The sequence below is a fragment of the Homo sapiens genome, chromosome 11, assembly GCF_000001405.40.
Source record: "Homo sapiens chromosome 11, GRCh38.p14 Primary Assembly".
Lineage (NCBI taxonomy): Eukaryota > Metazoa > Chordata > Mammalia > Primates > Hominidae > Homo > Homo sapiens.
The window spans coordinates 107,461,001-107,749,358 of record NC_000011.10 but is presented as its reverse complement, the minus strand read 5'-3'; the positions used below and the strand labels follow the sequence as shown (position 1 = coordinate 107,749,358).

Below are 288,358 nucleotides of genomic sequence, written 5' to 3'. Positions count from 1 at the left end.
AAGCAGTTCTCCTGCCTAGCCTCCTGAGTAGCTGGGACTACAGGTGCACACCACCACCCCAGGCTAATTTTTGTATTTTTTAATAGAGACAGAGTATCGCCACGTTGGCCAGGCTGGTGTCGAACTCCTGGCTTCAAGTGATCCTCCCACCTCAGCCTCCCAAAGTGCTGGGATTACAGGCATGAGCCACTGTGCATGGCCGTTTCTTCTTGTTAATTCCATTTTATTATTTGAATGTGTGGAATATATTCACACACTTCCAAAAGTAAAAACTACCCTCAGAGAAGCATCACTCTCTCTTGCCTTCATCCTCCTAATTTCCCTCCTTATATCTGGGTAATCTCATTGTTTTCTGATTACCCTTCCTGTGTTTCTTTTTGCAAAAAATGAAATAGATATATGTATATTTCTTGTCTTCCTGCTTTTCTTACACAAAAAGCAGCATGCTATCTGTACTCTTTAGATTTTATTTTTTTCACTTAACAATATATCATGGAATCACCCTTCAATGTTGCTATTTATTTAATACTCTAATTATTGTGTGTATTTACTATGTTTCTGTACCATTTTAAAAATTAAAAACGTTTCTTTTGTTATTTAGGAAAGTTTGTTTTATTAGTTTTAATGGGTATCTTTGTTTAAAAGCTTTTCTAGTATCTCTGGTTCACCATTTAAAAAGTAAACATATACTTTCAGTTTAAGATGGGATCCTTTTTCAGAATCTTTTTCTATTTTCTCCTTTACCTCTTCTCCTCCCATAATTTTTGCTGCATCATTTCTATTTTGTTCACATACTATTCTTCCACCTATTTCCCAGCCCTTCTATTATTCTTCATTTTACAACTAAATATATTAGATTCTCATTATCAGTCCTTTTGCTGAAGTTTCTTCAGTTCCCCTTGGTTAAATGAGAGTCCAGGTAGATTCCTTAGGAAGGGGCTGTGTGCCCTAGAAAGACTGCCTGACTGTGTATAAAATCCTTGGTTCTAGCCAGATGTATTAGCATGCACCTGTAGCCCCAGCTACTGTGGAGGCTGAGGTGGGAGGATTACTTGAGCCCCAGAGTTTGAGGCCATACTGGGCAACATAGTGAGACCCCTATCTCTAAAGAAACAAACAAACAAAAATCCTTGAGTCTGCCACAAGTCTCCCATTTAACCTGTTAACTGGCTCCTTCAGCTTCTCACAAGACAAGGATTTTGCTCGGACCATCCTGAATGCAAAATAATCTACCACATCATCAGACCTGTGACAGATTACAAGGTCTACTACTGGGTTCAATATATGGCCACCAAACTTCTAAACCTAAAGTTTTACACAATAATTAATGACCACCAGGTCTTATGTAAAGGCTTTTCACTTGGGGTAGGGGGAGGAAAACAGTACCAGAGTGTCCAGACCCCATCACAGTACAAACTTTTTGTGTGGAAGCTAAATTTAGATAGGGTTCCCAGGAATATAAATAGCTAGGACACTAATTGGGGAATGCCTCTGGGGTGAGGCTACGTGAAAAGAAGCAGCTTTCATGGTTTAAAAAAAGGTTCCAAGGCTTCTTTCCCTTATAACAGCTGACGGTACATTCCTAGCTCCTTCCAGAACTTACTTGAACAAAAGGTCACTCATCTACAATCTCTTCAAAGCCTTTGAGATTTCACAGGAGGCTAGAGTGTCAGGGCTGGAAGGATCTTAGAAGTGATCTAATCTGTTCTTTTTTAAATTAACAGATGAGGAAACTGGTGGGATTAAATCTGGGGTGAAAGGATAAGTACTTGAATTTTCCGTGTGAAAAGTCAGGCTTATTAAAAATGTTTTGAAAAGCAATTTTGGGCTGGGCACGGTGGCTCATACCTGTAATCCTAGCACTTTGGGAGGCTGGGGCAGGATCACTTGAAGCCAGGAGACCGCATATCTAAACAAACAAAAACAAATAGTTTTGGTATAGGCATGAACAAATGATTAAAAAATATTTTTAAGGCTTTGGTTCAGATTTTCAAAAAGAAATTTTTATTTTATTTTTATTTATTTATTTTTTGAGACAAAGACTCACTGTGTCACCCAGGCTGGAGTGAAGTGGAGTGATCATGGCTCACTGCAGCCTCTAACTCCTGGGCTCAAGCGAACCCCCCTCCTCAGCCTTGAGTAGCTGGGACTGCAGGACTGTGCCACCACTCCTGGCTGATTTTTATATTTTTTTGTAGAGATAGGAGTCTCCCAATATTGCCCAGGCTGGTCTCAAACTTCTGGTCTCAAGCCATCCCTCTGCCTTGGCCTCCCAAAACACTGGCATTATAAGTGGGAGCTACTATACCTGGTCTGAAAAAATTTCTAAGAAAAAAAACCCTGACAAATTTGAAGTCCCTATATTTCCCTTTCTTATGTTATTCCTCTCCTTCCTAGAGTTAACCATTATAATGGATTTAGTGCTTTGACACATTTGCTCCATATATATGTACTAATAAATATAATTTAATTTACAGAAATGGTAACACAGTCTATAACATCTTGAAATTTGCTTTTTTTTAAACTGTGGTGGCAAATAATACTTCAGTGAACCTCCTTGCACATACGTGAGTTTCTTTAATATACATTACATAAATCATATATATAACATTAATTACATATATTACTATTATATATGTGTATATATCTAGAAGTAAAATTCATTGTTAAATATAGAGCATTCTCAGTGTTATTAGATCTTGTCTCATTCCCTCCCTAGATAGCATTGTCCCATCTTCATCGACACTTCTTATTAGACTTTAAAACCTTTATAAAATGAATTGAGGTGAAAGTTTGTCTTACTGTTTTATGGTGCATCTTGATTAACGGGGAATATTTTTCATGTTTTCTTTTTTTTGGTCATTAAGATTTCCTGTTTTTTTGAGAGTTGCCTGTTTATATCCTTTGCTCATTTTTTCTATTGGGTTATTAGTCTTTCTCTTATTGACTTTAGGAATTCTTTGAGCTCTGGATATTATTTCTTTGATGGTTTTTATAAAGTTAACATTTCCCCAGTCTATGGCTAATATTTTTTTTTAATTTTAAATTTTTGTGGGTACATAGGTGTATATATTTATGGGTTGCATGAGGTATTTTGATACAGGCATGCAATGGGTAATAATAACATCAGGGTAAATAGGGGTATCCATCACCTCAAGCATTTATCCTTTGTGTTTCAAACATTCTGACATACTCTTTTAGTTATTTTAAAAATTCATATATCTATATATATTTTTACTATAGTCATCCCGTTGTACTAGCAAATACTAGGTCTTATCTATTTTTCTTTTCTTTTCTTTTTTTTTTTTTTTAGAAGGATCTCACTCTGTCACCCAGGCTGGGGTGCAGTGGTACAATCTTGACTCACTGCAACCTCTGCCTCTTGGGTTCAAGCGATTCTCTTGCTTCAGTCTCCCGAGTAGCTGGGATTACAGGTGTGCACCACCACTCCCAGCTAATTTTTATATTTTTAGTATAGACGGTGTTTCACCATGTTGGCCAGGCTAGTCTCAAACTCCTGACCTCAAGTGATCCACCTGCCTTGGCCTCCCAAAGTGCTGGGATTACAGGCGTGAGCCACTGCACCCAGCCTCTAATTTATTCTAACTACTTTTTTTTGTAGCCGTTAACCATTCCCCACCCCCATACCCACTCCCACTTCACCACTACCCTTCCCAGGCTGTGGTAACCATCTTTCTACTCTCTATTTCCATGAATTCAATTGTTTTAATTTTTAGCTCCCACAGATAAGTGAGAAGAGGTGATGTTTATCATTCTGTGCCTGACTTACTTCACTTAACATAATGACCTCCAGTTCCATCTCAGTTGTTGGATATGACAGGATCTCATCCTTTTTTGTAGCTGAATAGTACTCCATTATATATAGTACCACATTTTCTTTATCTACTCATCTGTTGATGGACACTTAGGTTGCTTCGAAATCTTGGCTACTGTGAACAGTGCTGCAATAAATATGGGAGTGCAGATATCTCTCTGATATACTGATTTCCTGTCTTTTGGGTATAAACCTAGGAGTGGGATTGCTGGATTATATGGTAGCTCTATTTTTAGTTTTTTGAGGAACCTCCAAACTGTTTTTCATAGTGGTTGTGCTCATTTTACATTCCCACCAAGAGTGTATGAGAATTCCCTTTTCTCCTCATCCTTGCCAACATTTGTTATTGTATGGCTTATCTCTTAACTTGGTTTATAGAGTCCTGCTTTTACAGACATTTCACATTTTTAAATAGTCCAAAATGAACACTCTTTTTATTTGTAAAAAGACTGACCTACCATCTGACACCAAATGAAGGCAAGACCAGTCAACTCCAGTCATTCTAGTGATCTCCAGGCTATTGGCAAATAAGGCATTCAGCACAAGTGTTCTTTTAATTGGGACATGCTGTGAATAATTAGCATGGCCAGTCCCCATCAGGTGTCAGAGAGCTCTTCTTGCCTTCTGGAAGGAGTTTGGATGAGGAGTCATCTCCTGCTGGCTCCGCTCCTCATGGTGTGCCCTTGGTAGAGACCTGGCTTCCAGCTCTACCACTAATTCCATTTAAACCCCAGTTTCCTGATATGTAGAAAAGAATAACGCTGCTTCACAGGGCTGTTGGATGCACGCTGGATAGGGGTAAAAATGCTTTGCAAGATAACAGATAAAAGCAAAATACTGTTATTACTAACCTCTGTGGGCTTCATCGTTCATATGTGTAGAATAAGAGGGATGGGACTAGGTATTAACAGCCCCTTTCAGCTCTACAATAGCCTGTGATTCTGTGACTAGGGGTAAAAACAGAACCTCCAAGTAAGATGGGGTAGCAGGTGGCCTCTAGCAGTTATGGGGCTCTTGGTAAGGCCACCTACTGGAAGAAATATTACAAGGCAAATAAGAAAATGCAATATCCCTGCCTTCCTCTCTTCTTCACTTCTCCCATTCTTCCCTGCTTTCCTTTCATCTGTTTCTCCCTTCTGTCTTCCTTTCTTCTATTCTTGGAACACTCCCCCACTTTACTGGCTCAATTCTATTTATCCTTCAGATATTCTTTGTTTTTTTCCTGGGAAGCATCCTCTAGGAGGCTTTTAATGATCATCAAATTTTATGCAGTGGTGTCCTTCCTATGTGCTTCCATGGTGTCCTCATAACCTCCACCATTGCACTTACTCGTATTAATTGTCTGCAATCCTTATAAAATTTAAGCTTGGGGAATAGAGAGGGCTCATTTCTTGTTCGCTGCTGTATCCCCAGAGCCTGTTTCAGTGCTGGGAATAAAGCAGGGTGCTCAAATCCCGTTGGATGAAGGAGTAAATATACAGGAACTATGCTAGGCAGCATGAGTACAGAGATGAATAAGAATTGTCCTTAGCTATGAAGGAATTAAAGGTCTTGAAGGGAGGAGGGACATGCAATCAAGTAACTGCAATACTGTATTATAAGAACAAGCAACAGAAATCCATTTGAAAGTACAGCTTTATATATAGAGAAGTGTTTAGACAGGTCAAAGAAAGCACTCTGAGAAAGAGATGAGCTGGATTTTCAAAAATGAGCAGGAATGATGTGTCAATCTGAGTAAAGTAAGGGACTTGCCAGATAGAAGCAGCTCACTTATTTAATAATTAATTCAAAAAATATTTATTGAGCTTCTACATTGCTCCAGGTACTGTTGTAGGTGCTGAGGGTACAACAGATACAAAGAGAGTCCGCCCTGGTGGAGCCCCTCCTCACCTCCTGCAGAGGTCCTCTTTCTGTAGTGACCCCTGTCATCCTGGGCCTCTGCAGCTCTTCTGAGAATGTGGTATTTAATGCATATGAAGTCCTATAGAGTATCTGACATGCCTCTCTTTGATCCAGGAAAACAGGGTCCTGGCTGTTTTTGTGCTAAGGGAGACGTGAGGGTTTGTTTCTCAATGTTTTGATCAAAGGCACACAGCTGTCACACGAGAACGCCTTGGAAATGTAATCTGACTGCCCCAAAGCACCAACTGGCCTCACCATCTGTCTCAGGCCACAGTCTGACTGAGGACTGTCTTTGGCTGAACACCCCTTGTATGGGTCAAATACTAACACTGGCATCCACCAGGGGAAATAACAAAGTAAGAAAAAGTAAAAATGGAATAAAGGCTGAAGGGAGTCTCATAAATCAACCCACACCATTATGCAGAGCTTTTATGGAGAAATCAGTAGAAAGAAATACAGAGTTACATAGAGGTGAAAGATAAATCATTAAAGGGGTCCTTTTATGGCAAAACTGAATTTCCACTTTCAGCAAGTTTTTGGCTGATTCCTATGGAATGATAGAATGGAAATGAACTTCTTTCCTGTGTTCTGCTTACTTATCTAAGTCAACTTGGCATTTTATTTTATTTTTGAGACAGGGTTTCACTCTGTTGCAGAGGCTGTAGTGCAGTGGCATGATCTTGGCTCACTGTAACCTCCACCTCCCAAGATCAAGCAATTCTCATGCCTCAGCCTTTCTAGTAGCTGGGATTACAGGCACCTGCCACCATGCCTGGCTAATTTTTGTATTTTTAGTAGAGATGGGGTTTCACCATGTTGGCCAGGCTGGTCTCAAACTCCTGGCTTCAAGTGATCCACCCACCTCAGCCTCCCAAAGTGCTGGAATTACAGGCGTGAGCCACTGCTACTGGCCAATTTGGCATTTTAAACAAGCCTTCTTCTCCAGGTGAGTGGCTGCAGGGACGAACATAAGATTTATAACTTTAAAGAGAGAAAGAGGATAGAAGGGGAATTGAGAATATATTTTATCATTTAAAAATATTGGATGGGTTGGGCACCGTGGCTCATGCCTGTAATCCCAGCATTTTGGGAGGCCAAGGCAGGTGGATCACCTGAGGTCAGGAGTTTGAGACCAGCCTGGCCAACACGGTGAAACCCTGTGTGTACTAAAAATACAAAAATTAGCCAGGTGTGGTGGCAGGCACCTGTAATCTCAGCTACTTGGGAGGCTGAGGCTGAAGAATCGCTTGAACCCAGGAGGCGGAGGTTGTGGTGACTGGAGATTGTGCCACTGCACTCCAGCCTGGGCGACAAGAGTGAAACTCCAGCTTAAAAAAAAAAAGTGGATGGAGGTGACAAGATGGCCAATAGATACAGTCAAGGAGCATCTCCCAATGAGAGAGACCAAAATATTGAATAAACCAACATCCTTAGGACAGATCTTTGGAGAGAAAACACAGAGTAATAGAGAGGTAAGGCAGACACTGAGACTGAAGAGGGAGGAAGCTGGGAACCCTGCACAGGTTTGCAGAGCACTGGGACTGGTTCCCGGCCCTGAACAGCTCCTAAGGAAGGGGTGAGTGAAGTGATGGCGGGGTAACCCACTCTCACCACAGACCTCTCAGATATTAGCTACAAGAGGTCCCATGACTCCTACAGATGTTTGAATTGTCAAGGGAATCTGCCTGGAGAGTAGGCAGAAACAGTGCTCCAGGCTGTGCAGAGCCTAGAAGGTTTTGCACATGGAGAAGCTGCAGCAAAATGTGGCCACAGGCACCCATCCCACAGGATTCTCTGTCTTCCTCTGAGTAGCTCTAACCTTGGCTGGCTGCTGGGCCAGGAGAGAGTGGGGCCATCTTTCCTGTGGGACTGGGGCATGTCTGTTCTGCATGCTCCTCTATCCACCAGCCCCTCCCAAGGCCCCTGCCTGGCCACTCCTACAAGAGCAGGTACACAGCACGGCCTCCACTGCCCAGGCAGAGTGCTTTCCTCACAGCCTGAGAGCACTCCAGCTCCCCCAGCACAACCAATGCCCAACGCAGAGGATGAAGCTGCAGGCCAGATTCCAATACCCCTGGGTTGCAGCACATAGCTCAGAAGTGGCAGGCTGAGATCTGGCCAGTGATTAAGTGGGAGAGGAACCTGCACACTCAGAACACTGAGAAGAGTAAGAAGCGGGTTCCTGGGCAGGTGCAGGAATGGGGTATGCCTCCCTCAAAAGTGCCAGTCTGGGAAGGGTGAGGCCTGTCTGGCAGGCAAAGCCTCTGCCTGAAGGAGCCCTGTGACCTGGAACACCTAACGAAGGCAATGTTGGCATGGTGCCAGTGTTAGGAGGGACCTCCCCTAAGGCAGGGGAATGGACCTGGTAAAGAAGTCATCTCTCTTCCCTCCCCACCACAGAGCACTGCAATAAACCCACTGAAATACGGAAGAGCTACTCAGCTAAATAAGAGCATATCTGTTGGCCATTACTCTTAAGCGCCGTCTACTGGATGACAGCCCAAGTTACAACACCAAAAATACTCTTCCAATATACATTATCTGTGAAATGCAGGGCAAGAATCTAGCCACAAATAAAGATCTTGCACAGAGCTTTGGCTCTCTGAAAACACCCAGAAACAAAGGCTTATTGACTATACTCAACTTACACCACAGAACCCTCAAGGGAAATGAAGTATATAAAAACAATATCCAAATGACAGCAAATCCAAAAAGACAAGGAACACCAGTCCTCTTAGATGAGAAAGAATCAGCAATAAGAACTCTGGCAATCCAAAAAGTTACAGTGTCTCCTTACCTCCAAATGAGTACATTAGCTCTCCAGCAATAGTTCCTAACCAGAGTGAAATGACTGAAATGACATATAGAATTCAGAATCTGGATGGCAAGGAAGCTCATTAAGGTTCAGGAGAAAGTTGAAACCCAATCCAAGGAATTCAAGGAATCCAGTAAAATAATACAATAGTTGAAAGACGAAATAGCCATTTTAAGAAAGAACCAAACTGAACTTCTGGAATTAAAAAATTCACCACAAGAATTCCATAATACCATTAGAAGCATTAGCAACAGAATAGACTAAGCTGAAGAATCTCAGAGCATCAAGATCAGTTCTTCAAATCAACTCAGACAAAAAAAAAAAAAAGAATTTAAGAAAATGAACAAAATGTCCAAGAAATATGGGATTTTGTAGAAACCAAACCTATGAGTCATTGACGTTCTTGAGAAGGAAGGAGAGAGAGTAAGCAACTTGGAAAACATATGTGAGGATGTAATCCACAAAAAGTTCCCCAATCTCACTAGAGAGACGGCAAATACAAGGAATACAGAGAACCGCTCTGAGATACTATACAAGATGACCAGCCCCAAGACACAAGGTCAACATGAAAGAAAAAAATCTTAAAGGCAGCTAGAGAGAAGGGTCAGGTCACTTACAAAGGGAACTCCATCAGGCTAGCAGTGGACCTCTCAGCAGAAACCTTACAACCAGAAAGGACTGGGGGCCTAATTGCAGTATCCTTAAAAAAAAAAAAAAAGCATTTCCAGCCAAGAATTTTGTATCCTGCCAAACTAAGCTTCATAAACAAGGGAGAAATAAAGTCCTTTTCAGACAAGCAAACACAAGGGGGAATTGATTACTACTAGACCAGGCTTACAAGAGGTCTTTAAGGGAGAGCTAAGCATGGAAACAAAAGAACAATACCTGCTACCACAAAAACACACTTAAGCTCATAGTCCACGAACACTATAGAACAACTACACAATCAAGTATACAAAACAACCAGCTAACAACATGATGACAGTATCAAAATCTCACATATCCATATTAATCCTGAATGTAAATGATCTAAACCCCCCACTTAAAAGGCATAGAGTAGCAAGTTAGATAAAAAGACAGCATCCAATTATCTTTCACCTTCAAGAGACTCACCTCACATGTAATGACACCCACAAGCTCAAAGTAAATGGCTGGAGAAAGATCTATCATGCAAATGGTAAACAAAAGAAGGTAGGAGTCGCTATTCTTACATGAGATGAAACAGACACTAAACCAACAATAGTCAAGAGGACAAAGAAGGGCATTACATAATAATAAAGGGTTCAATTGAACAAGAAGGCTTAATTATTCTAAATATATATACATACCCACCATTGGAGCACCCAGATTCATAAAACAAGTTCTTGACCTACGAAAAGGATTAGAGAGCCACACAATAATAGTGGGAGACTTCAACACCTTACTGACAGTGTTTGATTATGTGGCAGAAAACTAACAAAGAAATTCTGGACTTGACACTCAACCAATTGGACCTAATAGACATCTAAAAGAATACTCTACCCAACAGCTACAGAACATACATTCTTCTCATCTGCACACGAAACATATTCTAAGTTTGACCACACGCTCAACCATAAAGCAAGTCTCAGTAAATTAAAAAATATCGAAATCATACTAAGCACATTTTAGGACCATAGGGCAATAAAAATAGAAATCAATACCAGGAAGATATCTCAAAACCACATAATTGCATGGAAATTAAGCAACTTGCTCCTGAATGACTTTTGGGTGTACAATAAAATCGAGACACAAATCAAAAAATTCTCTGAAACCAATAAAAGTACATACCCAACATACCAAAATCTTTTGGATGCAGCTAAAGCAGTGTTAAGAGTAAAGTTTGTAGGGCCAAACACCTACATCAAGAAGCTAGAAAATCTCAAATTAACAATCTAACATTGCACCTAAAGGAACTAGAAAAAAGAGGACAAATCAACCCAAAATCTAGCTGAAGAAAAGAAATAAGTAAAATCAGAGAACTCAATGAAATTGAGACTTGAAAATCCATACAAAAGATCAATGTAGGAGAGCAAGTGCCGGGCATCTCAGGTACGCTCCTTGGGCCTCCGGTGCCCGTTTCTTGGGCAGCAGTGGCTCTTCCGCCCTGCTGCAGGTGGAGGTGCTGGCTCTGGACGAGGACGAGGATGACCTGGAGGTTTTCAGCAACTATGCCTCACTGATGGACATGAATTCCTTCAGCACTATGATGCCAACATCCCCTTTATCAATGATAAACCAAATCAAGTTTGAAGATGAACGAGATTTAAAGGAACACTTCATTACAGTTGATAAACCTGAAAGTTATGTTACTACAATAGAAACTTTCATTACGTATAGCATTATTACTAAGTCATCTTGTGGAGAATTTGACTCCAGTGAATTTGAAGTTAGGAGACGGTATCAAGGTTTCCTTTGGTTGAAGAGAAAACTTGAAGAAGCACAACCCACTCTGAATATTCCACCATTTCCAGAAAAATTTATAGTAAAAGGAATGGTGGAACACTTTAAAGATGACTTCATTGAGACATGCAGGAAGGCTTTACATAAATTTTTGAGCCGAACTGCTGATCATCCAACTTTAACATTTAATAAGGTCTTCAAAATTTTTCTCACTGCATAACTCTCTTCTCACAAGAAGCAGGGTCCTGGATTGCTAAGCAGGATGGGGCCAACAGTCAGAACTGTTGCATCCTCAATGAGAGGAATTAAAAACCACCCAGAAATCTAACTGAACTAAAGAGCTTCTGCACAGCAAAAGAAACTACCATCAGAGTGAACAGGCAACCTACAGAATGGCAGAAAATTTTTGCAATCTACTCATCTGACAAAGGGCTAATATCCAGAATTTACAAAGAACTTAAACAAATTTACAAGAAAAAAAAATCAAACAACCCCATCAAAAAGTGGATGAAGGATATGAACAGACACTTCTCAAAAGAAGACATTTATGCAGCCAGCAGACACATAAAAACATGCTCATCATTACTGGTCATCAGAGAAATGCAAATCAAAACCACAATGAGATACCATCTCACACCAGTTAGAATGGCCATTGTTAAAAAGTCAGGATCATTAAAAAGTCAGGAAACAACAGGTGCTGGAGAGGATGTGGAGAAATAGGAACACTTTTACACTGTTGGTGGGACTATAAACTAGTTCAACCATTGTGGAAGACGGTGTGGTGATTCCTCAAGGATCCAGAACTAGAAATACCATTTGACCCAGCCATCCCATTACTGGGTATATATCCAAAGGATTACAAATCATGCTACTATAAAGACACATGCACACGTATGTTTATTGTAGCACTATTCACAATAGCAAAGACTTGAAACCACCCCAAATGTCCATCAATGATAGACTGGATTAAGAAAATGTGGCACATATACACCATGGAATACTATGCAGCCATAAAAAAAGGATGAGTTCATGTCCTTTGTAGGGACATGGATGAAGCTGGAAACCATCATTCTGAGCAAACTATCGCAAGGACAGAAAACCAAACACTGCATATTCTCACTCATAGGTGGGAACTGAACAATGAGAACACTTGGACACAGGGCAGGGAACATCACACACTGGGGCCTGTTGTGGGGTGGGGGGAGGGGAGAGAAATAGCATTAAGAGAAATACCTAATGTAAATGATGAATTAGTGGGTGCAGCACACCAACATGGCACATGTATACATATGTAACAAACCTGCACATTGTGCACATGTACTCTAGAACTTAAAGTATACAAAAACAAACAAAACAAACAAACAAAATACTAACCTTAAATGTAAATGGGCTAAAAGCCCCAATTAAAAGACATTTAAAAAAACCGCCTAGAAGAGTTCATGGAAATGAATAACTTTATTGAAATTTTTAGCCAGAAAACAAATTTGATAGATAAAATATCTTGGAGAATTTTCAAGGAAGAAAGGGAATATTTTGATGAAATGAAAGAATATGGTCCAATTCATATTCTGTGGTTAGTGTCAGAAGAGGATCTGGTTGATACTCTAAAAGATGTTGACAGCTGCATTGACAGATGCTGTAAGGCCACTGAAAAATGGAAGTCTGGACTCTCAGAGGCCCTGCTTCCTGTTGTACATGAGTACGTGCTTTATAGTGAAATGTTAATGGGTGTTATGAAAAGAAGAGACCAAATACAAGCAGAACTGGATTCCAAAGTTGAAGCTTTGACCTATAAAAAGACAGATAGTGATCTGCTTACAGAGGAGATTGGAAAACTTGAAGATAAAGTAGAATATGTTAATAATGCCCTGAAAGCAGAATGGGAAAGATGGCAACAAAATATGCAAAATGATATCGTTAGCATTTACAGATATGGCTGAGGAGAGTATCCACTATTATGAACAGTGCCTTACTACATGGGAACCATTCCTCACATCACCAACCTCCACTTGGAAGAAGCCTCTGAAGATAAACCTTAATCCCACTAAGGACTTCTGTTTAATCTTTGGGAGACAACATTTATCAACCAAAGTTATTCTTTCTGGATCTGCCATGTCCTTTATAAAGTGGATGACAAATGTTTTATACTATCTGGAAAAACCAACAACTTGAAACCTCAGGTACTCCAGTTCATTAACATGAATTTGATGATATATCTATATATCTATTTGTATGGATATATGTCTATACATATATAGATATATAGATACAGAGAGAGAGATTTAGCTTGGTTTTAATTATGTTCTTGAATTTGTGTGCCAATAATTGTGTATAGATTTTTCTGTTAAATATTTGACTGTGGAACATGATATTGTAAATATGTTGTAAGGACTTAGTTTTAATAAAAAGTTTAATATGAAAAAAAGATCAATGTAACCAAAAGTTGGTGCCTTGAAATAATAAACAAGATCAATAGACCACTACCTAGATTAACAAAGAAAAAAGAGAGAAGATGCTAATAATCACAATCAGAAATGACAAATGTGACATTCAACTGATCCCACAGAAACACAAAAGACCCTCAGAGACTATTAGGAAAGCCTTTATGCACAGAAATTGGAAAATCTATAGGAAATGGATAAATTTCACACAACCTCCCAAGATTGATCCAGGAAGACAGTGAAAACCTAAATAGACCACTAATGAGTCCTGAGGTTGAATCAGTAATAAAAACCTACCAAGAAAAAAAGCCCTGGATCAGATAGATTCACAGCCAAATTCTGCCAGACATACAAATAAGACCTGGTACCAACCCTACTGAAAATATTCCAAAACATGAAGGAGGAGGAACTCCTTAACTCATCTATGATACCAGCATCATCTTGATCCCCAAACCTGGCAGAGACACGTGAAAAAAGAAAACTTTAGGCCAATATCCCTGATAAACATAGATGCAACAATCCTCAACAAAATACTAACAAACTGAATCCAGCAGCACATCAAAAAGTTAATTTATCGTGATCAAGTAGGCTTTATTCCTGGGATGCAAGGTTGATGCAAAATACACAAATCAATAAATGTGATCTGCCATATAACTAAAAACAAAAACCATATGATCATCTCAATAGATACAGAGAAAGCTTTTGATACAATACAACATCCCTTCATGGTAAAAACCCTCAACAAACTAGGCTGCAAAGGAACATATCTCAAAATAATAAGAGCCATCTATGACAAACCCACCCCCAACCTTATACCGAATGGGCAAAAGCTGGAAACATTCCCCTTGAGAACTGGAACAAGACATGGATGCCCACTCTTGCTACTCTTATTCAACATAGTACTGGAAATCCTAACCAAGCAGTCAGGCAAGAGAAAGAAATAAAAGGCATTTAAACAGGAAAAGAAGAAGTCAAACCATCTGTCTTCACTGATGATATGATTCTATACCTAGAAAACCCTTAGGACTTTACCAAAAGGCTCCTAGAACTGATAAACGACTTCAGTAAAGTTTCAGGATACAAAATCAATGCCAAGAGCATTCAAGCTCAGAGCCAAGTCAAGAATGCAATCTCAGTTACAATAGCCACAAAAAGAATAAAATACCTAGGGATACAGCTAACCAAGAAGGTGAAAGATCTCTACAAGGAGAACTATAAAACACTGCTGAAAGAAATCAGAGATAGCAAATAAATGGAAAGATATTCCATACTCATAGATTGGAAGAATCAATATGGATAAGATGGCTATACTGCCCAAAACAATTTGCAGGTTCAACACTATTCATATCAAACTACCAGCATCATTTTTCACAGAATTAGAAAAAACTATCCTGCAATTCATTTGGTACCAGAAAAGAGCCTCAATGGCCAAAGTAGTCCTAAACAAAAGGAACAAAGCAAGAGGCATCCCATACCTGATTTCAAAGTATATTACAAGGCTACAATAACCAAAACAGCATGATGTCACAAAAACAGACACATAGACCAATGGAACAGAATAGAGCATCCAGAAATAAGGCCACACACCTACAACCATCTGATCTTCAAAAAAGTCAACAAAAATAAGCAATGGGAAAAGACTCCCTGTTCACTAAATGGTGCTGGGATAACTGGCTATTTATATGCAGAAGAATGAAACTGGACCCCTACCTATCACCATATACAAAAATCAACTCAAGATGAAGTAAAGACTAAAAAGTAAGACCTAAAACTATAAAAATCCTAGAAGAAAACCTAGGAAATACCCTTCTTGATATTGGCTTTGACAAAGAATTTATGGCTAAGTCCTCAAAAGCAATTGCAACAAAACCAAAAATTGACAAGTGGGATGTAATTAAATTAGAAAGCTTCTGCACAGCAAAAGAAACTATCAACAGAGTAAATGAACAACCTACATAATGGGGGAAAATATTGGCAAACTGCATCCAACAAAGTTCTAATATCCATAACCTATAAGGAACTTAAATCAGCAAGCAAGAAACAACACCATTAAACAGTGGGAAAAGGACAGGAACAGGCACTTCTCAAAAGCAGACATGCCAGCAGCCAACAAACATGAAAAAATGCTCATCAACACTAATCATCAGAGAAATGCAAATCAAAACCACAGTGAGATTTTTGTCTCATACCAGTCAGAATGACTTGTTAAAAAGTAAACAAATAACAGATGTTGGTGAGGCTATGGAGAAAAGAAGACACTTATAAGACCATGTTCTTTGCAGCAACATGGATGCAGCTGGAGGCCATTATCCTAAGCGAACTAATGCAGAAACAGAAAGCCCGATACCACATGTTCTCACTTATAAGTGAGAGCTAAACACTGAGTACAGGTGGACATAAAGACAGGAACAATAGACGCTGGGGTCAACGAGAGGGATGAGAAAGAGACAGGGAGACAAGGACTGAACAACTACCTATTGGGTACTACGTGCACTGCCTGGGTGATGGATTCAGTTATACCCCAAACCTTACCATCACACAGTATGCCTATGTAATAAACCTGCTTGTGTACTTCCTGATTCTAAGAGTTGGAAAATGAGAAGTCTATACATAGCTTTCCTTACATTTTAAAAAGATTTCGTTGGTTGTAGTTTTTAAAGTTATATATGCAATAGTTTAATGAGACTGGTTGCCTTTACAACAAACAACAGCAGTGCTCCTCTCACTCCTTTCTCTTCCTATCCCCACCACCTTCATCTTTTTGCAAATTCATTTCATGTCTACTTACATATTTACTTTTGCTCATTCATTTAATGTTTACACTTTTTTTGTTTGTTTTTGAGACAGAGTCTTGCTCCGTCGCCCAGGCTGGGGTGCAATAGCACAATCTCAGCTCACTGAAACCTCCACCTCCTGGGCTCAAGCAATTCTCCTGCCTCAGCCTTCTGAGTAGCTGGGCTTCAGGCGTGCACCACCATGCACGGCTAATTTGTTTTGTATTTTTAGTCGAGACGGGGTTTCATCATGTTGGCCAGGCTGGTCTCCAACTTCTGACCTCAAATGATCCACCGGCCTCGGCCTCCCAAACTGCTAGGATTGCAGGCATGAATCACCGCATCCAGCCGATGGCATATACATTCTTAAAAATCCCCGTTTCGGTAAGATACTTTTGCCTTCACCTATGCTTGTAGTCTTCCAGTCCAGAAACTCTCCCCAAGAAATAAAATGTGGGTAGGGGGAGGGCAGTTATTGGTTGTATCAAGGTTGAGGTGGGGGAAGGAATCTTGGGACCAAATAATATTTTTAGAAGCTCTCAACCAATTCTTATTTTAGCCGCCCGTCTCTTCCTCGCCACTGCCACCAATTTGAACAGTATAAGTCAGGGTGGCTGGGCTTCCCCTACTACCAGTTTAAGATTCAGCTGTCTTAGCTTTGCTGAGTCAGTTACACCTTTCTTTGCTACTTTTTCCTTTCAGTTCTCCTTGTTCTTATGGCTTTATGCTTTAAGAAAAGTCCCTCTACTGTCATTTTAATATGTATTAGTCCATTCTCACGCTGCTAATAAAGACACACTCAAGACTGGGTAATTTATAAAAAAGAGGGTGAATGGACTCACAGTTCCACACAGCTGGGGAGGCTTTAAAATCACGGCGGAAGGTGAAGGAGGAGCAAAAGCATTCTTAGACGGTGGAAGGAGGGAGAAGAATGAGTGTCCAGCGAAGAGGGAAGCTCCTTACAAAACCATCAGATCTCATGAGAACTAACTCGCTATCAGGAGAACAGGATGGGGGAAACCGCCCCCATGATTCAATTATTTCCACCTGGTCCCTCCCACGACACATGGGGATTATGGGAACTACAATTTAAGATGAGATTTGGCGGGAGACACAGCCAAACCATATCAAGGGATTAAAATTAGAAACATATGTTCAGTCTGCTTCTATTGCTATACTAATCCAGAAGCTATGGGTCAAGAGATACTATTCCTATTGCTGAATCTCAAACATCAATTGAAGCCAGGAAACTAGCAAGAAGGTAGCATACAAGTTCAGATCTTAGACTCTGCAATAACACCTGAGGTTGAACCTTGTGTCTGTCATTTGCTAGGTTTCTGACCTTTTGACATTTACCTAACCTCTCCCAGCCTCAGTATTTTTCATCTGTACAATAGAGATAATAATGTAACTAATTAATGAGCTTAAAGTATATGATGTTCCTACATTGTCTAAATTCTAGAAGACAGTAAATGCTCAATAAGTTGAGGTAACTTGGGTGCCCATGAAAAGACAGCCAGAAAAGGGAAACCATATAAACAATTCCACGTTATTGAGCACGCGTTACAAACCAGGCACTATGCCAGGCACTGGGTATATAATGAAGACAGAACATGTAGAAGATTAGCCTTCAAGGAGCTTAGAGTGTGGTCACGGAGAAAACAATATATAAGCACAAGCAGTATATAATTAAAATGTGTGATAAGTGCTATAAAAGAAAACAGAATGCCATGAAAGGGAATAATAAGGGGGAATTCGCTTGGATTAGCTGTTGGGAAAAAAAATATCTTAATGAGTGAGAATAACACATATGCCAAAGTGGATCAATAAAATGCACATGCTTTTTAACCATTCAAAGTAAATTAATATTAACCTGTAATATACAGGCCAAAGGCATTAGAGACGTGACCTTGCTGTCAAGTCATTTGATTTCTCTTGGTCTTAATTTCCTCATCTATAAAATAAAAGTTGGACAAAATAATCTCTCAACTCACAGCTTCTACAAGTTTATGCAAATTTAGGAATGTAAGAACATTATAATCAAAGTTAAAAATCAGGAGAACAGGCCGGCCACGGTGGCTCATGCCTGTAATCCCAGCACTTTGGGAGGTTGAAGTGGGCAGATCATTTGAGGTCAGGAGTTTCAGACCAGCCTGGCCAACATGGTGAAACCCTGTTTGTACAAAAAAATACAAAAATTAGCCGTGTGTGGTGGTGCATGCCTGTAGTCCCAGCTACTCAGGAGGCTGAGGCAGGAGAATTGCTTGAGCCCGGGAGGTGGAGGTTGCAGTGAGCCGAGATTGCACCACTACACTTCAGCCTGAGTGCTAGAGCAAGACTTTGATCTCAAAAAAAAAACAAAAGACAACAGATTTTTTTTCCCTTTAGTCTTCTCAATTATATAGTTGTACTGAATTTTATTTTTTCATTTTTACTAAAGCATAAATATTGTTTAGAAGTGATAAAGCTGAAACATCTTTCCTTCCCCATCAATCTCTTTGCAAGGATGACCCTCATTAATTCAGGCCCGGCATGTCACTCTTCATTTGTTCTGAGTACATGACATTATGCTCTCAGACACGAAAACCATAAATGTATACAAGACTGGAAGATAAGTGACAAAATATTAATCATAGTTAACACTGCTATTTTCTGCTTAATTGGTCCTTAAACTTTTCTCCTTTTCCACAATTTGCATATGTTACTTTTATAATTAAAAAGTTAATTATTCAAATAAAATAATGTTTACTGTGATGAAGAATAACAAAAGCATGTTATCTCTTATTGTCAAAGAGAAAAGAGAGCTATCCATTTGATTAAAAATATTGTGTGGAGATAGTTCTAGCTAGTAATTATATTTTGCCTCCACCAAATTATTTGTGAAAATTTATTCTGTTACTTTTAAAAAAAGTGACAGCAAGGCCATGTTTCAATTTCTGATTGCCATGTTTAATATTCATAAAAGGAAGTGCTGGCCTTTATCAGTAAGGTATTCCTTTCAGTAATGAGTTCAGGGGCAGATTTCTTTAAAAAGAAAAATTTCTCTAACATTTTTCAGTAATTAATAGAATTGAGAATTTATCAGACTTGGAAGAGGGATGGTGGATCTCCATTCTTGTCTAATATTTTTCACCTTCTTAATATCTTGGTTTTATTGCTTTTTAGGAATTATAAAAAGATCAGTAGGATCTAGCATCTATCTACCTATTTATCTATCTATCTATATTCTCATTAAATGATCCATTTTGGATTCCTCTATCATCCAATTATGGCAGGACTACACTAATTCTTTGAGAAGTTCAAGTAGAATTTCATGAAGTCATCTGGTTGATGAAACTTAAGAGACTGAGGATGTTTCATTAATGATGTAGACGGGATCAATGCCTGGGTACATGGAGTTACTACAGAGGCTCATGAATCCTTATTCATATGAAGTACAACTTAAAGGACTGAAAACATAATATTTACTACTATTTTTCAAATATTTATACAGCATTTAATATAATGTGAATTCATTTAAAACTATGAAACCATTTTGTCAGCGTGCATGTTGTCAATAAATATTTTTTACAAGATTGGGAATTATTTATGTAGTGAAATAAACACTTGATCTGAAATCTGTATTTCAAATGACCATAAATATTACTTTCATCTATAAAAGGTAAGATTCCGTTCTGGGTTGATCATTTAACTAGTTGTGTGGCTCATTTATCTTTCCTCATTTGAAAAGTAGAGATAATAATACAAACTATTCTTATGGGAATTTTATGAGTCTCAAGTGCTTTGAAGATGCCACATATTTTGAAAATATTAGATGTCACTGTGATGACAGCTATTTTCATGATCATTTGTATAATGATATGAAGCATAATAAGAGAGTTGAAAAAAATAATCCCAACCTCAGGTTCAGAGAATCAAGTTCGAGTTTTCTTATTTTTAAGTTCATAAAAAATTATATTTTGCTGTTTCCTGCAATAATAATTTATTTTAAGAATAAAAGTAAAATTACTGGGTCAGCATGACTGAATGAGGATATGCAGAAATCTCCACCTTCTGTCCTACCTATATAGAAATGAGAGATAAAATATTAAACAATATATACAATCAAACTAAAAAACAATTGCAAAAAGCCCACCATAGACACATTTAGAGAGAGAAACTACAGAGATAGCAGGACCTGAAGATACACAGTTCTTGGGAAGCTAGGATTGGAGGCAGAACAAACGTCAGTGCCTTTATGAGATCAAGAATTAAACGGGCTCCAGACTTGATGAGAATGGAAATCAGGTTTTTCAGTCTGGAGACAAAGAGCTATTTTCTTTGCTTTCAAATATCAACCATGTCCTGTGTTTAAAAGGCAACTGAGGCTGGTCGTGGCGGTTCATGCCTGTAATCCCAGTACTTTGGGAAGCTGAGGCAGGTGGATCACCTGAGGTCGGGAGTTTGAGACCAGCCTGACCAACATGGAGAAACCCCATCTCCACTAAAACTAGAAAATTAGCCAGGCACGGTGTCGCATGCCTGTAATCTCAGCTACTTGGGAGGCTGAGGCAGGGGAATCACTTGAATCTGGGAGGTAGAGGTTGCAGTGAGCCAAGATCACACCATTGCACTCCAGCCTGGGCAACAAGAGTGAAACTCCATCTCAAAAAAAAAAAAAAAAAAAAAAGGCAACTGAAATAAATCTGAAATAAATTCACCTATCATTGGAAACCTATTACTTTTTTTTTTCTTTTTTTTTGAGATGGAGTCTCACTCTGTTGCCTAGGCTGGAAGGCAGTGATACTATCTCGGCTCACTGCAACCTCCACCTCCCGGGTTCAAGCGATTATCCTGCCTCGACCTCCCAAGTAGCTGAGATTACAGGTGCCTGCCACCATGCCTGGCTTTTTTTATTTTTATTTTTTTTTTAGAAGAAATGTTGGCTGGGCTGGTCTTGAACTCCAGACCTCAAGTGATCTACCCACCTTGGCCTCCCAAAGTGCTGGGATTACAGGCGTGAACCACCATGCCCGGCCAACCTATTACTTTTAATTGCAAAAACCAATTACTTTTAATTGCAAAAACTGCAATTACTTTTGCACCGACCTAATACTTCTGTTCAAGCCTGGTAGCTGAAACAGACATTTCTGCATGAGACTGGAATTTGAGTTTGTATAATATACATGATTGTAACTGGGCTGCCTGAATAGGTGGGAATCCAAAGGCAAGATTAGTGTATGACTTGGTTTGAGGCCAGATAACTGGTGAGGCAAAATATAGGAGAAACCCTTTACTGAGGATGAACTCAAACCAAAAGAATACAAGGAAGCTCAGTGTTATGAAAAATAGTCAATAGAACCTATAAATAAGAAAATTCACAGCCAAGGAAAGAGGGCTAACAGAATAATCTGAAAGGGGCGTGAAGTTTAAAACTGTCAACCTCCCCAAAAATAAAAAAAAAAGGAGGACATGAAGTTTAAAATTGTCAACCCCTCTGCAAGAAAAGCCCCTCCAAAGCAAAGTTGTTATCCATAAAACAAGACTAAGTATTTATGAAAGCAGAAGAGGAAGATATGAAAAGAAACTATTGGAAATCTTGAAAATAAAATATAGTTACAAAATTTAAAAATATAATGGGTGGGCTAAATAGTAATTTTAAAAGAGTCAAAGAGAAAACGAATTAGAAGATAGAACAGAAGAAATTTCTAGGGATGTAGAGATAAATAAAGATGTGGAAAATGAAAGAGAATTTGGGAAATATGGACGAGAGATAGAATGAGATACAAAGCCCTACAAATAAGTTAAAGTCTTAGAAGTCACTAGCAAGAAAGGACAGATCATCTGCAACAATACATCAATCAGATCAACAGTAGACTTCTCCGCCACACAAACGGAAGCCAGAGAACAATGGAGTCATTGCTTCAAAGTAGCGAGGGGAAATAAGTGTGAATGAAATTTAATAGTCAGAAAAAATATCAGTGAAGAGAGAAGTCTGAAGAAAGCACATATTCAAGTATATGAGGACTAAAAAGGCTTACTACAGACTCTTAATGAAAGAATTATTAAAAGATGAACTTTGGCAAGAACAAAAGTGAACTCGGTAGAAGTAGAATGCGAGACTCCTGGGTGTAACAATACTTTCAGAAAATATCTCAATATATAAGTGTTGATTAAATAACGACAATCTTTCAAAAAACATAGAATATATAGCTTCTATATAGACTCAAAGGAGGGGAAAAAATGGAAAGACAAATCAAACAAACAACAATAACAACAAAACCAACTTTATGAGACCAGACAGCAAAGAAAAGGAAGAACAATCTGGCAAATAGAAAAAGCAAAATAAGATGTTAGAAATGTTTCAGAACAATCCAATAAATACTAATAGGTTGAACCTACTCATTTGAATATAAACACTAAGATTGAATCTTAAAAATTTACATATGTGCAACTTACAGAGATACTTATGAAAGTAAACTATATAGAAATGTCAAAAATAAAGAGATTTAAAAATTATCGGGTGAATATCAATCAAAAGACAGCTAGTACAACATTATTTAAACAAGATAATACAGAATACAATGAAAAATATTGAATAACAAGAAAAAATATTCTTAAATCAGAAAAAAGCTCATCAGAAATGTGGAAATATAACAAGAAAGGCTCAAAAATATAAATTAAAATATTCCAAATTACAAGGAAAACATATAAATCCAGTTACTTTGGTAGAGTTTAATACCAAAGAATTTCTTGCACAGAAATAGCTCAATCAAGCAGATAAAAATTAGTAAAGGTATTGGAGATTTGAGAAATACGAATAGCAAGTTTGCTGTAATGGATATGCACTAAATCTTAGTTTTGATAATCAGAGAATACACATTCTTTTCAAGTACAGAGAAGATTTACATGAATTTATTCCATATTATACCCCAAATACAGTTTCATAAAACTATAAGAATTCATACCATTAGAACACATTCTTGGCAAATGAGTAAATTAGACCTAAATAGTAAAAAAGAACCAAAATATTTATATATTTGAAATAAAACCAAAACAGGCCAAAAATACTCCCTTGTAAATAATTTGTGATTAAAAAGGAAGTCCAAATGAAAAAGATATAACACTTAAAGGTGACATACCAAGAGTGCTGAAACATACTGACAGCAGCTAACTTAGAATGTAGGAAATTTATAACCTCAAGCGCATATACTTGGAAAAGAAAGAAAAAACTCTAGGCATTTAAATAAAGAAGCTAGAAACAGGACAAAGAATAAACCCAAAGAAAATAGAAGGAAGTAAACGATAAATGTAAAAAGAGAAATTAATTAAATAGAAAACAAATTAATAAACAGCAAGACTTGGCCGGGTGCAGTGGCTCACGCTTGTAATCCCAGCACTTAGGGAGACCGAGTCTGGTGGGTCACCTGAGGTCAGGAGTTCGAGACCAGTCTGGCCAACATGGTGAAACCTTGTCTCTACTAAAAATACAAAAAATTAGCCGGGCGTTGGGGCAGGTGCCTGTAATACCAGCTACTTGGGAGGCTGAGGCAGGAGAATCGCTTGAACCTGGGAGATGGAGGTTGCAGTGAGCTGAGATCATGCCACTGTGCTCCAGCCTGGGCAACAGTGCGAGACTTCGTCTCAAAAAACAAAAAATAAATAAAATAAAATAAATAAAAATAAAAATAAACAGGAAGACTCATTTAAGGAAACAAAAAAGAAAGGAACACGAAATAATATTAGGAACAAAAAGACTTACAAACAATGACAATCCAGTAGCAACAACCACCCCTAGTATCCAGATGGTACTCTCCAAATACCATTTCTCAATGAAAGGAATCAGGGGTCCTTTGCAAAATGGATGATTTCTGGAAGGAGTCATTTCAAAAGGAGGACATAAAAACCATTTTTAAGGTGCCACTGGCCTAAGATGGAACAAATTTGAACAGCAGAAAGAATTGATCAGTGGTTATTGATTGAAACATCAGTAATAAAAATCCTCTAGTTCATAAAGGTATTAAGAAATCCTCATTGGTAACCACTGGAAGTTAATAGGGCATCAACTCATTAATATGAAAATTGGTATGCAAAGGGGAAGAATAAAGCATTTATCCTGCCTTCCTATCCGAACTATATTTTTGGGATAATCAAATAGATTTGATGAAGGGAAGTGCTGTAGGGAAGAATTTCTGTGAATATATGTAGATATATTACATCTGTAGATAGAATTAATATCACCTGTTTGCAATTCCCACTAAATAATAGATCAAGGCAACAATTATTAAAAGCTTCTAAAACTATCAGAACTTGCTGATCAGTCTTAGCAACACTATAACTTGGAAAGCCAGACATTACCTGCCTCACAATCCTCTGTAATAAGAAGTATGCAGCACCAACTATGAAGTATTCTTGCTAAAAAAAAAAAAAAAATTGAGCCGGAATCTAATCACCAGTTTAGATGAACTTAGGTCTAACTAGCATTTCGTGGAAACTACAGAAGATAGAGGAGCAAGTTAAATAACATCACAGGGAAGCAGTGCCTCCAATTCAGAATGTGGACATCATACAGGATAGAGGCATATTTATCTGACGAAGAAATATCATAAAAAAGAGAGGAAACTGTTAGAAAATAAAGATTTATTAACCAAATATACCACATGGACTTTGGATCCTAATTTGGACAACTGTAAAAAGACATTTTTGAGACAATCAGGGAAACTTTAATATAGATTGGCTACTAAATAGAATTCAGGAATTATTGTTAATTTTGTTAGATATGATAATGGTATCGTGGTTCTGTTAAAAAAAGTTATCAGTTAAAGATGCATATGAAATGATCATTATTTCTGGGATTTCCACAGAAATACTCCAGAAGAAATAATGACAGAAAGAAAGAAAGGAAGATAAAAAGAAAGAGAAAGAAAAAGAAAAGAAAAGTGAGGGGAATAAGAATAAGTGTAAAAATATAGGCAAAATTTTATTAATTGTTGAAACTTAGGGTTCATTATATTATTTCTTCTACTTGTGTGTGTTGAGAAGTTTTATTATAAAAAGTTTTAAAATGAGGGAGCATAAAATAGGTAAGAGAAAAATTGAAAGTCTAGAAGAATACAATGAAAAGTGATATTAATAAAATTACAAAAAAATTAAATGGAAATTTTTCTAATAATATAATAAATTGCCAGAATTGACTCAAGAATAAATAGAAAACCTAATAAACAGAACCTATAACCATAAAAAAATCATGAAATTGGTTGTCAAAAATCTCCTCTGACACTCCAAAAAGGTCACCAGGCTCATAGTTTAATGGGCTACTTGTAGCAAACCTTCAAAAGAAAAAGTATAGATAATACAGTTAATCCTTGAAGAACATGAGTTTGAACTCATGTTCACTTGTATGTGACTTTTCTTCCACCTCTGCCACTCCTGAGACAGCAAGACCAGCCTCTCTTCATCCTCCTCCTTCTCAGCCTACTCAATGTGAAGATGAAAAGGAGGAAGACCTTTATGATGACCCACTTCTACTTAATGAATAGTAAATATATTTTCTCTTTCTTATGATTTTTAAATACATTTTCTTTTTCCTAGCTTACTTTATTATAAGAATACAGTATGTAATACATAAAACATACAAAATATGTGTTAATTTGTTTATACAACAGACTGTTTATGTTGTGGGTAAGGCTTCTGATAGTACGGGTAAAGTATGGGTATGGTAGTTATGGGTAAGGTATAGGTATGGCAGTTATGGGTAAGGCTGTTAGTACTTAAGTTCTGGGGAACTCAGAAGTTATAGGTAATTTTTCAACTGTGCAGGTGCTTGGTGCTCCTCACCCCCTTATTGTTCAAGGGTCAACTGTACCTATTTTACACACACTGTTTCAGAGAAAAAAGAAAGAGGGAAACCTACTTATCAAATTAAAGTAATCTGGATGCTAGATCTAAAAGAATCAATCATAGGAACTTGGATTATGCCCCAAACTCATATCAGCTGTTTTATCTGGGAAGGTGAGAAGGAAGATAGACATGGGAAGGGTGGTTCAATGAGATCTCAGCTTGATTTATAATATTTTAATGCTTTTATTTAAAAAGACATGAAGCAATATGACAAAGACATTAAGAACTGTTAATTTCATGTGACAGAAACACTTGTTATTTTTTACTTTAGTAAATTTTTACATTTTTTCAAAAAAATCTACAGCAAATCATAGTTTGCTGTTCAACTTCAACAGAAGACAAAACCATCTCTTTAAAGCATATTATTAATATGTGCCAACCTAATGAACAGCTGTCAGACTTGCTCAGTGGTAGGAAGCCTAGCATGTACTATTTTTAGATCAAGAAATTCTGAGTAGTTCAAGTTACTACAGCTCTTGTAAACATCTCCATCTTTTCTGAGCATAAACTGATGAAAGATTAGAGCATTTTATTTTGAAAACATTTATTTGCTGTAACTCTTCAGAGTTGAACAGTTATTAATGAACCACTTTATGTTTATGCATATATTTATTTAACACTTTTATGGAGTGCCTACTACATATTGTACACTACATAGCTAGCACTAAGTCTACAGAGGTGAGTGATACAATCCCTATTCATAGGAGAGGAGATGAATAAGAAAGTCATTGCTAACTATATGGTGAAATCAGTAGTGTTTAGGGCTAGGTAGATCTCAGAGGTTCATCCATCCTAGCTTAGAGGATCAGGGGATGTGGCCCTTGAATTAAGTACTATTGTTAATCATCAAATAAGGGTAGGAGCCATTGAGGGAAGAAAGAAAGATGCTCTAATTAAGAGGAAAGCATATACAAACAAGGAGACTCTGGAGTGTCTCAAGTCCAAGATTTGTCAGTGCATGTCTCACGTGCAAATGGAGCAGGTGTGATGGAAGTTGATTTGCTCTGGGAATTTAGGCACCTCCTGAGGAGAATTCATACTAAGAGAAGAAGGGTGATGCCTATTACTTCTATGTATTCCCTGGCTGAACTTCTGCATGAACTCATGTCTGTGCAGACACTGGAGTGAGAGCAAGATAGTATTCCTTTAGTACTTGTGATGGTGAATTTAATGCGTCAACTTGACTGGGCCAAGAGGTGCCCAGATTAAACATCATTTATGGGTATGCCTGTGAGGGTGTTTCTGGAAGAGATTAGCATTTAATCAGGGACTAAGAAGACTGCTCTCACCAGTGTGGGTGGGCAGCATCCAATTCATTGAGGACCCAAATAGAACAAAAAGGCAGAGGAAGAGTAAATTCTCTCTTTTCTTGGTCTGGAACCCCCATCTTCTCCTGCCCTTGGACATTGGTGCTCCTGGTTCTTGGGCCTTTGAACTCTGGGACTTACACCCTTGGTTCTCCTGGTTCTCAGACCTTCAGACTCAGACTGAATTATACCACTGGCTTTTCTGGTTCTCCAGCTTGCAGATGACATACTGTGGGTCTTAGGCTCCATAATCATGTGAGCCAATTCCCATAATAAATATCCTCTTAGATGTCTGAATATATCCTACTGGTTCTCTCTCTGGAGAACCCTGACTAATACAGTATTCCTCAACAGGTTGTAACACACAGAAAGAGACACACTTCTCCACACCTACCCCAATTTTGCTCCAGAAGTAAGTGTACTTTCGTACCTCCAGTGGTTAAAAGCTTTGGGATCCAGCATAGATGGCTGCAGAGAAAGGGCTCCTTCCTTGTAGTAGTGGACAATGCCCAAGGCAAGCAGTGGTGGTGCTTGGCAGATGTGATTGTCCATAGAGGAAGTGGCAGGGATGAATGTCTGGTGTATGTGTTGGTTCTCAGCCGGTGTGGTAGGACTAAAGGGTTGACTGTAAATGCCTGATGAATGCTGTCAACATCTAATTAAAAAAGGAATAGAATAGGAGGAAGGGAAGAAAGTGTTTGCTGATTGGATTTTTCTTTTCTTTTCTTTTTCTTTTTTTTTTTGGAGATGGAGTTTCACTCTTTTTGCCCAGGCTGGAGTGCAATGGCATGATCTCAGCTCACTGCAACCTCTGCCTCCCAGGTTCAAGCGATTCTCCTGCCTCAGCCTGCCAAGTAGCTGGGATTACAGGTGTCCACCACAACGCCCAGCTAATTTCTTGTATTTTTAGTAGGGACAAGGTTTCACCATGTTGGCCAGGCTGGTCTCGAGCTACTGACGTCAGATGATCCACCTGCCTTGGCCTCCCAAAGTGCTGGGATTACAGGCATGAGCCACCGTGCCCAGCCCTTGACTTTTTTTTTTTTTTTTTTAAGAGATAGGGTTTTGCTATGTTGCTCAGGCTGGCCTTGAACTCCTGGGCTCAAGAGACCCTCCTGCCTCAGCCTTCGGAATAGCTGAGATTACAGGCACACACCATCGTGTCTGACTTGATTGGACTTTTGTTGTACAAGAGGTATACCCCCGTGATGACACAGATATAGTGGTGGCCTGAGGGATGTGTATATTTGGTTTTCTGTTCTACACTGCCAAATGGGGTAAGAACCAGTGAAATGCAAGCTACATACAGTAGCCCTGAACCACTTCTCCAAGATAAGCTGCCCAAATTCCGAGAACACTAGCCCCTGGCAACTCCACATTCTCTCTCACTGTAAAAGTGTAAAAGGTTAGGTTACTCCCCAGCCTGTCGAACATGTGCCTGATTGCCTTCTGAGATAGCACATCCCTAATCCAAAAGAAAACCTAGCCTGGAGCTTGCATCCAGCTAATCTTCTTCCACATTGCTCCAAACAGGGAGTTCAGTTTTCTCATTACTCATACAGAGAGCAGAGATAGATTTTCATGATTCTTCAGGACTCTGTTCTCTCTGCTTTAATAGCCAAAAGCTAAAGCCAAATGAACTTCTTCACAGAGAACAACAAGCAATTTTATCTAATCCTTATTATTCTTGCTGTAACTGCAATTGTGTTATTCTGACTGACAGATTCCCAGAAGAGATTCAGTGAAAATACCCTTGATCAGATTCACAAAGGAACAGCATATTTCAAGTGGGCGTGTCTGGCTAGAATCTCCCTGGACAGTTCAGTAACAGCACATCAACAGACTGCTGAATTCTTATTTCCCCGTCCAAAAAATAACAAAGCCAATCTGAAATCTGGAAGTGTTCTGAGGGCAGATGGTATTAGCCCAGTAGTAAACATATTTTTGGCTGCTTCTTTTCTTTTTTCCCCCTGGTAACTATGTTTAATGTGCTGAGAGAAAGCCATTTGTTTACAGAATCTTATTATAGAACAGAAATATACTTGTTCCAGAGAAGAGGAGTTTAATTGGTTCCAAGTCAAATGATGCTAACAGGCGTCACCTCACCAATCCAGGACTTAAGATGGGTTATTATAAATAGGAGTAACACATATTTTTTTTGGCTCTTTTTCCCACCTGTTATGCAAGACTGCATACCACTATGATGTTCCTCCTGATTATTTCCAGCAACTTTGGGGGTGGCTCACGTGTGCTCATGAACAAGTACTGTCAGGTATCACATACGGTCTGTCATTTTCTTGCTCTTGAGCTCTGGCACTTCTCTGCTGCTGTCTGCTGCTGAGGCCTGCAGAGATTAATATAAACGGCAGGTAAGTGATTATTGGACAGTCTTGCTGCTTCTGCCAGGCTCCGTGACACTTCTATTGAAGGACATTACACCACTGGTTCCGTGGATATGCTGAGGTCTGCGACATGACACTTTCAGGGAGAAACTCTCTCTCCCTTTCAGTGCTACATGCTGTTGAGGTTAATTGTTAAAGAGTAAAGAGTTATGGAGTTTTTGCCCATAGCCCTCTCCCCTACCAGGCCAGGCTCTAGGGAAGTAGAATGGGCAGAATGTGAGTGTGAAAGCTATGAGAATGCGCCTCTCAGAACTGACTGCACCATAATGGGGGTGGGACCAGCTGCTGTGCTCTGAAATCACAATCACGTTTACACAGAGGCCGGCTTCCCACAGGCTGCTCCCAGTAGATGACTGAGCATGAGAGGAACACTAGGGCTGACTTATCCCTGGGAGACACAGGGCACCTGTAACAGGAGATTTTGACTTGAGGTTTCCTGATGGCCCTGTCAGACTTTCCCTAGCATTGCAGTCTAAGATGCTGCCATCCAGTCTTCTTGTCCCCTGGCCCTCTCTCCTCTTGGGGTCAGACCTGGATTGCTATTTGATGACTAGCTCAGTTTCCCCACTTCCTTCTATTTTCTCTCAGAGTCATTCCCCCTAATATGCTTTACTTTTGCACACTTAGTGTCATCTTGGCATCTGCTTCTCATGGGACTGAACTAACACAGGGAATGTGTGTTCCCTGGTATGGAAGCATTGTCTGTTCTCCCTGTTGCTGACCCTTGTGTATCTTTTTTTTTTTTTTGGGACGAGTCTCGCTCTGTTGCCCAGGCTGGAGTGCAGTGGCACCACCTTGGCTCACTGCAACCTCTGCCTCCTGGGTTCAAGCGATTCTCCTGCCTCAGCCTCTCAAGTAGCTGGGACCACAGGTGTGCACCATCACGCCTGGCTGATTTTTTTTTTTTTTGTATTTTTAGTAGAGTTGGGGTTTCACCATACTGACCAGGCTGGTCTTGAACTGCTGACCTTAGATGATCTGCCTGCCTTGGCCTCCCAAAGTGCCAGGATTACAGGTGTGAGCCACCACACCTGGCCCTATGTGTATCTTCTTGGTTCACTTCCCTTCAGAGGAGTTTCTCCTGGGAGGCTTTGAGGTCCATGTATGAGTAGCTTTGATGTTGACCTTGACTTCCCCACTGACTTTTACCATGCTCAGACATACCTGGACATCAGCAGGGATGTGAAGTGATGGAGGCTCAACCTCCATCACTCAAAATGCATCATTCAAAATGCATCAATGCTATGCATTTTGGAGCATCTACTCTGCTTCTTCACTGGTTCAGGGCACAGTTAGAGAAACAAAAGAAATACAAGCAATTGTGACTTTGAAGTTTAAATTCAGTTAGTGAGACAAAAATCACAGTTGTCACAAGTGGGTAATGACAGAGGTAATAATCATTTATATTTTCAACAAGGATTTATTGTTCACCTTCCAGTATTCAATGTATAACCAAAAGCTAAATTTTATGGCATTCTTTTTTAGGTGCCATAGAGTATTGCAGAGGTCTCCAAATGGGGGAAAAGTAGTCTCCTGATGGGGAAAAACAAACAAAGTAGACTTTTACTTTCTCTTGCTTTGTGCCTCATATTTTATTTATTTATTTATCTATTTATTTTTTAGATGGAGTCTTGCTCTGTCCCCCTGGCTGGAGTGCAGTGGTGCAGTCTTGGTTCACTGCAACCTCCGCCTCCCGGGTTCAAGCAATTCTCGTGCCTCAGCCTCCTGAGTAGCTGGGATCACAGGCACCTGCCACTATGCCCAGCTAATTTTTGTATTTTGAGTAGAGATGGGGTTTCGCCATGTTGGCCAGACTGGTCTCAAACTCTTGATCTCAAGTGATCCACCCGCCTCAGCCTCCCAAAGTGCTGGGATTACCGGTCTGAGCCACTGCACCTGGCCTCATATTTTAAAATGTTTATTAGTGTGCTGTAAAATATGCACAATAAATTAGTATAGTAGCACCTGCATATAATCTATTAAAAATACATACATTTTCTGTCAGTGATCATGGTAAAATTTTTTATCAATAAAGTGCACAGTCAAAAGGAGGTGGAGGCTCCTGGGCTAGAGGATGCTTTCATAGTTGTCCTGAATGCACTATCGTGTAGTGGTTAGAGCTCAGGGCTGGGTCCAAAAGCTTTAAATCTCAGTTCTGTCACTTAGGCACTCTTCGACTTATCAAGGCACAGCCTCTCTGGGCCCGAGTTTTCTCCTCCATGGGATAGGAATGTTGTACCCACCTCACAGGATTGTTGAAGGAATTAAATAAGGTGATTCATGTTTAGTAAGTGCTACTTGACATTGTTGTGGTTATTATTATTATTTTAGCCCTAAGTAGCTTTTTTTCTCTTTTTGAGGCTCAACTCAAGTCTTCTAGTTGATCATTTATGAGTCTGCTTCATCTTCAGTACCACTCTCTATGCTTTGTAAGAAGTTGCTCTGCTCTCTTTTAATCTCACCCAGGTACTCCTATCATCTTTCCTGACGTCATTCTGATGCCACCTCTCTCACACTGTCTTGTATTCTAATTTTTTTTGTCCCTTTCTTTTTATTTTTTTGAGATGGAGTGTTGCTATGTCACCCAGGCTGGAGTTCAGTGGTGCAATCTCAGCTCACTGAAACCTCTGCCTCCCAGGTTCAAGCAATTCTCCTGCCTCAGCCTCCCCAGTAGCTGGGACTACTGGCACATGCCACCACACCCGGCTAATTTTTGTTTTAGTAGAGATGGGGTTTCATCATGTTGGGCAGGCTGGTCTTGAACTCCTGACCTTAAGTGTTCCACCCGCCTTGGCCTCTCAAAGTGCTGGGATTACAGGCGTGAGACACTGCGGCCAGCTGCCCCTTTTTAAAAAAAAAATTCAAATTTTATTGTAAATTGACAATTGGTGGTTGTAGATATTTATAGGCTACCAAATGTGGAATAATTAAATCAAGCTAATTGACATATCCATTACATCAAATACTTATCATTTTTCATGGTGAGAACAATGGAATTTACTGTTAGCGGTTTTGAAATGTACAATACACCGTTATTAACTATATTCACCATCCTGTGCAATAGGCCTAAAATATATTTGTTCTTCCTGAGACCTTGTATCCTTTGACCATCATCTCCCCATTCACCCCATTCCCCAGCCTCTGTAACCACCATTCTACTCTGCTTCTATGAGTTTGATTGTTTCAGATTCCGCATATAAGTAAGAACATGCAGTATTTGTCGTGTCTGGCTTATTTCCCTTAGCATCATGTTCTCCAATATTTTCCTTCTTTTTTAAGGCTGAATAGTATTCCATTGTGTATATAGATGACATTTTCTTTATCCATTCATCTGTTGATGGACTGCAAATAGTGTCTACTTTTCTTAATCTTCTTCTTTTGGGGGGCAGTAGCCCTACTCTGTGTCATTATTATTTCTTGTGTGACTAGAACAATGCTGTGTATTTAGTAGTGTTCACTTGATACCAGTTGAACAATTGCAGAAGTAATGGCAAAGGTGATGACTTGGCCTTCTGATGTACATCCCCTCGGCTCTGTAGTGGCAGTACCTGGGCAGCATCTGAGAGACACACAGGTGGCAGGAGAGAGACAGAGTCAAGGAGGCCAAGCTTTCTTCAACTCCATGCCCTCCATTCACTGCCTGGGCTCAAGTCAGTCCTTATATTAGTGCATGTTTCACAGGATTTTTACACGAAGTGACACTCAGCCCATTCTCCTTTGGTCATAAATGAAAAGAGAAGCTTTGTACTTGTCCAAGAGAAAGGAGTTCCTCCTTGTCATTTATTTATTTACTTTTAATGATTAGGATTGAAAAAAACCTCAAACAACTAGCATGGTTTAACTTATGACCAGGCAGGCTCTATGCTTGGCTTTACACACATCGGTGTAGTACCAAATCTTAGTGATGGAAAGGAACAAGTTGATTTTACGTACATTATCAATTGGATCTTGATCACAGATCTTTGAGGGTTATTAGTATTCCCATATTATAGATGGGGACACTGAGGCCCAGAAAGGATAGATGATCATTTTTTTAATGTTACTCAGTAAGTGGAAAATTTAGAATACGAACACAGGCCTTTGTCACTTCAAGGTCCATTTGCTTTCCACTTTCCCGCAGATGGCTTGGGCTAAAGTGTTTGAATTAGCAGTATTGTGTCGACCTGCCAGTGGCCACTTAAGTTTCTTCATGACTTTTACATGGGCTTTCCCCGTGGCCAGAAAGGCAGGGCTTATTTGATGACTGTGGCAATAGTGACGTGGAGAAAACTTCAAGAAGTAGGGTTTTCATTTCTCTCTGGGCATGCGCTCACTCATGTGTTTGGGAAAGTGAGGGAGAATAGCAGAAAGCTGTTGCTCTCTTTCTCCCAGCTCCATGACCAGCTGGATGTGAAGATGGCAAAGTGAGAAGGCCACTGAGACGATCATGCTCGATACTGTGAAGTGCTGAGAGCTTATCACCTTCATCAAGGCCTTGGTGACTTCTCTCATCATGTTGCAGACTTGCAGAATTCTAGGACTGACATAGGTCTTCACTTTTCAGTTCTCAGGGTAAAAAGGCGGGTGGACGAGGGGAGTACATGAAACGAGCTAGTTTAGCAACCGATCAGGCACAAGAGCTCAGCACTGATTCTCAAAGGATGTCATTTTCACACCTGAGAATGTATATGGTGATGGTGGTGGGGAGATACCAATTAGAGATTCAGTGCCAGCGTCAATGTGAATGTTGTTTTCTTAACATTTTTGGCCGTTGGCTAAGTTCTAGATTAGTAGGCAGAGAAATAATTTCAAAGTTTATTTAGAATGTCGTCCTGCCAATGGGCAGAGAAGTACCTTGAAAGAAAGTTGATATGAAATGAATGCTGCTAAGTCATGGCAATTGCTCTCAGGAAGGAAAGTATTAGCAGAGTTAAGTAACGTTAATTGCAAAGGATGAATTTGCTTTGGTACTAAGGTCTGAAATGTTGGAATTCTCAACTTCTTAAATGAGAAAAAATAATGTTGATTTTGTAAAATAATGTTGAGTTTATTTTTATTTTATTTTGGCTCCTTGCAGGAAACAAGATTTTTTTTTTTTTTTTAAGCAAACCTGCAGATCCTGAGGGTTAAACCCTCCTTATGCCTTTGAGTAGTTGTCAGGTGATTTGGGGCGGCTTGCATGTGTTTCTGGAGAGGGTAAAGCTAAACTAGTGATAACTACATTCCAAGTGTAATCCCAATCTCTTGACATTACAGAAGAAACCACTAATTTTCAGAAGCGTCTGAAGTCTGGGAATTTGTCAATGCACTGGGCACAGTAGTCCTTGGTGCAGCTTAGACATGCTTAAATGAGGCAAACCAGACTAACCCATCAATTCGGTCAAATAAGAAGTAGAATTTTTCTTCTAAGTTACTTTGAAATTGACCAATTCAACAAAATGACAACATTGGAGAGCTCTTTTGGTGATACGTTAACATTTCGCTATTGTATTTAACATTTTAAATATTGTAGAGCTAATTCATAATCTGAGATGTACAAAATAAATGCTTATCCCATAAACCTAATATCAACACATGATATACTACAAATAATTTGATTCCAAATGAATTAAGAAAAAAGGTTTTCAAGTTTCAGATTCTTTTACCAAAAATATCCTGGGAATTTGAGATTGTGCCTATGCAGCCTCAAACGGATGAATAAAAAGTAATGTAGGCCGGGCACCCGGTGGCTCACACCTATAATCCTAGCACTTTGGGAGGCTGAGGCGGTTGGATCACCTGAGGTCAGAAGCTCAAGGCCAGCCTGGCCAACATGGTGAAGCCCCATCTCTACTAAAAATACAAAAATTAGCCAGGCATAGTGGTGCATGCCTGTAATCCCAGCTACCCAGGAGGCTGAGGCAGGAGAATCGCTCGAACCCGGGAGGCGGAGGTTGCAGTGAGCTGAGATCACGCCACTGCACTCCAGCCTGGGTGACAAGAGCAAAACTCCATCTCAAAAGAAAAAAAAAGTAAAGTAAAGTTTTGTTTTTTTCCCCTTTGGGTGGTGAGATTAAAAGTAATTTAAAAGTTTTAAATACTTTAATATATTTTCACATGTCCTACAATAAATATATAACTTTTTTAATTTGACAAAAAATAATTTTGAGTGGTTACAAAAAGGGACAGGTGTGGCTTGGTAACTAGAAAAACATTCCCAGCCTGGGAAACAATCTAGTGAGAGCTTGGAGGCAGAAGACAGAACTCTGATTACATTCAAGGAGTTTGCCAGATGGCAACAGATAACTGCCAATGTTCGGTTGCACTATAATTATTATACACTCTCTGTCACTTCAGCAAGCGCTCTTTTCACAAGACAAGTGGTGACAGAATGTTGTATTAAGATTACCCGTTGCTAAGCTTATGTTAAAATGAGGAAATGAAATGGAAAGTCTTGTTTTGGTAATGTCTCTGGGGTATGAGGAATGGAGGGAAAGGTTTGACTATGAGCATAACTGCATAGAGAATTTTGTTTGTTTATGCCTTTTGGGAATGCATTATTTTGATTGACCCTAATTGGGAATTCAGAGGGGGAGATTTCCTCTATTATCTATAAAGAAAGGATCTGCTGAGCAAACACAATTGCTAGGGTCATGTTTAAAGTACTTAATTGATCTGCTTTCAAGTCTAATTTAACACTTCAGGGGCTCCAAACATGTGATACATTGGTTACAAACTCATCTTAGTCTAATTTTAGTTAGTGTTCATATTAGAAAGTTATATAATACTTTTCTTTCTTTCAGATATATTCTATAATTCACATTTTTCACTAATTTTACCCAGTTCTCCTTCCACTCCCAATCTATCCAAATAACTGAGTTGAACTGTGTGAGTTTACTGCTCTATTAATTTATTGCCAGAGATATACAAACCATGACTTCCTCGGCTGTTTCAGATGAAACTGTAGATCCACGTGTAAACTTGCAATGCACAGCTTAGCTGGAAAGTTACGTGGAGCAGGTGACGGAGGGGATAGCTTTCACTGCTTGGACTAAAGTCAGTTTTGAAAGAGCTAAAGATGCCTATTGAATTCTGGAGTGTGTGTGTGTGTGTATGGGTGTGCATATGTGTGGGTGTAAGGCAGCAAACTCTTCACATTTCAAATAACTAAAGATATGGGTGGTAAAATGAAGTCACATTTTTACACCTCACAGGCTGACTAGGGAGAGCAGTCAAATGCAGCATCGATTGGTTAAAATTAGTCTATCATTCTTGGTTTATGATGTTTTAAAGACATGTTAAAGTTATTCATGAAGATGTAAAAGACACATTTAAAACCCACATCAATTGCACTAAAAGTCAACTGGAAACAGAAGGTTTTTAAATCCTGGTGGTGGCAAATTGGCAGCCAAAGGAACAAAGTCTTAGTCAACATATTTCCATGTCCCCCGAACACAAATAGCCTCGAACCTTCGGAGGGTGTTCCTTTGAGATGTTTCATCAGTGACATCACAGTGATTGCCAGCTTCCACGGACTACTTTAGGCGCTGCCCAGAGTCCAGGAGTCCAGACAGCCTGGGAGGGGAGAAGGAGTTGGAGCTCAAGTTGGAGACAGCGAGGAGAAACCTGCCATAGCCAGGGTGTGTCTTTGATCCTCTTCAGGTAACTGCAGGATTTTTATGCTTAGCATACGGTGTGTGTGTGTGTACAAGCTGCAAATGAGAAAGGCAGAGGAATGTTTGCATTTCTTAATGAAATAGGCAATGCCCCTTGGATACAGCATGCCTTAAGATATAAAGTGAGTACTATTGCTTTCTGTTTTCCTTTTTTTTTCTCCTAAGGGTATGCATTTTCTCCCTTCCTAGTAAAAAAAAATTTTTTTTCTTTCTTGTATTATGGAAGATGGTCTTTTTTCTATCTTCTCTAAGTCTCCATTCAAAGAAAGCCAATGTCAAACTTCCTGCACAATTTATTCAGAGCTTTTTGGGTTTTAGTTCATCCATTTGCAATCACTGGATCATATGGCATGACCTTGACTTCAGGGAATGTTTAAAATGAAACCCAAAGTGTCTTTATTGGTTAAAAGCAGAAAAATGGAACTTGGCTGATCTGAATTTCTGCCTAACTGGTTCATTCTTCCTAAAGTGTATAAATGTGTGTGAAAGGAATGTTCACACCACACCTTACAGTTAGCATATGTGTTGATTGAATTGAATTCACTAGAAATTCTCACCTTAACTCTTCATGTTTTATTCATCTAAAATCACATAAAACAACAAATATTCAAGGTCACCATTAAAGTGCAAGAAGTAGTAAGAGGTAAATCCCAAGAAAGAAAGAAGTGTGATGGGTAGCCTGCTAATTCAGAAATGACTGAAAAAAAAAAAGTTAAGAGTGCATAAACATACACAGTTTAAACAATAACTGAAAGGCAACACTTCTATAATTATCATCCAGGTCAAGAAACAGATCATTGCCAGCACCCAGAAGCCCATTCTTGATCAACCCCCATTCTGCCCCAAGATGTTGGGATCCTCTTGTCCCTGTTATTCTTTATAATTTGACCATCTATGTCTGCATGCCTAAACAATATGATTAACCTCCCTATTTTTGACATCATATAAATGGAGTCATATTCTCTGTTTCTTTTGTAAATTCTTCTTTCACCCAACAATTATATTTGTGAGATCTACCCATTTTCTGTGTAGCTATAGTTCATATATTTTCTTTGCTTTATGAAATTCAAATGTATAACTATACCACAATTTATCATCCATTCTGCTGTTGATAAACATTTGAGTTGTTTCCAGTTTGGAGTTATTGTGATAATATTGCTGTGAACTCTTTATTTATGTAACCTGGCACGCACGTCCTTGACTGTCTTAAGGTAGAAGTGAAATGCCAGATATTAGAGAATGAACATTTTCAACATTAATTCTAAGAAAGCTAAATTGTTTTCCAAAGTGGTTGAAAATTTATGCTAACTTTGTTTAGCCAGGCCAGTTAATTGCAGTGACAATTCACTTGTGTCATAACTCCTAGGAATTCTAGTAACTAGTTCCAGTCTGCTAATTCTAGCTTTGCCTCTAACTTGTTATCTGTCATTACACAAACATCTTAATCTCCTCTCTCTAAAAGTCAGTTTCTCAGCTGTAATCTTGAGAAAGATAAAAACTGCAGTAACACTTGCCTGAGTTGTTGCGAAGGTAACACAAACAGAGCTGTGGAACAGCTTTCAATAGTATTTTTCTCATTTTCTGAGTATATCCTGTTGGATCACTATCCATGATTCCCATGACTTAACAGCTTAATTTAATAGGCAGATTTGGTGGGACCGTTGTTTTGCTCTCCTTGAATTGTTTTGACCATTATAAGCCAGGCTTCATATTTTCTGCTTATCTCTGCATTTCTTGAGAACTTACCCAAATAGATGGACATTTGGACTATGGTTTTATTTCATTGATAAGTTTATAAGAAAGAGTCTGTCTTCGTTTCTCATTCCTTTGCCTCCAGGCACCTTGGCAAGACTCATTACCGTTCTGTTCTCCTCTGCTCTTTTGTACATTCTCATAAATCCTTTTTCCTTGATCCATTCATTTTATTCTGTTTACTTTCTCCTCCATGCAAATCTTTGTAAAGATTTTCTATTTTTTCCCCTTTTTATTTTCTTGGAGAGACAGGGTCTTGCTGTGTTATCCAGGCTGGTCTTGAACTCCTAGGCTCAAGTGATCCTCCCACTCCAGCCTCCCAAAGGGCTGGGATTAGAGGCATGAGCCACCACGCCCAGCCATTTGTAATGGTTTTCATTGGCAATTTACTATTTCCTTCATGCTGAGGTCTAAAAGATGGATAATAATTAAAAGGGAGATGAAATATAAATCTGTCATCATTTGGCTATATATCTACTGGTTGGCACCATCTGATTTGAACTTGTATTTTTTTTTGAGACAGGGTCTCATTATGTTGCCTAAGCTGGTCTTAAACTCCTAGGCTCAAGGGATCCTCCCACCTCAGCTTCCCAATTAGCTAGGACTACAGGTACCGACTGCCATGCCTGGCTGAACCTGTATGTTATGCCAATTACACAATATGAAAAATGATCATTCAGTTGGCATTTATGCAATTAACAATTTGGTCCATTGATAATATAATCAATACAGTAATTACAATTAATAATTCAGTCATGCTAGATAGTTTAAAAATACCACTCAGACCAAAAGCTTGCTAACAACCCTTTCAGCCTCTTGAACTCTCACCTTTAGCAAACACACAAAATACCCTTTCTCCCTAAACTTTCACTCTACAGTAGACTTTGGTCCTAAATGTCTAAAACATAGATATCGAATTATCTAAAATATATAAATCTTTAATTTCATTTAGGCTGCATAAATAATGTGCAATTTACACCATCTCACTGAAGACAATAGTTTGATGACTTCATTGCACATGTTCTCAAAGTATGATTTCCTGTATGGACAATCTGTACATACTATGAAGATACCATCCCTGCTCTTTGAAATGTTTACAATCTAGGCACATCCTGGACCTGACTAAAAATAGCTGGCACAAGCCCTTGTTGAAACCGAAGTACCCATGAAGTTAACACTTGCTCTTTCGGCTGAATGCCTGTTATGCCAGGGGCTTTTGGTTGATCCCAGTAGGCTATGTGCCCAATGCAGGACTTGTCAGAGGCCATGCAGCTGTTGAAAGTACTTTCTGCTTTCCGTAGAGTTAGATGAAGACCTACAGCAGCCTGAGGCCTGAAAGATTATGGCATCCCACTTATCTATGTAATTCAAAGCAAGAACAATACTAAACCATAAAATTTTTTTGTTTTGGTACCCCTGCTTATTGATACTCTTAAGAAAAGTATACACATGCATACGCACACACGCAAACACACACAGAAGTTGGAGAAAGAAAAATGTAATATTTCACATTTTATGAAAAGCACCAATACGATCATCACAGGAAAAAAGTCAGGACAAAAATGGTGGTCTTTATGACATCAGGCAGAGAAATCAGGCTCTCTCTCTGTAATCATTAGGGCTCTTCAGAGAAACATAACTAATAGAATGTGTTGTGTTGAGGGGATTGGTGTCTGTTTTTAAGGAATTGGCTTGTGCGATTGCAGAGACTGGCAAGTCCAAAATCTGCAGGGTGGGCTGGTAGGCTGGAGACTTAGGGAAGTCTCCAGTCCAAAGACTGTCAGGAGGCTACATGTCCCAGATCAAGGTGTTGGCACAGTTGGTTTCTTCTGAGTCCTTTCTTTGGCTTGTAAATGCCCATCTTCTCCTTGTGTTTTCACATGGTCTTCCCCTCTGCATGTGTCTGTGTCCTAATCTCTTCTGATAAAGACACTAGTCATATTGGATTAGGGCCCTCCTTAATTACCTAATTTTAACTTATTTACCTCTTAAAAGACCCTATCTTCAAACACAGTCACATTCTGAGATACTGTGAGCTAGGGCTTTGACATGTAGATTTTTGGGGGACACAATTTAGCCCATCACACTCTCCTTTTCCACAACACTTCTGTTTCCTTTGAGGAAAGAACGAGCATTGTTATACAGGAATGCCCATTAATCTCCTTGTGTTTTCTTTGTTATGTTTTATCAGGAGGTGAGGAGAAGCCAGAGGTCCTTGGTGTGCCCTCAGAAATCTGCCTGCAGTTCTCACCAAGCCGCTGTGAAAATGGGGATAAACACCCGGGAGCTGTTTCTCAACTTCACTATTGTCTTGATTACGGTTATTCTTATGTGGCTCCTTGTGAGGTCCTATCAGTACTGAGAGGCCATGCCATGGTCCTGGGATTGACTGAGATGCTCCGGAGCTGCCTGCTCTATGCCCTGAGACCCCACTGCTGTCATTGTCACAGGATGCCATTCTCCATCCGAGGGCACCTGTGACCTGCACTCACAATATCTGCTATGCTGTAGTGCTAGGATTGATTATGTGTTCTCCAAAGATGCTGCTCCCAAGGGCTGCCAAGTGTTTGCCAGGGAACGGTAGATTTATTCCCCAACTCTTAACTGAAAATGTGTTAGACAAGCCACAAAGTTAAAATTAAACTGGATTCATGATGATGTAGGATTGTTACAAGCCCCTGATCTGTCTCACCACACATCCCTTCAACCCACACGGTCTGCAACCAAACTCTAATTCAACCTGCCAGAAGGAATGTTAGAGGAAGTCTTTGTCAGCCCTTATAGCTATCATGTGAATAAAGTTAAGTCAACTTCAAAAACAACTTCTAGAACTTATTTTAGCTTCCATGTGTGACAGAGCATTTGACCCTTGGCTGGGATTGGAGTGACAAGTGCTACCGTATTTCTAGCATTTGAGGTAAGCCAAGATGCTCCAACTGCTGAAGATTTGAAACCAAGTCAACACACTGTGTCATATTTCAAGTAATTCCATTGGTTCAGCGCTCCTCAAACTTTTCCCCTAAACTAGTCTGAAGGGCAGAGGGAGAATAAATCCATTCCACTACGGGGTCTGAAGCACAGGCTGAATTGCTGGCTAAAAGTGCAACATTTCTTTGAAGTCTTGTGTTTTATCTTTAGAATCCACAAGAAATGTATTTTCTATCTTATAATATCTTCATGTTTGTTTTCATATAAATATTTAAAATTATTTACACTAAGTAACACAAGAACATGAGTCATGTCCCTAAGAGTAGCATAGTCTATTTTGATTATTGTTATTACACAAATGGAGCTAGTCTTTAATCAACTACAGTTCTAAAAGGAGGAAAATAGAAAATGCAAACTTATATGTTTATAAAAGACATATAAAATAGATGTTTCTTAAACGTGTTGCCTGAACACCCCATGTTAGACAGAACAAATTTGCTATTTGTGCTGAGGTAACCATGGAGAAAGGGAATGTTGTTAAACCTCATCTTACATAGCCGCCTTCATGAAGGCATTTCTTGCCAAGAATTTGACCTGTCATTGAGGCATTGACTACATCACATTATAGTTCTTAACCTTTGGCTGCATTCAAAGAAAGTCAATTATCCCAGGGGTGATTTTTCAAAATACTGAGGCTGGGTCCTTCTCAGACCAATTAAATAAAAATCCCAGGGGATAGAGCCCAAGTATCTATCTTTTTAAAATATCTTCTAGATGATTACACTGTGTAGCCAGAATTGAGAATCACTGATACCAACCCTTGCTTCTCAAAATTTGATGTGATTGTGAATTACTGGGAAGTCTCATTTAAACGCAGATTCTAATTCCATTCTAATTCTGATTCAGTCTGGGGTGGGGCCTGAGAGCCTACATTTTGGACAAGCTCCTAAGTGATGCCAGTGCTGCCCTTCCAGACTGCTACCCTTGGATTAACATATTAGAATCACTTGGGGGGACCCTTAGCAAAACCACGCAAGCTTGAGCCCCATTCCTAGCCATTTCTAATTTATTCGGCCTTGGGTGAACCTGAATGTTATTCTTTTTTTCGAAGAAGTCCAGGTGACACTAATGTGCAGCCAGGATTAAGAATCCTCAAATAGCTAAAGAAAAAATGTTATATTTTGAGAGGTTCCTCTCCAAATTGGGAAATAGCAGCATATAGTCCTCAATGCGTTGTCCCTAACTTCAGTTAGACTACACATATGGATGTGCAACTGCTAATGATTTAGTAGGCAGCATATGTACTCACAGACTTGTGGCTCTAGGGCCCTCAGTAGACGGTTAGCCGTCTTTCCCCTATTTGCAGAAAACCTACTGTTTGTGTATGTGTTTGAGAAAGTGTGTGTGTGTGTGTGTGTGTGTGTGTGTGTGTGTGTGTTGGGGAGAGCCACAACATTCCCTTCAGATGTTGGACCATCTGGCCTTTCACAGAAATCTGAGTGATGGTGCCAACACTGACAACAGGTACCATTTATTGAGTCTACCGTATATGAAGCCCTGTTCTGGGCACTTTCCATAACTCATGCCATTTAGCAGATTTGGGAACTGAGGATCAGAGACTTCACTAAACAGATGTGAGTGGGGAAGCCACAATGAGAAAAGGATCATCTTAACCTCTATGGGGAACTGAGTACAAATCATGCTTTGTTATAGATCTCCAAACCATTGGATTATGCTTTAGGTTTTACCCTCACATTCTTTAGTATTCTAAAATATCAGCCTGTTTCGATCAAGGTAACAATTGCAGTACTCTATGTCATTTCTTTTTGCCTGTTAATCCTCACTCCTTTCTTTCTCTAACTTCCTGTGACTGAATCTACTGAGAGGGCCCATTTTTAGACCACATTGTGAGCAATCTTTGCAGGTATAGGATATCCATTAACAACTTTAGTGGTGGGGCTAGGAATTATGTAATGTCTTTCACATTCAGGAGTCCTAGTCATTATGGCTAAATCCCAGTCTGACTCATAAGTCTCCTTTATGTACAAACTTCCCTATGACCTCAAGTACCCTGATTCATCACAGAACTCTGCGTCCCTCAATGTTGGCTCCATCCACTGAAACGCTGCCTGATTATCCCAAACAAGATGCTAGTTCTCTAGAACCAGAGCACTGAATCCTAGTTATTAACTGAAGTTCCAGCTCATAGACTTGATCCTACTCTGGCTTTTTTCTCTTGCATTCATTCATTCATTCAACAAGTACTTATTATGAAACTAAGTGCTGGGCATTTACTAGACACTGGAGATAAAATGGCGAGAAAGCCAAGCCCCATTCTCATGGAGCATACCATTTAGTGGGGTAGACAGATATGTTAAATGGGTAGTTATAATGGTGTGAAAAGTTCTTTGACAAGATAAGGATAAGGTGCTGTTGAAGGAGATTCCAGGCAGAAGGAATAGCAGGAATGAAAAACCAAAAGCTAGAGAGGATGGCGAATTTAGGTGTAGTTGAAGCACACAGCATCTCTCCAGCCACTGGCAGTAGTCATGCCACATAAGAGCAGATCTCACAATTCTGTCACGTTGCTCTGACTTCCAAGTTGAATCATTTCTGAGATTCTTGCTGGCATGCCTTATGCACTGAGGGGGCCCTTTGCCACCAACAGTTGTTTGAGTCATGTCTGTGCTTACATATAACTTAGACACTGGCCTAGGGCTGTCCTATCACTTGTGTCCACAGCAGCCAGACTGGCTCTTCCCGTTTACCATCTCACCCCATTGAGCAGTTCTCTGTTGGGTGATGTTCTCCTCTTCTTGCCATAAGTCCTGGGATTCCAAGATTCCAGCCTGTATTGGCATTGAGCTGCCCACTTTACCATACCAACCAACCAACCATCTGATTTTTTTTAAAAAGGCATCTTTCAGTGCTAACTTAGACTTTCCTTCCAGTCTTCTCTAAACTCACTACTAAGGTGTACATCCTTTGGACCTTCTTGTTTTTATCTAACTATTCTCTTACACTGAAATACACATACTTTTTATTCATTTCTGGCAGTCTCAACACCATAACTGGTCCCCAACTCCTCTTCCTGGGGCTGCCATATAGTTGGCTCCATAAGGCATAAGAAATTATCCAGATAATTCATGTCCCAAGCCGTGGCTCTAAGAAAAGAGACTCAAGATACGCCAACCTGATCAGCATCCATAATCACATTTCCATCTTTGCTTCATGGACCCACATGGGGTGTGCAAAAATGGTCACAAAATGGTAGTGCTTCCATTGTTCTCTAATTTAATTTAGGGCATCTCAAGGGGACAGCCCTTTCTTTACTTTTACTATTCCTTTATCATTTTGCTGTCGCTTTTGCTTCACTGGAACACAGTCTTTCTACCATTCTTGCCTGCCCCACAGGCATTTTGGTGCATAATCAATGCCATTTCTAGATGGCATCCCTGGACCTTTCCTTAGCAGGCTGGGTATGTCTGTTACCACCTTGAAATCTCATTACCCAGAATCCTGTCCTGAATGCCTAGAGTACCCCCGGAAAGTAGTTAGTGACAAATTAAACTGGTTCTGTTCCCTTTTCCTCTGAATATGTTATCTATCATTCTTTCAGTAGATCTAGTTTATCATTTCCTGTTTTCAGAATGTTTTTTAAAACTTTGGCACAGAAGACCCTTCTTAGCGGATCCAGGTCTACCTGTAGCCTCTCCTCTGTTTACCTGTCCCCCACGCCCTACCTCCACTCTCATTTCCAACCATTTCCTACTATTTGTGGTTTTCAATCATGCTATGCTGTCTTCTACTGTGGGGTCCTTGCATAGCTATTCTCTTTGCCATTAAGTGTTATTACCCCAAAAGTTATCCCCAGATAATTTCCTTCTCTGGGCCTCATGCCTAAACTCTCATAGCATTTATCACATTGTATTGGTTTGTTTGTCTCTCCCATGTGCAATTCTTGTTTATGGGGACTGTCTTCAATGTTTAATTTTAGTTTCTAGCTGGTCCGTCATAATCACTAGATAAGTATCTGTTGAACATGTCAGTGACTATTTGGCTAGATGTAAAAACTTTTGGAATAGACATGTACCTATTTCTATGACTAGGTTCATGATCTGTGTTCACCACAGTATAATAAAAAGGAGGCATAAAAAGTTCCAGTTCTAAAGTTCTATTAGGTTAATGAGAGAACCAAACTTCTTTTTAAACTTTAGGCAGTTGAAACAGTTGTTCCAAAGGCAGTTTGCTCTTTATGAAAAATTCATGATGCTTGCTTCTTTTGATCTGTCTCTATCGCCACCCTGAACAAGTTGACAATGTTTATGAATTACTCATCAAAGCCCAATGTGTTGAGCATGTTTATGAGTTCGTCTACAAACAGGGTGAAACCAGAGAAATTTCCACTTTTCAAACTGTAGAAAGTTAAGGTCAAACTTCATGTACACACACCATATTTAAACAAACTTTACTACATGCCTCCTGTATGTGAGGCACTTTTATGTGTTCTATTTTACTCAATTCCCTTTTATATTGTGAAGTATTTATCTTCATTTGTACCTTAAAAGTGAGAAGCCTGAGGCTCAGAAAGGACAAGTGGCCAAGCATAAAACACAAAGCTGAGAGGCAAACCCAGTTCTCTCCAATTCTGAGAGCTGGCTCTTCCCAGTCACCACGGTTGCCCTTCTGGGCTCTTCCCAGTCACCACGGTTGCCCTTCTGCATCACTCTAGGGCACAAGCACCTTTCCTTATTCTGGGCTGAAAGAGCCAAAATATGTGTATGTCAGAAGCCTCCAGGTAAATGCCTCAATCGCTGCGGCTCAATCATACATGGTTGGCAACTTACACAATTCTGTGTTTCCCAGGACTTTGAAACAAGCCCTGAAATCACCTCGTCTTTGTCAGTCAACTGAGCAGTAGATAATAAGAGAGAGGAGTATTGATGGTTGATTAGCTGTTTTCAGTGTGTCAGTTTTATACGTGGGGATTAAGTGGAAATGACAGCTCCATCTACAGCATTAGCTGGTTACACACACTTGCAGGAATTTGTCACATGGTAATTGTCATCTCCCACCCATTAGATCATTTTAAAATAAAGCACTGGAAAAAAGCATGGTCTTTGGATTCACAGGCTATATTTTGCTTACTAATACGTGATCCCAGATAAGTTACTGAACTTTTGTGAACCTCAATTTCCCTAGCTATAAAAGTAGAAGATAACAGTAAGTATGAACAACTATTATGTATCAATTAAAAAAATAGAGAATAATACCTTTTTTGCAGGATCACTGTGTTAAGTTAGGTGATATTTTCAAAGTGCTTAGCACAATGCCTGGCATTAGCAAATGCTCAATAAATGGTAGTTAATCTTGTTATAACATAAGCAAAGTACGATATTTGATACATAGCCTCACTTTTAAAAAGAAGTGTTAGATTTTAGTACTTTTTTTGTTTTGTTTTGTTTTTGAGACAGAGTCTCACTCTGTCACCCAGGCTAGAGTGCAGTGGCACGATCTCAGCTCACTGCAACTTCTGCCTCCTGTGTTAAAGCGATTCTCCTGCTTCAGCCTCCCGAGTAGCTGGGATTACAGGCATGCACCATGACGCTGGCTAATTTTTGTATTTTTAGTAGAGACGGGGTTTCACCATGTTGGCCAGGCTGGTCTAGAACTCCTGACCTCAAGTGATCCTCCTGCTTTGGCCTCCCAAAGTGCTGGGGTTACAGGCGTGAGCCACCATGCCCAGCCAAAGATTTTAGTACACTTTTAAAGAAAGCATCAAGGATTGGTGGTGGGGTGGTGGTTGCTGCTGCTGCTATTTCAACACTATTTCTTCTAAGAGGATAATAAAACACTTTGAGAAAGTTGTGGCTTCTTTTTTTCTTTCTTTAGCAGGGGAAAGGGATAGGGATACTGAATTGTAGAATCCCTTTGCTCATGAAGAATACAATGTATTTCTCAAAATGCAAGAACTACTTGAATTACAATACTCAAAATACTTTTTCAATTGCAGATTCCTGCACCAACTCCAGAACTACTGCCAGGGAACTTCTGAGAGTGGGATCTGGCTTGCTATGTTTTAAGCCAGCTCCCCAGGTGATTGTTATAGTCACTAAAGTTTGAGAATCCCAGATCTACAACATCCTCCCGCACCAGCACCCAAGATTTGCATTTCTGCTCTTTTTTTTTTTCTTTCAGACAGGAGTCTTACTTTGTTCCCCAGGCTGGAGTGCAGTGGTAAGATCACGGCCCATTGCTGCCTTCACCTCCTGGGCCCAGGCGATCTTCCCACCTCAGCCTCCCCAGTAGCTGGGACCACAAACATGCACCACCACACCTGGCTAATTTTTGTATTTTTTTTTTTTTTTTTTTGTAGGGATGGATTCTCCCTGTGTTTTCCAGGCTGGTCTCAAATTCCTGGGCCCAAGTGATTCTACCGCTTCAGCCTCCCAAAGTGCTGGGATCATAGGAGCAAGCCATAGCTCCCAGCCCTGCATTTCTACTGTTTTCAAGAACTTGGGCTCTGGTTGGACTGAGAAGTTCACAAAATTCCACTTTTCCGGAGAGGTTGCAAAATTCTTACCCCCATCCCTTTGAACTGCAAAAGTACATTCTTTATCTTCCCATCTCTCCAGGAAAAGCTTTCCTTGCACCCTTTACCCCCATTCCTAGTCTGTTCCCACACTGGGTCTTTATTCTCTCCCAAACAAGTTTGCCCTGTTGTACTTGGAGATTCAAACCCTGTCTACGATGCCACTTAATAAAAGTTATTTTTTAAACCTGAAGTTATATAGTGTATTAACTTGTATGCAAGAGTTCTATTTTGACATATTTTCAATGAAGATGCTGGAACTGTCATTCCAATTTTAATGGCTTTACAGATATTAAACATCAATAGGTGTTTCCAAATTATGTCTCCTTTTGGCTTTCACTTTTCCGGGCAGTCAGATTACACCCAAGGATTAAAAATCAGCATAAAACAGTCTCTACTTTAGACCTCAGACTTAAAAAATTCCGAATCTTGTGACTTTCTCTCTGGGAAAGTAAGTAAAAAATGAGTTTTCTCAACAGCAGCAATTCCAGCCAGGGTCTGCATGATAAGATATCTGTCTCGGGGCAGTGTTCACAGGTTCCAGCCAATACTGCCTGATCCAGATCCAACTGTGAGCTGTCTCTCTTCCAACAACATACTCATTTTATATTCCTCTGACACTGCTTCAAAAAGGACATGGAGAAAGAAGTCTATTTTCAACACATGCTGTGTCTACAATGATGACATGCATGGTGATACCCACCACCCACATCACAAACACCCTGCCAAGTCCTAAGCTAATTCGACTTCACAATGGCAAGCTTTTCAGATGCCCAGAGGTTTTATGGTGATTATTTGACGATTCAACACGAAAGCAGCTCCTGTTGTTTGCCACATCCACACTGAGCTTTCCATTCATTCAGAATGACAAGGCATTCATAGCGTCTCGCAATCAATTTTGAGATGTCTCTGTGAGTGAAAGAGCTCCATTGGCAACATTGCAAGGCCCTTTTTGTAAGTCACCATTTCCATCCCTACCCCATCCTGTCAGAATGACTGGGGTCACATTCATATTGCAGACCAGCAGAATCAGTGGGAAGCCGAACTTGGAAGATTGGATTTGATCTCATGCATCATACTATCTTGATTTTGGAAATGAGAGACAGTCACATGCAATTTGAGAGACTGCCAACCTGAGACACATTTTGAATTATACCATATGTCACTGGCTTTAAGCATGGTTTCAGACCAGTTCATTTTGAATGACACTCGCGGTGGCTCACGCCTGTTATCCCAGTACATTGGGAGGCCGAGGCTGGCAGATCACGAGGTTACGAGATTGAGACCATCCTGGCTAACACGGTGAAACCCCGTCTCTACTAAAAATACAAAAAATTAGCCGGGCGCGGTGGCGGGCACCTGTAGTCCCAGCTACTTGGGAGGTTGAGGCAGGAGAATGGCGTGAACCCGGGAGGCGGAGCTTGCAGTGAGCCGAGATCGCGCCACTGCACTCCAGCGTGGGCAACAGAGCGAGACTCTGTCTCAAAAAAAAAAAAAAAAAAAAAAAAAAAAAAAATCACAGGCCAGGAATGGGGGCTCACGTCTGTAATCCTAGCACTTTGGAAGGTCCAGCTGGGAGGATTGCTTGAGTTCAGGAGTTCAAGACCAGCCTGGGCAACATAGTGAGACCTCATCTCTATTTTTTTTAATTAAAAAATTTTTTAAAAAAGAAAGGGCACATCTCAGACATGTAATACGACTAATGATTAGTCTCTGAGCCATACAGCATTCTGCTCCTGAGAAAGATGTACATAGTGAAATAAATGTATTTCCCTTGAAGACCTCTGTATGTGGTTTCATCTTGTCTTTTTCATCTTTTCCTAGTATTTTCAGTGTCATAGATATGTTTATTCTGATGCCACAATGGCTGATGTGAACTTTCAGCTGAGGCTGTATTTAATCTGCAATTAATTCTCTGAAATCAAAGGACATCCTTTTTATCTGCAGTGAAAAGGTAAAGCAAGCCCAATTCTTCAGACCTAGCTGTACAAACCACATGGACACTTATCTGTGGAGATAAGAATGAAGGTATATCTCTGCTGGTAGAAAATGACGTATTATTACCTGACAGCAGGACATATATTTAGATAAGCATCATTTTTGATTTGCACTTCAAAGCTGGCTAATGTTCTTTTGAATATTATTTATGATGATTTGAAAAAGACATACCAGAAGAGTTTTTTGTTGTTGTTGTTGTTGTTAATCTGGGTGCCAATCAAAAAAGAACTCAACCAGCCGGGTGCGGTGGCTCATGTGTGTAATGCCAGCACTTTGGGAGGCCGAGGCGGGTGGATCACAAGGTCAGATCGAGACCATCCTGTCCAACATAGTGAAACCCCATCTTTACTGAAATACAAAAAATTAGCTGGGTGTGGTGGTGCGCAGCTGTAGTCCCAGGTACTCGGGAGGCTGAAGCTGGGGAATTGCTTGAACCCGCGGGAGGCGGAGGTTGCAGTGAGCTGAGATTGTGCCACTGCACGCCAGCTTGGCGACAGAGCGAGACTCTGTCTCAAACAAAACAGAAACAAAAAACAAAACAAAACAAAACAAAAACTCAGCCTTGAAATATGAGTTGTTCTAAGTTACAATACTATTTAATTGTAAATTATTATAACCCTTCATTATAGTGTCTTATATTTTCTGGGAAGAGACAAATTTATTCAAATTTTGTTTGGCTGGAGTTTCCTTGAAGCTATCAGGGCTCTTTGGCTAAGTGATATTAGATTCTAGCCATGTTTATGAAATCATTCTTTCATCATCAACACCGACCTCTTTCATTAATAAAAACTTCTTGGTCATATTTCATAACTTTTTTTTTTTAAGAGACAGGGTTTTGCTATGTTGGCTAGGCTGGATTCAAACTCCTGGGCTTGAGCTGTTCTCCTGCCTCAGCCTCCTGAGTAGCTGGGACTATAGTTACACACCACCACACCTAACTACTTCATAACTTTTAGTTTTTTGGGTTTTTTTGAGACAGGGTCACTTTGTCACCCAGGCTGGAGTGCAGTGGCATGATCATGGCTCACTGCAACCTTGACCTCCTGCGCTCAAGTGATCCTTCCACCTCAGCCTCCAGAGTAGCTGGGACGACAGGCGTGTGCCACCAGACTCAGCTAATTTTTGTAATTTTTGTAGAGATGGGGTTTCGCCATGTTTCCCAGGCTGATCTTAAATTCCTGAGCTCAAGTGATCTGCCCTCCTCAGCATTCCAAAGTGCTGGGATTACAGGCATGAGCCACTGTGCCCAGCCTAATCTTACTGTTCTATGACTATAAAATACTTGAGATCAAGGTCTCTGTAGCCATATTTGTGTTATTGAGGTTGATGAAGAAATCGAGGGGAAAAGAAGAGAAAGAGTGAGGTCTATCGCTGCCTCTTTTAATGTGGTAGAACTTTTTGTCTTATAGAAAGCGTGGAGCCTTTTTAAATGAATGCTTCACACTGGACATCACCCAGTGGTACTTAAACTAGACTACATGATGTAGGCACAAGTTTCAATAGAGAGTAGGAGAGATACCTCCACAATATGTGGGCTTAATTTCAAGCACAGGGAGTAATTGTCTCCTACCAGACCTCCAATAAGGTTTCCAGACTGTTCCAGCTAGAGGAGATTTCAAAGATACTAGGTTCAACAGTGAGATTTTATAGGGGTGGGGGACAGGGTTAGAGAAGTTACACAACTACCCATGTTTTGTTCGTGGCAATGCTGGGGTGACAAGCCAGATCCCCTGATGTTTAGACCAATGTGTTTCCAAGTGGCAACTCTATTAAATTGGATTTCTTTATGGAATCTGTCTTCACAGCTCTCGGGTGGGGGAAAAAAAAGCAAAATATGGTTCCTTTTGTCTGTGGCCCAAAGACTGTATCCCATTCCACACATATATAATTGGAAGTGTTTAATTGTGTGGCTACCCATGACCAGGTTTCTCTTTTATAGGCTGGAAAATGTATTGACACTTGTCCTGGCTGGATATCCAGGTATTTTTTTACTAAAGATTCAGCTTCTAGTAGTGCAGTTACTTGAAAAAGGGTGGGCTCAGGGGTGCTGGAATCAGAAGCCTTCTGAATCTCTCAGAATCTTTCTAATGTCTGTTTAGTGATAGACACTTTAGCCATCATTAAGGCTGGAAGTGGAAAGGAAATATCAGCAAGGGTTGAAATTTTAGCTGTGGAGAGGAATAAGTGCTTCTATGACCTCTAAGTTTCCCTACAATGTAATATCATTGGATGGTTTCCTTAAGAACTTTATTTACAACTCTCAGATGCTAAAACCAGCTGCTTACAGATATCTTTCCTATCTTTCCCTACTCTCAAGGAACATGATCTAAACATGAGTCATCACAGGCACCAAGATCTTGGCTAGAAAATCTTCCTAGTGACACGTATCCTATTCTCTGAGAGTTGCCAAAGGAATTCTTTCCATAGCTTCTTCCTCAGAACAGAGGCAATAGGGCATAGTGGAAAAAGATGGACTTTGGCAACAATTAATTAATCCTGAGCAAGCCACTTATTAGTGTTTGACCTAACACAAGTAAATTAAACTCCATGAGCCACACTTTTCTCATCTAAATATAGAAATAATGCTACCTATCTCAGAAAGTAATGGAAGAAGTAGAAATGGTGAATATAAAAATACACACAAAGTACAAAACATAGTAGAATCTAGGTAAATGATAACATTTAAACATAATTTTTAGGTTACATTGGGCTAATACTATGGAACCCCAACTTCTGTATAAGATAAGCTTTTGAGAGTTTATTGCCCCCCACCAAGTCCTAAACACTGACCGGTGCATGTGTGTGTATTGGGAGTAGGGAGTTGGTTGAGAGAAGACAAAACAAGACAATGATTCTCATCTTTTAACTAAAATGTTAGTATTCTTTTTCATCTTTCTCTTTCTCATTCATTGCTTTCTCATTTCCTTTTAAAAAATACTTTTAAAACAAAAAATATATATCAATACCTTCTTGTTTAAAAATGTGAACAGAAGCATCTTTGTCATTCCTTTTTTCTGACTGGGAAGAGTCGAAATAGCTGATGCTATAGAGATGAAATGCTAGCAAGTAAACAAGGCTGGCTCTTCCTGTTAGAAGTCAAAATTGTCTTAAGTACTCTTGCATATTAACTTTTACAAATGAAGTTTAGAATCAGTTTTTCAAATTTTGTAAAAAGCCCTTTGGGATTTTGATTTGAATTACATTGAATTTTAAGTTAGTTTCAAGAGAATTATCACCATTAAAAGATCAAATATTTCCAGTAATGAATGTGAAGTATTTTCCTAAATTTTGTAGTCTATTTAAAAAAAAAAAGTGCTTCAGCAAAATGTTTAGTTTTATTTAAAAGGTCTTTGATATTTCTTATTAAATTTATTCCTATAGATTTTATAGCTTTTTGCTATTATAAATGAAATGTTTTTCTATTAATTGAAAATAATTAAAATATTTTAAAATAACTTAAAAACTAACATTGCTATTAATTTAATAACAATAATACGTTTATAATAATATATTTATTTTATGTCTAGCCACATTTCTAAACTTTTTGTCAGTTCCAGTAGTTTGGCAGTTGTTGCTTTGGAATTTTCAGGTGGACAATCACATGTTAGGCAAATACAGTTTCCCCACTAAGTATGATATTTGACATAAGTTTCTGGTGGATAGTCTTTATCTGGTAAAGAAAGTTTTCCTTCTATTCTGAATTTGTTAATTTAAAAAATTTGGATTTTTTTTTCTTTATCAAACACTTTTCTAGCATCTATTGAGATCCTCATAAAGTTTTATTCTCATTTGACCTGGTAATTAATTAAACTATGGATATTCCTGGGGTATATCCTACTTGATCACAACATATTCTTTCATTATAGTATCAGAGTCAGCTTACTATCTTATTTAGAAGGTTTGCATCTGTATTCATAAGTGGAATTGTTTTTTAATTTTCTCTTTTTGTGCCTTCCTTGTTCAGTCTAGATTTGGTAATAGGATCATGCATCATGCTGGTCTTATGAATTGGATTGGGTAGATTTCAATTTTTCCTTATAGTTTGTAATATTTATGTAACATTATGTCATATTTTATGTAATATTGGAATTATCTTTTCTTGAGGATTTGGTAGAACTCATTGGTAAAATTGTCTTGGTGGACTACAGTGATTAGGGATAGATCTTGGGTAATTATATGGTTGATAAATTATTTAGATTTTCTACTCATGAATCAATTTGAATAATTTATATTTTCTCTTAAAATCTTTCATTTCTTCTAGGATTTTAAATATATAGAAAGTGGATAACCCAACCCAACCTTTATTCTGAAAACAGCAAAAAAAAAAAAAGCTAGACAAAATTTTTTTAAAAATCTGCTTGAAGGCCTCAGGAGCTAAGAAGGGAGTAAATAATTACAGAGATAGAATCATGGAGGAAAAGGAAACACAAGAAGTCAACTCAGCATTTGGGACTGTTTTTTCCCCATTAGTCTCTAGATTCTGAAGAAGTGACTGAGAGGGTGAGCAGTGGTTTAGATCACCATTAGGAACTAAGGGAATAAATATTTGAATTCAGAGTCCCCTAAGAAGGGAAATCATGGTAAGCTCCATAGCTTTTGGGACCCTCAAAAGTGTACCCTAAGAAAAAGGGTAAGCCAGAAGTAAACCAACCTTCATTCAATCTTTTACTTATGTTGACAATCTCTCTTTAGACCATTTATATTTAATGTAACTATTAATATGGTTATATTTAGTATTATCATTTTATTATTTGTTTTCTGTCGTTCCTTCTGGGTATTTTTTTCTGTTTCCACTCTCTTGTGTATGCCCTATAAATCTGTCTATTTTTTGGGCTATATATTTTTAAATAATTGCTCTGGGAATTGCAATATGCACTTTTAACAATCTACTTAGAGTTAATATTTTACCACTTTGAGTGAAATGTAAAGTTACATTAAAGTTGTCATATGTTTGCAACTATATAAACTGAACCCCCCCAGAAAACATAATGTTATAATTTTACTTTCAATAGTCAGACATGTTTTAAGGAACTTAAGAGAAAAATAGTCTATTTATTCAGATATTTACCATTTCTATTGCTTTTTCTTCATTCCAATTATTCCTCTGGTATCTTTTCTCTTCCACCTGAAGAACTTCCTTTATCTTCCCTTTTAGAGTAGGTCTGCTGCCAACAAATTCCCTTAGTTTTCCTTCATCTCAAAACGTCTTTATCTGACCTCATCCTTGAAGAATATTTTCACTAAATATAGAATTGTGGTTGGCCATTATTCTCTCTCAGCACTTTAAAAATGTTCCACTGTCTTCTGACCATCATGGTTTATTTTTATTTTTATTTTATTTATTTATTTATTTATTTTGAGACAGAGTCTCGCCGTCACCCAGGCTGGAGTGCAGTGGCTCGATCTCGGCTCACTGCAGCCTCTGTCTCCTGGGTTCAAGCAATTCTCCTGCCTCAGCCTCCTGAGTAGCTGGGACTACAGGCGCATGCCACCACATCTAGCTAATTTTTGTATTTTTGTAGAGACAGGGTTTTACCATGTTGGCCAGGATGGTCTCGATCTCCTGACCTCGTGATCTGCCTGCCTTGGCCTCCCAAAGTGCTGGGATTACAGGCATGAGCCACCGCGCCCTGCCATCATGGTTTCTTAAAAGAGATCTACAAGCATTCAATTTGTCATGCCGTATATGTGGTGTTTTATTTGTCTCTAGCTGCTTGCAAGCTTTTTCTTTTATTTTTGGGTTTCAGCAGTTTTAAGTCATGATGTGTCTGACTGTGGTTTTCTTTCTTCCTCACCACCCCTGCCCCCCACCCATCTGGCTGTGGTTTTCTTTGAGTTACTCTGTTTGAGGTCCACTGAGCTTTTAAATCTGCAAATCCATGTCCTTCAACAAATTTGGGATATTTTTGGCCATTATTTTTTCAAATTTTTTTCTGCATTAATTTATTTCTCCTCTTCGTCCTGGACCTTAGTGATATGGACTATTAGACCTTTGATGTTGTCCTGCAGTTTCCCAAGACTCAGTTCAATTTTTAAAAAATGGTTTTTGTCTTCGTTTTTCAGATTTAATGATTTCTACTGATCTGTCTTTAAGTTCCCCCACTCTTTTCTCTGCCATCTCCTTTCTGCTATTGAGCCCATTAGTGAATATTTTCATTTTATGTTTCAGTTCTAAATTTTACATTTTGTTCTTTTTTACAGCCTCTATTTCTTTGCTGAGAACTCCTTTCTTTATTCATTTCAAGCATATTGCTTTTACTTCATGGAGCATAATTAGAATGGATGCTTTAAAGTTTTTGTCTGATAATTTTAACTTCTGGTCATCTCTGAGCTAACTGTTGATTCTCTTTTCTATTGAGAATTGTTAAGAATGTCCTTATTCTTTATATGTCAAGGAATTTTGAATGGTTTCCTAGACATTTTGAATATTATGTTATGAGACTCTGGGTTCTGTTAAGATCCTCTGGATAATTTGATCTTTAGTTTTAGCAGGTAACCAGTCTTTGTAGTTTAAGATTACAAATCCCAATCTACCTTCTCTGTTCTATGGTTCCAAAGTCAGTTTTGTTTTGAAAACCTTTGCAGTGCTATTTTGGTTCACTTTATTTATGTCCCACCCAAAGGCTAGTTTGGCACATGGGCAGTGGTCTACACTATGGTTTGGTTCTCAAAACCTTTGCGGTGCTGCTTCATATCAATTCCCCCTACAATTAGCTCAGAAGTGACTTCACACAAAGATTTAAGGAATCCATTTCCCCAGCTCTCTCTTCTCCATGACTTCCCCAAAACTTTCTAGTTCTTAAGGGCTTCTTTTCATGGTCTTCCGGCTAAAAAGCTGGGGTTTCAGCCTCTCCATGTTGTTGTGTACTTCTCAAAATGGGGTCTGCCTCAGGAGCAGAATGCAGAGAGAAAAAAGAAAGAAAACGATTAATAGAGATTCCCCCAACATTCTTCAGATCACAGGGACATCTTTTTCCAGTTCCTCTGGTAATAAAAAAGGATTTTCTCTGAGTTTGAGGTGCTTGCAAGCCTACCACTGCTGCTGCTGTTGCAAAAGTGCAGCTTCATGACTTGCCACAGGGCAGGGCCAGGAGATTACTAAAAGAAAGAAAATGAGGATTCCCTTCACATTCACAATCCTACAGGACCCCCACACTTTGTCCACTGACTAGATAAAGAGGATTTGTCTTAGTCCTTTTCTGCTTGCCTTTGCTGTGTAGTTCCAGGATTTGGGCTGCCATAGAGTGTAAGTTAGGATATATGGGTGGGAAAAAAACAAAAACAAAAGAAACAAGAAACTCACTGTTGTAATGGCTGTCCTATGAGTTTTGAGAAAGATATAGAGTGGAACAATTTTACTCATTTTAACTAACATCAGAAGTCTCTGACATCCAGCCATGAATCATCTAAATCCCTGAGTCGATAATGGTGATACAAGATTGCTAGTGCCACAGCAGCCTGCCAAAGCAAACGAAAACTCCCTTAGGAGAAAGATAGCATAATCCTAGGCATCAACTTATCTTTACTATTTTTCATAGACAATGTCTGGTACTCAATAAAAAAGAACCAGGCATAGTGCCAGTGTCTATGGAGCGCTGTAATTTAAGTTATTCAGAGCAACTTTCTTTGAACATGTTTTCTTTAAAGTAAAAATAGAAACCTCTTTACAGAAAGGAAAAGTCATCATCCCACTTACATATCCCTTCTCACCACGGTGCACAACAGTGTCTGCTAATATATAAATTAGATGTGTTCTTTCCAGGCAAATATATTATTTTAAGTAATTTGTCACAAGATGAATTGCAATTTTTAAAATCTCTCCTGTTTAAATATTTTCTTTATAGTAACATGATTAAGTCATCATGGCATATGATCTGGCGTTTACTTTGTGAGTTGAGATATATTCGGACGTCGTCAGCTAGAATCTCAAGTGATGGATATGTCCCCCGTATGTAGTTGCTTCTTCTCTCTCTTCTCAACAGGATTCCAAACGTGGCAGGGAACAGAGTCAGATGATCTATCTTTTCATCTATTCCACCATCTCTTTATTTTATTATTACTTTATTTCTTCTGAAGGGTTTATTTGTGACCTAAATAAGAAACAGAATCTAAGCCAAAACATTTTGTTCCTTCAAATAACAAATAACATGCCTGTAATCGCAGTACTTTTGGAGGCCAAGGTGGGAGAATCACTTGAGGCCAGGAGTTTGAAGCCAGCCTGTCACACAGGCTGGAGTGCAGTGGTGCGATCTTGGCTCACTGCAACCTCCGCCTCCCCAGTTCAAGCGATTCTCCTGCTTCAGCCTCTTGAGCAGCTGAGACTACAGGTGAGTGCCACCATGTGCGGCTAATTTTTGTATTTTTTTTTAGTAGAGACGGGGTTTCACTATATTGGCCAGGCTGGTCTCGAACTCCTGACCTCGCGATCCACCCACCTCGGCCTCCCAAATTGCTGGCATTACAGGTGTAAGCCACCGCGCCTGGCCTCTAAAAATTTTTTTAAAAAATTAACTGGATGTGTGGTGGCATGCACCTGTAGTACCAGCGACTCAAAAATCTGAGGCAAGAGGATCACCTGAGCCCAGCAGTTCAAAGCTACAGTGAATTATGATTGGGTCACTGCACTCCAGCCTGGGCGACAGCAAGACCCTGAAAAAAGAAAAGAAAAGAAAAAAAGAAAAGAAAGAACACAAAGACAAGAAAAACCCCATAAATAACATAGGTGGTTTCAGCGATAAAATAAACTGACCCCAGGTGTAGAACTGGGGCAAGGTGTAGTACCCCTCAAGTTGAGAAACCTTTGCCCGGAATGAGCCTTTCTGGAAACTTTCCCGTGGGCTTCCTTAAAAGTTTCACTTTATACCCAACATATACACAGCAGAGGGCGCCCCAGTATAATCCAAGAGTCCCAGGGCCACTGAGCAGCTCTGCGATTATTGGGCCTTTGCTCAATTCTTACACTTCTGGTGATGTTTGCTCAACAAACATCTAATGAGTGTTTATTATGTGCCAGGCACATATTCTCTTTAGGCACTTCAGACACAAAGTTGAATTTGGCTCAGTTCCTGTTCTCAAGAAGCTTATATGCAGTCAGGCAGGGGAGATGAACATGTGTGTTAACTAAAAATATCAACAGCTAACATTTATTTTCCACTTACTATGTTTCTGGCACCATGCTAAAGGCTGTGCCTCTATAATCTCATCTACTCTCCATAAGAGCTTTCCAAGTTAGTTATTATTATTATGGCTGGCATCACGCTGTGAGAAGTGCTATAATCGAGGAATGAAAGTGTGTGCGAAGGAATAAGACTTCTACCTACAGGAGTTGGAGAAAGCAAGAAGTGGCATTGACTATTTACTCATTTACCTTTTCCTCAACTGTGAGCTGGTTGAGTGCACAGGCTGTTTTGCTCAGTTGTGAGACCTCAGTGCCTTGTCTCAATACATATCTGATGAATGAATGAATGAATGATGTTTCAGCTAGATATTGAATGACAAGTAGATTTTCACAAGATAGGAAAGAGAAAAGGGCCTCCTAGGCAGAGGATGCAGCATAATAAAGTCATTGAGACATTACTGTGAGATACTCAGGGAATACCAAGTAATTTGGTGTAAGAATCAGAGTACAAAGTGGGAAGTGGGAGGAGAAGCTGGAAGGTCGGTTGTTGTCTTATTTAGCTACTGCTGTGTGACAAGTCACCCTAAGTCAAGTGGAGTAAACAATAAGTATGTATTATTGTTTATACAAGCCCTCTGGGGGTTTCTGCCAGACTTGGCTGATTTCATCTGGGCTTGAAATCAGCCCAGATGATTTCAAGAGACCTGGGGGATAGGCTGGGGGCTGGCTTGCCTCGGATGGCCTCACCCACACATGTGGTGATTGGCTGGATGTTGGCTGAGACATGAGTCTCTGATCATTTAGTAGACTAGCGTGGGCTTGCTCACGTGGCAGTGGCAGGGTTCCACAAACGTGAGTGGACGTGGACAAGGCCTTTTTAGACCTAGGTTTGGAATTGGTACTCTGTCATTTCTACCACATTCTATTGACCAAAGAAAGTCACAAGAACAGCCTAAATTCAAAGATTGGGGAAATAGACTCCACCCCTTAATGGGAAGAGCTACAAAGTAAAATTACAAAGGGTGGGGATACAGGGAGGGGTCATGAACTAGAGACATGTTTGCACTCCAGCTATTTCCGTTGAGACTAGATAACAAAGAGTTTTCACCATCTGAATGCCAAGTATGGACTTTATTTTGCAAGAATGGGAAGCTCTCAAAGGCATGACAGAAGTTTAGGTCTTAGAAATATAACTGTGATAGTGTGACATGATACAAAGTTTGAAGGGAGGAGAGATTAAAAGCAAAGTAACGTTGAGGAAGTGAATTCAGCAGTACCAGGTGATGTGGGTTTGAACAAAATCTATGATGTTAGTTTAGTCTATCTAGTCTTCCAAGTTAAATCAAGACCACCTCCTCTATTCTCTGTCCCCACCAATTCATTGTGCATAGAGCTTTAAAAATGTGAGTTTAAATATGTGGGTAAGAAATCAATCTAGATGACCTCTAAATTTCTTCTGTATGTTAAGTTTCCATCATTCTAAGAAGAGCCTTGTCTATGGTTGTTTCAAATGCCTTAAGGATAAAATACCGTCTAAAGGAGATTTTTTCTTACATAAAATTTGTGGGGAATCAAGGAGGGTTTTACAGCAAAAGAAAAATGTGATCCGAGCTGCCTATGGGAAGCTAAATTTCACAAATAAGAGTAGAACAGATTAATGGGGGAAAGTTGTAGTGGGAGAACTATTTGGAGTCCATAGACATAGTTCATATACAAATTTATAAGGACGCGGATGAGCCAGCGAGTGGGCAGTTGGGAGTGGGCTGTGGACCCTGGCGGTGGGAGAGGAGGAATGGATCTGCAGGGGGGTTCTATTAAGATTAGAGAGAGGTTGGGCATGGTGGCTCACGCCTGTAATCCCAGCACTTTGGAAGGCTGAGGTGGTTGGATCACCTGAGGTCAGGGGTTCGAGACCAGCCTGGCCAACATGGTGAAACCCCGTCTCTACTAAAAATACAAAAATTAGCTGGACATGGTGGCAGGCATCTGTAATCCTAGCTACTCAGGTGGCTGAGGCAGAAGAGTCTCTTGAACCCAGGGGACGGAGGTTGCAGTGAGCGGAGATCATGCCACTGTACTCCAGCCTGGGTGACAGAGTTGAAACTCTGTCTCTCTGTTTGTTGTTTGTTTAGAAGCATTTTGATGACTAAATAAACATACATTTATTTTTATTTGAGGACTAAATAAACATGTTTTTCTCACATGAATTATAGTGTATTTTTTTCCATATTATTACCTATTATTTATTACTGTCTCTTCTTGGCTATATGAACCCAGGCAACATCTGTGCCTCAATTTCCTCATCATAAAAAAGGGATAATGGGATCGGGCACAGTGGCTCACATTTGTAATCCCAGCACTTTGGGAGACCAGGGCGGGAGGATCACTTGAGCTCAGGAATTCGAGACCAGCCTGGGCAACGTGCAGAAACCCTGTCTCTACTAAAAATACAAAAAATTATCTGGGTGTGCTGGTGCGGGCCTGTAGTCTCAGTTACCAAGGATGCTGAAGAGGGAGAATCACCTGAGCCTGGAACATGGAGGCTGCAGTGAGCCAAGATCGCGCCATTACACTCCAGCCTGTGGGAGAGCGAGACCCTGTCTCAAAGGAGGTGGGGCAGGATAATGGTAGTATTTTTCTCACAGCACTGTTTTGAGGGTTGAGTTAATACATTTAAAGTGCCTTGAATACTGTACGTTGTAGTGTAAGCACGCAATACATTTAGCTTTGAACATTATCTTTTTTATTATTAATATTATAAAAAACATTATTTACCACTATGCTATTGTTTTTACTTTTTTTTTTGAAACGGAGTTTCACTCGTTGCCTAGGCTGGAGTGCAGTGGTGCGATTTCGGCTCACTGCAACCTCCGCCTCCTGGGTTCCAATGATTCTTCTGCCTCAGCCTCCTGAATAGCTGGAATTACAGGCTTGCGCCACCACGCCCAGCTAATTTTTTGTATTTTTAGTAGAGATGGGGTTTCACCATGTTGGCCAGGCTGGTCTTGAACTTCTGACCTCAAGTGATCCACCAGCCTCGGCCTCCCAAAGTGCTGGGATTACAGGTGTGAGCCACTGTGCCCGGCACGAGCATCTCTTTATATAAAATCCTTTTTCCTCTATCTCAGATTACATCCCAGGGACTGAATCCCACAAGGTGAATTACATGGTTAAAAATCACACTCTTTTGGGCTCCATGGCCTTGTGATTTGACTTTTAAGTCTCTGCATTACTCTGTGTGGTTGGAATCAGGGAGATTCAGGCCTAGCTCCAGGCAAAGCAGAGGTGAAGGTGAATGTTACCTAGGTTCCTCCATCCTCCCCTTTCTATGCTGTTTTCATACCTTCCTCTTCATTCATTCCTCAATTATTCCGCAGAGAACTTGCTGTGTAGCAGGTGCTGTGCTGCGCAGTGCTTGAGCAAAGAAAGCCCAGTCCCTGACTTGAAGGAGCTTCAAGTCCAGAGGCATGATTACAATTTGGCAATGCTGTTTTGGTGGGAGAGGACTTGAGCTGAGCTGAGGGAGCAGCAGAGAGCTCCCCCAACTAAAATTCTAAAACTTAGGGGTTCAAGTCTTTCTGGGGGAGATAAAACTTGAGATGAGTCAGGCAGTAGAAGATAGCAAGATACTGACATGAATTTGACTCTGCCATTGTTATTTAGTAAATATGGGGCCTAAGGCAGGTTTTAAACTTCTCTGGGCCTCAGTTTCCTTATACATAAAATGGGGATGAAACTGTTGTGAAAAACAGAGAGAGTTGTTTGTAAAGTTCTTCGTATGCAATAGCTAATAATGATGCAGCACTTTCCAGGTGCCAAGTATTATACTCATTCAATGTATTATTGAATTTTGCAGGCAGTTACTCTCAGGCGATATAACTCATTGAGTCCTCATAACAACCCTACGATGTGGATGCTTCTATTATCCTCATTTTATAAATGAAGAAACTGAAGCCAAATGTATTGTGTTAGACTGTTCTCACACTGCTATAAAGAGCTACCTGAGACTGGGTAATTTATAAAGAGAAGAGGTTTAATCTACTCACGGGCTGTACAGCAGGCATGGCTGGGGAAGCTTCAGAGAACTTACAATCATGGCAAAGGGCAAAGGGGAAGCAAGCACCTTCTTCACTTGGCAGAGCAGGAGGAGAGAGCGAAGGCAGAAGTGCTACACACTTTTAAAGAACCAGATCTCGTGAGAACTCACTCACCATCACAAGAACAGCAAGGGGGAAATTCACTCCTATGATCCAACCACCTCCCAACAGGCCCCTCCTTCAGCAATGATCATAATTCAACAAGAGATTTGGGTGGGGACACAGAACCAAAACAACTAACTTGTTACATCGATCATAAGTGGATAAACTGGGACTTTAACCCGTGCTTTTAACTGCTACACTGTAGAATCGCCATAAAACGTCCCCCCAAATTGTGATTTATTTTTTTTTAAGAGTATATTTTTAATTTTTATTTTTGTTAAAAATTTCAACTTTTAGATACAGGAGGTACATGTGCAGATTTGTTACATGGGAATATCGCATGATGCTAGGGGTTGAAGTATGGATCCCGTCACCCTAGTAGTGAGCATAGTACCCAATAGGTAGTTTTTAAAACCTGCTCCCTTCCCTTTACCCGCTAGTACTCCACAGTGTCTATTGTCCCCATATTTATATCTATGTGTGCTGCTCCCACTTATAAGTGAGAATATGTGGTATTTGGTTTTCTGTTCCTGCATTAGTTTGCTTAGGATTATGGCTTTCAGCTCCCTCCATGTTGCTGCAAAGGACACAATTTCATTCTTCTTCTTTTTTTTTTTTTTTTTGAGATGGAGTCTTGCTCTGTCACCCAGGCTGGAGTGCAGTGGCGCGATCTTGGCTCACTGCAAACTCCGCCTCCCGGGTTCAAGCGATTCTCCTGCCTCAGCCTCCTGAGTAGCTGGGATTACAGGCGCCTGCCACCACAGCCAGCTAATTTTTGTATTTTTAGTAGAGATGGGGTTTCACCATGTTGGCCAGGCTGGTCTTGAACTCCTGACTTCGTGATCCATCCGCCTTGGCCTCGCAAAGTACTGGGATTACAGGCATGAGCCATTGTGCCCAGCCTCATTCTTTTTTATGGCTATGTGTATTCTGTGGTGTATGTGTACCACATCTCTCTATCCAGTCGCCCATTGATGAGCACCTGAGTTGATCCCATGTCTTTGCCATTGTGAACCATTATTAAAAGAGGAAGAGCACACAATGCAGAGGAATCGGCATGTTAAGATCTGGGACATAAGAGACAGTATAACACTGTGACTTAGGCACATGACTGGTTCTGGTGAAATATCATTAAATCAGGCAGGATTTTTAACTACTAGCAATAGAAATGAATTCAAAATAGCGTAAGCTAAAGGGAATTTGTTGGTAACATCCAGGGGCCCACACAATAGACATGAGCCTGAAGGACCAGGCTTCAGAAACATGTAGAATCCATGTAAATCTCAACAGGCATTGTGGGGAAAAAATCATCTGGTGAGCAACACCTAGAAAGAATGACATCCAATCCTAGCCCCAGTTGGCTCACATTCCAAGTCCTGATAGGAAATGTCCTACTGGCCAACCTTAGTATTGCGTGCTAAGACCAGAGGAAGGAGGATCCTAACTCTTCATCTTCTAGTGTGAGAAATGTTTTTCAAGAATTATCCTCTCTCCATGACTACATAGAGGAGGAGAATTATTCCCCTGCCAGCAAATTGAGATGCTAATAGAATGGGGATGGATGTTGAAAGCTCTGTAACGACCTAGACCACTGTATGTATTGAGAGTAATGACAGTTAATGTTGAAGTACCATTCCCTAAGCCATCAAACAGGTATTTATTTGAACTCTGAGACTTTGTGTTCCAAGGAGAGAGACAGAGATGTTTGATCATTTTTCACACTGTCAAAAAAAAAGTAGACATAGGCCTCATTACTCTTGGGAGATTTGAAAGGTTTCTGGAAAAAGATGATAGCTGAAAGATTATTCTTTTTCATCATACATTCAAAGTCTAATGTGGATAGCTCCCTCATCCTTGGCTTTGAAATGACAGTTTACCAGCTTTTTCTCTCTTCTCACAGCTCCTTGATGAAGAGCTGATTCTTGCACCAAAATTAAGGTAGATGACATATCCCCCAAATTACATTTTCTGTTTTATGGCTGACTTCTTCTTTCATACAGAGAGTTGGAGAATTTCAGAAGTGGAGAAACATTAGAGATTACCTAATGTCTTCATTTTCTCGATGAGGAAACTAAGATCCAAAGACATTCTGTGGCCAGCCCAAAGTCAAGCAGAAATGAAACTCATATCTGATCTCAACTCGGTTTTTTCCATCCTAGCACATAGCCAATGAAATAATTTTTTCTCAGATTTTTTTTAAGAGTTTACAACATAATTCAGATACTTCAGAAAACTGAACTTCCAAATTTCTAGGGAATATATTCTCCTCATTCAATAGGAAAATGTGAGTCAGTTTCTCTCTGAAGGAGAGAAAAACTGAAGGTTTTCCTGTACCCCAGTGCTGTTCCCCTTCTCCAGTTTCTGTGGCACTCGGCCCCTGTATCTTGCCAGTGTGCACTCGACCATAGCACAAGGATTGTTATGCTCTGCTCATTTCATGAATATTGTCTGGTGTCCTTGGCTCCTTTATCTTTGCCTAGATACACTGTACCACCTAACAGTATTTCAATCAATGTATGAATGATAACTTGTAGGTTGATTAGTTTGTCAATCGTCTTTGTTTTGCAGCTTACTTCTGCTTTCAGCACTTCTTGATCCTGCTCTCCATGGCCGCGGGCTGCCTGCCTGTCCACTCTAGCAACCTGCTTAGGCTACAGCCATGTGTCTTTCCCATTCCGGCTATCTTCTCAACCATCAGAGTTAGCTCATTATTAGTCTCTTAGGCTTAGTTGCTTTGTTAACTTTGATGATCATATTATTAGGTATACATGGAGAGTGTCTGTTTCAGATACTTATTGCTGCATTATCAATCACCACAAAATGTAGTGACTTAAAACCACAGGCTTTTATTGTTTCTCATGAGTCTACAGCTGATTGGCCCTTCTGATCTGGGTTGAGCATGGCTAATCTTGGCTGGGCTTGCTCATGCAACTGTAGTTAGCTGGCAGATCAGCTGGAGACTTGTTGGTCTAGGGTAACTTTGCCAAAGACAGCTTGACTTGCCTCCACGTGGTCTTTGGTTCTCCAGCAAGCTAGCCCAAGCTTGTTCCCATGGTGGTGAACACACTCAAATAGAGGAACAGGAAACTCAAAGGTTCTTTTTCTTTTTTTTTCTTTTTTTTTTTTTAAGACGGAATCTCACTCTGTCACCCAGGCAGTCTCGACTCACTGCAACCTCCGCCTCCCAGGTTCAAGTGATTCTCCTGCCTCAGCCTCCTGAGTATCTGGGACTACTGGCACATGCCACCACGCCCAACTAATTTTTGGATTTTTAGTAGAGACAGGGTTTCACCATATTGGGCGGGATGGTCTCAATCTCTTGACCTTGTGATCTGCTTGCCTTGGCCTGCCAAAGCAAAAGGTTCTTTTTCTAGCCTCTGCCTGAGTCAAGTTTGATACTGTCTATTGGTGAAAAGCAAGGCACAAGTCCACAGTCAGTGGAGAGAGTGGAGAAATCAGATTCAGGGAGGTGTGAACCTTGAGGCTTCTGGTGCAATCAATCTAGCACAACATCCATATTAAAACAATTTAAAAACTATCCAAGGCCGGGCACAATGGCTCATACCTGTAATCCCAGCACTTTGCGAGGCCAAGGCGAGTGGATCACCTGAGGTCAAGAGTTCGAGAGCAGCCTGACCAACATGGTGAAACCCTGTCTCTACTAAAAACAAAAATTAGCTGGGCATGGTGGCAGGTGCCTATAGTTCCAGCTACTCAGGAGGCCAAGACAGGAGAATTGCTTGAACCCTGGAGGCAGAGGTTGCAGTGAGCTGGTATCGTGCCACTGCACTCCAGCCTGGGTGAAGGATTGAGACTCTGTCTCAAAAAACAAACAAACAAACAAAAACACCAACTATCCAAGCTGGTTGGTTGTCATATATATGCATATACATAAGAATGCATTTGTAGATAAATAGATGATAGATAGATAAAGAATGTCTATGTGTGTGCAATTTTAATCCAAAATAAAAATAATAACCAATGGAGTAGTAATCAATGGAGTAGACATTAGTTGTTTTTGGTCGCCCTTCTCCAGTGTCCATTTGTCCCACTTCTTCCAAAAGTACCTGATTTATTTAGAGGTGAATGACTCCTCCTCTTCTCTTCATGTCTGTAGTTTTGGTGGAGTGACACATGACCACATTTAGTCAAAGCACCTAGCAACGGTCATTGTTCAAGGGATGAGTGCATGTCTCAGGTTAGGCTACTAAGAGACTCAATTCCAGGTCTTTATTTAAAATAGGCTGCCCTACCAAACTTCTTGCCAGGACCTGAACCTAAAAGTAAATAACATGGGAGCAGCTTCAGTCACTTTGCCACTGTGGAGCCAAGAGATGGAGACAAACTCAATTCTGGTGACATTTTTTGAGCCGCTAGATTCATCTATGTCTGAAGCCAGATGTATGATTCATTTATTGATATTTATTGATGGTAATCAGTAAATCTTTTTATTTTATTTAAATGTTAAAAGATTAGTACATATAAAGTACCTAGATCCATTTCTAGCAATAATAAGCACTCAATATGAGCTATTACTTGTTTATAGCAATTTGAGTTGGGTTTTCTGTTATTTGCAATCAAAGGAAGTCTAACTTAGGCAACCAATGAGAGAACAAGATATTAAAAAGAGTCCATTTATAATAGTAACGGGGAAATTACAAACCCGCCCCCCCACCAAATCCATAGGTATTAACCTAGCAAGAAATGAGACCTATACGAAGAAAGTGACAAAGCTTTATTGAGAGACCAGAAGAAGATCTGAATATGTGAAAAGAAACAAGAACCTAGATGGGAAGATTCCATATTTTAAATGGATCAAATATCCATAAGAAAATATACAAATTTGTCTACTGATTGGTTCCTTTTTCTCCATGTCCCACACCCTGATACACCTACCCCAACTCTTTCAAATGCACACTCTTCTTTCTCCTGTAATTGTGTCCTCCTGATTTAACCTTCCCAGTATTCTCCGAATCTGTTTCTTCATCTATATACTCACTTCTACAATTCCAGTTTGGGCCCCTATAATGTGTCACCTGGACTACACTACCAATTTCCCAACAATCTTGCTGTTTCTTTTTCTTTTTGATGCTTTAAATTCAGCCTCAAGTTCCAGCTTTTTTTTTTTTTGAGACAGAGTCTTGCTCTGTTGCTCAGGTTGGAGTGTGGTGATACAATCAGTAGCTCACTGTAGCTTCAAACTCCTGGGATCAAGCAATCCTTATGCCTCAGCCTCCCTACTAGCTAGGTCTACAGGTGTGTACCACCATGCCTGGCTGATTTTTTTTTTTTTTTTTTTGTAGAGACAGGGTCTTGCTTTGTTGCCAAGGCTGGCCTTGAACTCCTGAACTCAAGGGATCCTCCTGCCTTGGCCTCCCAAAGTGTTCAGATTACAGGCATAAGCCACCATGCCTAGCCAAGTTCCAGCTCTTTAACTAAGCCATCATCCAAGATCTAGTTGCCATGATATATGATAATGATTTGTGATCCTAATGTCTGAAAATGGAGTCACTCACGTCAAGTGACATTGAGCCCATGGTGAAGTTGTTTACATCTCAAAGTGATAAACATATGTGTAATGGACTGAGGTAGTAAGACAATACCTGCTGTGGCCTAGAACCACTGAGACATGAAACGAACCAATAAAAAGTAAATTCAGAAAGGTGGCTGAGATACTGAGAATGGACACACCTCTGGAGGACCATAAAGGCAGCAAGAACCTGACCTTGGACAGGACACCTTTTGACCCTCTGACCACCTTTTGAGGCCTCCCCCCAACTTGGCGTTTGCCCCCTCCCCATCCACTCCCAAGGCTCTGTCTAAGAGAAGCAGTGACTTCATTGCTGATTGAAGTCAAGGACTTTGGACCCACTTAGCCATGTGTTGGTCTCCCAACCCATCGCTGTGGTTTGTTACCTCCAATTACTGCTTCTATGGATGTTATACAGGATATTATTGCTTCATTAATCATATGTGACTCTCTTGTAACAAACTGTGAATTTGAGCACATTTAATTGGTTGAGTCATTGTGAAAGTCAGAGTTAGCACATCTAGACTGCACAAACCTAAGTAACACAACACCATTTTTATCCCATGCTCCCTGCTCTCTGACAACACTGAATTGCTTGTAATGTTCTGTGCTCTTTCTCACCTTAGTGCCTTTATTCATGTTGACCCCATGCATGGCCTCTCCCATAATACCTAGGACTTGGTACCAACCATTGCCCTCAGCTCACTCCAGCATAATTAACTGTTTAAATGTCTGTCTCCCAACTCTTGGACCTGCAGGCGAGGAGTAGGTCTTATTCATCTTGTATCCAGGTACCTAGCAGAATGCCTGGCATGTAATAGGCCCTTGATGAAGATTTGCCAAAGCCTGGAAAAGAGAATGCAGGGTTCCCTGACTCTCTGATTGTGCCAGAACAGGAAAAATGAACATTTCTTTGAGGGATATTCCTCCCATGTAACAGGACCATAAGCAAGTCGGCCCCAGGGTGCGTGAAGCTGATGAGCGGGAGAAAATAAAGACACAATATTCAGGGTTGAGCAGTGAGATGGAAAATGAATACGGTCAGTTGTGCTAAAACTATCATTCCTTGCAGCAGCGATAATAGCAAGACATAAATATTCATGATGTCATTATTTAGAGAGTTATGAAGTGTCGGCAGAGGATGTACTGTCTGGAATTTTTGCTTCAGTGCCTAAATTTATTACTGGTAAAATTAAGCAAAACAAAACAAAACAAAACATAAATAAAACGCAGTGGTCTCTGACAGCCAGCGAGACGATGACAAACTCTCAAGGTCATGGCTAAGCAAAAGGAGGGCCCTGGTCAGCGCCAGCCCAGGGGGCTCCTCTGACAAGGCTTTTATCTGGAATATTGCTAGGGTTGGCTATCATTGCTAATGGCAACCTGGCCTGAATACTTAAGAGGGTCTCCTCTTCCTTGCCAAATGCATAAATTCACTCTCCTGAGGCTGTTCTTTCTTTCTCTTAAGGTTATTTGTGTTATTTAAATAAAAACATTTATTATTTTCTCCAGATTACAGATAGCATATATACTCATGAAAGAAAATGTGGTTAACAGAAATAGTATGTATAAAATAAAAATAACTTCTAATCCTACCACCCAAAGATAACCATTTTGGTATATTTTCTTTCAGTTCCATTTCTAACATAATTTAAGTGCTGAACTGGTGGGATGTAGCATATGTTGTGTAATAAAGAACTGAGCTGAGCCAGAAAAGCTGGGTTTGCAGCACGTCTGTGCTAGTTTCTTAAAGCTGGGAAGCTGTAAGCATGGTACTCAGTTTTCTTATTTGTAAAGTATGGATAAAGACAATATACCACAGAATTAGTTTGAGAGTTAAAAGAGAAAATGGGCCGGGCTCAGTGGCTCACACCTATAATCCCAGCACTTTGGGAGGCCAAGGCGGGTGGATCACCTGAGGTCAGGAGTTGAAGACCAGCCCGGCCAACACAGTGAAACCCCGTCTCTACTAAAAATTCAAAAATCAGCTGGATGTGGTGGCACATGCCTATAATCCCAGCTACTCAGGAGACTGAGGCAGGAGAATGGCCTGAACCCGGGAGGTGGAGGTTGCAGTGACCGAGATCACACCACTGCACTCCAGCCTGGGCAACAGAGTGAGACTCTGTCTCAAAAAAAAAAAAAAAAAAAGAAAATGAATTTGTCCTAATATAATAGGACCATAAGCAAGTCTGCCCCACGGTGTGTGAAGCTGATGAGTGAGAGAAAACAAAGCCAGAATACACTTGACTCAATGAATAGCATGCACTAGGTGGTCAGTCATTGGTAGCTATCGCTATTATTATTATTATTATTATTATTATTATTATTATTATTTTTGAGACAGAGTCTCGCTCTGTCGCCCAGGCTGGAGTGCAGTGGTGGGATCTCGGCTCACTGCAAGCTCTGCCTCCCGGGTTCACGCCATTCTCCTGCCTCAGCCTCCTGAGTAGCTGGGACTACAGGCGCCTGTCACTAGACCCGGCTAATTTTTTGTATTTTTTTTAGTAGAGATGGGGTTTCACCATGTTAGCCAGGATGGTCTCAATCTCCTGACCTTGTGATCCGCCCACCTCGGCTTCCGAAAGTGCTGGGATTACAGACGGGAGCCACTGTGCCCGGCCACTATTATTATTATTAATAACTTAAGTCATCTAGTCTCAGAAATCATCCTACCCTCCTCCCTATACCTCACCCCTACATCTAGCCGGTTACCAAATCCTGCTGATTTTACTTATTTTGTGCTACGCAAATATCTCTGAGGGGATGGGATACTCAAATATATCCCCTCAGTCTCTGCTTTGGTTCAGGCCCTCGGAATTTCTTCCCTGGGCAACCACAGTTCTATTTGTTTCTTTTTCTGCTTCCTTCCAACCATTCTTCAAGAGGCAGGCAGACAGAATTTCTTAGATGCAAATGTGACCACATCAGGCCTCTGCGATAGTCACAGGGCTGCCTCATATACGTGTGTATATATATGCATATTTGCGTGAATCTATATGGGTGTGCATGCGTGTGTGTGTATGCATGTGTGTGTGTTTGGGAATTCTGAAGCTGAAGGAAGGAGTTTTGTGCTTTGGCCCCAGGAGAGGGATGGAGCGTGTGGAATTGTGTCTAAAATCCCATCTGGGCTTGGGTTCCCCCTAATGGAGGAGTTTGTGCGAGCCTGAAGACACTGTTTTTTAGGTATTTTTGGTGAGGCTATTGCTGCAGGGACCTAGGGACCAGGGGGACTCTGAATGATTTGTCATAACATCTGCATGACCCACAGCTGCAGTGTCAGCTGCTGCAGCAGCAAAGAAGCCAGGAGGGTTGAGCTGCAGAAGGCAGCAACCTGCTCAGGGCTCTGGCATAGCACCAAAGCCAAGGCCAACACACTCTCTCTCAATCGTTTGTGGAAGAGCACATCTGGATGTGTGGGTATTCCTAAATCCTCCTCCAGGAAAGATTTCAAAGAAAGGATCTGTGTTCCTGAATACAAGCAGACCTGTTATACCACACCCTTCACGACCTGGCTTCTGCCTTTGTCTCTGGCTCCTGCCTCATTTCTCGTTAGGTACCAACAACATCCGTGCTCCAGCCATTCTGTGCTAACATTGTTCTCTGGATGTGTCATGTATATGTCCATGTGTTTGCACCTGGTCTGTTAGTTAACATTAGGTCAGGCTGTAAATAACAGAGATTTAAATAAAAGCTAGCAGCTTAAACAAGATGGCTTATTTCACTTTCACATTCAAGTCTAGAGGAGGACAGACCAAAGCTGGTAGATCTGCTGAGGTTCTCAGGGATCTAGGCTATGTCCAACTCACCACTCTGACATCCCTAGGATGTGGCTCTTGTATTTATGGTCCAAGAAGGCAAATGTCACATCCAGTTTATAGCAGCAAGAAGAACCTAGAAACAAAGGAGCAGAGAGTAAGTTCCACATATCTTAAAAAAAAATTTTTTTTTATTGAGACAGGGTCTCACTCTGTTGCCCAGGCCAGAGTGCAGTGGCATGATCTCGGCTCACTGCAGACCTCCGCTTCCTGGCTCAAGTGATCCTTTGGCAGCCTCCCGAGTAGCTGGGACCACAGGTGCGTGACACCATGCCCAGCTACTTTTTGTATTTTTTTTCTTTTGTAGAAATGGGGTTTTGCCATGTTGCCCAGGCTGGTCTTGAACTCTTGAGCTCAAAGCGATCCATCTCCCTTGGCATCCCAAAGTGCTAGGATTACAGGCATGAGCCACCGTGCCTGGCCTCAGTTCCACAAATCTTTAATGTAATAATCTTAGAAGCTTCCAACAACGCTCCCACCTACATGCTATTAATCAGAATTAGTCAAATACCTAGCTGGAAGTAAAGTCAGGAAATGTAAGTCTTTGTTCTGGGGAACCATGTGCTCCAGTTTAAAATTGAGATTTTCTGTTACTATGAGAGGAGGTTCCATCAGATATTGGAGAACAACTGGCAGCCCCTGCTTACCTGGAGATTCCTACTCTTCTTTAAAGACTTGGGTTAAGCAACAGTCTTCCTGGGGAGATCTTTAACCCTTACCCTCAGCCAAGATTGGTGCTCTCAGAGCTCTCTGAGATCAGTCATAACCCTTGTTCCATCTTGATGTATTTGATTAGATGTTTACTCACTTCCAAGACTGATAACAATTTAAGGGCAGCTATAGTGTGCCTGGCACACTGTCTGCCTCATAGCAGATTAATAAATAATTTTCTGAATGAACTGTTATTATCCAGACAAGAAACTGAAGAGCAGAGAGATTCAATGATTTTTTAAAATAACTACGCACCCACAGAAATACATCCAAGTGATTTTTGACAAAGGTGTAAAAACAATTCAACGGAGGAAGGATAGCCTTTCCAACAAATGTCGCAGGAGCAATTAAATATCTATAGGCTAAAAAAATGAACCTCAATCTAAACTTTCTACTTTATATACAGTTAACTCAAGATGGATCAGAGACTTAAATGTAAAATATGAAACTCAAAAACCTTTAGGAAAAAAAATCATAGAAAATCTACAGGGCCTAGGACTGAGCAATGAGTTCTTGGACTTGACACCAAAAGTGTCACGATCCACAAGAGGAAAATTGATAAATTGGGCCTCATCAAAATTAAAATCTTTGTTTTGTGAAAGACTCTATTAAGGGGATAAAAAGACAAACTAAAGACTGGTAAAAAATATTTGCAAGCCACATACCTGACAAAAGACTAGTATCCCATACGTATAAAGAACTCTCAAAACTAAACAAATGATTCAACCAGAATATGGGCAAAAGATATGAACAGTCATTTCACTGCAGAGGTTATAAAATAGCAAAAAAAAAAAAAAAAAAAACCCATGAAAAGATGTACAACATTTTAGTTATTAGGGAAATACCAAATGTAAACCACAGTGAGATATCACCATATACCTATGTGAAAGGAAAATATCTTGGGGCCCCCAAATCACTAAGCTAAAGGGAAAATTCAAGCTGGCAACTGCTTAGGGTAAACCTGCTAAACAAACTGTGGTAAGCTCACTCCATGGAATACTACTCAGCAATAAAAAGGAGTGAATTATTGATGCACACAAAAACTTGGATGGATCTCAAGGGAATTATGCTGAGTGAAAAAGCCAATCCAAAAAAAGGTTATCAACTGTATGATTCTATTTATAACATTCTTGAAATGATCAAATGATAGAGATGAAGAACAGATTAGTGGTTGCCAGGGCTTATGGGGGGTTGAGGGAGGGAGGTGGCATATTTATGGTGATGGAACTGTTCCACATATTGATTGTGGTGATGATTTCATGAATCTACCAACACGATAAAGTTGCATGGAAACACACACAGGTAAAACTGATGAAATCTGAGTAAGTGGGTAAATTGTATCAATGGCAATTTCCTGGCTATAATTTTGTATCACAGTTATGCAAGTTGTTACCACTGGGGGAAACTGAGTGAAGGGTAGATGGAATCTCTTCATATATTTCTTACAACCTCATGTTGTAAAGAAATAGAATGATGTTGAGAAGTTTAATAAAAGATGCTTTTGAAAGCTGGAAAAAAGTTCTCCAAATAAATGTACTTAAAAGGTATTAATTATAAAAACAAGTAAACCCATAGCTAGTTAATGGTATTTTAGATAGATCCTGTTTAGGTGATCCATGTGTTCTTATGTGAAATAGTAATAATTTTTAAAAAGAGAACTTCTCAGATTTGTATAGCATGTTCATCCATGTTAATTCATTTCTTTTTTTTTTTTTTTTTTTTGAGACGTAGTCTCGCTCTGTCGCCAGGCTGTAGTGCAGTGGCGTAATCTTAGCTCACTGCAACCTCCACCTCCCGGGTTCAAGCGATTCTCCTGCCCCAGCCTCCTTAGTAGCTGGGACTAAAGGCACCTGCCACCACGCCCAGCTAATTTTTGTATTTTTGGTAGAGACTGGGTTTCACCACGTTGGCCAGGATGGTCTCGATATCTTGACCTCGTGATCTGCCCGCCTCAGCCTCCCAGAGTGCTGGGATTACAGGCATGAGCCGCCGCGCCTGGCCTTCATTTCTTATTTAAATAGGGTCAGGAATATAAGTCAGGAATATAAGTTTAAGCAAGGAAAAGACCTGAAGCCAGGAAATTAGCTATGTGGCTTATGGTAAGAATGCACATAACCCCCAAACCTACATTTTCATAGAAACATGTTAATAGCTTTCTTGTAATTGGCTAGTATTTTTAATTAATTTAAATTCCTCATCTTTATTCTAGATTATTCAAAAAGATTCAGATGGGTGAGATTCTTTGGTTTATTTAAGAATGGATTCTACCTTGCTCTGCAAAGGTTTTGGTATTCTCTTAAAATAGGGTTAGAACAGTTGGGCAGCAGAATTGTACTATTTTGATTGTATTGGTGTCTTCAAGCCCCTGGGTTCATTCTAGGAAGCACAAAGCTCAGGCTTCAAATAACTTCTAGAAAGAGTTGGTGCTGTGGACTCAGTTGTGCCCACCCCGCCCCCCCGGACCATTTTATATGTTGAAGCTCTAACCCTCCATGTGACTCTATTTGGAGATGGGCATTTGAGGTAATTAAGGTTAAATGAGATCATAAGGGTAGAGCTCTAATCTAATAAAACTGGTGGCCTTATAAGAAGAGTCAAAGAGGCCAGGTGTGGTAGCTCATGCCTATAATCCCAACACTTTGGGAGGCTAAGGCGAGGGGATCGCTTGAGACAAGGAGTTCAAGACTGGCCTGGGCAACATAGTGAGACCTTACCTGTAAAAAAGAAAAGAAAAAAGAAAGTTAGCGAGGTGTGGTGGTGGATGCCTGTGGTCCCAGCTGCTCAGGAGGCTGAGGTAGGAAGATTGCTTGAACCCAGGAATTCGAGGCTGCAGGGAGCCCTGATGGCATGACTATACTCCAGCCTGGGTGACAAAGTGAGAACTTGTCTCAAAAAACAAAAACAAAAAGAGAAGTGAAAGATTCTCAGCCAGGTACGGTGGCTCATGCCTGTAATCCCAGCACTTTGGGAGGCCGAGGCAGGTGGATCACCTGACGTCGGGAGTTTGAGACCAGCCTGACCAACATGATGAAACCCCACCTCTACTAAAAATACAAAAATAGCCAGCGTGGTGGCGCATACCTGTAATCGCAGCTACTCAGGAGGCTGAGGCAGGAGAATCGCTTGAACCTGGGAGGCGGAGGTTGCGGTGAGCCGAGATTACGCCATTGTACCCTAGCCTGGCAACAAGAACAAAACTCTGTCTTAAAAAAAAAAAGATTCTCTCTCACCCTTTCTCTTTGCACGTGCACAGGGGAAAGGCCATGGGGCACACAGTGAGAAGGGGGCCATCTGCAGGCCAGGAAGAAGGCCCTCACCAGAACCCGACCATGCTGGCACACTGACCTGGGACTTGCGGCCTCCAGAACTGTGAGACTGTTTAAGCCACTGAGTCTATGGAATTCTGTTACGGCAGTCAGAACGGACAAATACCATCACCAAGCTGCAACCAGGTGGTTCTGGTTAGTGAGGGAACAACGAACAAGCTAACAAGTGAAGACTCTACTCATTTGTTTTCTCCAGCATCTAGGAGATTGGCCATCCTGACAGACACTTTGAAAGAAGGACCCTCTGAGAAAGGTCATCCGTGGGAGTCTACATGTGGGCAGGACCAGTTTTGGCTACTGTAGGAAGCGTCCCATGCATCATGGGGTGGGGGTAGGCCACCCTCTGAGGCCCATGTCCAGGATGAGGCCCTCCTCCTCTCCATGCCAGCTCCTGTTTGCACCTCTGGGCAATGACAACAGAACACGAAGTCCTTTGTTAGAGGTGGGAGCAGGGTCAAGTTATAGTGACTGCGTAAATTGAGGGAAAACAAAGGGAATGTTTGATTGATTTCTAAACCATCAACAACTGAGACTAAATCTTGTCAGGTTTCAGTGAAGAACCAGATCAATAATCCCTAGAGAAGTGCTTCTCAGCTCAATGTGCACACATATCACCTGGGGGAGTGTTAAAATGAAGATTATCATTCAGTAGGTCTGGGGAGGGGGCTGAGATGATTCATTTCTAACAGTGCCCATTGTGGTGGTCCAAAGACTGGGCTTTGAGAAGCCAGGCACTAGATTTAGACTGTGAGGTCCCTGAGACCAAGGCCACATTTTCTTGTCTCCCGTTTGGTCCCCAGACTTGGCCCGATGGCTGGGACTAAAATAAGTTTTCAATAAATATTTGCTGAATTGAATTAGTGGGGAACACTGGCTCCAAGGACAAATTTTGTAGCTGAATTCTTTGTTAGAGGAAGCTCATAGCCAAAAACCAGAGGGATGAAAATTGAACCATGATTAAACCTGTGTTTAACTAGTTTAACTTTGGAGTTTCCCAAACACTTATAGCTAATAATTATTAGCTTATTTGAATTTTACTCCTACAGTAATCCTCTGAAGAGGAGCTGTCATTATTATTTTTATGTTACAGATGGTAAAAGCAAAGTCAGAAGGATGAAATCGTTGACCTAAAGAAGGTAGCAGCATGTGCACTGGAACACGGGTCTTTGGATTGCAAGTTTTTCCTGCTGTGCTCTGTAAAAAGAGTAAAAACATCACCCAAAGTGGATGATATAACTCTTAGTACCATATAGCTTGAGGCTGTAGATGTCCCTATTCCTCTATAATTGCTATACACTTGGTACGGAGAGCTAATATGTCAAAAATGTAAGTATATGGGTGTAATATGAGGAGATTTCTCAAAAAAAAATTCATGAGCTCTCTCTGGGCTGGCTCTGTTTTGACAAACCAGCTGCAACTGAAAGCTCCTCTCTCTTCCAGCAAAGAGGTTGCATCCCAGCTTAGCTTCCCTTAAAACCAGAGATTTCCTCCCCCAGGGCAACATCCCACAGACCTTAGGGCCTCCAGGTGCAGGGAGCTGGTGCTTCCACTCAGCTCCCAAACCGCTGGCAGCCAAGCCAGCCTGCCTGGCTGCAATGTGGTCTGATCAGATCTTCACCCCTTGGCCAAGGTTGCTTTCAGGCTTTCCCTAAAAGAAAGAACAACAGGGGGCAGGACTCTCTCCAGCTGAACTCAGACCCACACCACGAGGCCCTGGTGTGCCTTGTGAGCATGGGAAGTACTTGAACCTTCTTCTGTTGCTGACTCTTGCTTTAGAAATTTTCCTAGTAAAGCTGATTCCAAAACTTATGCCTTGTGATGCTGTGGAAATCCTCCAAGCCTTTGTAGGGTAGGCGCAATCAATCACAAAGGGACCATTGAACTTGAATGACAGAGGGGGTTTACCTGTGGTTTTTCAAGATTAATCTCAGCTTTCTCTTCTCTTTGCCACTCTTTTCTAATGGCCATAAACTCTTTTTTTTTCTTTTTTTTTTCTTTTTTTTTTTTTGAGACGGAGTTTTGCTCTTGTTGCCTAGGCTGGAGTACAGTGGCACAATCTCAGCTCACTGCAACCTCTGCCTCCCAGTTTCAAGCGATTCTCCTGCCTCAGCCTCCTGAGTAGCTGGTACTACAGGTGCCTGCCACCATGCCTGGCTAATTTTTGTATTTTTAGTAGAGACGGGTTTTCACCATGTTGGCAAGGATGGTCTCGAACTCCTGACCTCATGATCCATCTGCCTCGGCCTCCCAAAGTATTGGGATTACAGGCATGAGTCACCACGCCTGGCCCATAAACTCTTTTCTGTGGTCTTTCCCAAAGCATCGTACAGTGCTATGATTAAAAAAAAAAAAAAAAAGTAGTCAAGAGTTTGATCTTTGTAACCATGTCCTGACCCTGTCCTAACCATCTCTGTGGGGTTTCCATGAAGCATTCCAGTGATGTTAGCGGACAGCATAATTCCTGTTAGTGTCTATGAGTGGCAGCATTCTGAAGGCTATGTCAGGTCAATGAGACACAAGAACCTCAGCTGCGAAAGGAATGTTTTATTTATGAAGCGCGCACATGCCCAAAGCCCTGCGTGTTTCTCCTTCCACAGAGATAAATGCCGTGTAGCTTCCGGCCTGAGCTTGCCATCGCACAAGTCCTGCAAACCCACCTTGCTGAGGTTTCCCCTGCAAGGGAGCAGAAAGGAGATTTGCAGCCTTCCTCTCCTGGGGGAGACAGGGATCAGGAGAAAGAGCTTAAGGTCCTAGAATTGTTCTTTGAGTATCAAGGGGAAAAAAACCTGACCAAAACTGTGGGCAGTCCTGAGGGACAGTATGGCAGCATTTGAATTCACCCTACAGACATCTGAGAGAGAAGTATTTATGAACACTTCTGTTATCACTTGGGGGTGGAGTGTGTGTACGCATTTGTGTGTGTTTATAATTCACCAGTCCCCTGGGATAGTAGAGGATTCCAGTTAGGTAGACAGCAGCATAATGATTGAATGTCTGGGGTTAAGGCCTTGGGTTCAAGTCTAGCTATGCCATTTATAGGCTGGTGCAAAAGCAACTGCAGTTTTTGCCATTACTTTCAATGGCAAAACCGCAATTACTTGTGCACCAACCTAATACTTCTCTCTCTTGAGACCTTTGGCAATGTATTAAATTATCTAAGCCTGTTTGTCTAGAAAAACAAGTGCGCAGGCAAACAACAACCCATCTGATCCTGTGTGTTGTTAAGGAAATGAAATAATGCAAGGTAAGGACTAGCACCGTCCTGGCACATGGCATAAAAACCTGGTAAATGTGAGCTCTTGAAATGGAATCTGTACCAGAATCTCTTTCATCTTCTAGGACTTCATGTTATACTTGGTTCTGCTTTTCTGTCATTTTTTTCTCTAGATTAGAGCAGCTACCGTTGTTGAGCTCCCTGAAGAGTTAGAGGCATTGCTTTAATAGAGTCTGTGTCAGAAGGCTTAGTGGCTATGGGTCTAGCTGATATTTTCCTTTTTCTCTGCCCCCTTCCTCTTCTCTCCATCATCTGCCATCTCCTATCCTCATATTCCACCAACTCTGGTCCCCTCCTCACTCCCCTTCAATTTGGATCTGGCACCATATGTTTACGGATCAAGATAATTTGTTGCCATGGAGTTTGATTGCCTATTGCCAACTTAGGCCCCATCTATGCAGCTGAATTTCTCAGCTCAAACCAAGCCCATGCTTGTGATGGGTCTCTAAGATTTTGGGTAGTATCCTGGATATCAAAATGTCTATATCTGTATGATGTACTTCTCCTGCCAGAGGCTTGAAAGTAAAGAAATTGGGCTATATTTGCCTAATTAAGTTGTGGGTGGACAATCCTTATGTCTGTCTCTTGGTCTCTCTTGGCCACCTAACATCTCAGTTTTCTTAAACTGTCCCAGTTTACTCTGTTGTTCTAAAGAAACCATTAACAACATCCCCTTTCTCTCTCAACAGTGTTCTGTTTTGGAAGATATATTGTAAGGTCACCCTGTCTTTTGGGATTGGCATATATTTAAGCCTCTTTTCAAATATGGAAAAGATGGTGGGTTACCAGGCAAAAGTTTTTCAGCACAGTACAATAACAAGAACCGTGAGAAGGAAGGTCAGAGTCAAGTTTCAGAAACAGTGCTTCAGAAGGTTTTCTTTCTGTAGTGCAAACAGGAATGTGTTTTTATCATAGCAAGTAGTGCTTTGGAAGACTTGGAAGAGGCTTGCCGCACAATTGACATTTTATGTGGTCAACCCTTATTCAATGGAAAAGTATAAGCTAAAAATATTCAAGGGAAACACACACACACACACACACACACACTCCACATGTTGTTGATGCTTTTGAAACCTCTCCTCTTCTTTTTCTCACCTCACTTTGTGTGACTGGGTGGAATGCATCTTCCACAAAGTGGTGTGAATGAGAAATCTAATAATACTCAGAGCTCAAAGGAGCCGTCACAGCTTGTTCATCCTAAGATTGTGCAGCCATGTTCAAATACAATAGAAAGAAAGCATCCTAGGAGCTGAGAGGGGAAACTCTTAGCTTTGTTGGCGTCAACTATCTCTATCTGAACAGAAGAGACGCAAGCTGGTGTAAGTGCCACATGCTGTCAAGCCGTGACAGTGACATGGGACCACAATGGATAAAAAGAGACAATGAGCACATGTGGCTGCAAAGGCTGGACTGCATGTGGAATAATGCCTTCATCTACAGCAGCTGCAGCTACGGTGGAAATTCAGGGCTCCTCAGGCAGGCCTGAGGAACTAGGTTGACAAGTTCTCCCCTACTTGAGAGAGGAATATACATTCTTGTCATTACTCATGGTATCCACCATGTGCTAATCAACTCTTTCCCTTCCGCATTCTAAGAAGGGACACAGGACCATAAGAAAGGCAATGCAAAATGCTGCCACCTGGTACATGGCTGAAAGGGAAAGGATAATACAAACGCAGAAGGAAAGGATAATACAAACGCAGAAGGGAGAGAAAGGCCAAGAAAACAATGGGTAGTTAATGTTTCTGCTTTATCTAGCAACAGCCAAGCCAGGTTTCCTAGGAAGTTGTGAACCTGCTGACTCTGAATGATGGTGTGATTTATAGTCAGCTCCAGGTTGTCTGTCTTTGACATTCCATTCACTCACATATTTGCATATTCAGAAGCTGTACGAGCACAAAAATATTAATATGAAATCCAATATACGTTACAGTAGAATGACATGTAATTTATTCATATAACTGACAATTAGGCAGTACTCAAAATTCATTTAAATAAGCAAGTGGTTACACAAACATCTAATAATACTAAAATTGATAGTCAGAAGGTATAAAATACCATGGGTATGAAATGCCATGGTAAATACTATTCAACAGACTACAATCATAATTCCAAACTAAATCATGGTTTTTAAAATGATTTTTAGCAGTTCTGGAACAATTTGACTTTTCCCTTTCTAAGCAACTTACTTCTTCCACTGATACAAGACAAGGTCGTTATTTTCAAGAAATATCGCAGAGTGACTTAGCTTAGGTTGCTCTCTTGAAACACATTTTCTTGCAAATTGTTTTTTAATATTGCCCCTTGACATAGAAAACAAACTAGTCAGCACTTAGTTCCCCAAGCAAATATGCTTGGATCAGAACAGTGCCAGGGTGTAACCCAGTTCCGCAAGAGGCAGGCAGTGAAAAACCTTTTGCAGCTTTTGAAATATGCTTATTTCTTTTCTGAGGCTTCAAGCATCATACACTTAGGCATCCAAGCCAATGAAGTTATGGGAATAAAATAGTTTGATATACAGATGACTATGACACAATTGCAACTGGGGTGAGGGGAAGTTACAATATAATTTTGCAGTACTTCAAACAAAAACAGCTCCTACCTAAAGTTACTTCTTGTAAGCCTCATGAAGCATAGCTATGTTTGCAGGAACAGTTTGGCTTATCATGTGTCTGTCTGTACTATTTTATTTATTTATTTATTTATTTATTTATTTATTTATTTATTTATTTATTTATTTTTGAGATGGAGTCTTGCTCTGTCGCCAGGCTGGAGTGCAGTGGTATGATCTCGGCTCACTGTAACCTCCACCTCCCGGGTTCAAGCGATTCTCCTGCCTCAGCCTCCCGAGTAGCTGGGATTACAGGCACCCACCACCACGCCCAGCTAATTTTTGTTATTTTTAGTAGAGACGGGGTTTCACCATGTTGGCCAGGATGGTCTCGATCTCTTGACCTCGTGATCCGCCCGCCTCAGCTCCCCAAAGTGCTGGGATTACAGGTGTGAGCCACTGCGCCCGGCCCTGTTTTGTATTATTTTAAAGTCTTATACTTTATCAGAATGAGGTCCAAGCATGAACCTGGCTTGAAGAGCTAGCAGCAGTAGTCATGAAACATTTCAATAAATTAAAAGGCTTTCACAGAATGAGATTCAGCTAAACCTCTTACATACAAAATACAGCTAGAGAAATACAATTCTTTAATGCTGAATTATGAGGGAGAGGAAAAAAAGTCTAAAAAAATAGAAAACTCTCTCCATACCTGGGTATCAAGGCAAGATGTAACACTGCATAATGCCACAATATGAGCAGTCACTGGATGACAGATACTCCAGAAACAGTGGTCTCTGGGGATCTCGGAATTATGACCAAGAGATGAAAACACTGTACCAAAAGGCATGCATACAATCACTGTGTGCATTCAATGCGTGAGCTGCGACCTAAGCAGAGATCTAACAAGACAATGAGGCAGTGTTCCAGGGTATCCATTAAAACCGGCGTGGGCAACTACATGTTGATTAAACCTTCCGAGGCAGCAAAATGTGGGCACAGCGCCATGTCTGGGTTCTGCAGCTGTTTGATGATCCTCTTGCGGAATTTCTCCCTCACACGATTAAATTCCATTATGTCCATGGGGTCCTCTTCGATCCAAAACTTATGAAATTCATGCATCAAATAGCCTGTTGGAGACAATACAATGATAAGAATGCAGGAGAAAAAAAAATCCTTAATCACATTCAAAATCATTCTGAATGCTGAGGAAGATGCTGAACCAAGCCACAGCAACCGTGGAGCTCAAAGAAGACCTCAAAATCTAGAAAATACCACTGTTTAAGATTATTCTTTAAAATCAGTGCAGTTGAAGCCTACCAATCTGCAAGCTTTTTGCAATTGGCCCTGGAATCATTCTCACTCTTCCCAAGCAGGAAGACAAATCAGTTCTGCCATCTCTTGAGTATGAATCGCATCGGGAACATTTTCTGAAAGGCTGACAGTGACTACTTCATCCTTCTCCTCCTAATTAAATTAATGTGACGGTCCAACTTTTCAAAATCACTCCACTCGGACTTTATTCTCTTGATATTTGATGTAACTAAAGTTTTAAATTACCCCGACAAATCAAACAAATGCATTCTGACACTCTATTATGAGACAATAAAAATTGTAAATCAACCCTGAACAACACAGACTGGTCGTTAAACCACATGAAATTGTTAATAAGACTTCCTTGCTCTGAAGCAATAATTTCATATTCAAATCCTTTGGTGTCTCAAAAATGCTATCCACGAGTGATCTGGATTGAAACAATTTGGGGAATAAATGTTAAGTATTTGATATAAGAACCTATTCATTGTGCTTTGTTCCCCATTATGCCCCCTCCCACTACCACATTTGTTTAATTATTTTTATCTACCACATTTAGTATTGAAATATGCATAGTGTTTTTTTTTTAATACTAGATACTTGTAGGTAGTAAACTACTACAAGCTCAGGTGTCTCTATGTGTTAGAAAGAAAAGTACTTAAGGAAGTAATCCTAGTTTTAAAAAAAGAAAAACAGCCAGGCATGGTGGCACATGCCTGTAGTCCCAGTTGTTTGGGAGGCTGAGGTGGATCACCTGAGCTCAGGAGGTCGAGGCTGCAATGAGCTGTGATTGCGCCACTGCACTCCAGCCTCGGTGACAGAGTGATACCTGTCTCAAAAAGAGAAAAAGAAGACAAAAGAAAAACAAAGATTATGCAAAATTTTCTTTGTCTTAACATTAGAAGGAGGTAGAAAATAGAAGACAGGATTCTGGAGCCAGAAACCTGGTTTGAATCCTTGCTTTTCCACCTGCATGCATAAATGAAAATGGGGAAGGGGAGGATGAGAAGAGAATTTGGAATAAACACACTTAATTCTAATAGTACAAAAAAATCAATACTTTTTGTTTTTCTAGTAACTAGCTATGTATGGAAAAATGCTCAACATAATTTCATACATTTTTAAAAATCTTTACTCATATTTTATTTTAATACAAAATTAGGAGTGACCTTCACTGCCCCCAACACACATGGCCGGCTGCTGGTCCACTTCCACAGACCCTTCCCTCTGGTTACTTGTCTCATTGCATTGTTAAGCATGCTTATATTTGTTTAAGTATGTGGTCTCTCTGTAAATATAGGAGAAGGAGGGTTGGGTTGACTGTTCCATTTCTTTTTTTTTTTTAAGTTTATTAATTTTTTAGAGGAAAGATCTTGCAATGTTGCTCAGGCTGTCCTTGAACTCCTGGCCTCATGTGATCCTGCTGCCTCAGCCACCCAAATAGCTGGGACTACAGGCACATGCCACTGTGCCTGGCTTATGCCATTTCTTTTAGGACTAGCCTGCCTTTGGGCCCTTCACACACTAGAATTGACTGTTTTTAACATTTCTGATGAGGGTACACACCAACCATCACCCTACTGGCCTTGAGGTTACACAAGCCAGGGCCCCACTATCACTGTCATGGGAACCTGAACACATCAGAAAAGGCCCAAATCGGGAAGTATCAGTCACCCCAGAAGCCATCTCCTCTGTCTCTCTTCATCTGATGCTTGGATTCCCGGAGGCAGCATTCAGGCTTGAACTTCTCTGGTGACAACACTGACGGTTTGTTCCTTGGATGAGGAACCTGATTCTTAAAAGCTTGTTTCTTGCCAGGCACTGTGGCTCACACCTGTAATCTCAACACTTTAGAAAGCCAAGGCAGGAGGATCACTTGAGGCCAGGGGTTTGAGGCCAGCCTGGGCAACACAGGAAGACCCCGTTTCTACAAAAAAAAAAATTTTTTTTGAGACAGGGTCTCGCTCTGTTGCCCAGGCTGGAGCACAGTGGCGAATCTCAGCTCACTGCAGCCTCCACCTCCCAGGTTCAAGCAATTCGAGCGTGTGCCACCATGCCTGGCTCATTTTTGTATTTTTGGTAGAGATGGGGTTTCACCATGTTGGCCAGGTTGGTCTTGAAATCCTAACCCCAAGTGATCCACCTGCCTCGGCCACCCAAAGTGCTGGGATTACAGGTGTGAGCCACCACGCCTGGCTTACAAAAAGTTTTTTTTTGTTGTTTTTTTTTTGAGACAGAGTTTCGCTCTTGTTGCCCAGGCTGGAGTGCAATGGCACGATCTTGGCTCACCACAACCTCTGCCTCCCGGGTTCAAGCGATTCTCCTGCCTCAGCCTCCTGAGTAGCTGGGATTACAGGCATGCGCCACCACGCCTGGCTGATTTTGTATTTTTAGTAGAGACAGGGTTTCTCCATGTTGGTCAGGCTGGTCTCGAACTCCCAACCTCAAGTGATCCGCCCGCCTCAGCCTCCCAAAATGCTGGGATTACAGGCGTGAGCCACTGTGCCTGCCCACAAAAAACTTTTTAGAATAAGCTAGCTATGGTGGCTTGCACCTGTAGTCCCAGCTACTTGGGAGGCTGAGGCAGGAGGATCACTTGAGCCCAGGAGTTTGAGGCTTCAGTGAGCTAGGATGGTGCCACTGCACTCCAGCCTGAGCAAGAGAGAGAGAGACTCTGTCTCTAAAAAACAAACAAACAAATAAAGGTTCTTCCTCATTCTGGGCCTAAATCTGTTGCCCTGTATTTCACAGAACAACTTCAATCCTTCCCCAACTCAAGTGTTTGAAGTGTGCTTTATGCCCTGAGCTTTTCTCTTTCACTGCTTCTCCTCATCATTTCTCATATGCCATGATTTGGAGACTGTTTGTCATCTGGTTGTCATACTAGCTATGTATGGAAAAATGTGCACATCAACAGAAACTTGTTTCCTCTGATCTCAGTATCTTATTCAACCAACCAAAAGAATTCAATCACCTGTCCATTTCAGTGACTGGGCAAACTTCTAAAATATTCCAAGAATGATCTGCGGTACTTGTTAAAAAATGCAGATCCTCCCAGATTTAACCAGACTTGCAATTCAATAAGATGAAACTTGTGTCACTAAAGTTGAGAACTTTGGTCAAGAAGATTCTCTTTTTAAAAAGAAAGTTTCCTTGGCTTCCTCCTAAATATAATTTTTATGGTTCTAAAATAAATCTATGATAATTTATAAATCCTTCTTTCCTTACTATATAAAATACATACATAAATTTTCCTGACTGGTCTCTGAGCTCAAATAAACACATCTATTTTGTACATAGAGTCAGGTTTCCAATACTATGAATTAAAATAATCGATAATGCATCTCATTAGTATTTCATGAGTGACAGCATCTTTTCTCCTGTTGACAATGATAAACAGGCAATATGAAAAATCATCTTTTAATGAAGAATTCATTTTTCTGCAATATACATAAATGTTCACCTTTCTACAATGTGCTGGAATATTGGCAACTCACTCTAAAGGTGATGTAGTGTGGCACGGTTACAGAAGAATGTGGATTCATTTGGTTTCCCCATTTTCCTACCTTACACACAATTATAGAAAAACATCTTGAAAGGTTTAAAGGGCTTGGGTAAGGGTAGAGGAGGGGCTGGCTCACAATCTGACGCCATGCTCAGGATTCTTCCTCCGAAGATTGAAGACTGATTCCCTGGGACTCTCTTTCTCTATCCCATCAGGAAAATAAGTAAAGACTGTGTAACATGATCTTAATCAAAATGCAGAAATGGTGGTCTGGCTTCCAAGGTGCATATTATAATCATAAAGCTCCACTCACTTATATAAATTACAGTGTTCAAAAATTCATTTGGTCTGATCTGTCAGTTAACTCATCTGCCGATGAACAAATATGAAACAGACACAGTACTAGGTATTGCAGATGAAGAAAAAGGCAGACTTCCTGTGCTCCCTAATGCTGGGTCTATTGGAGAGAGGCAAACAGGAGTATAATTGCAGCTGATGATTTGTTCGCTATGGAAGCTAACAAAGTGGCATGGAAAGGAGAGGGAGAAAACAGAGGCCAGGCTATTTTCCACCATCTCATTGCATTCTTACAACAGCTTTGTGGAGTAGGTAACACAGATATTACATCTCCATCTTTCAGATGCAGATATTGGGCTTAGATGAGTTCCTTGAATGGTCTACAATAACAGGTACAGCTGGAAGCTGGAAACGAGGGCCTGAAACCAGCTGACTTTTCACCACGGCAATAGGCTGCCTTTTCCAGTACATTCTGTTCCTCTGGTTCTTATTCCTATGGAATAGTTCCTTCTTTTGGAGGTCAAAGAAAAAAATAGTTTGCTTTTCCCCTTCTGGCGTTTGTACTTTCCCTTCTGCTCATTACACCTAACCTCACTCCATTTCAATGGGGCTGTGTGTTCAGTGGAGCTTTAGACTGAATGCAATTTTTGTAACATAGTACCTTGGCAGCTCAGTGTTCACCGAATAATACTGTAACGTCAGAAGGATGGAGCTATTATATTCTTCTATTCTTCTACCTAGATGGAATACTTGTTTTGAATACTAATTTGGCTCTCTGACTCCAGCCTGCAGCATATTTGTTGCTGCTTGAATGTCTTGGTTTTGCTTCACTGCATTTGGTTAGTAGAGAGCAGAGACATATGCAAGGACACAGGTAATTGCAAGAATATTACACAGGAGACGTGCAGAACTGATCATGTCTGATTGAGGAACAATGAATCTAGGGCACAGTTTGTTTCCCTTAGAGAGGCCTGAGCCCCTCTGCCTACATACACCACAATCCATAGGGGGATTGCTGCTGCTTCCAAAACCTGATGAGGGCCTTCGGAAATATGTAATCCTATTGCATACTTGCTCATCTGGGCTAGGATTCTCTTGGAAGCGTATCAATCCAGGCCAAGACTAATACTTTTTTCTTTTGTAGAGATGGAGTTTCACCATGTTACCCAGGTTGGTCTCAAACTCCTGGGCTCAAGTGATGGTCCTGCCTCAGCCTCCCAAAGTGCTGGGATTACAGGTGTGAGCCACCGCGCCTGGCCTAAGGAGAAAATTTCCCACAGAAACTAGACTCTCCTTTCTCCTGCAAAAAACATCAGCCAGTATTTTAGCCATCCATCCATCCATCCATCCATCCATCCATCCATCCATCCATCCACCCACCCACCCACCCACCCAACCCCCCTCTAGTTACTGAGCACCTTTACCCTGTACCAGGCTTTGTGCTGAGGATACAGCAGTGAAACCTGCCCTTAAATGCCAATTCTTTATGATTCTAACTTTGACTCTTTCCTGGGAGTGCTCCCCCACTGTGTGGCTCTGATATTCTCCCAGGTGCTGATGAACCACAAATCTGTAGCTAGAGCCTTTCTAATCCTTCAGCACTCCAGAGCCCTACATTATGAGAATGCCCACTCTGCAGCTCCATATGGATTTCCCAAGAACAGCTCACCCTCAGTATGCCTAAAACTAAACTCACTCTACCTTCCCTCAAAACTACTTCCCTGATTTCTCTAATGAGCATGGTAAATACAGAACAGGGCAAGTATAAGGGGCCAGGGAAACACGGCAAGAGGCTTTCTTTATCTGGATGTTGATGCTGTTTGACGTGGCTTACAGAGCTCTTCAGGACTGCCCTCCAACCTGCTCTTAGGCTTCCAGTGCCATCTCTAGTCACCACCCGGCAAACCCTATGCTCTATTTCTTAAATCCACATACTCTTTTGCTTTATGGCCTTCACCGGACCACTCAGCCACCATTGCCTTATTTCCTGCCACTCATTCTTTTGGTCTCTTCAAAAGTGGCATTTGCTTTGGAGAAACTTCCCTGACTTCCAGGCTGAGTGAGCTAAGGCAGCCACAGACTTTTTCAATATTTATTTATTTATGAGATGCAGTCTCACTCTGTCGCCCAGGCTGGAGTGCAGTGGCACAATCTCGGCTCACTACAACCTCCACCTCCTGGTTTCAAGAGATTCTCATGCCTCAGCCTCCCGAGTAGCTGGGCTTACAGGCGTGCGCCATCACACCTGGCTAATTTTTGTATTTTTCATAGAGACAGGGTTTCACCCTTTTGATCAGGCTGGTCTTGAACTCCTGACCTCAAGTGATCTGCCCTTCTTGGCCTCCCAAAGTGCTGGGATTACAGGTGTGAGCCACTGTGCCGGCAACTTTTCCAATTTTTAGAAGCAGTACCTTTACTTCCTCAATCACTAAATTCTTCCCACTACATTTTATTTTTTTAAAGACTTTTTTGTTTCCCTTAAGATAATGCTGGACCCACTACATTTTAAGTATTTGTTTAAATGCCTGTCTTCCTCAGCATAGAACCTAATCTATAGTAAAATCTCAATCATATTTGTTGGAGATGCTCAGAATTTTTATAGGAGTGAATATAATCATCCAATTATCAAAGCAGGAGCTGTGATAATGTATGTAAGGGACTTACATTTTCCATTAACAAGTTGTAAAGTATATGTGTTTATAATTTACTTTTCATTTTTATCTAAGTTATACATGCACATTGTTCAGAATCAAATAGTTTAACAAGTCTTGTTACAAAAACGAAAAACCAAAAAAACCCCCAAAACAAAAAAAAGCAGTCTCCTGCCCTAATTCCTGCTTTCCTAAAGCAACATTTCAATTCTTTTAGCTGATTATTTTGGTTATTGATCTTCATAGCTCTAATCAACATGCTTTCCATTACTTGATTAAAAAATTTTTTTCTCTATAGGAGATAAAGATTTAGCTCCCGCTCACTCACCCCAGCCACATAGTCACTTATTTTCTCACCCTTTTCTTTACTTTGTATTAATAACTGCCTTCTTTTGTTTATTTGCCTGGCTTCCCACTTAATTTAAGCCTAAACTGTCTTCTATATATGCCAATGTCTTCTCAATGTGTTCAAACATGGTAATATTCTGTCAATTTCATGTTCTTCAAAGAGTCTCTCTCACGGCCTTCTGACCTTCTAGAATCTAAATTTATTATTTGCAGCCAATTGCACAGATATTTTGGGCTTTCCCTTCACTGTTCTCCTGGGATAGATTTCCTATTTTCTAGACCCCATTTATTCCTTTAGGATTACTCTCTTATTTTGTGGAAATAAGCTTCCTGATAAAGGTACAGAGAAGTAAAATGTTTACGACCTTGCATTAAGAAACTGTCTTTATTCTATTCCCATACTTGATTGGTAAGGTAGTAAGTTATACTGGGTGTAAAATTCTAAACTGGAAATCATATTCCCTTAGTTTTAAAAGATATTCTCTTAACTTTGATTGACTGATTGATTGATTGAGATGGGGTCTTGCTCTGTCACCCAGGCTGGAGTACAGTGGCACAATCATAGCTCATAGCAGCCTTGGCCTCCTTGGGCTCAAGCGATCTTCTCACCTCAGCCTCTTGAGTGGCTGGGACTACAGCTGGCTAATGTTTTATTTTTTGTAGAGTCAGGGTCTCGCTATGTTGCCTGGGCTGGTCTCAAACTCCTGGGCTCAAGTAATCTTCCCGCCTCAGCCTCCCAAACTGCTGGGATTACAGGTGTGATGTGCAGTGCCCAGTCTCTCTTAACTTTTGAAGCCAATATTCTATTTTTTAGAATACAACGTTGCTGTTGAGAAGTCCAATGTCATCTTGATTCCCAATTCATTGTGACAGCTTTGGAAGTTTTCGGGGTCATCTCTTTCCAGTATCATTAAATTTCACAATGATTAGAACCTTGGTGTGGGTATACATTAATCTATTATGTAGGTGCTTATTACTTTGGGTATGAAAACTCATACTTCAGTTCTGAAAATTTTTCTTAATTTATTTCTTTGATTCCCCTTCCTTAGTTTTCACCACTATTTTTCTGGCACTTCTATTATTCAAATATAAGACTTCACAGAGTGATCCGTTAATTTGACAACCTTTTTTATTTTCTATTTTTCATCTATGCCTTTTTGTTCTACTTTCTAGGAGAGTTTCAACTTAATCTTCTAATCCTTCTTGGAGATTTCATTTCTGCTAAAACATAGATCTGAGAATTAACTCAGGCTATCTTCGGAACTTGCACTCTTAAGTGCTATGCCATGAGGATCAGAGGGAGAGAAACACCCATGATGTCTTTGAGTCAGACCAGAAGGGGATACACTGAAGATTATGCAAGAGCAGGAAAGAGAAGAATTTACCATGCCTGAAAATATAAGTGTAGATTTTTGAATGAGAAAACAAAAAAATCAGAACCAAAAGAGGAAGTTCAAAGGCTCCAAAGCAGCCAAATCACAAAGATCTCTCAGCTTTGACCCTTGTCTGGAGTGTTCTACAGAAATCTCTCTCTTTCTCTTTCTCTCTCTCTCTATATTATATATATAAAATACATATAATATATATTTTTATATATATCATGTATTTTTATATATATAATATATATAATATACATATATATCATTTTTTTTGAGATGGAGTCTCACTCTGTTGTCCAGGCTGGAGTGCAGTGGCATGATCTCGGCTCACTGCAACCTCCATCTGCTGGGTTCAAGTAATTATCCTGCCTCAGCCTCCCAAGTAGCTGGGATTACAGGTGCGCATCACCATGCCTGGCTAATTTTTGTATTTTTAGTACAGATGGGGTTTCACCATGCTGGCCAAGCTGGTCTTGAACTCCTGAGCTCAGGCAATCCACTCGCCTTGGCCTCCCAAAGTGCTGGGATTACAGGGGTGAGCCACCGTGCCCAGCGTAGAAACCTATATTGATAATTATACAACAGGATACTTACAGAATGTTTGCTGAAAGTGAGACAATGTTGGAGCTTCTGGGGCGATATTGTAGAAATGGGTTTTTAGAGCTCCGCTGACCAGTAGATTATATGCCAGGTCAGTTATATTGATGCCCACAATTGCAAATGAGTACCTATAAAGTATAAACCACAAAACCAACTGTGTGTCACATAGAAGAAATAAGTATTTCCCATTAGCATGCTAAAAGACACTCCTACCAGTGCCACGACAGTGTACAAATGCCATGGTAATGTCAGGAAGTCACTTTATGGTCTAAAAGGGGAAGAACCCTCAGTTCTGGGAATTGCCCACCCCTTTCCCAGAAAACTCATGAATATTCTACCCCTTGTTCAGCAAATAATCAAGAAATAACCATAAAAATAGCCAACCAGCAGCCCTTGGGGCTGCTCTACCCACGGAGTAGCCATTCTTTTGTTTTATTCTTTTGCTTTCTTAGTAAACGTGCTTTCACTTTACAAAAAAAAAAAAAAAGGCATTTCAATAATGGGTAATCTGATATTTAACTTACTATTAAATTATCAGAGTGGCAGGTCACCCTTCCGTCCCCACCCTATCAAAACCTTGACTTTTGTAATTTAGCAGAAAATTTCAGTAATGAGTATCACGAGAATTGGTAGTTCATATACTTTGACCTTTCTATTTCCAAATATATGACAGAAAAAAAATCCGAAGTGGACAAAGCTTTATAGATATAATTCATTATAGCATTTTTAATAATGGCAATGACATGGAAACTATTCAAATATCCTAAAGAAGACAGACAGCAAAATAAATTATGGTAATCTCATATAATATACTACACCTGATTAAAACTATCTTCTTAAAGACGATTTCAGCAGGATATAAAACATTATGGATAGAGCAAGCCATTTTATTATATACACAGATGTGCAAGGAAAGAAACTAAAATAAGATGCCACAAAATATTAACATGAGCATGCTAGAGTAATAAGATTGGGTGATTTTTTGTTTACTTTTCTATAATAAATTGTAATTACTTTTATGATGAGAAAAATGTAAATAAGGATCTTAACACAGTGTATATTTTCTAGTTCCTTATTTACATGTTTACCAAAAATTAACGGAACCTGAGTTCTTAAATCCTCTCTGCTAATATAAATCCAGCACAGAAAAAAAATTCTCTATTCAGAAATATTTTTGGATAATATGGGGCATTATAAAAAAACTAAAATAAATTTTTATCAAATAGCCCAATATTTGGTAAAATCCTTAAAAGAAAACTACCAAACACAATTCTTTTTTTTTTTTTTTTTTTGAGACGGAGTCTCGCTTTGTCGCCCAGGCTGGAGTGCAGTGGCGCCATCTCCACTCACTGCAAGCTCCGCCTCCCAGGTTCACACCATTCTCCTGCCTCAGCCTCCCGAGTAGCTGGGACTACAGGCGCCCGCCAACACGCCCGGCTAATTTTTTGTATTTTTAGTAGAGACGGGGTTTCACCGTGTTAGCCAGGATGGTCTCGATCTCCTGACCTCGTGATCCGCCCGCCTCGGCCTCCCAAAGTGCTGGGATTACAGGCGTGAGCCACCGCGCCCGGCCCCAAACACAATTCTAAGTGATTTCTGAAAATCATTTCCTTATAATTACAACTTTCTACCTTGTCAGTTGTTCATAGGCAAAGTAATATCATATAACCATACAGATAAATCCACAAACATATAGAAGGGTACTTTAAACATTTTAACCAGATTGTATATTTCTATTAGGACAAGTAGAGTTTCACCCTTGTCTTTCATGATACTCTAGTTCTAGTTCTGGTTCTGTTTCAGACGGACCATCTTTCCATGTGAGATCCCATACTCACCCAATTGCCTTATCCATCCTTTTCTTCTCCCATTCTGCTTTGCTGAATTTGCTGAATGGATGAATGAATAAGTAAGTAAGTCAGATTTAACCTCTAATTGGTACTTGTTCTCTTTTAATGCTTATGTTAAAACTGTTAACTATATGCAGAGATGTCTGTAGCTCAATTATCCAACAAATGTTAAGCCACAGTACAATTTATATGGAGGTCAGAAATGGAATTATTTAAGGCCATGCTATTTACCTCCTATCCACTTTAGTATAGCCATGGGAGACAGCCCTAAAGGCCAAACATTAAGCTATTCTTTTGCACTATCATTAATGATCAAACCCCTCCTTCCTGAAACATTTAGTGAGGTAACTAGATGTCGCCTCACTCTCTCCTGATTCCCTACTGCATTTTGTTTGGTTTTACCTAGTGGTGTTTATCCTATTCACCATACTATAATAATATAATAAATAATATTATTATATTATTTGTGATGCCTGGTACATTGTAGATGCCAAATAAATGTTCATCGATAAGTAAATGATTGAGTTAGTAAAAGAAAGAAAAGAAGAAAGGAAGGAGGGAGGGAAGTAAGGAAGGTAAGGAAAGGAGGAGAGGGAGGAGAGGCGGGGAGGGGGGGAAGCAAGGAATGAAGAAAAAAAGGAAGCTAGGGAGGAAGAGAGGAAGGGAGGGAGGGAGGGAGCATTTACAGGTTTTAAAAACTCTGTCCCAATAAGTGCTATGGTATTTCTTTGGGCTAAGCTAAGTCAGTAAGCCACAGCAGCTCCATTTTCATCTTTGTTTTGTAATTTCAGCTTCTGAATAAGACTGTTTGAAAAAAGATTTCTATCATAGAAGCATTCTGAAAATGCTTTCTCTCTCTCTCTCTCTCTCTCTCTTTCTTGGCCTCGCTCTGTCATTCAGGCTGGAGTGTGGTGGTGCAATCTCAGCTCACTGTGCCCTACATTCTATTACTCTGTGTGCATCTGCCCCACTCCCATTCCCTGCCATACAGCCAATAGAAGGAGGCAGGACTCATGTTCCATTCTTCCCTGTGACTGATGTAACCTTTATTCAGTATTTTACACTAAGGTCATATGGCCTTTTCTTATACTTCCAATGCAGATAGAGATGTAATTTAACAAATAAGGAGGCACCATTCATTTATAAAGCTTTGCTGAAGAGAAAATGGGCACTTATAAATTCCTATATATAAAATTTGTATAAATTGTATAAACTGTAGTTTGCATTTGAACTCAATACAATGTAAAAACTAGTTATTATGAATATTTAATTTCTCTCTATCTAACTAGAAGAAAGGAGAGTTCTCCAGAACACACAGCAAAGATTTTATTACAAGACATGCATATAATACACACAACACACAACCACAAAAACATTACACAGAATTGATATTTAACAATGTGTACTTTCTATTCTATAAATGGCTATAATTCAAAATAACTGTTTTTAATTCATATTAAAACGTGCCACCTATTTTTAAAGTGTAACTTCTGGCTAACAAACCAAACAGCTGAAGAGGAATCAGGAGATCAGGAGATTTTTTTACCTTAAAGATTCATATCCAAACTAAAATAAGGTATGTGTGCAATTTAAGAAATTTTATATATAAGAATTTATAAGCACCTATTTTCTCTTCAGCATAGCTTTATAAATACACAGTGTCTCCATATTTATTAAATCATTTCTCTATCTGCATTGGAAATATAAGAAAAGGCCAAATGATCTCTACTTATTTGATACTTATAGGATATCCTGGCCCAAACAGATGGCATTCCCCTTGTCGGGAGAAAACAAACACACACACAAACTAATAGTCAAAATTTTCTTCTTTAACTTGAATCCACTTTTATCCCTCAAGTTACTTTAATACTCAACCAATGGATGTTTACAAGAGCAGTAATGTGTCATGCTTGCTGAAGGATAGACAGGAAAGAGCTTTCCTTAGTACACACTGACTTTTCTCTCTTGAACACCTGAAATATTCAGGGCTTGACAGAACCTACGTTGATATCATAATCAATCCATATATACTTTTATCAGACATCAGTGAAGGACAGTAGCATTTTGAAACATTCTGTTCTGTATCCAATGACATTTACCATCAGTTTGAAGTAATTAATACATGAACTTTATTGATTCAATTTTATTGTAGTTTGAGGGATAAAGCGTGGTAATTTTATATACATGACTACACATATATGCATGCACACACAAATGCTAGTCTCTTTTTAAGTAAGAGTAGTCACCCCAAACCTCAAAATACTTTCTCTTGGATGGCTGACACAGGAGATACAACTATGAAGCTTTTCTTTAAGAATGACTCATAGACAAAGTCAGTCCCCCTCCAGTGGTTAATCAGAAATATTGCGAGCTTATTGTCACTTTCCAAGGACTGCGGAGGACTCGTGTCTTCTGACTGATGTTCCTCTAGGATATGCCACCTGAGAGCATGGATTGACTCCCCAGCCAATTTTAACTAGAGGGAGTTTAGAGTCTCTACATTACAGAAATATGCAATTCAGAAGATGTAGTTACAAAATTAATATCGCTTGATTTTAACCATATAACAAGAAAGAGCTAAATGATTGTAGTGTTTTTCTTAAAGGAATGAATTTTTAATCGTATAAAATATTACAAATGTAAATTTGGGAAGTGTAATATGACTTAATGAATCTTAGCCAAATGAAGCTAGAATGAGTAAAATAGTAAGGTGGAGGGGGAAAAAAAGCCCAACTCAACCTATCCCTGAATCTTGAGATGGTTTTGATAAAATTTTGGATTTACTTAGCAAACATGAGTACTAACAACTAACCTACCATCATGCGAGGAGAAAAAAGTGATATAAAACTATGATTGCAAAATAATGGAACTCCTTCTAAGAAGAGTGACTAACACACACACACAAAACTATCATTTATAACAATCAAATTAGATATATTAATAGAGGAGCAAAGTTGTTCTGTGCAACAGAATTCCCAAATAAAATGCCCCTCTCTGGGGTAAATGGAGTCAGAACAGGTGTGGTGAGGTGTTCAGCCTTTAGGTGAGTGTTCAAAATGTTTCTCCAACCAGGTTCCGTCATGGCTGTAGAAAGACTGTTTGACATTTTCCAAGTGGTCAATCTCATCTGGTTTTCAGTTTGTTAAAACATAGCCCAGCTATAATTAACTATATTAGATTAAAGGTTTGAAAATGTTGGCTTTTTGAAACAAATAAATTCAGAGTTCCTTAAAAAAATTCTTACCCATACTTATTCTAAGACAAAATAAAAGCAATAAAACACAAAAACAAAGAAAAAATACCTTATTTCTTCTTTAGTGATATCCCTTCATGTAATCAAAGAAAAAAATTAGAAAAGTAAATGAAAATGCAAACAATTTAGAATCTAGAATTTTACAAGAAAGAAAGAAAAAAAAAGCCTTAGTAATTCCAGATGTTCTCACTTGGTCCCTGACTTCTTAACTTCCATTCTTCCTTCTGTTCCCCCATCATCTTTCTTGTCTCTGGACTCTTTCCCCCAGACCCTGCCCTTCTTCCATGCCCACCTCCTCAGTCTTCCTGGACACTGGTGACTCTATCAGTCCCTTTAAATACATATCTCACCTGAACGGTGCCACTTTACATCCTAAATCTTGGAATGAGTACCTGAAGTTTTAACCCTCCAACTCAGCATTTATTACAAGGGCTTGTTTGAAAAAGCTTTGAGCCTCACTCTCCTGAGAATCTCATCAACAGATACATGTAGGAGATGAAGTTCATTTGATCTAACCCATAAAACCTAATTCATCTTTTACTTTCAACAATTACCTGCATTTCGGATGAAGAGAGTCAGACAGGACCTGCTGAGCTGCTGTGGCATCCCTTTCCGCGAAATACCTGCAGCGGGAGGGAAAGAAAACCGTAACTCTATACTTGCTTACTCGCTGAATATATTCATTTTAATCCAATTCGAGGTCATTTTGAATCCAGAGATGGATACTGGCATAAGGTTATCACTTGTTTCAGCTCCTCCAGGGAACAAACAGCTTTTCACAACAGAATTTTCCAAATGTAATGACATGGTAGGGTAGCTGTGAAACACACATAGATTTAGGAATGTATCCAGTAGATTTTGAAAATTTAATTAAGAGCTTTGCCATTACCCAGAGAACCAAGGATTTTATTATGAAGAGGGGTTATAGAAGAGGAGGTCGAATAGTTTGGTGTTTGGAGGCCTTCAGAAGGCAGAAGCCTCGGTGAGGGACATGATGAAAGAAAGAAAAGACTGGAGGAGATGAGAGAGGATATGTTTCAAATATTCATTGGGAATTTGAATTCTGGATGAATGGAAAATATCTTACTGAGCATAGATATGTTAAAAACAATAACATTTTATTCTAAGGGGAAAAAGTAGTTAAGTTTCCTAATAAACACAAAAAGTTGCACACCCTCAAACATGATTCATTAAAAAGTACTTCATAGAGACAATGATAAAACAATAGCATATATTATTTAATGTGATGTGTGTATATTTCCCGCATCAATCCAAAGGGTAAAAGAAGTTCTTGAATTTCCTCTCAGGAAATTTCAAACCCAAGTCAGCAATTGTAATGCACATATTCACAGTTGTTAGTGAGACTGAGTTTCTTTTCATACTTTTGTCAGTTATCTGGGTTTCCTCTTTTATGTCTCGTCTGTTCATATTTTTTGGCTCAGTGCGTCTAAAAATGTCCTCAAATAAAAAAGACAAATAACCTTATAGAGAATAATATACTGAACATAGATCCTTTATCATTTATGTGTCAGTCTTATCTCGTTTTACTTTGTTTATGGGGCTTATCTTACTGAAGTTTTCAATTTTAATGTGTGAAATTTATTGATTCTTCTTTTCCAGTTGATGCTTTTTTTGCTCGTGTCTTTAAGAGATCTCTCCTTACTCAGATATCTTGATTTTCTTCTAAATGTAGGAAAGACTTGTTTTGGACTTTCAACTTGTGAACTGAGGTGAGGTAATGATTTAATTTATTTTTCTCAATGGAAGGCCAATTGTCCCAGTTATTTGAAAGCTCAGACTTTATCCACTTATCTGTGACATTGTCTTTCTCATTAATATTTACTTTCCATTCATTAATATTACATTAAAATGTTTCATAAAAGAATGGGTGATTATTAAACTTCTTAAATTTAAAATAAAGGGAAAGATCTATGGGAAAATTGGGATGCCACCAAAATGACTGAGTAAGGCTTAATTAACTTCTTTTAAAAATAATATCACTGCCCTAATAGGGTAGTGTCAAAGGACACAAGAACCAACTTGAAAGGACCCTTTGACTCAAAAAATAATGACTACACATGACTGAATTAAAGCATGAAAAAAATAACAAGTACAATTAGCTGAGTTACAATAAACATATAAAAACACAGGAGTTAACAAGTGGTGTTTTAAAAATAGAGCAAAAAAAAAAAATTGACACTAACAAGGGAACCAGGCTACTAACTCCTGACTCTGAGAATTGGCAAGCAAATACAAAAATTGAATATCTGTCCTGCCTATATTTCAGAGAAACCAAATAACTGTACTCTACAAGGAAACCAAGTCTTTAAAAATTCCAGCTAACAATTATAGGAAAAATAACAGAAATAGAAAAGTACTCTTTATACAATTAATTAATTGGTTCAGTAAAGATCATAGAAGGAAGAAAGGCTGATGGTGGACTTTACACTGGAGGCATCAGGCTGGGATCCCTCTGATTCGTTGCAGCACAGGGCTGAGAGTGGAGGGACACTGAAGGCCTCCCGCTGTGATGTCAATCTGAATCTCTTCAGGCCTGCCTGCATACCTCCAATTTTCAGGAAATACAGGGGACGGATACAAGTGCAAACAGACAAATCCAGACCATGGGACATATTACAGGACAACTGTTCTGAAATCTTGAAGGTAATGACATGGAGGAGGGGGCAAAAGGAAGGGAGAGAGCAAGAGAGACTGATCTAATTTAAGAAGACCAAAGGGCAATGTAACTAAGTGCAATGTGTAGATCTTACATGGAAGTGCACTAGGACAAACCAGCCGTAAAAAGTATTTTAGAGAGAACTGGGAAATTTGAATATGGACTGGATAAAGATGACGCCAAGGAATCATTGTTAATTGTGTTTGCTGTGATAATGGCATTGTGGTGAATGTGAGGTAATATTTATATTTTTTTAGAACTACATATTAAAATATGAAGGGTGAAATGATGGTGTAGAATTTTTCATTAACACCCTTCTGCCAAAAAAATAATGTTGTGAATATTTCAAAACCTCAACAATTACTGAATCTGGATGATCAATACAAGGGTGTTCTTTACAATCTTCTCTGTTTTTACATATGTGTGAAAATTTTCAATAATAAAACAATTTTTTAAATATATTTGAGATTTGCTTTAAAAATCCCTGAAGTTTGCTGAAATACAAGGAAGGTAGCAGACACTTTTAACATTTTATGAACCTGACCTCTCAGGGGACTTGAATGTTTTCTTTGAGTCTTATGGGAAGTACCTTTTGAAGCTAATTACTCAACTTTTGCCATTTCAGTATGAGGAGACCAAAACATCACTCGAACACTTAGCTGTCCTTCATTTTACTTACTGCAAATTGTACAGTCCCAGAAGTCCCATTCCTCGAAAGTCTGTTTTAGGATCATCACCTTGGAAACCAATTTCACACCACTGCTTAGAAATCCGAGATTCCAGTGGAGTATTGGGCTTCAAGAATTTCCATAACTGTAGGAAAAAAAAAAAGGATTACTCTGTTGATACACCCTTTCCTATTGGTTCAGATTTTGTAAACTACATTATTAGGAGGAGCTTTGCAAAGCTGAATGTATGCATATACATTACAATTAAAGATGTGATCATCTATGACAATGAAAGAGAGAAAAAAAAAAGATGTGATCATCTTTCAATTATTTATGACAGCATTTCTCAAAGTATGAACTGAAGCCTCCCAGGAGGTTCCCAGGACCTTTCCAGAAGGTCTGAGAGATAAAAACAAAACCAAAAAACAACCATTTCATAATAAAAGAAGAGGTTATTTGCCTTTTCGCTCTCATTGTCTCATGAGTACACAGCTGAATTTTCCAAAGGATGCATAATGTGTTGTGATATCTTTGCTCTGAAGGCAATGGATTGAGTACTTATATATTTTAATGTTTAAAGTCTATTTTAATTTTGAATAGGAAATTAGATGGTAGGTAGATAGGTAGATAGATAGATAGATAGATAGATAGATAGATAGATAGATAGATTAGATAGATAATCTCCCACAAAAAAGCTCTTTGGTGCGCTCAAAAATATTTAAGAGTATAAAGAAAAGAGAGAAGAGGAAAAATTTCAAGACCACCTATTATTCAGATTCTGGGAAAATGCTTTAATGTTATATCAAAACTTTTAGCAGCATTATTAACCAAAAAAAAAAAAAAGTGAACTGACATGAGTTTCTTTTTGCTTTTTTTTGGAGACGGACTCTTACTCTGTTGCCCAGGCTGGAGTGCTGTGGCCTGATTTCGGCTCACTGCAACCTCCACCTCCTGGGTTCAAGTGATTCTCCTGCCTCCGTCTCTGGAGTAGCTGGGATTACAGGCATGCACCACCACACCTGGCTGATTTTTGTATTTTTAGTAGAGGCGGGGTTTTACCACATCGGCCAGGCTTGTCTCAAACTCCTGAACTCCAGTGATCTGCCTGCCTCGGCCTCCCAAAGTGCTGGGATTACAGGTGTGAGCCACCACACCCGGCCAAGTTTCATTTTTTAGGTCTCACCTATAACAGGAGTGAGAGTAAACATTATCATGTAGCTGGAGGAAGGAATATCAGTAATGTTCATGAATAAACCTCAAAATGTATTATTATCTTTAAGAGTTACCAAAAGTAATGTCAATTAAAATCAATTTTATTAATACATTACTGCACAATTGTAAATTTTAAGCATTATACTCTTTACTGCTTAATAAGCTGGTTCTATTTTTTAGTTTTCTGTAGAAAGATTCAGCACATATCATTACTTGAGAGAGACGCTGAGACCCATAATTGTATAAATATGTAATGCTCAGACTCTTAGTTTTTTCTAATAGAGATGGGCATGTAAACAAGTTTACTATTTAGACTTCTATCTTCATTACCGACAGGGTATAAACACAAATGTAAAATTTCCTTACTACTATTTCAGAAATAATTCAATTTCTAAATTGCTTATTCTACATTACAAAGCTTAAATGAAACAGTAATACACAAAATACCTTGCTAAATCAAATTGTCACATACCTGACACAGTGTAAAACATAATATTCAATGACAGAAAATACTAATAAAAGCTGTTATTCATTTTACTAATGTTATTTTATACATTAAGCTAATACTACTTACTATTCACATTATACAATATTTTATGTTAGTGCCACAACAGGTAAATTTCATTTGTCTAAAGGGCGAGAGAAAAAGGGTAAAAAGATAGGAGGTAGATCTCTCATGCTTGAAAGCAAAATATCAAGCATGAATATACAAAATCTCTTTTTAAAGAATTCATATAAGAATGTGCCAGTGCCCTGCATTCATCAAAACACAAACTGGCCGGGCGCGGTGGCTCATGCCTGTAATCCCAGCACTTTGGGAAGCCAGGAAAGGTGGGTAACTTCAGGTCAGGAGTTCGAGACCAGCCTGGCCAAGATAGTGAAACCCCATCCCTACTAAACATACAAAAAATTAGCCGGGCGTGGTGGCCCGCGCCTATAATCCCAACTACTTGGGAGGCTGAGGCAGGAGAATTGCTTGAACCCAGGAGGCGGAGCTTGCAGTGAGTCGAGATAGCACTACTGCACTCCTGCCTGGGCACAAGAGCAAAACTCCGTCTAAAAAAAACAAAAAACAAAAACCAGAAACTGAGAACATCAGAAAAGACTAAATGAGACCAGGTGATCGTCATTGGGGAAAAGTTTATTTTAAAAAATCCTTTAGAGGGCCGGGCACGGTGGCTCACGCCTGTGATCCTAGCACTTTGGGAGGTAGAGGCGGGTGGATCACGAGGTCAGGAGATCGAGACCATCCTGGTTAACGCGGTGAAACTCCGTCTCTACAAATAATACAAAAAAAAAAAAAAAAAAAAATTAGCCAGGCATGGTGGTGGGCGCCTGTAGTCCCAGCTATTCGGGAGGCTGAAGCAGGAGAATGGCTTGAACCCAGAGGCGGAGCTTGCAGTGAGCCGAGATCGCGCCACTGCACTCCAGCCCGGGCGACAGAGTGAGAGTCTATCAAAAACAAAAACAAAAACAAAAACAAAAACAAAAACCCTTTAGGAACTGATTTGGTGACTGACACAATGAAGGGAAAAAAGGGAAAAAAAATGTAAAGTTCGTCACATTCATTTGAATAATAATGTGAAGTCATCTCAGGGCCCTGCACAACTAAAAAATATATTGTTTTGGCTGGGTGCGGTGGCTTACGCCTGTAATCCCAGCACTTTGGGAGGCCGAGGCGGGCGGATCACGAGGTCAGGAGATCGAGACCATCCTGGCTAACACGGTAAAACCCCGTCTCTACTAAAAATACAAAAAATAAGCCGGGCGTGGTGGCAGGCGCCTGTAGTCCCAGCTACTCGGGAGGCTGAGGCAGGAGAATGGCGTGAACCCGGGAGGCGGAGCCTCCAGTGAGCCGAGATCGTGCCACTGCAGTCCAGCCTGGGCTACAGAGCGAGACTCTGTCTCAAAAAAAAAGAAAAAAAAGTATATATATATATATCTTGTTTCATCGAGTGAGTGCAGCAAGATGGCAAAAGCAGGCGCTTCATTTCCGTAGGTGGGTGACAAACCTTACTCATTGGGTGAATGCTTATAGCGTGGGATGCTTATTAAATGCTTAGTAAAACATTTGAATAATAAAATGCTTTTTTTTTTTTTCTTTGGAGACAGGGTCTCACTCTGCCGCCCAGGCTGGAGTGTAGTGGCATGATCTCAGCTCACTGCAACCTCTGCTTCCTGGGTACAAGGGATTCTTGTGCCTCAGCCTCCCAAGTAGCTGGGACTACAGGTGTGTACCACCATGCCCAGCTCATTTTCGTATTTTTTATTTTATTTTATTTTATTTTTTAGTAGAGACAGGGTTTCGCCATGTTGGCCAGGCTGGTGTCAAACTCCTGACCTCAAGTGATCCACCTGCCTCGGCCTCCCAAAGTTCTAGGATTACAGATATGACCCACCGTGCCTGGCCTGAATAATAAAATGCTTTAAAAAGAAATTTCATTTTAATAATTTTATGGATCATGAAAGGCTAGACAAATGGCTAAAAAGTGTTCTTAATTAAGTTGTTAATCTTCAGATGATGGCACTGTGGTGATGGCAGAGGGCATGGCAATGCTGAGGTGGACCAGGCTGGGCACCTGGCCTGACGATTCTTTTGATGAAATGGACAGTACGCTAGCTGTTCAGCAGTATACGCAACAGAACATAAGAGTCAAGATTGCTCCAATACTGACAAAAATCTTGAGCCACCTGAAGGCCAAGATGCAGGTATATGGAAGTATGAACATTTAAGGTAATTCTGCCTTGAGCTAAATGGACTTGCTGTCAAACTTCAGACTGAATGCCGTCCAGATACTTGTACTCAAATGACAGCAACTGAACAATGGAGTTTTCTTTGTGTGGCTCATAAAACTCCAAGAGTGTTCTACTACAGACTATACTAGACACAGACTTGATGGTGCTGTGTCTTCTGAAAAGCAGTAACTATTTCCCCAGCAGGGTTAGTATAAAGGAATCATCTATAGCAAAACTTGGACCAGCATACTTTAAGATTTCCAGAATATTTTCACATGCTTTTTTTTTTTTTTTTTCCTAGATGGAGTCTCATTCTGTCACCCAGGCTGGAGTGCACTGGTGTGATCTCAGCTCACTGCAACTTCTGCTTCCCGGGTTAAAGCGATTCTCCTTCCTCAGCCTCCTGAGTAGCTGGGATTACAGGTGCCAGCCACAATGCCCAGCTAATTTTTGTGTTTTTAGTAGAGATGAGGTTTCACCATGTTGGTCAGGATGGGGTTTCACCATGTTGGCCAGGCTGGTCTCGAACTCCTGACCTCAAGTGATCTGCTGGTCTCGGCCTCCCAAATTGCTGGGATTACAGGCGTGAGCCACTGTGCCTGGCCACATGCTTCTTTTTATTACTCCAGATATTGGATGAATATGAAAACGAAACATTTTTGTGTCATTTTGTATCACTAAGTTTGTGATAAAAGAAAATTTGATGTCCAAGGATAACCTGATTGTACCAACTTTAGAAGAGGAAGTTCAGAATTCAGTTTCTGGAGAAAGTAGCATGAAGGGGAATCACAAAGAAAAATATAACGATCACATGATTAACATTAATTATGTACGGTATGTATCATTTTAGACCCATCAATCATGTATCTGTATTCTAGCTTCTTCGTTTAGTATAGTTGTCTGCTGTGTTTGCCTTTTATAATGGGAAAATTTTTTAAAGTTATTCATAAGCTGTATATTCACCAGTGTGGCACTCATTATTTTTAAATAAGATTAGTATTGCTGGGCGCGGTGGCTCACACCTGTAATCTCAGCACTTTGGGAGGCTGAGGTGGATCACGAGGTCGGGAGTTGAAGACCAGCCTGGCCAAGACGGTGAAACCCCGTCTCTACTAAAAATACAAAAAAAATTAGCTGGGTGTGGTGGCGGGTGCCTGTAATCCCAGCTACTTGGGAGGCTGAGGCAGAGAATTGATTGAACCTGGGAGGTGGAGGTTGCAGTGAGCCGAGATCGTGCCACTGCACTCCAGCCTGGGTGACAGAGTGAGACTCCATCTCAAAAATAAATAAGTAAATAAGATTAGTATTATCTGTTTATAATGTCTGTTAATAAAAGAACTTACAGTTTGGTAAAATTGCTGCTAACCAAATATTGGATTATAATCCTCATCAGACAAACCCATCTATTAAAAAATGAGTGAGGGGCCACGTGCGGTGGCTCAGGCCTGTAATCCCAGCACTTTGGGAGGCCAAGGCAGGTGGATCATGAGGTCAGGAGTTCAAGATCAGCCTGGCTAAGATGGTGAAACCCTGTCTCTACTCAAAATACAAAAATTAGCCGGGCATGGTGGCAGGTGCCTGTAATCCCAGCTACTTGGGAGGCTGAGGCAGAGAATTGCTTGAACCCGGGAGGCAGAGGTTGCAGTGAGCTGAGATGGCACCACTGCACTCCAGCCTGGGTGACAGAGTGAGACTCCATCTAAAAAAAAAAAAAAAAAAAAAAAAGAGTAAGCTCATACAATCCATTTACTAAAAAGGTAGTAATGTTTTCCTTTGATTTTACCTCTGAGTTTAGATATTGTAAGTTCTGTAGTACATAGTTCCATCTTACCTGAAATGTTTTTATCTCATTTTGGGAAATGAGTTTTTAATATGCATATAGGATTATGTATAATCTAAATATAAGTGCAAATGAAGCATTAGTAATACTTAAATAATCTTACTATGCTACATAAAGTATATTCTAGGCTAGCATACTTGGACAGGATTTACCTTCCTGCACCAGTGGACTGTTACATATGAGAGGATGATGATAAGGCATGTAAATGATGTTCCCACTGGAAGCCTGCCCTGTCTGCCTTTTCTCATTTCCCTTAACTCTCTTCTCCAACTAGTTTAGCTGAAAAGCTTTCACCAGACTGTGATTTCATGGTGGCTTATGCCTGTTTATATTTGTATTAATTGCTTACAGATTATACCTCATATTAGCAATTACATTACACTATAGGAAAAATGTATTGGCATAGGTTCTGGCATATCTTGGTTTTACTAAATTGTGGTAACTACTTAGAAAACAAGTTATTAAACTAGTTTGATTCTTCCTGTTAGAGATATATATATATATATACTTATTTTTTTTCTTTTTTCTTTTTTGAGACAGAGTCTTTCTCTGTCACCCAGGTAGGAGTGCGGTGGCATGATCTCGGTTCACTGCAACCTCTGCCTCCCAGGCTCAAGTGATTCTAGTGCCTCAGCCTCCTGAGTAGCTGGGACTACAGGTGTGCACCACCACGCCTGGCTAATTTTTGTATTTTTGGTAGAGACGGTGTTTCACCATGTTGGCCAGGCTGGTCTCGAATGCCTGGCCTCAGGTGATCCACCTTCCTCGGCTTCCCAAAGTGCCTGTTAGAAATATTAACCTTTTCATCTAACCATCTAGGCAGCATTAAATAGGACTGAAGAAATATTGTAGTATTTATGTTATATCCCCTCTCCACAAAGTTTATGTTTGAATTATATGCACACATGAGATTAATTGCTATAATTCACAGGTTTTAAGGGTGTTGATGAATGGTCATACATTTGCTGGACTTTGTTATAATTCAGTGTCCTAATAATGATTCAAATGCAGATTGAATAATTTTATAATCTATTGAATGCTGTTTTTGATAAAGCACAGAAGGTTTTATTGCTAAACTGATTTTAATGGGGCACTCAGGGTCAAAAAATTGTACATGTTGTGACCAAAGTATTTAAATCCTTCTTTTGAACAGATTTAACATGAGGAACTTCTTTTTCATTAAAAAGGTTATTTTGAAATTAAGACAAAAATGTATTCAACTTAATTTTTTTTTCAGACTTAGGGAATAATTTATACTGTATTATGAGACAAGAATGTACAGCAAAAATGTGGGACTCGTAGTATACCGAGGGTATGTATAAATAGTTTATGCCTTTCCAAGCCTGCCAGTCATTTTGGCTTTGAACAGTGCCCAGCAGCCACAGTCATTATTGTACCCCTTAAGAATTCTTATGTCCACAGTGAAATGAATGTTGACTTCGAAATTATGCATTTATATTAATGGTATTGTAAACCAATGGGAATAGTAATTTTTAAAACAAACTTGCTAAATATTGAAAGGCTAAACCAGTAGGTTAATAACTATACGTAGCAAATAAAATTGTCAAACTTATTTTGGAAGATGAAAGCCCATTATGCTAAAATACTTATATGAAGTACAATTATCTGTATATTTCCTATTTAAAAAAAACCTTGAGCCAGGCGCTGTGGCTCATGCCTGTAATCCCAGCTACTCAGGAGGCTGAGGCTGGAGAATTGCTTGAACCTGGGAGGTGGAGGTTGTGGTGAGCCAAGATTGCACCACTGCACTCCAGCCTGCGTGACAGAGTGAGACCCTGTCTCAAAATAAATATGCATAAAATAAAATAGCCTTGAGCTATTTCGATTCTCTTCCAATAGGTAAGCTCTTCCCTGAAAAAATAAGAGTAGGGAATGGGGTGCTCCTGAAGGATGAGGTCATGCACTAGGAAGCCAACTTCAGATCTGAGAAATGGTGGTGGGCTTATGGTGGGGACTCTAAGGAATCCACTCATCTAAGACTGTGCTACTGGGAGTAGTTACTACAAAGCCACCTGCGAAGTGGAGGAGACCAGGGGCTAGGAAAAGTGATTAGCAGAAGACAAGAAACAGATGTGGAGACTGCACTCTGAGTCAGACTGTTATCCATCACAGCCTGCTCTCTCTGCTGAACTCTCTTCACTGTGAACTGAAGCTTTACACAAGTTTATTTGAACACTTCTGCCTGGTCTCGAACCCTCTGCAGGACAGAAAGGGAAGGCGATTCATCTGCCCTCGAGCCAGAGCATTCAAGGAGAAGCAGCTTCTCACCAAGGTCATCATGGGATTGTCTCTTTCCATCAGGAGAGGGTCTTTATTCTGGACTTTATGTTTTTCATTAAGTGCATGAATCCACCTAGAATTTTGTCTTCATTATGAATTTGGTTGGAATACTTTTAATAGAAATGTCTATATAAGTGATTCATATGGACAGTGATATTATTCAATTTCATCCCAGGCTATGTTCAAATGATCACAAAATCTAGATTTTTAAAATACTTCAGAACTCTAGTAACACTGATAATGCTCTCCTATGCTTAAAAAGCCAAGCACTTAAACATGTGGCAATACTATATATGACCTGTGCTTAGAAACTAGGGATCAGCAAACACGCTTTTACATTTAACTTAATTTAATTATTATTATTATTATTATTTTTTAGAAAGGTCACACTCTATTGCCCAGGCTAAGTACAGTGGTACAACCATAGCTCACTGTAGCCTTGACTTCCTGGGCACAAGTGATCCTCCTGCCTCAGCCTCCCAAGTAACTGGTACTACAGGTGCACATCACCATGCCCAGCTATTTATTAAAAAATTTTTTGTGGAGATGGGGTCTTGCTATGTTGCTCAGGCTGGTCTTGAACTCCTGGGCTCAAGTGATCCTCCTGCCTCAGCTTCCCAGAGTGCTGGGATTACAGGTGTGAGCCACTGTGCCTGGGCACAAACTTTGTAAAAACCAGTTGACAAATATTTTAGGCTTTATGAGCTGTACGGTCTCTCTTCTAAGTACTTAACTTTGCCTTTAAACTAGGATAGCAGCCATAGCAGCCGTAAACACCATACACAAATGCATGTGGCTGTACTGCAAATATTACTTGTAAAATGGGTGGTATGCCAAATTTGGTTTGCAGGCCTTGGTTTGCTGACTTTTGCTCTAAACAGTTCTGTGAAGTAGGTAACAAGGGTATTATTACCCATTTTAAAGATGAAGAAGCTTAAGCTCAGGCAGTGAAACACAAACCATGGGTCAGCCCTGGAAAGACAAATGTGAACAAGATGTGGTTTGTTTCTCAAGACCTAGTGCAGTGTGGTAGCTCAGAGCCCTTAGCTACCACCCTATGTGAGCTCACATAGCCACTTCACTGCTCAGCTTCAGTTTCCTCATCTGAAAAATGAAGACAACAGCAGTGTATCACCACAAGGCTACTGTGATAATGAAATGAAATAATGCCAGAAAACACTGACTGTAACAATTGGCACATACTAAACACTCCATTAATGTTTTATTATTTCTGATTTTATCATCGTACTTGAAACTTGAACAAACTGAAGAAGAGAACAAAGATTCCCACTCCTAAGTTTGCTTGGGGAGCTAGTGAAGATTTCAAAATTCAGTGAGTAAGGATTTAAAAAACGAGCCGGCTTCTGCAGTGAGAATAATGGGTAACAGAGGGAATAGCATGAACAAATTCCTGGGCGTATGGTATGGCACGACTTATTCTGGGTCACGGTGAATGGCAGAGCATGGCAGAAATGTACTATATGTGATGAGGATACAGGAGCTGTAGCTTCATGAAATACACTGGAAAGCCTCCAAAATGCCATGCTAAGATGCGTGGGCTTTCTACTATAGGACATAGCCTGAAGTTTCTAGTCTAGGGAATGACAATGAATATATCTGTGTTTTGAGGAAAAAAAAATCCCTCCAACAGTATTTTAGATGATGTGAGAGAAGAATCTAATGGTTGCTGCCATAATTAAAAGCCTGGCACAGCCCAAGTTGGAGATGATGGCTAGAATAAGGCATTGGGCATGGAAAACATTTCAAAGATACCTTAGGGTGCTGTATGGATAAGATTTAGTGATTTTTTTTTTTTTGGTTTGTTTGTTTTGAGATGGAGTCTTGCTTTGTCACCCAGGCTGGAGTGCAGTGGTGCGATCTAGGCTCATTGCAACCTCCGCCTCCTGGGTTCAAGCAATTCTCCTGCCTCAGCCTCCCGAGTACCTGGGATTACAGGCATCTGCTACTATGCCTGGCTAATTTTTGTATTTTTAGTAGAGACAGGGTTTCACCATGTTGGCCAGGCTGGTCTTGAACTCCTGACCTCAAGTGATCCACCCGCCTCAGCCTCCCAAAGTGCTGGGATTACAGGCATGAGCCACCACACCTGGCCAGATTTAGTGATTTTTGAAGGTGAACAATATGCCCCAATTGGATTGTAAGCTGCTTGAGGGCAGAAATGATGCCTTTCCCCAAAGTACCTAATGCAGTAATGAACAGCCCTGACTTTATAATTTACTAGATGTGTGAATCAGAACCTGAGCTAAAATGCTTATAGTTTTCTCATCTGTAAAATAAAGATAGCCATCATTTCCTTATCTATCTCATATAGCTGACAGTTTAAATGATAACAGATAATCTAATCATAACCACAGATAAAAGTCATATACAAGTTCTCGAGATGTAGCTAATGAACTATAATAATTCGTGCATTCACTTATATTTGTTGAAAACCCATTATGTGCCAGCACATATACAATGGATCAGCTAAAGATGGTGCCTAGCAGGCACCTGGATGTCACTCATTCTGAGGGAACCTCAGCTATTCTAATACATTGTTCAGGCTCTTGTGACTATCTGTTAATTACAACACCTCTTTTCTCTGTCACCTCTTATTTCCTATGTTTGGGTAATTTTGTTGAACTACCTCCATCAGAAAATGGCCAGAAAAAAAAAGACAATATAAAAGAGATAAAATTCAGCAGGTTAGCTAAACTTCAGCAGGGAGAAAAGGAAGAAAAACTACTGCCAAGAATGAGGCATCTTTAATTTTTAATGATTCACATCAGATCCAGCACTAATTAATAGAGACAAATGAGTCATCTGCTTAAGTACTTACATACACAAAAACATACACTCCTTCACACAAAAACACAACAGGATACATTTTTGAAATTACGCCTTCTGTTGACATTTTTCAATAAAATAAAGGCAGCTAAACAAATGTTTTCTTACAATTTTGTTACTGCCTTTATGAATTCTAGGAAAAGGCAGGGAGATACCCTAAAGCACTCTAATTCTAAAGAAGCATCTATTTTCAGAAATGAATTTATAAAACATTTCAGGTAAGTATGTAGTTCTAAAGGGTAGTCTTAATTATTGTGGGGTCTTAATTTCTTTAGCCCCAAACTCAAGTGTTTTGAGGGAAAGTTTTACTGATGTTTCTTAATATACCATCAGATCCTGTAAGATTTTTAAGGTTTTGCTTTGACAGCCAGGAGTATTCATAACTCCACATTATTTCTCCAGAAGTTCTAGTGTGCCAAATATAAACCTTTACCTCTTCTAATACTAAGTTACATGCATAAATAATCAGCATTAAGATCTTGGGTAATTTCCCAAGAGGGCCATTGCTGAAGCAGAAACCAACTTTATCTTCTCTGATGTGTATTAAAAGTCGTAAATGGGAATCCCAAGTCACTCTTTGACAAATGCTATTTCTCCTGTTGGCTTTCAACACTTGTTAAACAAACTAAACTTAAGCCAAATGTGAGAGCCCACAGAAATCACCTCTGACGTTTTCTCAGATTACAAAAGAAAATTGGCTTTGAACTTAACTTCTCACAGGAATTTTCTGATGAAAAATTTACTTCCAACACCTGAACCAGCGAGAAAACTTGACCTTACCAACCAGTTAGGTGCCCGTGTCTGATCCATCTTTGTACCCCTGATGTCCAGAGCAGCGCCTAGCACATAGCAGGTGCCTGGCAAATGTCAGCTGACTTAGAGGAAGAACCGAAATGTGTTCAAGCACTAACCTTCAAAAGCATTTCTTCATGTTGGGGATTATCAGAATCATAGGCCTCTCTACGCAGTTTTTCCACATCTGCAATAAGGTTCCTGTACCCAACGATTTGCAGAAGGCAAGCCTGAAGAGAGATTCCCAGCCTAGGGTGTTCAAAAACAGAAGAGACACACAAGGAAGAACAGGGCATTCACTTTGGCATTTGTTCACTTGATGTATGCATGATAGAACTTTTCATATTAATATAATATTCAGGAAATTGCTCAAAGATGATCTATTTAATAGAAGCACAATTCTTATTAAATCTCCACATGGACAACTGTAGAACCTGGCTAAAATTTGCCTCGAAGTCTGACTTTTTCTAAAGCTAAATGGCAATGGTATGACTTAAAAATAAGGGATTTCTGAGGCCAAGATGGGAGGATTGCTTGAAGCCAGGAGTACAAAACCAGCCTGGGCAACAAAGCAAGATCCTATCTCTACCAAAACAAAACAAAACCAAAACCCACAAGGGATTTCTTTATGCAGGTTACTTGAAATTATAGGTAATACTGGGCTCTTAGGGATTATATAGCACCCCCCAGGTGGTCATATCAGAATTACCTTAGAAAGATGTGTGGAAGAGAATGAGGATGAGGACAACAGAAAAAGCCCTTAAGGGCTTCAAGGAAAAAAATCAAAACAAAATGAAGTGAAACAAAATAACAATAACAACACCACCTCCACTTAGGAGTGTCCTCCTCAGGGGAGACAGTGCTAAGAGGGTAGTTACAACTTTACAAGATGTTCTATTACATTCTGACCGCTGTAGTTGTCTGAACACTTTTTCTTATGCTGAAACAAAATCTGCTTTGCTTATTACAAAGTGGTTCCAATTCCGTTCTCTGAGCAAATTTATTTCCACCTTTCCAGTGCCATGACTATTTAAGATAGCGAGTCTTCTAATCTCTAGGGAAAAGAGAAATCTTATTTCTTCATTTCCCTCTCATGGGACATCTTATTTCAGATGTTTTATTTTATTTTTATTTTTTATGTTTTGAGACAGAGTCTTGCTCTGTTACCCAGGCTGGAGTGCAGTGGTACAATCTTGGCTCACTGCAACCTCCGCCTCCTGATTTCTAGTGATTCTCCTGCCCTAGCCTCCCGAATAGCTGAGATTACAGGTGCCCAGCACTACATCTAGTTAATTTTTATATTTTTTAATAGAGATGGAGTTTTGCCATGTGTGGCCAGGCTGGTCTCGAACTCCTGACCTCAGGTGATCTGCCTCCCTCTGCCTCCCAAAGTGCTGGGATTACAGGCATGAGCCACTGCGCCCAGCCGGTTTTCAGATGTTTTATGATCGTTCTCAGTCCTCTCCGAATGTACACTATTTGAATAACAGTACCCTAAAAGCATATCACTAGAACAGAAAACAATCTGGCAACTGTAACACACAGAGGATCATTACTTTCTGTGACTGGAATGCTGTTTTCCCTTTCTACAGCCTCTAAAGTAATGTAGAATCTAAAGGTCTAAAAGTAGCACTTCACGTTTATTTTTTCCTCCTAAATTCTTTAGAGTCATGTATTTTCTGTGGCTCAAAAATGGCTGAACATTGGCAATTGCATATGATACTCTCCAATCTAGTCTTTTGTCTTGTTCACTCATGGACTTTGAGCATGTTTGAGGTGGTGTGGTGGTGGTCATTATAATCACTGTACATCATCATATTTTTTTTTAGGGGTAAATGACATGCACAGATGTTAAATCTCAAGTTGAGGGCAACAGAACTTAGAACTGTGTACCTGCTCCAAACGTACAGGACAGTCAGACAGCCTAGGAATACTGAACTTTAATAAAGTCATATTCAGTGAATGACTTTCATCATTACTTGTTACCATAGCACCAAACAACTAGGCCAGATATTAAAATTTAGGAAAGGGCACCATAGCACTAGCCACCTAGAAAGTCCATGTAGTATGGAGAATAGCGTTAATTTTGAGGGAAAGAGGAGAATGGACGGAATATAAGAGGCAGAAATAAGGAAAGTCAATTAAATTTTCTCTGGCCGGGTGCGGTGTCTTACGCCTGTAATCTCAGCACTTTGGGAGGCAGAGGCGGGCAGATCACGAGGTCAGGGGTTTGAGACCAGCCTGGCCAACACGGTAAAACCCCATCTTTACTAAAAATACAAAAATTAGCCAGATGTGGTGGCACGTGCCTGTAGTCCCAGCTACTTGGGAGGCTGAGGCAGGAGAATCGCTTGAACCCGGGAGGTGGAGGTTGCAGTGAGCCTAGACTGCGCCATTGCACTCCAGCCTGGGTGACAGAGCAAGACTCTTGTCTCAAAAAAAAGATTAAAATAAATAAATAAATTTTCTCTGTCGTAATTTTTAGTGCCACCATAAGCAGCACTTAAAAAATGTAATTAAAACAAGTGAGGTTAATAGTAGTAACAGTTTGGTAAGTTATAAAGTGTTTCCCCCATCTCTAAGCTATTTCTTTGTTTTCTCAGAAAAGTACTTAATTTTTTTATATCAGAGCTTATCAATGTCGCTCTGTAAAAAAGGCACTAGAATCCACATGGAGATTTAAAAAAAATACTACAGGTTGAGTAACCCTTATCTGACATGCTTGGGACCAGAAGTGTTTCAGATTTTGGAATAGTTGCATATACATAATGAGATACCTTGGGGATGGGACACAAGTCTAAACATGAAATTCATTTGTGTTTCATATACAACTTATACACATAGCCTGAAGGTAATTTTATACAACATTTTTAATAATAGATGCAATCTGTCACATGAAGTCAGCTATGGAATCTTCCATTTGTGGCATGATGTCAATGCCCAAAAGTTTCAGATTTTGGATTTTCAGATTAGGGATCCTCAACCTGAACCTAAAAGGGTCTTTTAAAAAAATGAGAACAAGAGAATGGATGGCAAAGAAATGCTCTTGAATGCACCTTATATAACTTTCATAGAAAAGATTTGCTATTAAATCTAATCCAGTCTCTAAACATGATTACAGGACTCATATATCCCTCTTGCCAGTTGTAGTCTTAAATTTTTCGTTCAATCTTATTTATAATGAACTGCCTTCTTATCACCTTCCCAGAGGAATAAAATATATGTTAGAAGGTTTCAAAAAGACCTTTACTATATAAGTAAATCAACCTTTGGTAGCTGAATAGGCAAAAGGCAGCTAATGAACTGAAGCGGCTGCTAAAGAACGCTATAGAGACCAGGCAAAAATGGAGGTTTTGTGATGAGCCCCTAGATAGCTAGTATCCAAAATCCTTCCAAGAGATAGACCTACGCAAGTGTGCTCTGAAATTCCCTTCAGCTACAGTTCCTGTAATTATTAATAAAAGCCTTTCTCAAAGGTAACATCTAAAGTTCTCAGACACGAACATCTAAAAGACAGTTTGATTGTTACCAACCTAAAACCTTCTCTAAATATATCTGCATTTGGAATTTATTCTACCCAGTGTCCTCAGTGCAAAATTTTACTGAAAAATTGCTGTACCCAGTGGAAAATATAAAGCTAATTTTAAATGTCACGAACATTGCCAAATGCATTTTAATACTTCCAAGATGAGAGGAATAAATTATGAAGTTCTAAAGTCTTCATATAAAAACCATTTCTCCTTCCCACACATGCCTGTCTTCTTGACAAGCAGGTAGAAACAGTCTCCAAGATTCTCAGCCTGTCATAAAGTAATATTCATGAAGGAAGTGAAGGACTATTCTAGATGGAACAGAATCAGCTTAAGCACATTTACAATTTGAACATTTACTGTTAGCGTAAAACATAGGCATCAGATAGAGTGATTGTTGATGAATGGGTTCATCTTTCTCTATCGGGGCACTCAACACATTTCTTACATTCTTTGCATCTGAGAAGCATAAGCCACAAAGGAAGTACAAAGTTGCTGCCATTTACAAACATGAAAAAGGTACTTTTTTTCTTTATTCCTCATCTGAAAGTCAAAACATGGCAGATGATTATTTTAGGGAGAGAGGGAGAAAAAAAAAGAGAGGAGACAGAGAAACACTAAACCTGTGGCCATGTGATTTGTGTTCTGTATTTTTGACATAAGAAACATATTCTTACTGTGGATTTACGTCAGGATTAATTTTTTTCAGTTCCATGATATCTTCTATAGTTTTTTCAATAGCGTCGGGGTGAACACTCACAGAAGTCTGCAACAGCTGGAAAACATGTTTTAATCACTTTCCTTTTCATTAACACCAGAGGCTTAATCAGTATCTACTGGGATAGAGGCTTCAAACATTTGCTTAAGCTTCTATATGAAGACTTAAGTTAAAAGCAACAATTGATTTAGCGTACTTGAATTCTAATAAATTTGACATTTTCACGATGGGGGGGGGGGTAGTGCAATTTTCCTGATAACTTTAATCAGGAAAACACATACAATTTTTTTGGTTTTGTTCTTACCATTTTCCTGTTTCAAGCTACCTATATTGAAATGTAATATTTTCATTTCCTCGCCCAACATAGTTTCTATTGTTAAGGGGTATTATGTTTATGACTAAAGAGTGAGGCACATGAGGGAGATAGTCTTCAGGATGTCAAAATTAATAAGATAAAATTATCAAGAATCTTGAAAAAGAAAATAGGTTTTCTTTCTTATATGGATGCTCCACTATGCTACAAAAGCTAGCATAGTGGCTTCTTTGATGTTATTGAAAAATCTTAAGTATAATGTTAAAAATGATTTGGATATTGAGGAAATAGTAGGGAGTTAATACTGTTACTATGTTCAAGGAATATTTATTTTATGATTTGGGAAGAGGTATAAGAAAGGGTTCATTTGACAATGAAGTAATAAGTACTTCACAAACTGCCTAGAAATTCACATACAGTGGCTGTTCTCATGTAAATAGTACAGTGGTTTGTAATGGGCAAATGATTATTTCTTCTCAGTTGGCAGTAGTTTTCCTAGCCAGTGGTATATTTTGGTTTCTTAGAATTTTTACTTCTTATGATAAAGGTAAGCTTCCAAGTGAAAAAAAAGCTGCTGAAAAATAATTTTACTTACCTTACTTTTAGAATCCCTCAGTGATGTTTCTGTGAAAGCAGCAACAAAAACAGTCATTCAAAGATTATCCTTTACACATGGTTTAGAATTACTACACTGAAAGACAACATCGTATCTTCCATCATACCAACTCTACCTTTTGCTTACTTCTTTGTCTCAGGCTTACCGATTTTCATGGTTCTAGAAGCTCCCGGCTTGGTATTATAACAGATCCGTTGTAGTTCACATCTTCCAGTTAGCTTCCTCATTACAAATTTCAGGCAGCGCCACAGAAATTTACAGTAAAAATACAGGCATACCTGGATCAACATTCTGTGAAAAACAAAACACAGCACCCTTCCAATAGAACTCTGGAAGAGAAGAGAAAGCAGCCACCACCAGCAAGAAAAGAAGCCCAGGAGAAAATCAGGGGTTAGAAAAATCACCTTATACTTAACATATGTTTCTAGTCCCATGCTACTTTATTTGCAGTAGCTACACTTACTATGACTGTAAGAAACTCCAGAATTTTCTATTCTAGTAAATCTGATATTCCAACAAACTGAGGATGAAGCATTAGAATCTTTTCTTTTCCCTCCTTTGCCTAAAACCATCTTGGAAGTAAATGAGTACCTTGAAAACAGAATCCTTTAATACTGCTTGTGTTTTAGGAGTCAGCCCTCCCTTTGACGTGGGGGAAGAACATGCTCTCCTCTTTTGCCTCCATGAACAGCCTCTCAGCTTGCCCTTGTCCATTTTCAGCCCCTCCCTAGTGTCCTCCTCACCCTCGACCAATCCCACTGTTTGATTCCTTCCCTTGCTCCCATTCTTTCCTCTTTCCCTCTGCTTTCCCTTAGGCATTGCAGACCTCCTTGAGGACTTGGTTGTGGCCACCTGCCTTTTCTGCTGACCTATCCTAACATTCCCTGGCCTTGTCAGAAGCCCTTCTCATCAGTTCACTGAACAAGCACCCTTGACCTTTGATTTTCCTAGACGTGACGACCTTCCGTGATTTAAATGTTTCAAAAACTCCTCTTGAGAAGTTTGTTCTTGGCTCTTGCTAAAGAAAGTTTTCTTTACTGTACACCCTACCTCACTCCAGCAATACCGCAACAAATGATGAACTATATTGTCACCAGTCATGTGCTTATTCACACATCTGTGGCCCATGTAAGTCCATCTTTTATGATGACTTTTAATTTTAAAAATGTGAGTGCCTACTATTTCATGGTACGGTTCAGAATTTCAAATGACTTAAGCTTTAGTGGTAAAGAGGACTTATTATCCGGGAACTTATATAGTCAACCTATTTTCTCTTTATACTGTACATCCCCAGGAGGCAGAATTATTTATATTACTTCCTTTTGTTGTCATCTGGAAAAGATTTTTCTTTATTCTCAAAAGTTCACTAATTCCTTCCAGTTCTAAAATAAGGTGATGCATGGTCACTCAGATATACTGGAGTAGTTAACTAGTAGCCTCTACAATGTGATCCATCCCTGAAAAAGAATCAAAACCTTGACCGTGTTCCTTTCCTTAAATTGCTCTGGTTCCAATAGCTTCAACAGCCTTGTGTTAAAAATAAAAACTCGAACAGTCTGATTTGCACAAAGGCATGGAGTTTATATCTTATAAATGCAAAGGAAATGGAAAGAAACCATACAAAACAACCAAGCTGCTGCACTGAGATAACATAATGGAATACTTTGCAGGCAACAAGATTATGTCCTAGAATATCTAATAACATGAAAATATCCATGATATGTTTATCAAGTAGAAAAAAGTTAAAAAGAAATATGTATGGGATAATCCACTTTTCATTTAAAAAATAAAACAAAAATTTTAATAGTAATGTATAAAGCAGGATACACAACAAAAATGTTAACAGTGATATTGATTGGTAGTAAAATAATCAGTAATTTTAATTTTCTTTTTTGATTAAGTACATTTTTATAATAAATATGTATTATTTTATTTAAAAAATGAAAATTATAACTAAAATTATGATGTATAAAATGATCACCAAAAGCCATTACAAAAGTGCATATAAAATTTCCATGTATAGTCAGTACAAAGTCAACCAGATTCTGCGGAAAGACAAAAATGGATTTACTGTTCATTCAACTGTTCTAGTCAAATATATCCTAAGATCTGTTAGGATTTAGTTTAACAGCTTCCAAAAAAAAAACACCCCAAAAAACAACAACAACAAAACCCAGTAGCCCTAAAAATAAATTTAGTGGGATATTTTAATTAGACAAGTGAGAAGGTTTATAAAACCTCAGGGCTGGACGCAGTGGCTCACGCCTGTAATACCAGCACTTTGGGAGGCTGAGGCGGGTGGATCAAGAGGTCAAGAGATCGAGGCCATCCCAGCCAATATGGTGAAACCCCATCTCTACTAAAAATACAAAAATTAGCTGGGCGTGGTGGCACATGCCTGTAATCCCAGCTACTTGGGAGGCTGAGGCAGGAGAATTGCTTGAACCCAGGAGGCGGAGGTTGCAGTGAGCCGAGATCATACCACTGCACTCCAGCCTGGCGACAGAGCAAGACTCTGTCTCAAACAAAACAAAACAAAACAAAAAAACCCCTCAGCTTGCTCTCTTGGAAAATGTTTTTCATTTTCTAACTACTGGATAGCTATGCCAAAAAAAAAAAAAGATTGAGCAATATCTTGTTAACTGGTCCCCAGCAAAATGGTAATGATATTAATTACTGGGATATATATGTATATACATTAACATATTAATATATACTATTAATTACTAAGTCAAAGATAAAAGCTTTCCCTAATATCTGTTCCATGTGCAATTTTCAGGGAAGTCCACCCCATCTGCGGGCTTGCACCTCAAAGGAAGCTACCTTTTAAGTCTGTGTGGCAGAACTCTAGCAAAAGTAGAACTATGAGATAATCCAGTTCTGTTTGTACTAAATCTTCCTAGAGAAGAGGACGACCCTTATGATCGTTCAAGGAGTGTCTCTGTATTCTTCCTATTTAGGTTCCAAGGCATCAAACAGAGCTTAAATTAAGCTACAAAAAGTCTTCCCTGTGACCTCTGTATCAGGTCTACACAAAGAGGAGGCTTGAGACCTAGAAGTGTCATCTTAAGTGGCAGGAAGTGTCCATATATAGAGTTACCTACAGCCCAACTCTAATTTCTCCCACTGGCATCCTTGTATATGAGAAAAATGACTGTGTTACTGTTTTGCATCAAGACAGTCTTACATCAAAAGGAAGAAAAGATATCTCATTCTATTTGCTTTTATCTTTTAAAAAAAACTTCCTTGATGATGCTCATACTGTCAAAGACATGAAAGCCAGGAGAAATCCACAGGAGGTGTTAGGGATGAAGCATCATTTCTTAGGGTTCACCACTCTGTGAAGTAAATCACATCTCTCTCACATAATCATAAACAATTTCAATTGTGCACATTTGAATTATGAAATGGTATCTATACGCTGCTTGTTCTTTCATAATTCCTAGGCCAACAGGACCTGATAATGCTACTTATTATCCAAGATATATTCTATTTTCTCCCCTTATTTTTCTAATGGGCCAACATGCCCACAAATATTTAATTAAAACCTCAGCTTGCTGTGCTAGGTACCATACTTTCCTGCTATGCTAGTTACTGTATTTTTTTAATCCAGATCATCAGATCAAATTATGTTTTGACAGGTGTAATTTATTTTGTGTCTAGGTTATAAACCTGGTCCAGGCAGGTCATGGTCAGAGATGGAAACATCAGGGTGATCCCTTACTTTGGAAACAATATACAACTTGCTTCCTTATAAAAGGACCAACTCCTCAAAACCTCCATGTGAGCAACTCAGGCTGGCTGTTCACCATCAAATACTGCCAGAAGCTCACTTCTTAAATAATTTGGACCTATTTAAGTCCCTAAATCACAAAGTTTATGGAAAAAACTGCTGAGGATCAAAAGCAGAACAATAAAAATGATTAACTATTTTGAGAGAATGTTATATTGGTTTGACATGTTTACCCTTTAAAGGAAGCAATAAAGAAATAGATCTGTAAATGCTCTTGAGCTAATCAGTGGTTGTTTAGGAAAGAAAGAAAGAAAGAAAAAGAAAGAAAGAGAGAGGGAAAGAAAAGAAGGAAAGAAAGAAAGAAGGAAAGAAGATAAGAAGGAAAGAAGGAAGGAAGGGAAGGGGAAGGGGAAGTGGGGGACAGGAGGGAAGGGAGGGACAGGAGGGAGGAACAGAGGGAGAGAGGAAGGAAGAGAATAAGGAAGGGAGAAAGAAAAGGTGTATCTGTTTCTTATTTGAGTTTAAGGATTTTGGGATTCATTGTACCCTTTCCTCCTTTTAATTTCATTTGTTTTATGTCCTTTTTTTTTTTTTTTTTCATGACTGCATGCTTTGGGAGGAGGCATTTCAAATGTACCTGTGAGACAGAACCCACTTACTGTCTCTTGTACCAGCACTAATCTCAACCTCCTGTTTCACACCCTCCTCACCTTCTGAACCCTCTGCTCAGGGGGTTTATGGCTCTGCTCCTTTCCCTCCTAGGCTGAATCAGGAAACCAATAAGCTTAGTTTTAATTGGGCAATATTCGCTTTTCTTCTTCATAACACTAGACTTAGTTTTCTTCATTTTGATGGAAGATTCTTGACTCACTACTAAAAATAATCTGTTAGATTTTGTAGGAACAACAATTAAATCCTCAAGACTAGATGGAGAAAATACTGATCACCACCTCCTCTTTCTAATAACTACATGCATAGGCAGCAGTTTTTTTGTTTATTTCTGTTTTTTAATCACAGCTTTTTGATAGTGTTCCAGAAAGAGTTACTGTAGCTTCCTAAGATGAATGCCTTGCTTAAACACTGGGAGAATCTGATTCAATAATAAGAGCTACTACACATGCTCCATTTCCAATCTTTTCTGTTACTGCCTTTTATTAATATGCTGCAGAGTGATGTTTATGGCTGAGTTCACAGCAGTGTTCTTCCATAAAGCAATTATGATCACGTTTATTATTTAACATTCATTCTCTAGTTTGAACCAGAATAGCCACCCAATGTAAATTATTCGAAATGGATCATATCTCTGCTACCAAACAAAAGCAACCTCCGGTCTTGTGGCGCTTTGTTAGAGGAATCCATTCAGGAGGGATGGGGCTTTCAAAACAGGAAATGCGCCTAAAACCATGTAGCCCCTTGCCTGTGGGGTGAGGGGGTGTGGGTACCTGTAATGCAACACTATGCCATCATCCTAAATTTGTGACTCTGACGTCTTCTTTTGGAACAGTAAGAGAAAAGTGGCTTATTTTGAACAGTTTCAATGAATGTGCTAATGAAAGTTAATTCTTGCTTGAAGAAATCCTGTAATAAATAAAAAGTACACTATTGTTGATGAAAGATATGTACAAAAATAATCACAGTTCTTGGTTCAAACCACAGTTTCCCAAATGAAATACTTTTCATCTAAATGTCATAAAGAAGAGCAAGCGGCTCAATGTCCCCGACAGATCATTTAGTTGCTCCACTGAAGTTCCTAAGTAGGGGCACTGACAATCGGTTGGGAATTAACTTATCAATAGGTACTTTGCCTAGTAAATGGGACCATCCGTATAAGAGCTCTCTACTAGGAAGAGAGGCTGCAGAGGACTTGGTACATGAACTGGAAATGTGAAATCACACAAAGAAACCATCCGTGGGTCTCTAGGAAAACAAGAGTATTTCCTTCCTGTAGAGCAGGGGAGAGGTTCCAAGATCCCACGCCCAGATAGTGTGGGGCCCTGTGGTTTTTTCACATTATTCTTTTTCTGAAGAGATCACACTAACTTCCGAAAAAGTAAAAATTAAGGGGATTGGTGGTTATATATCTATCATAGATCAATGTTATTCAAAATTATACTGCTGTAGCAAAGGGCACTCTTTTTATAATATATTCCAGGGAAATTGTATCTGAAGGCTTAGAGAGCACTAGTTGATTGTGTAATAATTAAAATAAATTAATTAATAGTGTAACCCTTTCCTTTCAAAGAAAAGGAGGTACAGGTTTCTCTTAATTTACTAACAACAACATTATTCAACCAAAATTTTGATGATTAAATACACTTTATAAGATTTATTTCTATTTATTTATTTGTCAAGACACGGTCTTACTCTGTTGCCTAGGCTGAAGCAGCCTCGACCTCTCTGGGCTCAGGTGGTCCTCCTACCTCAGCCTCCCCTGTAGCTGGGACTACAGGTACGCGCCACAATGCTCAGCTAATTTTTGTATTTTCTATAAAGATGGGGTCTTGCTGTGTTGCCCAAGCTGGTCTTGAACTCATGGGCTTGAGCAATCTGCCTGCCTCAGCCTCCCAAAGTGCTAGGATTATAGGCATGAGCCGCCGTGCCTGGCTACAAGATTTATTTTTTAAAATCAGGTTATGTTTTACTCTTTGGATAATACTTTTATTGACTTATTTATAAGGAGAAACAATGAACACATTATAACACATTATACTTTGACATTTTAAAAGTATTTAAATGCAACCTCAAATATAAACTTTTATTGGTAAATAAAAATATTTTTAAGGCAACCCAAATTAAGTAAACATATAAATAAAGTCATCAAAGGTATTATTCATGCTCCATCATCAATTATAGGGTTCAAAATATTCTATAGGGGATAAGAAATAGGCCTGTTATTATTATAAATTTGCTACATAATATAATTCAAAAAAAATTTAAACAACCTAGTTAGAGGACATGCTCAGTATTGTGAACAAATTAATTTTTGTTAAAGACCTAGAGCAGCTGAAAGAAAGAGATTTGAAATAAGTTGGGGGGAAATGAAAAATGACAATTGAAAGGTATTTCAATTTATTTTATTTATTCCTTCATAGAGCCAAATACAAAATAAGACTGACCGTGCAGTACAGAAGAAATGAGAGTGGGAGATATGGCAGTGGAAAAAGTGAACATGAGTCAAGAACTTATTTTCACAGCAAGCCATATGACCTCCCTGTCCACAAGGAGCTTGTAGTCTAGCAAGGAAAAGGACAGTAAAAACAGAAAGTTGAAAAACAGTGTGACAATTCTATAAAAGCAAAACACCCAGGGTGTTGGAGAGGCAGAGGAGAGAGAGACAGTACGTTCCTCTCAGGTTGGACAGGAAAGCCAGCTCCACCATCCCACAGAGACAGACAGAACAGCCTGGAAAATCAGCGTGCTTTCCTCACTTCAGTACAAAAGTGAAAATTCCAATGAGTAAATGAATGAAATTCAAACTAACATTTATTGAGTGCCCGTGGCTTTCGGGTATATTGCTCATGCTCTGCGGGAAGAGCTTAACAAACAGTGAAGTGGCCAAAGAGTTGGCCCTGAAAAGCTGAGGGAAAGCCAAGGGGCGGGAGAGCTGGGATGTACGTGATCCAGCTCCCAGAGGATCTCGGACAACAGCTTGAGGGCAATGGGCAGGCTCTGGGAAGGTCACCTACAGGAGATTGCCTAGAAAAAGATGCAGGTTAACATATTTCAATGAGAGTGTGGACACAGCTTTTGTTTGTTTTAATGCAGGGAGCAAAATAATTTAAAATATATGTGTGTATGGACACAGGAAGGGGAACATCACACACCGGGGCCTGTTGTGGGGTGGGGGAATCGGGGAGGGATAGCATTAGGAGATATACCTAATGTTAAATGATGAGTTAATGGGTACAGCACACCAACATGGCACATGTATACATATGTAACAAACCTGCACGTTGTGCACATGTACCCTAAAACTTAAAGTATAATAAAAATATATATGTGTATATATATGTGCATATTTGTGTGTGTTTATATATGTATGTGTCATATATATGCACACATACATGTAAAAATATACCTCATACATGTATGTACCATAGAAAAGAGAACACTACAGCTAAAAGTACCAGTCTACAGTGAGAGAGGTATTTGGATGCACAGGCCATAAACTTTCCCTTTTTCAGGACTTAGCTTCTATATCTCACAAGCTCAGTCAATGCCTCAAGCAATGCTAATCAAATTCTGGAACAACTACACGTTCCTGCACCTTCTGCTCTTCAAAAGCAATGGAAAGTGGGTCATGCTGAATAAAAAGTTTGACTAACTTGTCTGAAAGTCAGACTTGGAGTCTAGCCCGAATTTGCCTCAATGAACTATGTGACTTTGGAGAGGTTACTTTGCTTCTCTGGGTTTCTTCTTTCTCACACATAAGGTGAAGGGATTGGACTAGATGTCTGGCTCTAAGCGAAGGCCAGACATGTTAGAAGGGGAAAAGATATTTTTATCCGATTCTCCTTCCTCTTTGAGGTGCTCTTTAAGTCGGGGTGAAAATGTTGCCATGCTCTGGGCTGCTTCATGCTGTGCTTGCAAAGGTGACCAAGAACTGCTCCTAACTTGATTTTTGCAACTTGTCTTCTACTCACCCCAAACAGGGTCTACATCTAACAAACTTGGACCACTAGTGCTTATGGCACCAGTCATGCCTTCTTGGCCTTGTTTACAGCATCCCACATCTTCTATCCTTATTTTAAAATATTAAAATCCTAGTCCTTCCTTTCTCTCAACATTGTCTCAATGAAGCGTTTCCTGAATATTCCTTCACAAAATGTTTATAACCTGTCACTGATCGCATTCTTTTATATATCTTAGTTTTGTATGCATACGCCTCGTCTCTTACCAGGTGGTGTGTTACTTTGGAACAGAGACGTCTCACATTCATTTATTTTTGAGATGGAGTTTTGCTCTTGTCACCTAGGCTAGAGTGCAGTGGCGTGATCTCGGCTCACTGCAACCTCCGCCTCCTGGGTTCAAGCGATTCTCCTGCCTCAGTGTCCCTAGTAGCTGGGATTACAGGCACCCACCGCCATGACCAACCATTTTTTGTAATTTTAGTAGAGATGGGGTTTCACCTTGTTGGCCAGGCTGGTCTTGAACTCCTGACCTCAGGTGATCCACCTGCCTTGGCCTCCCAAAGTGCTGGGATTACAGGTGTGAGCCACCATGCCTGGCCCTCACATTCATTTTTGAATCACCTACAATACCTCACAGTGGGCTCACAGTAATGGGGTAATGTGACACAAACATGAGAAACAGCTTGGAAGTCAAAGAGGCCTGCATTCAAACATCTATGTGCCTTTGTTGAAGTCACTTAACTTTACTAAGCCTCCTTGTCCTCCTTTGTAAAATGGGATGTTATGTCTTACTTAATTACATTTGCTATGAAGAGAGAATGAAAGTGGAATAAATACTTGCATTATTAGCAATGAATGCACACTAAATGACTTAGTGGACCAAGATATTAATCAAGTATGAATGACTTAAAAATCCAATTTGTAGTTATTTTTGCTAATTGTAAGCCCTTATTTACCTAATCATACTAGAAAAATAGTTTTTTCCCTTGATTGCCTCAAAGTTGGGACATGGGATAAGTCTGCTGTATTGCTCAGTTCCTCCCACAGAGGTTTGAGCTTGGCAGATATTTTCCTTTCCTCTTTTCTGCTGGAGGAAGGAAAATAACGAGGTGAGATGCAGGGCCAAGAAACTGAGATTCTGAGACTGGAACAGTTGGAAGCAATGATTTACATGGGTGACTTTAAAATTTTCCTTTATTAATTTCCAAAATTAATCATGTTCTGATAACTTTAAAAAATATAACCTCAATAACTAAATCCCAACGAGGGAAATGATCTTCAGCACAAGTTTTCAGACTTCTCTGTTATACACATCAACTGAATTAAAGTTAGTAAAATATATTACAAAAATGAAACCCTAAGCTTTTGTTCTAGCTGGGACTTAAAAAATGTTCCTTCTTTTTCTGATCACATGTAGATATGTTTTGTTATCCATGTTTTCCCATGTTTTCTTTTTCTTTTCTCTTCTTTTTTTTGTTTTTGAGACGGAGTCTCGCTCTTTTGCCAGGCTGGAATGCAGTGGCATTATCTCGGCTCACCTTAACTTCTGACTCCCTGGTTCAAGCGATTCTCCTGCCTCAGCTTCCTAAGTAACTGGGACTACAGGCATGTGCCACCACACCCAGTTAATTTCTGTATTTTTAGTAGAGATGGTTTCACCATGTTGGCCAGGATGGTCTCGATCTCTTGACCTCGTGATCTGCCCGCCTAGGCCTCCCAAAATGCTGGGATTACGGGCGTGAGCCACCACGCCCAGCCTCATGTTTTCTTTTCATGCACATCATGGCTAAAGTCAGACTGGATGGTCTGGGGATACATACCCAATATCCCATTTCTATCCTCAATTTAAAATACACATTTTAGCCAGGTGTACTAATCAAATAGCATTTATTCCTTATATTTCATGTAATTTTTGACATACATTGAATATTTTCTCTATTCCTTTTTGCTCTGAATATTTATACCATTAATATATCTGATGGTAGCAATTGGGTATCATGTATCCTAAATGTAGATCAAAATCCATTTTTTCCCACAACCTGGTTTCTCTAAGGTTAACCTAATTTCTTCTGGGACTGTGCATGGAGCATTTCATTCTAGAACATCTCAGAAGTTGACAGATTAATCACTGCATGGGCTTTTAAATAATGCTGAATTCTTCCCAGTGAAAAGTCAGCTCCTCATTCTCCATAATACATTTGCTGAGCTCAGGAATTAACATCTGATTCATTCAGGCTTTGCTTACATAACCTTCTCTTTGGTTCAAATGAAAAGATTGCCAAAATCGTCCAACATCTGTGGAAATGGACTACAGAAAATAAATCAACTAAAGAAGGGAAATGATCAAGTTTCCTTTTATTATTTCAAAACCAATGGTCAATGAAAATCCTCAAGTTTCTGTTTTAATGTACAATCTGTTATCCTAGCTTTAGTTTCACATAAATAATCAATGCCATATAATATTTATAAAATATACACTCCAAGATACATGAAAAAAATGTTTATCAGAACACATAACTAATAGGGATGTGTTGGTTCTGTAACCCTTGGTGCTAGTCTATGCAAAATTACAATGGTAGATTTTCACTGTACCAGTTCTAAATCATCATATACAAATTAATTTAAAAATGTACTCTTTGTGCACCTATTCAGTTTAACAATAAAACTAACAGAACCAAAGGCTACTATTTTTCCTAAAATTACTGGTTTTGAGGCTGCTCAAGTTTTTCTAAAACAAATAAGACATCGAGGAAGAAATTGAGTAGTACAAGACTTGGCAACCTTACCACCATCATCACCACTTTTACAAAGGGAGCTCCTAAATTCTAAGCTTCATCTCACACTAAAGCTTTCTGTTAACATGATTCTGCAGATGAAAGACACCATGTTTACATTCAGGAGGTGTGCACAAATGCCAAATTTTCATGAATGTATAGATAGATCAGTTAATTACCATGACAACCAAGAACATATTAGGTCAAATACTTGGCTGGCAAATGTCCTCCTGATTTTTCAAATACTATATTTTTACACAGCTAAGATAAACAGTATTCTGTACAATAAAACAAATGCTGATGACTATAAATTGTTTCACAGTAACTTCCTGAGAGGTTTTCACAATTCGAAGATCCAGTAAACTACCAGTAGCTGCATCAAAACCCAGTGAATCCCACACAAACTGATCTGGGTGCTCCAGAAACAACAATGGAACCAAAACCACTGGGGTGGGGGGCAGTGGATCTTAAATTATGGCCATTGTAGGAATCAAATCATTTCTTAAAAGATGCAAGCCTATTAATTTGCTTAGAGAAAACAGGCCCGAGTGAAAGACAAGAATGTGTAACAGAAGCAGGTCACCATCTTGAGGAAAAGAAGCCCGATCTTCTGGAAAGTATGTTGTATTTTCTCACATTCAGGACCTGACTAACTTTATTTTGCCGTATTTTAATATTATGCAAAATTTATCTGGGAATTCCATTAATAGACAACTGAATGACAGTCAATACTCTTGAAAATAATTATAACTTTAGGTCCAGTCAAATGCTTTTCAAAACTAAAAAAGATCACCCCAAACATACCAATTTATGGCATACTCTGTCCAGCACAATCTTCAGGGAACCAACAATTGATACAAATTTCAGAGACATCACTGAGGTAAGAAGAGCGGAAGCTTAGAACATATAGTTTGACCGCCCACAAAATTTTAAAATGCCCATATGGATTGGCCAGCCAACCAAAATCTAAATTAAAGGATATTTAAAAGGATACTTATTTCCAGAAAATGATTTTACACAAATTGTATTAAGTGATTCATTGACAGCTATTTCCTTAAACCTTTCAGGCCAGCGGTGTACCACTGTGCAGAGACACATGGCACCAGGGCTGTCTAAAGTGCCATGCTTTTGTGCCCACACTCTCTCGCCATCTACAAGTGCTCTGTCTTATCATCAGCACGCATATAGAGTTAGCAGAGGAATCTCATGGCCAAGTTATTCTTAGCAAAAATGCAGTGCTATTTCACAGAATCTTAGGAGTCCTGGTCACAGGATCACAAACGATGACTGGTAATATTACCCTAACCAGTGAGGAGGTTTCTCCCACTGCAGAGGGCTCAGCCAGGGAACCGTAAACACATACCTCAGGAAGTGCTTCATGGTGCCCGTGTTGACTGTCCAGATGCTATATGAACTGTCCTCAAGTAATTGCTTCCAAATTTGCCTTTGTCAAAGTAAGTGTCAACTGTGGGAAGAAATTAGATATTAGGTATATTTACTAATAAGGCTGGAAGCTGCAAACCAAAAATTTCTGCTTACTGAGGCAAGCAGTTAACATGCCAGCCACCCAGAACATTATCAACAGAACTGCCCACAGAGCAATGCAATTCAATGGATAGAGGTTACAGGTATAGACTTTATATTAATACAATTAGCCTTTCATTTTAAGTCACTTGCTGGAGAAATTATGAATTTCATGAGCAATCTCTTCAATATCAGTCTTTTCCTTTATTTTGGGTATTGTTCCTATATCTTTAGGAATAGTATTCCTAAGAAAAATAAAAATGAAGAACAATAAAATTAACCAACTGGATTTCCAGATATCCAATAGTCTAGTATCTGGCGGCCCCAACTTTGTAGAAGTACAACTCAAAAATAACTGGAACCAACTAACTTCAAGATAAAAGACAACTGTTAAAGAGCTCAAGCTCAAGAATCACTTAAAGCGCAAGATACTACAAAGAAATGAATGATGCCCCAGGCCCCATTGTCTTTTGGCACTGTGAACAGAGCAGTGAGATTTGATATTTGCATGGCACTTTTTGGTTTATGATTTGCTTTCACAAAGTGTACATCAGGTTATCAGCCTTCTTCCTTTTGATAAGGAAGACACTAGGAGCAGCCTGCAAAGCAGCAAGTTAGGATGAGAGGGGATAAAACAGACTATAGAAGAGAGAGTGTCTGCAAGTGGAGAGAAGTTATCTCATGAGAAAAGAGAGAAATGGAACATCCACTGCAGCAGAAATGCAAGGAAACGAATATACATTCGAAAAAGAGCTGCGGGCAGAGACACATTGCCAACTAGAACAGCCCAGAGTGTGGGAACTCATACTTAGCTCGAATAAAAGCCAGTCTCTTATTTAACACGTTTATTTCTGTAAATATTCCATACATGCTTGAAAAAACTGTCTATACACCAATTTAAGACTGTGGTTGCTTTTGGGAAGAGAGGTGGGGTTTAGGATTGGAAGGAGAAAAATGATCTTCTCAACTTTGTGTGTTTTATTTCTTAAAATATATCTGAGGCAAAATAAAAGGAAAATAACGTTTATTCATTTTGAGTGGTGGGAACATATATTATCCTTTGTACTTTTGTGTTTTTTCTAAATGAATCCAAATTTTAATTTAATTTGGTTAGTTCCCACCCAACACTCGGATCATAATTTCTAATACATTCAACAATAAAGGCATCTAGGGGACCCTGGGAAATGGTTGATTCTAAAGCTGGGTCAGGGCAAGGTGAACCTGAAGCATATTGCAGCACAAGAAAGTCAAGAAGTGCTCAAGGTAAACAAAATAGGCGTGTGTCAAATAAACACAACAATCAACTGAAAGAACTCCCAATGGTCAAATAATTGACGTAGCCACTCTGCCCTCAAGTAGGTGGAGCAGGCCAGGCACCCTGGCTCACGCCTGTAATCCCAGCACTTTGGGAAACCGAGGCAGGCAGATCACTTGAGGTCAGGCGTTCAAGACCAGCATGGCCAACATGAAGAAACCTCATCTCTACTAAAAATACAGAAATTGGCTGGGTGTGGTAGTGCGTGCCTATAGTCCCAGTTACTCAGGAGATTGAGGCAGGAGAATCACTTGAACCGGGAGGTGGAGGTTACAGTGACCCGAGAATGCGCCACTGCACTCCAGCCTGGGTGAAGGAGTGAGACTCTGTCTCAAAAACAAACCAAACAAAAACCTCCCTATCCCTTAAATATAAACTGGACATATGACTTTCTGAGTACAGTGTGGATAGGGGAAAAAAGAATAACTACAGTAGGGCTGGGCACAGTGGCTCACACCTGTAATCTCAGCACTTTGGAAGGTGGAGGCAGGCAGATCACTTGAGGCCAGCAGTTTGAGACCAGCCTGGCCAACATGGCAAAACCCCATCTCTACTAAAAATACAAAAATTAGCCAGGTGTGGTGGTGGGCACCTGTAATCCCAGCTACTTGGGAGGCTGAGGCAGGAGAATTGCTTGAACCTGGGAGGCAGAGGTTGCAGTGAGGCAAGATGGCACCACTGCACTCCAGCCTGGGCAACAAAGTGAGACTCTGTCTCAAAAAAAAAAAAAAAAAAAAAAAAAAAAGGAAAAACCTGACAAACACTGCCTCAGCCAGGTGATCAAGGCTAAGATCACCAGTGATAAGTCATGTTGATAGCATGTAACCTTGACCTGATATGATGAAAATGGCACTTTACTCCCCCAAACATATAACCCCAGTCTAATCATGAGAACATTCGACAAACCCCAATTCAAGGGCATGCCACAAAATATCTAATCAGTACCCCTCAAAACTCTGAAAAGCTTAAAAAACAAGGAAAGTCTAAGAAACTATCACAGCCAAGAGGTGCAAGCCAAAGGAGCTATGACTATTACACGTAATGTATTATCCTGATTGGATCCTGGAATAGAAAAAAGGACATTAGGTAAAAACTAAGAAAAATTGAATGAAGCAAGGACTTTAGTTAATAATAAGGTATCAGTATTGGTCCATTAGTTGTGACAAATGTATAATATTAACGTAAGATGCTGACAACAGGCTGGGTGTGGTGGCTCACGCCTGTAATCCCAGCACTTTGGGAGGCCGAGGTGGGTGGATCACGAGGTGAGGAGATCGAGACCATCCTGGCCAACATGGTGAAACCCCGTCTCTACTAAAAATACAAAATTAGCTGGGTGTGGCAGCGCGTGCCTGTAATCCCAGCTACTTGGGAGGCTGAGGCAGGAGAATCGCTTGAACCCGGGAGGCAGAGGTTGCAGTGAGCCGAGATCACGCCACTGCACTCCAGCCTGGTGACAGAGTGAGACTACGTCTCAAAAAAAAAAAAAAAAAAAAAAAAAGATGCTGACAACAGGGGAAAGTATAAGGGAACCCTCTGTACTATCTTTGTAGCTTTTCTGTAAATCTAAAACTGTTTTCAAAATAGTTTATAAAATATGTTAATGCCTGCTACGCTCTAGACATAGTGAGGCACTAGGGATACTATAGGGTAAACAAAAGGGGCATAGCTCTACCCTGTAGATGCAACAGTCTTTGGGGAGGAGAGGAGAGAAGATGATACAGAGAAACAAACAGGGACTTAAATACAGTATTACAAGTGGAAATAGGTGCTGTGGCAGTGAGTAGGAGAGATGCTTAGCCTAGATGTAGGGGTTGGGGGTTCTCCAGATAGCACATGCAAAGCTCTAAAGGCAAAAGAGTGCAGAATATGTATAAGAGATAAAGTTCCAACATGACTTAGTGTGGTGCTCAGTGAGAGGGATGGGAAAAATAGTGATGGCAAGATAAGGAAAAGCAAGTAAGGGTCAGATCAAGCAGGCTTAGTAAGTAATGTTGAAGTTTGAACCTTATCTGAAGAGCAATAAGGAGCTATTGAAAGCTTTCCAGCTGAGATGTGACATGATCAGATCTCTAGTTTAAAAAATACACTCTGGGCCGGGCATGGTGGCTTATGCCTGTAATCCCAGCACTTTGGGAGGCCGAGGCGGGTGGATCACGAGGTCAGGAGATCGAGACCATCCTGGCCAACATGGTGAAACCCTGTCTGTACTAAAAATACAAAAATTAGCCGGGTGTGGTGGTGTGTGCCTGTAGCCCCAGTTACTCAGGAGGCTGAGGCAGGAGAATTGCTTGAACCCGGGAGGTGGAAGTTGCAGTGAGCCAAGATTGCACCATTGCACTCCAGCCTGGGCAACAGAGACTCCGTCTCAAAACAAAACAAAACAAAATACTCTGATTGTAATATGAAGAATAAATTGTAATATGAGGAATAAATCCTATACCTAAAATTATAGATATAGGATACCATCTACAGACTTGTTGCAATAACCCAGGCAAAGATATTAATGGCAGGATAAGGCAATGGACAGACAGAGGTGTGAAAGATATGAGAGATAGTTAGAAGGTAGATTCAATAGGACCTTTGTTAATTGATTGACTGCGGCAGTGGTTGGCAAAGGAAAAGGGGGAGTTGAACATTATGTCCATGTTTGTGGCCAGCAACTGGATAGACAGAGGAATTATTCATTAAGATATGATATTTTGGAGAAGCATATTTGGGGATCTGGGTATAAAAAGGTCTTTGGAACATTTTTAGTTTTCAGGACCAAGTGGTAAAGATTCATGGATCTGAAGGTCAGGAAGACAACACAGGTTGGAAACAAAGATTTGGGCTTCCTCAGCATGTAGATGGTAATTAAAACCATAGTTCAGAAGGAATTACTAAATAAGTAGCATATATGACACTTGTTCATAACAAAAGCTCTTTGTCATTAGGATATGATTGAAAAAGAACTCTCATGCAACTAAGGTAGTAAAGAATGGATTGCATTTTAGAAATAGTTTATCTAAATTTTTAACAATTCTGTACTGTTAAGTGGTTTGATTTCAGTTAACTATAAAATTGGCTTACCTGAAAAAAATTTTATTTCATAATGATGTGAGATAAGTGAAATAATACTTTAACTCCCCGTTCTTTACATAATAGTTCTTGAATTTATCCCTTGTAAAAACTTCTTGAATGTTTATGTGTCCAATATTGTGCTGAGTAACGCAGCATAGTTTAATACAGTAAAAGAGCCTTCCTATTAAGAGAAAATTTGGCAGATATGGCAGGGAGTGTGCATGGTGGTTGAGAGCACAAGTTTTGGAGACAAAGTTCTTGTCTAGGATCTACCACTAGCCAAGTGGCAGCTTTAGACAAGTTGCTTGACCTCTCTAGGATTAAATGGGGTAAGTAATTAAATTAGCTTGTAGGATTGTTCTAAGGATTAAAAGAACCAAAGCATGTAAGGCACTCAGCATAGTTACAGGTATTTAATATACATTCAGTGAGTAGTATTTATTATTAGTATTATAATTTTGTCATTCTTATTATGTTCTCCTCTAAAGTAAAAGATCATTTTGTCAAGTGAAGAATCACTTAAGAGACTGTTAAAATAAATTCTCGCAAGTTGGTGTGACCTGAACTGGGATGATGACTGTGGGGAGGGAGAGAACTGAACAGAAGTAAAAAATATTTAGAAGGTAGAATCAACTGGACTTGCTGATTGAATGGGAAAAGTGAAGGGAAGGAAAATAACCATTAGTTCTAATTGTCTGTCCCCCAAACAGGAAACAAAGATAACAATTAGATCTCATTATCTGTCCCCCAAACAGGAAACACCAAAAATGGCTTTGGGTGGCAGAAGAAGCCTGTGCAAATGCTATTTAACTCATTATTCACAGAATATTCATTAAATAACTATGCTAAATGTTTTATATAGAAAATGAAAAATTACTGTTTCTTTTTAAAGTCAAGTAGCTTTGTTTTAAAGGAGACCCACTTGTTAATGTTCTATTTGCTGTTAATTAGACAATCTGTGTTTAGCAAATCATAGCTGTGTGTGTGATGTTCTGAGCCACTATTGATAAGAAATGCCCTTTGAATTATTTTTCCATGAGTGGTACTGAGCTCATCTATTTCATTCTACTAAGCCTCTGCTATAGCCAAACCAGCATTTCCCAAGTGGTTCAGCAGGACCTAAGCATGGGGAGAATTTTTTCAAGATAATTTCAACTTTTATTTTAAATTCAGGGAGTATATTTGCAGGTTTGTTATATGCGTATGTTGCGTGATGCTGAGGTTTAGGTACAATCGATCCTGTCACCCAGGTAGTGAGCATAGTATCCAATAGTTAGTTTTTCAACCTTTGCTCCCCTCCTCCCTCCCAACTCTAGTAGTCACCAGTGTCTATTGTTGCCATCTTTATGTCCATAAGTACCCAATGTTTAGCTCCCACCTATAAGTGAGAACATCTGGTATTTTGTTTTCCGTGTTAATTTTCTTAGGATAATGGCATCCAGCTGTATCCATGTTGCTTCAAAGGACATGATTTTATTCCATTTTATGGCTGTGTAGTATTCTATGGTATACATAACACATATTCTTTATCCAGTTCACTGTTAATGGGCACCTTGGTTGATCCCATGTCTTTGTTATTGTGAACATATGCTGTGACGAACATATGCATTTGTCTTTTTGTCGAATGATTTATTTTCTTTTGGATATATACCCAACAGTGGGATTGCTGGGTCAAATGGTAGATCGTTTTAAGGTCTTTGAGATATTGCCAAACTGCTTTCCATAGTGGCTGAACTAATTTACATTCCCACCAGCAGTGTATAACATTCCCTTTTCTCCCAGCCTTGCCAGCATCTGCTGTTTTTGGACTTCTTAATAATAGCCATTCTTGCTAATGTGAGATGGTATCTCATTGTGGTTTTGATTTGCATTTTCTTCATGTTTGTTGGCTGCTTGTATGTCTTCTATTGAGAAGTGTCTGTTCGTGTCTTTTGCCCACTTTTTTTTTTTTTTTTTTTTTTTTGAGATGGAGTCTGGCTCTGTTGCCCAAGATGGAGTGCAGTGGCTTGATCTATGCTCACTGCAAGCTCCACCTCCCAGGTTCACGCCATTCTCCTGCTTCAGCCTCCAGAGTAGCTGGGACTACAGGCACCTGCCACCACGACCGGCTAATTTTTTAAAAAATATTTTTAGTAGAGATGAGGTTTCACCGTGTTAGCCAGGATGGTCTCGATCTCCTGACCTTGTGATCCGCCCACCTCGGCCTCCCAAAGTGCTGGGAATCCAGACATGAGCCACCACACCCAGCCTTGGCCACTTTTTAATGAGGTGATTTGTTTTTTGGATGTTGAATTGTTCAAGTTCCTTATAGATGCTGGTTTTAGATCCTTGTCAGATGCATAGTTTGTGACTATTTTCTCCCATTCTGTCTGTTGTCTGTTTACTTTGTCAATAATTTCTTTTGCCATGCAGAAGTTCTTTAGTTTAATTAAGCCTGGTTTTAGACCCTTGTCAGATGCATAGTTTGTGAATATTTTCTCCCATTCTGTCAGTTGTCTGTTTACTCTGTTGATAGTTTCTTTTGCTGTGTAGAAGCTCTTTAATTAAGTCCCACATATCAATTTTTGTTTTTTGTTGCAATTGCTTTTGAAGACTTAGTCATAAATTCTTTCCCAAGGCTGATATCCAGAATGATGTTCCCTAGGTTTTCTTTTTTTTTTTTTTTTTTTGGATTCTTACAGTTTGAGGTTTTACATTTAAATCTTTAATCCATCTTGAGTTAATTTTTGTAGATAGTGATAGGTTGGGTTCCAATTCCATTCTTCTGCATATGGCTAGCATGCTATCCCAGCATCATTTATGGAATACAGAGCCCTTTCAGGATAGGAAGAATTTAAGTTCACTCTTCTTCTGCATAGCATTCTAACAATGAGGCGGCCATGATACACTTCTCCTGTGTTTTTACACATCAGCCTGTTGACTTCAATATGGTTACATGTAAGCCTGGTTTATACCTGTTTCATTAATTGAAAAATACAGATATTTACTTTTTTTTTTTTTTTTTTTAGATAGGATCTCACCCTGTCACCCAGGGTGGAGTGCAGTGGCACAATCTTGGCTCACTGCAACCTCTGCCTCCCGGTTTCAAGCAATTCTGTGTCTCAGCCTCCCGAGTAGCTCAGATTACAGGCATACACCACCACACACAGCTAATTTTTGTATTTTTAGTACAGACGGGGTTTTGACATGTTGGCCAGGCTGGTCTCGAACTCCCGGCCTCAAGTGATCTGCCCACCTTGGCCTCCCAAAGTACTGTGATCACTTTACCACCAGGCCTGGCCCAGATATTGACGTTTTATTTGTGTAATTCAGCTTTACTCAGTTATTAGTTACATATAGAAAAATTCACCCTTTTTGTTCATACATAAACTTTAATGCCACCTGCTTCACAAAAATCAAGATGAACATAAAAATCATTCTCTGTGCTGAACCTTCCCAAAGACTTCCTCTCTAGAGGTGTTTTTCAAGCGAGACATTAGAATTACCTGCTCTGTGTTACTAATAAATCGCTAATATTGTTCCAAAATTATCTGTTTCATGTCTCCTTCTGCTCTGGACTGTATGCTTTTCTAGGACACCCATGGACGGGTACAATGCCTGACACACTGCTTGCTTAATATATACTTGTCAAAATGAACTTTGTACTTTTTTAGAAAAGTACTTTTTTACCAGCATTACTCAATCACAGTACTAATAAAACAAACTGCAAATCTCCCAATTGGAAGAAAACAAATCTGTAGATTTATTTTTAACTAAAATAAAGAATATGATTATAATCCTGGGTTTACTAACCTGTTCCCCTGATTTGTAGTAATTTTTCTCAATGTATACAGGGACATTGGCCTGAACTCATCCAAAGGGAAGGATCAAATGATTGTGCTTGTCATATCAAACGCCCCTAGAGATCAGTTGATACTTCAGTGCTAAGCTATGAGGTTATCTGCCTCTTGTCTTTTTTTCTTTTCCAGCTGAGAGAAAAGGGGCAGTAATGAGTGTGGTCTGCTACTTCTGAAAACTCATCCTCTCGCCCGGCATCAAGAAACCAGCCTTGCTTCCTTTGAGCAAGAAGCCCCCTGAGGCTCTTTGTAAAGTGCTACGGGGTAACCCTAACTCTTAGAAGTCGATCTCTCTATTAAGCACCCCAGGGAATGAATTAGAGACTCAACTAGAAGGGACGGAACTCCTTTCTTTAAAATCTTGAAATCCCTAGATGAGACAAAGAAAGCTACTTTCTGCGTAGCTCTTCACATTCCAAGTTTATCCCCTGTAACAACCAAAAGGCTGGTGGACTCATACTGTTTATACATAAATAAAAGGTAATCTACAAAGTAAATACTATTTCATTTTTATAATCTTCCTAATTTGAGATTACCCCAGTTTAATAAAAAGTTGTAGACAGCACATTTATAAACAAAATTTTATTTTAAAAGTTAAGTCTTAGCTTAAAGTTTTATAAAATTAATGATAATAGCAAATATTCACAAAGTACTTATTATGTGCCAGGCAATATGCTGTAAGCTTTACTAGTATTAACTCACTTAATCTTAACTGTCATCTTATGAAGTGAACAATAACAATTATCTCCATTTTGCAGCTGAGGAAATTGAAACACAGAGAGGGTAAGGAACCTTCCAAGGTCACACAAATAGGATGTGGCAGAGATTCAAACCCTTTCAGCTTGGCTCCCGAGGTAGTGCTATTAATCACTTTCCTGTGCTCCCTCTGGAAATCAAAGGTAAACCTCTGGATTGACATGAGAATAAAGAGAATACACAGTATATTCATTTCAAACTAAACTGCAAAGCTAGGGATAATCAAAGCCAGGATGTACATACGCATCTGAATAACAGTGTTCCTCTGGGAGCTACCTGGAGGACTCCCATATAAAAACAGTTACCCTGCCACTGAAAAATAAACTCTCTCCTTTCCTGAAGCAAATGTATTACAGATCTAGAAGTTTCTAAACCAGAAAATTTTATGGGAAGAAATTATACAATGGAGCGAAAATACATGAGTTTTATATTATTCTTTACTGAGGCTTCATTTCCAAGGCAATAAAAACTGTTGGCAGTATAATTCTGAAATAACTAAAAGTAAAAATATCCCCCACCCAAAATGTAAATCAAGGCTTTCTAAACCTTGGGTTTAGAAAATCCAGTGAAATTCAAGCTTCCGGTCCACACTGTAACTTATGTGGTGATTTCGTTCTTCAGTCTTCAGCTTTTTTCTTCAGTTCAGTCTACCTCTGCATGCTTAAGTCTTCGTAATACATCACACCTTTCCCTTTACAGGTGAAAATATGTTTTTTTTTAAAGATACATAAAATATATCTAGTGGCTGGTAAAATATTTCAAATCACCTAGGAGATATATACTAACTTGAGTGAGTTCTTGAATTTACTGGAAAGCAGAAGAAGTTCCATGGTCCTTTAGGTTTCCCTAATTGCCTCTTCTTGTTTTCTTTTCATGCCATAACACCAGTAGGAGAAAAAAATCAATCACAAGGGTCACCCTCAAAACACAATTACTGTAATTAGTAATAACTAGAATATGAAAACATGTTCCATGTTCCACTCTCCTAGATTTAGATAAAAAACAGAAAGTTTAGGCAAAGTTTTTTTTTCTTTTTTTTTTCTTTTTTTTTTTTTTTAGCACTAATGAAAAACAAAACAAAACAAACAAAAAAATTCCATTTAACAATAAGGTTGTGGGGGAGCCGGGAGTTCACACACAATTTGACTTTGCCAATGATACATTCAAGATCAGTAATATCTAAATTATTTGCCACTGATTAATTTCCTCAGTTTGCGCTATTCTCATTTCAGGTGAAAGAAGAAAGAAAAGAATGACATGTAGAATCACAGACTCATAAATAATAATGTTTGTAGTTTTCTCTCCTAAAAATAAGATTGATCCAAAGCTGATCTGGGTATCAGAAGGAAGCCTGTAGCGAGTTTGGTTCAATACCATTTGTCCTATATCTTGTTTGTTTGTTTGTTTGTTTGTTTGTTTTAGACAGGTTCTCACTCTGGCGCCCAGGCTGGAGTGCAGTGGTGCAATCACAGCTCACTGTGGCCTGGACCCCCAGGCTCAAGCGATCCTCCCACTTCAGGTTCCCAAGTAGCTGGGACTACAAGTGCATGCCACCATGCCTGGCTATTTTTTGTATTTTTTTGTAGAAACAGGGGTCTCACAATGTTGCCCAGGCTGGTCTTGAACTCCTGAGCTAAAGTGATCCGCCTGCCTCAGCCTCCCAAAGTGCTGGAATTACAGGCATGAGCCACTGCACCTGGCCTGCCCTATTTCTTTATTATATTGTGTCACTTTAAAGCTTTTCTAAAAGTAATTGAGAAAGTTTCAATGACAATTAAAAACTACTAGTAAATTCTCTTTAATGTATGTGAAAAATTTTAGTTTCTCTCTTGAATGGTCTGACAGTATGTACATGTGGCCCTTCTAGAGTCTGATGAAATCAAAATAGTGACATCCCTCAATCAGCCCATCAAGTGGAGATTTTGGAATCAAACAGAAACAGATACAGGCTTCTCTTTTTCCACCCCTTCTTCAGTGATGGCTATTGTCTGGGTGAGGTAAAATGGAGGAGAAAGGACGCTATTCTGTATTTATATGATTTTTAATTGACAAATCATAATTGTATCACACTATGATTAGTATGTATGTATATGGAAAGTGGAGAGATTAAATCAAGCTAATTAACATATCTATCATCTCATTACATTTTTTGTGGTGAGACACTTGAAATTTACTCTCTTTGTTAAAAAGGCAACTGAAAAAGTAGAAAAAGGCCAAAACTAACAGGTAACTGAAACCGATGTAGGTTTTTTTTTTTGAGACAGAGTCTTGCTTTATCACCCAGGCTGGAGTGCAGCGGTGCAATCTCCGCCTCCTGGGTTCAAGCAATTTTCCTGCCTCAGCCTCCCGAGTAGCTGGGATTACAGGCGCACGCCACCACACCCGGCTAATTTTTGTATTTTTAGTAGAGACGCGGTTTCACCATGTTGGCCAGGCTGGTCTTGAACTCCTGACCTCAAGCGATCCACCCGCTTTGGCCTCCCAAAATGCTGGGATTATAGGCATGAGCCACCGCGCTCTGCCGCCAATGTAGTTTTAAGATGTAATTAATTCCTGTCACAGCTCCCATTAATTCTTTATTATGTTCTGCACATATGCATGTCTGTGGATGGTTTTCAAGAAATCAGAAAAAGTTCTCCAAAATAAGCCTGCCCTCCTAGCAGAAGCACGTCTCTGAGGGAACATCAGGCAAGAGCACAGATGGTTTGTAGATGAGTAGATGGTAAGCCACCTGCCATGTGAGGAGCTGGGTTCCCGCTGAGCCAACCCACAAACACAAGGGGTCAGTCTTCTGAAATCAGATGGGCCAAGTATCAGATTCACTTAGGTTTGAATTAGCAAATTGAGATAATGGCTAAGTTTGCATCCTGCTTCATATGTCGTTAGAGCCTAAGAAGCACTATGCCTATGCAAGGAAGACCTAGACAGGTGAGGGACTCATGGATTTCAAAGGATATAATTCAGTAAGACTCTACTACATGAAACAAAATGAGAGAGGAGAGAAGGAACGGGCAAGGAAAGAAAGAGAAGGAAAGAAAAGAAAAAGAAAATTTTCTAAGGTTATTTTTGAGCATTTGAAGCATGAATAAAATGCAATTTTTTGACTTTATACAGCTATGCACATGAGGAGAGAAAGAAGCGACACGAAAAATTACCATCACATACAAATGAAAAATCTTTCAAATTATCCATTTACATTTCACACAGGCTATGCTGCATCTCATATTAGAGGTACAATGCTTGTGCATAAAGATCTCCCTGAGGCCACATTCCAGAATTTTCCTTTCCTCTCCCAGTGACTAGCCTGAAAAACACTGCTGACACTCATTAAAATGACAACAAAGAAGGTTTTTTCCCCTCATGAATAAAACACTCATCCAGAGTTAATTTTTATGATTTATAGCAAGGGAGGTCCATCCCAGCCACAGAATTCAGGGCTGCCTGCAAATGTATTTATGATCTGTTTCAAAGTCAGTGTCTTTCTGAATTTCACTGCGGTTGCCTACATCTTACGCACTGTTTTCATGGAGGCAGCAAAATGGGAGGATGCAGGATTGATGAAATTCATCTCTCAAGGCTGGGCGCCCTGGCTTATGCCCATAATCCCAGCACTTTTGAAGGCTGAGGTGGGCGGATCACTTGAGGTCAGGAGTTCAAGACCAGCCTGGGCAACATGGTGAAAACCCATCTCTACTAAAAGTACAAAAACTTAGCCAGGCATGGTGGCATGCGCCTGTAGTCCCAGCTACTAGGGAGGCTGAGTTGGGAGAATCACCTGAGCCCAATATGTCAAGGCTGCAGCGGGTCAAGATTGCGCCACTGCACTCCAGCCTGGGACACTGGAGGGAGCTCCTGTCTCAAAAAGAAAAAAAAAAAAAAAAAAAGAAAGAAAATTCATCTCTCAGCTACAAAAGAATAAGGAGATTTTAAAATACATATATTTATCTGTTTTGCCCCCAAAATCATCTGAATTTTGTAAATTCTCAATGTTATATTTTAGTTTAAATTTCACAATAAAACCATGATAAAATAATAAACTTATGTTTGCATAAAAATTAAATGGACATAATTTTGCCAATATAATCTGATGCTTTTGGCAAAATGTTTGCTTTTATACAATCAGAACATAGTGAAAACATTTATCTAGAAACATCTGACAGGAAAGTTCAGGCAAATTGGGGCATTTCCAGCAGCTTGGAGGCAAGCAGGGTACTCTGCTCTTAAGGCAATGCTAACCCTGACTGTGCAGAAGAGGTAATAGCATTCATTTAAAGGAATTCGACCATTTAGACTGGGCGTCTGCAACAATTCATAAGGTAAAGCAAAAAAGTAGTTTTTAACACACTTTAGAGCTATAATTATGCATGGCTTGACAGATGTTTGCTGAGTGAATATTATTTTATTCTTTTCAATGGTATTTCATCAGTGCCATCAATGGTAGAATTCACCATTATTTTATGTGCCCTTAAGGAAAAACAAAATGCTGCCAATTAAACTACAATTCATCTAATTTTAGTGATGTGGGGGAAAAAAGTATCTTAGAATCAATGAAACATAGCAAGACTGAAGCCTACTTACTTCCAAATTCCGGGCTGTGATGCTTCTGCATAAGAATTTATCGGTTGGTGAAAATGAGTACTAATGACCTGCAGCAAATCACACTATAGGACTCTCATTTCCTGACTCTGACATTTTTATTCAAGTTAAGCCAGGTTAAGTAATTCCAGAATATGTTATATGTTGTTGATAGAGCAACTCATATCCTTCTTAGCCTCACTGAAGAGCCTCCCAACACTCTTACTCCACAGTCTCTGAGCCCTGGTTCCCTTGCCCTATCACAGTCCCTCCAGTGTATGTATCCATACATACACTGTAAGATAACTTTCTTTTAACACAAAGAAAACATGAAGACAGCTCAGATCATAAACATGTCTGGAGTGATTAGCACTTCTTACCTCGACACAAAGGGTGGGTGAGTAAGTACATGCTTGGTTGAAGGCAGCGTATGCTCTACTCCAAGCTCCATTTTCCTGTCCTGTCTCATTCAGCTTCTAACGCATGCAAAGCTGCTTCTTAAAAGGCCCTTTTTGTGGCTTCTGTGATCTCATGTTCTCCTGGTTTTCCAGCTATCTCACAATCAACATTGCTGATGTATTTAACACTGTTTTTTTTTAATCTTTAATTCCTTTTTTTTTTTTTAGACAAGGTCTAGCTTTGTCACCCAGGCTGGAGTGCAGTGGTGCAATCTTGGTTCACTGCAACCTCTGCCTCCCAGGTTCAAGCAATTCTCCTGCCTCAGCCTCCCGAGTAGCTGGGATCACGAGGCATGTGCCACCATGCTCAGCTAATTTTTGTATTTTTAGTAGAGACGGGTTTTGGCCATGTTGGCCAGGCTGGTCTCGAACTCCTGAGTGAGAATCTCAGCCATGTTCAGGAGTTAGAGGTGCCCAGTTCCTCTAAAAGTGGGAGTGTAAGAAGCCCAAAATAGAGGCTTGGTTGAAAGGTTTTGTTGTTGTTGTTGTTGGTTTTGTTTTTTAAATACAGGGTCTCGCTCTATCGCCCAGGCTGGAGTGCAGTGGCATGATCTTGGCTCACTGCAACCTCCACCGCCTGGGTTTAAGCGATCCTCCCACCTCAGCCTCCCTAGTAGCTGGGACTGCAGGTATGCACCACCACGCACAGCTATTTTTTGTATTTTTAGTAGAGATGTGGTTTTGCCATGTTGGCCAGGCTAGTCTCGAACTCCTGAGCCCAAGCGATGTGCCCACCTTGGCCTCCCAAAGTGTTGGGATCACAGGCGTGAGCCACTGTGCCCAGCCTGGTTGAAAGTTTTCATAGGAGTAGTTAGGACCTATGTCTCCTTCTCCATCTTTTGAAATTAGGCATAACCCCTCTCCATTCTATCAGCAGAGATGAAATTTACTTGTAAAGAGGTTGAGCTAGAGAGGCTCTGAACTTGGTGATGGAGGAAAATGAGATTGAGTTGATATTTTAAATACAAGGAGGTTGCATGAAAATCTACTTGGTAAATGTGAGATCCCTGCCATCCTTCTTCTCCCACTCAACTCCCAGAACAGAGGCAGCCAGGATAATACTCCTCAGGTAGGATATTAGAGGAGTTATCTCTCAGGAAACTAACCAGAGACACATATAGCTCTCCCCCAAAGAAGCATTAGCCCCCAACTGGACTACTGTGAAAGATGGTCAACAAGCCCCACCTGTGCACAGAGAACATTTTAGTGCCTCAATCTTAAATATGAGCAGATAGCCAAGGGTTATCAGACAACTAAGGGACGTTTCTGACATGAATTACAGAGACCCAAAGCAAAGAAGGAGGAAAAAAAAAAAAGGGAATCTGAAAGAACAAGAAACAATGCAAAGACAAGAAAACTATTAAAACATCATAATTTTCATAGATAAAAGAAAAATATTATACTCATTAAATAGGAACAGGAATCAATAAAAGGGAACTTTAAGAGAATTAGAAAATGTTCTTGGAAATTTTATAAAAGTGTCTGAAATGAAAGACAAAGTTGAAAATATCTATCAAATTTGAGGGAATCTGCCAGAAGAATTTAACAAAAAGATGAAAAATGGTGAGAAAAAGGTTCAACATCCAAGTAACAGATATTCTAGAGAGAAAGAAAAGCGAGAATGTTGGTGAAGAAATTATCAAAGAAATAATACAGGAAACTCTCCAAGAGCTGAAGAACATGAGTCTCCGGATCAAAAAGACCCACAGGGTACCCAGCTCCTTGAATAACAAAAGATCCTCACCAAAGCATATTATGATGAAATTTCACAAGAAAGTTTCCAGAGGGGGAACAAAAACAAAACAGCTCACATAGAAAGCATCAAGTCTTCAGGAGCATTCATTTTGTCAACAGGAACACAGAAGCAAAAAGAAAAATTCCAAGAAAAAATTCTTTCTAATCTACATTTCTACACTTAGCCAAAATATTCAGCATGAGGAGAAAATGAAGACAATTTCAGACATACAAGACCTTCCATGTATCTTTCAAGTATGCCTTTTCTGGAAGCTTCCAAAGAAAGCTTTCCACCAAAATGGAGATGGAGAGTGAGAAAGACATTGGACCCAGGAATCAGAAAATCCCATACTGGAGAAAGGTGAAAGGATTTCTTAGAATGATGGCAAATGTAAGGCCTTTAACAACAATCTAACCAGTTCAGAGTGCATTAGAGCTTAAGAAAAGATGTCTTCAAAAAAAAACTGGAACTGACAGATTATTTGACATATATGAATGTATACAGAAAATATTCACAACTCTGTTGGTTTGGGGATAAATTTGGGATATTCATTAATAGATAATAAAAAAATTAATAGAAAATAAGATTAATAGGCTGGGCTTGATGGCTCACACCTGTAATCCCAGCAGTTTGGGAGGCCGAGGCAGGTGGATCGTTTGAGCCCAGAAGTTCAAGACTAGATTGGGCAACGTGGCAAAACCCCATCTATACTAAAAATACAAAAATTAGCCAGGCATGGTGGCACGTGCCTGTAATCCCAGCTACTCGGGAGGCTGAGGCAGGAGAATTGCTTGAACTTAGGAGACAGAGGTTGCAGTAAGCCAAGATCATGCCACTGCACTCCAGCCTGGGCGACAGAGTGAGACTCTGTCTCAAAAAAAAAAAAAAAAAGAAAAAATTAATAGACATTAATAGAAAATAAGAAAAAATTAGAATTACTAATTCTTGAGAAAACAAAAAGTTGTGCAAAAAAAAAGCTATAAATAAAATTTACACTGTCAAAATAAATGTTGAATATTTAATCAAAAATAGTGATATTGGGAGAATTGAGAAAGGAGAAACATGTATAAGAGAGAGGGATTAGATATGAAAGTTAAATTTTCACTTCTGTAGTGGAAAATCAATAAATCTGATACTTTTAATATACTAAGAAACAGCAGTATAAACAGTTAAAAGAATTAAAATGGTATTCCTGAGAAAGACAAATCTGGAGTAAAGACAGATTAGGGAATGAGTTTTTCCATTATAAGTCTTGTAGCAATACAATGTTTTAAATGATGTGTAAGTGTTCCTTTGATATACACAAAAACTTACATTTTAAGAAGATTCCATGGGGCTGTGATTTTAGCCCACATGGAGGCACCAGTCACGTCTTGAGATCCAGTGCCTTTAAACCTTGACTTAAACCACACTTTAAAAAAAAAAAAAGAAGAAGAAGAAGAAGAAACTAAGGCTTGAGGAACCAGAGCATTGCCTCCAACAAGTAGAGGAATTCCCAAAACCTAAGCCATTCTAGGACAGTATCCATCAGGCCACACATTACAGATGTGTGTGTTGGCTTTGACATTAGATGAAGATGGGTGGGAAATATTTAATAGGAATGTGGAAGAGCTTGAGTAAACAAATGTTGACATGGTTCAACGTGATGTATGCTCATTAGCTAACAGAACGTCCAAATCATTTGATACGGTATTATGAATCCTTCGTTTAGGACCAAAAATAATTAAGGGTCAGATATGGCTTTTCTGAACACCGCATTGAAAATGGTAAGAATATTTTTTACACAAATCCTCAGCTAGAGCATATATTCAAAAGAAAGCTGCAGGATGAAAAATCAGAAGAGATATTGTTGCAGAACTGTGATATGACGTGTTAGCATCATACACATTTCATAAAAAAGACATCAGTGGACATTGAAGTGGACCTAATTTGTTGTTGTTACTGTTTTTTAAAAAACCTTCAAAGACTAAAGTAGCTTAAAACTTAAATTAAAAAAATTTATTTACTAAAAAAAGATGCCACAAATTATAAATTTTTTTCCAGGGGTATATTTTTGTAAAGTCATTTTCTTTTAGAGATACATACTGAAGTATTTATAAATGAAATCATATGGTATCTGGGATTTGCTTCAAAATAATATGGATGGATAGAGGGTAGGGTTAGAGATCAAACAGCATTGGTCATGATTTGATGATTTTTAATTACTGGGATTCACACTATCTTATGTACTTCTAGATGTATATGAAATTTAAAAAAAAAGGTGCCATCCACATAATTGAGAATCATCACAGGTATGCTAGGTATTTTTTTTACAGCCAAGAAAGTCTATAATAATTAGCACCTGAATTGGTTTATAACAGAAGTTAGAGGTAAATCTGTTGCTCTTTAATAGCTTTGGAAGACTATGAAACAACAATGAAAAGGAATTTGGTATCTAACCCATATTATTTCTATAACTGACTTAGTTCTCTTAGGGTCTTTTTGAATCCTCTAGTCTGGAGAGTCCCCAGTATGCTGTTAGGATACAGTTTTTTTTTTTTTTCTTTTCTTTTTTTCTTTTTTTTTTTGAGACAGGTCTCGCTCTGTCGCCCTGGCTGGAGTGCAGTGCCACAATCTTGGCTCATTGTAACCTCTGCCTCCTGGGTTCAAGTGATTCTCTCACCTCAGCCTCCCAAGTAGCTGGGATTACAGGCACATGCCACCATACCAGGCTAATTTTTGTATTTGTAGTAGAGATCAGGTTTCACCATGTTGGCCAGGCAGGTCTTGAACTCCTGGCCTCAAGTGATCCACCTGCCTCAGCCTCCCAAAGTGCAGGGATTACAGGTGTGAGCCACCGCACCTGGCAGAAGCACCTTTAAAATAATTATTTATTGAGCTTTTTCTTTAGAGGTATAAAATATAATAGTATAAGTCAATGACATTTTAGATTCAGTAAAATATGGTAGACGAGTTGAGCAGAAAAAAGTAACAATTAAAACATGGCACACTCTAACAATGCTTCCTAATTTCATAAATGTTAAAATGAAGGAAAAAAATTTTCTCTTGGAATGGATGAAATGCAGTATTTATTTTCCTGAAAAGTATCCTTTCTTATCCCAACACTTCATCTCTGTACTAAATCAATTTTTAAAATTAGCATAGCCATGGAATTACATCTACCCTCCCTTTAAGTTTGCCAGTAGTATCCCCACCTCCTCCTACTTGTCCTCATAGCACTAGTTCGAAAATACCAGCTTTGTATGTCTTTCCTTCTGGCCAATGCCAAGCAAGATCCCTTATTCCATAAATACTCAGAGAATGAAAAAGCATTTCCTTTTGTGCCTTTCTCAGTGTTGTGTGCTCAATAGGTCCCACGTAAAAATGGACTCGCACCCTGTTTATCACTGCAAGAAACAGAATCTAGCTCTGCCAACTTAAGCAGAAATGGAATTTGTTCTGAAGGCAACTCACAAAATCTCCAGGTGGGCTAGAGAACTGGGTATGGAGGCTATGTAGCCAAAAATAACACTTGAAATGCTGACACAGAACTGGCCCAGTAAAGACACCTCTACTGCCACCACCAGGCACAGACTGGAGTGGCCCCACTGACGCTCCAGCACTGGTCAAGGGGCACTGCCAACTGGAAAATCTGCCACTGGGGCAGAGTTTGGATCATGGGCCCAGGCCCAGGTGCAAGGAGGTTTGGGGAAAGGAACCATCTGGCACTTTCATCTCCTAGAGTGGGGAGTGGGCTCTGCCTCATCATGTAAGAGAGCCCCTGTGATGGTGAATTCTCTGTGTCTCCTTGACTGATCAAAGAGTGCCCAGATTAAACATTATTTCTGGGTGCACCTATGAGGGTGTTTCTGAATGAGATAAGCATTTGAATTGGTGGCCTCAGTAAGTCATTTCCCCTTCCCAGTGTGGGTGGGCATTGTCAAGCCATCGAGGGCCTGAATAGAACAAAAAGGCAGAAGAAAGAAGAATTCACCCGCTTTTGCCTCCTGCTTGCTTGCTAAGCTGGGCCATTAGTCTTTTCTTGCCCTTGGACTGGAATTACACCACCAGATTTCCTGGGTCTCTAGTTTGCAGACAGCAGATTGTAGGACTTCTCAGCCTCCATAGTCAAGTAAGCCAATTCCTCATAATAAGTCTCTTAATATAAATATATCTCCTTTTTTCTGGAGAACCTTCACTAATACAACCCTCAACATGGAAAAGAGATTCAGATGGCATTGTTGAAAAAGAATGACAGTTGTCCACTGTATGCTATAAACAAATACTTTGAAAAGTCAAAACACAATGCAGAGTAATGACAGAGTACACGTAGAGTACACTCAGAACAAACACATGTTCATCTTCCATCGTTGTCTAATTTGATTAGGTGTGCTGTGCAATTTTATTTTTAGGACTTGGACACAAGCCTATTTTATGGCTACTCAAAATACATATCATCATTTTGAACTAGAATTTCAAATATGATCTTAGATTATTAAAGAATACCTGGAAACAGGCTCTTTAATTTAACCTAGTGCTAGTTACAGAGCAGATGCACCTATTTTTAGTTAGATTGATTAATTACCTAGGGAATAACTAACACATGGAAAAGAATAAAATCATACATTCATTATAAGTCAAAGAAATGATGTACAATAGTTATCTATCACATATATGCTACTAAGCTGAATTAGACATTGGCAGATTCGTGGATAAGTGCCTGGGAGCTCAATTTAAACTGCAGGATAAGATTTAGGAGGTGTTTTTAAGGTCATCAGAATCAACATCCTACCCAATAAAAGCATTCTCTCTCTTTGATAGGTGGCCCAAAATGCATCACTTTCAGTACAGTATGTTATATTTTTTGTTTCTGACCTTCTTAGATCTGGGCTCTATTTATCTGTGAATCCAACCAAAGTATAGCATTAATTTCTTCTGTACTGCTTGCTAACGCTCAAGTGAACTAAAACTATTTTTTGAAAACCAAACTGTTGGTAAACTAGGACTTCTACACTATGTCCTTAGCAAGTGATTTTAGAACCTAAATGAACTTCACATCCATCCTTTTAAAATATAATCTTAGTTCCAGTGCTTGTTCTGGGCTAAGAGATTTCAAATTTAATCCTGATTGTCATCCAAATTCTCTATTGCTTTGAGCTTTGCATTATGATCTATGTACATCTGAGTCCTTGATAAAATTGTAGAAATGTCATGGTCAAATAAAGAGCTGTAAGGTAGACCAACAGAAACCAGCTTCTATGTTGGCTTCCATACCTATGAACATTCTTTGGATGTAGCTGATCAACCCAGCTATGACACTACATTCCAGATCTCATTTCTGCCCCTCACCCATAAAGATTACTCAATATTCTAGCTGATAAATGTGTGCTAGAGGGATTGTGTATATATAAAAATTTGATAATTCTGCCTCTATTTTAAATATTCCAGGTTATCTACAGTTTAAAGGAATAGTAGAGGAAATTTTTGGTACAGCATAAAACTCTTTAGTGAAGTAAAAACTATAACTCAACCCATCTGTTTCATAAGTCTTGATTTTAATATATTGGATTCACATATTGGGCTACATATACATTATCCATGAGACAGAATATGAAAGTCAAAATTCTATGTAAAGTATTTTAATAAAGGCTTTTAAAATTATGACTAATGATGTACATAATAGGCATTTTAATTTAAATAGCTTTGATAAATGTTTATCATTTTAAGAGAATGTACAATTGAGCTTCTCAACTAAAAGCAATTATTTAAGTTTTTGCTCATTTCAGTGGATTATAAAGCAAAGGAAATCTGAAATTAACATGTCAGTGTTTATGGAATATGGAATCTTCAGAAAATCTGGCTTCCAAATTCTGAAGAGCGGAATATTCCTATTCTTTTAAAGGAAAAAGTAAGAAATGTACAGTAAATTCATTCCAAAGATTGATTAATTCACATTTTAAATATTGATAATGCCAACTGGTAAAGTAAAAAAGATTTAGGGAACAGAGTTTCTGATGTCACTGATGATATCTGTTAAGTCAAAAAACAGCTGTGAGATAAATAAATTATTAGTTTCATTATGAATGAAACCTTCAAAACATATGGTAGCCTTTCACCAACTACTTGTACACAAAAAAAATAAAAAATAGAAAGGAGAGTTATAACAGCTGAAATGAGCTCTTAAAACCAGCATTCTAATTACCCAAGTCCTAATCCCAATAATTAAAATGGAAACATTTAAAAGTTATGTAAAGACTTTTGAATCTACAGTTATTGCCTTGCATGAGACTGATTTTTTAAAAAGGCTTAACAAGCTCTCCTTAGGCATTTGCCACAATTATTTTGCCTTGCACCAAAAAAGCAAAAAAAATCAAATTGTGAATTATTTTGATGGCATCTTAAATATCATATAGAGTACCCAGACATTGTACAAATCATCTACTTTCATTGAGAATAAAGTTATTCATCCCTTGGAACCATAGAAACACTTAAGAGTTTATTTTATAGATACTGAGATTAGGGCTGGCACAATATTATTTTTTTAATTTGCATACCTTCCATTTTACAGCATAGAAACTGATATAAAATATGACTTGCTCATGGTCAGCATAAGTGAGTTGGAAGGTTAAAAGCTCCCAGGATGAAAGAACATACTGTCTTCAGAATCTTTAAATTCAGAGTATCCACTGAGGACTTAGAATATAAAATGTAAATTGGGCACACAATTTCAGTTAAGGTTCTCTCTGGGTGATATTCCACATAAACTGTCATTGAGGATTACTGCAGTAAGCCTTTCTTTAATAAGCCGTGTTCATGCGAAGCCTTGCTGAAAACAAAACCTATGGCCTAATTGCCTTGAAATTTTAGCAACATCAATACATTCTTGATCATATTTTTTTATCATATACTATCAGAATTATAAGGCAGAATGTGTTTGGCAAACATTGCAAACAGGAACAGTAGAAAAACCTGAAGTAGAACTGTTTTCTGCTCTGTTGAAAGGATAATCATTTGAGAAAAAAGACCCTAATGAGCTACTTAGTTATAAGTTTTAGTATAGGGTAATTTTTATAATTTTAAGACCTTATTATAAAATTGAAGTGGAAATTTAACCACACATATGGACACTCAAACACATGAGGCTCTTCTGAAGGATGGTTCCAAAAAAAAAAAAACAGATTTATTGACAGAAGGGCAATCTAGAACGACATTGTATTATCAGTTGCTGGAGTCTGCAAATTGGAATCTTCAAGAAATGAGTAACTGTTCTCTACATGGACTGCAGTGGTTTGATCATCAACTTTCCTGGAAATTTACCACGTTATTCAATAATGAAAGTAGCTTCTGGGTCTTCAAAGACACACATGTATGTGGTGTGCCAGTTTTTTGGAATTAACTGCATTTGGAACATTCTGACTAGGTCCTCTGTGGTACTACAAGCATAGAGTCATTTTCACATAGTGCTATTTCTGTAAAATGTACACTCTTTCCATCATCAGAATCTAGTTTTTTAAAGATAGCTGGATCAAATCAGAAATGATCTCAATTTAATTTCTTTTCCTACTTGAAGCAACAGATTTGCTAAAACCAAGACATCTGCTTATCTTATTTCAGAAATTTGTGCCAAGAAGAAACTGACTATTGATCGGCATCTCAAATATTATATTTAATTATCTACTTTTATATAATTGTAATAAAACATTTAAATGATATATTCCAGTATTGTGTGATGACAACTTTTTACCTGAGGAGACCAAGATGGTAACAGAATAGTAAACTAGCACTTAGGGTATGAGTCAAGAGCAGATCAATTGCTATTTTAAATGCACTGAGGTCCATTCACCGAAGTACCATTTGCTAATTCCTGCACTTGTCCCTTTTCAGCTCTCTCTTCCATTCCCATTGGCAACTATTTAAAATCTTTCTTTCAGAATCCCCCTCCCTTCCCTCATTCTCAGCAGGCCACTCTGTCCTCTCACTGAGGCTATCAGATCAAATCCTTCAACTTCCAGCACCACTCTACTAACTATTAACACAGAGATTTTTTTTTTTTCTCATTTTCGCCCAGGATAAGATCTCGCTCTCTTATTCAAGGCCAGCCCTGTCAAAACTGCTAGGCGTCTCACTCCCTGACTACAGCTGCCCAGCATAATTCAGTGCCTCTTCTAGGCTCCTACAGTAGACACGCCCCTCCACCACCACCATAAACACACACTACTGGCACAGCAACTCCCAGAACTTATGATGCAGATCCCTCCCCCTGCCCCATTTCCCCATGTCATCTTTGCATCCTTGGCACCTTCCACTAAGCCTAGCAAGCAGAGATACCCAACCAATATGTGTTGAAGTGAAACTGTTCACTTTTAAGCATGAGTTATTTTCAAAAGCTTGAACCAGAACTGAGCTTGTCCCAGATTGTCTGCAGAACAGCATATGATTTCTGCTCCACTTTATTTTTTCAACCCATAAATGACCCAAAAAGGAGGAATGAAACATTTCCAGTAACTAAGGTTGCCAGAAAAATACAGGCTGCCCAGTCGAAACTGAATTTAGGATAAACAACTAATAATATTTTGTAGTATAAGTTCGTACCAAATATTACATGGGACATAGGTAAAAACAATAATTCACTGTTTATCTGAAATTCAAATTTAACTGGGCAGCCCACCTTTTTATTTGCTAAATCTGGAAAACCTAACAGTGCTTTGTTAAAAATTCTCAGAGGACTCGGAGAACGCTTCCTTTAATGCACCTGGGGATTTGTATGCAAGCTCCGCAAACTTCTCAATCATCCAGATTTCATGTCTGTTAATGCAACTAGGTTTCTTTCTGAACATCTCAGTAACGTGCTTTAAGAAATGCTGCTTAATTTATTACATGACATTTTCACTTATTTTGTCCATTTCATAGAATTTTTCTTATAATACAATTTATCGAAGATTTTACAAAGAATACTGTAATTTTGCTTAAGATCTCTTGGAAAGCTAACATTTATAGAGTTATTATCATGCCTCAGTTAAGTCCTGGCTGCAAGTATTAATTTTTGAAATTTTCATATTTTCAATTAAATCAGCAGAATGCAAAAAGAGAAATAAACAAATCTTTGATTTGGAGATTTATTTTCTTCATTAATCAAGCACAGCAATACATAGTATCCTTACTAACAGCCTTGCAGAAGCAGCCTGGCAGGCGGAGGTGGAGCCTGTGATGTAACTGCGGTAGGTCTTTGTTGGAAAAGCCTTCCCTAAATGTAAAACATCTGTAAATTGAAGCACTTCAGCTTCACTGTGCATGGGCTGGCAAGATTAAAGAGTTGCTTCTTTCAGCATCCTGTACTGGAGGCTTAAAATTTTGTTCCACAGAGGAATTCCTTATAGGTCTTTACGAAGATTACGTATCTATCTCACCAAAGCTGGGAGAAAAGCAGGCTTTTTCTGCAAAAGAGAACCATTTCGAGTACTGATTGCTGTGTGTGCTGGTTTACTGGTAAATGGTGGTGATGCAATGGAAGTTATAACCCAAAGTGTAGGAAGACGCCCTACAACCTGTTCCAGTCCTCAACGTTCCCTACGTTAATGGGTTCTTCTTTCAGTGTTCTTGACAGTGATGTCTTACAGAGAAGACATTTATTTCTTCTTCCTATGAAAAAGATTAAGATGAGAGAAATACCTCCCAATGTAGATACAAGAGTGTGCCTTTGGCAAAATACCAACTAAACTGACCCCCGAGAAAACTTCTGGGGGAGGGAATGACTAAGTCTGCTGTAACTACGTGTTGTCATAATAGGTTAATGAATTAAGACATTTATCCCAATACAAGCATACTACCTGCTTTCCACCATATTGGCAGCACCAGTTAAGGACGGTTGTCAAGCCACCGGCACAAAACGTATACATTGCAGAGATGCAGAACAATGCCTGGATGCCTGCCCAAAATTGGTCTCTCCAAATGACAGACTCAATTGATAGTACCAATCTACGGCCCACTGGGGGTTAGCAGCGTATTTTCCTAGGTGGTGGGGGAAAGGGATGAAATGTGGAAAGCTCAGGGCACTGTGCAGAGCAGAAAGGCTGACAACATATTCATTAAACTTGATCTGAAGCAAGTGAGCCCGTGAGGTCGTTCCTGAAATATTCATAAGATGTGTTACCGAACTCGCCGCTTAGAGGTTGAGCATAAACACTGAGTCAGAACAGCCCGTACCCACACTTGGAAAACAAAAAAAAGCACCCACAACAGCTCACCCCACCACCACACTCCACTGCTCTGCTTTTAACAGCCCCGTCAGCTGTCAGCTGTCACTCCCCACTCGGCTGTCCAATTCTACCTGCCCGGGAAAGAGATGCTCCAATATTGAAGTGCGGAGTTTCCCAGCAGTTGGAGGAGGCGCAGCTCAACAGCCCAGCCGACCGCTCCTCCCAGCTCGCTGCGCGGAGGACCCCACAGTCCGGCGGCCCCGCAGCCCGGCTGCCTAGCTCCTCCCTGGAGACCGAAGCCCACAAGGCAAGGGGTTCCCAGGGACCCAGACCAGCCCCTCGCCCCAGCCAGGCCGCCCTTGTCCCGCCTTCCATTTTGGCTCTGTCTGGGATCCCTTCCCCGAGCCCTCGGCGTTAGGTCGCTAGGCGACCTACGCCCGGGCCGAGATGCAAACAGCCTCTCGCGCCGACCTGCAGCCTCTCGGGTGTTAATTGGGAGGACAGGATAGAAGGGGAAATCACTGTCCTGGGTGACCCCGGAGCCCCTGCACCAAGGCAGAGTGCACTTTCATTCCCGTTCCCTCTCTGCCCCCGATGCTTAGCATTTCTGCTGCCTCCCAGGCACAGCGCAGCTTGCGTGATGCCTCGCGTCCTCGCCGCACCTCTCTCCTCCCCAAGGGCATTCGCCCCTACTCCCTAGGCTCCTCTGGGGTCGCCAATCACCTGGACTCTGGCGGCGGTAGGCTCAGCAGCTCCCGGCGCGCGGCGGCGTGGTCTTCATCTCCGCCTTCCCCAGGCGCTCCGGCTACGCGCTCCGCGGCGGCGAGCGACGCGCTCGGTCCCGGGCGCCGAGGCTGGACAGGGGCGGCCGCGGCTGCCGCACTGGCTGCGGGCGCGGAAGGGGCGGGGGCGGGGCAGGAATCTGGGTCGCGTGGAGCGGAGCAAGCCGGGATGCACCCGGGGCGGCTGGCGGCGAGGAGGCGACCGAGAGCAGCGGGGGAGGGCGTGCAGAGGCTTCCCTGGGAGCACGAAGCGGGCGGCTACTGAGCATGCCCAGTCCGGGAGCCGGGGGCGCGGGCGCGGTGCTGGGGGAGAGAGCGCGGCACCCAGTGCCGGAATCTGGGGGGAAAGGGTTAAATCTGCGGACCCCGCTGCTGTGGGAGGTGGCTGGTGTGGCCCAGTTTAATTGCTCCCGGGTGGCCTCCCTGGAGGAGCCCACGACAGGAAGATGGTGAACCTGAGATGACCTGTCAATGGGATTCCCAGACAGTCCGGGCAAGGTGTGTTCCCCGCCCTCTCCCTGGATAATTGTCCAGAAGTCAAACTTTGTTTTAGTTCAGCTCCAACCTCCCTCGTCTCACCGAGCACCCAGTGACTCTTCCAATCCTGATCCCCACCCTTCACCTGCCTTCCCGGGACTGCAGAACCCTATCCCTCACCCCAACCGGCAGCCCCCGCCTTTCCCACTCCTGGCCCAGTCGGGTCAGATTCTCAAAGAGCCAGCTCTTTAATTAGGTGTAATTGAGAGATCGTGTCAATCCTGCGAGGTCCATATCTGCATTTCAACAAGGGCTTTAGAAGCAATACCGTAACCCCGGGGTTAATTATAACAGGATGAATTATAGACACCCTCGTCCGGGGCTGTTTGGGGGAACATTGCTTCGTGGGGCCCCAGAAGCCACTTCATACAGACAGAGAGAGAGAGAGAGAGAGAGAGAGAGAGAGAGAGAGAGAGAGAGAGAGAGAGAGAGAGAGAGAGAGAGAGAGAGAGAGAGAGAGAGAGAGAGAGAGAGAGAGAGAAACCTGTGCCTTCCGGATTGCATTTCATGTTTGATGAAGAACGTTTTCTCCATAGCTAATCAAAAAAGTCTCTTTAATGAGGCCGCATGGGGTTGGGGAAAGACCAAATGAGCTTCGAGGTCGGCGCTTATTTTAGTTTCATTCATCACTCCAAGCCGGTTACCTGACCGTCTTGTGCCTCTGTTTCCTCACCTGTAAAACAAAGGGTGGTTAATACCTACCTCTGCGGGCTGTTGTGAGGATTACTTGGGCAGCTGGCGGCGCGGAGCAGCCTGGATACCAAAGCATCTGCCTGTCCCGCAGTGGATGTTCCCTGAATAAAAGTCTCTGCAGGTTCCACCTCCACTATTCTGTGTTTATGAAAAGTTGGGTTAGTGATAATCCTTAAATGCTGAACATTTATCTTATTTCCTCTTCACATTAAATGACCTTAAAGCCTTGACCTTTCTGATTTTTTTAATCATTGTTAAAAGCATTAGCCACTATTTACTTTTCTTTCTTTTCAGGGAGATATGAAGGATACCTCCCTGAATAAACGTCTTGGAAAAAGATAGACCTTTGGAGGGAAAAGCTTCTCGGGAGAGATTCATTAGGGATAGATTAATCCACCTGACAAAAGAATTTTACTCCATAGTCTTTTAAACGTAATTTGCTTGCATCTCCCTGTGGTCCTTGTTTCACAACTATTGCATGAAGTAATGTATGCCTGTATGGAAGGAAATTTACTTCCCATGCATACTGTTGACTATTTAAGTATCAGAATTCAAAAGATAAACTTTTTATTATCCCCCAAACATACTATTTTTTTAATAACACATTGCTTTATTCATGGTGTTCCACCCTTTCTGAAATACCATTCTCAAAAAAAAAAAAAAAAAAAAAGAAATACCATTCTCTCTCATTCTATTTCATGAAGTGCTACTCACTCTTCAAGCTCAAATGTCACCTTCTCTCTGAAGCCTACCCTGAACCTCAAGACAGAGTGAATGCTGTGCTCTCATAGCACCAGTGCATACTGCTATCACAGTACTCATCACAGCCTATCACTGTGGTTCAAGCAATGTAAAACTACTTACTGAGCAACTGTTATTTGCAGGCGCCATTCTACATGTTAGGAAAATAAGAACAAACAAGACAAAGTTCCTGCCCTCATGGAACTTACAGTCTAGTTGAAAAAGACAGAAAATAAACACCTAAACTGTAAATAATCACTAAGGACAGAAGTCTAGTAATTCTGTTAATTTTTGTCTTTGTGTTATCCATCAAATTACGCTATAGAGTCTTGACTCATCCTTCCAAAAAACATCAATAAAAATATTAATATTGGCTCTAGGCCAAACAAATGACATGGACATGGATCTCTGCCAGTTTGTTGCTGAACCAGTGACTTTTACTCCTTTCAGTTGATTCCCTCAGCTAAAACTTTCCTAAACTCAAACCACTCAAGGTAGGTAGCTGCAATCCCATGTGATGAATGGAAAATGGTAGGGGAGGGCTAGAGAGTTTAATCTCCACAACAAATTATATCCTTTATCTAACCTTTAGGAATGGCATTTCTAAAATGTCCAGAATCAACCTGGATCCCCAGATCTCCTGCATCCCAAAAGTCTCTTCCAGGGTCTTGCACACCACTCCCACCCTCTCACCTTTTCACCATCTTTGGCCTCTATTTATGTCAATAGTTATTCTCTGTCATACATCTTCTGTTTGAATCTACCTACTGTCTGAATGACAAGCTTTTCTCTCTGATTCTCTTATTGTCTAAGTGTGAGGCAGCCTTGGTATCACTTAGAACTGACTTCTTCAAAGCATATTTGTACACATGTATGCCATAGCAATTAGAGACAATCTCGCCACTGTTTAATGTGAGTAATTCAAGGGGAGGGTCTCATTCATCTTTGTATTACAGAACTTAGCAGATGACCAATATGTAATAGATACTCAAGGAAAAGTGTGAAAGGAATGAATGAATGTAAGCAGGTTCTCAACTCTATGTGGCTCCTTAGACTATAGTTCTTTTCTAATTGGTTTTCTTGCTAACCCTAGAATTGCTTCACCAGGATCTGGCTCAGTTTTTCTTTTCATAATTTCTCTTCCACCACAAATCCACAGATTTCTCCACCTCTGGGTCCTGCATTATTTTGGGATAAAAATACCTATTGAACAGATTAACATGCAGTCAACAGAGAGGGTATTTGAAGAAACTGAGATCATGTGATGTAGCATTTACAGGTAATGAGTGAAGAATCCAGAGAGGAGAATGTTGTGCCTCTACAGCCTCCCCAGAGTTACAGCCGGAGAGCTGAAGAGGAAGGGGAAGAGCTAGGAGATGCTTTGTCATCAGCTTAGACTCCATACTGGCCCATTACAAGTGACACAGAATTTGAGTCTTTTCCAGACAGGTGGATATATTTCCTTGCTCAGAAGATCTGTTACTGAACATTATCATTTAGAATTTATTTGACTATAAATGTCCTCACCTAGAAATGTCTTCCTTTAGCAAAGGGTAGATTGAGCAATGGACAAGCAAGTTGGAATTTCCTGCCTGGATCATTTTGTGGGTGGGGTGGAAGTCATGGCCCATTTATGTATTTGTAATCTAGCACTGGTCTTAAGCACTGTGGGAGGAAAGTATTCTTCGATGTATTGGCTTCATAATAAAACTAGAAAGGGAATCTTTGGACTTAAAAAGCATGAAGTCTTGTCTAATTTTGCCTAATTGTTGTGTAAAGCTTAGAAATTAATGTAAGGCCACTCTGCTTTCCAATGGAATGGATTTTATAGGCTTATGGTATTCTGGACGTAAAACCACAGCAGCAGCTGGATTCAACATGCTCATTAATATCTATAGTGATAAAATTGTGACTGAGATTACATGAGGGTTAATCATCATGTTAGAGAATGCGTTAAACTAAACAAACTAAGACTCTCAGACATGCTGCTGTGGCAGTCCTCTAAATGTGATCTCGAGAGGGTTTCCAGTGGCACAAGGACTCATCCAAACCGTAATTCATGTCATAACCATTTATTAAGCACTTAGTATATATAAGGCACTATACTAGATACTGGGGATACAAAGCTGGATAAGACACTATGATTTTCAGGAACTCAGATCTGGACAGAAGCATACACACCGCTCCCTGCCCCAACACACACACACACAATGTAGGCTTTTTCTCAAGGTTGGTTTCCAATGTAGAATTAAATCTGTATGAAGTACCCTTCTCGCTGGGCATGGTGGCTGTTTCCTATAGTCCCCATTACTTGGGAGGCTGAGGTGGGAGGATCAATTGAGCCCAGGAATTTGAGACCAGCTTGGGCAACATAGTGAGACCCATCTCAATAAAATGAGGAAAAAAGGTCCCTTCTTCTCTCATCTCAGTTACCTAGTCAGACTCCTCTGTGCCTGGTTTTTGTTTAAGGTGTCATTCTCCTATGACAATGCAGGTCAAAAAATTTTGTGAATGCTGGTGCTCAGGCCCCACTCCTTTCAGAGAAGTCCAAGGGAGTTGAATTAACATCTAAAAGATGGCTGCTCCTGCAGGTACCTAAGAGCAAGAAACTGATGTCAGAAAACAGGGTAAAAGTTAGAATATTTCGTAACTGGCACTGGGTGTGATGTTCCCACAATAAAGTTTTAATGGGCTAATCCTGCAATGGCCTTTACTGATGGCAGCCTCCAGGAGAGGCGTTATAAGTGGCAGCTTCTTACCGGAATTTATTTTTAAGGAGGAAATTTACATTTTGAGGGCATAGAGAACAGTCAAGTTTAGTAAAGGGGAGAAAATGTAGGCTTCTACAGGTCTACAAAAATCAGGCTTAACCAGCTGTTTTACTGCTTCCTGAAATTATATGCTACTTAGCTTGAAGTGAAACCTTTGGTGAAACTCTGGAATGATAGGTTGTCTATTTTGATGTCATGATAAACCTTGAGGACAATGCAGAATGTCCACAAAAAACATATTTGGCATGGCCAACAAATTCAAGGTGTGTCTATCGAAAATGAAGCAACCAGATATGATCTAAAATTAAAACTAGATGGGAATCCTTACTAAGTGATGCTGGGCCATACATGGCTCTCTGAGACGTTATTACCCTTAATGATCAAAGCCCAGCCAACTTCTTAGATATTAGCAGTAGTGTAGAGGAAGCTCAGGTGTACTAAACATTTAAATTGCTCATTGCTGATCCTAAGTTTGAAATCACCGTCAACATTGTTTTAGGTGTGATAGTGAATTTTGCTGTCATTGCCAATGGCATCATCAAACACTGCTGAGAACTAGAACTCATGGCCCCTCTGGTGGTCAAGTTTGAAGGATTCAATGTCCAGGGGCCTTAAAATATGCTTAATAGCATCTAACTAACTCCCCATTACTTATGGCATTGACTTGGAGGATACAGCTAAGAAGGCTGTGGCCAGCATGGCAAAGAAATAGCCATGCTTCTTCTTTCTAATCCACTGGGAGGAGAAATCTCCATCCTAAAAAAAGGGGTGAATATCATCACTGAGAAAAAAATATCTATCCACTTGGGGAAAAAGGGGAAGGTGTAGAAGAGGGTCAGTAATCAGTAATAAAAAATCTTAAAGCTGTTCTGTATTTTCATGAATAGATATACAGATAGCCTAAATAATTCTGATTTCACATACAATCTTCATTAAAATAATGGTCTGTTTTTGCATGTTATGTTCTTTATCATGGTAAACCTGTCCATAGACAGTAAGTACTTGGCAAACAACGTGGATATAGTGAAAACTTTGAATCAGGCCCTAGTTATTTAAGAGAATTCTGCTGGACGTTTAGTTTAGAAGAATTAAAAAACTAGAGACAAAATCTCAGGCAAAATTACATTTCAAACAGATGGCTTGGTCATATTAAACTATTGAAAGGACACGACTAATACATTCTAACAATAGTTATTAGGCATTACAACATTTTAACAAGTTTCTTATTCTGGTATGTATGGCAAATTTGTGAGGTTGTTTTATTCCAAAATATTTTCTAATGCAAAAAATCCACATTTATACCCCACATGAGGATTGTATGATTTGACTTAATCTTTCTACTATTTACCTCACAATAAACATAAACACTAAGGCTTATTTGTGCCTATGGAACAGAAGTTTATTTTTATCTCAAAACTGAAGAATTCTGTCACTTTTGTCACCCAGCCTGGAGTGCAATGGTACGATCTCGGCTCACTGAAACTTCTGCCTCCTGGGTTCAAGCGATTCTTGTGCCTCAGCCTCCCAAGTAGCTGGGATTACAGGCATGCACCACCACGCCCAGCTAATTTTTGTATTTTTTAGTAGAGATGGTGTTTTGCCATGTTGTCCAAGCTGGTCTTGAACTCCTGACCTCAAATGATCCACCCACCTTGCCCTCCCAAAGTGCTGGGATTACAGGCCTGAGCCACTGTGGCCAGTCCTCTTTTTCTAGAATCTGCCAGCTTGTGGTAGAAAGATTTTAAAAAGTAATAAAATGTGTTCTTTTCCTTTTGTTTACATTTTGAAAAAAAATTTTTAAATATTTTTATAAATTTGAATAAAATCCTATATTATATGAGCTGTTAGCAACAAATTCTGTACTAAAGCAAAGAAAGGTAATCTTGCCACTTTGCAGTTATTTTCATAAGTCTAAAGCAAGAAATTTCCTCCATATTTTTGAAAATGTGAGTTGGTGGTGTCCTTTAATAAAGTCATGGATGAATGGATGGATGATGAGGGACAGATAGGTGAGTGAATGGCTGGATAGATGGAGAGAGAAAGGGAAGAATAAATGAATAATGTAACTCACACATGGATAGGGCATTCATCTGTTCAGAATTTTCTGAGATCATCTAGATTTCAAATATTTTCTCTCACTGTCAGATTGTGTTTCAGACAATAGATCTCAATTTTTGGTTTGTAAATTTTAATATACAAAATATACATGGAGACATTTCTCCTGCTTATTTACTATGGAAACTGAAAAAGATGAAGATTACTGTGACATCCTGTCTTCATTTAACACTTGCTGAGTGCTATGTGCTAGGTTCTGGTGAGCACTGGAGATATGAAGATAAATAATGTGGAGACTGCCTTCAAGAAGCTCACAGCTTGGTAGTAGAAGAAAGTGATGGAAGCAGATAAACAATGCAAAGAAGTACATGGTGGACTAGAGATATGAACAGCTTTCTGATGGGAGCCCATTGGAAGGAGTGTTTATGATCCATTTTTCTTTAGTATGTCCCAGAATTTCCTACACACAATAAAAATATTCCACCAAGGAGCATGCCTACTCTTAGCTCAGTGACACATCATGACAGTGCCCTGTTACTCATGCAGTACAAGTATGTAGGTCACATAAAAGTCTGTGGCTTTACATTTCATGGCATCATGTATTGAAGTGTACTAATCACAATATAGAGCAGCCTGGAGCAATGTGCCCATGAAAGTTTTGACTTTTCAGCTCTTGAAATTCCACATAACAGCTGTGTTTAGAACACCTGTTCTTTGCTTTTTTACTCTCGAAAGGGCATTTCTTCTATGAAGCATCTCTGAAACTCGAAAACGTTATTTATGACTTCACCAGGATTAACTTCCTTTACTTCAATTCAATAAGATTTCTTGAGTGCCTACTATAAATAAGACACATATCTAGAGAGATTACACATGTTTAGGTCCTAAAAATTGGTTGTAGCCCAAATATAATAATAAAATTACCTGAAGGTAATAAAAAGGGATAAAAATAACTAACATACATGCTCTTACTATGTGCCAGGCACTATCCTAAGCACTTTACATATTAACTCAATGAAAATGACATAGGGGGCTCCCACAAGCCTCTGACTTGATTGTTTTCTATGGTCTTCGGAATAAAGGAGATAAGAGATTTTGTTGAATGTACAGAGAAATAAAGTCCCCTTTTAAAGTCCCTTTTTTACTTGTCAGATCACTTTATCTGGTATTTCTTTAGCGCCAGTATAGAAGGCACTACCGTAGATGGTAGAATTATCAGTAATTTTTAATGGCAGAGAAGCAGCCAGTGATAATAGGGAGAAATTTGGAGGCTCAGGAGGCACCAGTAGGTGAACAAATTTGCCTTTTTTTTTTTTACTTATAATGTCTATCCTTTTATGAAAATAAGAATTGTGCTTTAGTTAAATAGAATTCAATTATATTTTTCCTGTTCCCTATTTCACTCTTATCTCTAGATCAAAGTTCTGAGTTACTCGAGTCTCTCATATGTGAAAGTAGACAGGTATCCTAAAATAAGAAAGGAGGAGGACGAACACCCAAGAGAAAAACAGAAATTACAACAAATGCCATCACACTCTCAACATCCCAGTGCAGAGTCAGCTTCAAGTGAGAGAAGTAAGTTGCAAAATTACCCGCAAAGGCTTTTGTTGTTGTTGTTGTTCTCATAAAAATGGCAGAAAAATTCACTAAAGAGCGGCTAGTAGCTCAATCTTAATGAAACATAATTCATAATTCCATGGAATATTGGGGACATGAACTAAAGATATTTTCTTCCGTGAGTGGAGAATTTGGTAGAAAATTTCTAGCACATCTCGTTATGTGGATGCTGTCAAACCTGTAGATGGTCTTTACCTTCTAGTTGAAGCTGGTTTTTGCTGAAAGGGAAGAAAGGGTCCAGAAATACTTGGAAGAGTAGTTCTGTCTCAGAATCCCTTGGGTAAATGTTTTCCAAATAAACATGCCAGAACATCACCTAGGCCTTGTGAATCAGAATCCTTGGGGAATGGGGCCCATACCTGTATGGGTTTTGAAAACTTCCCCAGGTGATTCTAATGCACATAGCTGATTAAGAACCACACACTTAGCAGACAAGCCAAGTAAAAGCAAAAATTGAAGTTCATTTGTTTCCTATTTTATTATATTCTTGCAATAAAATAATAAAACATATATGTTGCCCCAGGCTGAATCTTCTAAACAGGCCTGTTGTGAATAGACTACAATGTGGTTAGTTCCTTTCTTTAACTAACTGAAATTAGTGCATTACTAGCACAATAGTCAGAGCACTTAATAGGCTCTCCACAGAGAGAAGCAAGAGCATCGAGTGCCCCAAAGCTTGCCATCCTTTACCATCAACATTTATTAGGCTGTGACAGGCATGGTAAGGCCAAACGGGACTGGGCCAGTTCATTTGCAGGGGAACATGATGTTGCGCTCAAGGATGGAGGAAGAGACTTAAAGCAAACCTTTTTTTTTTTTTTTTTTTTCAGAATAACAGCCAACACGTATAGTGCCTTACTTTGTGCCAGGTCTTACTCAGAACACTGTACCCATATTATCTAATTTCATCCTCATAATGACCTTAAAATATTATTACCCCCACTTTTCCTACAGATGAAGAACCTGAGGCATAACAAGGTCAAGGTCACAAAGCTAGCAATGACAGTGGCTGCAAGATTCCAGGCAGTCTAACCGAGAGCCCACACTTAAACTTCGTGTGATATTATCTCTCAAAATCATACCAGTTGACTGCTACTTGATGAGAAGGAATGGAGAGTGCAAGTTTTATTCTGTTTTTGTCCTTTACTAGATTGTTAGTCATAAGCAGCCTCATACATAGCGGAAATTGGGATATATTTTGGAGAAGGAGTGAGGAAGAGTGCATATCACCCATGCCAAGAAACACACACTTTCTTTTGTTCCTCTTGCTTTCCTTATCTCCTTTTATCTTTTCTTTTTTTGTCCTTTTTTCTTCTCCATTAGTTAGGCTGTTAGTCTATAGACATCACCTACAAAATTTTTTTAGTGTTCATGGGAATCCTTTTTAGTGATCATGGGCCAGGGCTGGAGTTTGGGTTGGAGGAGCCAAATACTATGCCAGGCAAAAGAGAAATACTAAGAAGCACAAGGTAAGAATGCAATGGAGAGCAAATGCGGAAAGAACCAGGAATGCATTCAAGCTGAGTGAAGGAAGGGAGGTGTCCCAGGTGGCTCTCCCAACAATTAGGACACCAATTAAGTTCACACGAAGGTTGGAGGGAAGGGAGGAGGTTACACGTTTGAGATGACTAAGATTAGGAGCACAAAAGAGGAATGCAGTTAAGACACAAACAACATCCATGCAAAAGTGGGAGATGTCCCCAGAGGAGGGTGAGGGTATTGGGAAGCACAGTTCTTAGATGGGATGGACCAATACCAGATAAGACAACTATCATTTAAATGTCAATGAAACAACAAAATCAAACGTTACAGTCAAAGGGACCTTTGAAATAATCAATTCAGGTAAGATTTTAAAATTTTAGGCCGGGCGCAGTAGCTCACGCCTGTAATCCCAGCACTTTGGGAGGCCGAGGCGGGCAGATCATGAGGTCAGGAGATCGAGACCATCCTGGCTAACACAGTGAAACCCCGTCTCTACTAAAAATACAAAAATTAGCCGGGCATGGTGGCGGGCGCCTGTGGTCCCAGCTACTCGGGAGGCTGAGGCAGGAGAATGGCATGAACCTGGGAGGCGGAGCTTGCAGTGAGATGAGATCACACCACTGTATCCAGCCTGGGCAACAGCGCAAGACTCCATCTCAAAAAAAAAAAAAAGAAAAAAAAATTTTAGCAACTGAACCCTTATAAATGACTTTCTACTGTGAACCCCAAAATGTTAAACTGACAAAAGCAGATCCACTCTCAATAAATTTGGGGTAGGCCAGTGCCCCACTCCTCTGTGCTTGGTGGCTACTGAGGCATCTCTAAGAAGCCCTAATAAGGCTCAAAGGAGCACAGTTTGAAAATCAATGGTTTCGTCCAACTACCCCATTTTACAGAGAAGCAATTGAGATGTGGGAAGGTGACAGGACTTCCACCCCCATGCAGTGTGCTCTGTCCTATGACTCTGCTTTTAAACCAGCACACAGAATAAATCAACAAATACATATTGAGCACCACCTGTGTGCAGCACTGGGTCCTGGATGCTACAGCATAGGATACAAAGGTCAACAGTGGCCTTCAAAGAATTTCTAGCTGGGTGCAGTGGCTCACGTCTGTAATCCCAGCACTTTGGGAGGCTGAGGCAGGCGGATCATGAGGTCAGGAGTTTGAGACCAGCCTGACCAATATGGTGAAGCCCTGTCTCTACTAAAAAATACAAAAATTAGCTGGATGTGGTGGCACGTAACTGTAATGCCAGCTACTCGGGAAGCTGAGGCAGAGGAATTGCTTGAACCTGGGAGGCGGAGGTTGCAATGAGCTGAGATCACACCACTGCACTCGAGCCTGGGCAACAGAGCGAGACTCCATTTCAAAAAAAAAAAAAAAAACAGAATTTATAGCCTGATTACAGAATACTGAATAATAATGTAAAAGTTAAATAGTTGAAAGAGCCAGCTGGGTGCCGGAACTGGTTCCTATAATCTCAGCACTGTGGAAGGCTGAGGGGGGAGGATCTCTTGAGCAGAGTTTGAGGCCAGCCTGGGCAACATAGGGAAATCCTGTGTCTACAAAAAAAAAAAAAAGATTAGCTGGGCATGGTGATGCACACCTATAGTCCCAGTTACTCGGGAGGCTAAGGTGGGAGGATTTTTTTTTTATTTTTAATTTTTGTGGGTACATGGTAGGTGTATGTGTTTATGGGTTACATGACATATTTTGACACAAGCATGCAATGAGACAAAATCATATCACGGTAAATAGGGTACCTATCACCTCAAACATTTATTCTTTATGTTTCAAACAATCCAATTATATACTATTATATTTTAAAATAAACACTTAAAAAATTTTTTTTTACTATAGTCACCCTGTTGTGCTAGCAAATGCTAGGTTTTATTTATTCTTTCTAACTATTTTTTGTACCCATTAACCACCTGCTCCCTACTACCCTTCCCTCTACTCTGTAACTCCATGAATTCAATTGTTGTAATTTTTAGCTCCCACAAATAAGTGAGAACAGGTGATGTTTGTCTGTCTGTGCCTGACTTATTTCACTTAATATAATGACCTCCAGTTCCATCTATATTGTTGCAAATGACAGGATCTCATTCTTTTTTATGGCTGCGTAGTACTCCATTGTGTATATGTACCACATTTTCTTTGTTCATTCATGTCTTGATGGACACTTAGGTTGCTTCCAAATCTTGGCTATTGTAAATGATGCTGCAACAAACATGGGAGTGCAGATACCTCTTCGATATACTGATTGGAGTTTTGGAATTTCAGTCTCCAGGTCTGCATGGGAAATTTGCCTATAGGCACTTGCTGCTTGAATGTGCACACCTCTCTTAGTATTTCTTATTGGGTTTGGCATAGCCCAACTCTAACCTGGTACACCTGAGAGTTGGGCCTTCCTTTGAAGCCTGTCACTTCCATGGACTGTGGCTTTTCTAGGTCCTTTGAAGGCTATTACTTCTATGGCTTTCAGTTTGGAGACCAGTCCCTACTTCGGCGTTTTGAGAGCAAAAGGTGTTCTCGTCATGTATTCCATGGCTTTAGGGCCTTCTAGGTGATCAAAGTCTGGAACCCAAATCCTTCAGGAATTTCCATATATCAGACTTCCTTGGAGGCTTTCTTGTCTCATTTGTATCAAAAATAGAACTGGAGTACTCTGGTGTTGCTTGCCTGTCATCCTCTACCTCAGGACCATCTCTGCTAAGCATTTGTTCCAAACCTGACCCAAACAGGAGAGTATGAGCTTGGATCCTGATATAAAAGAGGACTGTCTGGACCAAGCAGGGCTGCCCTGAGGCACTGCTGTGTATTGCATGCTGACCACCATCTCCCATAACTTAAAAGAAGGATGACTGAGTCTCACTTGATCCTGGACTCTGGCCTAGATGGACAACCCAATACATTTTGGTCTTAACCCTGCTTATGAAACCCCAAAAATATGGCTAATAGAAGTAATGCTTCTGGAGCACATTTTCCCTCAGGAAATGCAAATGGATCTCTCAAATCTAAGTGTTTTTGTTTAGAAAAGCAAACAAAAGATCTCAGCTTTTTTCTTCCATGAATACAGTTTGACCTCATTTCTCCACTTTCATTGTTCCTAGGTACTTAGGGCTCCAACCACCATCCCTGGTGTAGAGTTGTCTAGAGGAACTACAGGCAGTTCTAGATAGTTTTGAGATCAAGCCATGCTTTAAAAAAAAAAAAAAAAAAAAAAAAGCACAACCCAGATTGTAAGGCATTGTATTAGAAGTGAACTTCTTACTGCAGTATCTCTCCCTCTTGCAGTGATGAAGTCTTTCCCACATCTTCAAGATACTGGGAAGATCATTCATGGGCCTCATTGACACCCCTGTTTCAGTCCTCATTACTATTTACTTAAACAGCTAATTGGCAAGGAAGGGGACATTTGTGAACAATACCATTAGATTTTAACCACTCCACAGACACCTTCGTATAGCCCTGGAAAGTGGACTACCCTCCAAATACCTGATGGTTTTCCATTGTCCAAACACCTCCTAGCCCAGACCCTCATCCTCCCTGGAGGCCTGGTGGTCTGCTTCCCACCACTGCCTTAGTAACGGGTGAACCAGAAGCCCAGCCTAGACCACTGGCACTAGCCATTGTATCAACAACTTTGGTTCCCAGTCAGATTTGCTTTTTTTTCTGTTCTGTGACTTGTGGCTTAAATCCTAGTTCATCTTTCAATTGTTATTAAGGTGGTTCGGTGTCTCTGTTAATTCTTGTTGATTTTTTTTTTTTATATCAACTGCGCTGACTTTTGAGAGATTCTTTGTTACTAAGGCTTAGTAACATCTACTTAAAACTCCTAACCTTTGACTTTGGTACTTGGACTCCTCTTTTGGATGCTGAATGGGAGGAGCCTGGCATCACTTCAGGGAAGTGGCACCTTCTAAAGGCCTCCTTATCAGCCAGAAGCCTTTGGTGATTCAGGAGCTTTTGAGACCGTATAACTGCCCAGTGGGTTCACCTTTCCCTCTGCCTAGGCGGAGCCGATTTATCAAGACAGGGGAATTGCAATGGAGAAAGAGTAATTCACCAGAGCCGGCTGTGCCGGAGACCAGAGTTTTATTACTACTCAAATCAGTCTCCCTGAGCATTCAGGGATCAGAGTTTTTAAAGATAATTTGGTGGGTAAGGGCTTGGGAAGAGGGGAGTGCTGATTGGTCAGGGTGGAGATGGAATCATAGGGGGTTGAAGTGAGTTTTTCTTGCTGTCTTCTGCTCCTGTGTGTGATGGCAGAACTGGTTGAGCCAGATTACCAGTCTGTGTGGTGTCAGCTGATCCGTCAAGTGCAGGGTCTGCAAAATATCTCAAGCACTGATCTTAGGTTTTATAATAGTGATGTTATCCCCAGGAGCAATTTGGGAAGGTTCAGACTCTTGGAACCAGAGATTGTATGACCCCTAAACTGTAATTTTCAATCTTGTAGCTAAGTTAGTCCAGCAAAGGCAGACTGGTCCCCAGGCAAGAAGGGGGTCTTTTTGGGAAAGGGCTGTTATCAATTTTGTTTCAGAGTCAAACCATGAACTGAATTCCTTCTCAAAGTTAGTTTGACCTGTGCCCAGGAATGAACAAGGACAGCTTAAAGGTTAGAAGCAAGACAGAGACAGTTAGATCTGATTTCTTTCACTGTCATCATTTCCTCAGTTATAATTTTGCAAAAGTGGTTTCAATAGTGTTGGTATTTGCCCCAGGATACTTTGTTTCTAGACGTTCTTGCTTCCACTGCTGCCACCTCCTGGTCAAAGGTGCCTGATACACTGAAAAGAATTTGTATTTTCTTTGGGTCCTAGATTTTTGTCTTTAACAATTTGTCCCTAATTTTTTGTTTCCTGAATTCTTTGCCAAGGCTTGTCTAACCACCTCACCTCACCTCACCCCAATTTCCTTGGGTTTGATTAAAACCAATTAATGTGAAGTCACTGCTAACCACCTCACCTCATCTCATAATATTTATTTATATTCATTGGCCTGAAAGACCATTTAAAACTACGGAGGTATGTGTAATATGAGGGATAACATAAGAAATAAGTCAGAAACTCACAAGCCCCAAATAATAATGATAGGTATGAAAAACATTTGCTAATATGAGATCATGGTCCACCTGTATTACCAGGTCAAACATTCAACTTCACTAAACTTTTTGTTTCAAGTAATTTTTTCAAAGCTTTTCTGAATAAGATATGTTTCTTAGTCTATTCCTGCTATTATAACAAAATGCCTTATAAATTACCTAGTCTAGGCAACAGAAATGTATTTGAAACAGTTCTGGAGACTGGGAAGTTAAAGCTCAGGGCAGAAGCAGATTCAGCATCTGGTAAAGATCTGTTCCTCATAGATGGCACCTTCTTGCTACATCTTTGCATGGCAGAATGACAGAAGGAGCAAACGCACTTCTTTCTCTTCTTTTTAAGGGTACTAGTCCCATTCATGAGGGTGGACCTCTCATGACTTAATGGCTTCCAAAAGACCCACGTCCTTTTTTTTTTTTTTTTTTTTTTTGAGACAAAGTCTCTCTCTTATCCCCCAGGCTGGAGTGTGATGGCGCAATCTCAGCTCACTGCAACCTCTGCCTCCCGGGTTCAAGCGATTCTCCTGCCTCAGCCTCCCGAGTAGCTGGGACTACAGGCGCCTGCCACCACGCCCGGCTAATTTTTGTATTTTTAGTAGAGACAGGGTTTCACCATGTTGGCAAGGCTGGTCTCAAACTCCTGATCTCAGGTGATTGGCCCGCCTCAGCCTCCCAAAGTGCTGGGATTACAGGAGTGAGCCACCACACCCAGCCAGACCCACCTCTTAATACTATTGCACTGGGGACTAAATTTAAGCTTATGAATTTTGTGGGGGAGCGGAGGACTCCAACATTCAGCCCATAGCAACGTGTTGTTTCGTGAAGAGGGTCATAATCAACGCTAATTAATTGTTAATTCCTCATCCTGATTATGTCAACAGGCCTCCTAGAGATATTGAAAAGTAAATTCTAGGTCTGGTTAACTTTCCATTGACCACGTGGTCCCCTAAGCCATATTTTAAATAGGTGAGAAAATAATGATACTCAATCTTATTTCTGACTTTGAAAGCAGGGGCAAGAGAAGAAAACAAGACAATGCTGTTTGTCCTTTAGAAATATTATCTCATCTAAACTTTCAATTAAGACTCTGTATACACTATCATTCTTAAAGATTTTAAAAGTTATACTATGTAAACTACCCTGTATGTGTTTGCATAACAGATGCACCCACTTTAACAAAACATTTTTCACCTTTTTATGTCTATATTTTTGTCTCATTATACTTGGAATACTTCAAAATATAAAAAAGGACACGTCTTTTCTGCAATGGTGTCCCTCAGCAATAATGCATGCAGTTGGTAAAGGGGAAACCTTTGGGTTAGACTCCTGGCTTTATCACTAACTGTGTCAATCTTGGGAAAGTTGCTTAAACTCTCTGAGCCTCAGAGCTCATTTGTAAAATTGGGAGAATAAAACTTGTACGGTTATTGAAGGATTCAGGAATAGTGTATGTTAAGCACTTTGTGCTTGTAATAAAAGGTAGATGTAAAGAGGTACATGTTTTAACGTATAAAAGTTGGCCCTAGGCCGTGCACGGTGGCTCACACCTGTAATCCCAGCACTTTGGGAGGCCAAAGCGGGAGGATCACTTGAGGCCAGGAGTTCGGGACCAGCCTGGCCAACACGGTGAAACCCCGTCTCTACTAAAAATACAAAAATTAGCCAGGCGTGGTGGCAGGCACCTGTAATCACAACTACTCAGGAGGCCGAGGCAGGAGAATTGCTTGAACCTGGGAAGCTGAGGTTGCAGTGAACCAAGATTGCGCCACTGCACTCCAGCCTGGGTGACAGAGCAAGACTCTTGTCTCAAAAAATAAAATAAAAAATAAAATAAAATAAAAGCTAGCTCTTTTACTCATGCGATAACAGACATGGATGTAAATCACTCTTTAAAATATTTTATATTTAAATCCCAGCACTTTGGGGGGCCAAAGCAGGCGGATCATGAAGTCAGAAGATCAAGACCATCCTGGCCAATATGGTGAAACCCATCTCTACTAAAAATTACAAAAAAATTAGTTGGGCATGGTGGCGCATGCCTGTAGTCCCAGCTACTTGGGAGGCTGAGGCAGGAGAATCACTTGAACCCAGGAGGCAGAGGTTGCAGTGAGCCGAGACTGCATCACTGCACTCCAGCCTGGCAACAAAGCAAGACTCCATCTCAAAAAAATACAAAAATAAAAATAAAAAAATTTATATTTAAACAGCTCATACATTTTGTCTTTAAGTCTCAGTTGTTACATTTGTAAAATGGGATATAAGAGATGCCAAAAAGAGTTGTTTTTATTTTTTATTAAAAATTTTTTAAAAACTTTTGTCAAATTATAAAACATAATCTATTATTCTTTAATAATTTAATAATCTGAAATTTGAATCATCTGCTTCTTGGTCCTTGCACCTTATAAAATTAAAATACTTCCCTTGAAATGAGAATTCCAAATATACTAGAAATCTGGCAGCTTCTCACTCTGGGGATGATTTTTAAAGAGGTCTATGTTGACAAATAACATACAATCTTTTTCCTCAGTGGTTGAACACTTGCAAAAGTAGCAAAATTGCTTGTTAAACATGCAGGTTACTGGGCCCTGGCCCCAGAGATTTTGGAGCACACACTGTAACCAACTGGTGTTCAGAGAATTAAAATTTATATGTGCTTTAAGTTGACTCGTTATGTCTAGTGGGGTTGGAGACCACTTAACCAAGCACTTCAGTGATTCTGATGCAAGTAGTCTAAGAACCAGCCTTTGAGGAACATGCCCTAGTGCAGTGGCCTCTAAAGTGAAGTGTGTATGGCTTGTGGGATTTAGAAGAATATTCTAGAAATTCCATTTATATGTTTATCTAAAACAAATTAATCTCTATTCACATTTAATATCCTGGAAGCTTCATTAGGTGTGAATGTCTGATGTTACATGTCACAGACTTTATGAGAGGTGCTCTAGAAGAGGAGAGGAGTGAGAGCTCACAGGCAGGACAGCTGCCTCTGGCATCCTCCCTCTTTTGATTTAAGCGAGACATTATTTTTTTGTGGTGCCTGATAAATGGATTTTTGGATTATGTAATCCAAAAACTATTTTTTGCAAAATGGACAAGTGGGTTAGAAAACTCTGAATTCCCTACAGTGAAGATGAATATAGACAATAATTCAAGCACAAATAACCAACAGAAAATAGCAAAATTAATGCTCCTAGTATGAGCTCTCAGTCCCAACCTAACAGCTGAGACTATCTAATCAGATCTGACAAGAAGTCTACTCCCCAAACTAGAAGCGATCACAAATATAGTTAATAATGAAGCTTGCCCTCTCTGGGCAAATATCTTTGTGTCTTTGAGAAATTAATGATAGAATGAAGCCATCAATGTGGCAAGACATTTTTAAATGAAATGTTTATACATTTTTAAAATATACTTTTTTCTTCTACATTTAAGGGAAACATTTTTAAAAGATTTTGTTTTATTTTATCATAACCTTTTAAAATCCACAAATCCCACACCTCTAGCCACCCCAAAGATTTTCCTGCACCCTGAGTTGCCTGCTAGTTCTTTATTCTCATCTATTTAAAAAATCTGTGTAGAAAAGAAAATTATTCTGCAAAGTAAGCAGGCCTTTAGCCTCAAGAATAAATAGACCATTTGGGGGAGGTTAATGCTTCGTAGCTAAAATTGTATGCTTTGCAAATGACCAAAAAAAAAAAATAATAATAATAAATGAATTCTCCAAGCTGAGTTTTATGTTTTGTATTATAAATTAAAGGCTGACCCTTTTCCTTCTCCTCTGTTTTTTTTCTTGGTTACCTTTTGCCTCTAATTACTGTACAGGGAATACTTTCACCATATGACTTATAAAACTGCAAACTTTTCATTGAATTTTTATCACCATAGCGTGAATAATGTATTCAGTCCTGAAATGTCACAGTGAACATCAAATGGTTTTACATAATGCATTCTTGCTGAAGTTTCAAGAAGCCAGCAACCAGGGAAGCAGCAGAGAAGACACAACTTTGGAAAGAAAACTTGATACAAATTTGTCATTTTTCCAGGAGGAATAAAATAAGTAGCAGAAGAGTAAATGAGAGGAAAGACTGAGAAATAAAACTTTTTTTTTTTAAACCATAAATAGAAAAACAAGCAAAACTAGTACAGTTGCCACAGGGGACAACTGGAAGAAAAACTAGAAAGTAGCCAGAAACAGATGGTGGGGAAAGGGGCTGTAGGGAGAAGGGCGAGGTTAGAAACCTCATAACCATAGGAATTGAGTTTGAAACTGCAGTCAAACAGTTTCATAGTTTGGAACTACAGTAAAAATGTAACAATTTTCAAGGACTATTGGGGCCATTTTCAATTTTTTTCTGATTGAAGACTCTTGAACTAGAATACAATAGCTGTAAGAATTCTAGTTTTGGATGCTTTATTAGCTGATGAGAGTGCTCATTACTCTGTCGTCCAGGCTGGAGTTCAGTGGTGCAATCATAGCTCACTGTCACCTTGAATTCTTGGGCTCAAGTGATCCTCCCATGTTAGCCTCTTGAGTAGCTAGGACTATAGGTGCATGCCACCATGTCTGGCTAATTGAAGAGTGGCCATTCTTTTAGCATCCTTTTCTCATAGGTTTGGGGAGAGCTCGTAATGTGACAATCTGGCCAAAAATAAGTGCTCCATCCCTTATGGGACACACTGTTAGTGGTCTACCCAATGATTGTCTCCCCTTTTTCTTGCTAATAGAAACCTATTCCCCTCATTCCCTGCCCATAGTCTGTCAAGGTCTCTTGATCTCAGGGAGGACACACTTCATCCAAGCCCCACAGAGTGAATCATGATTGGCCTTATAGCAGTCATGGTAATTCTACTTCCCTTAGCTACTGTTTGATATGGGGGTGAGAGTGTGTAATAGTTTTCTATTGCTGCTGTAACAAATTACCACAAGTTTAGCAGTTCACAGCAACGCAAATTTATTATATCACAGTTCTGTAGGTTGTAAGTTTGGGTTGGTTCAGTTGACTTCTCTGCTCCGAACTTCATAAAGACAAAATCCCAAGAAGCCAACTGGCTGGGCTCTTATCAAGATACCCTTGGAAGGATCTGCTTCCAAACGTATTCAGGTTGTTGGCAGAAGACAGTTCCTGTGTGTGCAGGATGAAGTCCCCATTTCCTTGTTGGTTATCAGATGGGATGGCCCCTAGCTCATTAGAGGCCTTGCTCCATGTCCTTGCACATAGACCCTTACATCTCAGAGCTGGCTAGTGTTGGAATCCACACTTGGAACCACTCTGACTTCTCTAGCTGGAATAGCTAGAGTAAATGCTTTGCCTTTAAGGAATTGTGTGATTAGACTGGGCCCTTGGCAAAACTAGGATAATCTATTTTAAAGTCTGCAAACCTAACTACACCCATATATTCATAAATTCCAGAGATTAGAGTGTGAAAGTTTTTGGGGGCCCATTATCCTGCCTACTATAGTATGAAACTCATGTGTGCTTTAAAAAAAAAAAAAAAAAAGAGAGAAGTCCATTGGGAGCTGTATTTCCTGGATGAAAAGACTGAGAAACTGCTTTTTTTTTTTTTTTTTTCAATTAGAGATGCCAGTATGGGGACAAGATGTCTGGAACTGTAGCAGCTACTTTGTAACCAGGAGACATCAGGAATGAAGATAACAAGTCAATACATCAAGGATGGCAGAGCAGAAGAACAGAGGGCATTTTTCAGCAGCAGAAACAGTACCAGTGATTGCCTTGTCTGGCTGGCTTGTCATTTGAGGAAAGACAACTATTTGTTTAAGCAATCAGCCCAGTTTTCTGTTACTGGCAACTAAAAGCAATTCTAAATGACATTGATATGGAAGGGAGGCAGGGAAATGCTGGGAGGAGAAGGGCGGGTCCCTGGCGAGGGTTCCACCCCCAGGCCTGTGCCCAGGGAATGCACTCCTGCCTTCGCATCCAAATGTTGCATTTCCCAAGACCACCCTGGCATGCCATCCTGTGTCTATAAAAACCCCGAGACCCTAGCAGGCAGACACACAAGCGGCTGGACGTCCAGAGGACGTCCAGGGGAGCACACCGGCGGAAGGGCACACCAACAGACACAGGCAGCAGACACAGGCAGGTCGGCAGGCCTTCAACGGGCAGAACTATGCAGAGTTTGGCCACGGCGGCTGGAGGAGAGCCTGAGCCACTGAGCGCCCAACTCCAGGGGAAAACCATCTCCCTCTGGCTCCCCCATCTGCTGAGAGCTACTCCCACTCAATAAAACCTTGCACTCATTCTCCAAGCCCAGTGTGATCTGATTCTTCTGGTACACCAAGGCAAGAAACCCTGGGATACAGAAAGCCCTCCGTCCACGTGATAAGGAAGGGGGTCTAATTGAGCTGACTAACACAAGCCACCTAATGGCCAGCTAAGCTATAAGAACACCCTGTAACACACGCCCACTGGGGCTTCAGTAGGTGTAAACATTCACCCCTAGACACTGCCATGGGGTCAGAGCCCCACAGCCTGCCCGTCTGCATGCTCCCCTAGAGGTTGGAGCAGCAGGGCACTGAAGAAGCGAATCACTCCCCCGCTGCACGCCTTGCGAGGGGGACAAGGGAAGTTATCCCCTTTCAATATGTTACTCCTAGCCTTAATTTCTGGAACTTTATTTTTCAATACTTTAAAATGCAGTGTTGGTTAATCTGATTAAATTCACTTATATTTCACTTATATTCTATTATAATTCATAATAAATGTGTTAATTGGTGGGCTGATCTTACCTGTACTTTGAGATGGTGCTCTCAATTCAGGGAAGGTCCAGAGGGTGGAAAACTATAGCCCACTGGCCAAATCCTGCCAGCATAAGCCAGGGGAGCTGAGAAAGGTTCTTTTTTTAAAGGATTTTTAAAGGGTTGTTAAAAAATAAAAACAGGCTGGCTACGGTGGCTCACGCCTGTAATCCCAGCACTTTGGAAGGCCAAGGTGGGTGGATCACTTGAGGTGAGGAGTTCAACACCAGTCTGGCCAACATGGTGAAACCCTGTCTCTATTAAAAATACGAAAAATTAGCTGGGCGTGGTGGCGGGCGCCTGTACTCCCAGCTACTCTGGAGGTCGAGGAAGGAGAATGGCGTGAACCTGGGAGACAGAGCTTGCAGTGAGCCGAGATCGCACCACTGCACTCCAGCCTGGGCAACAGAGCGACTCCGTCTCAAAAAAAAATAAAAATAAAAATAAAAAAATAAAAAACAAAAAACAAAAAATTAGCTGGGCATGGTGGCGCGTGCCTGTAATCCCATCTACTCAGGAGGCTGAGGCAGAAGAATCGCTTGAATCCAGGGGGCAGAGGTTGAAGTGAGCTGAGATTGTGCCACTGCACTCCAGCCTGGGCGACAGAGTGCGACTCCATCCCAAAAAATAAAAGTAAAAAAATAAAAACAAAGAATATTTGGCCACAAAGCTGAAAATATTTATTATCTGGTCCTTTACAGTAAAATCTTGCTGACCCCACTACTAGTCACATAGAGGACTCACCTCTCATGAAGTTGAGACTAAGGTTTTACTAAGGAAACAGGTCAGCATTTCATACTTTTGAAAAATTATTATAGATCACCATGTAAAGTGTTTGGCACAGGTGAAGATGAATTATATCTTCAAATAAAAATTCCTTTTCAGCTCAACATTTATTAAATTTCTAGTATTACAAGACTATGGAAGACATTGTGGTTACATAATAAATAAAACAAGGTCTCAGTGTACCTGAAAATCTTTTGGGGAATCATCTTCCTTAGAAGAAATGGTCTATGCAATATTCCAAGAAAAGATAAGGGTCTGTATACAAAGGATGTCACACAAAATTGTATATGTATTCACCTTTTTCTGGAGATATTGAGACATGGATGGGCAGCAGATAATGGGAAATGAAGGCTTGTAACTCAGGAGAAGAAGATAAATGAATAATCACTTAACAGCTAATCTCTGTTTGGTGTTTTATTAATTATCACGTAAATCTCAACAAAATAAATGCTGTTTTGTAGTTTTGATTTCAGGTCATACTCCAATGCCCCCATATTCTTTAGAAACCACTCTGGTTTCTAAAGGGAAGTGTTAATCAAGTTTAGCCTAAAGCTGCCTCCTTACATATTTAAGTTCAGCCTAAAGGTTTTTCTGTACATCGTGAACAAGTGGAGGAGTAAACCAACCATAGCCCACACCTGTGCCAATCGCTGAGTTTTGGCCAATCAAATGTAGCCAATTGTTTGAACAGTGTTCAAATAAGGCAAACACCAACCTGTAACCAATAACAGCTGTTTCTGCACCTCACTTCTGATTTCTGTACATCATTTCCTTTTTTTTTTTTTGTCTACAAATCCTCCACCACATGGCTGTGCTGGAGTCTCTCCAAATCTGCTGTGATTCTGGGGGCTGCCCGATTTACGAATCAAAAGTTCATTGCTCAATTAAACTCCTTTAAATTTAATTTGGCTAAAGTTTTTCTTTTAATAGAAGCCAGGGCTGAAGATAAAGATTAGGGAATGATTCACAAATCTCTTTATAACTCTGGGGAGGGCAGACAGGAAGAGACTAGAATAACAGAAAAGAGTCAAACTCAAAATCTGAGGGATTGCCTATATTTAATTACGGACAGAGTGAGAGAAACTAGTGGAAAATTCTGAAAGTAAGTGATCAGATCGTATAAAGAGAATTAAAAGAGAGGTGCAGAAAAAAAGTTTTAAAAGCTTCAGCACCTTAAAGCAGGACAAATACTGAGATGAAGTAATTGAATTTGATCAGTAAGAGATAAGAGGATATTTTACACTGTTATCCAGTTTGGTAGACACCGGCCACTTGTGGCTACTTAAGTTTAATTGAAACTAAAATTTAAACATTCAAAATTCATTTCCTTAGTCATACTAGCCACATTTGAAATGCTCATAAGCCACACGTTAACTAGTGTCTATTATGTTGGACAGCTCAAACTATAAAATATTTCCATCATTGCAGAAAGCTCTATGGGGATGTGTTTTTGAAAGCATCCAGTAGTGCAGAAGCAGAATTGCAATGGGGAGATTTCCTGTGTGTCCTCTTATACTCATGTAGCTTGCAATGTCTGGTGGATTTGACCTCTCCAGCTTGCACTTGCCTCCTCATTTTTACTATTAAGTTTTGGTCTCACCCTTTCTTTCCTAGACTATTGCAATGCTTGCCTATCTGCCTCTTCTGTTCTTTCATGTTTGTAACCTATTCTCCACACAAATCATTCCGCCACTCAACAGCACTCTTTTTTCACTGCCACTTTTCCTGGTCAGCCAGCTATTTTATTGTTAGTCCACTGTGGTGCACTGCAGATAGGGGCCATTGTATCAACAACATGGGAAGGTGATTCCTCTTCCCCTACACCTTTCCCTCCCTGCACTCACATAGCTCATAAACCAATGCAGGTAGAAGGATTATGGTACATTTATATAACAAATAACAGAGCAGGAACAACTGCTAATCATCACCCTCTCCTTTGTCTTTTACTTATGATCTGTTACCAGCTCTTTTTTCTTTCCCTCTGCCACTACTGGGCTTGTTAATATTTCGTTACTTTTCACTTCATCAGTCATCTTCTAGTCTCTCCTCCCACTTGCCACAAGAAGCTCTGGTCATATCATTTCATTTCTCTAACCTTCCTCCCTGCAACTCCCACTCTGCAGGCCTACAGAATTCTGTCTTGCTTCCTTCACCATTCTTCCACACATCTTTCTATTACTCTGTGGTACTCACCATTCCCCTGGCACATTCATGCATATTCACTTCCTTCCCTCCCGCCCATGCAATGCCATCTTTCAGACCCCAGGATCCTCTCCCATATCTCTGTGAACCCTGAATATCTGAGACAGGTCTCAGACAATTTAGGAAATTTATTTTGCCAAAGTTAAGGACGCCCGCCCGTGACACAGCCTCAGGAGGTCCTGATGATATGTGTCCAGGGTGGTCGGGGCACAGCTTGGTTTTATACATTTTAGGGAGACATGAGGCATCAATCAATATATGTAAGATGAACATTGGTTCCGTCCAGAAAGGAGGGACAAATTGAAGCAGAGGCGGGCCAACTCAAAGTGAGGAGGGGGCTTCCAGGTCGCACGTATTACAGCTGAGAGACAAATGGTTGCATTCTTTTGAGTTTCTGATGAGCCTTTCCAAAGGAGGCAATCAGATATGCATTTATCTCAGTGAGCAGAGGGATGACTCAGAGGGATGACTTTGAATAGAATGGGAGGCAGGTTTGCCCAAGCAGTTCCTAGCTTGACTTTTCCCTTTAGCTTAGTGATTTTGTGGCACCAAGATTTATTTTCCTTTCTCACCTCTAATAAGATTCAGGAGGAAATATGCACGAAGAATAGAAGGTGCCAGGGGACATTGCTGAAAGACCAAAGGGCCCAAACCTGTTTGACCTTGTCCATTTGGAGAGCAACAGATAAAAATATAGCTGCACTACCAATTATTACTACTCCCCCCAAAAAGACAACTGAATTTTCAGTGTAACAGACAGCACTTTACAAAGACACTTGGTCGAAAAAGGGTCACTCCCGGGCTCTGGGAGGCGAAGAGGACTGTGGGAGCGCTGTTCGTTGTCCCGCGGGCTCATGGGAAATGTAGTGCAGTTTTCTCCAACATGGCCGCGCCCAGGGGAGATGGCGTGCAAGTATCCGCTGCGGTGTTCTGGTGCTAGAGTGGAGAGGCTGGCAAAGAAGAAGGCACACGCATGGTGAGAATCCGGCCTGAGCCGAAGCGGAGGTGTGTGGCACTTCTTACTGGCGGGCATACGGGCAGCAAATCACCGCTTCCTCTTTTCAGCCTCTTCCGGTCTTCTCTATCCGCCTTGCCAGCTAGGGCTGAGAACCTAGGGAAAGGGGATGGATCCCAGAGGCGCCCTTGGTGCAGTGTGGGCAGTAGGGTGTCTGCGTTGGGTGGTTCTCTCAGTGTTTAGGGTGCATGTGTTTGTGTTTGGTTCGGGCGCTCACGTGGTGCCTGTGTCAATCTTCTGTTTTCTTTGGGGTTGGAGAGGACGGTTGCAACATGGGGCGTGTTAGTGTGGCGCTTCTGGGGCTTTTCTGACCGGTGACAATCGGTCTGATTGCATCGATGCAAAGGCAGTGCTGATGATCTGATCCCTTGCGCAGCTGAGTCTTCCTGTGCTCTTATTTGAGCAATCCCTGCGACTCCTGGACCTCTGGTAGCGTCAGCCTGTTATTTTGATAGATTTCATTGAATATTTATTGTCAGTTGTATGTCAGGCACCAAGTCTGTGCCCTTAAATAGATGACAGTTTTCTGGCCGAAGCCCAACACAAACAGGCAATTATAATACCATGTGAGAACTCTAGAGATAGAGGTCCATGCTAGGTGTTAATGAAAACGTTGAAGAAGGCCACCAAACTCAGAATTCTGGAGGAGGGGAGGTTTAGGAGGTAAGACAGCAAAGTCGATTTAGGTTTATTCGACAAATGGTTATTGAGTGGCTGCTAGGTGCTAAATCCTGTTTAAGTGCTGGGTGCTACAGGGTGAACAATAGAGACAAAATCTCTACTTCATGGAGTGAGTGTTCTTTATTCAGTTATGGGGAAAGACAGAATAAACAAATTAATGAGAGTGTAAGAAAATATGTAGTAAGTGTTATTCAAAGAGTTAAAACGGGGTGCCGTGACAAGTGATGGGGTGAATTTTTTTCTAAAAATTTTAAATCTTTATTTTCTTTTTAAATAGATGATGCAGTTTAAATAGCTACTAACTTCAAAAGTCATGAAAGAAGAAAGCTCCCTTTCATTCCTTTACTCATCGATCCATTTTCCTTCCCTGGAGGCAACCCATATCACCAATTTCTTGTGTGTCCTAAAGATTTATATGTAAACTCTGTATACCAGTGCCGTACGTTAAAATTGGGCCTCGTTTGATAGGAAGTTAGATTCTTTCTAATCTTTGCTATTAATTATTAGGTTGTGCAAAAGTAATCATGGTTTTTGCATTTTTTTAAACATATAAGTATAGGAACATTTGTCTATACTGCTTGTTTCATAATAGGCTCTCTATTATTCAAGGAGGGCATGATGTACATACTACTATTACCACGTAGGGCAATATCTAGTAGGATATATTGGCTTTAAACTCACTAACAAGCAAGTAGCAGAGCATGCATAATCTCCAAACTTTCATTATCCCACAGAGAGTACGCTTAGGCTGGAGCTGGCTGAACCGGACTCAGCATGGCTAGTATCATAGTTAATAGTGACTTCACTCCAGTAATGTCACAGGGAGCATCCAAGTATCTGTGCATTAGTGGAAACTCTGGCCAGGGAAGTGGCTTTGTCAGAAGGGGGCACCTCCAGACCTCAGCAGCTGGTATCAGCCTATCCTTGTTGAGATGACTCAGATATGTTGGGCCAGCACATTGCCTAGCCACTGGAATGGTGGAAAACTGAGCCTCAAAGGCCATTTAGTGTCTTTCTTCACGTGCAATAATATTGCATGACTGAGGGAGAGAAAAAGGAAAGGGATGACAAAAATGTGGTTATGAGGCTCCACCTGCTGGTGCTGGACTCTTAGTGGCAGACATTTTAAAAAGATATATTTAGCATCGTTTCTTTCTCATTCCTTCTTTGCAGTGTTTGCTCATGTGAAATATTAAAAATTCTGTAGTGCAGTCATCCCTTGTTCTCCATGACATACTGCAAAGTTGCTGTTCCACAGATGAAGATCTTGAAATGGAATGGCTCTAAAATAGCTCCTTTGAAGGGCCTCAGATATTCTTTGTTTTGTTAAGCCATTTTGATCTGCTGCTTCTGAAAATCAACAGTAATAAATAAATAATAATAAATAAATTTAATTCTAAGAAAGCTATGGGATAGGCACTATTATTTTTATCCCTATTCCTAGATAAAGAAACTGGAACACAGAGCTATATAACCAACTCATCTAGGATTATACAGCTAATAATCAGTGGTTGAGCTGAGATTTGAACCTGGAACATGGACTCCTAAACACTGTATTATATTACCTCATAGCACTGAATGAGGCTCTGTGGTAACTAAGAAAAGTGTGATTTAATCCCGCCTTCAGAAAGCTCACAGTTCAGTGGAAGGGGACAGATACTAAAACAAATAATTATAATTAATGCAATGTTAGACATGTCCATTCACTTATCCCCTTCCTGTCTTAATGACGACTGACTCCTAAACCTTTTTAACCTCAGTTCCTTTCCTAGGAGCCACTTTATTTTGTCACTTGCCAGCCAGACATTGCAACTCTGTATCTCACAATACCTTAAACATTATTCTATCCTAAATATGACTCATTACCTCCTATACTGAGCAGCTCTTCCTGAACCTCCTCCTGACTTTCCAGTTTTGAAGTGGTAGCACTCATCTCTTAGTCACTCAGCCTCTAACTGGTTAACAAGTAATCTTTGATTCCTGTCTCCCTCATATCTGGGTAGTCATCGAGGCCTCTTGATTCCGCCTGAACTTTTCACTCACCCTTCCTCTTTCTCCTCTCCCCCTATTTCGCTTCTTTCTGTTGCCCCCAGCCTAGATCAGGCCAGCATTTCTAATTAACAAGCTGGATTATTATTATTATTTTTTTTACCTCTCATCTCTCTGCTATGCTGCCAGCCAGCCTGCCTGCCTCACTGGCCTTACATCCTAGTATGTACCCCCTGTGCTAGGAAGCTGGACTGCTGGCATTTTAAGAGACTTGGCATTTGTCTTCTATACTAAAGATTAGTAATTAGAATTTTGACTGTTTATGATTTCATGTGAAATAAGATAAATAAGATTTTATTTAACCCCCAAATTTGTATATTTGGTTGACTTTGAAGACTTTAAAGTCCGCAGAGAGTGGGACCGGTCTAAAAAAATTATGCCTGTGTCTTGGTGTCTTGGCCAAACATGTCCATTTTGGTTTTAGCTTCTGCTCTTTACTGCCTCACTGAATACTTTCCTTTTTATTTGATTCTATAGTGTTCTTATCCTTCAGTACATGGCACAAATCTCCTGTTTTGAGGCCTTCCCAACTTTTCCAGTTTACATACTTTTTTTTTTTTTTTGAGATGGAATTTCACTCTGTTGCCAGGCTGGAGTGTAGTAGCATGATCTTGGCTCACTGCAACCTCTGCCTCCCGGGTTCAAGCGATTCTCGTGCCTCAGCCTCCCAAGTAGTTGGGACTACAGGTGCCCACCACCACACGTGGCTAATTTTTTGTACTTTTAGTAGAGACAGAGTTTCACCATGTTGACCAGGCTGGTCTTGAACTCCTGACCTCAAGTGATCTGCCTGCCTTGGCCTCCTAAAGATTACAGGTGTGAGTCACTGCTCCCAGCCCACATCCATCTTATTTTTGTCTCTAATTTGTGTCATACCTAAAGACTGTACCATCAGCATTAAATTATATAAAGATGTGTCATAGTCTTATTGTTTAGTGTTTGTTTTCCACAACTAAGTTACAAACTTGTTGAAAGCATAAACTATGTACTTTATTATGGTTGCATGCTGCAGGGTGCTGAGACTGTGTGTATTCACTCATTTATTATTCATTTAGCCCTACCATCAAATATTTATTGAGCAACTACTATGTGCTGGCATTCCTGCTCTCTTGGGATTTATATCATGATGGAGGAGTTAAGCTAACAGATGAATCATCACAAATTATGTTACATTTTGTGAACAAAATAAAAGACTACTGTGATAAAGTGTGATAAAGCATGATATTGGGTGCTGATTTGGATGGTGTGATTATAGAGACCTCTTTGGGATTCTGTTATTTAAAAAATTGTAGATATAAAATATATGACACATACAGTTTTTAAAATAGTAAAACAAACACCTACACCTACCATGTAACTGAAGAAACACCCTTTGATGCTCCTATGTGTCACTTTCATGTTAATTTCCTTTCCTTTCACCCACAGAAATAGCCTCTCTCCTGAATTTTGTGTTTATAATTTCCTTGCTTTTTTTTTTGGCACTGCTATGTATGTATTTCTAAATAATATATGGCTTACTTTTTGATTATGACCTTTATGTAAATGGAATCATACTGTAGAGTCTGCTAATTTTTTGTGTGTTATTTCTCCCCCCACCGCTCCCCTGCCTGCTCCTTGCCTTGGTTTACGTTATAGTTGTGAAATTTGTGTATGGCACATTTTACTTAGGACCTCATAAGTAAAGAATTCATCACCTATGAGTAAAATAGCACACTTAATGGAGCTACCACATTGGAACATTTTTTAGAACCATCAGAGCTATGCTATTAGATATTCTTAGATATTTGTTCATTTTTTATTTATCTGTTCTCACTTCTCTTAGTTGGTACAAGGTAAATGAAGCATTTTTAAAAAATTGTCACAGAAATATTGATAAACTATAGAATGTATGAATAACATCATTATAATTGTTCCTTCAGGACTCTTAAGGTTGACTTTTTTACTGTCTTGTTTTTTTACAGTTTGCTATGGACAGCAACCATCAAAGTAATTACAAACTCAGTAAAACTGAGAAGAAGTTCTTAAGGAAACAGATTAAAGCCAAGCATACTTTGCTGAGACATGAAGGCATTGAGACAGTATCCTATGCCACTCAGGTGACCTAAAACTACTATTATTATTAGAATGTAAATGTACTGACATGTTAATGTATTATATTAATATTTGCTAATAATTGCCTAAGGCTGTAATTGTTCAGTCATGTGTTACATCCATATTAGAGGTACATATGATATGAACTGCTAACTTTCTATTTTGGTCCATAGCCTATAGTTTGCATTTCTATTTATTTTGTTGTTTGAACTAGAAGAGGTTGTAGTTATATATTAATAATAATACTGTGCAAGTTTCTCAGTTTCCTAAGCATACTTATATTCATTATTATATTTAATTCCCTAGAAGTCCTTATGAGATAGGTGAGAAAACTAAAGTTCTGAGAGGTTATGATATGTCTCCATTGATATAAGCTAGTAAGTAGCTAATAGAAACTTAAAGCTAGATCTTCCATATCCTACTACAGCCCTTGTTCTTCTCTTCCCAACCTTAACCTGTTTTATAAAGTATTTTGATTATGTGCTGTTAAACATTTTTATTTTATTAGACCTTATTAACAAAGTCTTTTCATTATCTGCGGACAATAATTAAATGAGATGATAAATGTGAGGATCGTGAGATTTCCTGGGTTATGAATTAGGAGAACTCAGTTTAACTCTTAGCTTTTCTGGACACGAGTAGTAGTATCCTCTGACCTCAGCTTTCTTCATTTTTAAGCAGGGCATAGTATTGCATACCTTTTTAACCCCATTAGATTGTTAGATTCCAGAGAATCTAATTGTACTTACTGGACATTAAATTACTCCATGAATATAAGGAGTTCTTATCTTTTTGGCTCATAAAGTTATAGAATAAAAGTAGAAAGTAAGCTTTAGATATCATTTAATTGAGGGGTGGACATACAATTGAGAAGGTGGAGCAGGGATTAAAACTTAGGCCTCTCAACTCTCAGACCAATACTCTTGCCTTAATGCTTACTATGCTGTCTTCTGTACAACATCATAGCTTGAGAATGAGCAGTCTGTTGAGGCACATTTGAATTTAGGAGGTAAAAGGCCCATACTTGGAGTTAAATATTAATGTCTTCAGAGAATTTAAGCCACATTCCTATAGCAAGGATGAAATAGATAATAGATTAGAATTAATATGTTTGCATACACTTTACTGTTTCAGTCAAGAGCCACTGAGGCTGTGAGACATTCAGAAGATTAAACTGACATACACTGCTCTCATCACTTTCCAAGAGTGACTTGTGTTCCTTTCCTTACAGGGTTTATGAAGAGAAGTAGCAAGAAAAAAAAAATAGGCTCCATTTCTTTGACCCCTCTGAAGCTTGTTTCTGGTTGGGTCTGCCTTTTCTTTAGGATCTCTAGAAGCTTTGATGTCCTTCATGGCTTCCAAAGTAGCATTTTATTTAGGCTTTCTTTTTTCTCCATATTCTTAAAGGAAAAGAATAAAATTGTAGATGGACCTCTAATTATATTTTATCTTTCCAGGGGAGAGCAAATATTGTTTTAATGATATTGTATTAGTCTGTTGTCATGCTGCTGATAAAGACATACCCGAGACTGGGTAATTTTTTAAAGAGAAAGAGGTTTAATGAACCCACAGTTCCACGTGGCCGGGGAGGCCTCACAATCGTGGCAGAAGGCGAAAGTCCTGGCTTACATGGCGGCAGGCAAGAAAGAATGAGAGCCAAGCGAAAGGGGAAACCCCTTATAAAACCATCAGATCTCATGAGACTTATTCACTACCACGAGAACATTATAGGGGAAATGGCCCCCATGATTCAATTATTTCCCAGTGGGTCCCTCCCACAAAATGTGGGAATTATGGGAGCTAAAATTCAAGATGAGATTTGGGTGGGGACACGCCAAACCATATCGGATGTATTATAATTTTAGGCTCCTTTGTACAAATTTATGGCATTACAGATTTTTCTAGAGCAATGATCCTCAAATTGTCAGGACCAAAGATAACTTAAAAAAAATTCACATTCTCTACTTCATACATACTCCTCCTTATTTAGAAAATTGCTTGAACAATTATAAATAAAATAATAGTTCCATTTAATTATTGCATTAATTATATTACATTTAGTTATGACATTTAATTATATGTATCTCACATTTAATGGAAAATAAGTTCCTCTCCTCTTCTACCGCACTTGTTTTTGTGTGGTTTACCTTTAGAGTTGCCCACAAAACACTCAGACGGCATCTTAGAGGACTTCTAGTATTCCTGAAGTCATACTTCATCATCTTCCATTCCTAGATGGGGTAGTGGACCCTCAACACCAATGAAACCTTTGCTCTTCCATAGATTTAGGAATATGGGAATGTTTTTGCAACTATGGCCACATATAACCAAGTTATTTTGGTATTTTAATTAATAAACCTCATTAAGTGAGGTCCAGGGCAAGCCATCTGAGACTCCATTTTACTCCATATCATATAGTATTGTATTAGTGGGCTTGTTTATTATGTATGTATATGCTTGCATGCATACAAAGTACTGGCTGTCCCATGACAAAACAGTTTTACTTTCCTTATTGTCCAATTTCATAATAATTCTTTTATATCCTTTTCAAACAAAGTTCTAGGTATTCTTATTTTGTGTAATAAACCAATACACAATGTACTATCACTGAGCTTAGTATAAATTAAGGGTTGGCAAACTACTGTCCTTAGACTAAATCAGGGTTGTGACCAAAATAATGAGTTTTACATTCTTAAAGTGTTAAAAAATAATACTAAGACTATCTGACAGAAACTTTTATGGCCTGCCAAGCCTAAAATATTTACTATCTACCTCTTCTCAGAAAAACGTCATCAACACCTGGTATAAATGAAGAAATTGATGAGAGTAGGCCATCCATGGCTTTCTTTTGTTATATTGAAATGTTTTTAGAAGTCATAGAACATAAATTAAAAATCTTTACATTGTATAGAATGGTTAAGTATAGAGACTATATGGGTGCTAGACCATGAACATCAGAATAAAAATAAGAGACTCCTCTTTCATCCCTGCAAAATTTCCTTGAATAAAGTTTAGTGCAGGACTATGCAAACAGCAGGAAGTAATCGTGAAACTTACAAAGGAAAAAGTTTTCATTGTGAACTGACTGAATTACTTAGTCTGAATTTCCTTAGAGGAAAATTTTTTCCTAATTATGTTCAATAGAAGCTATAATTGGTTTTTCTTTGAGGTAATAGTACCTTTACTTTTAATTTTTAGTAAACATTGTATAATGGTTATATTAAAAGTGCGGATCCTGGAAACGGACAGAAATAGGTTTAAACCCACCCCTAATCACCACCTTAACCTAATTTGTCAGATCTTCTTCTATGAAATTGGGCTGATATTACCCAAATAAATTCAATATGTTGTGAAGATTATGTTAATGAGGATTGAGTAGATAAAAGCTTATAGAACAGTCTTGCCAAAAAGCAAGTGTTATGTAACTGTCCTTTCTCCTCTCCACCTCTTTCATTATGTTAAATTTATATTTCTGAATAATAGTCATGTTTTAATTTGCATTTATGGTCATTTAGAAATGAATATTTTGTGAAATTGGCTATTTAAACAACACAATTTACAATATAGGAGTCCTTTTTATTCCCCAAATTTTTAGTAAATTGGTTTACATACTTTGTATGAAATTAGCAAACCAAACAACCACTACAAGGAAATGCTTTTTTTTTCTTAATTACATCTTTTTTAAAAAAAATCTTATTTTAAAACAAATGGGTTGGTATCAGTTGCTCATGTTACTTTCTTTTTGTTTGTTTGTTTGTTTTTTAAGAGCCTGGTTGTTGCCAATGGTGGTTTGGGTAATGGTGTGAGTCGGAACCAGCTGCTCCCGGTTTTAGAGAAATGTGGACTGGTGGATGCTCTCTTAATGCCACCTAACAAGCCGTACTCATTTGCAAGATACAGAACTACAGAAGAATCTAAGAGAGCCTATGTTACCCTCAATGGAAAAGAAGTAGTGGATGATTTAGGACAAAAGATCACTCTGTATTTGAATTTTGTGGAAAAAGGTATTATCATACAATTATCTTTTAAAAAATGATTCTTCTGGGTGTTTTCTTTTCATAGACTTAAGTTGGGAGGTTCAGTTATTGTGAAACAAAATGAGGAAGCAGGTTAGCAGCTCCTTTTACTTTAACAAACATTCTTTAAGCACCTATTTGTGCCAGGCATGGGACAAGTAGTTGACAGTACAGAGGTGAATAAGATACAACCTGCCTTTACAAAGCTAGTCCCACCAGTCAACAATATATTTATTAGGCACATGGCTTATTTTGGAACCCTCCTGCCTAATTGTGTTTTTCAAAATTTAATAATGAGGGTTTGCATTACTAGTTTATTTCACATATCTACCCAGGAGCTTTGAATTAATCACTTAAGAATGAATCGTGATCCAAATGATCATGTACCAATCTTCATATTTATAGCAGAACACCTGTAGCTACCAAAGATTCCTAAAACTTTATTTTTATTTATTTATTTATTTTTTTGCTTTTTGAGACAGAGTTTTGCTCTTGTTGCCCAGGCTGGAGTGCAATGGCACAATCTCGGCTCACTGCAACCTCCACCTCCCGGGTTCAAGCAATTCTCCTGCCTCAGCCTCCTAAGTAGCTGGGATTACAGGCATGTGCCACCATGCCTGGCTAATTTTTGTATTTTTAGTAGAGATGGGGTTTCACCGTGTTGGCCAGTCTGGCCTCGAACTCCTGACCTCGTAATCCGCCTGCCTTGGCCTCCCAAAGTGCTGGGATTACAGGCGTGAGCCACCGTGCCCGGCTGATTCCTAAAACTTTATGGTGGTGCTGTCCAGTAGAACTTCCTGTGATGGTAGAAATGTTCCTGTCTGTGCTGCCCAGTTCAATAGCCACTGGATAGTCTGATTGAGGAACTGAATAATTTAATTAAATAAGTATAGCTTTATATATTGATTTACAGAATTGTACAGGAATTATTACTTCTGCCCCATGAAAATGAGATGTATTGAGATGAACTTAGATTTAAACATCTAATCATATATTCATTTGCCACCTATTTAGGCAGTAAAAGAGCCCTGTTTTAGATATCCTAGGAGTGGGTAGGTGACTATAATCTGCTCAAATTTATGTTTTTGTAAAATAAGACTCGAAGGAAAACTTTTACAGACTCTTTTAAAGGTATATTTTAGAAACTATATTTCTCAGTGCTCATATGCATTTAATTTTAAATCTGACTTAAGCTTTACATATTTTGGAAACTAGATTATCCTCATGTTTTACATGTTTCTGGTCAGTTTTTGAAAACTGAGTGGCTGAGGAGTAAGTTTTAATCAGAAAATAGTCATTGGGTTTACCCCCGTCCTCCATGGTGAATATTCAGTAAGAAATTGCACAAAGTAAGTTTTGGAGTGCTCTTTATTTGAAATTCTTCATTAGATCCATATGTACTTTTAAGGCTCTGGCAATCACATTTATAACCTTGAAAGTCATTTTTAATTGAGAACAGAAGTGTGTCACAAATAGTTTTTTTTATTTTTTTTTGAGACAGAGTCCTGCTCTTTCACCTAGGCTGGAGTGCAGTGGCACGATCTCAGCTCACTGCAAGCTCCACCTCCCGGGTTCACACCATTCTCCTTCCTCAGCCTCCCGAGAAGCTGAGACTACAGGTGCCCGCCACTGCGGCCGGCTAATTTTTTTGTATTTTTAGTAGAGACGGGGTTTTACAGTGTTAGCCAGGATGGTCTTGATCTCCTGACCTCGTGATCCGCCCACCTCGGACTCCCAAAGTGCTGGGATTATAAGTGTGAGCCACCGCACCCAGCCATCACAAATAGTTTAATGCTTGTTTAGATATCTGCTACCAGGCAGCACTGAATAACAAATAGAAGAGATATTTTTAATTCTTTTTAAAACAACATATTTCGGAAACTAAATCCAAATTACTTACACTGTAAATTACTTTTCTTTAAGGAATTCTTTGCAAAGTTTTCCTTACATAATTTGAATACATAATATAATGTCTGGCACATAGTAGGCAGTGGTATGTATTTAGCAAATGATTTACTATTCATGTTTCTGAAATGTTATTAATAGAATCTAGTAAATAGTTGCTATTTTTGTGAATTAAATAATTCAAAGATTTAATCTGCCTGGCAGAAAACTGTCCAGCAGAAAAGCTTCAGAGATCATGTGTATAACATGAATGATCAGATCTCTAACAATAAATGTGAATACACTATTCCCTTTGTTTAATAGCAGATTCTTTTTTCTTTTCCTTCTAGAGCTATACCTATCTGAAACTTTGAAGGACACAGGAACTTAAATTATTTTAACATCTGCTAAATAATTCTTCATAAATGATATTTTGTATTTCTTTAGAAAGTTGTATTTTATTTTACATTTCTCTATTATATTTTCTATTTCTATTTACTATAGATAGTATCAAGAGCCTAAGAGCAAAAATGAGTATTTAAATTCTTGTATTCATTATTTAGACTATCTGACTTTTTAATGGAGATGCATACTGTGGATATTATGAGAAACCTTGTGAGATTTTAAAAGTGACTTCATCATGTTCACACCGGCTACTTAAATAAATACTGTTCTGTTTGCTGTTGGTAATTGCAGTGGATAAAGTGTACCATCATTTTGATCTTGGTCTTTGTTTCTGCACTTTTAATATGTTGGGTGCCTTTCAGCAATCTTGTTTCCGAAAATGAGGATTTGAAGTTTTGTGAACTGATAAAGAGTTATTGGGCAGAATTATTTGTATATAGGAACTTTAAGTTTTGCATGTGACTATTTTAATTTGGTTTCCCATAGTGCAGTGGAAGGAGTTGAGGCCTCAAGCCTTACCACCAGGACTCATGGTAGTAGAAGAAATAATTTCTTCTGAGGAGGAGAAAATGCTTTTGGAAAGTGTTGATTGGACAGAAGATACAGACAATCAAAACTGTAAGTAAAACTTTCAAAATCTGATATTTGAAAGTTTCTGCAAAACTCTTCTTCCTTTCCTCTGTCTTTCATGGTTTATTAATATTTCCTCAAAATTACTGAAACTAGCCCGGATCCAATGTTAGGCAAGTCATACCAACAATTCTTAGGAACATTAATAATAAATAACATTTATATAGCTATCAAATTTTAACTCCAAACTGATTAGTATTATCCAACATTTATATAGCTTTTATAAGCCTTTTCACTTATTTTATTCATTCCTCCCCACCCTAAGGCAAGTTTTCCTTGAGGAATTAGCAGTTCAGTACCACAATATTATAATATAGTGAGAGCTTCCTGGAGATATTTGCAAATTGGAGTTTTTCTGACTCTTTCTAGCTCATTGGCAATGTTGTAAATGGTAGTGTACATGTTAGTTTTCAGATTGATTGGGTAAAACTCTTGAAGAGTTTGTTACAATTTTAGACTTGAAATAACAACAAATATAAGGCAAAATGGTTAATTTTGTTAAAGACCATAATTTACCAATTAACAGAAGTTGCCATTACTAAACTAATCCTTACTCAAAAAGTTGACTGAAATATGCAAAGGAATGTAATTCTTTTCCTTCTTAATTGTTTACTTTGTTCTCTTCACACAGCTCAAAAATCCTTAAAACACAGAAGAGTAAAGCATTTTGGTTATGAGTTCCACTATGAGAACAACAATGTAGATAAAGATAAGCCATTATCTGGGGGTAAGTAATTGCTAATACATAATAAATTCTGGCTCAAAAATATTAATATATTAGTAGAATATGATAGTTGGGGGATTATGTTTCTTTTGTCATTTGTAGATAAACTTTCTGAACAGTTTATTTAAAACACTTTAATTAGATAAATTGTATAGTTTTGTTGTAAAAAAATTTCAAACTGGATAGAGCTGAAGTTCATCATTATTATCCTTATTCCCATGCTGCTTCTCATTTTACTGAATGATCCATAATAGCTTATTCAAATAGTTCTCTATCGATAGACATTTAGGTTGTTTCTGGTTTTTAGCTTTCATAAGTAATGCTGCTGTGAATATCTTTGAACATGCCTCTGTGCCCTGTGCAAGAGTTTCTCAAGGGAGACTACTAAGAAGTAGAATTGTCATGTTGAAGTTTATGTTCACTAAAAAACGTTAATTGATACTGACAAATTGCTTCCTAAAACAGTTGTACCAGCATATTCTCACCAAATGTGTACCTACTTCCCCATTCCCCAACCTGTGGTGTTGTAAAGCTTTTAAATTTATAATTTCTTGATTACTGGTAAGGTTGGTCATTTGTATTTCCTTTCCTGTGAATTCCTTTTTATATTCTTTGCCAGTTTTTTCCCAATGAAGTGTCTAATTGATTAAGAATTTACTGTATATTCTGGCTTTTAATCCATTGATATAATTGGTATAATTCTTTGTTGGAGTTAAATTTATCTATTTTTTTAATGACTTTGGTCTCACTTAAGGCTTTTCTTCCATCATGAAACAACATTTATGACTCCAATAAAAGTAAGTTAGTTCCACTTTGGAAGATGTGTTTTTTTTAAGGGAAATAATTTAAAATAATTAAATTTAAAATAAATGGTATAATTTAAAATAACAAAAAAAGAAAGTGGACAATTTCAATATATAGTATATTTTTATAATTTTATTGCTATTTTATAAAATACCAAAACTGTTGTTAGAATTGTTCTTTTAAACTTTTTATCTGAAAAAAAATCAATGAAATGACTTTAAAAGATTCCTAAATTTTTTTATTTTTTAATTTTGTTTTGCTTGTGGGTTTATTAATGGACCTGACTGCTAAATTAAAAGCTCAGAGATTTATATCACAGTGACTTTTAAAATTGTTGAGTAAAACAAGCAAAGTAAATATTTTAATGTTTTGTCTTTATGATTACTCATTGTAGGTCTTCCTGACATTTGTGAAAGCTTTTTGGAGAAATGGTTGAGGAAAGGTTACATTAAACATAAACCTGATCAAATGACCATAAATCAGTATGAACCTGGGCAAGGTGAGTATTTCTTGTTCAAAAATTTTAGTCACATATTTTGGAACTGAGTAGATGATATAATTCTCTAAGGGCAGATATATTATTATTATTATTATTATTATTTTTTTTTTTTTGAGATGGAGTTTCGCTCTTGTTGCCCATGCTGGAGTGCAACGGCGTGGTCTCGGTTCACTGCAACCTCTGCCTCCTGGGTTCAAGTGATTCTCCTGCCTCAGCTTCCCAAGTAGCTGGGATTACAGGCGCACACCATCATGGCCCAACTAATTTTTGTATTTTTGTAGAGATGGGGTTTCACCATGTTGGCCAGGCTAGTCTCAAACTCCTGACCTCAGGTGATCTGCCCGCCTCAGCCTCCCAAAGTGCTGGGATTACAGGCATGAGCCACCGCGCCCAGCCAAGCAAATACATTATTTTTAAGCTCAAATTAACTGTCAGATTGCCTTGCTTATGTTTGTTACTTGTGTTGACTTCAGTCTTTGCAAATCTACACTTTAATCCCTTGAGGAACTTGCATTTCAAAGTGTAAACACACTGATACAAATCACTGTTTGTGATTTTTTTTGTTTGTTTCCCTTTCAACGTTTCCTTTAGAGAGGGAAGACATTGGTCTGAAAAACATAGGAGACGTGTAATGGAAGAAACCAAATAATTTATAGATAGAAGAAGGCTGATTGGTTGGATGATCTTTCTCTTCTTTCTATTTGATAATATGGGAGACAATTGCAGGATGACATTCTGGTGAAAAATCTTTATGATACTGATTTCTTATACTTGTTAGCAGCATCTTCATCTGACGTTTATAGCAATCAAATGATTTTAAGGGTTTTATTTTTTACTTTTTTTGGCTTAAACAACAGAAATGTATTTTTTCACAGTGTAGAGGCTGGGAAGTTCAAGATCAAGGTGCTGGTTGATTGGGTTCCTGGTGAGGCCTCCCTTCCTGGCTTGTCATCAGCCACCTTCTCTCAATGTCCTCACATGTCCTTTTCTCTGTGTGTGCATGTGCATGGAGAGAGAGCGAGCTTCCACGTGTAAGATTAGGGCCCCACACTTATGACGTCTTTAATTTAAGGGTTTTATTAACGGCAGGAGTTATGGAGTTTTGTTTTCTTTTCTACATTTATTATAATGAAAACTGATGGCTTTAGATTTGTAGCTGTGGATTTGTGAATACTACACCTCTGAATTAGAGAGACATGCTGACCTTGTCTCTAGCACAGCGAGACAACTGAAGCTGAAGCAGAGGCCGTTCCTGTAGAGCACAGAGGCCGGGGCCACTCTTAAAGACGCAGAGGCCTGTAGGATGAAATGTGAAGGAGCATGTGTTAGCTCCTGCAAACCAGCTGGCTCTGAAAATGAGAGGGAAGGGCTGAGCCAAGTAAGCTTGACCCCAGATTAACTAGTCAGCCAGGGCATTTCTTCTTTGCCTTTCTTACCTAGCTGTCTTTCCATTGGCTTGTAAGCTCTTTGAGGACAGGGACCCTCCTACTGGCTTTGTATACCCTCACCGTGTAGCAACATTTCTTTTACTTAAGAGGTGCTGAGTTAATGTAAATTGATAGATCAGTGGAGAAGTCCATATCGTAATTATTGATACGCCTAGTCTTTATACCTGGTTATTGCTTTTGTTCTGCAAGTACTTGGGAATCCAGTGTTTGAAGGTAAAAATGACTTTTGTATTTGTCTTTCACATTTTCCTCTTGGGCTGGAATTGAGTTAAGTGTCCTAGTTAATCAGTGACTCCTGAGCCTTGATTTTAGATCAAACCCCAATGGCACTTTAACTTGAAGTTAAGATATTTTTAGTTTATTTTAGTATGTTTTAGTCACATTCACCCTAAATGTTTCCTTTTAACCAAAATTATAGTACCTTCCTGATTACCAAGCAATGTTTTCACCTTAATAGCATAAGGCTACATTTATAGCCATCTTAAATCTACTAAAGGAAAAAATGAAGTGACGTGTTGTCCTGTTTTCCATCTCAGGAATTCCCGCTCATATTGATACACATTCCGCTTTTGAGGATGAGATCGTTTCTCTCAGTTTGGGGTCAGAGGTAAATGGTCATTTTTATTAGCTATCATCATATATCTTACCTTGTACAATGCCCTTTTCAAAGATTATCCACATTCTTAATGAAAATGAATTAAGATTTAAAAATGAAAAATAAGGGCACCATTAGCACTTTGGTTTCTTTTAAATGTCCTCTTCTTTTAAATATCCAAAATTTTATCTGTCACCTCATCAGATGCCAGGAAAACAACTTGAAATTTAATTTTTTACACGAAACTTTTAGCAGTTAAATAAGATCTAGACTTTCCTTGGTACAATGTGGCCCATTTCTGACCTACTGGTGCAGCATTGCCATCTAGTGGCAAAAGATAGTAGCTTCATGCCATAGAAAAAGGAAACAAATTAAAATGTGTGTTCTGAATTTTGATGAACTTTTTCCGTATGTTACCTGATTCAATCCCTTCAAAAACTCTGAGAAGTAGAGGGTAATATCTTCATTTTTACAGATGAAGAATAAGAGGTTCATGTTTATTCATTGATTTGTTTCTGTAGCTGCACTTTGCTTGAGCCACTAAAAGAAAATATTACATGTGAAGTGATCCACGCAACCTACAAGCAGATTTTTGGATAGAAATCAGAATTTTAGGCTGGGTGCGGTGGCTTATGCCTGTAATCCCAGCACTTTGGGAGGCTGAGGCGGGCAGATCACGAGGTCAGGAGATTAAGACCATCCTGGCTAACACGGTGAAACCCCGTCTCTACTAAAAATACAAAAAAATTAGCCGGGCATGGTGGCATGTGCCTGTAGTCCCAGCTACTCGGGAGGCTGAGGCAGGAGAATCACTTGAACCTGGGAGGCAGAGGTTGCAGTGAGCCGAGATTGCGCCACTGCACTCCAGCCCGGGTGACAGAGTGAGACTCTGACTCAAAAAAAAAAAAAGAAAGAAAATCAGAATTTTAAATCTGGAAGAGTCCTTAAAACATCAGGTCATCTAATCTAATTAGAGTCTGTATCAAATTCTGATCTTGTTCCTGGAGGCAAAAACTATTCATTTTTGTTTTCCCGTATTTGTATAGTTTCCATCATTAGATCTTCAGTGTTTTGGCCTCTTAACCCTTCCCGAGCTTGTGTAGTCATGTTGATACTGTCACTTGACAATTAGTGGTGTTTGATATGACACAACCATCTTATTAACTATGTATGTAGATTCTTAATACAGGTGCTTTAAAAAATAATGAGATCGGGGAGGAAAAAACACTCTTCTCTCTCTGGTTTCTTTTTTATTTTTACCCCCCATCCTTGCTTCTAGCTTTAGGGACCAGTAAAGGACATCTTCTCATTTTCCTCCCAACTGTGTAACCAACTGAGAAATGAGACAAAAGATAATTCGAGATCAGAGTGTTAACTTTACTACTGAGAAAACTGATGGCAGAACATGACTTTAGATCTGTAGCCAAGTGAACTTGTTAATACTTCACCTCTGAATTAAAGAGACATACTGACCTTGTCACTGGCGTAGCTGGACAACTGGAGACCTTCCCCATGGAGGCAGAGGCTGTTCGTATAACAGGACACGAAGGAGCTCCTCTAACAGGACATGTGTTAGCTCCTACAAACCAGCTGGCTCTGAAAATGAGAGGAAAGGGCTGAGCCAAGTGAGCCTGGCTTCAGAGTAACCAATAAGCAAAGGCATTCCTTGTTTTCAGGAGAGTTGTAAGTGAAGGGGTGGAAAAAAACTAGGAGTGTGCTTTCTACTTTTTATTCCTAGGGAAGTTCCCTTCCTTCCCAGGGAGATATGAGAAATGAGGACTCAATATCCCCCCCAGCGCCCTAGAAGATCATTGCACAGGTTTTAATTAGAAATTATGAAGAAGGGAAAATTTGCCCTTTAGTTGAACTGAAAATCTGCTGCATTCATTATCTCTATTTGGTGTCTCTGGAAGCATATAATTTTCAGCTGCCAATTTGAATGACGTTTGGTTAAAGCCATCTTTGTAATGGCTGGAAAGTGTGCATAAGTTATGACAGGAACAGTAGATTTTCTTTTAAAATACCTTTGAGAGTAAGTGAATCATTGTAATTTTGAAAAATGAAGTTTATTTTTATGATTACTTGAACATATTCTTAAAACCCTTATAATTTTAAGTTTATAATGTTTGTTTCAGCTTATAATACTATTTAAAACAGTCCACTAAATTTGGGCCTTTATTTCATCTATAAAATGAGATTAATAATATTTCTTTCCTGGCTGAAGGATTGTGATAGAAATAAAATGAGGTAATGTATGTGAAAGTATTTTTCAAATTCAGAGTAATCCATGCGTGTAAAGGCTCCTTCAGGTGTATCTGTTCTAGGGCTCCTTACTTAAAGCCTTCACTTCTGTAACAGGAGGAAGCTCATGTTCCCACAGCCTAGAAGTAGGATTTCAAGTGGTCATGAGAGAGATGACTTTCCACTCTTGCAACTTGTGCTGTTCTGTTTTATTGATTGATTGATGCTGTGTAATTACTTGAATTTCTCCTAGCACCTTACTCCACACCTAGAATCTGAGTACTATACCTTTGGCCCTATTTCTTTACTTTCTTATCTTTGACATCCTCAGTCGTTTTAAGAACTTTCCTGTAATGCCTATGGCAGCTTCCATTTCATTGTAATAATTTTGTCAGTGGCATTATTGTTTTGGTTTTTTGTAATGCTTTTTCGTTTTGTTTGGCTTAAATATAATGTCAAAGACTCAGCTAAAGTCATTGACGTTATATTTAATACTTTACTTTTCTCTCTTTCCCAGGAAATTTCTAAGATCTCTTTCAATTCTTAAATGTTCCAACTCATGGTGTTCCCATGAGGTATTCTTAACTTTAATATAATTCTTCAATGCTTTATTACTTAAAATGCTTTATTTGTATGACTACTGGAGCATATTCTTTTTAAAGCTCTTATAGTATGTCTAAAAATAGTGTACATTTTATATTAAGCAAAAATAGTCTTGTTTTTTTCAAATACATTAGTTTTCCCTCTACAACTAAGTTGTGATTTTCTTTAAGGCTTTTGTACCTTCGAAATATGTATGATATGTGTATAAGTGAGGATGATTTAGCTGCAATTAACAGCAGAAAACCCAAATAAAAATGATTACAAGGCAAAACAAGTTAATATCTCATATAACAAGATATCTCAAGGAAGGCTGGTTCCAAAAGTTTTAACTTGTTGGCTCAGGTCGGTAATTTCATCAAGGAACCAACCAATTTCTTTCCATCTCAAATACTCAGTGCTCCCCTAACTGAGGATGAGCTTAGGGAAATATCCAAGGAGTAGGCTGCATCGGGTTATATGACAATAACATATACCTGTGAAGTCTACTAGGCTTTTGTTTTTAGGTAATCCTTCACTGATGAATTTGTCCTGCCGTAAATTGCAGCCTGCCTTTGCTGGCCAGGCATGTTTTGAGAGATGCCCTTGCTATAACCTTTTATGATAATAAACTAGTAATGTTGTTGGGCAGATAACTCAGTTCATCAAGTACCGTAAGAGTTGGTCAGCTGATAATGAAAATAACTATTTAATGTGCATCTCCCTAAAACCAATACCTAACTTCTATTATAAATAAGGAAGAAAACTTTTGATTAGGACTTATCTGGGAAAACGAAACTAAAATTTATGAAGATGATTTTTAAAGAAAAATTTTATTTAACAATTTTTAGGTTATATTACAACTATGTACTAATTTTTTAGAACAAAGAATGAGTCACGTGAACTTTGTTTTTGGTCTTGTTTTTCTGATAAAATATGGTAGCATGATAAAAATTCCTTTATTTGACTTTTATAGCTTGATTATAAAGAGTGCGTTGTTGTGTTATTTGCTTTATTTTTCTCTTCGTTGTGAAAGTCCTGACTCTGCCAGATTTTCAGATGTTTAATGGATTTGCATGTGATTTAAATGGTCCTCTGACATCCCTTTTATCAATTTCGGGAAGTCCATCTTTTGTGAGAATTGCAATTTCAATTAGTTTTGGGTTTGCATTGCACTGGCTAGTATTTATATAATCAACATTCACTGAAAGACTGACCAAAGGGATTACCATAATGGGCAGAGATAGCTGCTGATATTGAAGAGAGAGAGAGCTATTTGGGCAAGTACTAATTTTATGGAAGTCCGTTCATCAGTAAATATTTCTTATTATGATGACTTTTGCAACTCAGTGGGTGGGGATAATTGGATAGTTGGGTAGTAAAGACCCCATCTGCTGAATGTTTGCTATAGAAGGCCACGTCTTTCAGTATATTTCCTGCTCTCTTTCCAGGCTCATGCTTTCAGCAAATACCTGTTGAGTCCTGCCTGACTCCTATGTTGAGTCATAGGGTACTGAGTAAAAATTATTTATGCAGTATCTTGAAATACCTAGCTGAATGGGTTTTTTTAGTCATTGTTTTTTGTTTTGTATTCCCAGTCTGGTCAATCAGAATGACTCACAGGGTACTTCTGTTCTAAGAGTTTATTGTTTTAATGGACAAATGTTTCATTATTTTCAGATCTTTAGCACAAACTGGAAAAAACACCCAGACATTTTCTTTATACCACTTAAAACAACAATACAGTCTGGACCGCAGACATACTGGCTTCATCTCCAACCTCAAATTCAGCCCTCAATATTTGCCTATATAAGCAATGTTTACAGCCTCAGAAGCCAAACAATCTCTTCTTTTAGTTTTTATCTTGATTCCAGGCCCCATACTTTATTCTTATCTGAGAGTCCTTGGAATATTTTCATTTCCTGAAGTTCTGAAAAATGGATTGTCTCTGCTGTGTAGCTCCTCTCTCCTTTCTCTCATTCTTTATAGCTTATTTATGATTTTTTTACTCTGTCTCTGTAGTGCCTTTAGCATTAAAAAGATAGTGATCTACCATCCTGGTGGGTGTGTATTTCTCCTTCTTTGTGTGTGTGTGTGTGTGTGTGTGTGTGTGTGTGTGTGTGTGTGTGGTTTGTATCTAAAGCCATGGTGACTTCTGTATGGCTCTATATGTATATTGATGTAGATGTGGGAAAAGAGTGTAATTCTCATGTGGGTTCTTTAGTTGCATCATAGTATAATTAAAGTGGCATTGGGCCAATCTTCATTTTTCCTTTTATCCTGTGGGTCTCTAACATTCAAAACTTCTGGAGTAGACAAGTAGATCTGCTGGTTTGTGGGCCAGAAATAAATAAATGGTCTACCTTGTTTGATCATGTCATTTTTTATACATTGAATTCTATTTTTCACTTTTAAGCACTTTCCTTAGTAACTTAAGTTCTGAAGATTCTTCTATTTTTATGTAATTTTCTCATCTTTCAGGATCTCTTGGAAGCCAGCATTCTCTTTTGCATAAATTGGTCAAATAAGACTCAATGCTGACAGTTCTTAACAGGCACTCTTTATCTTTTTTCTGTGGAGTGGGAGCTTCTTTAGTCAAGCCCCTTCAATAAGGATAATGTCAAAGAAGTATACCTGTTTCAGCCAGCAGTCTGCTAACAAAGTCTGTTTCATGGCATGACATCATAAAATAGAACATGCTGCTGTATTTGGAGCCTTTGGAGTACTGATTCTTCCATCTTTTCAGTTAGAACTATGTGCATTTACTTTGTAGCAAGAAAGCAGCATTATATCACTCCATCTGGATTGTAGAACTAGAATAAAATTCAGAAAAATCAATAGAGTTCAGAAAACTACAGTAGAAGCCCGCTTAAGTGGTATAGATGAAACTACCAGTTGGCTGCACTTAAATTAGGGAATAGTCATAATAAAAGATATGTACATACTGCAGACATTTTAACACATATAAATTCACTCATCAATATTTTGTTGCGGGGCCAAAGTCTTTGCATCTGTGAGGGGCCACAGTCTGCTTTGTCTCTCCAATTTCATTTCTTTAAAGTGAAGCAAACGTTTAAAGACATGAAACCATCTGAATGTGGGGTTTTACATTTTGATGTTTTTGTTTCCAATATTTTATAATCAAATTTTCACATTTATTGGAACATTAAATTTATTTTTTGCCTTTATTGAGTCATTCTACAATATTCAACTTGGCTTCTATAGAAAAATGCTATCTTTTCTCGCTTAATTTTCATTCATTTATGTAATATTAAATTAAATAAAATAATTACAATGATAAGGGTAACTGGCACAGTGATTTGGGAACATACACAATTTGACTTGTTAAGCATATAGCTCTACTGGTGAGAATAGAAGTGCATGGACATATTGGAGAGTTGTCTATCATCAACAAATATTCAGGGCATGGGTACACATTATAGAAGGAATGGAGCATGTTGGTTGGTTAAATGGATGTTGGTTAAAAGAACTTTTACTTATGTGACCAGCATTGTCCTGTGCATTCTAGGGGATACAGAAATACCTTCAACCTTGATTTTTTTCCCCTCAGATATTAGACCTGAATATCTAACATTCTTCTTTTTTTTTTGAGACGAAGTCTCTCTCTGTTGTCCAGGCTGGAGTGCAGTGGTGTGATCTTGGCTCACTGCAACCTCCGCCTCCGGGTTCAAGCAATTCTGTGCCTCAGCCTTCCAAGCAGCTGGGATTACAGGTGCCCACCACCACGCGTGGCTGATTTTTGTATTTTTAGTAGAGACAGGGTTTCACCATCTTGGCCAGGCTGGTCTTGAACTCCTGACCTTGTGATCCACCCGCCTTGGCCTATATCCAACATTCTAAAAGGGATTTTAACTTGTCTAAATCAAAGCTCATTGTCTTTGTTTTCAGCGATTCACCGTCCACTGTCATTCTCCCATACGGAACAAAATCTTTGCTCTTTCTGGGTTTCCTGCTCTGGTTAATGACCCCACTGTCATTAGAACATTCAGAACATGGCAAATATTCCTGTTTTTTGAGACAGGATCTTGCTCTGTTGCCCAGGCTGGAGTGCAGTGGCACACTCATGGCTCACTGCGGCCTCGACCTCCCAGTCTCAAGCAACCCTCCCACCTTAGCCATCCTAGTAGCAGGTACTGCAGGCACGAGCTACCATGCCCAGCTAATTTTTGTATTTTTTGTAGAAACGGGGTTTTGCCCTGTTGCCCAAGCTGGTCTTGAATTCCTGGGCTCAAGCAGTCTGCCCTACCTTGGCATCCCAAGGTGCTGGGATTACAGGCATGAACCATTGCACCTGGTTGGTGTCAAATATTCTTGAAATGTATTTCAATGATTATAAATTTTGCTTTTAAGTACCGCTTTATTGCATCCCATGTTTTCTGTTAAAAACTGCTTTGTGGAGATATAACTGACGTCCCAAGCACTGCACATACTTAATAAAAAGCTCATGAAACCTTCACCACACTCAAGATAATGAACATATCCATCATTCCCACAAGCTTCCTCATGCACTAATTTTTCCTCATGCACTAAAGATTTCATCTACTTTTTTGTGGCTTATGTTATTGCTCTTGTTACATTTGAGGGTGACTTTTGTTTATTTCTCTAGGTTCTTTTAAGATTTTTTGCTTTTATCTTTTGTTTTATTTTTATGATCCTGCTTATTCTGCTTATTTTGATTGGCTTGTTTATTCTGCTTGGGAATTACCAGGTTTCTTGAATCTGTAGATTGAGTTTTTCCATCAATTTTGGAAAATGCTTAGTAATTGCCTCTGTAGATTTTGCCCCTGCCCCCATTCTTTCTTCATTTACCTTTTTTCTACATTTTTTATTTTACTTATCCTGTCTTCTGTGTTTTCTATCTTTTGTCTCTCCATGCTTTACTCTAAATAGTTTCTTCTGTCACTAATTCTTTATTTTGCTGTGTTAATATGCTGTTAAGCTCATTCATTGATATCCTAATTTCAGTTACGGCATTTTTCTGTTTTAGAATGTCTGGTTTTTCTTTATATCTACAGGGTCTCTTTTTTATCGTTTCTGTTCCCTGCTGAAATGTTCAAGCTTAGCATTTATATCTTTAAACATGGTAAGCATCTTTGTTTTATAGCCTGTTTCTGATATTTGAATATTTGAGGTCCCTGTGATTTTTTTCTGTTTCCCCTGCTAGGCTATCTTTTTCCAGAGCAGGTACTGTGTCTTATTCTGATTCAGAATGTCTGATATGGAGGCTGGCTTTCTACATTTATAGAAAGCTCACAGGTGATTTTGTTATTTAGCTAGATTTTATACCATTGAGTTAGAAAATGCTGAAATGCTAAAGCTGTGTAGTATCAACTCCAAGGACAGTGGGATTTTAGCTTTGTTCTTTAAGACAAAGAATAAATAGAAATTAATATAGGCCCCCAATGGTAGTTCTAATCATCATTCAATTAAATATTCCAGTGCAATACTAGAAACTGAAGAAGTTAAAGACTATGTGTATTGGTTTCAGATCCTGGGATGTTTGTACCAGGGCTGAATTAAATACTGGACTAGTTGGGGGACTTGGGTTTTAGCTTATCCCTATTAGTAACTTTTAATTGACTATGGAGACAATTTCGGTGCTTTCTGTCTTAAATTGAAGTTGACATGTAATACTTGCATTTTAATTGTCATCAGGAGTTGATACACAGTTAGTAATATGAATAGTAGCTACTATGGCTTTTACTCCTTTGACCATCAGCACTACCATTGCCATGATCATTATCGCCAACAGCTAACTATTCTGTGCTAGAGACTGTGGTAGATGCTATATTAAGTGAACTTTTCCTCATGGGGAGCAATCTAGGGCCTCAGGAATAGATATACCCATGACTGTTGTTCTTATTACTCTAGCTGTCTCATTTTGGTTCTTTGTGAATCTGATGGTTTACTTTGCTTAAGGAGGAAAGCCCAGAAAATAAACAAATAGAATTTAGGAAGTCTTCTGTACAAATATAAAATATACACCACCCTATTTGTAAAAATACATTATTTATGATGAATTCATTCATTCATTCAAAAATATTTGTTGAATATAATTTACTAGACAGACTGTAACAAGTAAACAAAGATACAATTTAAAATATTTTTTAAGCTAAAATATTTTATTTCTTCTATAACCTTTTCATATGTAAAGTAAAACTTAATTTTATCGAAGTGGTTTGTGAGCCCATTTTTGAATGTTGGTGGATTTCACTTCATAGTTCCTGCAAACAAATGAAGCAAATAAATGAAGCCATGGTATATAAGTGAGAGCTCAAAGCAAGTGGTCTCAGTGTAAACACATCAACATAATATATTATCTGTTAGGCATTTAAGCTAAGCATTTATAATATTGGATGTGCAATGGTGGCTAAAGTGTCTCCAATTTAGCATTTTCTTTTTTAGCTGATTTTCCAGTTATGCAACATATATTTTGTTCTGTATTGTAACATTTGACAGTGTGTCTAGACCGTTAGCCAGAAAGATGCCTTTTATTTTTATTTTACATTACACTTGAGCTTAGCTAGACAAAACAGTTCAAAGCCATCTGTATTTGGGGGTGAAGAGTAAGAGAGGGCAGAATCTATTTGTTCAGCAGCTGAGGCCTAGTTTTGGAAGTCAGGGTTGTATTTGAAAGGTGGAATTTGCCAACTTTTGCTATACAATAGATTTTTTTGTGGTGTTTTCTTTTTAACTTTTTGCTGGATCTAATTTTGCCTATTTCACATATGCAGTACTGCAGGCACATTCCCAGATGTATATACCCTAAATGTGTGCATGGTACCTGATAACTAGGAAAGCTTCTACACCAGAGAGGCAAACGATGTTCTGCCTCTCATTTTCTCTCAGTAGCAATGAGAAATAAGTGCCTTTGGACCACAGTGGTATTTAGCTGCTGCCCGTAACACTTCATCGCCCACTCTTTGATGCCATAGGGCACCATCCTGTGCTCATGTGTGCAGTTTTTCTCCTCTCATGACCAGATTATTGAGGCTTGTACTTTATGAAATTGCCGCTGGCTTCAGAACAAGGGAATAGAACTTGTTTTCTTTTAGTCACTTTCAAATGGGAGGTCCTGTATGTTGATTACAGGATGTGTTGGTGACATTGCCACTTTTCCTTCGAGCTTCATAAGACTTTGTAATTTGGGGATTCTAACTTTCAAGACATTTAGCCAATGGATTTAAGTTTCCTGTGTGTGGGGGTTGTTTTCTGTTTTTGCTTTTTGTTGTTGTTTTGTTTTTTAAACATCCCTTACCAGTAGGAATCAGGGAAGGGAAACAGGTTTGTGGTGGGCCTAGATTTGTTTTTGTTTTTGTTTTTTTTTGGTGGATTCTCGCTCTGTTGCCCAGGCTGGAGTGCAACGGTGAGATCTTGGCTCACTGCAACTTCCACTTCCTGGGTTCAAGTGATTCTCTTGCCTCAGCCTCCCAAGTAGCTGGGACTATAGACGCCCACCACCATGCCGGCCATTTTTTGTATTTCTAGTAGAAACGGGGTTTCACCATGTTGGCCAGGCTGGTCTCAAACTCCTGACCTCAAGTAATCTGCCCACCTTGGCCTCCCAAAGTGCTGGGATTACAGGCGTGAGCCACCACACCTAGCCAGTGGGCCTTGATTTTAACCTATTCTAAAGGAGGAGGCCATATGGCATAGGTAGAAGGTTTAAAGGTCACTAGCATCAGCCATTAGTCTCCAAGGTGTCTCCAGGGCAAAATTACTGTCAATTCCTCTGCCCTGGAAAATACCAGCAAGCTTTTCTTCCAGTTACTTTTCAGCTTAGCAAAGTGTACTTCTGCGGGTATCACCTTTTGTGGAATTTCCTCTTTGCTGTTTAAAATAAAAAGGAAACTCTTACTTCATTTGGGTCAAATGAAATTGTTAGCACAACTATAGAATATTTCTGTTTGGTAGACTGTGGGAAACAGGTGAACTTTCAGCTATGAAATATTTTCTCTAGTTAAATATAGTAAGTTCTGCCCTCTTAGCTTTTATCATTCTCTATGAATCACACATCGTTTTTCACATCATATTGTCCCCTGTCCAGCTATTCTTTAGGGATTTCTCTAAAAAGGTTAATCATCTCGGCCTCTTTCTAACCATTAAGGATCAGGATTAAATTTGTCTTCTTTCTCAGAAGTGTTCCCAGTAGCGTATATTCTTCTTTATCCTATTTAGCCAACATGGAGATCTGTTTATTCCTTCATGTGCTTTTCTGTTATGAATGTTAACTTTTCTTCGTTGATAGATTGATAACTGTGTCTGGCATTTTTGTTCTCTTGTATTTTGGATGTGTGAAAGTTGTATAAGATGAGAATGTCTAAGGGTTTGTTTGCTTAGGACTGAACATTATCCTCAGTCATGCCCTATAAGCTTGCTGGGCACTTGATCTTTATTGACTCTGCCATCTCAGAAAATAGGTAAAAACAAAAAGAATAATTGGAAAAAGCTCCTGTGGAGCAAAATTTTCACATAACAGAATGATTCAGCAGTTTCAGGGGAACTTTATTGATTGAATATTTTTTTAAAGTCTTTTTATTTTGTGGTCTTTTAACAAGCATTTAGTTAAAGTACAGATAGTTTAAATATGATGATACTGAAAATACTTTATTTTGATGATGGAATGTTGTAGGAAAAATGTAATTTTCATAGGAAGTCTACATTTAATTTTATAAGTAAAATTATATCTAAATTTAAAAAAATATACTGTCAAATTATATGCCAAAATAAGTTTCAGAGATATAAAGGATAAAATGTGTAAAAAAAAACAGAAAATCTGTAATAAAATAGGAGCGAATATTTATCTGATCAAGATGGGGGCTTTGTAAGCATATGAAGAAATTGTGTTTTTGTGTCTTGTAGTCATAAAATAGATTGACAACATTAAAAAAAAATTCAGAACTTCCAAGGCCGGCTATCTAAATTGTGGGGCCCAATTCCAAATGAAAGTATAGACTCCTTATTCAAAACATAGGAAAATGGACCAGAAAGGCACTAAAGTATAAAGCTTTTCCTTCTGTGGTCTTTCTCATCTTGTCAAAGTGGTTTTTATTTTCTATTTAGTGCCATCAGTGTAAAGAAATCTAAATTTTGATTTATTGGCATGAATTTTACCATTTGTCTTCATATTGTGTGACACTAGTTTTAAATGCAAATGTAAGAACATGTAACTCATATGGAATCACCAAATTTTTTTTTTTTTTTGTCTTCAACTTTTATTTTAAGTTCAGGGGTACATGTGCAGGTTTGTTACATAGATAAACATGTTCCATGGTGGTTTGCTGCACAGATCATCCCATCACCTAGGTATTAAGCCCAGCATCTATTAGCTATTCTTCCTGATGCTCTCCCTTCCCCCACCACCCCCTCCAACAGGCCCCAGTGTGTGATGTTCCCCCTCAATGTGTCCATGTGTTCTCATCATTCAGGTACCACTTATAAGTGAGAACATGTGGTATTTGGTTTTCTGTTCCTGTGCTAGTTTGCTGAAGATAGTGGCTTCCAACTCCATCTGTGTCCCTGCAAAGGACATGATCTCATTCCTTTTTATGGCTGCATAGTATTCCATGGTGTATATGTACCACATGTTCTTGTTCTAGTCTATCATTGATGGGCATTTACATTGATTCCATGTCTTTGCTATTGGGAATCACCAAACTTAAACAATTTGTATTTTGTACTTGTACATTCATTTGTGATCATTTTTACCAGAATAGTGGAAACACTGCACAAAACTAACCCAACAATAACCATTTTTGTTTCACTTCTTGATTTGTGCACCTTCTGCTAACATTGTCTGTCTTCTAGAAGGACTGGAAGGAAATGGAATTATGAATTTTCAGGAGTCTGGCTCCAGGCTGAAACCCTATGTGATTTTTCAGGCCTCACCATAGGTGATGACAAAGGCTTTACCTGGTGGCCTCATGGGGGAAAAAGCTGCCCTCCTCATAGTAGACTTGATGCACAGCCAGTGCATTACAGTCTAAGTGGAGTTGTAATGAAGGGGTCAAACGTCCCTGGCTGGTTATGCTCTTATGCCTATTTGCATTCCTAGCCTAGACACCTTCATTCCTCGAACTCTTTATCTGAGGTCTTTGGCTGACGTCCTCTTCAGGCACCTCTGCCGAGGCCTTTTTGTGGAGGAGGGAGTTGGAAACCTCAAAGACATTTTCCTTACTCTGACTTGGTACTAGCTACTTTTCAATTCCTAGTCTTTCCCACTCACCCTTCCCCTTACCGCTGAGTTTATAACACTGCTGGAACCTTTCATTCAGGGTTCCCTCAGCAGTGAGACAATCCCCACATTCAAGATGATCCACCTCAACCTCAAGTCATGCAGTGTTCAGTGGAGAAAAATGGGACTGGGGGGAGTTGGTGCTTCCTCTGGTTTTAGACCTTTGTTTATGCTATTATATCACAATAAGTGATCAACTTTCATTTTTGGCTTATTGCATTAATCCACTACTCTGAGCTCTTTCTTTCAGCCTTCAGGTTGTCCTGTCATTCCGTATTCTTCTACATCATCATTTTCACTGTTAAGCAGTTGGCTAACACAGGGAAGTAACATGAATAAGAAAGGATATGATGGTGGGGTTCCTTGTGTTACTTTAGACAAGTTAAATTTAATTGAGTTTAATTATGCAATGAATGATTGATAAATCAGGCAATGCCCTGAACCAGAATAGGTTCAGAGAGACTCCAGTGCTGCCGAGTGGTTGGAGAGAATTTATGGACAGAAAAAGTAAAGTGACATATAGAAAACAGAAGTGAGGTACAGAAACACCTGGATTAGTTACAGCTTGGCGTTTGCCTTATGTGGACATGGTTTGAACAGATGGCCACCTTTATTGTGTGAAACTCAGTGATTGGTAAAATAGTAGGTAGCAGTCTGTTTAGACATCCAGTTAGATTACAGTTCACTATGTATGAAGAACCTTTAGGCTGAACTTATAAGGAGGCAACTAACTTTAGGCTAAATTTAATTTAACACTTGATTGCTTGTGTTTCTTAGAACACCATTGTCTTCTTTCTACATTTGAAGCAAGTTCTGGAGGACCCTCTAGGCTGTCAGTGTACCCTCACTCACTCAGTGGTAGACATAAAGTGCTTACTGTGTACTCTGAGTCTCGGTGAACTCTCACACTTTCTGTGTTCATGGGACATTGTGGACACATTACCCAAATGGGCCTCAAGGAACTGTGGACAAGCATATTGCGTGCATCTCCTTGCTTAAGCCCATACTCCATTGTTACATCAGACTTCATTTAACACAAGTTCAAAGATAAAGTTAAGAATTTCAATCAGTGAGAAAAAAACAAACAATCATATCAAAAAATGGGCTAAGGACATGAATAGACAATTCTTAAAAGACAATATACAAGTGGACAACAAGCATGTGAAAAAATGTTCAACATCACTAATTATCAGGGAAATGCAAATCAAAACCACAATGCAATGCCACCTTACTCCTGGGAGAATGACCATAATAAAAAAATTTAAAAAATAAAAGATGTTAGCAGGGATGTGGTAAAAAAGGGAACACTTTTACACTATTGGTCAGAATGTAAAGTAGTACAACCACTTTGGAAAACAATGTGGAGATTCCTTGAAGAACTAAAAGTAGATCTGCCATTTGATCCAGCAGACCCACTCCCAGGTATCTACCCAGAGGAAAAGAAGTTATTGTACAAAAAAGATAATTGCACACACGCTTATAGCAGCACCATTTGCAATTTGCAAAAATATGGAACCAGCCCAAATGCCCATCAATCAACGAGTGGATAAAGAAAATGTGGTATATATAGACAATGGAATACTACTCAGCCATAAAAAGGAACAAAATAATGACATTCGCAGCAACCTGGATGGAACTGGAGACTATTATTCTAAGTGAAATAACTCAGGAATGGAAAACCAAACATTGTATGTTCTCACTCATAAGTGGGAGCTAAGCTATGAGGATGCAAAGGCATAAGAATGATACATTGGACTTTGGGGACTTTGGGGAAAAGTTGCGGGGGTGAGGGGTAAAGGACTACACATTGGGTACAGTGTACACTGCTCGGGTGATGGGTGCACCAAAAATCTCAGAAATCACCACTAAAGAACTTATCCATATAACCAAACACCACCTGTTCCCCAAAAACCTATTGAGAAAAAAAAAAAAGATGAGGAATGGTCAATTTGATACAGAAAAAGAAAAACATTTAGCTTATTTGGTTGTATATTTTTCCTCCTTGAAACTTGGCTTGTATATGCCAGGACAGGTGTTTCAAAATTAACTAATATCATGTTCATATATCTCTTGTGAGTTCTAATCACTTGTTTAAGCTGAAATTTTCCTATTTGAAAATCACTACTGTCCGTTGATGGGAGGGAATAAGTTTGAATTTCACAAATACGTATGTATTGTGCCTTTGTAAAACATGTTCAATATTAGCCAAAAAGTGTAACTTCTAGGTGGATATAGAGCTTGTCTCTCTTCACTCTTGTAGCCTTTGATATCTCACCAAACGATTAATAAAATTTGTCTAACAAATTAGAGTCTAGTCTTCTAGAATATTTTCCCATCATGACAGTTTTCATCTGGATATCTGGGCATGGATTTCCTTTAAGCCACAGATAATTGTCTCTAATAATAAATATGCTCATTATTCTTTCGAGGTGTGGGCCTTGGCTTCTATTAACAAAACTGAAACCTATATAAATTGGTTTAAAAAGAGGCCACTGTGGTTTTCCCATTTCCCCCCAACAATTTATTATGAATTTATTTATTTATTTATTTATTTTTTGGTGAGACGGTGTCTCGCTCTGTTTCCCAGGCTGGAGTGTAGTGGCGTGAACTCAGCTCCCTGCAACCTCCGCCTCCTGGGTTCAAGTAATTCCCCTGCCTCAGCCTCCTGAGTAGCTGAGATTACAGGTGCCCACCACTATGCCCGGCTAATGTTTTGTATTTGTAGTAGAGACAGGGTTTCTCCATGTTGGCCAGGCTGGTCTCAAACTCCTGACCTCAAGTGGTCTGCCCACCTCGGCCTCCCAAAGTGCTGGGATTACAGGCATGAGCCACCACGCTCAGCCAATTATGAATATTTTCATACAGAAAAGTTGAAGAATTGTACAGTAAATACTTATATGTCTACTAGCTAGATTCTACAATTAATATTTTAATATACTTGCTTTACCAAATAATCTAACCATCTTCTCATCCCTTTATCTGTTTATTGGTCCATCTTTTATGTATACATTTTAAGAAGGTTGCAGGTATCAATACACTTCATCTCTAAAAACTTCAGAATTAATCTCCGGTGTTTCGAATGCTTTCAGGGTATGACTATATGAAATTATATGTAGACATCTGGAACAGATAACTGTTAGGAAATTAAACTCTATCACATGACTTTATTTTCCATACTTAGATTGGAAGGATAGGTTAGAAAGGAAGAAAACTACTTTAGCTCTGTATACTTTTTTATAGTTTACAGAGAATTTTCATGTGTATTATCTCATTTGATCCAATATTACTATTAATAGTAATAGTAGCTACCATTTATTGAATGCTTACTTTGTACTAGGTACTATGCAGGTTTACCTTTAAGGAAGGTACTATGCTGAATTATTTTCGTCCCACTTACAGTTGGTTGTCATATCTATTTTTCAAATGGATTGATTTGTTCCCTTAAAAGAATAGTTTTCAGCCCTATAGTAAGCCTTTTAAGTTCATATTTGTCAGCTGCTGCTATTTTTAGACTGAAGTCTTTGGTTTTTGATGGGTTCCTAGGGCACAAGCATTTTCTTGGATATTTTGTCATTATAGGTTGCTATTCAGAATAATATTTGAGCATAACTTAGGAAAAGTTGCCGAAAATGTTCCTTTTTTTTTGATTGTCTCTTTATTAATCAGCCTCTAATCCCAGTATGTTACATTACTTTAAAGGTGCATTTAATATTTATTTCTTCTTAGATTATTAATTATTAATATTCTATGAATAATAAAAACAATAGCTAGTTTTTGTGTATTTATTATACTGTATGCCAGTTATTGTGATTATCTTTATAATTGTCTATATAATTTATGTAAAATACTGTAAGAGTTGAGAAGCAGAGTGGGGTTAAATGGCTTGTCCTGTGTCACGTGGCTAATAAATGGAAGAGCCAGGATATGAGTGTTTCAGCTCCAAAGTCCCTGTGTTTGACCTCTACTCTGCTGTTTTCTACGGTGTGATCCTGAGACCACCTGCTTCATAATTTCTTGGGGTGATTATTAGATGTGGAGATTTCTGAGCCTTACTCCAGACCTACTGATTCTGAATCTCTGTGGATGAAATACCTTTTTTTTGTCATTCAGTTGATTCTCATGTACAGTAAAGTTTGAGAACCACTGTGCTATGCTTTTCTGCAAGCATTATTATGTTTTAATCTCTGTTAGCCTAGAAAAATAGCCAAACTCTATTAATCATTCTTATCCTTGGAGTATATGAAATTTTGGATTGATCTTTATGCTTTTATCTTTGCTTCAAGATTGTCATGGATTTTAAGCACCCAGATGGCATTGCAGTGCCAGTTATGTTGCCTCGTCGGAGTTTGCTGGTGATGACAGGAGAATCTAGATACCTTTGGACCCATGGGTATGTATTGAAATATGACAGGATTCTTTTTCTTTATGAGACTTCTCATTCTTCTGTGTTTGAGCCACGGGGACCATGCCCTGTGCCTGCAGATTGAGGCTTCTGGGTTCAGAACTCCTAGGGGCATCTATCTAGTTTCGTTTTTGTTAAACATTACCTTTTTACTTGGAAAAAATTCTTAATTTATAGCAAACTTGCAAGCATAGTACAGTGAACTCCCTTCACCTTTCACCTTCATTTACTAATTTTGAATATTTGGGACATTTTTTATTTCTCTCTCACATATGTTATCATTATTATTTTTACTGAATCATTTTAGAGTAAGTTATAGACATCATGGCTTACTCTTCCATGCTTCATTGTGTATTTCCTAAGAACAAGGACATTGTGTATGTCAGGGATTGGCAAGCTATGGCTAGTGGGCCACATTCAGCTCTCAGGCTGTTTTTGTACAGCTCTTGAGCTAAGAATGGTTTTTACATTTTTAAAGGTTGTAAGACAAAAAAACAATGAAGAATATTTGACAGAGACTATGTGTGGCCCTCAGTGCCTGAAATATTCACTCTCTGGCCCCTTACAGAAAAAGTTGGCCAAGCTCTGTTCTATAAAACCACAGTGCAGTGCTCAAATTCAGGAAATTCAACATTGATAAAATACTCTTATTATACTCTTATACAATCCATATTCAAATATTGCTAGTTGTATGTTATAGTGCTTTAAGCATTCTTTCTGATCGAGGATTCAGTCTATGATCCCACATTATGTTTAAGTCTTGTCAATTCTGTTTAGTCTTTTATTTGAAAGAGTTTCTCAACTTTCCTTTGCTCTTAATAACATTGACTCTTTTGAGGAGGCCGGTTGTGTTATAGAATGTTTTGCAATTTGAGTTTGTTTGGTTTAATCAAAATCTAAAGAAATTAGTATGTGCTTCTGCTAGGGATACATCTCTAGCCTTTTGAGGAGAGACCATTACACTGCTGCAATTTACATATACTGTCCCTCATAATACTGCTGAGTTCTGTACTTATTAATTCTGTTCTGCTTAGAGATTTTAGCTGACATATTTTTATAAAAACTCAAGGAAATGAACATGTAAAAGAATTTATAACCTGTCCTAAATGTGAGCCATTAAAAAATGATGACCTGATTTTGTGCACTGGGGCTTAAATTTATGTGATTTTTTTTTCATGGCCATTAAAATATTTGCACTTAAAATAAAAAAAAATGATGATGTGATCCATTAATTTCAGGTCTTCTTATACTTCTGAGAATAATGACATTTTCTTTTCTGGGTTCAAGCATTTTTGCTATCACTAATGTTTAAACTTCTTAAAAGTAATAGTATTACTACAGCAAATACAAAATAAGAAATTACTTTTCATGGATATATTGTGAAAATATTTTAATCTATTCTGATAATGGTACAGGTTAATTTTCCTAAAACAACATTTGATCACATTATTGTCTTACTGAAAGCATGTTATGCTATTAAATGTTAATAGAGTTGTCTCTGGAAAGTTAGATTATAGGTAATATTTATTTTTAATGTTCGCTCTGGAATCAGAATTCTCTACAGTATTTTTAGGGGAAAAAACCCTCAGTATTATTTTTGAAGGCTGCCATTGATACACATTGCCTGTAACATCACTCTGTGTGTGTGTGTGTGTGTGTGTGTGTGTGTGTGTGTGTGTGTGTGTGTTAGGAAGAGAGAGAGATGGGGAAATGGGGGAGAGAGGGAGGGAGGGAGGCAAAGAGACCAGAGGCAAGAAAGAGAGAGAGAGAGAGATAACCAATGATACACCAATCATTGAGATGTTTATCAGAATCTTTGGGTGGAAAAGAGAATAGATTGGAAAAGCATATTTGATACACTTAAAACATGTATAAATAACAGGAAATAAGCCTTGATAAAACTTTTTGATTTCTATGCTGAAGAAACAAAAGCACTAGAAAGCATTGTAGAGGGACATGGATTGAAAAAAGTTAACACTGCCTTGTAATTTTAATTCCAGATACCTCAATCTAACTTTTATTTGTTCAAGTTCAAATTTACTATTCTAGCCATCATACCTTAAATCAAAGGTGGAAGACGGGCAGCATAGGGGTAAACTTAACAGTCAGGTATTTTCTATTTGGCTGATGCAATAGTTGTCCACATGGTGGCAGTTTATTTTTTTCAGTTTTCTACATATAAAAATTAGGAGTTTTCACATAAAAATTTGAATTTTCAGCTTCTCTTGAAAATTGAGAAGATCTGATAACATTGAACCTTAGTATTGCTTGGCAGCAGTACCTGAAACTGTGTGTCACTAGCATTCTTTAGGTGGGGGCCTACTTCTCTAGTTCCCTACAGTTCCTACCCCTTTCTGTTACTCCCTGATCTAAGGCTGAGCATCAGTTGTCATTTAACACTGTGCTTGTACTATTGTTTTTATCTTAGAGTTACATGAAAATTGAGTATTTCTTGAACTCGTGTCTGTATTAAAAGTAGGAGACAGGGCCGGGTGCGGTGGCTCATGCCTGTAATCCTAGCACTTTGGGAGGCCAAGGCGGGTGGATCACAGGTCAGGAGTCCGAGACCAGACTGGCCAATATGGTGAAACCCCGTCTCTACTAAAAATACAAAAATTAGCCAGGCATAGTGGCGTGTGCCTGTAGTCCCAGCTACTCGGGAGGCTGAGGCAGGAGAATCACTTGAACCCGGGAGGCGGAGGTTGCAGTGAGCCAAGATCGCGTCACTGCACTCCAGCCTGGGTGACAGAGTGAGACTCCATATCAAAAAAAAAAGAAGTAGGAGATGGAAAGCTAGCCTGAATGAGAATGTATGTTTCAAGAAAAATGGCACAGAGCACTCTGCTTTTTTGAAATGAAAATTAATCCTATGATAAACAATATATTTCTAAACAAGTTCACCTGTTTCATTTATTTATGCCATCTGACTGGCCCCAGGAAGCATTATTTCATGAGATTATGTGAATGCTCCTTTTAAATTATTTCTGGAGCATTTTCCTTGTGCCAGGCATTGTTCTAAAAACTTTACATATATTAACTCATTTAATTTACACAATCATAGTGGGAAGTTTGTTCCATGGTTTTGTCCTTATTTTTGAAGGAAATTGGAGCATAAACAAGTTAAGTAACTTGTACAAAGTCACGAAGCAGTAAGTCGCAGAGCCAGGATCAGAAGCCAGGCACTCTGGTTTCAGAATCTGTGCTCTTACCAATGATATTATGGCTAAATTTGTTTGCTCCCTTTTCTCTTATCCTGTACCTTCTAACCTTCACACATTTGCCAGCCCTGTATCTGTTAACATATAGCTCTTTTACTTCCTTCATAATTTATCAAGTTTTCCTGACTACATAAACTTGAAATAATTTATTCCTTATCTTAACTTTTAAAGTCTGTATTGTTTCCTACTACCTTGAGATGTCTCTTCTATTATATTGAACTATTATTTAAATCTATAAAACTGTTTTTATATTCTTATTGAATATTGTCCCAATTTGATTATAATTTGAGTGCAGGGGGAAAAAGATGTTTAGCAGTATTTAAATAAATCATTACTTTAACATATGGATTACCTGTTCTTAAACATTTGAGATTGTTGGAAAAGCAGTTAGGAACTCCTTGGCCTTTGCTTAAAGTGTAACTTTAGGCAAGTGAAGTAATTGATTTAAAAGAACCATAATAGAGAATGATTTACTCTTCAAAAGAGGAATTAGCTTGCTAACAAGAGCTTCAAGATACTTATTCCTCTAAAATACCTTGACTTTGTTCACTACCATAGTTTTAATCATGTATAGCTCTTAGAACAAAAGTAATGTAAATTTGGGCAATGATTGCTTTTTTTTGCCTCTACAAAATTGCCTTTAAGACAAGCTTTTTAAAAAGAGCCACCTGCACGTTGTGCACATGTACCCTAAAACTTAAAGTATAATAATCATAATAATAAAAAAGCCATTCTCCTACTTTGTTTTATGAGGCTGGCATTAATTACCCTTGACACCAAAACATGTGAAAGACATTAAATAAAAGAAAATTACAAACCAACATCTCTCATAACAGAGATGAGAAAACCCATAACAGAACATTCGAAAGTCAAATCCTGCAATATACATAAAAAGAAAATATAACCTAGCGGAGTTTATACCAGTATTTCAGAGTTGGTTTAGCATTTCAAAAATCAATGTAATTCATCACGTTAAAGGAATAAAGGAGGAAAAGCATAATCATCTTGATTGATGCAAAAAGTATATTTGACAAAATTTAGTACCCATTCATGATAAAGCCCGGCAAACTAGGACAAGAAGGGAACTTCTTCATTGCGTTAAAGGGTATTTATGAAAAACCCACAGCTGACATCATATACTTAATGGTATTCTATTGAACGTTTTTTCCAAAGATATTGAACAAATCAGGGATGTCCGCTCATACTCCTTCTATTTAATGCTATATTGGATATCTTAGCCAGTATGAGAAGTCAAGAAAAAGAATTAAAAATCATAAATATTTGAAAGGAAGGAGTAAAATTCTTTATTTGTAGATTACATTATTGTGGATATAGAAAATCCTAGAGAATCTACAATACAAGTTCCAGAACTAATAAGTGAATTTAGCGACATACAAGGTCAATATTTAGAAATTAATTTTTAGAAGATGAAATAAAAATGCTATTTAAAATAGCATCAAGACTCATAAATATTTCCTTTCCAGTACTCAGAATTAATTTATTGAGATGTTGTTTAAAAAGCAATTAGCCTGAGAATTCTGTTTCTTACAACAGATGGAGTGAAATATGGCAATGACAAAATGAAAGTTGAGAATTGAAATACATTATGTTTTTCATTTTAGGATCAAATCCATCTTAGGTCGACGTTTCTCTTTCTAGATCACCTGGCTGTTATTATAGTAAAGAGGTATCAACAACTTAAGTAAAAAATTATATTTTTATATAATTTGCTGAGATCCTTCAGGATTAGCACATTCCCTGCGAATATGAAGCCCACTTCCATAGAGAGATAACCTTGCCTGGAGTAAATCAAGAAGATCTGAGTCTTAGGAATAAGTTTTTAAAAGATATGCAACACACATAGACTGAAAATTCTAGAAAAATTATTGCTATCCCTAGGAAACTTAATGTGGTTAATATATCAGTTGTCCCCAAAATCTATGGAGACAGTGTAATTCCAGTCAAAACTCTAGAAGGCTTTTCTTTTTTTGACAAAATTGACAAACCGATTCTAAAATTTATAAGGAAATGTGATTGTCAAAACAATCTTGAAACAATGTTAGGGGATTTATTCTGCCTGATTTTTAAGACTTACTATATGGCTATATAATCAAAATAGTATTGTTGTACAGATAGACAGATAGATCAGGAGGACAGCATACAGTCCAGAGATAACTCCATACATACAAGGTCAGTTGATTTTTGCCAAAGATACCAATGTAATTAAATGTGGAAAGGAAATTTTTCATCAGATGGTGCTGGAACAACTGAATATCCATATGGAAATAAAATGAACCTGAATCTATCTCATACCATTCACAAAGTTAATGTGAGGTAGATCATAGATGTAAATGTGAAAGCAAAAAGTGTAAAATGGTCTAAAAGAAACTTTATAAAAAACTGTTTTTGTGACCTTGAGGTAGCCAAAGTTTTTTTAAAGAGAGATTTCATAACACACTATTAAGAAATAATAAATTAGACCTCATCAAAATTAAAAACTTCTGCTCATCTAAAGATACCATTGAGAAAACGAGAAGGCAGCCACACATGGAGAGAAAATACCTGCTATTTATTTATGTTTACGTCTATATCTGTATCTATCTGTATCTAACAAGGAATTGGGCAAAAGGGTTGGACAGATCCTTTATCAAAAAAGGATCTATGTGTGTCTAATAAGCACATGAAAAGATGTATAGCATCATTAGTCATTAGATAAATAATAACTTAAAACCACAATTTCATACCACATGCCACTCACTAAAATGGCTAAAATTTAAAACTCAGAAAATACCAAGTGTTGGTGAGAATGTTAACTAGCCTGGAACTCTCTCATATATTGCCGGTTGGAGTGTAACATTTTACAACTACCTTGGAAAACTAGAAGTTTCTTACCTTATGACCCACCAATTTCACTCGTTATTACCTGTTAAAACCCACCAATTTGACTCCTAGGTAGTTACCCAAGAGGAATAAAACTATATATCCAAAAATGATGTGTATAAGAATGTTCACAGAAGCTTTATTTGTAATAGTCCCAAACTGTGGACTTGTAATTACCATGTAGTTATTTTTAATTTTTAAAAATCCAGTCCAGTAATCTTTGTTCTTTAATTGGAGTTTTTAATACTTTTACGTTTAATATATTACTGATAATGAATTTAAATTTACCATCTATTTGTTTCCTCTTGGCATCATCTGTTCTTTTTTGTTTTTTTTAGAATTGGTGTTAATTAAATATTTATTTTATTTTCCCATGGAATAATTTGTTGTACATTCTTTTAATATTATTGTCATGAAGATAATTTCCTTAAATACCTTTATTTCTTTGTTTTTCCACAATGTCTAACAATTCAGGGAATCCAATAGATATTTGTAATAAATTCTTCTAGATTTTCTCTATTCACTTAACATTTTTAAAGGCCTGAAATATTTTTATTAATACAATGTTAAGTAAATTTTTTTGACTATTGTTTTTAGAATCACGTGCAGAAAATTTGATACTGTTCAAGCATCTGAGAGTCTTAAAAGTGGAATTATCACCAGTGATGTTGGAGACTTAACTTTAAGCAAGAGGGGACTACGAACATCATTTACATTTAGGAAAGTGAGGCAAACACCTTGTAACTGTAGTAAGTATATACTCTTATCTCGTCTGTAAAATGGAGTCAGTTTAATATAAAAGTCCTTTAAGGTCCTGTCAACACCTAGGAGAGCTTTTTCTGAATCTCTCTAATGGCATTTCCTGTATTTTGCCTTGTATTGCACTTTCATGCACTTTTCTTAACGACCCTCATTAGAGTTTACATTCTTTGAAGGCAAGGGTCTGCATCTTCTCATCTTTATTTTTTCCAAACTTAGTACTTGAGTTGGGTGCCCAATAAATGTTTTACTTATTGAAGTAACAGTTAAGAGTGCTACAATTGAAGGGCAATAAAATATTACTTGTTTAAAAACGGGTATTGTTGGGAATGGTTTGTCAAGTTTCTAAATTATATCTTATTAATCCAACAGGGAAGTTGGAGATGACAAATTGTTCTATAGTACATAACTCTAGGGAGATAAGCGACAGTTTATGTTTTAGTCAATTTGAAAACTCAGAAGGGAATAAAAACTGCTCAAAAACTTGTCAAGAGGATGCTATTTTGAATCGTCTGTACAAGTACATCATGTTCTGGATTTCTTTGACTCAATTAACAGACACCTCTTTCATTTTGTAAATAATATTTTGTAATGATAGTAATAATAAAATCCTTTTTATATCTTGGGGGTTTTAATTATGGGTGGTATCTACCAACAGCTTTTGGATTTAGTCATAATCTTGAAAACATTTAATTAAAAACTCTTACTATATCTACAAAATGTTATGCTTTTAGAAAACTTGAAATTTCTATATTTTATATCCTGATGTTACTGAAGCTTAAAAGAGCTTTTTATTTTACTAAAAGTGTCCTTGAAGCCTTAAAATATCAAATTTTAAAAGTTAAATTTAAAATGTTTATTATTTGATGAATATTGAACATTGCAGATAGTGAGTTACATGGTATAGAAAAATAAAGCATGGCTCCTGTTCTTAAGGAACTTAAAGTGTAGTTGGAGAGACAAGCTAGTTTTCTTATGCAAATGTTTATCATGGGCATTTATTAAATGTAAGAAGCTGTTATTGGGGATTCAGTTTACAGATTTTTTTTTAAGATGAATAATAATTGTGGCTGGCACAGTGGCTCATGCCTGTAATCCCAGCACTTTGGGAGGCTGAGGCAAGAGAATTGCTTGAGGCCAGGAGTTCAAAATCAGCTTGGACAACATAGGAAGACCCCCTGTCTGCAAAAAAATAAAATCAAAATTTAGACAGGCATGGTGGTGTGTGCCTGTAGTCCTAGTTACTAGGAAAGCTGAGGCGGGAGGATTGTGTGAGCCTAGGAGTTTGAGGCTGCAGTGAGCTATGATCGCGCCACTTGCACTGTGGCCTGGGTGACAGAGCAAGACCCTGTCTCAAAACGAAAAAACAGCAACAGAAAACCCCCCAAATTATAAATGTTTATCATGTACAACATGATGTTTTAAAATACATATATATTGTGGAATGGCTCAATTGAGCTAATTAACATGTATTATTACCTCACATACTTATACTTTTTTGTGATGAGAACACTTAAAAATTTATTCTCGGCTGGGTGCGGTGGCTCACACCTGTAATCCCAGCACTTTGGGAGGCCAAGGTGGGCAGATTATCTGAGGTCAGGAGTTCGAGACCAGCCTGGCCAACATGGTGAAACCTGTCTCTACCAAAAATACAAAAATTGGCCAGGCATGGTGGCACACGCCTGTAATCCCAGCTACTCGGGAGGCTGAGGCAGGAGAATCACTTGAACCCAGGAGGCGGAGGTTGCAGTGAGCCGATATCATGCCACTGCACTCTAGCCTGGCCAACAGAGTGAGACTCTGTCTCAAAAAAAAAAAAAAAAAAGAATTTATTCTCATAGTGATTTTCAAGAATACAATATATTATTATTAACTATAGTCACATGTTTTACACTAGATCCCTGGGACTTATTCTATCTCACTGAAATTTTGTATCCTTTCATTAGCATCTCCCCGGCTCCCACCCCAACTGCTCCAGCCCCTGGTAACCACCATTCTACTACTCTCTATTCTGTGAGATCAGCTTTTTTTTAGATTCCATATATGAGTGAGATTGTATAGTATTTGCCTTCTCTGTCTGGCTTATTTCACTTAACATAATATCCTCTAAGTTTATCCATGTTGTAAATGGCAAGATTTCCTTCTGTTTGTGGCTGAATAGTATTCTGTTGTGTATATGTACCATATTTTCTTTTTCCATTCATTCACTGATAGGCACTTTGATTCCATGTCTTGGCTGTTGTGAATAGTGTTGCAGTAAACATGTGAGTGCAGATGTCTTTCTGACGTACTAATTTCATTTTCTTTGGATATATACCCCATACTGGGATTACTGGTTTATAAGATAGTACTTATTTTTAATTTTTTTTTTTTTTTTGAGCAAGGCAGAGAAGGGTTTTATTGAGTGACAGAACAGCTCTTGATACGAGAGGGGATTGAACCTGAAGTGGGTTCTGTGTGAGAGGGGGCCCGAAGGCAGGTAGTCCCCTGTTTCTAAGTTTTTGAAGAACCTCTGTACTGTTTTTCATAATGACCATTCTAATTTACATTCCCACCAACAGTGTGCAAGAGCTCCCTTCTCTTCTTATCCACACCAACACTAGGTATTTTTTTGTCTTTTTTTAAAGACCGTCTTGCTCTGTCACCTGTGCTGGAGTGCAATAGCACGATCATAGCTCACTGCAGCCTTGGCCCCCCAGACTCAAGCAGTCCTCAGTAGACTTATTAGGGAAGAACTTTTTCTTTTAACGGATAAATCAGAGTCTGTCTACCCACCAAATTTGCATTGATTTTTTTTTTTCATTTAAGAAAACTTGATACCTTATGAGTTATTCTGATAAAAAGGAAAGGTGTGTATTGCTTTTTCATTAAGGTTACCCGTTGGTCTGTGATAGCCAGAGGAAAGAGACTCCCCCCTCATTTCCAGAGAGTGATAAAGAAGCCTCACGGCTGGAGCAAGAGTACGTCCATCAGGTTTATGAAGAGATTGCTGGGCACTTCAGCAGCACAAGACATACCCCTTGGCCGCACATTGTGGAGTTTTTGAAGGCTTTGCCAAGTGGTTCAATAGTGGCTGATATTGGATGTGGTAATGGAAAGTATCTTGGCATCAATAAGGAGTTATATATGGCAAGTAATGTTGCTTTTGACTTTCTTTTTGCTTAATTTGCAGTGGTTATCATCATCTTTCTTCCTCATGATATAATCCTGTTTTTTTAGATCATTGCCAGAAAGTTATAACCAACAGATTGAAAATTAATGATTTTTTTTATTCTTTCTTATTCCTCTAGGAATTTATGGGCACACCATCATTATATAATTTTTTTTCTCCCTTTAGATTTTGCTTTCTACCATATTATTTTATCAGTAAAACTATCTTATAGTTATAAAACTCTTTACAGATTAGAAAGGATTTTTATAGAAATCATTTTTTGGCTTGGATCCCCCTAAGTATGAAGAAGATAAAGCTGATATTTTCATCCATCTTTTGTAAATGAAGAAATTGGGGCTCACAGTGATCATATTAATTTCCTGATGTCATATAATTAGGGGACATAACTGGAACTTGAACCTATATCTTCTACTCCAAACTTTATTCATAGTAGAAAAAAATTTTCTATTTATTGGTATCTTACTGTTGAGGAAAGGAAGTCTCAAACAGATTAAAAACTTGACCAAGGTTACAGTGCTAGACCCAGAATTTGAACCCATTTCTGTCTGATTCCAGAATGTCTGTTTTCAGTTACTATTTTTTTCTATGAGCCATTTTTTTTCTGCTGTGCTAAGAAGTAGGATATTCTTGTTTTAGTGTATTGTTGTAAGTAATCATTTTTTAACATTGCTCTGTGAGGACTGGAGCTTCCGTTTCTCTAGATTAGGGGATTTAGGATGAGAGTAAGGGAGTAGGTAAAAAGAACGAGAGCAGCTGACATTCCTGGGTTGTTGGAGTATGTCAGATTACTTCTCATCTTTATTTTTACTCCATCCTAGATATTGTGCACCTACATGAAGAAAGTTACTACAATTGTCCCTTGGTATATAAAATTGAAGCTAAATCAAATAATAAATAAAATGCATATTTAATGATCATAAAAGATTTAGCATATAAGAGAAAAGTGATATACCATTCTTCTAAGAGATTACATTTTTATCACCCCTACATGAGCAACAGTGGCTGTTCTTTGTGGGGCCATACATCTCAAATGCCTCTAGTTACAATCACCTAGGATTCTACTGAGGAAGTACAAAGAATACCTCAAAATAAGTATATTAGTCCCTTGGTATCTGTGGGGAGTTAGTTCCAGGACCCTGTGGATACCAAAATCTGTAGAAGTTCAAGTCTCTGATACAAAATTATGTAGTATTTGCATATAACCTATACATATCCTCCTGTATATTTAAAATTATCTATAGATTACTTATGATATGTAATACAGTGTAAATGCTGTGTAAATAGTTGTTAGACTGTATTGCTTAGGGACTAATGACAAGAAAAAAGTCTATACATATTCAGTAAAGATGGAATTTTTATTTTTTTAGTATTTTGACCTGGGGTTGCTTGAATCCCTGGATGTGCAACTCATAGATTCGGAGGGCTGGTTGTATTACAGCTTAGGAAATGTAGAGTTTGTACATTAAGAGGCGGATAAAAGAATAGCCTTTCATCAAGATAAGACATTGATATTCATATATTGTTACCATGTTTACAATTAAATTTTAATTTATAAAGAATAAGGCCTAGTGAGTTAAGTTTGTTCATGTTGAAGAGGAAATAGATCTTTGATTGTGTCACTTAAAATCACAACAAACCACAGTTCAAAACAAGGTGATATTTTCTAGTGTTTTAATCTAAAGATACGTCCAAAAATGTTTCTCAGTAGGCTCTGCTTTTGCACTTTCTTGTTGATAATCCATGGTTTTATCTAGTCAGGTATCATTTGTGACAGTGAAACTAGGTCGAAATCAAATACACTGATTTAGTCATAGTGATAACATTATTATGTTGCAATTGAGAAGAATGATTTCTTGATAAACAGAAAACGAACACAATCTGCAGCTGATTCCAGAGGGAATATATTTGGAAGGATTAGAAAATCATAAGTACACTCACTCAGTTTATCAGCAGCAGTCCGTACATAATTCTTTCCTGTCTGTTGTTCCCTGGAGCTTACTGCATTGCCTGATTTCCAGGCATACGGTACTTGGCACATGGTAGAAGCTTACTAATTAATGGTTTGTTGAATGGTGAGGAGCAAACCTGTGAATTTACCTTCAGCTTCTTACATGAAAACCAAAATATATACAGTGCTATGTCTGGCAGCCTTGGAGGAATGTGACAACCTCAAAATGGGTGGGACTTACCGCAGGATAAAATTACCTTTAGGATCTAGCTTTCTCTTTTTATGTAGGATCCAGGGTACTCCTTATTCCTTATGTTATAATAACTAACATTTGCATAGCACTTCAATGGTTAATTAAATATTTAGTATAGATCATTTCATTTGATTCTCATATTAACCCTGGTAAATAGGTATTTTTCTCTTTATTTTTTAGATGAGGAAACAGAGGCTTTGAGATAGTAAGTAGCTCTCCTAGGTTATTCAGCTAGTTATTGCTGAAACCAGAATTCAAATTCAGAGTTTACAGGTTTAGCATCCCTAATACGAAAATTTGAAATCTCGAATGCTACAAAATCTGAAACTTTTTGAGTAGCAACATGATGCTCAAAGGAGATGTTCATTGGAGGATTTCAGATTTTGGATTTTCAGATTAGGGACTCTCAACCAGTATGTATTCTGCAGATATTCCAAAATCCAAAAAATTCTGAAATCTAAAATACTTCGGGTCCCAAGCATTTGAAATAAGGGATATTCAACCTGTAGTATGCTCTTTTCAATGTACTTTACTGCCTCTGTTTATTTCTCTGCACTTTAAACTGTATATTACCAGTCTGATTTTCCTACAGTTGCATATTTTCTTAATAGTTTTAAAAATGTTGTATATTTTTAAAAATAAAAATAATAGGCTGGGCACAGTGGCTTATGCCTGTAATCCCAGCACTTTGGGAGGCCGAGGTGGACAGATCACCTGAGGTTGAGAGTTCGAGACCAGCCTGACCAACGTGGAGAAACCTCATCTCTACTGAAAATACAAAATTAGCCAGTCATGGTGACGCATGCCTGTAATCCTAGCTACATGGGAGGCTGAGGCAGGAGAATCACTTGAGCCTGGGAGGCGGAGGTTGCAGTGAGCCAAGATCCCACCATTGCACTCTAGCCTGGGCAATAAGAGTGAGACTCTGTCTCAAAAAAAGAAAACAAAACAAAAAATATAACCAGCAGGGTACAGTGGCTTATGCCTGTAATCCCAGTGATGAGGGAGGATCGCTTGAGGCCAGGAGTTCAAGACCAGCCTGGGCAACATATCAAGATCACATCTCCTAAAAAACAAAAACAGTAGCTAGGCATGGTGGTGCATGCCTGTTGCTGAGACCAGCTTGGTCAGAGAGACCCTAACCTAGTGGTGCTAGAGGAATTAAAGACACACACACAAATATAGAGGTGTGAAGTGGGAAATCAGGGGTCTCACAGCCTTCAGAGCTGAGAGCCCCAGAGATTTACCCACGTATTTATTAACAGCAAGCCAGTCATTAGCATTGTTTCTATAGATATTCAATTAACTAAAAGTGTCCCTTATAGGAAATGGGATTAACTAAAAGTATCCCTTACGGGAAACGAAGGGATGGGCCGAAATAAAGGGGTGGGTCTGGTAGTTACCTGCAGCAGGAGCATGCCCTTAATGCACAGATTGCTCATGCTATTGTTTGTGGTTTAAGAACGCCTTTAAGCAGTTTTCCGCCCTGGGCGGGCCAGGTGTTTGTTGCCCTCATTCCAGTAAACCCACAACCTTCCAGCATGGGCATAATGGCCATCATGAACATGTCACAGTGCTGCAGAGATTTTGTTTATGGCCAGTTTTGGGGCCAGTTTATGGCCAGATTTTGGGGGGCCTGTTCCCAACACCTGTAGTCCCAGCTCTCCAGGAGTTCAGGGCTGCAGTGAACCATAATCGCACACTGCACTTCAGCCTGGGTGACAGAGTGAGACTCTGAGTCTAAAAATACCTACATACATACATAAATAACTATCATTTAGAAAATTGATGAAAAGAGAGGTATTTGCATAATCCTATCACCTTATTGTAATGAATATCCTTCTAATGTTTTTCCTATTAATGTTTTATATAATAATGAATGTGCAATAATTTGATAACTCATTTATCTCATTTATATTCTGATATATAATCTTAAAATGTTTCTGAATTTTATAATACAGTATTTTTTCTGTATTTTATTTTTAAATTAAAGTTATTAAAAATGTCTTTACAGGACAGATGAAATTATGTGTATTTATTGTATATGATATGATGTTTTAAAGTATATATACATTGTGGATTGACAAAATCTAGCAAATTAACATATGCATTACCTCACAAAGTTACCGTTTTGTGGGGAGAACATTTACCATCCATTCTCCTAGCATTTTTCAAGAATACAATACATGTTGTTAACTACAGTCACCATGTTGTACAGTAGATCTGTGGAATTTATTCCTCCTATCTAAAATTTTGTATCTTTTGATCAACATCTCCCCAGCTTCCCATACTTCAACTGTCTCAGTCCCTGGTAGCTACTGTTCTACTCTAGTTCTATGAAGTCGCATTTTTGGATTCCAAGTATGAGTGAGATCATGCAATACTTGCCTTCTGTGTCTGGCTTATTTCACTTAACCTAATGTCCTCCAGGTTTACCTATATTGTTATGAATGGCAGGATTTTCTTCTTTGTTATAGCCAAGTAGCATTCATTGGGTATATATACCATGTTTACTGTATTCATCCATTGATGGATATTTAGATTGATTCTGTATCTTGGCTATTGTATATAATGTTGCAGTAAACATGGGAGTGCAGATATCTCTTTGACCTACCGATTTCATTTTCTTTGGATATATACCTAGCAGTGGGATTGCTGGATCATATGGTAGTTCTATTTTTAATATGTCTGTGAAGCTTCCATACTGTTTTCCCTAGTGGCTGTCCTAATTTACATTCCCACCAACAGTATGCCAGGATTCCCTTTTCCCCACATCCTCAACGCCGTTTGTTATCTTTTGTCTCTTTGATAATGGCCAGATCTAACAAGTGTGAGGTAAAATCTCATTGTTTTAATTTGCATTTTCCTGATGGTTAGTGATATTCAGCATTGTTTCATGTACTTGGCCATTTGTATGTCTTTTTTAAAGAAATATAAATTTTTAAATCAGATTATCTGTTTTGTTGCCATACAGTTCTTTGAGTTCTTTATATATTTTTGTTTTTGTTTTGCTTTGTTTTGTTTTGTTTTTGACACAAGGTCTTGCTCTGTTGCCCAGGCTGGAGTGCAGTGGTATGATTACAGCTTACAGCCTCCTTGACCTTGCAGGCTCAATTGATCCTCCCACCTCAGCCTCTAGTAGCTGGCACTATAGGCATGCACCACCACACCCAGCTAATTTTTGTATTTTTTGTAGAGATGAGGTTTTGCCATGTTGCCCAGGCTGGTCTCAAGTGATCCAGGCCTGGGCTTCAGTGATCCACCCACCTTTGTCTCCCAAAGTGTTGGGATTACAGGTGTGAACCACTGTGCCCAGCCTGTTGATATATTTTGGATATTAATTCCTTATCACATGTATAGTTTGCAAATATTTTCTCCTATTCTGTAGGTTGTCTCTTCCCTCTGATGATTGTTTCCTCAAGTTAAAGCTTTTTAGTTTGATCTAATCCCATTTGTATATTTTTGCTTTAGTTAACTTTGTTTTTGGGGTCATATCCAAAAAATTATTGCCCAGGCCAAGATCATGGAGCTTTTCTTGTATGTTTTCTTCTAGTAGTTTCATAATTTCAGGTCTTACATTTAAGCCTTTCATCCATTTTGAGTTGATTTTTGTAGATGGTGTGAGATAAGCATTTAATTTCATTCTTCTGCATGTGAATATTCAGTTTCCCTAACACCATTTATTGAAAAGACTTGGACTTTATTAATATTCCATTAGGCAGAAGTTACTGGAAATTTGGTTGTGTTCTGTTTGGAAGTATTCTAAATAACACCGTAATGAACATGTATATTGAGAGTCAATGGGATAAGAAGGAAGAATGTGGATTTTGGAATGAGAAATACCAGGCTTTAAATTTTTGTTTCACCATTTAACGACTTTCAACTTTGAGCAAATTACTTATTTTCTTTGAAAGGAAGTTTTCTCATCTGCAATGTGGTGAAAATAGTACCTAACTCCAAGTGTGTTATGTGGCTTAAGTGCAGTGCTACAAAGAATCTGCTTTAATCTATATGCGTACTCAGGAAAAGGTGGTTATTATTAGCCTGGTTAGTGTTTTCCCTATTTTGAATTATTTTCTTAGGATAAATTTTTAGAAAGGTAACTATTGGTCAAAAATTATAAACCTTATTTTCTTCCTTAAAAAATGGTTTGCCTAATTGCTCTTTTAAATGGTTGAGCCAATTTGTATTTTGTATGAGAGGAAGTTCTATCATACTGACATTGCCATGGTATATTTTAGTTTTAAAATATTTTTGATAGTTTAATGGAAGAAAAATGGAACCTTGTTTCAGTTTGCACCTTTGCTTATCAGGTTGAATTTTTTTTATGTTTACTTGTACTTCCACAATTACATATTTAATATTTGTTGAGGTTTTTAAAAATTATATAAAAGTATAGGCTGGGCACCGTGGGTCATACCTGTAATCCTAGCACTTTGAGAGGCCGAGGTGGGAAGACTGCCTGAGACCAAGAGTTGGAGACCAGCCTGGGCAGCATGGTGAGACCTTGACTCTGCAAAGAAATTTAAAAATTAGCCAGGCATGATGGCGTGCACCTGTAGTCCCAGCTACTCAGGAGGCTGAGGTGGGAGGATCACTTGAGTCCAGGAGACCAAGGCTGCAGTGAGCTGTGTTTGTGCCATTGCACTCCAGCCTGGGTGACAGAGTGAGACCCTGTCTCCAAAAAAAGAGTATACATTTTAAGCCCAGTATATGTTTTAATGTCATTGATCTTCACCCAGCACACAGAAATATGTAGCTTTACGCAAGTCCTTGAATATATGTGGGTTTTTATCAAGCCATTTTCTGTCCTGTTGACATGATGCAACATTATTAGGGAGATTTTTCAAACACTGTACTATTCTTGGTTTAAAAAATTTAAAAATGGAAAGAGGGAAGAGGAGAAAAAATAGTGACTGCATGACTATAGTATATGGAAGACAGGCAAAAAAAGTAAAAGATGAAAGTACTGAGCCAGGCATGAGTCAGGTCGTTGGTCAGTGGGGAATCTACATCAGATCTGATGCTTTATTGCTAAAATTGGCCTTGCTCTTTCTTGTTGGTGAAAAGGAGTGCTGTGTACAAATAGCTATAAGAGCCTGGCAAGGAGAGGGAAATCTCTTGTTTTGTTTGGCTGTTGTTCTCCATGTTCTGTCTTATCTGTGGCTCTCAGGTAATAACTTTCCTCTTTTGAGTAACTATCGAGCCCTATCCCTGAGGTTTTTTTTTTAATAGGCAGGTTGGATTTCTTTCTGTTGACTTTTAGCAAGGTATAGCTATCTTTCAGAGTTGGGGCATACTTGAAACTTCCAATTCTATGAACCGAATTTAAATGTAACAAAAAAGGAGGCAAGCACCAAAATATAATGTTCAGATTATTTGAGTGGTATTGTCATCTTGATATTCTGACTGTTGGCTGATGGCATAGAATATGCATGAAAATAAATAATAAGTAAGAATCCAGGCATGTATCTTACACAGGTAAAGGGAGCAATTAATTGGGAATCATGTCACTATTGTTATTAATAGGCCCTTAGTACTTTTTATCTTAAAATATATTAAAGATAAATAGCTGTACTTTACCTCTAGCTTGATATCTTTTATTTCACTTTAAAATTAAAGCAGCTCCAGGATAAAATATAGAAGCTGTTTAATACCGATTACAAATTGAGCAAACTCATTAAGTATGACTAGTATGGCAATGTGATTTAACTCAGTAAGAATTTTTTTTAATTTCCATTCTTTTATTGTGAATTTATAACATAAACTCTGTAATGTAATGTTTCATTTTAAGATCTTTTTCTTCCTCTAAGGAATTAATAACATAGCACTTTAAGGAACTTTTAATAAAAATACTGTTTTTTTTGGTAAATTGAATGTCACTACTTAGTATCAGAGACAATATTACATTCTTCACTGCATACTCATGTAAATTTCAAAAGCCTGCCTGAAATCTATATATGCTTGCTGGTCTAAAAAAAGGCCAGATTAAATTTTTTTTTTAACTTTTATTTTAGGTTCAAGCGTACATGTGCAGGTTTGTTATATAGGTAAATTGTATGTCACAGGGATTCCGTGTACAGATTATTTCATCACCCAGGTAGTCAGCATAGTACCTGATAGGTAGTTTTTTTTATCTGTACACCACCCCGCCACTTTGACCCTTAAGCAGGCCCCAGTGTCTCTTGTTCCCTTCTTCGTGTCCATGTGTACTCAGCATTTAGCTCTTACTTATACGTGAAAACATGCAGTATTTGGTTTTCGGCACCTGCATCAGTTTGCTTAGGGTAATGGCCTCCAGGTCCATCCATGTTGCATACAGCAAGTGACATGATCTCATTCTTTTTTATGGTTGTATAGTATTCCATAGTGTGTAACACATTTGTTTACCCAGTCTACTCTTGATGGGCACCTAGGTTGATTCCATGTCATTACTATTGTGAATAATGCTGCAGTGAACATATCAGTGCATATGTCTTTATGGTAGAACAATTTATATTACTTTGGATATATACCCAATAATGGAATTGCTGGGTCGAATGGTAATTCTCTTTTAAGTTCTTTGAGAAATTGCCAAACTGCTTTCCACAGTGGGTGAACCCATTCCCACTAGCAGTGTATAAGAATTCTCTTTTCTCTGCAACCTCACCAGCATGTTATTTTTTTGACTTTTTAAAAATAGCCATTCTGACTGGTCTGAGATGGTATCTCATTGTGGTTTTGATTTACATTTCTCTAATGATTACTGATGTTGAGCTTTTTTCATATGCTTGTTGGCCACGTGTATGTCTTTTGAAAAGTATCTGTTCATGTCCTTTGCCCTCTTTTTAATGGGACCGATTGTTTTTTGCATGTTAATTTGTTTAAGTTCCTTATAGATTCTGCATATTAGACCTTTGTCAGATCCATAGTTTGCAAATATTTTCTCCCATTCTGTAGGTTGTCTGTTCACTCTGTTGATAGTTTCTTTTGCCGTGCAGAAGCTCTTTAGTTTAATTAGGTCCCATTTGTCAATTTTTGTTTTTGTGGCAGTTGTTTTTGTTGTCTTTGTCATGAAATCTTTGCCAGAGCCTATGTCCAGAATGGTATTTCCTAGGTTATCTTCCAGAGTTTTTGTAGTCTTAGGTTTTACATTTAATCAGTCTTGTGTTGATTTTTATATATAATGTAAAGAAGGTGTACAGTTTCAATCTTCTACACATGGCTAGCCAGTTATCCCAGCATGTTTTGATATGAGCATTCATAGTCTTTATTCTCAGAAGGGCTGAGGATCAGCCCTAGGATCAGTGCTCATTATATCAAAAAATTAAATGAGTAAATATACACTTTAGGTGGCCACTTCTGTTTGACTAAATCTGCTTATATAATTCTTTTCTGTATTATAGAGTTTGGCTAAGAAAAAATTATCCAGGGATAGTTATCAGTGACTTAACATTTCTTGTGGCCTGGTGCAGTGGTTCATGCCTGTAATCCCAGCACTTTGGGAGGCCAAGACGGGCAGATGACTTGAGCCCAGGAGTTTGAGGCCAGCCTAGGCAACATGGTGAAACCCCATCTCTACAAAAAATAAAACAAATGCTGGGCATGGTGGTACGCACCTGTACCCCCAGCTACTTGGAAGGCTGAGGCAAGAGGATCACCTGGGCCTGGGAGGTGGAGGCTGCCGTGGGCTGGGATTGCACCACTGTACTCGAGCTTAGGTAATAGAGTGAGACCCTGTCTCAAAACCAAAACAAACAAACAAAAAAAAACCCTTAAAATAAAAAAGTCTTAAGCCCCTCCCATTTATTCCCCAATTTATGTGGGCACATTACAAAATGTGTGTGTGTGTGTGTGTCTGTATATTACATATATATGTGATATTCTTAGAACTAAGCAGCAAAACTGTGTACAACAACTACAACAACAAAACTAAAGAGAAAGAAGATGGGAAATCCCAGCTCCTAAAAACTTCTCACAGAACCAGATGCATACATAAGGCATGCTAGGTCTCACCTGTTGAGGGAGAGAAAAGCATACTCCTAGCTGCCCACCATGCCATCAATCCTGTAGGATTGTTTGGGTATATGAAAAGACTTAATTAAATATCATTTTATAAATTTTGAATTCAGCACTTTATTCTTGATAAGTTTTGACATTTAGCAGAAAAAGAGTAGCTTTAAAAAATAAAAAAAAAATTGTCTGGGCGTGTTGGCTAACACCCGTAATCCCAGCACTTTGGGAGGCTGAGGCGGGCAGATCACCTGAGGATGGGAGTTCGAGACCAGCCTGACCAACATGGAGAAACCCCATCTCTAATAAAAATTAAAAATTAGCCAGGCGTGTTGGCTCATGCCTGTAATCCTAGCTACTTAGGAGGCTGAGGCAGGAGAATTGCTTGAACCCAGGACGTGGAGGTTGCCATGAGCTGAGATCACGCCATTGCACTCCAGCCTGGGCAACAAGAGCGAAACTCCATCTCAAAAAAAAATTATTTTGATTTTTTTTGGGGGGGATTTTATTTTCTGATTGTAAAAGTAATCCATGTTGAAAAGTATAAAGAAGCAGAAAAAAAATTGCCTATCCTTCTGCTACCTGGGACATCACAATATAGTATATACGGTAATGAGAGATATCTTAGAACATCTTATTTGCAGCTCCCCCTAAAAGACTGTCTGTGTTTATGTGATACTTTCCAGTTTTAAATGTGTGATATTACAGAAACATCCAGATTCAGAATGGTCATCAATTAGCTGTATATTTGGACCTCCCATTTCCACCACTATCATTTTTATTCCAGTCTTTTTGTTTCACTAATTGGAGTTCTGTTTGATATCTGTTAAGGTAATAAATGCTGCCCTGTACAATTATATATTCTGATTTTATACTGGCTGTAAGAACCGATAGTATCATGGTCTCAGACCATTTCACAATGAATATGGTATCTGTCTAATGACTTTAAGGTATGGAATAAGTTCATAGTTCTTAATTTCATGTGAAATTTAAACAAAATGTTATGGAATTCCTTCTCTGTTACAGATTGGTTGTGATCGTAGCCAAAACCTTGTGGACATTTGTAGAGAGAGGCAATTTCAGGCTTTTGTCTGTGATGCATTGGCAGTACCAGTCCGCAGTGGGTCTTGTGATGCCTGCATCTCCATTGCTGTTATTCATCATTTTGCAACAGCAGTAAGTATGGTCTTTCTTTCTCTTAAGAACTTGTAGCTAAAGCAGCAGGAAGAGTTCATGAATTTTGCTGATTTTGGACCCTGTTTTAGCTTTTCAGTTCTTTCCGTTCTCTTTTCTTGTCACAGTTTTCCCTCTTTGTAAGAGAGCATGCAGAATAAAGATGGGCAACTGTTTAAGTATCTTCTACTTAAACAGAGGCCTGATGGGACTCTACCCTTTATTGCTGCATGCTTTCGCCCCTTTCCTACCCCAAGTCTCATTCACTTCTAAATGCCTTCCTTTAAACCCAGAGTCACAGAATTTTAGCTGGAAGAGAATTTGAGATCATCAGCTCCAAGCTTCTTGAGTATACTCTCTCCTCAGACTCTATGAGTCCCTTCTGTATTTCTTTCTCAGCTTTTCTTTCTCAACCCATAGTTTTATCCCTGACATGTGAGTGTTACTTCTTTCCCATTCTGTTTTTCTTCCTTTCCTGTTCTTTTTTTTCAAAACTCTGTCTTTTTTAGCTGGTAGTAGTATGTTGACTCTTAGTATGTTCTTAGTTTTAAAATAAATGAATTTAATATTTAATATTTTCTTTCTTTCTTTAAAGAACAAAAGACCACTTATTTTTCTTGGGTGTCAGCAGTCATTCCCTTGATTTATGCAATAGCTTTATAGCTCACCTTATGGGTCACCAGCAGTTTCAGTAGACCTTATGACCTTAACTGAGTTCAAAACAAATCAAAACAAATCAGAAAACTGTCTGCGTCTTTAGTCTTTTTACTTTTAATAGTAACCAAGAGATTCTGCTGGGCTGCAGCAAACAATATTAGGTTTTTTACAGCAAAAGCCACTAGGCCTCAGTGGCTTTCAGAGGCATGACTGCAAATAGAGGAAGGCTTGAAAGGAGCAGCTATACCAGTAAATTTAAAAATCCGCTTCATTTGGAAGAAATGTTTGGCACATATTGGTTGCTTCAGCTACAACTCAGTTGTTGTATTATAACTTATTTTCAAGTTATAAAAGACAATAATGTACACAAATATATCTATATCCATTTTTTGCAATCACAAATATATGTTGGATACCCTCCCCTCTATGAAGTTCTATATGATCGTCTTAGAAATCTGTCATGTCCAACTTTCTCTACATATCTATTGTCATTTATTTAAAAAATAATTCATTGACCACATGGAAAAGAATGAAGTTGGATCCTTACATTACACCATATGCAAAGAAAAACCTCAAAATGGATCAAAGACTTATACAGAAGAGCTAAAACTATAAAATTCTAAGAAGAAAACAGGAGGAAAACCTTCATGACGTTGTATTTGGCAATGATTTCTTGGATATGATACTAAAAGCACAGGCAACAAAACAAAAAATAGATAAATTAGACCATCAAAATTAAAAACTTGTACATCAAACAACACTATCTGCAGAGTGAAAAGGTAGCCCACAAAATAGGAGAAAATATTTGCAAATTGTATATCTGATAAGGAATTAATATCCATAATATATAAAGAACAACAAAAATACAACAATAACAAAACAATTTAAAAATGGACAGAGGACTTAAATAGACATTTTTCCAAAGAAGATATACAAATGGCCAATGAGCACATGAAAAGATACTCAGCATCACTAATCATTAGGGAATGCAAATCAAAACCATAATGAGATACCACTTCACATACATTAGGATGGCTATTATCGGAAATATAGAAAATAACAAGTGTTGGCAAGGATGTGGAGAAATTGGAACTCTTGTGCATTGCTGGTGGGAATGTAAAATGGATCAGCCACTGTGGAAAACAGTACAGTGGTTCCTCAAAAAGTTGAACATAGAATTACCACATGATTCAGCAATTCTGCTTCTAGATATATACCCAAAAGAATTGAAAGCAGAGACTTGAACAGATATTTATACACCTACGTTCATAGCAGCATTATTCACAACAGCCAAAAGGTGCAAACAACTCAAATGTTCATTAATGGATGAATAGATAAACAAAACATGCTATGTACCTATAAGGGAATATTATTAAGCCTTAGGAAGGAAATTCTGACACATGCTACAACATGGATGAACCTTGAGGATATTATGCTAAGTGAAATAAGCCAGATGCAAAAGGACAAATACTATATCATTCTACTTACATGAACTACTTAGAATAGTTAAATTCATAGAGACAGAAAGTGGAACAGTTGTTACCAGAGGCTGTGGGAGGGAGGCATGGGAGTTGCTATGATTTAATTGATACAGAGTTTCAGTTTGGCATGATGAAAAAAATTCTGGAGATGGATAATAGTGATGGTTGCACAACCATTAAGTATGAATGTACTTAATGTCACTCAGTTGTACACTTAAAAATGGTTAAAATAGCAAATTTTGTTACATATATTTTACCACAATAAAAATAAGTCATTGAGGCCAGCTGTCGTGGCTCACGCCTGTCATCCCAGTGCTTTGGAAGGACAAAGCGAGTGGATCACTTGAGGTCAGGAGTCTGAGACCAGACTGGCCAACAAAGCAAAACCTCATCTTTACTAAAAATACAAAAGTTATCTGGGTTGATTGGCGCATGCCTGTAATCCCAGCTACTCAGGAGACTGAGACATGAGAATCACATGAACCCAGGAGGTGTGGAAGTTGCAGTGAGCCGAGATCGTGCCCACTGTACTCCAGCCTGGGTGACAGAGACTCCATCTCAAAAAAAAAAAAAAAAAAGGCATTGAAAATCAGTTACACACTGCTATTAAGCAAATAGCTGGGCACAAGATGGAGAAGACCCAGTCCCTGCTTCATAGAGCTCATAGTTTAGTGGAGGAGGCAGCATTTATTTATTTATTTATAATTTGTTGGATTTATGTGTTGTTGGTTGAATGCCATAGTTATAATTTGGACTTAGAGAGTCATTGAAAGGTCTAACACATGGGAATACCTTGATGAAATAAATGCCTGATAGAGATCATTTTTATGGCACTGTGAAAGATGATATAGGGTAGAAGATAAGATTTTATGTGGAAAATCTCATCCAAGTATATGGACACAACTAGGTAAGGGAATTAAAAGAGTCTACTGACCTGTGCCACATCCCTTCACTACTGCAGTGTTCTTTTCAACTGATCCCAGGATATCTCTATTTTAATCCAGTTTACATTCTAGTGTCAGTCTCTTCTTCCCTGACACCACTGCTTCGACTATTTGACATTCTTTTTACTTTTGTGACCTTGAACAAACATTTTTAGTGATTTCTGAATACTTAGGTTGCTCAACTGTAAAACAATCTCACAGGCCTGTCAGGATAAATGAGACAATACATAAAGTACTTGTTATAGTGTCTTATACATAATAAGAGCTCAGAAAATATTAGTTATTATTATTTTAATAATCTTTTTTTCAACCATTTTTATAAAATGGTCTCGTCTTATTTTTTAGCTTAATTTCCCGATATTTCCCAGCTCCTTAAACCCAACTTGGAAAAATCCTCACAAAGTTTCCTCCTATTAATTCACTTCTCTATGTATCAGTCATGCTGAAGATGCTTCCTCCTATTTTAACATATAACCTGAGATTATTTCCTGGGCTTTTTGGCCATTTTGAATGGGCTACTTGGGTGTACAATACAATGTGTGTTACTTTGACAATTAAGGAAGGCATTATCTAAGGCTAAGAGAGCTGTGGAACTGGAAATATTAATTTCTGTTTATCAAATATTGTATGTATCTTAGTTCTCTTTCATTGCCAGCCTTATTTCCATAATGTAGTTTATAATTACATTTTTTCCTCTTTTGTTAGCTTGCTGACTAGATATTCTTTCATTGTTTTTTAAATGGTTACCCTAGACATGACAACATGTATCTCTGACATTATAGTCTACCTTAAATTGGCATGATTACCCCTTCCTGACAATGTAAGACTTCATTAATAACATTTAACCCCTTCTGCCCTTTATTGCATTATTATTATATGCTACTGTTTTATTGTTTTAAGCTCTCAACCTTCATTTATATTTCTTCACTTTATTTACCCTTTCTGGTATTCTTCCTTTTCTCCTACATCTTCAGAGTTTCAGAGGAAGTAAGTTTCTTTTGCTCGAAGAGTTCTCTGTGCTGTTTTCTTTAGTGACACATTCTCTCAGCTTGTGTGTATCTGAAACCTCTTTATGTTGCCTTCATCTTACAAATTATATTTTTAGTAGGTATTAAATTCTCGATTGACACTGTTTTCTGTATTTTCCCCTCTTTTTCATCTCTGTGCTTCAATCTGGGTAACTTATACTGACTTGAACTATAGTTTAATACTTATCTTTGTAAATGTATCTAATTTGCTAAAAATTTAAATTCATCTTGTTTTCTAGAATTTCCGACTTCTTAATGTATTTTATCATTACTGAAATTCTTGATCTTTTCCTCTGGTTTTTTGAGCATACTAACCATAGTTATTAAAAAGGCTTTGTCTGGGGATTTATTTCTATGGTCTTTTTTTTTTCTCTGTTTTTCAGTCCTTTGGTCCTCATTTTTAACATACTTCATAATTTTTCACTGTATGCTGGGCATTTTATGTTAAAAGATTTGGGTACTTTTTCTCTGAAGGAAGTTAAATTTTTCTAAGGAGAAGCAGATAAAGTATAAGCAGATCACTTTCATTCTGCAGAGAACTGGTTTTATGCTTTATTGGGGATGATTTATATCTATTTTATTTTTGTTCCTACTTCTGTAATGTAGCCCTTCTGGGTCTCAAGTGAAAGCCTGGAATGTACTCCAAGGCTATTTTATACCTTGGCAGATCTTAAATTCCAATGTCTGTCTCTCTAACATTGGCTGCTAAAATTTTTGTTTAGCATTTTAACTTCCCAGCTGCTACTCTGCTGAGTTTCTTGGAATTTCACCCTGTGTACATGCTGCTTAGAAACTGGCAAATGCTTCAAAGGGTGTTTGCATATAGATTTTCAGAATAATTTTCCTGCAGCTTCTCCTTTATCTGTGACTCTGTCCCTCAGCTGCTTTGACCTCCCTGTACTCTGAGCCCTATCTGTTCAGGCCACTAAGGCCTCTGCATTCTGCTCATATTCTGTTGTCCCACATTATGAATTTGCAGATAATCTCAGGGAAAAGCTGGAGTGAATCTAGAGCTCACCTTGGCTTACTTCCCTTCTCTCAGGGATTACAGCCCTTCAAGGCCTGCCTGCAGTGTTACTCTCCAGTGCCTTAAGCAGCTGTTTTATGTATTTCACCCAGCCTTTCTGGTTGTTTTCAGTGGGAGAATTAATACAAACAACTTCGTCAAGGCTATAAGTAGAAGTCTCCATAGTATAGTTGACACGATTCCTTTGTAAAAGCATTATATAAATGATTAATGTCAAAGTGCTTCATATTACCGCTTATAGCCCTAGAAGAAGTCATCAGTTGTTTCATGTATCCTAGCCAGACAGTTAAGGAAAAGTCACAGGGAAGATTAACAGAAATAAATTTTGCTTTTCTGTACTTCCTCCTTCCTGAACACTTTTTTTCTTAATCACAGAACAGAATGCTCTTTCTTCTTTTTTTCCTTTTTGTTTTACATAAGATATTTTGTTAGATATTCTTATTGTTCATCCTAATTGAAAACAGTCCTATGGTCAGTTTTATTTTCTGATTTCCTGTCTCTTCCAGGTTGATCATGTGTTTTGTTTTTTTTCATTAGGAGCGTAGAGTGGCAGCTCTCCAAGAAATTGTTCGACTCCTGAGACCAGGTGGGAAGGCACTCATTTATGTCTGGGCAATGGAACAAGAATATAATAAGCAGAAGTCCAAGTATCTTAGAGGAAACAGAAATAGCCAAGGAAAGAAAGAGGAGATGAACAGTGATACCTCAGTGCAGAGGTCACTTGTGGAGCAAATGCGTGACATGGGCAGTCGAGACTCGGCATCTTCTGTCCCCCGCATTAATGACTCTCAGGAAGGAGGATGTAATTCAAGGCAAGTTTCTAATTCCAAGCTGCCTGTTCATGTTAACAGGACTTCTTTTTATTCTCAAGATGTACTGGTTCCCTGGCACCTTAAGGGAAATCCTGATAAAGGCAAACCTGTTGAGCCATTTGGTCCCATAGGATCCCAGGACCCAAGTCCTGTGTTTCATCGTTACTACCATGTGTTCCGTGAGGGAGAACTGGAAGGTGCCTGCAGGACTGTGAGTGATGTCAGAATTCTGCAAAGCTACTACGATCAAGGAAACTGGTGTGTGATTCTTCAAAAGGCCTGATTATTTACCTGAACACATCATATATAAAGAAGAAATGCTCACTTAAAAAAAAAGAGAGAATAAATTAATTACCCTTTTAATTAAAGAGAAAACTTGTGGGAAAGTACCAAAGGAAAGCTGAGAAAAATTTGGAAGTAGGGATTCATTAGGAGACATTCAAATGTCTCCTGTTGGCTGACATCACAGATGTGGTGTTGGCTCCTCCTACTTCCCTAGGAGAGGTGGTTTCTAAAAGTGATTGAAGCAGTTTGTGCAGTGTTTGTAATTCTTGGGTAAGAGCCCAGGATTTTGAAGATAATAGTTTTTTAGTAAAGTGCTACTAAATGTAGTAAATCATGTAGGATTTTAGGGATGTAATTATATGTTAATACAGAAAATAGTCCTGGTCAATAGAAAATTGTCTGAAGTTTTACCTATGATTTTTAGCTCTGTAAAATCATAGACAATAACCATTCTATTTCCATGCCTGACTAGCCCAGGGCTGGACGTATAGCGGGTGTCCAATAACGTTTAGTCAATCAGATAATACCCAGAACTTAGTAGGAGTTTCATTCAAAAACTATTTTTTGAACCCAACCATGTACCAGTTACTATTTTAAGTACTGATAATGAAGCAGTGAATAAGAAAGAGCAAAGCTCTTGCCCTTATGGTGCTTACATTCTAGACGGGGAGACAGACAGCAGGCAAATCAATAAATAGATACTATGTGCCAGATAGTGATAAATGCCATGAAAAACATAAAATGAGAGACGATTCACCTTGGAGCAAAAGATTACTTTTAAGTGACTGAAATAACTACTAATCCTGACTAATTTATTATCAAGAGTTAATTGGTATTCCAAATTCATTGAGCAGGGTGCTAAAAACAACCCAAATGTGCTCCTTTAACTCCTTTGTTTAAATGACAAAAGTTAGAATGTGGTCACTCAGACCTAACTGTGCCCTTAGAGCCAAAGCTGTGGTGTCATTATTGGTTATTTCTAGTTGATTCATAGTTTGTCCCAATCCAGGTTCAATCGGGTTATTTTTAAGATCTGTACAATATTGCATAATAGTAACCCAGTTAACTTACCACTTAGGTTAGATTTCCTGGAGGAACAAAGGTAGAAATTCAACCATAGGTCAAATTATCACATAGAAGGAAAAGGCTTTTTTTCAAAGAAAAAATTTTTTGAACACTTTACTCCCAGTATGCATTACTTTTGTAGTAGTAATGCTTAAGACTGTTTTAAAGAAAAATTGCTTTCTGTTTAATTAATGTTTACTGTTATTAATGCTAGTGATACTTAATCTTGAAGCATCAAGTTTTCAGAAACCTATAGTGATCAATAATGGGTCTCAGATGAGAGGATGATTATTTTTTTCATGGAATTTCAGTCCAACATCCTGGTGTACTGGTCCCTCTGGGATGAATTTATAAGGCTCATGATATAGGAAAAGGAATATAGGGCTAAAAATAGTTTTATTTCTGATATAAATTCTGGTACTTGACACCAAAGTTTGAAGTCAAGTCATGCCAATAAATTTTAACATCCAAATGAAATAGATGATTTTCTATGAAGATGAAAAATACCAAAATTGACTCAAGAAGGGAGAGAAAATGGAAGATGTTGAAAAATAGCATAGGAATTCAGAACTGGGCTCTAGAATCAGATTTCCTGAGAGTTGAATTCTAGATCTGCCATTTATTAGCTGTGGGATTTTGGGCAAATTTCTTGACTTTCTGTGCTTCAGTTTTCTTAGCTGTAAAATTGGAAGAGTTGTTATGAAAATTCACTGAAAGTATATTTGTATACATCATAGGATAGTGTAAGAATATAGTATGGCTTTGAGAAATGTTCATTATTATTACTCCCAGAGGAGTTTTAGGTATTAAGTGATGCCAAATATAATTTGTTAATTGTATAATAAAAATCTATATTCTTACTGACTTTTTTTGGTCTGCTCATTCTTATAAGTTGAGACAGATGTTTTAAAATCTGACACTATGATGATGGATTTCTCTGTTTTTCTCTATAGGGTTGTCAGTAGCAATAGTACAAATCTGGAAAAAGTCCAAATGTCCATCAACAGTAGAGTGAGTAAATTATAGTCAGTTCATACAGTACATTACTACACAAGCAATTAAAGTGAATATACTTACAAGCTGTAATATAAATGAATTTCAGAAACAAGGCTGAGTAAAGGAAGCCATATACAAAATAATACCATATGATTTCTGCAGAGTTTAGGAGTCCTCAAGACCACCCTTCTAACACCAACTACAAAGTTCAGGGTCCCCAAAAGAACACCCACACTTCTGATGCCAACTGCAAGTTTGGGGTTCCTAAGACAACCCTCAGGTTTGATAATTTGCTAGAAGGGCTCACAGAACTCTGTGAAACTGTTATACTTGCAGTTATAGTTTATTACAATGAAAGGATACAAATTAAAATCAGCTAATGGAAAAGGTGCAGGGGCACAGTCCAGGAGGGTTCCATGCATGGAGCTTTCAGTTGTCCTCTCCCAGTGGCATTGTGGACAAAACTGACTTCTCCCAGCAATGTCGTATGACAATACAGGTGCAGTGTTGCCAACCAGGGGAGCTCATCTAAGCCTCAGTGTTCAGAGTTTTTATTGAGACTCAGTCACACAGACATGGTTGACCACACATGTGGCTGACTTTTAGTCTTCAGTCCCTCTGGAAGTCAAGCTGATACTGCTTGGCCCAGAGTCCCCAGGTAAACAGATTTGCTTATCAGGCAGCATATTCCAAGGGCTAGAGATCAACTCCCAGGAACCCAGGGCAAAGGTCCAACCTCTCTTGGATAAGGTTAACTCTACTACACAATTTCCTTTAGGTAAAAGTTCAAAACCCAGTAATATCAAAGCATATTTCTACAAGGCTAAGTAATGCTTTTGGTTAGAGACAATGAGTGGTCTTCTTGGATGTTCACAATGTTCTCTTTTTTTCACTGGGTGGTATTTAAAATGGTGTTTGCTTTGTGATAAACCACTGAGTTGTACACTTATGATTTTTATACTTTTTGTATCTATATTAGAAGCTACAAAATTTAAAACAACTTATAACAAAGTTCTAAATTAACAGTTGAAATGTTTAAAAATATTTTTATGTCAGCTTTTATGAGGTGTAATTTGCATATAACATTAACCAATTTTAACTGTACAATTTGATGAGTTTTGACAAATATAGTTATGTAATCATCACCACAGCCAAGATGGAGAACATTTCCATCACCCCAAAAAGTTTCCTCCTGCCCCTTTCAATCAGTCCCCTCCTTCTATGGCAAAGACTGGTCTGCCTTCTATTGCTATACTTTTGCCTCTTCTAGAATATCATATAAATGGAAGAATATACTTAGTAGACAGTTCTGTCTGGCTTTTTTCACATTGGACAATGCTTTTGAGATTCATACATGTTCTTGCATATATCATTAGTTTGTTCCTTTTTATTGCTGAATAGTATTCTATTATAAGGTATATCACAACTTATTTATCCATTTCTAGTCTGGATTGCTTCCAGTTTAGAACTAATAGTTTTTTAAAAACTGCTATGAACATTTGAGAACACACTTTTATATGGACATAGGTTTTCATTTCTCTTGGGTAAATACCTCAGAGTTGACTTCCTGGGTCATATGGTAAGTCTATGTTTAACTTTATAAGATATGGCCAAACTATATTCCTAAGTGCCTCTACCAGTTTGCGTTCTCATCAGCAATGTTTGAGAATTCAATTACTCTATATCCTTGTCAACACTTGAGGTCATCAGTCTTTAATTTTAGACATTCTAGTTGGTGTGTAATGGTCTTTTTATGCTTTTACTTTGCATTTCCGTAAAGACCAGTGATTTGGGGCATTTTTACATATGCTTATTTTGCCACTTGTGTATCTTGTTTGGTGAAGTGCCTGGTCAAATATTTTATCATTCTGTAAAAATTGAGTTGTCTCCTTTTTAATGAGTTATTAAGCTATAAGTATTCTGGATACAAGTGCTTTATTATATATACATTTTCTAAGTATTCTCTCCTAGTTTGTGGCTTGCCTTTTTATTTTTCTAGCAATGCCTTTTGAAGAGCCAACATTTTAAATTTTGATGAAGTCCAGTTTATCAATTTTTAAAATTTTATAGATTGAGATTTTTGTGTCCTATTTAAAAAATGCTCACCTAACCCAAATTGCTAACATTTTCTCTTGTATTCTCATCTCAGAGTTTTATAGTTTTAGCCCTTACATTTAGGTCTGTCATCCATTTCAAATTAATTTTGTTTGTGATGTGTGGTGGGAATGAGCTCATTTTTTTTTTCTATATGTGGCTATCTAGTTGTTCCAGCATCATTTAGAAAATATTATTTTTTCCTCAATGAATTGCTTTGACACCTTGGTGGAAAATCAGTTGACCATATATATGTGGGTATATTTCTGGACTCTATTTTTTGATCTATGTATCAATATTTTTAATGCTAGTACCACACTGCTTTGGTTACTGTAGCTTAAAAATAAGTCTTGGAACTGGGTAGTGTAAGACTTCTAGCTTTGTTCTTTTATGCTCTTAATAACAGAGTTTCAAAATATATGTAGCAAAAACTGATATAGCTGCAAGAAAAACAGACAAATCCATAAATGACAAAACCACGGTAGATATGGTGAACATCTTTCCTTCTAGAAATTTCAATAGTCTATAGAAGTACATAGAAAGTAAGGATATAGGCCGGGTGTGGTGGCTCATGCCTGTAATCCCAGCACTTTGGGAGGATGAGGTGGGCTGATCACAAGGTCAGGAGATTGAGACCACCCTGGCTAAAATGGTGAAACCCTGTCTCTACTAAAAATACAAAAAAAAAAAAAAAATTAGCTGGGCATGGTGGTGGGCGCCTGTAGTCCCAGCTACTTGGGAGGCTGAGGCAGAAGAATGGTGTGAACCCAGGAGGCGGAGCTTGCAGTGAGCCGAGATCGTGCCACTGCACTCCAGCCTGGGCAACAGGGTGAGACTCCATCTCAAAAAAAAAAAAAAAAAAAAAAGAAAGTAAGGATATAGCAGACTTGAACAACATAATCAACCAACTTCATTGGCACTTACACAATGTTCAGCCAACAACAGCAGCGTACACATTATTCTCAAGTACATAAGGAACATTTACTGAGGAAAACCATATTCTGGGTCATAAACACGTGGAGACAAAAGTGACTTCATCTTGGATGCTAATCCACCATGTTGACTTCTGAGTAGCCCCAGTACTGTACTTTATTTACTGTCCCTGGTGTAAGAACACATCAACCTTGAAGCTATCACACAAATTATAGGCTATGATGCATATATCATTCTTGCCTGTTCTAGAGGGTTGCCTTTTATTGTCTTGCTGGAGCACACATATGCTTGTCTTGTGGCTGCCCAAGACCATGCCTCTGTTTGTAAATTCCCCCAATAAAACATCCTTTCTTGAAAAACTAAATGTCTGCCGCCTCCTTTGGTTTCTTGGTTCCTTCGGCATTTGGGGGCCACTTTGCATATATAGCCCTTTCACAGAACAAAACAAGACTCAGTACATTTAAAAGGATTCAAGTCATATAAAATCTGCTCTCTGACCACAATAGAATTAGAAAATTTTCTGTGATCTGAGTCATAAGAAAAAAAGAGAGAAAAAAAGAGAATTAAGTTAAAAATTAATACAAAAAGATCTCTGGAAAAATCCTCAAGTACTTTGAATCTGTATAACCCATGGATTAAGGAATAGCTCAAAAGAGAAGTTAGAAAGTATTCTGAACACAATTAAAATGAAAGCACAACATACCAAAATTTTCAGGAAACCCTTTGGGCAGAAAAGAGAAATTGCAGCAGGCCTGAGGCTGGTGTCCTCAGAAAGGCCTGCTAGCAGGGTTGGGCTCTGGCTGGCATTTGAGAACTTGGATTTTGGGAGAGTTCCCACCAACCTAACTGATCAGGGTGCTTGACTGTACCTAAACTGCTTGTGCAAACAATATAGTTTATAGTGAACATCACTTTCCTTCTGGAAATCTGGAATTTGGGTGCCAGGCAGAGAGTGCTGATGTGGCCAGTTCCTAATAAAAACTGTGGGTGCTGAGTCTCTTAACTAGCTTCCCTGATTAGCAACATATTACACTTTTAAATTCCTGCTGGAGGTATTATGTGTGTCATGTGTGACTCTGCTAGGAGAGGACTCTTGGAAGTTTGCACCTCCTTTCCTCCAGACTTTGCCTTCTTTTTGTTGTTTGTTTTGTTTTGTTTTTTTGAGACAGAGTCTTGCTCTTGTCACCCAGGCTGGAGTGCAGTGGCGCAATCTCGGTTCACTGCAACCTCCACCTCCTAGGTTCAAGCGATTCTCCTGCCTCAGCCTCCCTAGTAGCTGGGATTATAGGTGCCCGCCTCCACACCCGGCTAATTTTTGTATTTTTAGTAGAGATGGGGTTTCACCATGTTGGCCAGGCTAGTCTGGAACTCCAGACCTCAGGTGATCCATCTGCCTCGGCCTCCCAAAGTGCTGGGATTATAGGCATGAGCCACTGCACCCGGCCTCAGACTTTGACTTCTGCCCCTTTTCCCTTTGCTATCCTTTTGTGTCCAGAATTGGTTCCTTCCGGTGGGTTCTTGGTCTCACTGACTTCAAGAATGAAGCTGTGGACCCTCGTGGTGAGTGTTACAGTTCTTAAAGATGGTGTGTCCAGAATTTTTTCCTTCAGATGTTCAGATGTGCCTGGAGTTTCTTCCTTCCAGTGGTTTTATGGTCTTGCTGACTTCAGGAGTGAAGATGCAGACCTTCGCAGTGAGTGTTACAGCTCTTAAAGGTGGTGCATCTGGAGTTGTTTGTTCCTCCCGGTGGGTTCGTGGTCTCGCTGACTTCAGGAATGAAGCCACAGACCCTTGTGGTGAGTGTTACAGCTCATAAAGGTAGTGCGGACCCAAAGAATGAGCAGCAGTAAGATTTATTGTGAAGAGCGAAAGAACAAAGCTTCCACGCAATGGGACCTGAGCAGGTTGCTACTGCTGGCTCAGGTGGCCAGCTTTTGTTCCCTTATTTGGCCCCACCCACATCCTGCTGATTGGTCCATTTTACAGAGTGCTGATTGGTCCGTTTTTACAGAGTGCTGATTGGTGCATTTACAAACCTTTAGCTAGACACAGAGTGCTGATTGGTGTGTTTAAAATCTTTTAGCTAGACAGAAAAGTTCTCCAAGTCCCCACCCGACCCAGAAGCCCAACCATCTTCACCTCTCACTTTGGCTGTAATAAACCGCAGACAGGAGCGTGAATATATGCTGAGTCCTGTGGGTCCTCCTGGTGAATCATTGAACCTAGAGATGGTCTTGGGAACTTGCATCACGCTAAAGTTGTACGTGGGAGAAATTTGTAACAGTAAATGCCTGTATTAGAAAAGAAGAAAGTTCTCAAATCTAAGGGCCTCAACTTCTTTTCAAATAAACTAGAAAAAGAAAAGCAAATGAAATGCATAGTAAGCCGAAGAAAGGAAACAAAGCTCAGAGCAGGAATCAATGAAACAGAAAACAGAAAAGCAATAGAGAAAACCATTGAAACGAAAAGCATACTCTTGGAGAATTCTGATAAAATCAATAAACTTCTAGCCTCACTGAGTTGACCAGGGAGGGAATTTTATACTTTTTATAGCTGATGAATTCAATCAAGAAAGCATAATTTAGATTCGTATGTACCCACTTTTCAAAACTATTATTTGGTTGAAAAGGTTTTTCAACTAACACATTTTTTGGGGGAAAAATATTTGCAGTAGGATTACTTTATATGACAATTCATTTTAAGTACACGAGATTTCTCTAATACATCTATTGAATAAAATAAGACACTATTTATATATTAAAGAAATAAGGGCCAGGTGAGGTGGCTTACACCTGTAATCCCAACAATTTGGGAGGCTGAGGAGGAAGGATTGCTTGAGGCCAGGAGTTCAAGATCAGTCTGGGCAACATAGTGAGACCCCCATGTCTACAAAAAATTAAAACGTTAGCTGGGAGTGGTGGTGCACGCCTGTACTCCCAGCTACTTGGGAGGCTGAGGCAGGAGGGTCACTTGAGCCCTGGAGTTTGAGGCTGCAGTGAGCAACGTTTGCACTACTGCATTGCACTCCAGCCTGGGTGACAGAGTCGGATCCTGTTTCTAAAAAAGAAAAGAAAAGAAAAAGAAAAGAAATACAATCTTATGTGGTTCCTAAATATGAGTTTGAATATTGTGTTTGAGAATTTCAGATTACAGGTAAAGCAAGTCAGCCATGTTGACCGAGCATAAGCATAAAAATTCTTAAAATGTGTTGTTTCGCTAATTTGAATATTTCTCTATTCTGTGGCATTTTAAAAAGAAAAGAGGAGCACTTTCCTTGCATCATTCCCTTCATTGCTTTTCTGCTTTGAAATAGCAACCTTGGCTGACAGTCAAGAATTCACTAAGCAGTAAGTCCATTGTTCTTGCCAGGGCATTAGAGCAACTTACCCAACATTTTCCACTCAGGAAGAGAACATATTACTTCTCTCTACCCATTTCCATCTGCTTCTTGCTGCCTAGCTCCATCTCTATCGTTTTTCTTTCCTCAGAGCTGAAGAGGAATCTCCAATGTAAAATCGTGCTGGCCTTCTCCCAGAGTCTTCTTTAGTAGAAATCTTTTGATTTTGCCATAAAAGAACTGTCCTAAAGGAAGATATGACTTCTGATTAACTTTTGTCAGTTATGACTCTACAGTTTAGAAGAATTATCATGCTTTAGTTAATGAGGGAAAGTAGCTCAAGTTCTAACAGAGGGTGTTGAGAGACCATGATGTAATGTATCTCATCATTCTTCACTCCTCACTCTACTGCTTATCAGCATTTGAATGAAAATATCTGGGAACTGAGGGTAGGGATTATATGATTAGAAATATTAGCTCTCCACAAGGATTAGGAAAAATAGCTAATGCATGCTGGGCTTAATACCTAGGTGATGGGTTGATAGGTGCAGCAAACCACCACGGCCATGTTTACTATGTAACAAACCTGCACATCCTGCACAGGTATCCCAGAACTTAAAAATTAAAAAAATTAGCTTTCCACATGTCACTTTAAAACCTTATTTATGGTATGGAAGGTAATCTGGTAAAAACAGCATCAGGTAAGACAAAAGTCTAAGAAATAACGGGGGAGGAGGGAAAATGGAAAAAAATGTTAAAGAATATTGAAAGAAACAATAATGGAGCTATGATGACCTGAGTCATGTTTTATGTGCTCTAAGAATTGTGTGTGTGGTCAATTTGACATTGACTATTCATTAATAAATTCATTTATTCATTAATAAATTCATTCATACAATTTGTTTAACTTATATTTACTGATTGCCTGCCATATGCCAGGCATATTATTCTAAATAATGGATACACATGTGGATACACAACAAGATCTCACCCCCATGGAACTTACATTCAAATTTAAGGGAATGCTATAGTGGAATGTGGTGGAATAGACAATAAGCAATACCCGTAATAATAGGTAAACAATATACTATGTTGTAAAGAGAGACTTTTTTCCTTAATCAGGAAAAGAAGTGGGATGGCAGATGGGTTTCAGTTTCTTAAAGAGTGCTCAGGATGGTTTTTGTAGGGAGACAATGGAGTGGAGACTTGAAGATGGAGGAGTTAACTATGTATTTATCTGAGAAATGAACATTCCAGCCAGAGGAAAAGCCCAGTGCAAAGGCCCACGGGGAAAGGCCTGCGATGGAGAACCGCAGGAGGCCAGTGTGGCTGGAGCAGAGTCAGCGACAGTGGTTGGCGACCAGGTCAGGGAGTCATTCAGGAGGTGAGGTAGACCAGGCAGGACCTGCCCAAAAGCTTTTGGTTTTCACTGTGAGATGGCGAGCTGTTTGGAGTTTTGAGTGCATAAGTCACATACTCCAAGTTCCATTTTAAAGGGATACCGTGGCTGCTGTGTGGAGATGAGACAGTGACAGAACAAAGCAGCAACAAAGGGGCCAGTTAGGAGGCATTTGCCATAATCCGTAAACCAGATGACAGATCATGATTGGCTTGCAACAGTGTGACAGTAGTGAGGCAGTGAGAAATAGTAGGCTTTGGATGTGAAATTGGAAAGTAGAACCATCAAAATTTCTGGTGAGTTGGATGTTGGGTGTTGGGGAATAGAAGATATAAGTGATGTCTCCACACTCATGAGTATGGAACTGTTTTACAGCTCTTAGTCTGTCCTTTGGGGCTGCCATCCTTTAGTTCAAATGCAATTTTGATTTGTCCTTTTCTTCTCTTTCAGGCATGGGTCTACCATGCCTGCCCTGAGCAAATCTCCCTGGTAATACATCTGCAAACAAACCTGGCAATTACTTTGAGTTCAGATATTGTATGCACTGCTGAACAGCTAGATGTGCAGCCAGTATGTGAAAATAAACAGAATGCAGTGTGATGATTGTGATCAGAAATTCCTTTAGAGACCATTAGACCGAGACAAACAAACACATCCAGCAGTTCCAAATCATTGCATGCAATAGAAAGGCAAGTAATGGATGGCACTTTACTTTCAGTAAATTACTGAAAAGAAAATGCTTCCCCTAGAAGAGCTAGGCATAGATGAGCATAACCTTCAAATACCCTTTGCAGAAGCAAGGGGGAATAAGTGAGGATGGAAAGAGAGTTAAGAGCTTTGTTGCTGCCTTACCTTCTGATGTGGCTCTACTTACAGGTCCCCAAACACCTAAAGCAAGTGGGAGAGAAAAAAAAGACTCGAGATGTTCTATTAGAGTGCAAAGTCTCTTTGTCTTCAATCTTGTAAAAATGATTGAAGTTTGTTATTGATTAACAAGAAGTAATGACTTAGCATCTAATACAATGTTTTAAAATGTCCGCTCTGGCTTTTGTAGATTCCAGCAAGGATAATAGGGCACTTATGGAACTAAAAGCCTTTAAAATCTGTTTTAAAGGATCAGCATGAAGAACTAAGAGAGCTTTGTCGAGTCAAGGAAGGTGTTCTTAACCTCTGGTCCATGAATGTGTTTCAGAGGGTTTGTCAGTGACTCACAGTTGTGTACAAATTTTGTGTGCAGGTGCACATGTCCATCTTCCTTGCAAGAGAGTCCATATTTCTGTCAGCCGTTCACACATAGTTAAAAATCACAAACTATGACTCCAGGGGTGACCTTCCTTTGTTGATGCTCATGAGATTCAAAGGCAGCCCCAAAGTCTAGGCACCAGAGGCACTGATGGCCTAGGATGTAAAGGCGCCCTTTGGATTTGTGCAGCATACACACCTTCAAACATGTGGCTGGTGTGTGTGTGTGTGTGTATGTGTGTGCAGAGGTGCTATCTCTGCATGATTATTATCTGAATCAGTCCATGACTCAGCCCTTTGGATCCTAACTGGAGAAAAAAGACTATAAGAGACAATGAAAAGAGCATGTGGTGTATCACTTAAAATTTTATTTATGATTAGCCTTGGGGCAGGGATAGGAAAGGTGAAACAGGTCTTAACCAGAATATGGAATATTTTCCTACAGAAAATTTCTCCCTGCTTTTTTTCCCCTTAGACAATAAAATTAAAAAAGACATACTAATAAGTATCCCTGTAAAATAGAGAGTAATGGACACCTACATTTTCAGGCCAATCAGAAAAAACAATAAGCCAGTAATTTTTAAAATCCCATTTCATAGATTGTCACTGATTAACTGGATTGTATAATAGATCAGAGATAATCCCATACTACCAGTTGTAAGACTATCTATGTAACTATTTAAGTTATTTGTTGTAACTTATTAAGTATGTAACAATTATATAACTTATGTAGATTATTAATTAACTTATTAATTATAACTATGTAAGTTATAGTACTATTGCACTATCACCATGGCTAGGGGAATGGAGTGCTGATTGGCTCAGGCCTGGGCTTTGTGTACTTCTCTTCACTTAACTATGGCCAGGGGAATGGGATACCTTGCCTGGCTTCAGCCTATCAGGACCCTCTTGTCTGTCTTTGGGTAGCATTAGTCTTACACAAATAATGGGATTAAGAGTGGTGAGAGGGCCAGCTGTGGTGGCTCACACCTGTAATCCCAGTACTTTGGGAGGCCAAGGCAGGCGGATCACCTGAGGTTGGGAGTTCGAGAACAGCCTGACCAACATGGAGAAACCCTGTCTCTACTAAAAATACAAAATTAGCTGGCCATGGTGGCGCATGCCTTTAATCCCAGCTACTCAGGAGGCTGAGGCAGGAGAATCGCTTGTACCTGGGGGGCAGAGGTTGGCGGTGAGCCACGATCACACCATTGTACTTCAGCCTGGGCAACAAGAGCGAAAACTCTGTCTAAAAAAAAAAAAAAAATGGTGAGAAAGTTTGCCAAAGGAAATTTGGGCTATACTAACTAGAACAGCAATGGATGCTGGGCTACAACAAGGATTTCACTGTTGTTCTAAATTTCTTCTAAAAAGTAGTTTAAATGAACCAACACCATACAGGCTTGCAGCACTGGCACCATGGTGCTTTCTGGCCGGGTAGAAATGATATGGAAGCATCTTCCGGTCAGGACCACTATACCCACGGCAGTAAGAGCAATGCCTACAATGATAGGCAGAACAACAGGGGCTACTTTGATTTCAAGTAGCAGCCAGAGAGACTTCAGTGCCACACAAAACAGTGATGACAGCAGGCATAGGGCTGAAGGCATGATATATCCAAGGAGATCTCAAATTTGTGAGGATGCTCCAGCATCCCTGAAGAGCTCTGTGGTCACTCTTCTGTGAAATTACACTTGGAAATTGCTGCCAACAAACTATTAGCATTTCCCTAAATGCAATGGGGATAATTAGATCCTTGGGTGGCAGGGGTTAATTGGTGGCACTTAAATCACTAAAGGCAAAGTGGGTGTGGTTACCATAGTAGATAGTGGTGTCAAAGCAAAAATCAGAATAGTCTGAATCCCAGAGACCCGTGATATTGGCTAGCTGATCATGGTGTCCCTAGAAGAGAATTAGATGATAATCTACTAATTTCTTACTTGATCTGTATAAGTAGAAGAGTTCTAGGTCAAGCCTAACTTGAACCATCAAAACATGGCGTTATAGTTTCATAGTTTCCCAACCAATTCCCAGACCTGAGCCAGTTTACAGACCCAGAACGCTTTGAATGAAGGGGAAGTCTGGTCCTCTTGAGGAAGGACCCTGCTACGCTGCCAAAAATTTATACTGTTAATCTTTCTTCCAGCCTTTCCCAAAGGGACCTATGACTTTCAACCAGAGTGACTGTGCATTGGAAAAAAAGGAAATAACCAGACTTTTGAGGAATACTGGACACTGGCTGTTAACCAAAACAAGTTCTAGGAGACCCAAAATGTCACTGTGGCCCTTCAGGTGGAGTAGGGGCTTATGGAGGTCAGGTGATCAATGAAGTTTTAGCTCAGGTCCTTCAAACAGTAGGTCCGGTGTGTTCCCAAAACTGTACCATGGTTATCTCCCCAGTTCCAAAATGAAAATTAGAATAGACATACTCAGCAATTGGCAGAATCCTTGCATTGGTTCTCTAACCTGTGGAGTGTCAGCTGTTATTGTGGGAAAGGCCAAGAGGAAGCCACTAGAATGCCTTTCTAATGAAAATAGTAAGCCAAAAGCGGTACCACATTCCCAGAGGGATTGTAGAGATTAGGGCCACCTTTGAAGAGGAAGGGGTGCATCTTCTTGAAGGATGCAGGGGTGGTGATTCCCACCACATTCCATTGCAACTCATTTTTTTGGTGGGTATAGTAGAGAGCAGATGGATATTGGAGAGTAACAGTGGGCTATTGTAAAATTAACCAGTTGGTGACTCCAATTGCAGCTGCTGTTTCGGATGTGGTTTAATTGCTTGAGCAAATTAACACATTCTCTGTTACCTGACATATAGCTAAATTGACTACAAAAATACATTTCTGGAAGGACGTGGTTGCATATGCCTGTAATCCCAGCTACTTGCGAGGCCAAGGCACAAGAATCACTTGAACCCGAGAGGCAGAAGTTGCAGTGAGCCGAGATCGCGCCACTGCACTCCAGCCTGGGTGACAGAGCGAGACTGTCCCCAAAAAAAAAAAAAAAAAAAAAAAAAATTCAATTCATTTTGCTTTTTCTTAGATCACTCTAACTAAATACTGTATTATTTGAAGAGTTAAAACTATGTAATTACTTAGTCGTTTTAGTAACAAGGAACAAGCCAGGTTTTGGAGTCCTGATCTGTACTTGAATACAAAGCAAAGCTCTATAACAACACTAGAATTGTGATTTAGGCAGCAGCAGTGGCAGCTCCTTGAAGACTCACAGAAGGCACGCCCTCATAACTGGGTAATCAAAGGTCTTCCCAGGCCTCGCCAGCCCTTATTTTGATTTCTCCCTTCCCTGAACTCCATACCACATACAGTCTATATCTCAAAATTTAGGAGTGTGAATTGCCCTGCTGTCTTGCCCTGCTGTCTCCTACTCCTAAATATTTCAAGTATTGATTTTTCCCTTGCCTCAAGGCTCACCTTTCTGATTTTCTCTACACTGATGCACAAATGAGCTTTATAAAATCTGGAGATGTTTCTCCTTAACTGAACTCTGTCAGTGACTTCTAATTCTTAGTAACGAAATCCAAAATCCAATAAAACGCAAAGTGTAAATAACACTTTATAACTATCATCTGCTATGTCTCCAATCTCAATTCTCTCTGCTCCCCACCTCACACCCAGGGTTCCCTTATCCCAAATTATTTGCCTCTGCCCATACATGCCTCACACTTTCCCTGTATCATTTACTGAATCTTGTTCTCCTTGCTCCTAGGATGTCCTTTTCTGTTATTTTCCAAACCTCGAGTCTTACCCACTATTTAAGACCCACTTTAAATGTTATTCCCTTCATAAAGCCTTTTCTCATTCCTTCCAGATGGAAACAATTTCTTTGTCTTCTGATTTCCAAAGAATTTTATTAGAATGCTCATATTTATTCCTTTGTACCTTATTTTCATTTGTGCATATGAATATCTTCTTTATTTTGTAATTTAGACTCCCTGAGAATAGGGGTACTGATGATACCTAGTAGGGGATCAATAATTACATGTCATAAGAATGTCATAATTAAATAGATTAGAGCTAAAACTTGAGGTCGTATTAATACATTTGATATCTATTATATTTCTTGTATCAAGTTTAATCACCTCCCAAGAAGATCATAGGTGTGTAAAATACATCAAAATCTGGTATGATAGAGGTACAATGACAGGACAACAACTATCTCATGCCATCTGGATTTTAAAAAAGGATACATTTTCACTCTTATTGCTTGCATCATTCATTGGTTTGTTCAATATTCAACAAGTAATTACTGAATGCCCACTGTGTGCCAGGCATTGTGCCTGTACTGGATAATACATTGATGAATGAAACAGACCTGGCCCTTGTCTTCCTGAAGCTTAAAGTATTGTGAGAGGGACAAACAATAAACAAGTTAATATTGCAAACAATTATATACTTGCAAAGTCTGATAAGTGCTCCAAATAAATAAATGAGATTTGCCGGAAGAGAATAAAAGTCAGAGAATTCCTGCAGAATAATAAGCCTACACCAAAAATAGATGCATTTTATTTTAAAAATTTTATTAATATATTTACATGGTTCAAACTTTTGAAAATGCAAAAAGATATTTAATGCCTACAACACTGAGTAGCTTTTTGCTGAAGATCTTTTCATTATCTTATAACTTTTGAACCATGTAAGTGAATTACCTCTTCGATACCCATCACCTATATGCCCAGTTTCCAACATGTTGCTGTCTCCAACTGTGATAGGAGATGGCTCCCAGTAATCTCTGCCTTCTGGTATTTCTGCCCTTGTGTAATTCTTTTCCTTTTAATGTGGGCTAGATCTACAGACTTGCTTCTGATAAACACAATACAGTAACAGTGATGGGATGTCATTTCCATGATTAGATTACAAAAGATTGACTCTGTCTTGCTAGCCAACTCTCTATTTCCTTCTTGGCTTGCATGTTTGATAGTGTCAGCTGTCACTTGGGAGAGGCTACATGGAAAGGAACTGAAGGCAACCTCTCACCAACAGTCAGTGAGGCACTGAGGCCCTTAGTCTAACAGCCCTTGAGGAAATGAATGCTGCCAATAACCACTGAATGAGCTTGGGAGCAGAGTCTTCCCCATTCGAGGCTTCAGATGAGACTGCAGACCTGGATTTGATACCTTGATGGCAGCCTTGTGAGGGACAGTGAAGCAGAGAAACCAGCTAATTTGTGCCCAGATTCTTGACCCACAGAGACTGAGATAATACATATATGTTGTTTTAAGCTGCTAAGTTTTGGAGTAACTTGTTATGCAGCAATAGACAACAAATACCCCAATCTTTAGCTATTACAAAAAAAGTATATACATTAAAAATTTGTATGTACATCAGTAGTATATCTGTAAGAAAAACTCTACTGCATGGGATTGCTGGGTCAAAGAAAATGTGCACTTGTAAATTGGTTTATTGTTTTCATATTGCCCATCAAATCATTAATAACAATTTATAATCCTGCTAGCAATATATGAAAATACTTTCCCATCTGAATTTGTTATTAAGATTTTGGATTTTTTTGCCAATTTAAAAGGTGGAAAATCATAGCTCAGAGTATATTAATTTGCATTTCTCTTATGAGTAAGGTTGAACATATTTTCATGTGTTAAGCTATTTATAAATCCTCTTCTGTGAATTGTTAATTTGCACCTTTGACTGTTTTTCTATGATTAAGCTTTTTCTCTGTTGATTTTTAGGGGTTAGTCTTTTGTGAGATGACTTGCAAATGTTTTTTTTTTCCAGTTTCTTCTTTTTCCTTTTTTCTTTGCTTATGATATAATTAGCCACATATGTGACTTTGGTGTCAATCTTTAGTGCTTCTAGATTTTTAATCAAATTTAGATCTTTCCCACTCTAAGAAAATAAGGAATTGCCTTGTGTCTTCTCCCATGCTCCCACCTCATGCTAGTAATTTTTTGGCTTTATTTTTTATATTTAAATATTTGAGCCATTTGGAATTTGCCTTAGTTTATAGTATAATGTAAGAATCAAATTTATTCATTTCTCCTAGATGGCTACTCAGTTGACCCAATACCATTTGTTAAAAAGCCCATATTTGTCTCACTGATTGAAAATGCTGTACTTACCATATATTAATCTTCTATATATATTTGGAATATTTCTGTGCTTTCTAATTTCTTTCATTATTTCTCTGTCTACTCAAGTACCAGTTCCATACTGTTTTAATTGTTAAAGATTTATAGTATCTGCCAAGCCTAGTCACATCCCTGTCTTCCCTCCAATTACTCTTACTCAGTTTCCTGTCTGTCTGTTTTGGGTTAAGATGTGAACTTTTTAATCATCTTATGTAATTTAAAAACCCTCTTGGTATTTTAATTGGGATTATAGTAAATTATATACTAATTTAGGAAAAACTGAAATTTTTATGATGTTGAGTCCTCTAATCCAAGGACATAGGATGTATTTTAACTAGTCATTTTTTTTGTGTATTTATATGTGTTCATCTTTTCGTGAACCCTAACCCTAAACCTATCTTTAATTTCTACGTACCAATTGTGTATCTTCCAATTGTGATTTCCAATGAATTCTTTTGATATTTGCACACACCCAGTCATATCATATGCAAATAGGATAGCTTTAACTCCTCATTTACAGTTTCTATGACTACTTTCTCTTGCCTATTTGTGTTAGCCAGTACTCCCAAGACAATGTAAATAATAGTGGACGCAGTGATTATTTTTGTCTTATTTCTACTCGAGTGGAAATAATTGTAGTGATTTTCAGAAAGCATGCTGCTTGTTTTGGGGCTGAAATGACTAAACTTTTATTATAACATCTAGTCTATTTCTATTTTATTGCATTTTTTTAAAGGAAGTATCTTATTAATTTTTTTAAATGCTATTTGAGCACCCGAGGACATAAGTGTAATTATTTTCCTTGTATCTGTAATCTGATAAATTATATTAATATATATTTTAATATTAAGTCATTTAAAAATTTTTCAGGTAAGCTCCACCTGTAGTGATGTGTTTTTTCTTTTAATAGGCTAATATTTTAATCAGGATTTTTGCATAGATATTCATAAATGGGAAGTGTTTGTAGTTTTCTTTTATCTGCAGTCCATGTGAGGTTTTGGTGTCAATGTTATACTCTCTTTATAAATAATGTGGAAGTTTTCTCTCCACCCATCTACTTCCCTCCACTCCACTCCTTGAGCTCTAAGATAACTGGCCTTAGAATGGTCTGATCCTTAAATGGAATTGTTGGAATTCTTTCAAGAAGCAATTTGAGGACAGGCGCAATGGCTCACACCTGTAATCCCAGCGCTTTGGGAGGCCGAGGTGGGCAATCACTGGAGACCACGAGTTGGAGACCAGCCAACATGGCAAAACCCTGTCTCTACTAAAAATACAAAAATTAGCCAGGCGTGGTGGTGTCTGCCTGTTATCCCAGCTACTCGGGAGGCTGAGGCAGGGAATTACTTGAATTCAGGAGACGGAGGTTGCAGTGAGCTGAGATGGTGCCATTGCACTCCAGCCTGGTCAACAGAGTGAGACTGCATCTCAAAAAAAAAAAAAAAAAGTAAGTAAGAAAAAGAAAAAGAAGAAGCAATTTGCATCTGTTTTTATTAAAACCATTTTTTTTTTCCGTTGGGTAGGGATTAGCTCTTTGATCAATTCTCTGTTTCTTCTGTGGAAATATACTTTCTGCCTCTTCTGGGGCCAGACACTATATCTTGAATATTATTCCTTTTACCCAGATTTATATAATTATTTGCACAGAGTTGAGCAAAGTGGCCTATGGATAGTTTTGGTTTCTTTTCCTGTTGTTATTTATTTTTATTTATTTTTTTTTTTTTGAGATGGAGTCTCGCTCTTTCACCCAGGCTGGAGTGCAGTGGCGCGATCTCGGCTCACTACAGGCTCCGCCCCCTGGGGTTCACGCTATTCTCCTGCCTCAGCCTCCCGCGTAGCTGGGACTACAGGTGCCCGCCACCTCGCCTGGCTAATTTTTTTTTGTATTTTTAGTAGAGACGGGGGTTCACCGTGTTAGCCAGGATGGTCTCCATCTCCTGACCTCATGATCCGCCCGCCTCGGCCTCCCAAAGTGCTGGGATTATAGGCGTGAGCCACCGCGCCCGGCCTGTTGTTACTTTTTCTTATCATTTCTTTGATTCAGTTAGTAGTTTTTCTAACTTTCCCCCAATAAATTAGCTATTAATTTCTTAATACTGTTTTTTCTATTTTCTAACTCATTGATATCCTTCCTACTGCTTTCCTTTTTAAGCTTAATTTATTTACTTTTATTTTTCCTTTATATAGATAAAAGTATTCAGCTTTCCTCTAAGTTCTTCTTTAGGTTCTGATAATGTTCTGTTTTCATCATGACTGATTTTTAAAAATTTGGCAACTTCCATTTAGTTTTAGAGATGGGTCTCACTCAGTCACCCAGGCTGGAGTGCAGTAGTGTGATCATAGCTCGCTGCAGCCTTGATCTCCTGGACTTAAGCAATCCTCCTGCCTCAGCCTCCAGAATAGCTAGTATTACAGGTGTGCACCACCATGCTTGGCTAATTCTTAAAATTTCATGTAGAGTCAGGGTCTTGCTATGTTGCCCACGCTGAACTTGAACTCCCAGGTTCAAGGGATCCTCCGGCTTTGGCTTCCCAAAGTGCTGGAATTACAGATGTGAGCCACTGTGCCTGGCCTCTGTTTTGTTTTTGATCAAAGAATTACTTCCGTGTGAGAGCTTGAAAATTTTCAGTTATAGTGCAAACTTTTATTTTGTATGAGTTTCTAATCTTATTGCATTTGTAATCAGAGAATGTTGTCTATGTTGTTTCTACTTTTTATAATTTATTGAGGCTTGGTTTGCAGCCTAATATATTTTTAGTTTTTGTGAATGTTTGAACATTTGAAGAAAAGGTATTTATTTTGGGTGTAGAAATCTAGATCAGATCTGCCTTATTTATTATCTTATTTGTGAACTCTCTTTACTGTCCAAATTTAATTAAAGTCACCCCTAGCTTCCATACACCAAGATTACTAGGAAGTCCAATATCATTTAACATGGCCTGTTTAAGCATTGCTCTCTACATAAGTCAGGGTCCCAGCTAATAGCACAGATGGCATATTCAAATTAGGGAATACGGGAGAGTGTAATGAAAGGAATATTTACAAAATTGTGGGCAAGTAGATGCAGTAGAAAGGGAACACTTACACACTGTTGGTAGGAATGTAAGTTAGTACTCCCTCTGTGGAGATTTCTCAGAGAACTTAAAGTACATCTATCATTTGATCCAACAATCCTACTTTTGGGTATCTACCGAAAGGAAAAGAAGTCATTATATCAAAAAGACACCTGCACTCATATGCTTATCACAGCACAATTCGCAATTGCAAAGATATGGAGTCAATCTAAGTGCCCATCAATTGATGAGTGGATAAAGAAAATGTCACATATACACACACACACCCACACCCACACCATGGAATATTACTCAACTATGAAAAAGAACAAAATAATGTCTTCTGCAGCAACTTGGGTGGAACTGGAGGCTATTATCCTAAGTGAAGTAACTCAGGAACAGAAAAACAAATACCGTTATGTTCTCACTTATAAGTAGGAGCTAAGCTATGGGTATGCAGGGGCTTACAGAATGGAATGATAGACATTAGAAACTCAAAGAGGAGGTTGGGGGTGAGGGATGAAAAATTACCTGTTGGGTACAATGTACACTATTTGGGTGATGAGTACACTGAAATCTTCACCACTATACAATTCATCCATGTAACAAAAAACCAGTTGTACATATAAAGCTATTGAAATTTTAAAAATTTTTAAAGTGTGGGCAAAGTTAATTAAAACCATCAGAAGGAAGTGGAAGTACCCCACAACTATTGACAGCTGGGAGCCATTTCTCTTTCTAAACATGAAGCGATAAGGCCAGCAGAAGTGGATAGTTATTGGAACCATAAGATGATGGCTGAAGGAAAAAGAGCTATTTGACAAGAGCTGTGGCCTTTGATAACAGAACACAGACAGTTTAACCTGAGGGCCTACAGGAATAAATACCCCTACTTCCTTTTTATCCTACTCTCAGCCTCTGCCTCTGTCTCTCACTGGCTGAACCCACGAGGAAATCAGGAAACAAAGGAGCCCAGCTGATGCCGTCGGTAAAGGTCAGCTTCCCACGGCACAGAGCAGGGTGAGAAAGGTGTAGGGTGGATTTCCGTACACCTAACTGATGACTCCTCCTTTTAGCCCCCCAAAACCCAAAAGTTAATTAGTTTCCTTCTTTTCTTTCCAAGAAGCAAAAAGGCCTGCATACCATCCTGAGAATGGAGAAAATATTTTTCAGAGAGAAACACACAGCAAGAGGTAACTTACCACTATAATTATCCTATAGGGTTATGCTAGGTATTATTATTATTATTACTGGCTAGATTCTTCAGACCTTCCTTAGAGAACAGAGGATTCTGAAGGGGTGGGAGGAGAAAAGACAGAAGTTCTTTGGAATCCAAAGTTAAGTAGTGATCAAGAGAATAGAGAGCATCTATTTTAAAATTCAGTTCAGCTAGTCTGAAGGGCTTGTTTAAAGCAGCGTTGTGCCCTCTCTCTACACAATGTGACATAGGCGAGTAAAGATTCCCTTAAGGAATGAAAAATCTATGTACTTCCAGTTATAGAACAGCCTTTTAAACATATTCTGCTTGAGAAATGAATGCATCTGAATAATCTTCTTGGACTACACAAAGTTCCCCTATATAAGCCAGATATTGTGAACAGATTTGACCTACAGAAGAAAATTCATGCCAAATGGAAAATGGCAGTTTTTATCCTGGGTGGCACTATAATGATATCTTCTTCAGTGTCAAGGTTGTAAAATTGTGAATAATTTAAAGTACTTCAACCTCTTTCCATGGAAACAAATGGTACTTCTCTAATCTGGGCGGAGATTTTTTTCCAGGTGGCCTTAGATCATTGCCCTTGTCAATGGAACACAATGTCAGCAGAGTCTCTTATGAGGCAGATTTGGTTTGAAAACTCTGAGCCAAATGAGTTCCTCCAAAAGCCTTCTGAAATGAGAAGTGCTACAAGTGACCTCTCTGCTTCCCAGAGGAGAAACACAAAGCAAGTGCACCTGCCACAATTCAGAAGGAGGAGGTTTGCAGTGACCACTGAGCATACTTCTGGTCAACCTGCTACCTGCTCATCTGGAAAACCAACAGATGTGGTTTTAAAGAAGCAACTTTCACAATTAAAAAGAAAGTGCCCTGGGCACAAGTCTGTGATCTATACTGGCTGAAAAATGTTTTTCCCACCACTAATTCTTAATTATTTTTGAATTATCATTTTATATGGGTAAAATGGCCCTTTGGAGGTTTTCCTACAATCTCCATATGGTGTGTAATCACCTAGCGTAGTATTTCTCAAAATCACCTGCATGAGAATTACTTGGCAGTGCCTGATGAAAATCAGGCATCTAGGTCGGTTTGGCTAGAGTGAACCAAAAGACTCGTTGAGGCTGCCACCCAGGTGTATGCATTTGACAGGCTTCCTAGGTAATTTTTATGAGCTCTAATGGTGGTGAAAGGGGATTTGTTTTTGTTTTAAATATTTCCAACAACAAGCTAGCAGAGGTCAGGAGACCCAGGCTCAGTCTGCATCTTTGTAATTTACTAACTGTGTGGGCTTGGAAAAGAAACTCACATACACTCTTTGAGCCAGAGTTTCCTCGTTATAACTTGGGAGTGATAAAGCCTCCATTGCACAGAAAATATAGATTAGAAGACAAATTTATGGAAAACCTTTGAACACTGTAAATATCTAAGTAAATGATAATTAATTGCTATAACAATAAGAGATTATGTATGTGAAACAAATTGATGTAGGAATTTAGAAAAAAGCTGTGAAAACATTCGGCTAGAGTAATCAGAGAAGACTTCATAGAAGGGGTGGCATTTGCTGGACTTTGAAGAATGGTTAAGGATTTCTTTTTCTTTTTTTCTTTTTTTAAATTTTATTTTATTATTATTATACTTTAAGTTTTAGGGTACATGTGCACAATGTGCAGGTTAGTTACATATGTATACATGTGCCATGCTGGTGTGCTGCACCCATTAACTCGTCGTTTAGCATTAGGTATATCTCCTAATGCTATCCCTCCCCCCTCCCCCCACCCCACAACAGTCCCCAGAGCGTGATGTTCCCCTTCCTGTGTCCATGTGTTCTCATTGTTCAATTCCCACCTATGAGTGAGAAGATGCAGTATTTGGTTTTTTGTTCTTGTGATAGTTTACTGAGAATGATGATTTCGAATTTCATCCATGTCCCTACAAAGGACATGAACTCATCATTTTTTATGGCTGCAAGGATTTCAATAGGCGTAAATGGTGAGGGAATTACAAACAGGTGAAAGCAAAGTCTGGTTTGACTAGAACAGTGGTTCTCCATCTTGCTACACATTAGGATCACCTGGGAAGACTTTTAAAAATACAGAGCAGTCTGTCACATGTATTGAAACATCACACTGTACCCCATAAATATGTACAATTATTTTGTGTCTAAATAAATCAATAGGCCGGGCGTGGTGGCTCATTCCTGTAATCCCAAGCACTTTGGGAGGCTGAAGTGGGTGGATCACTTGAGGTCAGGAGTTCCAGACCAGCCTGGCCAACATGGTGAAACCCCGCCTCTACTAAAAATACAAAAATTAGCTGGGTGTGGTGGCAGGCGCCTGTAATCCCAGCTACTTGGGAGGCTGAGGCAGGAGAATCACTTGAACCCAGGAGGTGGAGGTTGCAGTGAGCCAAGACGGTGCCATTGCACTCCAGCCTGGGCAACAAGAGTGAAACTCTGTCTCTAAATAAATAAATAAATACAAAAATACAGAGGTCTGGGCCACACCCCAGGCCAATTTAAATTAAATCAGCAATCCAGGCAGATTAATCAGGTAGTGCTATATAGAATGATTTGGGGTGGAAGGACAGAAGGCAAAACTGGGTTCCAGGAGACCATTTAGGAGGCTGACAGAGTAGCCCATGAATGATGTGAAAGAAAAGCATATAAGCCTCTCTTAAGAAAAAATAAGATCAGAGGCCAGGCGTGGTGGCTCACGCCTGTAATCCCAGCACTTTGGGAGGCCGAAACGGGCGGATCACGAGGTCAGGAGATCGAGACCATCTTGGCTATCACGGTGAAACCCTGTCTCTACTAAAAATACAAAAAACTAGCCGGGCTTGGTGGCGGGCGCCTGTAGTCCCAGCTACTCGGGAGGCTGAGGCAGGAGAATGGCTGAACCCGGGAGGCGGAGCTTGCAGTGAGCAGGGATCGCGCCACTGCACTCCAGCCCAGGCGACAGAGCGAGACTGTATCAGAAAAAAAGAAAAGCTAAGCTCAGAAAAATGAACTTCCTTAAGGAAGATGTACAGCTAGCTTCAAAGCACAGTACTGCTTGACAGTTAGATTGAAGGTTAAAGAAAGCCGTCACCGTGAATGTATTGTTGGTTCCTTTACACTATAATAATTGATCTGTAACTTCTTAAAAAGATAATTCTAGTCCTCCAAAATGTGATAGTTTACTGTTTTTTCCTTCTTTCTTTCTTTGCTTCTAATAGATTAAATACCTTTGGTGCCTTTTAATTGTTTCAAATCCTTCTTAAACATTGTTCAGATAATTATACTTCAGAAAATAATTTTTAATGTGAAAATTAAAGGTGATTTTAAGATTGCATTAGTTGATTTAAGAAATGTAAAAACAAAGTTTTCTTAAAGGGGCAGAGTATTCACAATTTATGAGTTCCATTTGTCTTTGTGGTGTTAAATGAACAACTTATAGTAGATATGAAAAGTGATTTGAGAAGTTTTCTGGAATCTTAAACACTCCAGAAGAGTTTTGTTTGCTTAACTGACTTTCACAACGAGATGATAAGAAACTGAAGTTTGTAGGGGTATCAGTGGGAAGGAAAAGAAAGCAGTGGTTATGAAAATTCTGTAAAAAAAAGCTTTAACAACTAAGAGCAAGGGCAAAAGATAATAGTTGGTGTCCTTGAGAGAAGTCCAGATGTTTGAAGGAGACATTGGATATTGGGAAAGATAAATCCAGTATCAGTTTCTCCTGAGTTCGAGGTACCACCATTTCCTCCTTTCTACCTCTGTCTCTTTTTGCTTCGTGGGTCTGGTAGGAAAAATAACCCCAAAAGTTACAACTGTATTTCCCTGTGGGAAACTAACCAATGTGTATCTAATTTAGGAATCTTATTTCAGTATTTCTTTGCTAACAGACTATAAATCTCTGTTCACATACTCTAGGAAGTAGAGATCTTGTCTTTTGGATGGTTCTCTCATTAATGGGTTGAATAAAACTTTGATATGTGCAAAAAGGGAATTTTGTCTCAGTATTTTACTTTTATAGTATCTAACTGTTAGTAATCCCAATGTGTAAATACAATAACATTTAGGAGGCCCATTTTATGTAAGCCAATCCTTTGTTTATGAAACAGTATCCCTGGGTCATAAACATACCTAGGGCTTTGCAGTTCTTGGTTTCCCACAGTTTACTGAATGACAGGAAGAAGTCTCAAACTATTTTCATTCCCTGGTTCTGATCACCATGAGTGGCATTATCACTGGCTTTCAGTGATGAGTGCTATGGAAGCAGGGAGAAGACTGTGTATTAGTTCTTTAGCATAGACAATTTCTTAAGCTATTCTTTCTTCTGGGGTGGCATTTTCCAGTATGGTAGCCACTAGCCACATGTAGCTATTTAAATTTAAATTAATTAAAATTAAACTTAATAACTCAGTTTCTCACTTGTTCTAGTTATATTTCAAGTGCTCAAAAGCCACATGTGACTAGTGACTACCATATTGGATAGTGCAGATACAGAACATTTGCATCATTGCCTAAAGTGCTATTGGACAGGACTGGTGTAGGAAACTTTAACCTTTAGGGAAAATGTGTAATAAAACAGGCTATCATAATCCCAGAAATACTGCTCTGGAAATCTGACTTGTGGGATGGAAATACAGAGAAGACATCATTCTACACCAGGCCATGTTGTACTTTTCATGTTCCCCCGGCTTTGGTAAGTGCTATTTTTTTTTTAGCAATGAAACTTGTTCATGAAAGCAAGAGGATGTTATCAGACAAATCCTCACTGCAACATGAGCTTTCACTTTGCCTTTTAGTTACTCCATGTGAGCTGAGGCACTTTGAAGGGAAAATGTGCTATATCCTAGCAAACAGGACGAGGTGTCCAGGCACAGAATCTCACAATAATGAATATGATTGTTCTTACTCAATTTATTCTACTTATTTTCTAGGGACACATGGACACTGTGAATTGTATAGGTTTTTGTGGTCTGTGGAAAACAGTCCCATAAGAAATTAGGTAAAAGGAAAATAACGAAACTTATTCAGATCTTTGCATTTTCTTTAAGAAGATTGGTCATGATGAAAAATAAGCTAGAAATTAAGGAAATAAGAAACCATAGAGAAGTGGTAGTACTCAAACTTCTGCATTACAACCTTTCTGGCATCCGATCATATGTGTACCACTAATATCCTGTCCCCTGGAGAGCTGGCTCTTTAGATTACATACTTACTGCAGAATGACGATATTTATTTTGTGAGATATATAGCACCTATTCATTTATAGTACACAATATAAACTACTATAAATTATGGAGTTATAAAAGTAGTTACATTTATAGAGCAACTACTTTTATAATGCCATAATTTCTATTAATTTGTATTGTGTACTATACAATATAAACTAAACTCCCAAAGACCCTGCCTTCTATAACACCATTTTTCCTCAGATGTAGCTCACTTCAGTCCCAAGCAGGGACACTTTTTAAAAACTAATCTGCTTTGATACATGGTTGTAAGTACTGAGGACTGGACTAACATGGAGAAAGAAATATAAATATGTTATTCACCATCTACCCTTAGCTTCCATTTCTCACCCAAATCATCTTTTATCCAAGTTAAAACGGTTCACTCATTGGAAGAAATGATTTTTCTTCTTGGATGTTGTTGTCCTATTCAAGTTATAGATAACATCACTGTTCTGTATAACTTGCAGAAAATATTGTAGAAGGCAGTCGAAAATAAAGACTAGGTAATAATATTAATGTTGAAATCAGATTATCTTGGATTCTTATATAACTTAACTTCTTTGAGCCTTTCTTGCCCATCTGTAAAATGAGGATGATGATGGTGCCTTCCTAGTGTGGTTACAAGGACTGAAAGAGTTAATGCACATACATTGCTCAGCACAGTTCTTGGCATGGATGATACACTCAGTATATGTGAGCTTTTCCCCTCTCTCCACCCCTCTTACTATCCTCTTCTCATTCTCCTCCTTTTTCTAACTTTTATTTTTAGTATAAAATGATTCTCACTATGAAGTAAACAACCATGGTCCCTAAACATGTGAACATTGCAATGAGTTGTCACTGAATAAATGTATTTTCTCATTTTTTCCATTTCTGCCTATTGTTCTCTTATTAGTGTTTGATGAGCCTAACTATCCATATGTTCAATACCTCACTCCAAATTATACCCAATTTCCCCGCCACCAGTCTCACCATATGATCTTGTTACATGATTTCTAAGGTGGTCACAATGATGGACTCTTCAACAGATACATGGAGTTTTCCTACAGCAAACATCTAATCTAAATATCAAATCCAAGGCTGACTGGCCTCTGCCACCAAACAGGACTTCATGATGTCTCCTCCTAGAATCATAAGGCACAGTGCTGAGAGAAAGCAGACTCGTTTTGATAAAATTACAAGCACAGTAAAACTAGCAAAGTAAATGTGCTTCTGGTGAAAATGATTATGCTCTAAAGCATATGTGATTTAGGACAATGCTGTATAGAAATATGCCATTACCCCTCCCGTTACTGTGGATAATTAAGAGTTGATTGGTGCTTAAAACATAATGAACTTTCAGTGTGAGAAATTAGAAATTCATAGTTTGTCATTTCCTGCTTTCCTTGCTTAGAGGACTAAAAATCTGCTAATTGTAGGCTCGGCCAACCCAGGTCCCAGACCAGTGAAAGCCTCACCTGGCAAAACGGTAGGAGTTTCAAATCATCGAGATGGGTGGAATGAATTGTCTTGAGCCACACAGCACACCAGTGTTCCCACTGAGTGGGAAGAACAGGTCAATACCACCCCGATGGAGAAACAACACTCTTAAGTCATCAAGATCAAGGAAGTTTAACCAGTTCTGTTCTGATTAGGGGAGGTGTCAATATCCAAATGCCAACGGGCATTCCTAAGAATCTGGTAGGGGTCAGAATCAGACTTGAACAGTGTAGGTTGTGCAATCCATTCAAAATAATATGAAAGATCACAAAAGCAGGAGCCAGACCCAGGAAAGAGGAAAGGGAGACCCTAAAGTTCTTTTCTGACTGAGCTGAGGCTCAGGACTAGGTTCCAGTTCCAGAATTCAGTGCCAGTTTTACCTCAGTGAGGGAAAACCAGAAACCCAGAGACTCATCAGGCAGGTGTACCACACAGAGTGGGGATGCGAAACGAAAGCATCCGTTAAGCCAGATTTGTCAGAGGCATTTGAACCAGAGCAACTCCATCTTGAATAGGGGCTGGGTAAAATAAGGCTGAGACCTATTGGGCTGCATTCCCAAGAGGTTAAGGCATTCTAAGTCACAGGATGAGATAGGAGGTCAGCACAAGACACAGGTCATAAAGACTGTTGATGAAAAGAGCCAAACTCTGTAAAATTAATGAGATTTATTCTGAGCCAAATATGAGTGACCATGGCCCATGACACAGCCCTCAGGAGGTCCTAGGAACATGTGCCCAAGGTGGTCGGGGTTTGGTTTTATGTATTTTAGGGAGACATGAGACATCCATCAAATACATTTAAGAAATACATTGGTTCGGTTCAGAAAGGTGGGACAATTCAAAGCGGGGGCTTCCAGGCTGTAGGTGAATTTAAACATTTTCTGGTTGACAATTGGTTGAATTTATCTGAAAACCTAGGATCAATAGAAGGGAAATGTTCAGGTTAAAATAAAGGGTTGTGGAGACCAAGTTTTATTGTGCAGAGGAAGCTCTCAGATTGCAGATTTAGAGAGACGGCAGGTTGTAAAATGCTTCTTAGGGGACCTGAAAGGGTGCCTGACTCTTAGTTGATTATCTCCTGGATCTGGAAAGGAAGGAAGGAAAACAAAGGGGAAAGGGGATTCTCTATAGGATGTGGATTTTTCTCACAAGAGACTTTGCAGGGCAATTTCAAGGTATGGCAAGGAAATATCTTTTGGGATAAAACATTTTGATTTTCTTCCTTGTTATGCCAGAGTCATATTGGAAAGTAAGTCACTATATACAGGGTTAAATAAAACCCATCTGATGAGAATTTATGGTTTGTAGGGCATGACTCCCCAGACCCCTTAGGTAGGAATTTGGGCAAGATTTAAAAAAAATCAGAGCTTAGTCCTTAAGACCTTGCTGATAAACCAGCTTGCAGTAAAGAAGCCGGCTAAAACACACCAAAACCAAGATGGCAATGAGAGTGACCTCCAGTTATCCTCACTGCTACACTCCATTTAGTGCCATGACAGTTTACAAATGCCATGGCAACACCAGGAAGTTACCCTATATGGTCTAAAAAAGGGAGGCACGAATAATCCACCCCTTGTTTAGCATATCATCAAGAAATAACCATAAAAATGGGCAACCAGCAGCCCTTGGGTCTGCTCTGTCTATGGAGTAGCCATTCTTTTACTCCTCTACTTTCTTAATAAACTTTCACTTTACTTGATGGACTCATTAATACCTCTTAAAGTAGTGCTCTAGTCGCTGGAAAACAGGGACTTTTAAATCTGTGTTACTGACTTCAGCACATTGCGAGAGAAGGCTCTTGGCCTTTCCTTGAACCCTACCTTCACCTAAAGATAGGCAGCCTTATGCTGAAAAGGAAAAAAGTTCAGCTTAATAAGAGAGTGGACATATGACTTACCCAAACTGGGACTCTTTCAAAAGTAAAAAGGATTAGAATAGAGATCTCTAAGAATACATTTTAAACAATTTTTTAAAAAAGAAACAAGAAAAATTTAAAAAAAAAAACAACCAAAAACCAAAAGCTCATTGTTCCTTAAGCTTAGCTGTCTTCAGTGAGGAATAGGGCTGAACAATGTCAGAATCTGGAATCAGGTCTCACAGGTCTGCATATATCTTTACATGGTGGTGGTGGTGGTAATAGTGAGGGGACAGGGCAGAGAAGACCCTGTAAGATGATGCAGACACAGGCAATTTGTCATTGTAAGCCAGGGCTCAGCTGGTAGCTCTGACCTTAGCTGTATCAATGTCAGCATGGTCTCTCCTCTACATTGCATGATAGGTGGGGGACAGGGAAGGGAAGGAAAAAGGTATCAAAATCTAGCCTTTAGATTTTTGATGTGCTCATTTCCTGTGACTCTCTTCAGTAGAAGGGCTCATGGGTGTTTCTTCTCAACAATAAAATTGCCTTTTAAAGATAAAGACACAAGGTCTCTGTGTAAACCATACCAGAGTGGTTAGACAATATTTCATGGCATGCTCTCTTGGATGCCTGTGGTACTGGATGAGAAGGTGGCGCAGACCCTCTAATCAACTCTGCCTTGGCTGCTTATCCTTGCCTGAGATGCACCAGCTGTGCGATGTGCAGCCTCCCTAATAAAATGAATCAAATCAGACAGTCTCCAAGAGGCTGCTGCTTCTTTCGGTTATAACCTGATCTGGAATTTAAAAGATGAGGTTCCAAGTCCAGAGAACTGCAAAGTTTATGGCTTCTTACAAATTGTTACCCTAGACACATGAATCCAGTTACTAATCAGACTACTCCCTTTGGATATTGAGATGGTTAATATTAAGTGTCAACTTGATTGGATTGAAGGATGCAAAATATTGTTCCTGGATGTTTCTGTGAAGGTGTTGCCAAAAAAGATTAACATTTGAGTCAGTGGACTGGGAGAGGCAGACCCACTTTCAATGTGGGTGGGCACCATCTAATCAACTGCCAGTGAGGCTGGAATAAAGTAGGTAGAAGAAGGTGGAAGGAGCAGTCTTGCTGAGTCTTCTGACCTTCATCTTTCTCCCATGCTGGATGCTTCCTGCCCTTGAACATCAGACTCCAAGTTCTTCAGCTTTTGGACTCAGCCTTACACCAGTTGTTTGCCAGGGGCTCTCAGGCCTTTGGCCATTGACTGAAGGCTGCACTGTTGGCTTCCCTGCTTTTGAGGTTTTGGGACTCTGGCTTCCTTGCTCCTCAGCTTGCAGATGGCCTATTGTGGGACTTCACCTTGTGACTGTGTGAGTCAATATTCCTTAATAAACTCCCCTTCATGTATACATCTATCCTATTAGTTCTATCTCTCTAGAGAACCCTGACTAATACAGATATACATGTTCCAGATATCTCTGAGTTAGCCCGAGGCAAAAAGGAAAGGGAAATGGCATATTCCAATCTTCCTTTGCTTACTATTTCAGTTAACTGAATGAATCACTTATAATGCCCAGCCTCTTGATACAGAGACCTATTTATTGGGAATGTAAAGAAGACAAAGAAGGACCTCCTTTGGTCCCTTGGCAGGAGATAATTTCACAGCTGGGGCATTTTTCCTTAGGGTGATGGAAATGCCTCTTGTACCTGGGCTTAAGCAGCACTAGTTCTCAACCTCTGTAGATTTTTCAAGGAAGAAGCCCAGGAGTAGAGTCAGGTGTCGAGTGACATTCAAAGAAGCAAGATTCTTCCCAAGTTGTTACATCAGAGGAAGAGATCATTCTAATTCATCCTAGCTAATTTGTTATATATAGGGGCAGTCAATTTACCTGATCCCATGCCCTGAATGTACCATGTTTCCTCGTGCCTCTGTCCGTTTGGTCATTCTGTGCTGTCTGCCCAGAAGGCACCTTTCCCTCTTCCCCCACACCTTTATCCTGCTACCTGTTACAGGTTTTTCAAGATGCAGTTTAGTATTACTGCCTATGGGAAACCTTTTCAGAAGTTTCAACCCTGAAACTTAGTCCTGACCTAAGAGTATCCTTCACCCTCCGTCCTGCAATCATCCCAAGGATTTTTGTATCAGAGCCACTGCGTGCCTTGAAATTCATTCAATCAACATATATTTATGGTAGGCACTGTTTTAGGCACTGAAGCAAAAATAGCCTAAAATCTCTACCTTAATAGAACTTATTTTTTGGTGGGGGAAAATAGGCCATAAATGAATTTAAATAAATTCTTGTAACAGGATACTATGCAGCTATAAAAAGGAATTGGGATGAGATATATATCTTGCTATGGAATGATCTCGGGATGTATTATTTGTCTAGTAGAATTCTGGGTTTGGTCAATTGCTTCCTCGTAGTGTCCCTTAACCTTTTTCTGTAGCTCCAATGTTTCCAGTAAAAAAGGTCTAAAGGCTGGGTTGAATTCACTGGTTTTTGTTTTTGATAAAAATGCCTTGTCAGTGATTCTATATACTTCCCTATTGTATCATAAGGTACATAATGTCTGGTATGCTTCCTTTTGTGCTTATAGTTTTAAAAAGAAACCAAAGAAGAACTACCAAAGGTTAATAACAATGATTACCTATAGGGGAGTGAGGAAAGAGTGGGAGAAACAAGCATAGAAAGAAAACTTCTCTGACTGCATTTTGTTGAAACTGTATAGACATTCACATAATTTAAAAAGAGCATCCTAGGCTGAGGGAATAGCATGCGTAAATGACCTGAGGCAGGAACATGGTTGGTTTTTGTAAAGAACAAGGTTGGTGATATCGTTGCGTTGTGTCCCCTTACTCTTCTTTTTTGTCCCCCTTGTCCAGGTCACTGAATGATTGAATTCAAAAACTTTTTACTCATTTATTCAACCAACATGTATCAGACATAGAATATGTGCTGGGCACTACATAAAAGCTGACTCTCCAAAGAGACTAGAGATTTGAGTCCCCACCCAAATCTCATCTTGAAATATAGCTCCCATAATTCCCACATGTTGTGGGAGGGACCTGGTGGGAGACAATTGAACCTTAGGGGCAGTTTCCCCCATACTGTTCTCATGGTAGTGAATAGGTCTCACAAGATCTGATGGTTTTTATAAGGGGAACCCATTTTGCTTGGTTCTCATTTTCCCTCTTGCCTGCCTCCATGTAAGATGTGACTTTTCTCCTCCTTGCCCCACCATGATTGTGGGGCCTCCCCAGCCAGGTGGAACTGTGAGTCAATTAAACCTCTTTCTTTTAAAAATTACCCAGTCTCAGGTATGTCTTTATTAGCATGAGAACAGACTAATACAGTTGGTGAGTAACTTCTGGTTTACTTGTTTGCCTTCCTTGCAAGATTCTAAGCTTTTGAAGATGGGGCCAATGGCTTTCATCTTTGGAGACTTAAGTTTTTATGCAGTGTCTGGCACATATTCTGTGTCTGATACATGTTTGTTGAATAAATGAGTAAAATGTATTTGAATCCAATCATTCAGTTGTCCCCCTGGACAAGGGGGACAAAAAGGAAGAGTAAGGCACTCTTAGAATATCATTACCATAAAATCACCAGTCTACAATTTTCCTTATGAGTCCTCTCTGATAAATCAGAAGATTGGAAAGTCTCTAAAACAAGATAACAGAGGCAAAACAAAAATATCAGCTTGCTATTAAATATCTTCAATGCATATCAAAACCCAAAAGCCATACTGTTCTTGGAAAAGAACATTTCAGAGCCATCTTTTTTTCCATTAGGCATATCTACATTTTACTTTTACAAACAACAATTTAGAGTCAACAATTTAGTAAGAACACAAGAACTTGCCATATAAGATAAAAATAAACATTTTAAAAATAAAATTAAAATTATAAATAAATTAAAACTAATGATTTTAAATAGCAAATCATTACAAATGATTTGTAAAAAGTTAAAAATAAATAATAATTTAAATAGATAAATAAATATATCTATTTCTGAGGTGAGGATAGAATAAAGATCTTAGTCCTCTGCTCTTTCTCCCCTCTCCATCCACATGTGCAAACATTGTGCATCATCCCTGCATGTCTTTCTATAGTAAACTATTTCATTCACAAGCAATAAGTGACTCATTAAGAAAAACAGAGAAGAGGTGAAAGAGGTGGGGTTCAAGATTACTGTTTTTCTTTCATTTTATCTTTGCCTGAGTTGAGGCACCCAACTTAATGGATCTGGTCAATTGCTTCCCAGTAGCATCCCTTAACCTTTTCTCTAGCTCCAGTGTTTCCAATAAAATAAGCCTGAAGGCTGGGTTGAATTCACTGGTTTTTGTTTGTGATAAAAATACCTTGTCAGTGATTCTATATACTTCCTATTGCATCGTAAGGTACATAATGTCTGGTATGCTTCCTTTTGTGCTTATAGTTTTAAAAAGAAACCAAAGAAGAATTACCAAAGGTTAATAATAATGATTACCTATAGAGGAGTGAGGAAAGAGAGGGAGAAACAAGCGTAGAAACAAAACTTCTCTGATTGTATTTTGTTGAAACTGAATAGACATTCACATAATTTAAAAAGAGCATCCCAGGCTGAGGGAATAGCACGCATAAATGACAGAACATGTGCAGAATAAAGGGAAATGTATTGTTGGCCTCTGATGGGTTGAAGATGCATATTTAAAGTTTCTAGATGTAGGTGACTGGTTAAACAAAGGTGGAGGAAGATTCCTTCTTTCCACTAGAATATAAGCTTAGTGAGGGCAGGGCCTTGGGGCCTATCAGATAATTTGATATAAAGAACCTCAGTAAATGTTGAATTTATGAATGAATTTGGTCTATCCATTGGTAGCACTCTTCTATAATATCTTGCCCCTGTATATTTTATTCTAATGTGTAAAGCAGAAGAGGAAAAATCAGCAGCCTCTGGGGGTGAGCTGGGATAAGGGAACTCATTTGTTTGGACCTCAGTTTCCTCCTCTTTGAAATTACTGGGTTGGAGCAGATTATTTCTAAAGTTCTTTCTTTCCATATCTAACAGTCAAATTATCAAGGCACCCACTTAGTACCAATGTAATCATCCTCTTTGTGTTCCCCCTTAAGTTGATGATGGAGAAACCAACACACTATAGCAACGTGTGAAAATTAACAGCCATACACCATGCAAATGTGTATAAAAGGGCTAATAAAAATTCCTAGACCAGCATTGTCCAATAGAACTTTCTGTGATGATGAAAACATCCTATATCTGTTTTCTCCAATATATATTCTCTAGCAACATGACTGAAAAACTGAATTTAAAATCAAAATAGGCACATGTGGTTAGTGGCTACCAGAGTGTCAATTTCTGACTGGCAGAAACATTAGTCTGGGAAGGCTTATTGGTGAAGGTAATTCTTGAAAATGAGAAAAAGGAGTACTCTTGCAGTGAAAGATTAAGCAAATCTGAATTCAATCAAGAAAAGATTTATTGAGCACGTACCATGGCACCATATTAGGCGCTGGGGATAAAGGTACATTTGACATGATCCCTATCAAGGGTTTATATGTCCAGGAGGAACATACATGAAAAATAAATAATTACAATGATGTGTCAAGTGTTCATGATAGGGATGGTTAATTATCCCCCAATATCTATTCCACTTTCTACTTTTTATTTATAGAACTTCCTGAGTTTTAGCTGAGCACATGTTTGCTCAGCTAGAAACCACATTTTCCAGACTCTGCTGCAACTAGTGGTGATCATGGGACTAACGTTCTAGCCAATGGGATGTGTACAAAATGATATGTACAACTTTGGGATCACATTCTCTAATGAAACTGCTTGTCTGCCATCTGCTTATTCACGCTCCCTGTGGGCTGACATACAGATGTGATGGCACTGGGCCAACTTTGAACTTGAATATGAGGAAATACTCTAGAGGCTGGTGGAGCCACAAGGAATCTGGGCCCCTGGATGGTGGAGAAGCGCCATCACCTGTCTCTGACTATCCTCCTATGGGTGGACCATTAGCCAACAGTGTTCACACCTGTCTCATTTACCTGCTGTATTCTGGGGTTCCTCTGTTACAGCAGCTTAGCCTATACCCGACTAAATACAGTGATTTAGCAGAGGAAAGGAAAAGTGGTGTGGGAACAAATATTCCATCCCTGTGGAATCCGTCAGATTCATCTGAGGAAGTGGTTTTTAGCCAAGTCTTGAAAGTATATAGATTGAGTGAGTGATCATATGTATGAGTAGTATCAATGAAATAGCTTGTTTCTAAAGTTCAGAATACTGGAAATGAAATTTTAAAATCTCTGTGTAAACTTTATATTTTATTTACACAGCAGCTGTCAAATCTTACTCAGAAAAAATATGAGCTTTCTGGTGCCAAGAGAGCAACATTTTATAGACTATGGTCTTCAAGATGGAAAATGTACCACTGTGGTCATTTTGTTGCTATAATTCTTTATTGTGATAAATGCCATCACCAAAGAACCTACACCAAGGAAATCAAGGAATACCATGAAAAGTAGATTCACTTTTGGCCCCAGTATCTGAGCCCTCATTCTCTTCCCAGTGCCTGGTTCTAAAACATGTATTAGTTATGATCTTAAAGAAACATGGATTAGACATAATTATCTGTTCAGTGTGGTCATATAAAAATAGAACAAACATAAAATAATGTTTATGCACTTTAGTTTTGAGCCAAAGACATCAAGTTTTATAGGCTTTATCTGTGTCTCATAATTTTGTTTTCTATCACGAAAGTCTTCCAAGTCAATTTTACAATGTGAAACTCATTTGGCACAATTAAGATTGATTAACTCATTTCTGTATCTATTAAAAAGTAGCAAAGAAAAACTTGGGTAATAACTTGTACATGGTGAGTCCCTCAGATGTTTTTAGAATAAGCAAATTAATGCTTTATTTTGTTTAAATTATTATCCAACCACTTCTACTCCTTGACAAGAAAGAAATGACTCGTTTAAGGCTGAAGTTTCTCATCTGTCATTGAAAAACAATGCAGAATAGTGGTTAAGTATGTATACAGGGGAGCTAGACTAACTTAACTCAAACCCTGGGTCTACAATTTACTAATGGTATGAACTCTGGCAAATTATTTAACATCTCCATTCCTCAGTTCTTCATCTAAAAAGTAGGCATTATAATAATAACACTTATAGCATCTAAAAAGTAGGCATTATAATATTAACACTTATATAATTCAAATGAAATTATAAGCCACAGATAATCATTTATGGATTAAATGAATTAACTTTTATAAAGTACTTAGAACACTACCTGGCACATATTAAGCCCTATATGTTTTGGTTAATAAACTACCTTTAGGAGCTATTATTTTGAAAAGACTGACAGAAGCAAATTATGTTTCTCTGTGGTATGGAAGGTCTAAGTCAGGAATACTCTTGATTCTTGCACTTCAGGGGAGGGCATGTCAGAATCTCTAGTCTTACATAGATTGAAGAATTATATTTAATATTATAAGCATACTTAGTATTACAACATATTTCCATATTTGGAAAAACTTAATCTAGTTTTCTAAAAATATAAACTATTTATATAAAATGTGACAGTATGCCCAGCAAGCAATTTTGAAGATATTGACGAACTGATTCTTAATTTTATATGGAAGGAAAAAAAAGCCTCAAAGAGCCAGCACAATAACTGAAGAAGAACAAAGTTGGAGGACTCACATTACCTAATTTTAAGACTTACTATAGGAGAGTCTGGCAAGATGGCCAAATAGAAACAGCTCCGGTCTGCAGCTCCCCGTGAGATCAATGCAGAAGGCGGGTGATTTCTGCATTTTCAACTGAGGTACCCAGCTCATCTCATTGGGACTGGTTAGACAGTGGGTGCAGCCCACAGAGGGCGAGCCTAAGCAGTGCGGGGTGTTGCCTTACTTGGAAAGTGCAAGGGGTCAGTGAACTCCCTCCCCTAGCCAAGGGAAGCCATGAGAGACTGTGTCATGAGGGACGGTGCTATCCAGCCCAGATACTATGCTTTTCCCATGGTCTTCACAACCCACAGACCAGGAGATTCCCTCCGGTGCCTATGTTACCAGGGCCCTGGGTTTCAAACACAAAACTGGGCAGCTGTTTGGGCAGACACTGAGCTAGCTGCAGGAGTTTTTTTTCATACCCCAGTGGTGCCTGGAATGCCAGCAAGACAGAACCATTCACTTCCCTGGAAAGGGGACTAAAGGCAGGGTGCCAAGTGGTCTAGCTCAGCAGAAACCACCCCCATGGAACCCAGCAAGCTAAGATTCACTGGCTTGAAATTCTCGCTGCCAGCCCAGCAGTCTGAAGTCGACGTGGGACACTTTAGCTTAGTCGGGGGAGGGACGACCACCATTATTGAGGCTTGAGTAGGCAGTTTTCCCCTCGCAGTTTAAACAAAGCACAGGGAGGTTCCAACTGAGTGGAGACCTCCAAAGCTCAGCAAAGCCGCTGTAGCCAGACTGCCTCTCTAGACTCCTCCTCTCTGGGCAAGGCATCTCTGAAAAAAAGACAGCAGCCCCTGGCAGGGGCTTATAGATAAAATTTCCATCTCCCTGGGACAGAGCACCTGGGGGAAGGGGCGGCTGTGGGAGCAGCTTCAGCAGACTTAAACGTCCATCCCTGCCTGCCAGCTCTAAAGAGAGCAGCAGATCACCCAGCACAGTGTTTGAGCTCTGCTAAGGGTTGGACTGCCTCCTCAAGTGGGTCCCTGACCCCCGTGCCTCCTGACTGGGAGACACCTCCCAGCAGGCAGCAATCTTTGCTGTTCTGCAGCCTCCGCTGATGATACCCAGGCAAACAGGGTCTGGAGTGGACCTCCAGCAAACTCTAGCAGACCTGCAGCAGAGGGGCCTGACTGTTAGAAGGAAAACTAACAAACAGAAAGGAACAGCATCAACACCAACAAAAAGGACGTCCACTCAGAAACCCCATCTGAAGGTCACCAATATCAAAGACCAAAGGTAGATAAATCCATGAAGATGGGGAGAAACCAGCATAAAAAGGCTGAAAGTTCCAAAAACCAGAATGCCTCTTCTCCTCCAAAGGATCACAACTCCTTCCCAAAAAGGGAACAAAACTGAACAGAGAATGAGTTTGATGAACTGACAGAAACAGGCTTCAGAAGGTGGGTAATAACAAACTCCTCCGAGCTAAAGGAGCATGTTCTAACCCAATGCAAGGAGGCTAAGAACCTTCATAAAAGCTTACAGGAACTGCTAACTAGAATAACCAGTTTAGAAAAGAACATAAATGACCTGATGGAGCTGAGAAACACAGCACGAGAACTTCATGATGCATGCACAAGTATCAATAGCTGAATCGATCAAGCAAAACAAAGCATATCAGAGATTGAAGAGCAACCTAATGAAATAAAGCATGAAGACAAGATTAAAGCAAAAAGAATGTAAAGGAATGAACAAAACCTCCAAGAAAGATGGGACTATGTGAAAAGACCAAACCTGCATTTGATTGGTGTACCTGAAAGTGACAGGGAGAATGAAACCAAGTTGGAAAACACTCTTCAGGATATTATCCAGGAGAACTTCCCCAACCTAGCAAGACAGGCCAACATTCAAATTCAGGAAATACAGAGAACACCACAAAGATACTCCCCAAAAAGAGCAACCACAAGACACATAATCATGAGACTCATAATCATCAGATTCATATAATTATCAGATTGAAATAAAGGAAAAAATATTAAAGGCAGCCAGAGAGAAAGGTCGGGTTACCCACAAAGGGAAGCCCATCAGACTAACAGCAGATCTCTCTGCAGAAACCCTACAAGCCAGAAGAGAGTGGGGGCCAATATTCAACATTCTTAAAGAAAAGAATTTTCAACCTGATATTTCATATCCAGCCAAACTAAGCTTCATAAGTGAAGGAGAAATAAAATCCTTTACAGACAAGCAAATGCTGAGCGATTTTATCGCCACCAGGCCTGCCTTACAAGAGCTCCTAAAGGAAGCACTAAACATGGAAAGAAACAACTGGTACCAGCCACTGCAAAGACATACCAAATTGTAAAGACCATTGACACTATGAAGAAACTGCATTAACTAATGGGCAAAATAACCAGCTAGCATCATAATGACAGGGTGAAATTCATATATAACAATATTAACCTTAAAAGTAAACAGGCTAAATGTCCCAACTAAAAGATACAGACTGGCAAATTGGATAAAGAGTCAAGGCCCATCGGTGTGCTGTATTCAGGAGACCCATCTCATGTGCAAAGACACACATAGGCTCCAAATAAAGGGATGAAGGAATATTTACCAAGCAAATGTAAAGTAAAAAAAAAGCAGGGGTTGCAATCCTAGTCTCTGATAAAACAGTCTTTAAACTAACAAAGATCAAAAGAGACAAAGAAGGGCATTACATAATGGTAAAGGGATCAATGCAACAAGAAGAGCTAACTATCCTAAATATATATACACCCAATACAGGAGCACCCAGATTCATAAAGCAAGTTCTTGAAGACCTACAAAGAAACTTAGACTCCCACACAATAATAGTGGGATAATTTAACTCCCTACTGTCAATTTTAGACAGATCAACAAGACAGAAAATTAACAAGGATATCCAGGACTTGAACTCAGCTATGGACCAAGCAGATCTAATAGACATCTACAGAACTCTCCACCCCAAATCAACAGAATGTACATTCTTCTCAGTACCACATCACACTTATTCTAAAATTGACCACATTATTGGAAGTAAAACACTACTCAGCAAATGCAAAAGAATGGAAATCATAACAGTCTCTCAGACCACAGTGCAATCAAATTAGAACTCTGGATGAAGAAACTCAATCAAAACTGCACAACTACATGGAAACTGAACAACCTGCTCTTAAATGACTACTGGGTAAATAATGAAATTAGGCAGAAATAAATAAGTTCTTTGAAGCCAATGAGAACAAACACACAACGTATCAGAATCTCTGGGACACAGCTAAAGCAGTGCTTTGAGGGAAATTTATAGCACTAAATGACTACAAGAGAAAGTAGGAAAGATCTAAAATTGACCCCCTAACATCACAATTAAAAGAACTAGAGAAGCAAGCGCAAACAAATTCAAAAGCTAGCAGAAGACAAGAAATAACTAAGATCAGAGCAGAACTGAAGGAGATAGAGACATGAAAAACCCTTCAAAAAATCAATGAATCCAGGAGCTGTTTTTTTTAAAGATCAACAAAATAGACCACTAGCCAGACTATAAAGAAGAAAACAGAGAAGAATCAAATAGGTGCAATAAAATTGATAAAGGGGATATCAACACTGATCCCACAGAAATACAAACTACCATCAGAGAATACTATAAACACCTTTATGCAAATAAACTAGAAAATCTAGAAGAAATGGATAAATTTCTGGACACATATACCCTCTCAATTCTAAAGCAGGAAGAAGTCGAATCCCTGAATAGATCAATAACAAGTTCTAAAATTGAGGTAGTAATTAATAGCCTACCAACAAAAAAAAGTCCAGGACCAGAAGGATACACAGCCGAATTCTACCAGAGGTACAAAGAGGAGCTGGTCCCATTCCTTCTGAAACTATTTCAATCAATAGAAAAAGAGGGACTCCTCCCTAACTCATTTTGTGAGGTCAGCATCATCCTGATACCAAAACCTGGCAGAGACACAACAACAACAACAAAAAATTTCAGGCCAGTATCCCTGATGGACATTGATGTGAAAATCCTCAATAAAATACTGGCAAGCCGAATCCAGCAGCACATCAAAAAGCTTATCCACCATGATCAAGTCGGCTTCATCCCTGGGATGCAAGGCTGGTTCAACATATGCAAATCAATAAATGTAAACCATCACTTAAAAAGATCCAATGACAAAAACCACATGATCATCTCAATAGATGCAGAAAAGGCCTTCAATAAAATTAAACACCCCTTCATGCTAAAAACTCTTTAATAAACTAGGTATTGATCGAATGTATCTCAAAATAATAAGAGCTATTTATGACAAACCCACAGCAAATATCATACTGAATGGGCAAAAACTGGAGGCATTCCCTTTGAAAACCGGCACAAGACAGGGATGCCCTCTCTCACCACTCCTATTCAACATTGAATATTGGAAGTTCTGACCAGGGTAATCAGGCAAGAGAAAGAAATAAAGGGTATTCTAATAGCAAGAGAGGAAGTCAAATTGTCTCTGTTAGCAGATGACATGATTGTATATTTAGAAAACCCCACCGTCTCAGCCCAAAATCTCCTTAAGCTGATAAGCAACTTCAGCAAAGTCTCAGGATACAAAATCAATGTGCAAAAATCACAAGCATTCCTATACACCAATAACAGACAAACAGAGAGCCAAATCATGAGTGAACTCCCATTCACAATTGCTACAAAGAGAATAAAATACCTAGGAATACAACTTATAAGAGATGTGAAGGAACTCTTCAAGGAGAACTACAAACCACTGCTCAAGGAAATAAGAGAGGACACAAACAAATGGAAAAACATTCCATGCTCATGGATAGGAAGAATCAATACTGTAAAAATGACCATACTGTCCAAAGTAATTTATAGGTGCAATGCTATCCCCATCAAGTTACCATTGACTTTCTTCACAGAATTAGAAAAAACTACTTTAAATTTCATATGGAACAAAAAAAGAGCCTGCATAGCCAAGACAATCCTAAGCAAAAAGAACAAAGCTGGAGGCATCACATTACCTGACTTCAAACTATACTACAAGGCTACAGTAACCAAAACAACATGGTGCTAGTACCAAAACAGATATATAGACCAATGGAACAGAACAGAGGCCTCAGAAATAACACCACACATCCACAACCATCTGATCTTTGACAAACCTGACAAAATCAAGAAATGGAGAAAGGATTCCCTATTTAATAAATGGTGTTGGGAAAACTGGCTAGGCATATGCAGAACACTGAAACTGGACCCCTTCCTTACACCTTATACAAAAATTAACTCAAGATGGATTAAAGACTTAAATGTAAGACCTAAAACCATAAAAACCCTAGAAGAAAACCTAGGCAATACCATTCAGGACATAGGCTTGGGCAAACACTTCATGACTAAAACACCAAAAGCAATGGCAACAAAAGCCGAAATTGGCAAATGGGATCTAATTAAACTAAAGAGCTTATGCACAGCAAAAGAAACTATCATCAGTGAACAGGCAACCTACAGAATGGGAGAAAATTTTTGCAATCTGTTCATCTGACAAAGGGCTAATATCCAGAATCTACAAAGAACTTCAACAAATTTACAAGAAAAAAACAACCCCATCAGAAAGTGGGCTAAGGGTATGAACAGACACTTTTCAAAAGAAGACATTTATGCAGCCAATAAACATATGAAAAAAAGCTCATCTTCACTGGTCATTAGAGAAATGCCAATCAAACCACAATGAGATACCATCTCATGCCAATTAGAATGGCGATCATTAAAAAGCCAGGAGACAACAGATGCTGGAGAGGATGTAGAGAAATAGGAATGCTTTTACACTGTTGGTGGGAGTGTAAACTAGTTCAACCATTGTGGAAGACAGTGTGGTGATTCCTCAAGGATCTAGAACCAGAAATAACATTTGTCCCAGCAATCCCATTACTGGGTATATACCCAAAGGATTATAAATCATTC

At 38.9% G+C, this 288,358-nt stretch overlaps 3 protein-coding genes and 4 pseudogenes across 16 annotated transcripts, besides 14 other annotated features; 6 read left to right on the top strand and 1 right to left on the bottom strand.

The window, feature by feature from the left end:
• Window positions 7,232-7,732: an enhancer, noted in NCBI's record as "H3K4me1 hESC enhancer chr11:107612353-107612853 (GRCh37/hg19 assembly coordinates)". NCBI's record gives its function as "activates a minimal SCP1, AML or CMV promoter by ChIP-STARR-seq in naive H9 embryonic stem cells {active_cell/tissue: H9 hESC(naive)}" and the evidence as "EXISTENCE:reporter gene assay evidence [ECO:0000049][PMID:30033119]".
• Window positions 7,733-8,233: an enhancer, noted in NCBI's record as "H3K4me1 hESC enhancer chr11:107611852-107612352 (GRCh37/hg19 assembly coordinates)". NCBI's record gives its function as "activates a minimal SCP1, AML or CMV promoter by ChIP-STARR-seq in naive H9 embryonic stem cells {active_cell/tissue: H9 hESC(naive)}" and the evidence as "EXISTENCE:reporter gene assay evidence [ECO:0000049][PMID:30033119]".
• Window positions 8,030-8,159: an enhancer, noted in NCBI's record as "active region_5473". NCBI's record gives its function as "activates an Ori minimal core promoter by ATAC-STARR-seq in GM12878 lymphoblastoid cells {active_cell/tissue: GM12878}" and the evidence as "EXISTENCE:reporter gene assay evidence [ECO:0000049][PMID:35858748]".
• Window positions 10,598-13,393, top strand: LOC203930 (sorting nexin 7 pseudogene; annotated as a pseudogene).
• On the top strand, window positions 37,303-41,981 carry SLN (sarcolipin). The gene is made up of 2 exons (NM_003063.3): window positions 37,303-37,396; window positions 41,354-41,981. Exon 2 carries the CDS (start codon window positions 41,429-41,431, stop codon window positions 41,522-41,524), a length of 96 nt encoding a protein of 31 aa, NP_003054.1. The 5' UTR covers window positions 37,303-37,396; window positions 41,354-41,428; the 3' UTR covers window positions 41,525-41,981.
• Window positions 40,843-41,634: an enhancer, noted in NCBI's record as "OCT4-NANOG hESC enhancer chr11:107578451-107579242 (GRCh37/hg19 assembly coordinates)". NCBI's record gives its function as "activates a minimal SCP1, AML or CMV promoter by ChIP-STARR-seq in primed H9 embryonic stem cells {active_cell/tissue: H9 hESC(primed)}" and the evidence as "EXISTENCE:reporter gene assay evidence [ECO:0000049][PMID:30033119]".
• Window positions 41,982-82,579: 40,598 nt separating the features above from the next.
• ELMOD1 (ELMO domain containing 1) lies at window positions 82,580-158,212 on the bottom strand. 3 transcript variants are annotated; one of them, NM_001308018.2, is made up of 13 exons: window positions 157,950-158,212; window positions 131,153-131,254; window positions 123,827-123,962; window positions 118,797-118,942; window positions 118,631-118,659; window positions 117,682-117,779; window positions 113,594-113,723; window positions 101,758-101,891; window positions 98,956-99,024; window positions 98,451-98,474; window positions 95,137-95,187; window positions 93,293-93,426; window positions 82,580-84,334 (listed from the first exon to the last, which is right to left on the bottom strand). In NM_001308018.2, the coding sequence occupies exons 4-13, from the start codon at window positions 118,939-118,941 to the stop codon at window positions 84,162-84,164; spliced, it is 987 nt and encodes a 328-aa protein (NP_001294947.1). In that variant the 5' UTR covers window position 118,942; window positions 123,827-123,962; window positions 131,153-131,254; window positions 157,950-158,212; the 3' UTR covers window positions 82,580-84,161. The 3 variants fall into 3 exon arrangements, with proteins under 3 accessions (NP_001294947.1, NP_061182.3, NP_001123509.1); NM_018712.4 differs by lacking the exon at window positions 123,827-123,962; NM_001130037.2 differs by lacking the exons at window positions 98,451-98,474; window positions 123,827-123,962.
• Window positions 94,739-95,240: an enhancer, noted in NCBI's record as "H3K4me1 hESC enhancer chr11:107524845-107525346 (GRCh37/hg19 assembly coordinates)". NCBI's record gives its function as "activates a minimal SCP1, AML or CMV promoter by ChIP-STARR-seq in primed H9 embryonic stem cells {active_cell/tissue: H9 hESC(primed)}" and the evidence as "EXISTENCE:reporter gene assay evidence [ECO:0000049][PMID:30033119]".
• LOC107984382 (MOB-like protein phocein) lies at window positions 105,494-106,002 on the top strand (annotated as a pseudogene).
• Window positions 148,491-148,980, top strand: METTL5P4 (METTL5 pseudogene 4; annotated as a pseudogene).
• Window positions 157,710-157,769: an enhancer, noted in NCBI's record as "active region_5472". NCBI's record gives its function as "activates an Ori minimal core promoter by ATAC-STARR-seq in GM12878 lymphoblastoid cells {active_cell/tissue: GM12878}" and the evidence as "EXISTENCE:reporter gene assay evidence [ECO:0000049][PMID:35858748]".
• Window positions 158,020-158,159: a silencer, noted in NCBI's record as "silent region_3871". NCBI's record gives its function as "represses an Ori minimal core promoter by ATAC-STARR-seq in GM12878 lymphoblastoid cells {active_cell/tissue: GM12878}" and the evidence as "EXISTENCE:reporter gene assay evidence [ECO:0000049][PMID:35858748]".
• Window positions 158,220-158,329: a silencer, noted in NCBI's record as "silent region_3870". NCBI's record gives its function as "represses an Ori minimal core promoter by ATAC-STARR-seq in GM12878 lymphoblastoid cells {active_cell/tissue: GM12878}" and the evidence as "EXISTENCE:reporter gene assay evidence [ECO:0000049][PMID:35858748]".
• SUCLG2P3 (SUCLG2 pseudogene 3) lies at window positions 162,661-163,459 on the top strand (annotated as a pseudogene).
• Window positions 181,324-181,403: an enhancer, noted in NCBI's record as "active region_5471". NCBI's record gives its function as "activates an Ori minimal core promoter by ATAC-STARR-seq in GM12878 lymphoblastoid cells {active_cell/tissue: GM12878}" and the evidence as "EXISTENCE:reporter gene assay evidence [ECO:0000049][PMID:35858748]".
• Window positions 183,238-183,754: an enhancer, noted in NCBI's record as "H3K27ac hESC enhancer chr11:107436331-107436847 (GRCh37/hg19 assembly coordinates)". NCBI's record gives its function as "activates a minimal SCP1, AML or CMV promoter by ChIP-STARR-seq in naive H9 embryonic stem cells {active_cell/tissue: H9 hESC(naive)}" and the evidence as "EXISTENCE:reporter gene assay evidence [ECO:0000049][PMID:30033119]".
• Window positions 183,238-184,273: a biological region, named in NCBI's record as "H3K27ac hESC enhancers GRCh37_chr11:107435812-107436330 and GRCh37_chr11:107436331-107436847".
• Window positions 183,332-183,391: an enhancer, noted in NCBI's record as "active region_5470". NCBI's record gives its function as "activates an Ori minimal core promoter by ATAC-STARR-seq in GM12878 lymphoblastoid cells {active_cell/tissue: GM12878}" and the evidence as "EXISTENCE:reporter gene assay evidence [ECO:0000049][PMID:35858748]".
• Window positions 183,462-183,951: an enhancer, noted in NCBI's record as "active region_5469". NCBI's record gives its function as "activates an Ori minimal core promoter by ATAC-STARR-seq in GM12878 lymphoblastoid cells {active_cell/tissue: GM12878}" and the evidence as "EXISTENCE:reporter gene assay evidence [ECO:0000049][PMID:35858748]".
• On the top strand, window positions 183,624-246,632 carry ALKBH8 (alkB homolog 8, tRNA methyltransferase). Of its 12 annotated transcripts, none has more exons than NM_138775.3 (12): window positions 183,624-183,758; window positions 188,460-188,594; window positions 192,356-192,593; window positions 195,381-195,512; window positions 196,156-196,251; window positions 197,447-197,551; window positions 199,536-199,606; window positions 216,953-217,059; window positions 223,767-223,918; window positions 226,804-227,060; window positions 238,323-238,472; window positions 244,144-246,632. In NM_138775.3, the coding sequence occupies exons 2-12, from the start codon at window positions 188,466-188,468 to the stop codon at window positions 244,699-244,701; spliced, it is 1,995 nt and encodes a 664-aa protein (NP_620130.2). In that variant the 5' UTR covers window positions 183,624-183,758; window positions 188,460-188,465; the 3' UTR covers window positions 244,702-246,632. The 12 variants fall into 12 exon arrangements, 6 of the variants coding, with proteins under 6 accessions (NP_620130.2, NP_001287939.2, NP_001365062.1 ...); NM_001301010.3 differs by having other exon boundaries at window positions 183,624-183,729; window positions 244,144-246,631; NR_165422.1 differs by lacking the exon at window positions 199,536-199,606 and having other exon boundaries at window positions 183,624-183,729; window positions 195,386-195,512.
• Window positions 183,755-184,273: an enhancer, noted in NCBI's record as "H3K27ac hESC enhancer chr11:107435812-107436330 (GRCh37/hg19 assembly coordinates)". NCBI's record gives its function as "activates a minimal SCP1, AML or CMV promoter by ChIP-STARR-seq in naive H9 embryonic stem cells {active_cell/tissue: H9 hESC(naive)}" and the evidence as "EXISTENCE:reporter gene assay evidence [ECO:0000049][PMID:30033119]".
• Window positions 246,633-288,358: the final 41,726 nt, after the last annotated feature.

Bases quoted from the DNA above. Each gene is read 5' to 3' on its own strand.
- SLN (NM_003063.3), top strand. From the start codon at position 41,429: ATGGGGATAAACACCCGGGAGCTGTTTCTCAACTTCACTATTGTCTTG.
- ELMOD1 (NM_018712.4), bottom strand. The intron at 117,780-118,630 runs GTAAGTAAAATT...CATGTTTTCCAG, and splicing joins TGAGGGATTCTAAAAGTAAG to CTGTTGCAGACTTCTGTGAG. The intron at 93,427-95,136 runs GTGAGTATGGGA...TATACTTTATAG, and splicing joins AGGATGGATAAGGCAATTGG to GTACTCATTTGCAATTGTGG.
- ALKBH8 (NM_138775.3), top strand. From the start codon at position 188,466: ATGGACAGCAACCATCAAAGTAATTACAAACTCAGTAAAACTGAGAAG. The intron at 192,594-195,380 runs GTATTATCATAC...GGTTTCCCATAG, and splicing joins TTTGAATTTTGTGGAAAAAG to TGCAGTGGAAGGAGTTGAGG. The intron at 227,061-238,322 runs GCAAGTAATGTT...TCTCTGTTACAG, and splicing joins TCAATAAGGAGTTATATATG to ATTGGTTGTGATCGTAGCCA.